At 45.0% G+C, this 243,793-nt stretch overlaps 2 protein-coding genes across 2 annotated transcripts; both read left to right on the forward strand.

Annotated features, from left to right (window-relative positions):
* The first annotated feature begins 105,532 nt into the window (after nucleotides 1-105,532).
* HSDL2 (hydroxysteroid dehydrogenase like 2) lies at nucleotides 105,533-235,766 on the forward strand. Its single transcript, XM_069767041.1, has 12 exons — nucleotides 105,533-105,646; nucleotides 105,826-105,895; nucleotides 119,120-119,283; nucleotides 121,566-121,664; nucleotides 127,430-127,544; nucleotides 196,715-196,818; nucleotides 198,389-198,487; nucleotides 206,869-207,063; nucleotides 219,017-219,076; nucleotides 220,074-220,217; nucleotides 232,283-232,411; nucleotides 235,350-235,766. The coding sequence occupies exons 2-12, from the start codon at nucleotides 105,879-105,881 to the stop codon at nucleotides 235,460-235,462; spliced, it is 1,239 nt and encodes a 412-aa protein (XP_069623142.1). The 5' UTR covers nucleotides 105,533-105,646; nucleotides 105,826-105,878; the 3' UTR covers nucleotides 235,463-235,766.
* On the forward strand, nucleotides 202,413-203,677 carry LOC138677144 (posterior protein-like). The gene has a single exon (XM_069767052.1). The coding sequence runs from the start codon at nucleotides 202,518-202,520 to the stop codon at nucleotides 203,550-203,552; it is 1,035 nt and encodes a 344-aa protein (XP_069623153.1). The 5' UTR covers nucleotides 202,413-202,517; the 3' UTR covers nucleotides 203,553-203,677.
* Nucleotides 235,767-243,793: the final 8,027 nt, after the last annotated feature.

Below are 243,793 nucleotides of genomic sequence, written 5' to 3' on the forward strand. Positions count from 1 at the left end.
GGGGTTTCCACTGTTTAGGCACATCAGGGGCTCTCCAAACGCGACATGGCGTCCGATCTCAATTCCAGCCAATTCGGCATTGAAAAAGTCAAATGGCACTCCTTCTCTTCCAAGCCCTGCCATGCGCCCAAACAGTGGTTTACCCCCACATATGGGGTATCGGCGTATTCAGGAGAAATTGCAGAACAAATTTTGTGGTTCATTTTCTGTTTTTACCCTTGTGAAAATAAAAAAAATTGGTTCTGACGTAAAATGTTTGCAAAAAAAGTTACATGTTCATTTTTTCCTTCCACATTGTTTCAGTTGCTGTGAAGCACGTCAAGGGTTAATAAACTTCTTGAATGTGGTTTTGAGCACCTTGAGGGGTGTAGTTTTTAGAATGGTGTCACTTTTGGGTATTTTCTGTCATGTACACCCCTCAAAGTGACTTTAAATGTGAGATGTCCCTAAAAAAAAATGGTTTTGTAAATTTTGTTCTAAAAATGAGAAATCGCTGGTCAACTTTTAACCCTTATAACTTCCTAACAAAAAAAAAATTTGTTTCCAAAATTGTGCTGATGTAAAGTAGACATGTGGGAAATGTTATTTATTAACTATTTTGTGTGACATATCTCTCTAATTTAAGGGCATAAAAATTAAAAGTTTGAAAATGGCAAAATTTTAAAAAATTTTGCCATATTTTCGCTTTTTTCATAAATAATTGCAAGAAATATTACCACTAACATGAAGTACAATATGTCACGAAAAAATATTCTCAGAATCAGCGGGATCCGTTGAAGCGTTCCAGAGTGATAACCTCATAAAGTGACAGTGGTCAGAATTGTAAAAATTGGCTCGATCATTAAGTACCATATTGGCTCTGTCACTAAGGGGTTAAATGTACAAAATGAAAACATTGCAACATTGAAAAATGGTAACAAACCAAATGGTTTTTGTTTGTTTTGTTTTACAAAAATCACAACTACACCACTGCAACTACAAATCTCAAATAACAATTACGGAACTACTTTTTTTACTCTACAACTTGTCTAGCAAAAAAAGCCCTAATATGTTAGCAGGGAAATAATGTAAAAAATTATTGTTTTCGGGAAAAATGGAAGCAAGGGAGAGAAAAAAAGAAGAAAAGTCTTACTTTAAGGGTATGTGCACACGTATCTGTGAGGGCTGTGGATTTGATAAATCCGCAGTGCAAAACCGCTGCGGCTTTTCCTGCGGATTTATCGCGGTTTCTATTGCGGATTCCGCTGCGGCTTTACACCTGCAGTTTTCTATTGGAGCAGGTGTAAACCTGCAGCGGAATCCGCACAAAAAATTGACATGCTGCGGAATGTAAACCGCTGCGTTTCCGCACGGTTTTTTCCGCAGCATGTGCACTGCGGATTTAATTTCCCATAGGTTTACATTATACTGTAAATGCATGGGAAACCGCTGCGGACCCGCAGTTGCGGATCCGCAGCAAAATCCGCAGCGTGTGCACAGAGCCTAAATCCTCAATGGTTAATACAGTATGCCACTCTATGTGTAACTTGTATCCAGCAGATAAGAGTCCAATGAATTAAGCAGTGCAAGGATAGGCTCACTTACAGCTTCATAGCCTTGCCGTCACTGAGGACAGAGGGTGAGGCCACAGCTAAAATACAGTTGTGGCAAACCTTGGAAAGCATCAGATAAATGTTTGGCATGGTCAAGAGCTTCCCAGAGGAAATAAAAAAAACACATTTTTCTCTCTGAAAGCTATATTTATAGTCAGTGTGCAGACCTTCTAGTAATGGATGTTTATATTCATAAAATATTCAACTGAATTGATTTTTGCAGTTGTCTGCATGTGTTAATGGATATTCTACAACTAATTGTAACAATGTTACATTCTGAAAAAATGGAACTGAAATAAACAGATTAATTTATTGAAAACTATTATGCTATGTGCACATGATCTGGAACTGGCTGCACTTTGGATGTCTGTAATCCAGGAGACCAAAGCAACACACAGAAAACGCAAGGCGAGAACAGTCTGAACGATATAACTGTTTAAATCCAACAATAATTTATTGTTCGCCCGGGATGAATATAATAAAACTTATTTTTCTTCACTTGCAGGTCGGATTGGGGGCTTATCTACAGCATTATAGAATGCTGTACATCAGCCCAGAAAGGGGGTGGCTGCATTTTATAGTGGCAAAATCTGCTGACAGATTCCCTTTTAAGGGGGTTAACAATAGATGCTGGCTGTATTAGGCTGCCGTCACACTAGCAGTATTTGGTCAGTATTTTACATCAGTATTTGTAAGCCAAAACCTGGAGTGGAACAATGAAAGGAAAAGTATAACAGAAACATATGCACCACTTCTGCATTTATCACCCACTCCTGGTTTTGGCTTACAGATACTGAGGTAAAATACTGACCAAATACTGCTAGTGTGACGGCAGTAGGGGTGTTATGCACTGGTGATTTAGAACCACAATGGACCTGGTGGTTAAGAGCACTGAAAATGACCTGATAGTTACTAATAACATAGGACGATCTCTGAGACGTGGGAACTCTGCTGACCGCAATCCCTAATCCTATCACACCACACTAGAGGTAGCCGTGGAGCGCTCCTGACCAGACCTAGGCGCCTCGGGCACAGCCTGAGAAACTAGCTAGCCTGAAGATAGAAAAATAAGCCTACCTTGCCTCAGAGAAATTCCCCAAAGGAAAAGGCAGCCCCCCACATATAATGACTGTGAGTAAAGATGAAAATACAAACACAGAGATGAAATAGATTTTAGCAAAGTGAGGCCCGACTTACTGAATAGACCGAGGATAGGAAAGATAGCTTTGCGGTCAGCACAAAAACCTACAAACAACCACGCAGAGGGCGCAAAAAGACCCTCCGCACTGACTAATGGTACGGAGGTGCTCCCTCTGCGTCCCAGAGCTTCCAGCAAGCAAAACAAACCAATATAGCAAGCTGGACAGAAAAAATAGCAAACAAAAGTAACACAAGCAGAACTTAGCTTATGCAGGGCAGACAGGCCACAAGAACGATCCAGGAGAGAGCAAGACCAACACTGGAACATTGACTGGAGGCCAGGAACAAAGAACTAGGTGGAGTTAAATAGAACAGCACCTAACGACTTAACCTCGTCACCTGAAGAAGGAAACTCAGAAGCCGCAGCCCCACTCACATCCACCAAAGGAAGCTCATGGACAGAACCAGCCGAAGTACCACTCACGACCACAGGAGGGAGCCTGACCACAGAATTCACAACAGTACCCCCCCCCTTGAGGAGGGGTCACCGAACCCTCACCAGAGCCCCCAGGCCTACCAGGATGAGCCAAATGAAAGGCACGAACCAGATCGGCAGCATGAACATCAGAGGCAAAGACCCAGGAATTATCTTCCTGATCATAACCCTTCCACTTAACCAGGTACTGGAGTTTCCGTCTCGAAATACGAGAATCCAAAATCTTCTCCACTATATACTCCAACTCCCCCTCAACCAAAACCGGGGCAGGAGGATCAACGGATGGAACCACAGGTGCCACGTATCTCCGCAACAATGACCTATGGAATACATTATGGATGGAAAAAGAAGCTGGGAGGGTCAAACGAAAAGACACAGGATTAAGAACCTCAGAAATCCTATACGGACCAATGAAACGAGGCTTAAACTTAGGAGAGGAAACTTTCATAGGAATATAACGAGACGACAACCACACCAAATCACCAACACGAAGTCGGGGACCCACACAGCGCCTGCGGTTAGCGAAACGTTGAGCCTTCTCCTGGGACAATGTCAAATTTTCCACTACATGAGTCCAAATCTGCTGCAACCTATCCACCACAGTATCCACACCAGGACAGTCCGAAGACTCAATCTGCCCTGAAGAGAAACGAGGATGGAAACCAGAATTGCAGAAAAACGGCGAAACCAAAGTAGCCGAGCTGGCCCGATTATTAAGGGCGAACTCAGCCAACGGCAAAAAGGACACCCAATCATCCTGATCAGCAGAAACAAAACATCTCAAATATGTTTCCAAGGTCTGATTGGCTCGTTCAGTTTGGCCATTTGTCAGAGGATGGAAAGCCGAGGAAAAAGACAAATCAATGCCCATCCTAGCACAAAAGGCTCGCCAAAACCTCGAAACAAACTGGGAACCTCTGTCAGAAACGATGTTCTCCGGAATGCCATGTAAACGAACCACATGCTGGAAAAACAATGGCACCAAATCAGAGGAGGAAGGCAATTTAGACAAGGGTATCAAATGGACCATCTTAGAGAAGCGATCACAAACCACCCAGATGACCGACATCTTTTGAGAGACGGGGAGATCCGAAATAAAATCCATAGAGATATGTGTCCAGGGCCTCTTCGGGACCGGCAAGGGCAAAAGCAACCCACTGGCACGAGAACAGCAGGGCTTAGCCCGAGCACAAATCCCACAGGACTGCACAAACGAACGCACATCCCGCGACAGAGAAGGCCACCAAAAGGATCTAGCCACCAAATCTCTGGTACCAAAGATTCCAGGATGACCAGCCAACACCGAACAATGAACCTCAGAGATAACTCTACTCGTCCATTTATCAGGGACAAACAGTTTCTCCGCTGAGCAACGGTCAGGTCTATTAGCCTGAAATTTTTGCAGCACCCGCCGCAAATCAGGGGAGATGGCAGACAAAATCACCCCCTCCTTGAGAACACCCGCCGGCTCAGGCAAACCCGGAGAGTCGGGCACAAAACTCCTAGACAGGGCATCCGCCTTCACATTCTTAGAGCCCGGAAGGTACGAAACCACAAAGTCAAAACAGGAGAAAAACAGCGACCAACGAGCCTGTCTAGGATTCAACCGTTTGGCAGACTCGAGATAAGTCAAGTTCTTGTGATCAGTCAAGACCACCACGCGATGCTTAGCTCCTTCAAGCCAATGACGCCACTCCTCGAATGCCCACTTCATGGCCAGCAACTCTCGATTGCCAACATCATAATTACGCTCAGCAGGCGAAAACTTCCTGGAAAAGAAGGCACACGGTTTCATCACCGAGCCATCAGAACTTCTTTGCGACAAAACAGCCCCTGCTCCAATCTCAGAAGCATCAACCTCGACCTGGAACGGGAGCGAAACATCTGGCTGGCACAACACAGGGGCAGAAGAAAAACGACTCTTCAACTCCTGAAAAGCTTCCACAGCAGCATAAGACCAATTGACCACATCAGCACCCTTCTTGGTTAAATCAGTCAACGGTTTAGCAATACTAGAAAAATTATTGATGAAGCGACGATAAAAATTAGCAAAGCCCAGGAACTTTTGCAGACTCTTCAGAGATGTCGGCTGAGTCCAATCATAAATGGCCTGAACTTTAACAGGGTCCATCTCGATAGTAGAAGGGGAAAAAATGAAACCCAAAAATGAAACCTTCTGAACACCAAAGAGACACTTTGACCCCTTCACAAACAAAGAATTCGCACGCAGGTCCTGGAACACCATTCTAACCTGCTTCACGTGAGATTCCCAATCATCCGAGAAGACCAAAATATCATCCAAGTATACAATCAGGAATTTATCCAGGTACTCTCGGAAGATGTCATGCATAAAGGACTGAAATATTGATGGAGCATTGGAAAGCCCGAATGGCATAACCAGGTACTCAAAATGGCCCTCTGGCGTATTAAATGCTGTTTTCCATTCATCGCCCTGTTTAATACGCACAAGATTATACGCACCACGAAGACCTATCTTGGTGAACCAACTAGCCCCCTTAATCCGAGCAAACAAATCAGACAGCAGCGGCAAGGGGTACTGAAATTTGACTGTGATTTTAAGCCTGACCACAGAATTCACAACATAGGGGTGGATTATAATAGGGTCAATCTGGGCGGTAGCTCAGGGCCCAGTGGTGTGGGGGGGCCCTGGACTACTGCTCAGATTGCCCACCGCCATCAGGGCATTACTGCCCTGACTGGCATATGGGCCTGGTGGGCAGAGGGGGCCCGCATCGGGCCCCATCTCATCTGCTCACCGGGCCCCTACGGCGCTGCAGCAGTTAAACGCTATTGATGTGCGGGCGCGCGCCCGCATGTCAATAGTTAACAGCCACCAGCCAATTGGAGGCTGGCAGCTGACATCAGCCGCAGCACGCACGTCGCCGGCGTCTGACGTCATTGTCAGTTACCAGCGAGTGCGCGCTGCTGGAGGGAGCTTCGCCGCTGGAGTACGGACAGGTGGAGAACTTTTTTTTATTGCGAACGGCAATCTGGGGGGCCCGGGCCAGTATGCTGGAGACACTGGGGGCAATATGCTGGACACACTGGGGGCAGGATGCTGGACACACTGGGGGCTAAATGCTGGAGACACTGGGGGCAGAATGCTGGACACACTGGGGGCAATATGCTGGACACACTGTGGGCAATATGCTGGACACACTGGGGGCAGAATGCTGGACACACTGGGGGCAGGATGCTGGACACACTGGGGGCAGATACTGGACACTGGGGGCAGAGATGCTGGACACACTGGGGCAGAGATGCTGGACACACTGAGGGCAGAGATGTTGAACACACTGGGGGCAGAGATGCTGGACACACTGGGGGCAGAGATGCTGGACACACTGGGGGCAGAGATGCTGGACACACTGAGGGCAGAGATGCTGGACACACTGGGGGCAGAGATGCTGGACACATTGGGGGCAGGACTGGAGACATGGGCAGAATGAAAGACATGGGGCAGGATTGGAGACAGATCATGCAGGATCATGGGGCAGGATGGAGACTGATGGGGAGATCATATGGGGCAGGATGGGGAGATCATATGGGGCAGGATGGATACTCATGAGGGCAGGATGGGAGAACATATGGCTGAAGCCAGGAATGAGATACACAGGGCCAGGATGGGGGATATTATTATTACCATAGGGGCTAATTAAGGGATATTATTACTGCAGTGATGTATTTATTTTATTTTTTGAGGACACTGTTATAAATGGGTGGGCGGTCCTGTTATTGTGTAGAGTGACACTATGTCGCCTCTTTTTCTTCATGTGGTGTAATGTAGAAGTTTGGAAAAATTCAGTAATTTGTTCTGCAAGCGGAACTCGAGATAACTGTGTTATTTCCTGCAGAGACAAGTCCTGGCTGGATAAAGTGATGATGGTCTGTGCTGGATGAAAGATGAAATACTTCACCTTGAGACGTCACTGGTGAGTCAGTGTTACCTATACACTGACACTATACACTGAATACTATATACAGAGGTCCTGTGTATAACGTCACCGGTGATCACTGTATTACCTCTACACAGACACTGCATACTAAGTACAGATCTCCTGTGAATACTGGCACTTATGGTGATAGTATTGTGTTTTTTTTTTCTTCGTAACTGAAGGGTAAATTGACTAGATCAATGGATGTTTGACAGGATATAGTTTCACACAGCAACTACTTTTCTGGAATAATCTGATTCAGGTATATGACGGGGTGTCACATGACCCCATCACATGACCGGGGGGCCCACAGTGTCTGAACAGCCCGGGGCCCTGGCTACCCTTAATCCACCCCTGGACGGCAGCCTGAGGCCGGCGTCACACTAGCGAGTTTTACGGACGTAAGAGCGCATAAAATACGTCCGTAAAACTCGCCTAACAAACGTCCCAATTATCCTCTATGCCCCTGCTCCTATCTGCCGTATTTTACTGATCAGTATTATACGGCTTTCTACGGCCGTAGAAAATCGCAGCATGCTGCGTTTGTCACCGTATTGCGCAAAAAAACGCCAATGAAAGTCTATGGAAGCCCCAAAAATACGGATTACACACGGACCAGCAGTGTGACTTGCGAGAAATACGCAGTGGTGTTAGAGAGAAAAGCCGGTAATTCAGTGCGGTGTACAGTAAAATCACACTGACAGCTTACAGTAGAATAGGTAGAATAAATGTGTACACATAGAATAGGTATATATATATATATATATATATATATGTCAGTGAGACACATATATATATTAATATTTCATACAGCGCTAGATAGCTTTAAAGCCGGTAATTCAATTACCGGCTTTTGCTATCTCCTTCCTAAACCCGACATGATATGAGACATGGTTTACATACAGTAAACCATCTCATATCACCATTTTTTTTTTTGCATATTCCACACTACTAATGTTAGTAGTGTGTATGTGCAAAATTTGGGCTCTGTAGCTATTAAAATAAAGGGTTAAATGGCGGAAAAAATTGCTCCCGCGCAATTTTCTCTGCCAGAGTAGTAAAGCCAGTGACTGAGGGCAGATATTAATAGCCTGGAGAGGGTCCATGGTTATTGGCCCCCCCCTGGCTAAAAACATCTGCCCCCAGCCACCCCAGAAAAGGCACATCTGGAAGATGTGCCTATTCTGGCACTTGGCCACTCTTCCCATTCCCGTGTAGCAGTGGGATATGGGGTAATGAAGGGTTAATGCCACCTTGCTATTGTAAGGTGACGTTAAGCCAAATTAATAATGGAGAGGCGTCAATTATGACACCTATCCATTATTAATCCAATACTAGTAAAGGGTTAAAAAAACACACACACATTATTAAAAATTATTTTATTTAAATAAAAACAAAGGTTGTTGTAATAATTTATTCTACGCTCAATCCTTCTGAAGACCCTCGCTCTGTAACAAAGTAAAAATAATAAACCAACAATATACATACCTTCCGAAGATCTGTAAGGTCCCACGATGTAAATCTATCTGAAGGGGTTAAAACATTTTGCAGCCAGGAGCTCTGCTAATGCAGCGCTGCTCCTGCCTGCAAAACCCCGGGGAATGAAGGTAAAGTAGGTCAATGACCTATATTTACCTTCATTCACGGTGAGGCGCCCTCTGCTGGTTGTCCTCATATGAACTCGAGCCTGGGAGCTTTCTAGGAAAGTTCCCACGCTCCAGGAACAGCCAGGGTATGTGAACACGTTGCGGATTTGCCTGTGGAATTTTCTGTGCGGATTCTGCATCTCCTGGCAGAAAACGCAGGTCAACATCTATGCGTTTTTTAAGCAGATTTTGTGTGCTTTTTTGTTGCGGATTTTTATGCGTTTTTACTCCTGCTGATTTCTATTATGGAATGGGTGCAGAAACGCTGCAGATCCGCACAAAGAAATAACATGCTCCTTCGTTTAATCCGCTGTGTTTTCCGTGCGGAGTTTTCTGCACCATTAGCACAGCATTTTTTTTTTCAATTGATTTACATTGTACTGTAAATCACTTGCGGATCTGCAGAGTTTCTGCGCGGAAAAAAAAACGCTGCGGATCCGCAGGAAATCTGCAACATGTGCACATAGCCTAAAAAGCCTAACATTAAGGCTATGTGCACATGTTGGGGATTTGCCTGTGGAATTTTCTGTGCAGATTCTGCATCTCTTGGCAGGTAAAAATCCGCGGGTTTTTGATGCGTTTTTGGTGCGGTTTTTCATGCGTTTTTTTCATGCAGATTTCTATGCGTTTTTGAAAGCTAAATAAAGATCTATTGGATCGCCCCCAGACACAGGGCCACAGGTTACTTGGTACCGGTCCTTTCTGTCTCAGTTCTGGGGTTGTCCCGGTGGCTGGACCCGGTCCGTGACCCTGCTAAGGGGCGTCCAATAAAGGGTGATGGTGCGTAATGTGAGGAATAATGAGGACACAGGGTTCAGTTTCTTTACCTTTTACTGAAGGTTTCAGGATCCTCAATCCAGGGCACTTTCAACAGGGCTGTCTGACACCGGCCGGTCCGAAGGCACATCCAGAGTTCCCTTTGCAGGTGGAAATCAGTGTCTACTCACTAGCGCCTGTGTGTTGTAGAGCTTCCCTGCTGAGCATTCAGGATAGTCCTCACAACTTCTGTTCTCATTCGTTCTAGATCTTTCTCTTCTCCGTCCCCCAGGTGTGTTATGGCTAGGACGCACCTTTAGGACAGGTAGGCCTTGAGGTATTCTGGAACCCTAGTGTCGCCCCTCTCCCACGATTGCCTCCTATGTCCTTCTTAGGTGTTGTATGGTAGACAGCCAACCTGTAATTAACTGTCCTGCCGCTGTTTGAAGTAATGCGTGGAGGCTGTTACTTCTTCGGTGCTCCGGCCACCGGCTATGCGCCTCAGTAAGATGTTGCCGTTCTCGGGGCACGACTCCTACTGGATCTCCTTTGTGCTGATCTCGTTTCTCACTGTTCCCCAATATCCTTCCTTTCTTGTCTCTTTCTTAGGATACCGCCGCAAGGTAGTGCAGGCGCGGTTCCGTAACGATCTGTCCTTTCGCTAGGTACCTGCCAGATTTCCCAGTTCTGACAGGTCCTTCCTGGAGCTCTCCCAGGCTTCGTTCTGCCTAACTTCCTGTCCGACCCCTAGTTTTACCAATGTGAGAAGTGGCCCAATAAATAAGCCTTTTGCTCCCCCTAGTGGCCGGAGTGTGAAGTGTAGTGTGTGCTTGGTGATACCTGGTCAGTAGAACTCCTTTAGTGCCATCAGACGTACCATCACTCCCCTTAGTGGCGTAGCGACGTTACTGCAACGACCAGATCTCTGGGGCGCTGCACTCCCCCCCGGTTAAATCCAGTACTCCCGGACTGGGAAAAGAAGAACAACAATACATGTTAATAGAAAACACACAAACATTCTTATATATATACTATGAACAAATAAACATAACAGTGCTTTCCGTTATGGAAGGTAAGGACGCTTAAACGTTGCAAAAGATTGGTCATGCACAGTCCATGACTCCCAGTTCTGTAGGTGTAACCATAGAATAGCAGGGACCCCGGGTAAACAAAGGGGCCCCTGTGAAAATTTTGGAGTGATTCACTGTCCATCACACCATTGTCCATTTTTAACCTATAACACAAATATTTACACAAGCATTTTCAACCAAATAGCAACTATTGTTAATATCGCCAAGGTCTATAACGAAGTGGAGTCTGATTCTTGGTGCTACACGTGGACCTCCGCAGCACAGGGGTTTCTACTGGCCTGACAGGACCTGCTACGCTTGCTATCACTAGTGTAGTGCACTGTCTTCTAGCTACACTTCTAGTGAGTCTGGGCAGCCCTGGCATACTGGTGTCCTCAGTGCTACCACTATTAGTGGTGGGCATGGCAGATTCACCGATGACAGAGGGAGGTCCCGCTGGTTTGACCGTTGGCATCGCATCTTCTGGTGGGGTCGGCTGCGCTGGCGGCTGGCACCACCTCTAGTTTTGACGGTCTCGGTTGACGGAATGTTAGGACAGGTACCACAATGGCCTGATTTATTTGAGTCCAGGACTGGGGAAAATCGCCAAGAACAGTGTGTATCATCTTCTCTTCTTCCACGGGCGGAGAAATCCTGGGATCTGTTTCCCCATCTTTCAGCTTATCCGGGCATATTTTCAGGTGGTCTCTGGATATGGCCGCTGAGGTCTCTCCTCCGTCCTTACTGATGAGACAGACCTTTGTATTGTCGAAGTCAGAGGGGAGAACGGTATACGGTTCCGCTTCCCATTGGTCATCAAGCTTGTGTAGTCTCCTCTTTCTTTTGAGTACTTGCTCACCAGGTGCCAATGGAGCCGCGGGAGCATGCTGGTTGTAGTCCCTCTCTTGCTTCTGTCTGGCCTGAGCAAGACTCTTTTCCACACTTTCCTGTACTTTGCGGTACCTCTGCTGCCTCTCGGTATCCCAATCCGCATCTGGTGATATATCTTCGGGGGTCAGAACCCCCATGTCCAGATCGATGGGTAACTTGCTAGACCTTCCTCGCATCAGGTACGCTGGGGTGCAGTTGGTGGAATTCACCGGAATGTGGTTGTACATGTCCACCAAGTCTGGTAACTTTGTAGGCCACAAGTTCCGCTCCTCTACAGGTAAGGTTTTCAGTAAGTCGATCACCACTTGATTCATCTTTTCACACATCCCATTGGTCTGTGGATGGTACGGCGTGGTTCTGATCTTCTTACACCCGTACAAATTGCAGAACTCCTGGAACACCTCCGCTTCAAATGCCGGCCCGTGATCGGTCAACACCTTCTCTGGGTACCCATGGGGTCGACAGAAGTACTGCTGGAAGGTTTTGGCAGCCATCCTAGCCATCAGATCTTTGACTGGTACTATTACCAGGAACATGGAATAGTGGTCCACCATGGTGAGAGCATAGATATACCCTGACCGGCTAGGTGTTAGCTTTACGTGATCCAGCGGCCGTTTGGTAATGATGGGCTGCAGGGGAGCCCGTTGGCTGTCACGATCCTTCCGGCATAGGCCACAGGGGCTACACTCTCGACACCACTTCTCGACAGCCTTCCTCATGCCGACCCAGTAGAACCTCCCACGGAGTAGCCTCTCCAGCTTTCTCCATCTGAAGTGTCCTGCCCCATCGTGGTATGCTCCCAGGACCATGGGCACATCTTGTCTGGGGACCACAATCTGCCACACTAATTCGTGAGTGCGAGGGTCGATGTTCCTCCGGCACAGCTTGCCATCGTGAAGAAACAGCTTGCCCCTCTCCTTCCACAACTGTAATGTCTCCGGTGGATCTTCCGGGCCAGGATGCAAACCTGCCTGCGTCAGGAGCTACTTCACCCGACGGACCGCAGGGTCACCATCCTGGTTCTCTGTCCACCCGTGGTGGGGCAGGGGCACCCTGTTTGTTTCTGCACCTGTTCTCCACCTGATGGGAACACTGAGTTGCCTTGGGACGATGAAAAGCGGGCAGCTCTACTTCTTCAAATGCTTCTGGGTCTTCCTCCGTGTCGGGTAGGTGAGGCATTCGGGACAATGCATCGGCATTCACATTCTTGTGCCCCGCCCGGTACTTGATGGTAAAATCGTAATTAGACAACCGGGCCATCCACCGCTGCTCCAAGGCGCCGAGTTTCGCTGTGTCCAAGTGCGTAAGTGGATTATTATCCGTGAAGACGGTGAATTTCGCTGAGGCCAGATAGTGCTGGAACCTCTCCGTCACGGCCCAAACGACTGTGAGGAACTCCAGCTTAAAGGAACTGTAGTTGTCTGGGTTCCTCTCAGTGGGGCGAAGCTTCCTGCTGGCATTAGCGATTACTCGTTCCTTGCCCTTCTGGACCTGGGACAGCACCGCTGCCAGCCCCACGTTGCTGGCGTCCATGTACAATACAAATGGTTGGTCGTATTCCAGGTAAGCTAGTACTTCCTCTCTCGTTAATGCCGATTTTAAGCAAGTGAACGATCCTTCCAGTCCGTTGTTCCAATCCAACGGGGTATTCTTACCCTTGGGTTTCTTGGGCTGGCCCACCAACAGGTCTTGCAACGGTGCGGCCTTCTTGGTGAAGTCCTTGATAAACCTCCGGTAGTAACCCACCAACCCGAGGAACTGCTGGACCTCATGAATGTTACTGGGCTGCGGCCAGTCCCTGATCACCGTGACCTTGTCGGGGTCTGGGGCCACTCCTTCGGCACTCACCACATGGCCCAGGTACTGCACTTTGGGTTTGAGCAGATGGCATTTGGACGGTTTCACCTTTAAGCCAAAGTTGGACAGCGCTTCAAAGACCTCGGCCAGGTGCTTCAGATGGTCTTCATAGGTCTTAGAGAAGACAATGACATCGTCCAGATACAGCAGCACGGTCTCAAAGTTCTTGTGTCCCAAACAGCACTCCATCATCCTCTGGAACGTCCCCGGGGCGTTACACAATCCGAAGGGCATGTAGTTGAACTCGCAGAGACCCATCGGCGTCGTGAAGGCTGTCTTTTCTTTGTCCGCCTCTGCCACGGGAACCTGCCAATACCCACTGGTGAGATCTAAAGTAGAGAAGTAATTAGCAGACTTTAACGCAGCCAAGGACTCCTCTATCCTAGGCAGGGGGTATGCGTCCTTATGTGTAATGCGGTTTAATTGCCTATAATCCACACACATCCTCATGGTGCCATCTTTTTTTCTAACGAGGACTAATGGAGCTGCCCAGGGGCTACAGCTGTCTCTCACTACCCCAGCCTCCTTCATCTCTCGTAACATGTCCTTGGCACACTGATAATGAGCTTGGGGTACAGGACGGTATCTTTCCTTTACGGGTGGGTGATCACCTGTGGGGATGTGATGTTGAATCCCTTTTACCCGCCTGAAATCAAGGGGGTGTTTGCTGAATACCCCCTCATGCTCATGAACCACCCTGTAGGCCCCCTGTATCTGGTGAGATGGAGTAGCATCAGTGCCCACATGTAATTCTTGGGACCAATCTTTTGATTGCTCTGCAGAGCCGTTGTCCTCCGCCGACTTGGACGGAGCCAAGGGCCCGGGTGCCTGTATCACACTATTATTAACAGTAATCAGCTTGGCAAGTGTGACATATTTAGTTAGGTGGACTTCCTCCTCCCCGCAGTTAAGAACACGTACCGGCACCCTCCCCTTGCGGACGTCAACCACCCCTCTGGTTGTCAGGAGGGTAGGCCTATTCTCCGAATACACAGGTTCTACCAGGGCCTGATAGTCTTTACCCTCGAGACCTATGGCTGCCCGACACCATATTAACATTTCACTCCTGGGGGTATTGCAATGGGGTTCGAATCACTCACTGTGACCCGGCCAATTTCACCACCAGTCAGCTCCACTTGCTGTCTCCGCATTAGGGCTCTGATTTCTTTCTGTAAGGCACGTTGTTCACTGTGACCAGCTGTCTCTGCTACTTGCTGCAACAAAACAATAATTCTGCAAGACAATTTTCTATGACATTAGTACCGATGGTCATCATGGGGTTACATTCGCGTCGGTCAATATCAACAATGACAATTCCTTGGGCCTCCAATTCTACCCGCCCCACCTTAATAGTGACCTCTTTATATCCCACTTGCGGCAGTGGCTGACCATTGCTAGCTATTATGGTGAAGTCATCATCAGGGGCACGGGTGATGTCAGTGTCCTCCCAATAACGCCTATAAAGAATGTAGGGCATAGTTGTCACCTGGGAACCGGTGTCCAGCAAAGCGTTCATGGGGATACCGTCGATCACGATGGGGAGAACAGGACGCCCCCCGACGTATTTGGCTCTCCAATATTGCGGGCCTGGGCGTTCTACTCCTGGGGGTTGGCCCTTGGTCCCAGGGGTTGCTCGTTTAACTGACAGTACGTTGCAAGATGGCCCACCTGATGGCAGCGGTGGCAGATAGGTCATCCATCCTGATGAAAACGATCGTCGTCTCTGCCTCTGGTCGATGGAACCCTCCTTGGTCGTTGCCAGGGGACATCCTCCGGTCTGGAAGCCAGCTTGATCTTCTCCTTGGGGGCCTCCTGTAGGGACTGGACGGTCCGGGCTAGGGCAGCAACACTCCTGGTCAGTTCCTGTACCTGGAGGCGCAGTCCTGCAGGGGAGTCGTCGTCCAGGATCTGGGCATCGGCCTCGGCGGAGACAGGTGCGTCCGGCGCCACCTCCTGGTGGTATGTGAGGGCTTGCCGCCTGGGAAGTGTGGCGTGGCTGGGCTGCCGCTCTGGTAGCGCCTGGATAGCTTTTTCTTTGAATTGCGCGAAAGTCAGGTCTGGATTCTGCATGGCCAGGAAGTGTAGCTGGGTCCTTTGGTTACTGCACAGGAGCCCTTCGATGAACCGCTCTTTCAGGAGTTTATCTTCATCTTGCATGCTGTTTGGGTCACTTTGCTTGATGGCCCGCAGCACCTCCTGCAGATTAAGGGCATAGTCCCGTAAGCTATCCTGCGGCCGCTGCTTGCACCCATAGAACGTCAATTTAATTTCCGTAGCGGTGTGGGTGTCAAAGGTGGCTTTAAGCTTGGCAAATAATTGTTGCGCAGTTTTCTTGTCCGCAGCGGGCCAGGACTTTACTTCCCTCAATGCCGCTCCAAAGAGTTGGCCGATTATAATATGAACCTTCTGAGACTCCGTCAGGGGACAAAACTCGAGCAGGCTGCAAATCCCTTCTTTAAAGTCAGCTAATGTATGAGCTTCTCCAAAGTATCGCGGGAGCCAGGCGGCCCCTGATAGGTACGGCATAGAGAAGGGCATTATGGCTGCTGTAGCGGCGACACTATCCGGCTGGTTGGTGGAAGCGGTAAGCCCCGCGACCTCTAGCGGTGATACTGGGTTTGTGGCTGCGCTTACCGCGGAATCCGGAAGTGCTCCCGAGTCTGCAGCTGTGGCCGCCGCCTCCGCTCCTCCGGGGTCCGACATGGCCGTTCCTCCCCATTGCTAATCGGTCGGGGTCTGGGTTCTCCTTCAGGGGTCGGCGCCTCACCGCGTATTCCGCTCCGTGCGCTTTTCCAGCCGGCTCCACCCATGAAGCTATGACTCCTCACTTCACGCTCCACGTGGCGCGGCAATGGCGGACATTTGGCGGCAAATAGTGGTACACAGTCTTTGCAATAAGTCACAGTTCAATCACAGTTTCAAGGCACACATGACCTGATTCTTCAGGCTTAAGTACAATCCTGTTCGCGACGCCAAGTTGGATCGCCCCCAGACGCAGGGCCACAGGTTACTTGGTACCGGTCCTTTCTGTCTCAGTTCTGGGGTTGTCACGGTGGCTGGACCCGGTCCGTGACCCTGCTAAGGGGCGTCCAATAAAGGGTGATGGTGCGTAGTGCGAGGAATAGCGAGGACACAGGATTCAGTTTCTTTACCTTTTACTGAAGGTTTCAGGATCCTCAATCCAGGGCACTTTCAACAGGGCTGTCTGAGACCGGCCGGTCCGAAGGCACATCCAGAGTTCCCTTTGCAGGTGGAAATCAGTGTCTACCCACTAGCGCCTGTGTGTTGTAGTGCTTCCCTGCTGAGCATTCAGGATAGTCCTCACAACTTCTGTTCTCGTTCGTTCTAGATCTTTCTCTTCTCCGTCCCCCAGGTGTGTTATGGCTGGGACGCACCTTTAGGACAGGTAGGCCTGGAGGTATTCTGGAACCCTAGTGTCGCCCCTCTCCCACGATCGCCTTCTATGTCCTTCTTAGGTGTTGTATGGTAGACAGCCAACCTGTAATTAACTGTCCTGCCGCTGTTTGAAGTAATGCGTGGAGACTGTTACTTCTTCGGTGCTCCGGTGTTGTGAATTCCGCTCTTGGGCTCCCTCCGGTGGTTGTAAGTGGCACTTTTGTGAGTTCTGCTCTTGGGCTCCCTCTTGTGGTTTCAAGTGGTGTGGCTGCTCCTTGGAGTTAGCTGTCATCAGCTGCCTCCACTTATCTTCTCTTCTGCTTGGCTATTTAGGCCTGGCTGTTCCGTCAGCCAGTGCCACTTGTAAATGGTTTCTGGTTGGATTCACATCTCTTTGGATTTCCCTGTTTTCCTGACCAGTTCAGCAAAGCTAAGTTCTTGCTTGCTCTGTTCTGTTCACAGATTGTGGACTTGTCCGTTCGGTGCTTTCTGTGTTTGTCCAGCTTATCAGTATGAATTAATTCTGTCTTGCTGGAAGCTCTGGGAAGTGTTGTGAATTCTGTGGCTGAGTTCACTTCTGTGGTCACAAGTGGTATTGCAGTCTCTGGGCTTCCTCCCTCAGGTGTTTTGGTGAGCTCGTTGGCTGCCTTGCTATTTAGCTCCACCTGAGTCTGTCTTCCTTGCTCCTTGTCAATGTTCCAGTGTTGGATCTGAGCTACTGCATCTTTCCTTGGGCCTGCTGCTCTGCTAGATAAGTGCTTCTAGTTTGTTTTCTGTTTTTTCTGTCCAGCTTGCTATTAACTTTTGCTGGAAGCTCTGAGAAGCAAAGGGGTGCACCGCCGTGCTGTTAGTTCGGCACGGTGGGTCTTTTTGCCCCTTTGCGTGGTTTTCGTTTTAGGGTTTTTTGTAGACTGCATAGTTCTCTTTGCTATCCTCGCTCTGTCTAGAATATCGGGCCTCACTTTGCTGAATCTATTTCATTCCTACGTTTGTCTTTTCATCTTGCTAACAGTCATTATATGTGGGGGGCTGCCTATTCCTCTGGGGTATTTCTCTGAGGTAAGTCAGGCTTGTATTTCTATCTTCAGGCTAGTCAGCTCCTCAGGCAGTGCCGAGTTGCATAGGTAGTGATAGGCGCAATCCACTGCTGCTTATAGTTGTGTGAGGATAGATCAGGTACTGCAGTCTACAGAGATTCCACGTCTCAGAGCTCGTCCTATTGTTTTTGGTTATTGCCAGATCTCTGTATGTGCGCTGATTACTGCACACTGTGTTGCCTGATTGCCGGCCATAACAGTACAAGGAGCCAAACCAATGATTCCCAATAGAGGGAAAAAAGAAATCCTGACATCATTTTTTTTTCTTAGCTCTGTCTTCAGTCTTTTTTTTCCCCTAGACATTAGAGTGCTTCAGGACACAGCTGTGGACATGGATATTCAGGCTCTGTGCTCCTCAATGGATAATCTCGTTGTAAATGTACAAAAGATTCAAGATACTATTGATCAGAAATCGATGCTAGAACCAAGAATTCCGATTCCTGATTTGTTTTTTGGTGACAGAACTAAGTTCCTGAGCTTCAGAAATAATTGTAAGCTATTTTTGGCCTTGAAACCTCATTCTTCTGGTAATCCTATTCAACAGGTTTTGATTATTATTTCTTTTTTGCGCGGCGACCCACAGGACTGGGCGTTTTCTCTTGCACCAGGAGATTCTGCATTGAGTAATGTTGATGCATTTTTCCAGGCGCTGGGATTGCTTTACGATGAGCCTAATTCAGTGGATCAGGCTGAGAAAAATCTGCTGGCTTTATGCCAGGGTCAGGATGATGTAGAAGTATATTGTCAGAAATTTAGGAAGTGGTCAGTAGTCACTCTGTGGAATGAATCTGCACTAGCGGCTTTGTTCAGAAAGGGTCTCTCTGAAGCTCTTAAGGATGTAATGGTGGGATTTCCTATGCCTGCTGGTTTGAATGAGTCTATGTCCTTGGCCATTCAGATCGGTCGTCGCTTGCGCGAGCGTAAATCTGTGCACCATCTGGCGGTATTGTCTGAGAGTAAACCTGAGCCTATGCAGTGCGACAGGACTATGACTAAAGTAGAACGGCAAGAACACAGACGTCTGAACAGACTGTGTTTCTATTGTGGTGATTCTACTCATGCTATTTCTAATTGTCCTAAACGCACTAGGCGGTTCGATAGCTCTGCCGTTATTGGTACTGTACAGTCCAAATTCCTTTTGTCCATTACCTTAATGTGCTCTTTGTCATCGTATTCTGTCATGGCGTTTGTGGATTCAGGCGCTGCCCTGAATCTGATGGATTTGGATTATGCTAAACGTTGTGGATTTTTCTTGGAGCCTTTGCGGTGTCCTATTCCGTTGAGAGGAATTGATGCTACACCTTTGGCCAAGAATAAGCCTCAGTACTGGGCCCAGCTGACCATGTGCATGGCTCCTGCACATCAGGAAGTTATTCGCTTTCTGGTACTGCATAATTTGCATGATGTGGTCGTGTTGGGGTTGCCATGGCTACAAACCCATAATCCAGTATTGGATTGGAACTCTATGTCGGTAACCAGCTGGGGTTGTCAGGGAGTACATGGTGATGTTCCATTTTTGTCGATTTCGTCATCCATTCCTTCTGACATCCCAGAGTTCTTGTCGGACTTTCAGGATGTATTTGAAGAGTCCAAGTCTGATGCCCTACCTCCGCATAGGAATTGTGATTGTGCTATCAATTTGATTCCTGGTAGTAAATTCCCTAAGGGTCGTTTATTTAATTTGTCCGTACCTGAACACACCGCTATGCGCAGTTATGTGAAGGAGTCCCTGGAGAAGGGACATATTCGCCCATCGTCGTCACCATTGGGAGCAGGGTTCTTTTTTGTAGCCAAGAAGGATGGTTCGCTAAGACCGTGTATTGATTACCGCCTTCTTAATAAGATCACTGTTAAGTTTCAGTATCCCTTGCCATTGATTTCTGACTTGTTTGCTCGGATTAAGGGGGCTAGTTGGTTTACTAAGATTGATCTTCGTGGTGCGTATAATCTGGTGAGAATCAGGCAGGGAGATGAATGGAAAACGGCATTTAATACGCCCGAGGGTCATTTTGAGTATCTGGTGATGCCGTTCGGACTTGCCAATGCTCCATCTGTTTTTCAGTCTTTTATGCATGACATTTTCCGTGAGTATCTGGATAAATTCTTGATTGTTTACTTGGATGACATTTTGATCTTCTCAGATGATTGGGAGTCTCATGTGAAGCAAGTCAGAATGGTTTTCCAGGTACTGCGTGCTAATTCCTTGTTCGTGAAGGGATCAAAGTGTCTCTTCGGTGTGCAGAAAGTTTCATTTTTGGGGTTCATCTTTTCCCCTTCTACTATTGAGATGGATCCGGTTAAGGTTCAGGCCATCCAGGATTGGACTCAGCCGACATCTCTAAAAAGTCTGCAGAAATTCCTGGGCTTCGCTAATTTTTATCGTCGCTTCATCTGTAATTTTTCTAGCATTGCCAGACCATTGACCGATTTGACCAAGAAGGGTGCTGATTTGGTTAATTGGTCTTCTGCTGCCGTGGAAGCTTTTCAGGAGTTGAAGCGTCGTTTTTGCTGTGTCCCTGTGTTGTGTCAACCTGATGTTTCTCTTCCGTTCCAGGTCGAGGTTGATGCTTCTGAGATTGGTGCAGGGGCGGTTTTGTCACAGAGAGGTTCTGGTTGCTCAGTGTTCAAACCATGTGCTTTCTTTTCCAGGAAATTTTCTGCTGCTGAGCGTAATTATGATGTGGGCAACCGAGAGTTGCTGGCCATGAAGTGGGCATTCGAGGAGTGGCGTCATTGGCTTGAGGGTGCTAAGCATCGCGTGGTGGTATTGACTGATCATAAGAACCTTACTTATCTTGAGTCTGCCAAGCGCTTGAATCCTAGACAGGCCCGTTGGTCGTTATTTTTTGCTCGTTTTGATTTTGTGATTTCATACCTTCCGGGCTCTAAAAATGTGAAGGCGGATGCTCTGTCTAGGAGTTTTGTGCCCGACTCTCCGGGGTTATCTGAGCCGGCGAGTATCCTCAAGGAAGGAGTCATTGTGTCTGCCATCTCCCCTGATTTGCGGAGAGTGTTGCAGAAATTTCAGGCTAATAAACCTGATCGTTGTCCGGCCGAGAAACTGTTCGTCCCTGATAGGTGGACTAGTAAAGTTATCTCTGAACTTCATTGTTCGGTGCTGGCCGGTCATCCAGGAATCTTTGGTACCAGGGAGTTGGTTGCTAGATCCTTCTGGTGGCCATCTCTGTCACGGGATGTGCGTGCTTTTGTGCAGTCCTGTGGAATTTGTGCTAGGGCTAAGCCCTGCTGTTCACGTGCCAGTGGGTTGCTTTTGCCCTTGCCGGTCCCGAAGAGGCCTTGGACACATATTTCGATGGATTTCATTTCTGACCTTCCCGTTTCTCAAAAAATGTCGGTCATTTGGGTGGTCTGTGATCGCTTTTCTAAAATGGTCCATCTGGTGCCCTTGGTTAAATTGCCTTCCTCCTCTGATTTGGTGCCTTTGTTCTTCCAGCATGTGGTTCGTTTACATGGCATTCCTGAGAATATTGTTTCTGACAGAGGTTCCCAGTTTGTCTCGAGGTTCTGGCGAGCCTTTTGTGGTAGGATGGGCATTGACCTATCTTTCTCCTCGGCCTTCCATCCTCAGACTAATGGCCAGACCGAACGAACCAATCAGACCTTGGAAACATATCTGAGATGTTTTGTTTCCGCTGACCAGGATGATTGGGTGTCATTTTTGCCGTTGGCTGAGTTCGCCCTTAATAATCGGGCCAGCTCGGCTACCTTGGTCTCTCCATTTTTCTGCAATTCTGGGTTCCATCCTCGTTTCTCTTCAGGACAGGTTGAGTCTTCGGACTGTCCTGGTGTGGATTCTGTGGTGGACAGGTTGCAGCAGATCTGGACTCAGGTAGTGGACAATTTGACCTTGTCCCAGGAGAAGGCTCAGCTTTTCGCTAATCGCAGACGCCGTGTGGGACCCCGACTTCGTGTTGGGGATCTGGTTTGGTTATCTTCTCGTCATATTCCTATGAAGGTTTCCTCTCCTAAATTTAAACCTCGTTTTATTGGTCCGTATAGGATTTCTGAGATTCTCAATCCGGTGTCTTTTCGTCTGACCCTCCCAGACTCCTTTTCCATACATAATGTATTCCATAGGTCGTTGTTGAGGAGATACGTGGCACCTATGGTTCCATCTGTGGAGCCTCCTGCCCCTGTTTTGGTGGAGGGGGAATTGGAGTATATTGTGGAGAAGATTTTGGATTCTCGTGTCTCTAGACGGAAACTCCAGTATCTGGTCAAATGGAAGGGTTATGCTCAGGAAGATAATTCCTGGGTTTTTGCCTCTGATGTCCATGCCCCAGATCTTGTTCGTGCCTTTCATGTGGCTCATCCTGGTCGGCCTGGGGGTTCTGGTGAGGGTTCGGTGACCCCTCCTCAAGGGGGGGGTACTGTTGTGAATTCTGTGGCTGAGTTCACTTCTGTGGTCACAAGTGGTATTGCAGTCTCTGGGCTTCCTCCCTCAGGTGTTTTGGTGAGCTCGTTGGCTGCCTTGCTATTTAGCTCCACCTGAGTCTGTCTTCCTTGCTCCTTGTCAATGTTCCAGTGTTGGATCTGAGCTACTGCATCTTTCCTTGGGCCTGCTGCTCTGCTAGATAAGTGCTTCTAGTTTGTTTTCTGTTTTTTCTGTCCAGCTTGCTATTAACTTTTGCTGGAAGCTCTGAGAAGCAAAGGGGTGCACCGCCGTGCTGTTAGTTCGGCACGGTGGGTCTTTTTGCCCCTTTGCGTGGTTTTCGTTTTAGGGTTTTTTGTAGACTGCATAGTTCTCTTTGCTATCCTCGCTCTGTCTAGAATATCGGGCCTCACTTTGCTGAATCTATTTCATTCCTACGTTTGTCTTTTCATCTTGATAACAGTCATTATATGTGGGGGGCTGCCTATTCCTTTGGGGTATTTCTCTGAGGTAAGTCAGGCTTGTATTTCTATCTTCAGGCTAGTCAGCTCCTCAGGCAGTGCCGAGTTGCATAGGTAGTGATAGGCGCAATCCACTGCTGCTTATAGTTGTGTGAGGATAGATCAGGTACTGCAGTCTACAGAGATTCCACGTCTCAGAGCTCGTCCTATTGTTTTTGGTTATTGCCAGATCTCTGTATGTGCGCTGATTACTGCACACTGTGTTGCCTGATTGCCAGCCATAACAGGGAAGCAGATTTACCCTCCACACCTTTAGTCAGGTGTGGAGATTTTTTGTAAACTCTGCGTGGATTTTTGTAGTGTTTTATACTGACCGCACAGTATTCCATCCTGTCCTATCTATCAAGCTAGACTGGCCTCCTGTGCTCATCCTGGTTTCATTCTGTGTATGTCTTTTCCCTCTCCACTCACAGTCATTATTTGTGGGGGGCCAATCTATCCTTTGGGGATTTTCTCTGAGGCAAGATAGTTTTCCTGCTTCTATCTTTAGGGGTAGTTAGCTCTTAGGCTGTGACGAGATGCATAGGGAGAGTTAGGAGCATTCCACGGCTACTTCTAGTGTTGTGTTGAGCTTAGGGACTGCGGTCAGTACAGTTACCACTTCCTTCAGAGCTCGTTCCATGTTGCTCCTAAACCACCGCATCAGAACAGTACAAGTGGCCAAAAATGAATTAAATGCAGCTCAAAAGAAGGAAAAGAAAGTTCTGAACCATTTTTTTCTGTGCTCTAGTTTGTCTCTTTTTTCCTCTTGATATCTGGGTGGTTCAGGATATATGCTCTAGCATGGATGTTCAGGGTTTGTTTTCTCGTGTGGATCAACTTTCTGCAAGAGTACAGAATATCCAAGATTATGTTGTCCAGACTCCGGCTTTAGAGCCTAGAATTCCTACTCCTGATTTATTTTTTGGGGACAGATCCAAGTTTTTGAACTTTAAAAATAACTGCAAATTGTTTTTTGCTTTGAAACCCCGTTCTTCTGGTGATCCCATTCAGCAAGTAAAAATCATCATATCCTTGCTGCATGGTGACCCTCAAGACTGGGCTTTTTCTCTTGAAACAGGGGATCCGGCATTATTGAATGCAGACGCATTTTTCAAGCGCTCGGATTATTGTATGACGAACCTAATTCTGTGGATCATGCAGAAAAAACCCTGTTGGCCTTGTGTCAAGGTCAGGAAGCGGCAGAATTATACTGCCAGAAATTTAGAAAATGGTCTGTGCTTACTAAATGGAATGAGGAGGCTCTGGCTTCTATTTTCAGAAAAGGTCTTTCTGAAGCCCTTAAAGATGTTATGGTGGGCTTTCCTACGCCTGCCGGTTTGAGCGAATCTATGTCTCTAGCCATTCAGATTGATCGGCGTCTGCGCGAGCGCAAAGCTGTGCACCACATGGCAGTGTCCTCTGAGCAAAGTCCTGAACCTATGCAATGTGATAGGATTTTGACTAGAACAGAACGGCAGGAATTCAGACGTCAGAATAGGCTGTGTTTTTCCTGTGGTGATTCGGCTCATGTTATCTCTGATTGCCCTAAGCGTACTAAGAGAGTCGCTAGGTCTGTTACCATTAGTACTATACAGCCTAAATTTCTCTTATCTGTGACCCTGATTTGCTCGTTGTCGTCCTTTTCTGTCATGGCATTTGTGGATTCAGGCGCTGCCCTGAACTTAATGGACTTTGAATTCGCCAGGCGCTGTGGTTTTTCCTTGCAGCCTTTGCAGAGCCCTATTCCTTTGAGGGGTACTGATGCTACACCCTTGGCCAAGGATAAACCTCAGTATTGGACGCAGATGACTATGTACATGGCTCCAGCACATCAGGAAGATTGCCATTTTCTGGTGTTGCATAACCTGCATAATGTTGTTGTACTGGGTTTTCCATGGTTACAGGAACATAATCCGGTGCTAGATTGGAAAACTATGTCTGTGACTAGTTGGGGTTGTCAAGGGGTACATAGTGACGTTCCTTTGATGTCAGTTTCCTCTTCCCCCTCATCTGAGGTCCCTGAGTTTTTGTCGGATTTCCAGGATGTATTTGATGAACCCAAGTCCAGTTCCCTTCCACCGCACCGGGACTGTGATTGTGCTATTAACTTGTTTCCTGGTTGCAAGTTCCCTAAGGGCCGATTTTTCAATCTGTCTGTACCAGAGCATGCCGCCATGCGGAGTTATGTTGAGGAGTCTTTGGAGAAGGGGCATATTCGGCCCTCTTCGTCACCATTGGGAGCGGGTTTCTTTTTTGTTGCTAAGAAGGATGGCTCCTTGAGACCCTGTATTGATTATCGTCTTCTTAATAAGATCACGGTCAAATTCCAATACCCCTTGCCTTTGCTTACTGATTTGTTTGCTCAGATTAAGGGGGCTAGTTGGTTTACTAAGATTGACCTCCGAGGGGCATATAATCTTGTTCATATTAAACAGGGTGACGAATGGAAAACTGCATTTAATACGCCTGAAGGCCATTTTGAATACCTTGTGATGCCATTTGGGCTCTCTAATGCTCCATCTGTGTTCCAGTCTTTCATGCATGATATTTTCCGCAATTATCTTGATAAATTCATGGTCGTATATTTGGATGATACTTTGATTTTTTCTGATGATTGGGAGTCTCATGTGAAGCAGGTCAGGATGGTGTTCCAGATCCTTCGTGATAATGCTTTGTTTGTGAAGAGGTCTAAGTGCCTATTCGGAGTTCAGAAGGTCTCTTTTTTGGGTTTTATTTTTTCTCCCTCGTCTATAGAAATGGATCCTGTTAAGGTCCAAGCTATTCATGACTGAATTCAACCCACATCTGTGAAGGGCCTTCAAAAATTTTTGGGCTTTGCTAATTTCTATCGCCGTTTCATTGCCAACTTTTCCAGTGTGGTTAAGCCCCTTACTGATTTGACGAAGAAAGGCGCGGATGTGACGAATTGGTCCTCTGCGGCTGTTGAGGCCTTTCAGGAGCTTAAACGCCGATTTACTTCTGCCCCTGTGCTGCGTCAGCCGGATGTTTCTCTTCCTTTTCAGGTTGAGGTCGACGCTTCTGAGATTGGGGCAGGGGCCGTTTTGTCTCAGAGGGAGTCTGATGGTTCTTTGATGAAACCGTGTGCTTTTTTTTCCAGAAAGTTTTCGCCTGCGGAACGCAATTATGATGTCGGCAATCGGGAGTTGTTGACTATGAAGTGGGCGTTTGAGGAGTGGCGACATTGGCTTGAGGGAGCTAAGCACCGCGTTGTGGTCCTGACCGTTCATAAGAATCTGATTTACCTCGAGTCGGCCAAGCGGCTTAATCCTAGACAGGTTCGATGGTCCCTGTTTTTCTCCCGTTTTGATTTTGTGGTCTCGTATCTTCCGGGATCTAAGAATGTTAAGGCTGATGCCGTCTCTAGGAGTTTTTCGCCTGATTCTCCTGGAGTCCTTGAGCCGGTTGGAATTCGTAAGGAAGGGGTGATTCTTTCTGCCATCTCTCCTGATTTGCGGCGGGTGCTTCAGGAATTTCAGGCTGATAGGCCTGACCGCTGTCCTGTGGGGAAGCTGTTTGTTCCTGATAGATGGACAAGTAAGGTGATTTCTGAGGTTCATTGTTCAGTGTTGGCTGGTCATCCTGGGATTTTTGGTACCAGAGATTTGGTTGCTAGGTCCTTTTGGTGGCCGTCCTTGTCGCGCGATGTCCGTGCTTTTGTGCAGTCCTGTGGGACTTGCGCCCGAGCCAAGCCTTGCTGTTCCCGCGCTAGTGGGTTGCTTTTGCCTTTGCCGGTCCCTGAGAGGCCCTGGACGCATATTTCCATGGATTTTATTTCAGATCTTCCTGTTTCCCAGAAGATGTCTGTCATCTGGGTTGTTTGTGACCGGTTCTCTAAAATGGTCCATCTGGTACCTTTGCCTAAGTTGCCTTCCTCCTCAGATCTGGTTCCATTGTTTTTTCAGCATGTGGTTCGTTTGCATGGCATTCCAGAGAATATTGTGTCTGACAGAGGTTCTCAGTTTGTCTCTAGATTTTGGCGGGCCTTTTGTGCTAGGATGGGCATTGATTTGTCTTTTTCTTCGGCGTTTCATCCTCAGACTAATGGCCAAACTGAGCGAACTAATCAGACCTTGGAGACCTATTTGAGATGCTTTGTGTCTGCTGATCAGGATGATTGGGTGTCTTTCTTGCCGTTGGCCGAATTTGCCCTTAATAATCGGGCTAGTTCGCCTACTTTGGTTTCTCCTTTCTTTTGTAATTTTGGTTTTCATCCTCGCTTTTCTTCTGGGCAGGTTGAGCCTTCTGATTGTCCTGGTGTTGATTCTGTGGTGGACAGGCTGCAGCAGATTTGGACTCATGTGGTGGACAATTTGACGTTGTCTCAGGAAAGGGCTCAACGTTTTGCTAACTGCCGTCGGTGTGTTGGTCTCCGGCTTCGTGTGGGGGATTTGGTTTGGTTGTCTTCTCGTCATGTTCCTATGAAGGTTTCGTCCCCTAAGTTTAAGCCTCGGTTTATTGGTCCTTATAAAATTTCTGAAATTATTAATCCAGTGTCGTTTCGTGCGGCTCTTCCAGCCTCTTTTGCCATTCATAATGTTTTCCATAGATCTTTGTTGCGGAGATATGTGGTGCCCGTTGTTCCCTCGGTTGACCCTCCTGCCCCGGTGTTGGTTGAGGGAGAGTTGGAATATGAGGTTGAGAAGATTTTGGATTCTCGTTTTTCGAGGCGGAGGCTTCAGTATCTTGTCAAGTGGAAGGGTTATGGCCAGGAGGATAATTCTTGGGTTGTTGCCTCCGATGTCCATGCCACCGATTTGGTTCGTGCTTTTCATTTGGCTCGTCCTGATCGGCCTGGGGGCTCTGGTGAGGGTTCGGTGACCCCTCCTCAAGGGGGGGGTACTGTTGTGAATTCCGCTCTTGGGCTCCCTCCGGTGGTTGTAAGTGGCACTTTTGTGAGTTCTGCTCTTGGGCTCCCTCTTGTGGTTTCAAGTGGTATGGCTGCTCCTTGGAGTTAGCTGTCATCAGCTGCCTCCACTTATCTTCTCTTCTGCTCGGCTATTTAGGCCTGGCTGTTCTTTCAGCCAGTGCCACTTGTAAATGGTTTCTGGTTGGATTCACATCTCTTTGGATTTCCCTGTTTTCCTGACCAGTTCAGCAAAGCTAAGTTCTTGCTTACTCTGTTCTGTTCACAGATTGTGGACTTGTCCGTTCGGTGCTTTCTGTGTTTGTCCAGCTTATCAGTATGAATTAATTCTGTCTTGCTGGAAGCTCTGGGAAGCAGATTTACCCTCCACACCTTTAGTCAGGTGTGGAGATTTTTTGTAAACTCTGCGTGGATTTTTGTAGTGTTTTATACTGACCGCACAGTATTCCATCCTGTCCTATCTATCAAGCTAGACTGGCCTCCTGTGCTCATCCTGGTTTCATTCTGTGTATGTCTTTTCCCTCTCCACTCACAGTCATTATTTGTGGGGGGCTAATCTATCCTTTGGGGATTTTCTCTGAGGCAAGATAGTTTTCCTGCTTCTATCTTTAGGGGTAGTTAGCTCTTAGGCTGTGACGAGATGCATAGGGAGAGTTAGGAGCATTCCACGGCTACTTCTAGTGTTGTGTTGAGCTTAGGGACTGCGGTCAGTACAGTTACCACTTCCTTCAGAGCTTGTTCCATGTTGCTCCTAAACCACCGCATCATAACATCCGGTCACCGGCTATGCGCCTCAGTAAGATGTTGCCGTTCTCGGGGCACGACTCCTACTGGATCTCCTTTGTGCTGATCTCGTTTCTCACTGTTCCACAATATCCTTCCTTTCTTGTCTCTTTCTTAGGATACCGCCGCAAGGTAGTGCAGGCGCGGTTCCGTAACAATCTGTCCTTTCGCTAGGTACCGGCCAGATTTCCCAGTTCTGACAGGTCCTTCCTGGAGCTCTCCCAGGCTTCGTTCTGCCTAACTTCCTGTCCGACCCCTAGTTTTACCAATGTGAGAAGTGGCCCAATAAATAAGCCTTTTGCTCCCCCTAGTGGCCGGAGTGTGAAGTGTAGTGTGTGCTTGGTGATACCTGGTCAGTAGAACTCTTTTAGTGCCATCAGACGTACCATCACTCCCCTTAGTGGCAGAGCGACGTTACTGCAACGACCAGATCTCTGGGGCGCTGCACTATTATTGAACAAAAAAAGAATTGTGATGTCATTTCTTGTCCAACCTCTTCATTTACATACTCCATTGAAGAATGTTTATATAGATAGATAAATAGATGATTGATAGATATATCTATAAATAGATATATACATAGATGATCGATAGATATATATAGATAGATCTATAGATAGATAGATATCGATAGATAGATAATACCAAGCCTAATGTTTAGTAATAAACATAATAAAATGGTACATAAAGATTTAAAAGACACACACACAAAAAAAAAATCAGCGTAGGCCGGGGTCACACTTGCGAGAAACTCGCACGAGTCTCGCACCTCAATATCTGGCACTGCCGCTGGCACTCGGACCAGAGCATTGAGCTGCATAGAAATACATGCAGCCGCACACTCCAATCCAAATAGCCGGAGGCAGTGGCTGGTATTGAGGTGCAAGACTCGTGCGAGTTTCTCGCAGGTGTGACCCCGGCCTTAATCCCAGTATCTGTTTAATTTTTAAAAAATGGAAAAAAAAGTTGCATGGGCTCCCGCGCAATTTTCAAGTCCAGAGTGGGAAAGCCAGCGACTGGGGGCCGATGTTTATAGCCTAGGAAGGGGTTAATACCCATGGATCTTCCCAGGTTATGACTATCAGCCCGCAGCTGTCTGCATAGTCTTTACTGGCAATTAAAATAGGGGGGCCCCAAAAAAATAAGACATGGGGTTCCCCTATAATTAAGACCCAGAAAGGCTATGCAGACAGCTGGGGACTGATATTAGCATAGGAAGGGGCCATGGATATTGGCCTCCCTCGGCTAAAAGCACCAGCACACAGCCACCCCAGAAATGGAGCATTTCTAAGATGCGCCAATTCCAGCACTTAGCCTCTCTCTTCCCACTACCCTGTAGCGGTGGCATATGGGGTAATAAGGGGTTAATGTCACCTTTGTATTGTAAGGTGACATAAAGACCAGTTAGTAATGGTGAGGCATCAATAAGACACCTATCCATTACTAATCCTATAGTAGTGAATGAGTTAAAAAAGACAGCCAGAAAAAAACAATGGCTCCTGCAGTGCATCACTGAAGAGGTTAGCATAGTTGATTCTCTCACTTTTATGGCAATGCTGCGTGGGAATTTTCTCACACAGCGTTGCCAGTAAGAGAATGAAGTTAAGTGACCTCTCTCCAGGCAGCGGTGGAGGGAAATACATCACGGAGGATTACCCCCGCTGTCAATTCATGGCAGGGCCCCTGTAGAGCACTGACATCGCCCGATGTCACTGTTCCACATGGGAGATCGTCGTGGGACACTTGTTATTAACTGAACTATGGCGGAAAGGTAAGTATAGGTTGGTTTATAATGTTATTTATATTACAGGAGAATCGAGGGCTTCGGGAACTAGATGTTTGGTAAGCATGTACTCTATGTTATGTGTTCTATGTTATATGTACTGTATGTTATATGTTGTATCTTGGATGTTTGGTTTTTTTTACTACTGAACACAGCCATTGTCTGATGGGATTACTTTCCCATCATCAGCAATGCTGTCATTGTGAGCATTTATTGCCCGATGGGAGCAGTAGTCCTATCAGACAATGGATGCCTACACAGACACGCACACAGGGACACACGCACACACAGTCACCACCCACACACTCCGTCCTCCCGATCTGCAGTGTTTCCTCTGCAGCAAAATTGCAGATCTTTTTTACAAATGCGGGTTGGCTGTGGATGTGCCTGACTCAATGGAAGTCAATGGGTGCAGAAACGCTGCAGATCCGCCAAAAGAAATGACATGCTGCGAAAAAACAAAGCTGCGATTCCGCACGTTTTATTCTGCAGCACGTACACAACAAATGTCAATTTCACACTGACTAACATTGGCTGTGCACTACACTACTGATTTGATGCAATTCTGCTGGTCCAAAAATGCAGCGGAAACGCATCAAAATCCGCAACGTGTGCACATAGCCTAAAGATGACACATTCCTTTGTGTTTGAGGCAAAAAAAAAATTGTCATTTTTTACATTTTAAAAATTACAAAAAGGAAAAGGGCTGACGAAAAAGTTTGGGCACCCTGCATGGTGAGTACCTAGCATACCCTTGTAAATGCTTTTTGTAGCCAGCCAAGAGTCTTCCCATTATTGTTTGAGGAAGTTTCATCCATTCTTCATTGGAAAATTCTTCCAATTCTGTGAGATTCCTGGGTTGTCTTGTATACACTGCTATTTTGAGGTCTAGCCACAGATTTTCAAAGTTGTTCAAATCAGGGGACTGTGACAGTCATTGTAAGATCTTCAGCTTTCGTCTTTTAAGGTGGTCCAGTCATTGTAAAACATTCAGCTTGGGTCTTTTGAGGTGGATTTTGATGTGTGTTAAAAATCATTATCCATTTGTAGAAGCTATCCTCTTTTCAACGTCAACTTTTCTTTTTTTTACAGATGGTGTTATGTTTGCATCAGGAATTTGAAATTTAATTGAATCCATTCTTCACTCTACTTGTGAAATGTTCCCCATGTAATTGGCTGCAACACAACCCCAAAGCATGATATATGTATTCCTGAAATTTTGTACCCGTTTTTCTCTCCACACATACCTCATCGGTCCCCAGGACTTGTTTCCAAAATGCATCAGGCTTTGTTTATGTTCTTTTGAATATTTCTGAAGCCGAATTTTATGGTGAGGACACGAGAGGTTTTCTTCTGATGACTCTTCCATGAAGGCCATATTTGTCCTCTATAGCAAATCCTACTAGCAGTTCTCACAGATTTTGCTTGGTCTTTCAGACCTCATCTTGACCTCCACTGTTCCTGATAACTGCCATTTTGAAATGAGGAGGAAAGGGCTTGAAAACATTTTGCTATCTTATAGCCTTCTCTTGCTTTGTGGGCCTCCATCATTTTCATTTTCAGAGTGCTAGATAGCTGCTTAAATTATTCCATGGCTGCTGGTTTTGGCACAAGGTTAGAGGAGGCTGGGATTTTATAAAGATGGGAAATTGGCATCACCTGCCCTTTCCTAATGATGATAGTGAACATGCCATAACCCTAACAGGCTAATTAAGGTCTAAAACCTTGGTCAAAATTATCTGAGCACACAAATCTCCAAGGATGCCCAAACTTTTGCATCAGCCTATTTTCCTTTTTGTAATTTTTAAAAAGTAAAAGATGAAGACATTTTCCCCCTAAAATATAAAGGAAATGTGCCATCTTTAACTTTAGGGCTTTTAGAGATCATTTCATCTTCAACTTGCTTAACTGTTCACAATGATAGTAATTTTGACCTGTGGTGCTCATACGTTTACATGTCACTGTAGCTGTATTCTCCATTAAATAACAAGCTTGGTTCATCTATTTTTACAATTCTGTCCTGAACTGATTCTCCGTTATTCCACCTGAATATTTATGAATAAAATTGACAATTGGGTGCCATCATTCCCACAGGATGAAGGGTGGACCTTATATTTTATACAGTCTGAGGCTGGAGTCACACACAACGTATAAAAATACGGTCCGTTTATTACAGACCAAATACGCAGAAATGTTCCCTGAACAGTGATCCGTATGTCATCCGTAGGCAAGGTGTGGCTGCATATTTTGCGCATGTAAACCTCCGTATGGCATCCGTATGGTGAGCTTTTCTCGCCGGCTTACAAAATGGACATAGAATGGATCCATGGGCTCAAATATTTGTGAAAACATATATATATATATATATATTAGATGGTGGCCCGATTCTAACGCATCGGGTATTCTAGAACATGCATGTCCACGTAGTATATTGCCCAGTCACGTAGTATATTGCCCAGCCACATAGTATATAGCAGAGCCACGTAGTATATTGCCCAGTTACGTAGTATATTGCCCAGTTACATAGTATATTGCCCAGTCACATAGTATATTGCCCAGTGACGTAGTATATTGCCCAGCCACGTAGTATATAGCAGAGCCACGTAGTATATTGCCCAGTCACGTAGTATATTGCCCAGTCACATAGTATATTGCCCAGTCACGTAGTATATTGCCCAGTCACGTAGTATATAGCAGAACCACTTTGTATGGTATATTGCGCATTCATGTAGCATATTGCCCAGCCACATAGTATATAGCAGAGGCACGTAGTATATTGCCCAGGCACGTAGTATATTGCCCAGCACAGAGCCACGTAGTATAGAGACGTTAAAAAAAATTAACATATACTCACCTTCCGAAGGCCCGTTGGAAGTCCTGCTATACTCACCGTCCGCCGCCTTTGCCGCTCCTCGCCACGCTCCCGGGACCGCTCCATTGCAAGCGGCTCGTGTGAGCAGGACCTATGATGACGTCATGGTCACATGACCGTGACGTCACGGCAGGTACTTGTTGCACACCAGCCCTGGGAGCGGAAGCTGCCGCTTGCAATGGAGCGGTCCCGGGAGCGTGGCGAGGAGCGGCAAAGGCTGCAGAGGGTGAGTATAGCAGTTTTTTGTTTTTTTTTATTATTTTTAACATGACCTATTTTTACTATTGATGCTGCATAGGCAGCATCAATAGTAAATAGTTGGGGACACACAGGGTTAATAGCAGCGGTAACGGAGTGTGTTACACCGCGGGCCGTTACTGCTGCCATACTCCGTTACCACTGCTATTAACCCTGTGTGAGCGGTGAGTGGAGGGGATTACGGAGTGGGCGCCGGGCAGTGAGTGCAGGGGAGCAGGGGAGGGACTAATCCAGGGGCTGGCTGGCACTTTTCAGCCTGGGGGGCAATCACAAGGCAGTGGCCCACCAGTTGCGGTGGACCACCCCTGCCCTGCTTATCTCTGGTCCCTGCATTAAAGCAGCAGAAATAACATGCTTTAAAAAATGGGAAGGTATATAGATATGGGAACAGAACGGAGCTTGCTGAATAGATATGGGAACACAAGCAAGCTTACTACCTACATAGATACTGCAACAGAAGCAAGCTGACTGCTGTTATGTTTGCTAATGACAGGTGTTATGAAGGCAATCCAGAAACACAGTGTGCTTAGCGATCAGAGCGCACACAGTGATCTGACAAATACCCAAAAATACAAGAACGAGCTCTGAGACGTGGAAACTCTGTAGACTGCACACCTGATCCTATCCTAAACACAACTAAAAGCGGCTGTGGATTGCGCCTAACAACTACCTAGGCAACTCGGCACAGCCTAAGAAACTAGCTAGCCTGAAGATAGAAAAATAGGCCTGACTTGCCCCAGAGAAATTCCCCAAAGGAAAAGGCAGCCCCCCACATATAATGACTGTGAGTAAGATGAAAAGACAAAACGTAGGGATGAAATAGATTCAGCAAAGTGGGGCCCGATATTCTAGGACAGAGCGAGGACAGTAAAGCGAACTTTGCAGTCTACAAAAAACCCTAAAGCAAAACCACGCAAAGGGGGCAAGAAAAACCCACCGTGCCGAACTAACGGCACGGCGGTACACCCTTTGCGTCTCAGAGCTTCCAGCAAAACAAAAGACAAGCTGGACAGAAAAAAAGCAACAAAAAAGCAAAAAGCACTTAGCTATACAGAGCAGCAGGTCACAGGAACAATCAGGAGAAGCTCAGATCCAACACTGAAACATTGACAAGGAGCAAGGATAGCAGCATCAGGCGGAGTTAAGTAATGAAGCAGTTAACGAGCTCACCAGAACACCTGAGGGAGGAAGCTCAGAAGCTGCAGTACCACTTGTGACCACAGGAGTGAATTCAGCCACAGAATTCACAACAGTACCCCCCCCTTGAGGAGGGGTCACCGAACCCTCACCAGAGCCCCCAGGCCGACCAGGATGAGCCGCATGAAAGGCACGAACAAGATCAGAAGCATGAACATCAGAGGCAAAAACCCAGGAATTATCTTCCTGAGCATAACCCTTCCATTTAACCAGATACTGGAGTTTCCGTCTAGAAACACGAGAATCCAAAATCTTCTCCACAATATACTCCAATTCCCCCTCCACCAAAACCGGGGCAGGAGGCTCAACAGATGGAACCATAGGTGCCACGTATCTCCGCAACAACGACCTATGGAATACATTATGTATGGAAAAGGAGTCTGGGAGGGTCAAACGAAAAGACACAGGATTGAGAACCTCAGAAATCCTATACGGACCAATAAAACGAGGTTTAAATTTAGGAGAGGAAACCTTCATAGGAATATGACGAGAAGATAACCAAACCAGATCCCCAACACGAAGTCGGGGACCCACACGGCGTCTGCGATTAGCGAAAAGTTGAGCTTTCTCCTGGGACAAGATCAAATTGTCCACTACCTGAGTCCAGATCTGCTGCAACCTATCCACCACAGAATCCACACCAGGACAGTCCGAAGAATCAACCTGTCCTGAAGAGAAACGAGGATGGAACCCAGAATTGCAAAAAAATGGAGAAACCAAGGTAGCCGAGCTGGCCCGATTATTAAGGGCGAACTCAGCCAACGGCAAAAAGGACACCCAATCATCCTGGTCTGCAGAAACAAAACATCTCAGATATGTTTCCAAGGTCTGATTGGTTCGTTCGGTCTGGCCATTAGTCTGAGGATGGAAAGCCGAGGAAAAGGATAGGTCAATGCCCATCCTACCACAAAAGGCTCGCCAAAACCTTGAAACAAACTGGGAACCTCTGTCAGAAACAATATTCTCAGGAATGCCATGCAACCGAACCACATGCTGAAAGAACAAAGGTACCAAATCAGAGGAGGAAGGCAATTTAGCCAAGGGCACCAGATGGACCATTTTAGAAAAGCGATCACAGACCACCCAAATGACTGACATCTTTTGAGAAACGGGAAGGTCAGAAATGAAATCCATCGAAATATGTGTCCAAGGCCTCTTTGGGACCGGCAAGGGCAAAAGCAACCCACTGGCACGAGAACAGCAGGGCTTAGCCCAAGCACAAATCCCACAGGACTGCACAAAAGTACGTACATCCCGTGACAGAGATGGCCACCAGAAGGATCTAGCCACTAACTCTCTGGTACCAAAGATTCCAGGATGACCAGCCAACACCGAACAATGAAGTTCAGAGATAAGTTTATTAGTCCACCTATCAGGGACGAACAGTTTCTCTGCTGGACAACGATCAGGTTTATTTGCCTGAAATTTTTGCAGCACCCGCCGCAAATCAGGGGAGATGGCAGACACAATGACTCCTTCCTTGAGGATACCCGCTGGCTCAGATAAACCCGGAGAGTCGGCCACAAAACTCCTAGACAGAGCATCCGCCTTCACATTTTTAGAGCCCGGAAGGTACGAAATCACAAAGTCGAAGCGGGCAAAAAATAACGACCAACGGGCCTGTCTAGGATTCAAGCGCTTGGCAGACTCGAGATAAGTCAAGTTCTTATGATCAGTCAATACCACCACGCGATGCTTAGCTCCTTCAAGCCAATGACGCCACTCCTCGAATGCCCACTTCATGGCCAGCAACTCTCGATTGCCCACATCATAATTACGCTCAGCGGGCGAAAACTTCCTGGAAAAGAAAGCACATGGTTTCATCACTGAGCAATCAGAACCTCTCTGTGACAAAACCGCCCCTGCTCCAATCTCAGAAGCATCAACCTCGACCTGGAACGGAAGAGAAACATCTGGCTGACACAACACAGGGGCAGAACAAAAATGACGCTTCAACTCCTGAAAAGCTTCCACAGCAGCAGAAGACCAATTAACCAAATCAGCACCCTTCTTGGTCAAATCGGTCAATGGTTTGGCAATGCTAGAAAAATTACAGATGAAGCGACGATAAAAATTAGCAAAGCCCAGGAACTTTTGCAGACTTTTCAGAGATGTCGGCTGAATCCAATCCTGGATGGCTTGGACCTTAACTGGATCTATCTCGATAGTAGAAGGGGTAAAGATGAACCCCAAAAATGAAACTTTCTGCACACCGAAGAGACACTTTGATCCCTTCACAAACAAAGAGTTAGCACGCAGGACCTGAAAAACCATTCTGACCTGCTTCACATGAGACTCCCAATCATCTGAGAAGATCAAAATGTCATCCAAGTAAACAATCAGGAATTTATCCAGATACTCACGGAAGATGTCATGCATAAAAGACTGAAACACAGATGGAGCATTGGCAAGTCCGAACGGCATCACTAGATACTCAAAATGACCCTCGGGCGTATTGAATGCAGTTTTCCATTCATCTCCTTGCCTGATTCTCACCAGATTATACGCACCACGAAGATCTATCTTAGTGAACCAACTAGCCCCCTTAATCCGAGCAAACAAGTCAGATAACAATGGCAAGGGATACTGAAATTTAACAGTGATCTTATTAAGAAGGCGGTAATCAATACACGGTCTCAGCGAACCATCCTTCTTGGCTACAAAGAAGAACCCTGCTCCCAGTGGTGATGACGATGGGCGAATATGTCCCTTCTCCAGGGATTCCTTCACATAACTGCGCATAGCGGCGTGTTCGGGCACGGATAAATTAAATAATCGACCTTTAGGGAATTTACTACCAGGAATCAAATTGATAGCACAATCACAATCCCTATGCGGAGGTAGAGCATCGGACTTGGGCTCTTCAAATACATCCTGATAATCAGACAAGAACTCTGGGACCTCAGAAGGGGTGGATGACGAAATCGACAAAAATGGAACATCATCATGTACCCCCTGACAACCCCAGCTGGATACCGACATGGAATTCCAATCCAATACTGGATTATGGGTTTGTAGCCATGGCAACCCCAACACGACCACATCATGCAGATTATGCAACACCAGAAAGCGAATAACTTCCTGATGTGCAGGAGCAATGCACATGGTCAGCTGGGCCCAGTATTGAGGTTTATTCTTGGCCAAAGGTGTAGCATCAATTCCTCTCAATGGAATAGGACACCGCAAAGGCTCCAAGAAAAACCCACAACGTTTAGCATAATCCAAATCCATCAGATTCAGGGCAGCGCCCGAATCCACAAACGCCATGACAGAAAACGACGACAAAGAGCATATCAAGGTAATGGACAGAAGGAATTTGGACTGTACAGTACCAATGACGGCAGACCTAGCGGACCGCTTAGTGCGCTTAGGACAATCAGAAATAGCATGAGTAGAATCACCACAGTAGAAACACAGACCATTCAGACGTCTGTATTCCTGCCGTTCAACTCTAGTCATAGTCCTATCGCACTGCATAGGCTCAGGTTTAACCTCAGGCAGTACCGCCAAATGGTGCACAGATTTACGCTCGCGCAAGCGTCGACCGATCTGAATGGCCAAAGACAAAGACTCATTCAAACCAGCAGGCATAGGAAATCCCACCATGACATCCTTAAGAGCCTCAGAGAGACCCTTTCTGAACAAAGCTGCCAGCGCAGATTCATTCCACTGAGTGAGTACTGACCATTTCCTAAATTTCTGACAATATACTTCTATATCATCCTGACCCTGGCACAAAGCCAGCAAATTTTTCTCAGCCTGATCCACTGAATTAGGCTCATCGTACAGCAATCCGAGCGCCAGGAAAAACGCATCGACACTACTCAATGCAGGGTCTCCTGGCGCAAGAGAAAATGCCCAGTCTTGAGGGTCGCCGCGCAAAAAAGAAATAATAATCAAAACCTGTTGAATAGGATTACCAGAAGAATGAGGTTTCAAGGCCAGAAATAGCTTACAATTATTTTTGAAACTTAGAAACTTAGTTCTATCTCCAAAAAACAAATCAGGAATAGGAATTCTTGGTTCTAACATAGATTTCTGATCAATAGTATCTTGAATTTTTTGTACATTTATAACGAGATTATCCATTGAAGAGCACAGACCCTGAATATCCATGTCCACACCTGTGTCCAGAATCACCCAAATGTCTAGGGGAAAAAAAAAAAAGTGAACACAGAGCAGAAAAAAAAAAAAAAAAAATGATGTCAGAACTTTTTCTTTCCCTCTATTGAGAATCATTAGTTAGGCTCCTTGTACTGTTATGTTTGCTAATGACAGGTGTTATGAAGGCAATCCAGAAACACAGTGTGCTTAGCGATCAGAGCGCACACAGTGATCTGACAAATACCCAAAAATACAAGAACGAGCTCTGAGACGTGGAAACTCTGTAGACTGCACACCTGATCCTATCCTAAACACAACTAAAAGCGGCTGTGGATTGCGCCTAACAACTACCTAGGCAACTCGGCACAGCCTAAGAAACTAGCTAGCCTGAAGATAGAAAAATAGGCCTGACTTGCCCCAGAGAAATTCCCCAAAGGAAAAGGCAGCCCCCCACATATAATGACTGTGAGTAAGATGAAAAGACAAAACGTAGGGATGAAATAGATTCAGCAAAGTGGGGCCCGATATTCTAGGACAGAGCGAGGACAGTAAAGCGAACTTTGCAGTCTACAAAAAACCCTAAAGCAAAACCACGCAAAGGGGGCAAGAAAAACCCACCGTGCCGAACTAACGGCACGGCGGTACACCCTTTGCGTCTCAGAGCTTCCAGCAAAACAAAAGACAAGCTGGACAGAAAAAAAGCAACAAAAAAGCAAAAAGCACTTAGCTATACAGAGCAGCAGGTCACAGGAACAATCAGGAGAAGCTCAGATCCAACACTGAAACATTGACAAGGAGCAAGGATAGCAGCATCAGGCGGAGTTAAGTAATGAAGCAGTTAACGAGCTCACCAGAACACCTGAGGGAGGAAGCTCAGAAGCTGCAGTACCACTTGTGACCACAGGAGTGAATTCAGCCACAGAATTCACAACAGACTGCATAGACACGAGAATGGAACTAAGATTACTACATACGGTACATACCTGAACTGAAATGAGCTTACAAAAAAGATATGTGAGCAGAATCAAGCTTACTACAAAGCTATTGGAAAAGAACGGAGCTTACCACAGAGATAAGGGAGCAGAGCCAAGCTTTCGCCTACTAAGTCTACTACATAGATAGAGCAATAAAACCAAGACTCCTACGTAGATATGGGAACAGAACCAAGCTTACCGCATACATATGGTACCAGAATCTAGATTACTATATTGATACAGTGCCAGAACCAAGCTTACTGCATACATATGGTACCAGAATCTAGATTACTACATTGATACAGTGCCAGAACCAAGCTTACTGCTTACATATGGTACTATAACTGAGCTGATTTACAAACATACATACAACTCCAGAAACACGAACATGTAAAACACACAGTATGGCAGGGGTGTTGCTAGGGTCATAAAAGATCAGGGGCCCAAGCCCCAAAGTGCATGTCTCCCCATACGACCCCCCTCTAGCTATTTAAAATAGCATCTATACGTGTATAATTACAGTATATACTGTTGCTAACCAAAAACACACAATGCAATGACCAATATTATAAAATTACGGCTATAAAATGCCAAATAATACGGCTACACAATGTCAACTACCATAACCACTACACAGCGAATACATAATATTTTCATATTACCATTACCTCTACATAACAAAACACTTTATATAAATACCAATGACACCACTATGCACCTTCTACTACATAATGACTGAAACACATTAAGCTGTAACTAAATAAAAAAAAGAAAACAAAAATGCTACTAAAGAGCAATAATACCACCTTATAGTAACCATATATTGGTAGATCCCAGCCCTGCACATTCATGTGATTACAGTACAGTCATACATAGTAACTTACAGATGACGTTTTTTTTCTGATTCAGGTGCCCCTATGAAAACTATTAATTTCCCTATTTATAACAAATAATGTCCTCTGGGTTCCCAACCAGCTCTTTACACAGTGGGTGCAGAAATTATTCAGACCCCTTTACATTTTTCACTCTTTGTTTCATTGCAGCCATTTGGTAAATTCAAAAAAGTTTATTTTTTTTCACATTAATGTACACTCTGCACCCCATCTTGACTGAAAAAACCCTGAAATTTAGAAATTTTTACAAATTTATGAAAAAGGAAAAACTGAAATATCACATGGTCATAAGTATTCAGACACTTTGCTCAGTATTGAGCCTTCTTGGCAATGATGCAACAAGTTTTTCACACCTGAATTTGGGGATCCTCGGCCATTCTTCCTTGCAGATCCTCTCCAGTTCCGTCAGGTTGGATGGTGAACATTGGTGGACAGCCATTTTCAGGTCTCTCCAAAGATGACCATTGGGTTTAGGTCAGGGCTCTTGCTGGGCCAGTCAAGAATGGTCACAGAGTTGTTCTGAAGCCACTCCTTTGTTAGCTGTGTGCTTAGGGTCATTGTCTTTTTGGAAGGTGAACCTTCGGCCAAGTCTGAGGCCCACAGCACTCTGGAAGAGGTTTTCATCCAGGATATCTCTGCAATTGGCCGCATTCATGTTTCCTTCAATGACAACCAGTCATCCTGTCCCTGCACCTGAAGAACACCCCCATAGCATGATGCTGCCATCACCATATTTCGCTGTTGGCATTGTATTGGGCAGGTGATGAGCAGTGCCTGGTTTTCTCCACACATACCGCTTAGAATTATCACCAAAAAGGTCTACCTTCATCTCATCAGACCAGAGAATCTTACTTCTCATAATCTGGGAGTCCTTCATGTGTTTTTTTTAGCAAACTATTGGGGCTTTCCTATGTCTTGCACTGAGGAGAGGCTTCTGTCGGGCCACTCTGCCATAAAGGCCTGACTGGTGGAGGGCTGCAGTGATAGTTGACTTTGTGGAACTTTCTCCCATCTCCCTACTGCATCTCTGGAGCTCAGCCACAGTGATCTTGGTGTTCTTTACCTCTCTCACCGAGGCTCTTCTCCCACGATTGCTCAGTTTGGCTGGACGGCCAGGTCTAGGAAGACTTCCGGAGGTCCCAAACTTCTTCCATTTATAAGCGACTGTTCTATAAGGAATCTTGAGAACTGCAGAAATTCTGTTGTAACCTTGGCAAGATCTGTGCCTTACCACAATTCTGTCTCTGAGCTCCTTGGCCAGTTCCTTTGACCTCATGATTCTCATACGGTCTGACATGCACTGTGAGGTCTTATATAGACAGGTGTGCGCCTTTCCAAATCAAGTCCTATCAGTTTAATTAAACACAGCTGGATTCCAATGAAGGAGTAGAACCATCTCAAGGAGGATCACTAGGAAATGGACAGCATGTGACATACATATGAGAGTCTGAGCAAAGGGTCTGAATACTTATGACCATGTGATATTTCAGTATTTCTGTTTTATTAAATTAGCAAAAATTTCTACCTTCCTGTTTTTTTTTTCAGTCAAGATGGGGTGCAGAGTGCACATTAATGAGAAAAAAATTAAGATTTTTGAATTTACCAAATTGCTGCAATAAAACAAAAAGTGAAAAATTTAAAGGGGTCTGAATACTTTTCGTACCCACTATGTATACAGGATAATATGTGAGTGGTGTATATTACTCAATGACTACAGACATCAGATATTACACCAGTCACATATGCAGTATATACCATCAGATGTCTGTGCACGTAGTATATTACATATAGTATACAGGATATGTAACTGGTGGGTGATATGTCTACAAACATCAGATGTCATATACAGGATAGTATGTGACTGGTATACTGTATATAATACTACGAGTACAGACATCAGGTATTTGACTTTCACATACAATATTATCTACTATATAACATCTGATGTCTGTACACATAGTATAAGGGTATGTTTCCATGGTCAGGAAACGTAGCGCTTTGGACGCAGCGGATACCCCGCTCCGCCCAAAGTCCCCCTTTGTACGTGTGGTGATTCCGCCTGTGTTCATTGAGCACATGCGCATGAGGAATCACCGCATCCTGTACATAGAGTGGGTTAGTTATCTTGCAGAGACGGAGCTGTTCCTAGATCGTGGGAACTTTCCTAGAATGCTCCCTGGCTCGAGTTCATATGAGGACAACCAGCAGAGGGCGCCCTCTTATGATCTCGAGACTGGGAGCTTTCTAGGAAAGTTCCCACGATCTAGGAACAACCAGCAGAGGGCGCCTCACCGCAAATGCAGGTAAATATAGGTCAATGACCTACTTTACCTACATTCTCCAGGGTTTTGCAGACAGGAGTAGCGCTGCATTAGCAGAACTCCTGGCTGCAAAATATTTTAACCCCTTCAGATGGATTTACATCGTTGGACGTGACAGATCCTCGGAAGGTATGGATATTGTTGGTTTATTTTTATTTTTTATTTACAGATTGAGGGTCTTCAGTGAGTGGATTAAGAGTAGAATAAATTAATACAACAACCTTTGTGATTTTTTCATTAAATTAATTTTTAATAATGTGTGTGTTTTTTTTTTTAACCCTTTACTAGTATTGGATTAATAATGGATATGTGTCATAATTGACGCCTCTCCATTATTAATTTGGCTTAATGTCACCTTACAATAGCAAGGTGGCATTAACCCTTCATTACCCCATATCCCACCGCTACACGGGAATGGGAAGAGAGTGGCCAAGTGCCAGAATAGGCGCATCTTCCAGATGTGCCTTTCCTGGGGTGGCTGGGGGCAGGTGTTTTTAGCCAGGGGGGGCCAATAACCATGGACCCTCTCCAGGCTATTAATATCTGCCCTCGGTCACTGGCATTACTACTCTGGCGGAGAAAATTGCGCGGGAGCCCACGCCAATTTTTTTCTGCCATTTAACCCTTTAATTTACTAGCTAGAACGGCCAAATTTTGCATAGACACACTACTAACATTAGTAGTGTGGAATATGCAAAAAAAATGGTGATATGAGATGGTTTACTGTATGTAACCATGTCTCATATCATGTCGGGTTTAGGAAGGAGATAGCAAAAGCCGGCAATTGAATTACCGGCTTTCTGCTATATCGCGCTGGATGAAATAATAATATATATACATATATGTGTCTACTGACATATATATATATATATATATATATACCTATTCTATGTGTAGACATTTATTCTACCTATTCTATTGTAAGCTGTCAGTGTGATTTTACTGTACACCGCGCTGAATTGCCGGCTTTTCTCTCTAACACCGCTGCGTATTCCTCACAAGTCACACTGCTGGTCCGTGTGTAATCCGTATTTTTGGGGCTTCCATAGACTTTCATTGACGTTTTATTTGCGCAATACGGTGACAAACGCAGCATGCTGCGATTTTCTACGGCCGTAGAAGGCCGTATAATACTGATCAGTTTAATACGGCAGATAGGAGCAGGGGCATAGAGAATAATTGTGCCGTATGTTTTGCGAGTTTTACGGACGTAGTTTCTGCACTCTTATGTCCGTAAAACTCGCAAGTGTGACGCCGGCCTTAGGGTACCGTCACACTATACGATTTACCTACGATCACGACCAGCGATATGACCTGGCCGTGATCGTAGGTAAGTCGTAGTGCGGTCGCTGGGGAGCTGTCACACAGACAGCTCTCCAGCGACCAACTATGCCGAGGTCCCCGGGTAACCAGGGTAAACATCGGGTTACTAAGCGCAGGACCGCGCTTAGTAACCCGATGTTTACCCTGGTTACCAGCGTAAAAAAAAACAAACAGCACATACTTACATTCCGGTGTCTGTCCCTTGCCGTCTGCTTCCTGCACTCACTGACTGCCGGCCGTAAAGTGAAAGCAGAGCACAGCGGTGACGTCACCGCTGTGCTCTGCTTTCAATTTATGGCCGGCAGTCACTGAGTGCGGGAAGCAGACGGCAAGGGACCTGACGGACACCGGAATGTAAGTATGTGCTGTTTGGTTTTTTTTACATTTACGCTGGTAACCAGGATAAACATCGGGTTACTAAGCGCGGTCCTGCGCTTAGTAACTCGATGTTTACCCTAGTTACAAGCGAACGCATCGCTAGATCGGTGTCACACACACCGATCTAGCGATGCCAGCGGGAGATCCAGCGACGAAAGAAAGTTCCAAACGATCTGCTACGACGTACGATTCGCAGCAGGATCCCTGATCGCTGCTTCGTGTCAGACACAGCGATATCGTATGGATATCGCTGGAACGTCACGAATCGTACCATCGTAGCGATCGAAATGGCACTGTGTGACGGTACCCTTAGTCTGAGTGAAATCTGCAGCAAAAGCACTGATAAAAGTGATATGCTGAAGATTTACATCTCTACCAAATCTGCAAGGAAAAAACATAAGGAATGTTTGCATGAGACATCAGGATTCTCAGTCACTTGATGGCATTAGGAATCCCTTTCGGTTTGGTGACAAATCTGTGCAGAAAAATCTGCGACAATCTGCAGCGTGTGCACAGGCCCTAACACATACAACATAACATATAACTGGCATTTGATATACTGTTAGGCCGGGTTCACATTAGCGTTTGAGTCCCCAGCGTGGTGCTGTGGACTTGTTTCCTTAAGCTCTGCCTACTTCCACATGCGTCCTGTCTACCTATCTTTAACATTGTGTACGCAGAGACATGTGTTGTATGCGGTGCGACGTTTTGATGTGCCTGCCGAACGCAACATGTTGCATTTTCTTCTGTTCTAAGGGGACGTCAAAATGATGCACGCGGATGCATCCACATACAATGCATGTCCCTGCGTACACAATGTTAATAGGTACGCAGGACGCATGCAGAGAAGGTGGAACTTAAGGAAAGAAGTCGCAGCACCACGCAGGGGACTCAAACGCTAATGTGAACTTAGCCTTATACAGTATATGCATTTCTGTATGTACATACAGATCTAACATAGTGTGTACACGGTATAACCTCTGATCTCTGTATTATTCTTTGTACCAGGCTCAGGCTGGATCAGTCCAGGGCAGGATTCAGTATTGTGTCTCTGGTCACTCTGAAGTACAGGGATGGAGATTTATTGCAGGAGATTGAACTTTCCTGCAGATCTGGTGACCCTGGAGCTGATAACCTGTCACTGATAGGGCGACCATGAAAGAGTTCACTTTCCTGCAATAAATCTCAGTGATCAGCAGAGCAGCCGCTGACTATATACAGAAGCGGCCCTGGACTTATCAGCGTCCCCTGCTCACCACACAGAAGCTCTACAACTCACCGTCCGGCCTCCTGTCTGAGTCGCAGACAAGCTCCTCTCCGGCCGGAAGAAGATATACAGCCGCGCTCCCCCACTCCAGCAGAGCAGACGGCCGCACACAGGGAGCTGTGCCTGCGTCTGTGTCTCCTCCACTGTGATGCTGCCTGCACAGCTAAAACAAGGCGGCCCCCTGGCGGCCTTAATCAGCTGCTTAGTGATCGGCCCAGGGGGCAAATGCCCCTCTTCCACCTGGGCCAGTCCGCCCCTGGACTAATCGGACTGTGCCCGTCGCTGATTGGTCGCGGCAGCCATGACAGGCAGCTGCCGAGACCAATCAGCGAACGAATAACCGTGACAGAAGGACAGACAGACAGACGGAAGTGACCCTTAAACAATTATTGTTCTGTCTTCATACACGTTGATACGGTGTGTGATCCGACATACGGCATAAACCACTTCTGTCTCCCAAATAAGCAGACTGTTCTCTGTAGTCTAACTTGTTTATTGGTAAACATGAGCGCGGTAAAACTATGAGAATACAAATGAATTGAGTAAGTATTGTGCAAATAATAACATGACTGCAACTAACAGGGAAAGCATACAGGATGATGCAACTTCTATAATAATAATAATAATAATTTTTATTTATATAGCGCCAACATATTCCGCAGCGCTTTACAAATTATAGACGGGAATTGTACAGAACAATAGACATTACAGCATAACAGAAATATAGTTCAATACAGATACCAGGAGGAGTGAGGGCTCTGCTCGCAAGCTTACAAACTATGAGGAAAAGGGGAAACACGAGAGGTGGATGGTAACAATTGCTTTAGTTATTTGGACCGGCCATAGTGTAAGGCTCGGGTGTTCATGTAAAGCTGCATGAACCAATGAACCAATGAACTATAATAACTACATACAGCAGGTAACTGAAATCACATTTCCTGTGTACTGGCTGCTATACAGTTAATCACACTCTGTACAACATTACATAGCAAGAACAGGGATAATGGTCTTACCGGATAAACTTAACCGGAATGGGAAGTAAGTGAGGTAGTTCAACACAGCAGATTAACACGTGTGTCCAGGGAAATACACAGAGAGAAAATGGAGTTTCCCCTTCCCATGATACCTTGGTGAATCCCAGAATGCAACACTCTAATAATTACTGAAAAACACAGGTATTAAATTTAACCACCACTGGGTGGTGCTATAACACAGCAAAACCAAAACTATGGTATTAAACCTTTTTAAAGCTAGATACGAAACCTGACCTTCGCTAGAATGGGCAGAACAATTATGTATATAGATATATTTCATACAGAGCTAGATAGCAGAAAAGCCGGTAATTCAATTGCAGGCTTTTGCTATCTCCTTATCAAACCCGACAGGATATGAGACATGGTTTACATACAATAAACCATTTCATATCCCTTATTTTTTACATATTACTGACTACTAATGTTAGAAGTGTTGTCTGTGTGCCAAATTTGGGAGCTCTAGGTGCTAAAATAAAGGGTTAAATCACGGAAAAAACTGGCGTGGGCTCCCGTGCAATTTTCTCCCCCAGAGTGGGAAAGCAAGTGACTGAGGGCAGATATTGATAGCCTAGAGAGGGAGCATGGCTTTTGCCTCCCCCCGGCTAAAAATATCTGCCCCCAGCCACCCCAAAAAAGGCACATCTGTAAGATGCGTCTAGTCTGGCACTTAGCCTCTCTCTTCCCACTCCCGAGTAGCAGTGGGATATGGGGTAAAAAGGGTTAATGTCACCTTGCTAATATAAGGTGACATTAAGCCAGGTTAATAATGGAGAGATGTCAATAAGACACCTCCATTATTATTAATCCAATAGTAATAAAGTGTTAAAAAAACACACACATTAGGACAAAAGTTTTTTAATGAAATAAAGACACATGGGGTTTTAACATCTTTATTGTACGCTCGATCCAAATGATGACCCTTGTCTTCTGAAAAAAAGGGGAAAATAAAAAAAACACCAATATTCAAACCTGTCCGCCATACAGTCATGTCCCACGATGTAAATCCATCTGAAGGGGTTAAAAAAAAATGTTACAACTAAGAGCCTGCTAATGCAGCTGCCCCTGGCTGTAAAAACTGGCGAATGAATGGAATGCAGGAGAACGTAGCTTTGTAGACTTGTGGTGTTGCGCCCCCTGGTGGCATAAACTCATATGAACTCTAGCGTGGGAATTTTTCTGAATATTTTCCCATGCTACTAGAGTTCATTTGAGTTTATGCCACCAGGGGGCGCATCACCGCAAGTCTACAAAGCTATGCTCCATTCATTCCCCAGTTTTTCCAGTACTGCAATGCGCAGGCCCCGGGAAAGGTCAGAGAGGCTCGGCGCCAGCACACTGCAGTACTTCGCTCTGCCCTCAACAGGGAGATAAAGTACGCCTGCACCGGAGCGGCAGCGTGAAGACAAGAAGAGGACGTCATCCTATGAAGATGGGAGGCACCTGTCGCGGACCGCGATGCCCATCAGATCGGACCGACCGTCCAGGTGAGTATAATCTAACCTCTTTTTCTCATCTTTCAGGATACATCAGGGGCTTATCTACAGCATTACAGAATTCTGTAGATAAGCCCCTGTGCCGGTGGGCTTAGCTCATCTTCGATTTTGGGGGTGACAGGCTCCCTTTAATCAATTCTGGACGGCCCATATGATGTCATATGTTTGGAAGATTCAGATACTGTGTTTTTTGCATTTTTGGCAACATCTGAGTTAATTAGAGACACACCTGGGGAAGTATTTTAATGCTCATCTGAAACACACTGCTTCCTAGTGTGGCATCATGGGAAAGTCTCAAGAAATAAACCAAAACATCAGAAAGAGAATTGTGGACTTGTACAAGTCTGGCTCATCCTTGGGTACAATTTCAAGATACCTGAAGGTGCCTCGTTCATCAAACAATTAAATGCAAGTACAAACAGGATGGGAATGTCCAACCATCATACCACTCAGGAAGGAGATGGGTTCTGTGTCCCAGAGATGAACGTGCTTTGGTTGTACATGTGCATATCAACCATGTTGATATATGTGCATATCAATAAATGGGGTATCCAGATAGAGGTAGCACCTCTGGTGGAGTGCTTACCGTGTCCTTTTTGGACAGCTCTTCCATCTTTGGTCCTCATCTGATGCTCAACTCTCACCTGTACCTCCAAGTAGCTGCTAGCATGCGGCAGCGGGTACACCCCGGAACACCGCCTTGGCAGGCAGGCCAAACCAGGTGAGGGTAGCTGTTGGGTTTCTTTGAGACCTACAGTGATTTTCAAGGGTTTGCCTACCCTTGCATGTGAAGATTGGATATGGCAGACTGTGCGGAAGAAACCAAGATTCAACGGACAGACAAGCGATTTCCAGCACAGTGTTGTGGAGCACTGAGAGGGCGCAGCGAGGCACATATAGGACACTGCTGGCCATCCTCTGCACCCTGACCTATTTCCAGATGTCTTGCCTAGTTCTTGCCACTGGGGCTCGATAGGTACGGGCGAGACAGTGAGGTTGACGACTGCGCAACTCCTCCTCACTTTAATCCAAGTCAAGCGCAAGTCATGACTTCAACCACTGCATATCAAAAGTCCTGTGGCGATAGGAGAGTGGCAAAGCAGTAGGTGTGGAGTCACTGGAAGCTGTAGTCACGAACCTGCACGCAGGCGGCCCAGGCCATATGGTCGCTCTCTACTGGACCGAAGCAGCAGAGGAGTTCAGCAGCCTCCTGGGTGTTATGATCCGGTGACCTTGGAGCCGCATGAATAACTTTCACTGGAGTAGGTGGTAACTGTACTGACCGCAATCCTGATCTGACACCGCAACTAGAAGTAGCCGTGGGGTGTGCCTAACAAACCCTAGACACCTCGTCACAGCCGGAGAACTAAATACCCCTATAGATGGAAGTAGGAATACTATCTTGCCTCAGAGCAGAACCCCAAAGGATAGGCAGCCCCCCACGAATATTGACTGTGAGTAGGAGAGGAAAGACACACGTAGGCAGAAAACAGGATTTAGCAAAAGAGGCCACTCTAGCTAAAATAGGAAAGGATAGGACAGCGTACTATGCGGTCAGTATTAAAACCCTTCCAAAAATATCCACAGCAGATTATACAAAAAATTCCTCCATCTAACTAAACACGTGGAACGTATATCTGCAACTCCAGAGAATCCTACACTCAGAGCAGGAATACAATAAAAAAACAAGCACACAGCTTGTGTGCCAAAGAAAAAGAAACAGACACTTATCTTTGCTGAATTGGCAGCTAAGCAGGAGAAGCCAGACAGAGATCCAACACTTCCCAAGAAACATTGACAACTGGCAAGGACTAATGAATCCTGCAAACCTAAATACCCCAGTCAGAATTGCAATCAGCAGAAACACCTGACCATGACTGCAGCCCTGGGACAACTACATTACCACCTACAACCACCGGAGGGAGCCCATAAGCAGAATTCACAACACCTGGGTGTCTGAGCAGTACTGTTCAGGATCACTCTGTTCACCTCAATCGAGGAAGGGGCTAGAAAAGGTGCCTCAAACATAGTCTGCTTCATTCCACCTGGCCAGCCCACCGCAGCTGGCGGATTTCCCATACAGCGGTCGACACACAATAAAGAAAAAGAAAATGATGGTACTCAACCTTGGCACATGGAATGTGAGAACTCTGCTGGATAATACCAAGGCAGACAGACCAGAGAGAAGAACGGCATTGATTGCTCGGGAGCTAGCTCGTTACAAGGTTGATATAGCAGCTCTCAGCGAAACACGCCTGGCAGACAAGGGTCAATTGGCAGAGCATAGTGGTGGATATACATTCTTCTGGAGTGGTCGAGGCAGCACTGAAAAACGAGAAGCAGGCGTGGGATTTGCTATCAAAACTCATCTTGCTCGTAAACTTACCAGGCTTCCGGAGGGCATCAACGACCGTCTGATGACATTTCAGCTCCCACTTACAAACAAGAAACACGCAACTCTGATCAGTGCCTATGCTCCCACGATGACTAATCCGGATGACATTAAAGATAACTTCTACGATGAACTTGACACACTTATTTCAGCAATCCCACAGGCAGACAAGCTCATTATACTTGGAGACTTTAATGCCAGAGTGGGAACAGACCATCAAAACTGGGAAGGGGTCATTGGGAGACACGGCACTGGCAAGTGTAACAGTAGTGGCCTGCTGCTCCTCAAGATGTGTGCCAAACATGACCTTGTCATCACCAACACTTTATTCCGCTTACCCACATGCAAGAAGACATCATGGATGCACCCACGCTCAAGGCATTGGCATCTCATTGATTACATCATTGCCAGGAAAAGGGATGAGATGGACTTTAGAGTGACGAAGGCCATGTGCGGTGCAGACTGCTGGACTGACCATCGCCTCATTGTTTCTAAGTGCAGGCTCCGCATCCTGCCTGCGAGGAGACCCCAAGGGCAGAAAACGACAAAGAGGCTGAATATCTATAAGCTGCAAAATAAAAGAATTGCAAGGGAATTTGCCAATGACCTTGATGGCAGACTGTTAAATATACTACAGGCAGAGGAGATTGGCGTTGAGGAACAGTGGACAATTCTGAGAGATGCTGTTTATAATACTGCTCTGGAGCATCTTGAATCAGCAACCAGAAATAATCAAGACTGGTTCGATGAAAACGACAAGGAAATAAAGACACTCCTAGAAGAGAAACATCAGCGGTATAAGGTGCACCAAAATGACCCCACATCGTTAGCTAAGAAAGGTGCCTTTACCAACATAAAAAGAAAGGTACAAATCAAGCTACGCGAGATGCAGGATATCTGGTTTAGCAAGAAGGCCGACGAAATTCAGGGCTATGCAGATACCCATGACCAGAAATGCTTGTACTATGCGCTCAAAGCTGTATATGGACCCCAGTCATCAAGCTCTTCATCTCTGCTTAACGCAGATGGAACTAAGCTGCTGACAGAAAGCGAACAAATTGTGGAACGGTGGGCTGAGCACTTTAATAATATTCTTAATCGCCCTGCCAATATCAATGATGAGGCTATTGCTCGCCTGCCCCAGGTAGAAATCAACAAGGAGCTTGATGTTCTTCCAAGTGGAGATGAAGTCAGGAAAGCAGTAAAACAACTTTCTTGTGGAAAAGCACCCGGAAATGATGCTATACCTGCTGAGGTATATAAAGCTGGCGGCCATGTTCTGATGCAAATGGTGACCAAACTATTCCAATATATGTGGACAAAGGAACAGGTTCCACAACAGATGAAAGATGCCAGCATAATCCACATATACAAGAGGAAAGGTAATCGCCAATCTTGTGACCACCATCGAGGCATCTCCCTTCTGTCCACTGCAGGCAAGATATTGGCTCGTGTCTTGCTCAACCGCAATTTACATCACCTTGAGCAAGGACTATTACCCAAAAGCCAGTGTGGTTTCCGTGCTAAACGTGGAACAGTAGATATGGTCTTTTCAGCACGTCAACTTCAGGAAAAGTGCCAGGAGCAACACCGTGACCTTTATGTAACTTTTGTTGATTTGACCTAGGCTTTTGACACAGTCAGTAGGGACGGCCTGTGGAAGATCATGGCAAAATTTGGCTGCCCGAGCAAGTTCATCTCAGTCATCCAGCAGTTCCATGATGACATGATGGTGAAGGTTCTGAATGATGGAGACGTATCTGAGGCTTTCCCAGTAACAAACGGCGTAAAACAAGGCTGTGTGCTTGCTCCAACCCTGTTCAGTATGCTGTTCTCTGCAATGTTAAGTGATGCCTTTAACAACTGTGAAGATGGAATCCAGGTTAGGTACAGGACTGATGGCAAGCTATTCAACCCAAAACGCCTGAAGGCGGTTACGAAAGTGCATGAGACTGTTATCCGTGAATTACTATTTGCTGATGACTGTGCACTTAACGCTAGCACGGAACAGCAGATGCAGCATGAAATGGACTGTTTTTCGCAAGCCTGCCACAGTTTTGGTCTCGAGATCAACATTAGAAAAACCGAAGTCATGTATCAACCGGTTCCAGGAAAACTGTACAAGGAGCCACGTATCACAGTGAAGGAGCAAAACCTCAAAGCAGTCAATAACTTCACCTACTTAGGCAGCACGCTTTCCCGTGAAGTAACCATAGACGCTGAGGTTAATAACAGGATCGCCAAAGCCAGTGCCGCCTTCGGGAGACTGCGTAAGAACATCTGGGAACGAAGGGGACTCAGCCTTACCACCAAGCTGAAGGTCTACTGCGCGGTGGTCCTCACCACACTTCTCTATGCTAGAGAGACCTGGACAGTGTACAGCCGGCATGCTAAACAGCTTAATCATTTCCACATGAGTTGCCTCCGTAGACTCCTCCACATCAGGTGGCAAGACAAGATCCCGGACACAGCAATTCTGGAACAAACTGGGCTCTGCAGCGTTTACACTGCTGAAGGTCCAAGCCAGGTGGGCTGGACATGTGGTCCGAATGCCTGACAGCCGACTACCGAAACAACTGCTGTACGGAGAGCTGTGCCAAGGAAAGCGAGCAGTTGGGGGGCAGAAGAAGCGCTATAAAGACTGCCTTAAGATGTCTCTCAAAAACCTGGAAGTCAACACCAATGAATGGGAAGAGCTTGCCCTGGATCGTCCAGGTTGGCGGGGCAGGATCACCTCAGGAGCATGTGCAGCTGAAGATAGGAAAATCTGTGACGCAAAAAGAAAGCGTGCTGTACGCAAGGCACAAGTAGAATCTGGTGTACTGACCAAATCTGCTTTCGTATGTCAAGTATGTGGGCGAACTTTCAGGGCCCGGATTGGACTCATCAGCCACCTCCGGACCCATAACTCTCTTCTAACCCTGAAGTCATGGTCATCTTCGAAAACGAAAGACGAACAGGACAGGACGGCATATCATCCAAAGGACAAAAGCAAAAGACCTTGTGAATATGATAATGGAAGATGGTAACATTGTGTCAATATCCACAGTGAAACGAGTACTGTATCAACATGGGCTGAATGGCCACTCTGCCAGGAAGAAGCCATTACTACAAAACAAACATAAAAAAGCCAGATTAACTCTTTCAAGTCCTTACCCTTTTTCGGTTTTGAGTTATCGTTTTTCGCTCCCCTCCTTCCCAGAGCCATAACTTTTTTATTTTTCCGTCAATATGGTCATGTGAGGGCTTATTTTTTGCAGGACAAGTTGTACTTTTGAACAACATCATTGGTTTTAGCATGTCCTGTACTAGAAACCAGGAAAAAAAATCCAAGTGCGATGAAATTGCAAAAAAAGTGCAATCTCACACTTGTTTTTAGTTTGGCTTTTTTGCTAGGTTCACTAAATGCTAAAACTGTCTGGATATTTTGATTCTCCAGGCCATTACGAGTTCATAGACACCAAACAAGTATAGGTTATGTTTTATCTAAGTGGTAAAAAAAATTCCAAACTTTGTTAAAAAAAATAAAAAATGGCGCAATTTTAAAATACCAATAGCGTCTCAATATTTCATGATCTGGGGTCATGAGAGGGCTTATTTTTGCGTGCCAAGCTGACCTTTTCAATGATACTACATTTGTGCAGATACGTTCTTTTGATCGCTCGTTATTACATTTTTATGATATGTCATGGCGACCAAAAAACGTAATTCTGGCGTTTCAAATTTTTTTCTCACTACGCTGTTTAGCGATCAGGTTAATACTTTTTTTATTGATAGATCGGGCGATTCTGAACTTAGCTATACCAAATATGTGTAGGTTTGATATTTTTTTAATTGTTTTATTTTGAATGGGGCAAAAGGGGGGTGATTTAAACTTTTATATTTCTTAATTTTTTTCATATTTTTTAAAACATTTTTTTTTTACTTTTGACATGCGTCAATAGCCTCCATGGAAGGCTAGAAGCTGGCACAACTCGATTGGCTCTGCTACATAGGAGCGATTGTCAGATCGCCCCAATGTAATAGATTTACTGCACTACTATGAGCGCCGACCACGGGGTGGCGCTCATAGCAATCTGGCATCAACAACCATAGAGGTCTCAAGGAGACCTCAGGTTGTCATGCCGATGCATCGCTGACCCCCGATCATGTGACGGGGGTCGGCGATGCACTCATTTCCGTTCGGATGGCCAGAAGCGGTAGTTAAATGCTGCTGTCAGCATTTGACAGCGGCATTTAACTAGTTAATAGCGGCGGGTGAATTGCGATTTCACCCGCCGCTATTGCGGGCACATGTCAGCTGTTCAAAGTAGCTGACATGTCCCGGCTTTGATGCGGGTTCACCGCCACAGCCCACATCAAAGCAGGGGATCCGACCTCCGCCGTACTAGTGTGGCGGAGGTCGTGAAGGGGTTAATGTTTGCAAATGCACAAAAGGACAAAAACCTTAATTTTTGGAGATGTTCTGTGGTCTGATGAAACTAAAATTGAATTTTTTGGGCATAATGATCATCGTTACGTTTGGAGCAAGAAGGTAGAAGCTTGGAAGCCTAAGAACACCATCCTAAATGTGAAACACATGGGTGGCAGCATCATGTTGTGGGGTTGTTTGGCTACAGGAAGGACTGGTGCACTTCACAAAATAGATGGCATCTTGAGAAAAAAAATCTAATGTGGCAATACTGAAGCAACATCTCAAGAAATCAGCCAGGAAGTTAAAGCTTGGGAGGAAATGGGTCTTCCAAATGGACAATGACCTGAAGCATACTGCAAAAATGGTAACAAAGTGGCTTAAGGATAACAAAGTCAATGTTTTGGAGTGGCCATCACAAAGCCCTGATCTCAATCCTATTGAAAATTTATCGGAAAAGCTGAAAGGGCAGGTGCGAGCAAGGCGACCTACAAACCTGAATTAGTTACACCAGTTTTGTCAGGAGGAATGGCCCCAAATTCCCATCCCCCAAACGTTTGAGCCAAGTCATTCAGTCTATTGTACCAAATACTAATGTAAACTTTTGACTTTGCAGTAATAAAAATGCTTTAACATTTTATCTCTCATATTATTCTGGCATTTGGCAATTATTAATAATTATGGTAATCCTAATCGACCTAAAATGGGAAAGGTTTATTCTGATTTTATATCAGATATTGAGAAAATCATGCACATGTGTCTATTTATATAGTGTATGGAAACTTCTGGTTCCAACTGTATATTTATGTAAAAGCACAAAAAGTACACATTTGATATTACCGCGTCTGGAATGGCCCTACCTACTGTCACACTCAGAGGCGTAGCTAAGGGTTCAGCTCAGGGGGGGCGAACCATCTGAGTGGGCCCCTAAACCTTGATTACAACTATGGTGGCACACTTTAATCATGGGTATAGGGGGAACCTCAGCAGATGATCCTGCTGTAATTGAAAATATATAATGGCCCCCCGCATTAGCCCCCACGTTGTATCTCCCTTGGATTCTGGTCTCTGTCCCTTTCTGTTGGCTGCAAATTGCAGATAAAAACAACCAGTAAATGCATATAGAGTCCACCATATGGGAATAGGGCCCTGAATGAATCCAGATAACCCTAAAAAGAATACTCTTGTCTGGACAAGACCCTAAAGAGGTGAATGGAAAGAAAGAGGAAAGCAGAAGAAAGGGGGGAGGTAAAATATCACACAATGAAAGAAGAAAGTGCGCCCCCCTGTATGTCATCTCTTCTTTTTTTCCCTTCTCCCCATTTGTGGGCCATGTTATTCAGACTGAGTATACATATGCATCTATATGTGATTGTCATTATCTATACTCACCTACTGGCTGTTCCCATTTTTATTCTATTTGGCTCTTCATCATATATATTTATCCTCAATTTTGGGGGGATTTTTATTGTTTATGTAAATGGCATTTTCATGTTTGTTACCTTGTATTTACTGATATGAGATGAGACACACTGGACTGATAGGACCTTGAGCCCGGCTACAGGACCACATTACAAGAGATAGAGAGAGATGCTGAGAGAGAGACAGAGAGAGACTGAGAGACAGACAGAGAGATAGACTGAGACAGAGAAAGAGACAGAGAGAGACTGACTCAGAAACTGAGATCGAGACAGAGAGAGCAAGGCAGAGAGAGCGAGACTGAGACAAACAGAGAGAGACAGAGACTGAGAGACACACAGAGAGACTGCCAGAGAGTGACAGAGACTGAGAGAGACAGAGAGAAAGACACAGAGAGAGAGACTGAGAGAGACAGAGAGCGAGACAGAGAGCGAGACCTTGACTGAGAGAGAGAGACAGACAGAGACTGAGACAGACAAAGAGACAGAGACTGAAGAGACAAACAGAGACAGAGAGACTGACAGAGACTTAGAGCGAGACAGAGAGAGAGCGAGACTGAGAGAGAGAGACTAAGACAGAGACAAACTGAGAGCGAGACAAAGACTGAGCCAGAGAGAGACTGCCAGAGAGTGACAGAGAGACTGACAGAGACTGAGAGACTGACAGAGAGACACAGAGAGACTGACCCTGAGAGAGACAGACTCAGAGAGAGACTGAGTGAGCGAGACAGAGAGCGAGCGACAGAGACAGAGAGAGACTGACCCTGAGAGACAGAGACTCAGAGAGAGACTGAGAGAGAGCGAGACAGTGAGCGAGAGAGAAGCACATGAAGAAAAGGACAGCACCACAGCAATTGTGAAAAGACAGCTCCAAAGTTTATTCTGCCATCCGCAGATGGCAGAATAAACTTTGGAGCTGTCTTTTCACAATTGCTGTGGTGCTGTCCTTTTCTTCATGTGCTTCTGGATTTACCTACTGGGATGGATCCCCTGGTGAGGACGTGCACTCTGCTGTCCATAGAGACATTGCCATTATAGGGTGCGGCTTTACTATTTATATTTGATACTTGAGTGAGCGAGAGAGAGTGACAGACTGAGAGAGAGCAAGACAGAGAGAGCGAGACAGAGAGCGAGAGAGACAGAGCGAGACAGAGAGTGAGACTGAGAGAGACTGACAAAGACAGAGCAAAACGGATGCAAGAAACCTCAGGGACTTGTCAGGAGGGGAACAGTGTCCTGCCTCCTCCTCACTGCACAGTGCAGTCACCTCCAGCCCCTGCAGCCTGAGCTCCTACATCGTCCTATCTCCTGTCCGGCTGCTCCTGTATGCAGGGCTCAGGGAGGGAAGAAGCAGCATCCTGAAGTCTCTTCAGCAGACAACACACAGCTGGCAATGTGTGTGCGTGTCTGCAGCATGCTCTGCTGGAGGCAGCAGGTACAGTGCCGGCACCCTGCGTCCTCGGGTACATGCTCCTCTACAGAACAGACCGCAGCAGAGCAGGGAGATTCTGTCCCTGCTCTACCGCAGAGCTCAACTATATTGGCGTGCACAGCAGGCTAATATAGTTAAGGGTAGCGTAGCTCCAGGTGGGCCCCCTCTGAGCTCCGGGCCCGGGGCGACCGCACCCTCTGCCCCCCTGGTAGCTACGCTACTGGTCACACTAGTTACAGTGCTTTGCGAAAGTATTCGGTATTTCAACCTTTTCCCACATATCATGCTTCAAACATAAAGATACCAAATGTAAATTTTTGGTGAAGAATCAACAACAAGTGGAACACAATTTTGAAGCTGAACGAAATTTATTGGTTATGTTAAATATTTGTGGGAATTCAAAAACTGAAAAGTGGGGTGTGCAATATTATTCGGCCCCATTAACTTAATACTTTGCTGCACCACCTTTTGCTGCGATTACAGCTGCAAGTCGCTTGGGGTATGTCTCTATCAGTTTTGTACATCAAGAGACTGAAATTCTTGCCCATTCTTCCTTGGCAAACAGCTCGAGCTCAGTGAAGTTTGATGGAGATCGTTTGTGAACAGCAGTTTTCAGCTCTTTCCGCAGATTATCGATTGAATTGAGATCTGGACTTTGACTTGTCTATTTTAAAACCTGGATACATTTATTTGTCAACCATTCCATTGTAGATTTTGCTTTATGTTTGGGATAATTGTCTTGTTGGAAGACAAATCTCCGTCTTAGTCTCAGGTCTTTTGCAGACTCCAACAGGTTTTCTTCCAGAATGGTCCTGTATTTGGCTCCATCCATCTCCCCATCAATTCTAACCATCTTCCCTGTCCCTGCTGAAGAAAAGCCGGCCCAAACCATGATGCTGCCACCACCATGTTTGACTGTGGGAATGGTGAGTTCAGGGTGATGAACTGTGTTGTCTTTACGCCAAACATATCGTTTGGCATTGTTGCCAAAAAGTTCGATTTTGGTTTCATCTGACCAGAGCACCTTCTTCCACATGTTTGGTGTGTCTCCCAGGTGGCTTGTTGCAAACTTTAAACACCATTTTTTAAGGATGTCTTTGAGAAATGGCTTTCTTCTTGCCACTCTTCCATAAAGGCCAGATTTGTGCAGTGTACGACTGATTGTTGTCCTATGGACAGACTGTCCCATCTCAGCTGTAGATCTCTGCAGTTCATCCAGAGTGTTCATGGGCCTCTTGGCTGCATCTCTGATCAGTCTTCTCCTTGTTTGAGATGAAAGTTTAGAGGGACAGCCAGGTCTTGGTAGATTTGCAGTGGTATGATACGCCTTCCATTTCAATATGATCGCTTGCACAGTGCTCCTTGGGATGTTTAAAGTTTTGGAAATCACTTTGCATCAAAATCTGGCTTTAAACCTCCACAACAGTATCACGGACCTGCCTGTTGTGTTCCTTGGTCTTCATGATGCTCTCTGTGCTTCAAACAGAACCCTGAGACTATCACAGAGCAGGTGCATTTATACAGAGACTTGATTACACACAGGTGGATTATATTTATCATCATTAGGCATTTAGGACAACATTGGATCATTCAGAGATCCACAATGAACTTCTGGAGTGAGTTTGCTGCACTGAAAGTAAAGGGGCCGGTTAATATTGCATGCCCCACTTTTTAGTTTTTGCATTTCCACAAAAATTTTAAATAACCAATACATTTCGTTCAACTTCACAATTGTGTTCCACTTGCTGTTGAGTCTTCACCAAAAATTTACATTTGGTATCTTTATGTTTGAGGCATGATACGTGGGAAAAGGTTGAAAAGTTCCAGGGGGCCGAATACTTTCTACTTTCGCAAGGCATTGTATATCCTTCAGTGCACACCGTAAAAAAAGCTTCTTTTAGCGTGTGACAGCAACCAAACAGAAAACCAGATATAAATCTGGTATCGATGTAATCGCACCGACCTGAAGAATAGTCACCTAATCACTTATACCGCACAAGGAACGGAATAAAAAATAAATAAAACCAATTTTTCATCTGCTGTTGATTTGTTCATTCTGAACAAAGATCGCAGTAAGGCTCAGTGCAAATTTATCCTGCACTCTGCGCTGAGCACTTACACAGAGGTTTCCGAGTAAACTTCTGAAATACGTGATTCAGCCGGAACCCCATGCGGAAGATTCCTTATAATGAGGCACATGGAGGCACTGTGGATGATGTCTGACCTGTGGTCCGGCAGTGTGCGTCTTTTTAGGTGTGCATAAAAGCGCAGTCAATCACAGTTTTAGCAACTCTGAAAAGAAGGACAATGCTGAACAGAGGCCAGATGGAGTCCACAGTAACTCTGCCGCCTCATTATAGTGCATGGATACCTCGGGGGTTTCATCTCAATCACGTCACGAAGACTTAGACGGAATCCCCAAAGTTAGTGCTCAGTGTAGAGCACCAGATAAATGTGATCCTAAATGTTATGTAAAATGTTCCCAATAAAAGCTTCAACTCAAACCACAAAAAAGTCCCCCACTCAGGTCCATCATCTGTTAATGGAAATATAGGGGCTTCTACATTACAGGTAGTACAAAGGCTCTGTAAAAGCACTATGACTCCCTCCGAAAAGAAATCTAACTAAATCTGTGCTCCCAAATCCAAATGCCACCCTCCCTTATAAAAAAGAAAATTAAGTTATACCCTCCCTGCACCCACTTGATTCCAACCATAGGGCAGTGCAGGGAGTGGTTACAGTCACCGCTCACCATTCTCTTAGCAAAATGTAAGCTCATTGACTGCTTGCAATGCACACACATATGCTACAGAGCATTTGGTCAAAGTGCCAAGGCGCGATTACAGCACGCTCACTATATAGCAAGTAACAGCCCCCTACACCACCTCCAATGTCTGGAAGCGAGCGACTGCAGGGAAAATATAACTTAATTTTTCCCTTTTGTCGCTGCTCCAATAAGGCATAATTTTAATGCCATCTGTAGATAAACCCCATATTTGCTGATAAATAGCTTTTATTTGTAGATGACCGGGTCCCTTTAAATTACGGTAAGTCCTTCTCCTGTTTTTACCTTGAGGTACAATTTTTCTCATTACTGACCCTTACTGTGTAATGTATTTTGCATAAGCTGCTGCAAGGTGTGTGGGGAAATAGATATAACAACGGCAATATGCATAGTTCTGTATTAAAAAGGTCACTTTATTATTGTAAAAGGAGCAATATTAGAGAAAACTGAACATTTTCATAGTTTCCTAATATACAGGTGTGGGTTCAAAAGTGTCCCCCAGAATAAGTACAAACCCCTAAACCTCCACCCTCACTGCATAGCAGAAATATTGCATTTTTTCATGTATATGCACTTTGATTAAGAATGTTGCGAGGTGGCAATGTTGAATAGTCTCATTATTCTTTTGCAATGGCAATATACCACTATAAATGTGCTTGCATGGCTAAAGGACAGTAGCAATATAACATTGCACTATAATAGTTCATGATTATTTTTTAGTAATCTAACACCCCATGCATGTGCATTGTCCATATAGATAATTCCCTGTGTATATATTAAGTGTCCTGCTCCAGCTGACCTCTCTCAGAATTTTTGGGTTGGTCTGAGGCACCCTGTCTATTGTCTATTTGTGTATTCATATGTACACTGCTCAAAAAAATAAAGGGAACACTAAAATCTCACATCCTAGATATCACTGAATGAAATATTCCAGTTGTAAATCTTTATTCATTATATAGTGGAATGTGTTGAGAACAATAAAACCTAAAATGATCAACATAAATCACAACTAATATCCCATGGAGGTCTGGAGTTGGAATGATGCTCAAAATCAAAGTGGAAAACGAAGTTACAGGCTGATCCAACTTCAGTGGAAATGCCTCAAGACAAGGAAATGATGCTTAGTAGTGTGTGTGGCCTCCACATGCCTGTATCACCTCCCTACAATACCTGGGCTTTCACCTGATGAGGCGGCGGTGGGTCCCCTGAGGGATCTCCTCCCAGACCTGGACTAAAGCATCCGCCAACTCCTGAACAGTCTGTGGTGCAACATGACGTTAGTGGATGGTGCGAGACATGATGTCCCAGATGTGTTCAATCGGATTCAGGTCTGGGGAATGGGCGGGCCAGTCCATAACTTCAAGGCCTTCATCTTGCAGGAACTGCTGACACACTCCAGCCACATGAGCCTTGTCCTGCATTAGGAGGAACCCAGGGCCAACAGCACCATCATATGGTCTCACAAGGGGTCTGAGGATCTCATCTCCGTACCTAATGGTAGTCAGGCTACCTCTGGCGAGCACATGGAGGGCTGTACAGCCCTCCAAAGAAATGCCACCCCACACCATTACTGACCCACTGCCAAACCCATCATGCTGAAGGATGTTGCAGGTAGATCGCTCTCCACAGCGTATCCAGACTCTGTCACATCTGTCACATGTGCTCAGTGTGAACCTGGTTTCATCTGTGAAGAGCACAGGGCGCCAGTGGCGAATTTGCCAATCCTGGTGTTCTGTTGCAAATGCAAAGCGTACTGCACGGTGTTGGGCTGTGAGCACAACCCCCATCTGTGGACGTCAGGCACTCAGACCATCCTCATGGAGTCGGTTTCTAACCATTTGTGCAGTCACATGCACATTTGTGGCCTGCTGGAGGTCTTTTTGCATGGCTCTGGCAGTGCTCCTCCTGTTTCTCCTTGCACAAAATGCTGAGGTAGCGGTCCTGCTGCTGGGTTGTTGCCCTCCTACGGCCCCCTCCACGTCTCCTGGTGTACTGGCCTGTCTCCTGGTAGCGCCTCCAGCCTCTGGACACTATGTTGACAGACACAGCAAACCTTCTTGCCACAGCTTGCATTGTTGTGCCATCCTGGATGAGCTGCACTACCTGAGCCACTTGTGTGGGTTGTAGAGTCTGTCTCAAAACACAACCAATATTCAAAAGTGACCAAGAAATCAGCCAGAAAGCATTGGTACTGAGATGTGGTCTGTGGTCCCCACCTGCAGAACCACTCCTTTGTTGAGTGTGTCTTGATAATTGCCAATTTCCATCTGTTGTCTATTTCATTTGCACAACAGCATGTGAAATTGATTGCCAGTGTTGCTTCCTAAGTGGACAGTTTGATTTCACAGAAGTTTGATTTACTTGGAGTTATATTCTGTTGTTTAAGTGTTCCCTTTATTTTTTTGAGCAGTGTATTATGCAACCATCCACCTTCCATTGCGCAAAAAGAGTAGTCCCAAACCAAAGCAGCAGTTTCCAGTGTTTCAAGCCTCACTTTTCAGAATTAAAGCCTGAGAGCCACAAATGGGATTGATGTGATCTCTGATTGGCTATTGGTCCTGGTGAGCCTCTATTGGATGTTGTACGTCTTAATTAAAAGGAGTTGCTCTGATGAGGACCTCAGAGTCATTCCAGCAACTTCACTGTAGACAACGCACCGGTCAGGTGGCTAAGGTGGAGGTACTGTAGTGAGGTCCTCACCGGAGTTACTCCTATTTAAATAGGTCAGTACTACGGCAATGAGCATGGAGTCCTCGTGGTACTGCGGTGATGAGCATGGAGTCCTCACAGTACTGAGGTGATGAGCGTGGAATACACAGGAGAAACTCCAATATAGACAGTTCATTACTGACATGACTAGACTTGCGGTGATTCCAGGAACTCCTCAAAGAAACTCTATTCTAGTCACCTCATTACACAGGCTACAATGTAGTGAATGTAATTATTTAATGGCTTTTTAATGTGGATTGGGGTATTTCTAAAGCTTATGTATATACATAATTGTCTAAGGGTCACTTCCGTCTGTCTGTCTTTCTGTCACGGTTATTCATTCGCTGATTGGTCTCGGCAGCTGCCTGTCATGGCTGCCGCGACCAATCAGCGACGGGCACAGTCCAATTAGTCCCTCCCCTACTCCCCTGCACTCACTGCCCGGCGCCCGCTCCGTAATCCCCTCCACTCACCGCTCACACAGGGTTAATGGCAGCGGTAACGTCCCGCGGTGTAAAGCACTCCGTTACCGCTGCTATTAACCCTGTGTGTCCCCAACTATTTACCATTGATCAATACTAAAAATATGTCATGTTAAAAATTATTTTTAAAAAACAAAAAACCTGCTATACTCACCATCCGCCGCCTTTTCCGCTCGCGACGTCATGACAGATCCTGCTCACACCAGCCCTGGGACCAGAAGCTGACGCTTGCAATGGAGCAGTCCCGGGAGCGTCCCAAGGAGCGGGAAAGGCGGCGGATGGTGAGTATAGCAGGACTTCAACGGGCCTTCGGAAGGTGAGTATATGTTTATTTTTTCTTTTAAGTCTCTATACTACGTGGCTCTGTGCTGTATACTCCGTCGCTGAGCAATACGATGTGGCTGGGCAATATACTACGTGACTGGGCAATATACTACGTGGCTGGGCAATATACTACATAACTGGGCAATATACTACGTCGCTGGGCAATATACTATGTGGGCTGTGCAATATACTACGTGACTGGGCAATATACTACGTGGCTCTGCTATATACTATGTGGCTGGGCAATATACTACATGGCTGGGCAATATACTACGTCACTGTGAAATATACTGCGTGGCTGGGCAATATACTACATGGCTGGGCAATATACTACGTGGCTGGGCAGTATACTACGTGACCGGGCAATATACTACGTGGCTGGGCAATATACTACGTGGCTGGCCAATATACTACGTGACTGGGCAATATACTACGTGGCTGGGCAATATACTACGTTGCTGGGCAATATACTACGTGACTGGCCAATATACTACGTGGCTGTGCAATATACTACGTGGCTGTGCAATATACTACGTGGACATGCATATTCTAGAACAGGGGTCCCCAACTCCAGTCCTCAAGGCCCACCAACATGTCATGTTTTCAGGATTTCCTTAGTCTTGCCCAGGTAATAATTGCATCACCTGTGCAATGCAAAGGAAATCCTGAAAACATGACCTGTTGGTGGGCCTTGAGGACTGGAGTTGGGGACCCCTGTTCTAGAATACCCGATGCGTTAGAATCGGGCCACCATCTAGTAAAGCCATAAACATCAATTTTATTTTTTACACTCATGTATTTTATTTCTATACAGCCAATAACTTGTATTTTTATTGCTTTTTGTAATTAAAAAAAGATTTAAATAGCCCTAGTTCTTCAGTTTTGCCAGAATTCGACATTTGTCATATGTACACCAGTCCTAGTGAGCAGCAGCAACAATTGGAAGATTGGGTGGTGCTTTGTGGATAGAGACTGGCATGGAGCACTGGTGACAGAGTCATAAGAATTTACAACACACAAGCCACAAATTATGACAAATGTATGGGGTTAATAAGTCTGCCATAATTTACGGCACTCTTGTGATGTAAATTATGAGGATTCTATTGGCTGCACTGTCAGTCAGGCCCCACCCACTCTTTAACCCTTTTCTTCCATCAAATGGGATAGTAAGTCCGATGGCAGATCCCCCGCTTTGATGTGGGCTCCGGCAGTGAGCCCACCTCAAAGCCGGGACTTGTCAGCTGTTTTGAACAGCTGACATGTGCCCGCAATAGGCGCGGGTGGAATCGTGATCCAACCGCCTATTAACTTGTTAAATGCCGCTGTCAAACTGACCGCGGCATTTAACAAGCACTTCCGGCCGTCACGTGATAAGGGGTCATCGGCGCGTTGGCATGACAACCAGAGGTCTCCATGAGACCTCTATGGTTTTTGATGCCGAATTGCTGTGAGCGCCACCCTGTGGTCGGCGCTCATAGCATTGCTATAGAGGCGATCTTGGCATCGCCTCTATGTATCAGAGCCAATCAAGTTGTGCCAGCTTCTAGCCTCCCATGGAGGCTTTTGAAGCATGGCAAGAGTAAACAAAAAATGTTTTTAAAAGTATGAAAAAAATATATATAAAAGTTCAACTCACCCCCCTTTTGCCCTATTCAAAATAAAACAAACAAAAAAGATCAAACCTACACATATTTGGTATCACCGCATTTAGAATCGCCCGACCTAGCAATAAAAAAAAGGATTAACCTGATCGCTAAATGGCATAGCGAGAAAAAAAAATCAAAAAGCCAGAATTACGCATGCAAAAAATAAACCAAACTTCACCAAACCCCAGATCACGAAAAATTGAAACGCTACGAGCATTGGAAAATTGCACAATTTTTTTAACCCCTTCCCGACCCATGACGCCACGTAGGCGTCATGAAAGTCGGTGCCATTCCGACCCATGACGCCTATGCGGCGTCATGGAAAGATCGCGTCCCTGCAGATCGGGTGAAAGGGTTAACTCCCATTTCACCCGATCTGCAGGGACAGGGGGAGTGGTAGTTTAGCCCAGGGGGGGTGGCTTCACCCCCTCGTGGCTACGATCGCTCTGATTGGCTGTTGAAAGTGAAACTGCCAATCAGAGCGATTTGTAATATTTCACCCATTATAACGGGTGAAATATTACAATCCAGCCATGGCCGATGCTGAAATATCATCGGCCATGGCTGGAAATACTAGTGTGCCCCCACCCCACCCCTCCGATCGCCCCCCCACCCCCCCGATCTGGCCGGTACACTGCTCCGGCTCCCCTCCGTCCTGTGCTCCGCTCCCCCCCGTGCTCGTGTCCGCTCCCCCCGTGCTCCAATCACCCCCCCGTGCTCCAATCACCCCCCCTGCACTCCGATCCACCCCCCCCGTGCTCCGTTCCACCCCCCCGTGCTCCATTCCAGCCCCCCCGTGCTCCGTTCCACGCCCCCCGCGCTCCGTTCCACCCCTCCCGCGCTCCGATTCCCCCCCCCGTGCTCCGATCCCCCCCCCCGTGGTCCCCCCCCACCCTATCATACTTACCGATCCAGCCGTGGTCCCGTCCGTCTTCTCCCGGGCGCCGCCATCTTCCAAAATGGCGGGCGCATGCGCAGTGCGCCCGCCGAATCTGCCGGCCGGCAGATTCGTTCCAAAGTGCATTTTGATCACTGAGATATAATCTATCTCAGTGATCAAAATAAAAAAAATAATAAATGACCCCCCCCTTTGTCACCCCCATAGGTAGGGACAATAAAAAAAATAAAGAAATTTTTTTTTTCCACTAATGTTAGAATAGGGTTAGGGTTAGGGTTAGGGGTAGGGGTAGGGTTAGGGTTAGGGTTAGGGTTAGGGTTAGGGGTAGGGGTAGGGGTAGGGCTAGGGTTAGGGGTAGGGTTAGGGGTAGGGGTAGGGTTAGGGCTAGGGTTAGGGTTAGGAATGTGCACACGTATTCTGGTCCTCTGCGGATTTTTCCGCTGCGGATTTGATAAATCCGCAGTGCTAAACCGCTGCGGATTTATGGCGGATTTACCGCGTTTTTTTCTGCGCATTTCACAATTGCGATTTTCTATTGGAGCAGTTGTAAAACCGCTGCGGAATCCGCACAAAGAAGTGACATGCTGCGGAATGTAAACCGCTGCGTTTCCGTGCAGTTTTTCCGCAGCATGTGCACAGCGATTTTTGTTTCCCATAGGTTTACATTGAAATGTACACTCATGGGAAACTGCTGCGGATCCGCAGCGTTTTCCGCAGCGTGTGCACATACCTTTAGAATTAGGCCATGTGCACACGGTGCGGATTTGGCTGCGGATTCGCAGCAGTGTTCCATCAGGTTTACAGTACCATGTAAACATATGAAAAACCAAATCCGCTGTGCCCATGGTGCGGAAAATACCGCGCGGAAACGCTGCATTGTATTTTCCGCAGCATGTCAATTCTTTGTGCGGATTCCGCAGCGTTTTACACCTGTTCCTCAATAGGAATCCGCAGGTGAAATCCGCACAAAAAACACTGGAAATCCGCGGAAAATCCGCAGGTAAAACACAGTGCCTTTTACCCGCAGATTTTTCAAAAATGGTGCGGAAATATCTCACACGAATCCGCAACGTGGGCACATAGCCTTAGGGTTAGGGTTGGAATTAGGGTTGTGGTTAGGGTTAGGGGTGTGTTGGGGTTAGTGTTGTGGTTAGGGGTGTGTTGGGGTTAGGGTTGTGATTAGGGTTATGGCTACAGTTGGGATTAGGGTTAGGGGTGTGGGGGGGTTAGTGTTGGAGTTAGAATTGAGGGGTTTCCACTGTTTAGGCACATCAGGGGTCTCCAAACGCAACATGGCGCCACCATTGATTCCAGCCAATCTCGTATTCAAAAAGTCAAATGGTGCTCCCTCACTTCCGAGCCCTGACGTGTGCCCAAACAGTGGTTTACCCCCACATATGGGGTACCAGCATACTCAGGACAAACTGCGCAACAATTACTGGGGTCCAATTTCTCCTGTTACCCTTGTGAATCTAAAAAAATGCTTGCTAAAACATAATTTTTGAGGAAAGAAAAATGATTTTTTATTTTCACGGCTCTGCGTTGTAAACGTCTGTGAAGCACTTGGGGGTTCAAAGTGCTCACCACATATCTAGATAAGTTCCTTGGGGGGTCTAGTTTCTAAAATGGGGTCACTTGTGGGGGGTTTCTACTGTTTAGGCACACCAGGGGCTCTGCAAACGCAACGTGACACCCGCAGACCATTCCATCAAAGTCTGCATTTCAAAAGTCACTACTTCCCTTCTGAGCCCCGACGTGTGCCCAAACAGTGGTTTACCCCCACATATGGGGTATCAGCGTACTCAGGAGAAACTGGACAACAACTTTTGGGGTCCAATTTCTCCTGTAACCCTTGGGAAAATAAAAAATTCTGGGCTAAATAATTATTTTTGAGGAAAGAAAACGTATTTATTATTTTCACGGCTCTGCATTATAAACTTCTATGAAGCACTTGGGGGTTCAAAGTGCTCACCACACATCTAGATAAGTTCCTTTCAGGGTCTAGTTTCCAAAATGGGGTCACTTGTGGGGGGTTTCTACTGTTTAGGCACATCAGGGGCTCTGCAAACGCAACGTGACGCCCGCAGAGCATTCCATCAAAGTCTGCATTTCAAAACGTCACTACTTCAATTCCGAGCCCCGGCATGTGCCCAAACAGTGATTTACCCCCACATATGGGGTATCACCGTACTCAGGAGAAACTGGACAACAAATATTGGGGTCAAATTTCTCCTGTTACCCTTGGGAAAATTAAAAAATTCTGGGCTAAATAATTATTTTTGAGGAAAGAAAACGTATTTATTATTTTCACGGCTCTGCATTATAAACTTCTATGAAGCACTTGGGGGTTCAAAGTGCTCACCACACATCTAGATAAGTTCCTTTGGGGGTCTAGTTTCCAAAATGGGGTCACTTGTGGGGGGTTTCTACTGTTAAGCCACATCAGGGGCTCTGCAAATGCAACGTGACGCCCACAGAGCATTCCATCAAAGTCTGCATTTCAAAACGTCACTACTTCACTTCCGAGCCCCGGCATGTGCCCAAACAGTGATTTACCCCCACATATGGGGTATCAGCGTACTCAGGAGAAACTGGACAACAACTTTTGGGGTCAAATTTCTCCTGTTACCCTTGGGAAAATAAAAAATTGCAGGCTAAAAGATCATTTTTGAGAAAATAATTTTTTTTTTTATTTTCATGGCTCTGCGTTATAAACTTCTGTGAAGCACTTGGGGGTTCAAAGTCCTCACCACACATCTAGATTAGTTCCTTTGGGGGTCTAGCTTCTAAAATGGTGTCATTTCTGGGGGATCTCCAATGTTTAGGCACACAGGGGCTCTCCAAACGTGACATGGTGTCCGCTAATGATTGGAGCTAATTTTCCATTTAAAAAGCCAAATGGCGTGCCATCCCTTCCGAGCCCTGCCGTGCGCCCAAACAGTGGTTTACCCCCACATATGGGGTATCAGCGTACTCAGGACAAACTGGACAACAATATTTGGGGTCCAATTTCTCCTATTATCCTTGGCAAAATAGGAAATTCCAGGCTAAAAAATCATTTTTGAGGAAAGAAAAATTATTTTTTATTTTCATGGCTCTGCGTTATAAACTTCTGTGAAGCACCTGGGGGTTTAAAGTGCTCAATATGCATCTAGATAAGTTCCTTGGGGGGTCTAGTTTCCAAAATGGGGTCACTTGTGGGGGAGCTCCAATGTTTAGGCACACAGGGGCTCTCCAAACGCGACATGGTGTCCGCTAACAATTGGAGCTAATTTTCCATTCAAAAAGTCAAATGGCGCGCCTTCTCTTCCGAGCCCTGCCGAGTGCCCAAACAGTGGTTTACCCCCACATATGAGGTATCGGCGTACTCGGGAGAAATTGCCCAACAAATTTTATGATCCATTTTATCCTACTGCCCATGTGAAAATGAAAAAATTGAGGCGAAAAGAATTTTTTTGTGAAAAAAAATTACTTTTTCATTTTTACAGATCAATTTGTGAAGCACCTGAGGGTTTAAAGTGCTCACTAGGCATCCAAATTAGTTCCTTGGGGGGTCTAGTTTCCAAAATGGGGTCACTTGTGGGGGAGCGCCAATGTTTAGGCACACAGGAGCTATCCAAACGCGACATGGTGTCCGCTAACGATGGAAATAATTTTTCATTCAAAAAGTCAAATGGCGCTCCTTCCCTTCCGAGCCTTACCATGTGCCCAAACAGTGGTTTACCTCCACATGTGAGGTATTGGTGTACTCAGGAGAAATTGCCCAACACATTTTAGGATCCATTTTATCCTGTTGCCCATGTGAAAATGAAAAAATTGAGGCTAAAAGAATTTTTTTGCGAAAAAAAAGTACTTTTTCATTTTTACGGATCAATTTGTGAAGCACCTGGGGGTTCAAAGTGCTCACTATGCATCTAGATAAGTTCCTTGGGGCGTCTAGTTTCCAAAATGGGGTCACTTGTGGGGGAGCTCCAATTTTTAGGCACACGGGGGCTCTCCAAACGTGACATGGTGTCCGCTAAAGAGTGGAGCCAATTTTTGATTCAAAAAGTCAAATGGCGCTCCTTCCCTTCCAAGCCCTGCCGTGCGCCAAAACAGTGGTTTACCCCCACATATGAGGTATCAGCGTACTCAGGACAAATTGGACAACAACTTTCATGGTTCAGTTTCTCCTTTTACCATTGGGAAAATAAAAAAATTGTTGCTAAAAGATAATTTTTGTGACTAAAAAGTTAAATGTTCATTTTTTCCTTCCATGTTGCTTCTGCTTCTGTGAAGCACCTGAAGGGTTAATAAACTTCTGGAATGTGGTTTTGAGTACCTTGAGGGGTGCAGTTTTTAGAATGGTGTCACTTTTGGGTATTTTCAGCCATATAGACCCCTCAAACTGACTTCAAATGTGAGGTGGTCCCTAAAAAAATGGTTTTGTAAATTTCGTTGTAAAAATGACAAATCGCTGGTCGAATTTTAACCCTTATAACTTCCTAACAAAAAAAAATTTTGTTTCCAAAATTGTGCTGATGTAAAGTAAACATGTGGGAAATGTTATTTATTAACTATTTTGTGTCACATATCTCTCTGGTTTAACAGAATAAAAATTCAAAATGTGAAAATTGCGAAATTTTCAAAATTTTCGCCAAATTTCCGTGTTTATCACAAATAAATGCAGAATTTATTTACCTAAATTTACCACTAACATGAAGCCCAATATGTCACGAAAAAACAATCTCAGAACCGCTAGGATCCGTTGAAGCGTTCCTGAGTTATTACCTCATAAAGGGACACTGGTCAGAATTGCAAAAAACGGCAAGGTCTTTAAGGTCAAAATAGGCTGGGTCTTGAAGGGGTTAAAGCAAAGTTTGGAATTTTTTTTCACCATTCAGATAAAAAAAGAATCTAGACATGTTTACGATACGAGAAAACTGAAGGAAAATGGACAACTTAGCTGGGTAAAAATATTCTATATTTTATTACAAAATCATAAGTATAAATATATGCAATAAAGACAAAAACAATTTAAAAACAGGAGACGACACCTTAGTGCCACGTCCATGCAGGAAACAGGTAAGGAAAAATAAATACAGTGGGGCAAAAAAGTATTTAGTCAGTCAGCAATAGTGCAAGTTCCACCACTTAAAAAGATGAGAGGCGTCTGTAATTTACATCATAGGTAGACCTCAACTATGGGAGACAAACTGAGAAAAAAAAATCCAGAAAATCACATTGTCTGTTTTTTTATCATTTTTTTGCATATTATGGTGGAAAATAAGTATTTGGTCAGAAACAAACAATCAAGATTTCTGGCTCTCACAGACCTGTAACTTCTTCTTTAAGAGTCTCCTCTTTCCTCCACTCATTACCTGTAGTAATGGCACCTGTTTAAACTTGTTATCAGTATAAAAAGACACCTGTGCACACCCTCAAACAGTCTGACTCCAAACTCCACTATGGTGAAGACCAAAGAGCTGTCAAAGGACACCAGAAACAAAATTGTAGCCCTGCACCAGGCTGGGAAGACTGAATCTGCAATAGCCAACCAGCTTGGAGTGAAGAAATCAACAGTGGGAGCAATAATTAGAAAATGGAAGACATACAAGACCACTGATAATCTCCCTTGATCTGGGGCTCCACGCAAAATCCCACCACGTGGGGTCAGAATGATCACAAGAACGGTGAGCAAAATTCCCAGAACCACGCGGGGGGACCTAGTGAATGATCGGCAGAGAGCTGGGACCAATGTAACAAGGCCTACCATAAGTAACACACTACGCCACCATGGACTCAGATCCTGCAGTGCCAGACGTGTCCCACTGCTTAAGCCAGTACATGTCCGGGCCCGTCTGAAGTTTGCTAGAGAGCATTTGGATGATCCAGAGGAGTTTTGGGAGAATGTCCTATGGTCTGATGAAACCAAACTGGAACTGTTTGGTAGAAACAGAACTTGTCGTGTTTGGAGGAAAAAGAATACTGAGTTGCATCCATCAAACACCATACCTACTGTAAAGCATGGTGGTGGAAACATCATGCTTTGGGGCTGTTTCTCTGCAAAGGGGCCAGGGCGACTGATCCGGGTACATGAAAGAATGAATGGGGCCATGTATCGTGAGATTTTGAGTGCAAACCTCCTTCCATCAGCAAGGCATTGAAGATGAAACGTGGCTGGGTCTTTCAACATGACAATAATCCAAAGCACACCGCCAGGGCAACGAAGGAGTGGCTTCGTAAGAAGCATTTCAAGGTCCTGGAGTGGCCTAGCCAGTCTCCAGATTTCAACCCTATAGAAAACCTTTGGAGGGAGTTGAAAGTCCGTGTTGCCAAGCGAAAAGCCAAAAACATCACTGCTCTAGAGATGATCTGCATGGGGGAATGGGCCAACATACCAACAACAGTGTGTGGCAACCTTGTGAAGACTTACAGAAAACGTTTGACCTCTGTCATTGCCAACAAAGGATATATTACAAAGTATTGAGATGAAATTTTGTTTCTGACCAAATACTTATTTTCCACCATAATATGCAAATAAAATGTTAAAAAAACAGACAATGTGATTTTCTGGATTTTTTTTTCTCAGTTTGTCTCCCATAGTTGAGGTCTACCTATGATGTAAATTACAGACGCCTCTCATCTTTTTAAGTGGTGGAACTTGCACTATTGCTGACTGACTAAATACTTTTTTGCCCCACTGTAGGTAAATTGTCATATATATCAATTCTGAATTGCTCAGCTTCCCAGATAGACCTACCGTATTTACTCGAGTATAAGCCGACCCGAGTATAAGACGACCTCCCTAATTTTGCAACAAAAAACTGGGAAAACTAATTGACTCGAGTATAAGCCTAGGGTGGAAAATGCAGCAGCTACGGGTAAATGTTAAAAATAAAAATAGATACCAATAAAAGTAAAATTAATTGAGGCATCAGTAGGTTAAGTGTTTTTGAACATCCATATTGAATCAAAAGCTCCATATAATACTCCATACAGTTCATTATGGCCCCATAAGATGCTCCATATACAAATATGCCCCATATAATGCTCCATGCAGTTCTTTATGGCCCCATAAGATGCTCCATCCAAAATATGCCCCATATAATGCTCCACGCAGTTCTTTATGGCCCCATAAGATGCGCCATGGAAGTGGAGTCCATATTCATAACTTTAATGAGCGGTACCAGTGACCGCTGAACAGGGGAAGAAGCTGCAGGCGCCCGAAGACCGTGGGACATGCAGGGACCGCATCAGGAGCGCTGGGAGCAGGTGAGTATTTGACAGGCGTCGCTCGCCCTCACCCGCCGACCCCCCCGCCTTCCATGACTCGAGTATAAGCCGAGAGGGACACTTTCAGCCCATTTTTGGGGGGCTGAAAATATCGGCTTATACTCGAGTATATACGATATTTATTGTTCATTACCTGTTTCCTGCAAGGACGTGGCACCAAGGTGTCGTCTCCGGTTTAAAATTTAGAATATTTTTACCCAGCTCAGTTGTCCATTTTCCTTTGGTTTTCTCTTAACCTCGTATGGTAGAGCTTGTTTATTGTATGCCCTCTTTTTGGTTTAATGTTTATGATACGATACATTTTGTTGATACCGAAGGAAACTATGGTATTGCAGCAGTGCTACATGTTTGGTGTCTATGAACTTGTAATGACCTGGAGAATCATAATGGCAGGTCAGTTTTAGCATTTAGTGAACCTAGCAAAAAAGCCAATTGTAATTTCACAGCATTTGGAATTTTTTTCCCGTTTTCTAGTACACGACATGGTAAAACCAATGGTGTCGTTCAAAAGTACAACTCGTCCTGCAAAAAATAAGCCCTCACATGGCTATATTGATGGAAAAATAAAAAAGTTATGGCTCTGGGAAGGAGGGGAGCGAAAAACAAAAATGCAAAACCGAAAAAAAGCTCCGGGGGTTAAAATGGTGGTGCTGAGACTGATATACATACAGCAAACGTTGAATTTTTTTCAAAACTGAACAATCAGGGCTAGGAGTAATTTTATATATTGCAAAAAGCGATAATAAAAAATCCAACTTTTGATTGAAAAAAAAATGCACACGTTTCTCCAGCTGACCCTTCATTAACCCCTTAAGCCCCGAGGGTGGTTTGCACGTTAATGACCGGGCCAATTTTTACAATTCTGACCAGTGTCGTCCCTTTATGAGGTTATAACTCTGGAACGCTTCAATGGATCCCGGTGATTCTGACATTGTTTTCTTGTGACATATTGTACTTCATGATAGTGGTAACATTTCTTTGATATTTACCCCTTAAAAAATTTCATCAGACCAAAGAATATTCCATAAAAAATATTTTTATTCAAATATAATCACAATAATATCACCAAAGACATATATACTTGGAAATTTTTATTAAAAAATAAAACAGATTAAAATAAATAATTGTAAAAAACTCATGAAGTCTATATATGCATATACATATCTATCTCAACAAAATAAGATTTTAATGGGGATTTAATATTTTAATATTTACACAATATTGCTCCCTGACGAAGCGGTGAGCGAAACGTGCGTTGGAGTGGTGTGTGCGGGGCAGTGGCATCCCTATACTGGTTGGTATATTATATTGCACTATAGCAGTGATATATTTGGCAGCAGTAGCGTAGCTACCGGGGGGGGGCCGAGGGGGCCATCGCCCCGGGCCCCGCGCTCTGAGGGGGCCCACCCGGAGCCGATGCAGTTACATTCTGCGGCAAAGCAGGGAGAATCGATCTCCCTGTACTGCCCCTATAGGGCCCCTGAGCAGGCGGGGGGGGGGGGGGGGCCGGTGCCAGCAGTGGGCCCCCCGCCCGTTATCGCCATGTGAGCTGTATCGGCATTTAGCCGATACAGCTCACCGCATTGATGAGGGAAGGAGCGCTGCGCTCCTTCTCCCATCATCCCCCACACTGACAGCGGGTGCGATGACGTCACTGTCCGGCGCCCGCTGTCAGTAGAGGAGCGGGAGCAGGGAGCGCCGCTGGAACAAGGAGACAGAGAGGTGAGTATTGTTTATTTATAGGATCTGCGTATTGAGGGGGGGTGTGCTGCCTTTTTTACAGGATCTGCCTATTGGGGGGTGTGCTGCCTTATTTACAGGATCTGCCTATTGGGGGGGTGCTGCCTTATTTACGGGATCTGCCTATTGGGGGGGTGCTGCCTTATTTACAGGATCTGCCTATTGGGGGGGGGTGCTGCCTTATTTACAGGATCTGTCTATTGGGGGTGCTGCCTTATTTACAGGATCTGTCTATTGGGGGGTACAGCCTTATTTACAGGATCTGTCTATTGGGGGGTGCTGCCTTATTTACAGGATCTGTCTATTGGGGGGTGCAGCCTTATTTACAGGATCTGTCTATTGGGGGGTGCTGCCTTATTTACAGGATCTGTCTATTGGGGGGGTGTGCTGCCTTATTTACAGGATCTGTCTATTGGGGTGGGTGCTGCCTTATTTACAGGATCTGTCTATGGGGGGGGTGCTGCCTTATTTACAGGATCTGTCTATTGGGGGGGTGCTGCCTTATTTACAGGATCTGTCTATTGGGGGTGCTGCCTTATTTACAGGATCTGTCTGTTGGGGGAGTACTGCCTTATTTACAGGATCTGCCTATTGGGGGCGCTGCCTATATACAGGATCTGTCTATTGGGGGTACTGCCTTATTTACAGGATCTGTCTATTGGGGGGGTGCTGCCTTATTTACAGGATCTGTCTATTGGGGGTGCTGCCTTATTTACAGGATCTGTCTATTGGGGGGTGCTGCCTTATTTACAGGATCTGCCTATTGGGGGCGCTGCCTTATATACAGGATCTGTCTATTGGGGGGGTGCTGCCTTATTTACAGGATCTGCCTATTGGGGGGTGTGCTGCCTTATTTACAGGATCTGTCTATTGGGTGGGTGCTGCCTTATTTACAGGATCTGCCTATTGGGGGGGTGCTGCCTTATATACAGGATCTGTCTATTGGGGGGGTGCTGCCTTATTTACAGGATCTGTCTATTGGGGGGGTGTGCTGCCTTATTTACAGGATCTGTCTATTGGGGTGGGTGCTGCCTTATTTACAGGATCTGTCTATGGGGGGGGTGCTGCCTTATTTACAGGATCTGTCTATTGGGGGGGTGCTGCCTTATTTACAGGATCTGTCTATTGGGGGTGCTGCCTTATTTACAGGATCTGTCTGTTGGGGGAGTACTGCCTTATTTACAGGATCTGCCTATTGGGGGCGCTGCCTATATACAGGATCTGTCTATTGGGGGTACTGCCTTATTTACAGGATCTGTCTATTGGGGGGGTGCTGCCTTATTTACAGGATCTGTCTATTGGGGGTGCTGCCTTATTTACAGGATCTGTCTATTGGGGGGTGCTGCCTTATTTACAGGATCTGCCTATTGGGGGCGCTGCCTTATATACAGGATCTGTCTATTGGGGGGGTGCTGCCTTATTTACAGGATCTGCCTATTGGGGGGTGTGCTGCCTTATTTACAGGATCTGTCTATTGGGTGGGTGCTGCCTTATTTACAGGATCTGCCTATTGGGGGGGTGCTGCCTTATATACAGGATCTGTCTATTGGGGGGGTGCTGCCTTATTTACATGATCTGCCTATTGGGGGGGTGTGCTGCCTTATTTACATGATATGCCTATTGGGGGGGGGGCTGCCTTATATACAGGATCTGCCTATTGGGGGGGCACTGCCTCATATACATGATCTGCCTATTGGGAGGGTGCTGCCTTATATACATGATCTGCCTATTGGGAGGGTGCTGCCTTATATACAGGATCGGCCTATTGGGGGGGTGCTGCCTTATATACAGGATCTGCCTATTGGGGGTGCTGCCTTATATACAGGATCGGCCTACTGGGGAGTTGCTGCCTTATATACAGGATTTGCATATTGGGGGGTGCTTCCTTATATACAGGATCTGCCTAGAGGGGGGAGTGCTGCCTTATTCTACAGGATCTACCTATGGGGGAGTGCTGCCTTATTCTGCAGGATCTGCCTATGGGGGGTGCTGCCTTATTCTAAAGGATCTGCCTATGGGGGGAGTGCTGCCTTATTCTAAAGGATCTGCCTATGGGGGCTGCTGCCTTATTTACAGGATCTGTCTATTGGGGGGGGGGGGGTGCTGCCTTATTTACAGGATCTGTCTATTGGGGGGGTGCTGCCTTATTTACAGGATCTGTCTATTGGGGGGGGGGGTGCTGCCTTATTTACAGGATCTGTCTATTGGGGGGGTGCTGCCTTATTTACAGGATCTGTCTATTGGAGGGTGCTGCCTTATTTACAGGATCTGTCTATTGGGGGGTGCTGCCTTATTTACAGGATCTGTCTATTGGGGGGTGCAGCCTTATTTACAGGATCTGTCTATTGGGGGGTGCTGCCTTATTTACAGGATCTGTCTATTGGGGGGGTGTGCTGCCTTATTTACAGGATCTGTCTATTGGGGTGGGTGCTGCCTTATTTACAGGATCTGTCTATGGGGGGGTGCTGCCTTATTTACAGGATCTGTCTATTGGGGGGGGTGCTGCCTTATTTACAGGATCTGTCTATTGGGGGTGCTGCCTTATTTACATGATCTGTCTGTTGGGGGAGTACTGCCTTATTTACAGGATCTGTCTATTGGGGGGGGGTGCTGCCTTATTTACAGGATCTGTCTATTGGGGGGGGTGCTGCCTTATTTACAGGATCTGTCTATTGGGGGTGCTGCCTTATTTACAGGATCTGTCTATTGGGGGGTGCTGCCTTATTTACAGGATCTGCCTATTGGGGGCGCTGCCTTATATACAGGATCTGTCTATTGGGGGGGTGCTGCCTTATTTACAGGATCTGCCTATTGGGGGGGGTGCTGCCTTATTTACAGGATCTGTCTATTGGGGGAGTGCTGCCTTATTTACAGGATCTGTCTATTGGGTGGGTGCTGCCTTATTTACAGGATCTGCCTATTGGGGGGGTGCTGCCTTATATACAGGATCTGTCTATTGGGGGGGTGCTGCCTTATTTACATGATCTGCCTATTGGGGGGGTGTGCTGCCTTATTTACATGATATGCCTATTGGGGGGCTGCCTTATATACAGGATCTGCCTATTGGGGGGGCACTGCCTCATATACATGATCTGCCTATTGGGAGGGTGCTGCCTTATATACAGGATCGGCCTATTGGGGGGGTGCTGCCTTATATACAGGATTTGCCTATTGGGGGGTGCTGCCTTATATACAGGATCTGCCTATTGGGGGTGCTGCCTTATATACAGGATCGGCCTACTGGGGAGTTGCTGCCTTATATACAGGATTTGCATATTGGGGGGTGCTTCCTTATATACAGGATCTGCCTAGAGGGGGGAGTGCTGCCTTATTCTACAGGATCTACCTATGGGGGAGTGCTGCCTTATTCTGCAGGATCTGCCTATGGGGGGGTGCTGCCTTATTCTAAAGGATCTGCCTATGGGGGGAGTGCTGCCTTATTCTAAAGGATCTGCCTATGGGGGCTGCTGCCTTATTTACAGGATCTGTCTATTGGGGGGGGGTGCTGCCTTATTTACAGGATCTGTCTATTGGGGGGGTGCTGCCTTATTTACAGGATCTGTCTATTGGGGGTGCTTCCTTATTTACAGGATCTGTCTATTGGGGGGTGCTGCCTTATTTACAGGATCTGCCTATTGGGGGGGTGTGCTGCCTTATTTACAGGATCTGTCTATTGGGGGGTGCTGCCTTATTTACAGGATCTGTCTATTGGGGGAGTGCTGCCTTATTTACAGGATCTGTCTATTGGGGGTTGCTGCCTTATTTACAGGATCTGTCTATTGGGGGGGGTGCTGCCTTATTTACAGGATCTGCCTATTGGGGGGTGCTGCCTTATATACAGGATCTGTCTATTGGGGGGGGATGCTGCCTTATTTACATGATCTGCCTATTGGGGGGGGTGTGCTGCCTTATTTACATGATCTGCCTATTGGGGGGGTGCTGCCTTATATACAGGATCTGCCTATTGGGGGGGCGCTGCCTCATATACATGATCTGCCTATTGGGAGGGTGCTGCCTTATATACAGGATCGGCCTATTGGGGGGTTCTGCCTTATATACAGGATCTGCCTATTGTGGGGTGCTGCCTTATATACAGGATCTGCCTATTGGGGGGTGCTGCCTTATATACAGGATCGGCCTATTGGGGGGTTGCTGCCTTATATACAGGATTTGCCTATTGGGGGGGTGCTTCATTATATACAGGATCTGCCTAGAGGGGGGAGTGCTGCCTTATTCTACAGGATCTACCTATGGGGGAGTGCTGCCTTATTCTGCAGGATCTGCCTATGGGGGGGGGGTGCTGCCTTATTCTAAAGGATCTACCTATGGGGGGGTGCTGCCTTATACGACAGGGTCTGCCTATGGGGGGTGCTTTAAACTACAGGGTCTGCCTATAGGGGTGCTGCCTTGTGCTATATTGAGGACTATCTGGCACATTATACTATATGGCGTTTATCTATGGGGCCATTATACAGTGTGGGGATTACAGTGTTGGAGCCATCAAACAGTTTGAAGGCTACTAAGGGGTCCGTATACTGTGTGGGTGGTACTATACAGTTAGGGGGCATTATACTGTGTATAGGGGAGCTGTACGGGGGGGGAGACTCGGAACATTATTAAATGTAAAGTGGGCACTTATTGAAATAGGGGAACTCAGGTTACTGTGACTATCAAAGGGGCACACAGAGGGCATTATTACTTTCTAGGGGGCAAAATGTGGGCTCTGTTTTTTAGGGCACTTGCACCCGGCATTACTATATTATAGAGGGGTGCTTTAGAATTTAGAGGGTACAGAGAACCACAGAGTAGGTGCAGTAATAGGGTTACATACGGCAGCAGAGGCTCAGTATCGGGGTATCAAGTGGAGTAACAGGGACACATACGGCAGCAGAGGCTCAGTATCGGGGTATCAGGTGGAGTAATAGGGTCACATACGGCAGCAGCGGCTCCGTATTGGGGTATCGGGCAGTAATAGGGACAAATAGGGCAGCAGCGGCTTAGTATTGGGGTATCTGGCAGTAATAGGGACACATATGGCAGCAGCAGCTCAGTATTGGGGTATCAGGTGCAGTAATAGGGACACATACGGCAGCAGCGGCTCAGTATTGGGGTATCAGGTGCTGTAACAGGGACACATACGGCAGCAGCGGCTCAGTATTGGGGTATCAGGGGCAGTAATAGGGACACATACGGCAGCAGCGGCTCAGTATTAGGGTATCAGGTGTAGTAATAGGGAAATATATGGCAGCAGGGGCTCAGTATTGGGGTATCAGCAGGATTAGGGGTTTGTGCAGGTTGGGAATAGATGGTGATGGCTGGAATGTGAGAAGTTAAACGTGTCTTTGTTGTTTTCTCTGCAGACAAGTTGTAGCTGGAAGAAATCGTCATGTCGGTCTGGGCCAGATGGAAAAGACGGGAAAAGTGACGATTCCATCATAAAGAACGTCAATGGTAAGTCATTATCTGTAACTGTGCTGTGATCTCTTATATGTTCTGTAGGACTGGTATCTACCACTGACCATATGGCGGTAATATCCTTGTTGGTCTTTATATAGAGATTATCTTCAGTAACAGCGCGGTCATCTGCTGAGGTTCTCCTCCACTATTAGGGGGCGTCATCGAGTTGTAATCAAGGTTACCTGGTTAGGGGCCCACTCAGAAGCTTCGCCCCCCCTGGACCAAAACCCTAGCTACGCCTCTGTTTGGCAGCATATGTGATCTAAAATATAATTACACTATGGTGATTGATTTTTTACACTGATCAATTGCATTTATTATGTTTTGCATAGAATCAATTGTACTAATAAGCACTTTATTATTATTAAATAGTTTGTGTTATACACATGATATATATATATAGATATATTTTTTCACAATTTTTTATCACATTAATTATTTATATATATTATATAATTTATCACACATTATATATTTTCAATTTATTTTGCTGAGGGTTAGATAATATTTACACTAATAATAGATTTTTTATTTTTTTATATATATTCTATGCCAATCAGTTTGGGTCTGCCCTGTCCTGCACATACAGGGGTTGTGTAAATATTAAAATATTAAATCCCCATTAAAATCTCATTTTGTTGAGATAGATACAGTTAGGGCCAGAAATATTTGGACAGTGACACAATTTTCGCGAGTTGGGCTCTGCATGCCACCACATTGGATTTGAAATGAAACCTCTACAGCAGAATTCAAGTGCAGATTGTAACGTTTAATTTGAAGGGTTGAACAAAAATATCTGATAGAAAATGTAGGAATTGTACACATTTCTTTACAAACACCCCACATTTTAGGAGGTCAAAAGTAATTGGACAAATAAACATAACCCAAACAAAATATTTTTATTTTCAATATTTTGTTGCAAATCCTTTGGAGGCAATCACTGCCTTAAGTCTGGAACCCATGGACATCACCAAACGCTGGGTTTCCTCCTTCTTAATGCTTTGCCAGGCCTTTACAGCCGCAGCCTTCAGGTCTTGCTTGTTTGTGGGTCTTTCCGTCTTAAGTCTGGATTTGAGCAAGTGAAATGCATGCTCAATTGGGTTTAGATCTGGAGATTGACTTGGCCATTGCAGAATGTTCCACTTTTTGGCACTCATGAACTCCTGGGTAGCTTTGGATGTATGCTTGGGGTCATTGTCCATCTGTACTATGAAGCGCCGTCCAATCAACTTTGCAGCATTTGGCTGAATCTGGGCTGAAAGTATATCCCGGTACACTTCAGAATTCATCCGGCTACTCTTGTCTGCTCTTATGTCATCAATAAACACAAGTGACCCAGTGCCATTGAAAGCCATGCATGCCCATGCCATCACGTTGCCTCCACCATGTTTTACAGAGGATGTGGTGTGCCTTGGATCATGTGCCGTTCCCTTTCTTCTCCAAACTTTTTTCTTCCCATCATTCTGGTACAGGTTGATCTTTGTCTCATCTGTCCATAGAATACTTTTCCAGAACTGAGCTGGCTTCTTGAGGTGTTTTTCTGCAAATTTAACTCTGGCCTGTCTATTTTTGGTATTGATGAATGGTTTGCATCTAGATGTGAACCCTTTGTATTTACTGTCATGGAGTCTTCTCTTTACTGTTGACTTAGAGACAGATACACCTACTTCACTGAGAGTGTTCTGGACTTCAGTTGATGTTGTAAACGGGTTCTTCTTCACCAAATTAAGTATGCGGTGATCATCCACCACTGTTGTCATCCGTGGACGCCCAGGCCTTTTTGAGTTCCCAAGCTCACCAGTCAATTCCTTTTTTCTCAGAATGTACCCAACTGTTGATTTTGCTACTCCAAGCATGTCTGCTATCTCTCTGATGGATTTTTTCTTTTCTTTCAGCCTCAGGATGTTCTGCTTCACCTCAATTGAGAGTTCCTTTGACCGCATGTTGTCTGCTCACAGCAACAGCTTCCAAATGCAAAACCACACACCTGGAATCCACCCCTGACCTTTTAACTACTTCATTGATTACAGGTTAACGAGGGAGATGCCTTCAGAGTTAATTGCAGCCCTTAGAGTCCATTGTCCAATTACTTTTGGTCCCTAGAAAAAGAGGACGCTATGCATTACAGAGCTATGATTCCTAAACCCTTTCTCCGATTTGGATGTGGAAACTATCATATTGCAGCTGGGAGTGTGCACTTTCAGCCCATATTATATATATATAATTGTATTTCTGAACATGTTTTTGTAAACAGCTAAAATAACAAAACTTGTGTCACTGTCCAAATATTTCTGGCCCTAACTGTATGTATATGCATATATAGACTTCATGAGTTTTTACAATTATTTATTTTAATTGGTGTATATATATACTTTTTCATTGACCACATATAGTTTTATTTCTGGTATCTTTTTCTATATAGGTTGTTGCATTTCTTTGATATTACCTGCGTTTATTTGTGAAAAAAATGAAAATTTTGAAAATTTCGCAATTTTCCAACTTTAAATTTTTATGCCCTTAAATCACAGAGATATGTCACACAAAATACTTAATAAGTAACATTTCCCACATGTCTACTTTACATCAGCACAATTTTGGAACCAAAATTTTTTGTGTTAGGGAGTTATAAGGGTTAAAAGTTGACCAGCAATTTCTCATTTTTACAACACTACTTTTTTAGGGACCACATTACATTTGAAGTCATTTTGAGGGGTCTATATGATAGAAAATAACCAAGTGTGACACCATTCTACAAACTGTACCCCTCAAGGTGCTCAAAACCACATTCAAGAAGTTTATTAACGGTTCAGGTGTTTCACAGGAATTTTTGGAATGTTTAAAAAAAAATGAACATTTCACTTTTTTCACAAAAAATTTACTTCAGCTCCAATTTGTTTTATTTTACCAAGGGCAACAGGAGAAAATAGACCCAAAAAGTTGTTGTACAATTTGTCCTGAGTACGCCAATAGCCCATATGTGGGGGTAAACCACTGTTTGGGCGCATGGCAGAGCTCGGAAGGGAAGGAGCACCGTTTGACTTTTCAATGCAAAATTGACTGGACTTGAGATGGGATGCCATGTTGCGTTTGTAGAGCCACTGATGTGCCTAAACATTGAAACCCCCCACAAGTGACACAATTTTGGAAAGTAGACTCCCTAAGGAACTTATCTAGATGTGTGGAGAGCACTTTGACCCACCAAGTGCTTCACAGGAGTTTATAACGCAAAGCCATTAAAATAAAAAATCATATTTTTTCACAAAAATTATCTTTTATCCCCCCATTTTTTATTTTCCCAAGGGTAAGAGAAGAAAATGGACCACAAAAGTTGTTGTGCAATTTGTCATGAGTACGCTGATATCTCATATGTGGGGGTAACCCACTGTTTGGGCGCATGGCAGAGCTTGGAAGGGAAGGAGCGCGATTTGGAGAACCCCTGATGTGCCTAAACACTGAAACCCCCCACAAGTAACACCATGTTGAAAAGTAGACCCCCTAAGGAACTTATCTAGATGTGTTGTGAGGGCTTTAAACCCCCAAGTGTTTCACTACAGTTTATAACTCAAAGCCGTGAAAATAATTGTTTTTTTCTACAAAAATTATGTTTTAGCCCCCAGTTTTGCATTTTCCCAAGGGTAACAAGAGAAATCTGACCCAAAAAGTTGTTGTCCAATGTGCCCTGAGTACGCGGATACCCCCTATGTGGGAGGTAACCACTGTTTGGGCGAATGGCAGAGCTCGGAAGGGAAGGAGCGCCATTTGGAATGCAGACTTAGATGGATTGGTCTGCAGGCGTTGCATTTACAGAGCCCCTGATGTACCTAAGTAGTAGAAACCCCCCACAAGTGACCCCATATTGGAAACTAGATCCCCCAAGGAACTTATCTAGATGTGTTCTGAGAACTTTGAACACCCAAGTGTTTCACTACAGTTAATAACGCAGAGCCGTGAAAATAAAAAATCATTTTTTCCTGCAAAAATGGTTTTTTAGCCCCCCAAACTTTTATTTTCCCAAGGGTAACAAGAGAAATTGGACCCTGGAAGTTGTTGTCCAATTTGTCCTGAGTATGCTGATACCCCATATGTGGGGGGGAACCACCGTTTGGGCGCGTGGCAGAGCTCGGAAGTGAAGGTGCGCCATTTGGAATGCAGACTTAGATGGATTGGTCTGCAGGCGTCACGTTGTATTTGCAGAACGCCTGATGTACCTAAACAGAAGAAACCCCCCACAAGTGACCCCATATTGGAACCTAAGCCCCCCAAGGAACTTATCTAGATGTGTTGTGAGAACTTTGTACCCCCAAGTATTTCACTACAGTTTATAACGCAGAGCCGTGAAAATAAAAAAAATATTTCTTTTTCCTACAAAAATGTTTTTTTTAGCCCCTAAATTTTTATTTTCCCAAGGGTAACAAGAGAAATTGGACCCCAGAAGTTGTTGTCCAATTTGTCCTGAGTACGCTGATACCCCATATGTTGGGTGCACGGGAGAGCGCGGAAGGGAAGGAGCACTGTTTTACTTTTTCAACGCAGAATTGGCTGGAATTGAGATTGGATGCCATGTCACGTTTAGAGAGCCCCTGATGTGCCTAAACAGTGGAAACCCCCCACAAGTGACACCATTTTGGAAACTAGACCCGTTAAGGAACTTATCTAGATGTGTGGTGAACACTTTGAACGCCCAAGTGCTTCACAGACGTTTATAACGTAGAGCTGTGAAAGTGAAAAATCGCATTTGTTTACACAAAAATGATCTTTTCGCCCACAAATTCTTATTTTCACAAGAGTAACAGGAGAAATTAGACCACAAACGTTGTTTTGCAATTTCTCCTGAGTACATGGATACCCCATATGTCGGGGTAAACCACTGTTTGGGCGCACAGCAGAGCTTGGAAGAGAAGGAGTGCCGTTTTACTTTTTCAATGTAGATTTGGCTGGAATTGAGATCGGACGCCATGTCATATTTGGAGAGCCCCTGATGTGCCTAAACAGTGGAAACCCCCACAAGTGACACCATTTTGGAAACTAGACCCCTTAAAGGGACTCTGTCACCTGAATTTGGCGGGACTGGTTTTGGGTCATATGGGCGGAGTTTTCGGGTGTTTGATTCACCCTTTCCTTACCTGCTGGCTGCATGCTGGCTGCAATATTGGATTGAAGTTCATTCTTTGTCCTCTGTAGTACACGCCTGCGCTGTGCAAGATTGCTTTGCGCAGGCGTGTACTATGGAGGACAGAGAATGAACTTCAATCCAATATTGCAGCCAGTATGCAGCCAGCAGGTAAGGAAAGGGTGAATCAAACACCCGAAAACTCCGCCCATATGACCCAAAACCAGTCCCGCCAAATTCAGGTGACAGGTTCCCTTTAAGGAACTTGTCTAGATGTGTGGTGAGCATTTTAAACCCCCAGGTGCTTCACAGAAGTTTATAACGTAGAGCCGTGAAAATAAATTAAAAAAATCGAATTTTTTCTACAAAAATGATCTTTCTGCCCCCAAATTTTTATTTTCACAAGGGTATCAGGAGAAATTGGACCCCAAAGGTTGTTGGCCAATTTATCCCGAGTACGCTGATGCCCCATATGTGGGGGTAAATCACTGTTTGGCCGCACGGCAGAGCTCAGAAGGGAGGGAGCACCATTTGACTTTTTGAGTACAAAATTGACTGTCGTATTTGGAGACCCCCTGATGTACCTAAACAGTGGAAACCCCCCAATTCTAACTCCAACCCTAACCCCAACACACCCCTAACCCTAATTCCAACCCAATCCATAATCCTAATCACAACCCTAACGATAATCACAACCCTAACCCCAAAACAACTTTAATCTCAACCCTAATCATAACCCTAATCAAAACTCTAAATCCAACACACCCCTAATCCTAATCTCAACCCTAACCTCAAACCTAACCCTAATCCCAATACACCCCTAACCCTAATGCCAAACCTAACCCTAATCCCAAACGTAACCCTAATGCCAACCCTAACCCTAATACCAACCCTAACCCTAATCCCAACTCTAACCCTAACTTTAACCGCAACCCTAACCCTAACTTTAGCCCCCACCCTAACCCTAATTTTAGCCCCAACCCTAACCCTAAATTTAGCCCTAACCCTAAATTTAGCCCCAACCCTAACGCTACATTCACACTTGCGTCGTGTGGCATCCGTCGCAATCCGTCGTTTTGGACAAAAAACGGATCCTGCAAATGTGCCCGCAGGATGCCTTTTTTGCCCATAGACTTGTATTGCCGACGGATGGCCACACGTCGCATCCATCGTGCACTGGATCCGTTGTGTTTTGGCGGACCGTCGTCACAAAAAAAAGTTCAATGTAACCTTTTTTTGTACGTCACGTCCGCCATTTCCGACCGCGCAAGCGTGGCCATAACTCTGCCCCCTCCTCCCCAGGACATAGACTGGGCAGCGGATGCGTTGAAAAACTGCATCCGCTGCCCACGTTGTGCACAATTTTCACAACGTGCGTTGGTACGTTGGGCCGATGCATTGCGACGGTCCCGTATCGACGCAAGTGTGAAAGAAGCCTAACCCTAACTTTAGCCCCAACCATATCCCTAAATTTAGCCCCAACCCTAATTTTAGCCCCAACTCTAGCTGCCGGCCGTCAGATCATGGCGGGTGCACTGCACATGCACCCGCCATTTTCTTTCCCGATGAAGAAGCCAGCGGGCAGGAGGGGACGCTGTTGTGAATTCAGCTTTTGGGCTCCCTCCGGTGGTTGTAGAGGGTAATGCAGTTATGCCTGGATTGCAAGAGTGGACATGTGTATCTACTAATTGCAGGACTGACTGGGGTATATAGCTTTGCAGGATCCTTTAGTCAGTGCCAGTTGTCCATTGTTCTTGAAGGATTCACTTCCCTGCTGGTCTCTCCAGTTTGCTGTGTTTTTCTACAAAGATAAGTCCTGGCTTTGTTTTTGCTGTCCACCTGCAGTGGACCTTATAGTTCTGTGCATTTTCATGTTTTTGTCTTGTCCAGCTTTGTCTGTGAAGGATTTTTTGCAGCCTAGCTATTTCTCTGGAGATGCAGATATACCCCCCATGTCTTTAGTCAGATGTGGTGATCCGTATTTTCTGCGGTGGATATTTTCTAGTGTTTTTATACTGACCACATAGTACTCTGTTCTATTCTTTCTTTTTAGCTAGTATGGCCTCCTATGCTAAAATCTGATTTCATATCTACGTATGTTATTTCCCTCTCCTCTCACAGTCAATATTTGTGGGGGGCTATCTATCCTTTGAGGATTTTCTCTGAGGCAAGATAGGTTTCCTGTTTCTGTCTTTAGGGGTAGTTAGATCTTAGGCTGTGCCGAGGGGTCTAGGGAGTGTCAGGTACCCCCCATGGCTACTCTTAGTTGCGCTGCTAGGTTCAGGGTTTGCGGTCAGAACAGGGACCACCTTCTCCAGAGTACGTCTCATGCTGCTCCAAGGCCACCAAATCATAACAGTACAACTGGCCAACAATGAGTTAATTGCATCTCAGAAGAAGGGTGGAAAGATTTTGAGCCATTTTTTTTTCCTTAGCCTGTTTGGTCTGTTCCTCCCTCTTTACCTCTGGGTGGCTACGGAGTCTAGTATTAACATGAATGTTCAGGAGTTAGTTTCTCGGGTGGATCAGCTTGCTGCTAGGGTACAGGGGATTTCAGATTTCATTGTTCAGACTCCTGCCTTAGAACCTAAGATTCCCACTCCTGATTTATTCTTTGGTGACAGATCCACATTTTTGAGTTTGAAAAATAACTGTAAACTGTTTTTTGCATTAAGACCCCGGACTTCTGGTGATCCTATTCAGCAGGTTAAAATCATCATATCTCTGCTGCATGGTGACCCACAGGATTGGGCATTTTCCCTGGAATCTGGCAATCCTGCTCTGCTTAATGTTGATTCGTTCTTTCAAGAATTGGGGTTGATGTATGATGAGCCTAATTCTGTGGATCAGGCTGAGAAAATCTTGTTAGCCCTGTGTCAAGGTCAAGAAGCCGCAGAATTGTATTGCCAGAAATTTAGAAAATGGTCTGTACTGACTAAATGGAATGAGGATGCCTTGGCGGCAATTTTCAGAAAGGGTCTTTCTGAATCCGTTAAAGATGTTATGGTGGGGTTCCCCACGCCTGCTGGTCTGAGTGATTCAATGTCTCTGGCCATTCAGATTGATCGGCGCTTGCGCGAGCGCAGAATTGTGCACACTGTGGCATTGTCCTCTGAGCGGAGCCCTGAGCCTATGCAGTGTGATAGGATTTTGTCTAGAGCTGAACGTCAAACATTCAGGCGTCAGAAAAGGTTGTATTTTTACTGCGGCGATTCTGCTCATGTTATTTCTGATTGCCCTAAGCGTACTAAGAGAATCGCTAGTTCTGTTGCCATCAGTACTATACAACCTAAATTTCTGTTATCTGTGACCCTGATCTGCTCATTATCATCATTTTCTGTCATGGCATTTGTGGATTCAGGCGCCGCTCTGAACTTATTGGACTTAGAATTTGCCAGACCTTGTGGTTTTCCCTTGCAGCCTTTGCAGAACCTTATTCCTTTGAGGGGCATTGATGCTACACCGTTGGCTAAAAGTAAACCTCAGTTTTGGACACAGCTGACCATGCGCATGGCGCCAGCCCATCAGGAAGATTGTCGTTTTCTGGTGTTGCATAATTTGCATGATGATATTGTGCTGGGTTTTCCATGGTTGCAGCTACATAATCCGGTGTTAGATTAAAATCCATGTCTGTGACTAGTTGGGGTTGTCAGGGGGTTCATGATCAGGTTCCTTTGATGTCAATCTCCTCTTCCCCCTCTTCTGAAGTTCCTGAGTTTTTGTCTGACTTCCAGGATGTATTCGATGAGCCCAAATCCAGTTCCCTTCCACCGCATAGGGACTGTGATTGTGCTATTGATTTGATTCCAGGTTGTAAGTTCCCTAAGGGCCGACTTTTCAACCTGTCTGTGCCTGAACATACCGCCATGCGGAGCTATATTAAGGAGTCTTTGGAGAAAGGGCATATTCGGCCATCCTCTTCACCGTTGGGAGCGGGGTTCTTTTTTGTTGCCAAGAAGGATGGTTCCTTGAGACCCTGTATTGATTATCGCCTCTTGAATAAGATCACGGTCAAATTTCAATACCCCTTGCCTTTGCTTACTGATTTGTTTGCTAGGATTAAGGGGGCTAGCTGGTTTACTAAGATTGACCTTCGAGGGGCATATAATCTTATTCGTATCAAGCAGGGTGACGAATGGAAAACTGCATTTAATACGCCTGAAGGCCATTTTGAATACCTTGTGATGCCATTTGGACTCTCTAATGCCCCATCTGTGTTCCAATCCTTCATGCATGATATCTTTCGGAGTTATCTTGATAAATTCATGGTTGTATATTTGGATGATATTTTGATTTTTTCCAATGATTGGGAGTCGCATGTGAAACAGGTCAGGATGGTGTTTCAGATCCTCCGTAATAATGCATTATTTGTGAAGGGGTCAAAGTGCCTCTTTGGAGTGCAGAAGGTTTATTTTTTGGGTTTCATTTTTTCTCCCTCATCTATAGAAATGGATCCGGATTAAGGTTCAGGCCATTCATGATTGGATTCAGCCCACATCTGTGAAGAGCCTTCAGAAATTCTAGGGCTTTGCTAATTTTTATCGTCGTTTCATTGCCAACTTCTCCAGTGTGGTTAAACCTCTGACCGATTTGACCAAGAAAGGCGCTGATGTGACGAATTGGTCCTCCGTGGCTGTTTCTGCCTTTCAGGAGCTTAAACGCCGATTTACTTCTGCCCCTGTGTTGTGTCAGCCGGATGTTTCTCTTCAATTTCAGGTTGAGGTTGACGCGTCTGAGATTGGGGCAGGGGCCGTTTTGTCTCAGAGGAATTCTGATGGTTCCTTGATGAAACCGTGTGCCTTCTTTTCTCGTAAGTTTTCGCCTGCGGAACGCAATTATGTCGGCAATCGGGAATTGTTGGCTATGAAGTGGGCATTTGAGGAGTGGCGACATTGGCTTGAGGGGGCCAAGCACCGTATTGTGGTCCTGACCGATCATAAGAATCTGGTTTACCTCGAGTCTGCCAAACGGCTGAATCCTAGACAGGCTCGATGGTCTCTGTTTTTCTCCCGTTTTGATTTTGTGGTCTCGTACATTCCTGGTACTAAGAATGTACTCTCTAGGAGTTTTTTTCCTGATTCCCCTGGGGTTCTTGAGCCGGTCGGCATTTTGAAGGAAGGGGTGATTCTTTCTGCCATCTCCCCTGATTTGCGACGGGTTCTTCAGGAATTTCAGGCTGATAAGCCTGACCGCTGTCCCGTGGGGAAACTGTTTGTTCCTGATAGATGGACTAGTAAAGTGATTTCTGAGGTTCATTGTTCTGTGTTGGCTGGCCATCCTGGGATTTTTGGTACCAGTGATTTGGTTAGTAGGTCCTTTTGGTGGCCTTCTTTGTCGCGGGATGTGCGTTCTTTTGTGCAGTCCTGTGGGATTTGTGCGCGGGCTAAGCCTTGCTGTTCCCGCGCTAGTGGGTTGCTTTTGCCATTACCGGTCCCCGAGAGGCCCTGGACACATATTTCTATGGATTTTATTTCCGATCTTCCTGTTTCCCAAAGAATGTCGGTTATCTGGGTTGTCTGTAACCAATTTTCTAAGATGGTTCATTTGGTGCCTTTGCCTAAATTGCCTTCTTCTTTTGATTTGGTTCCGTTGTTTTTTCAGCATGTGGTGCGTTTGCATGGTATTCTGGAGAATATTGTGTCCGACAGAGGTTCCCAATTTGTTTCTAGGTTTTGGCGGGCCTTTTGTGCCAAGCTGGGCATTGATTTGTCTTTTTCTTCTGCATTTCATCCTCAGACAAATGGCCAGACTGAGCGAACTAATCAGACCTTGGAGACCTATTTGAGATGCTTTGTGTCTGCTGATCAGGATGATTGGGTGGCTTTTTTGCCATTGGCCGAGTTTGCCCTTAATAATCGGGCTAGTTCGGCTACTTTGGTTTCGCCTTTTTTTTGTAATTTTGGTTTTCATCCTCGTTTTTTTCTTCTGGGCAGGTTGAGCCTTCTGACCTTCCTGGTGTGGATTCTGTGGTCGACAGGTTGCAGCAGATTTGGGCTTATGTAGTGGACAATTTGGTGCGGTCTCAGGAGGAGGCTCAACCTTTTGCTAATCGTCGTCGGTGTGTTGGTTCCCGGCTTCGGATTGGGGATCTGGTTTGGTTATCTTCCCGTCATGTTCCTATGAAGGTTTCTTCTCCTAAGTTTAAGCCTCGATTTATTGGTCCTTATAGGATTTTTGAGATTATTAATCCGGTGTCCTTTCGCCTGGCGCTTCCGGCCTCGTTTGCTATTCATAATGTCTTCCATAAATCTTTGTTGCGGAAATATGTGGAGCCCGTTGTTCCCTCTGTTGATCCTCTTGCCCCTGTATTGGTCGATGGGGAGTTGAAATATGTTGTTGAGAAGATTTTGGATTCTCGTTTTTCTGGAGCGGATTTCACCAGTGTTCCTACTCTCTTAGGACTCCCCAATAGTCCTCAATGATAGATTTCATACTACTACAACGGCATCTTAAGCCAGCGTGCATCTGATTTAATCTATCCTATGCCACGGCCATCTCATTGGGCATCACCTTAATGTATACACCTAAATCCTCATTCACATTTAACTACGTATATTAGACTATCTTCTAAAGTTCGACTATTAAATCTGAATATTAGATGCTTACGCCAATCTCTGACAGGTCCATATAATACCACAACATAGGACCCCCCCTTCTCTGATATCCAACGATAACTTACATCTACCGTGATACAAGCAGTCGGCTTACTGAAGAAGGTCAAATGTTTGACCGAAACGTTTAAATTGGACTGCAGTCCAAGTAATAAATACCTTTTGTTCAATTTCATCACTAATTATCTGTTGAGTGCCAAGTTATTTATTTATTCTAACGGTACCTTAAGTCCCGCTACTCATAGCTTCATGGCGGGGCCAATCATTTACGTACATCTTCACACCTGCTTGTTTTCCATAAATCTCCTCTTCTTTGATTGACAGCTCTGCCTTCATAGAGCCAGACAAAGGTGTAGATGGAAACCAAGCAGGTGAGAAGGTGCATTTCAATGATTGGCACTGAGAACATGTAGTTGGCATGAAGTCATTCTGTGCTAACAGTCCCTTTAAAATTCTCACTACATTACTATTACATGCATATGCAGAATACTGACATTTGAATAAAAACGTGAGTGCTTCTTTAAGCTACGTTTGACATTCTGTTATCACTAAAGCAAAAACCTCTTGTACCAGTCACATGTGCTTTGACTGTAAAATTTACTGAAAACTGGGATTTCTGTATTTACCGTGAAATTGCTTAGTCACTGAATACATTGGAGGACACGAGACAGAATATATGCTCTGCCACTAGAAGTCTCCACAGTATATACAAAAAAAATGTTGGCTTCCCTGGTGGTCTATAGCCTCTCCTCAGACATGGGGCAGCTCAGTTTAGTGCCAAAAGCAGTAGAAGACTAACCCAAAAAACAAATATTATACAAAAAAAATGACCTGATCCAAAAAAGGAAACTACACAGGCAATATAACTGACCTCAGGACAAAGAAAAGGGTGAGAGCTGTATCCTCCAATGAATTGAATGAAAAAAATATTTTACAATAACAGCAAAAATCTAAATTTTCTCATTAATAGAAAAGGGGACAGAAGGAAGTTCCAAAGCAACAAGAGACAACCATGCAGAATGACAGACAGAGGTGTGTGATACCTTGTATACTAAGCTGGCATTGGCAGAAGCTGTGGGTCTTGTAGAATGACATAAGTATTTCAATGATTGGCACTGAGAGCCTGTATTTGGTATAAAGTCATTCTGTGCTAACAGTCCCTTTAAAACTTACACTACATTACATGCATATGCAGTATACTGCCCAGTTGGCAGCCTTGCAAACCAAAGCAGCACAGCCCCAATGACTGACTTAGTTTGTAGAACCCTGCAGGAAAGGTAAGGAAGTTCAGACACCCTGAAAATGGAGGTTATGAACCCCAGAAATGATTGCTTAAACCAAAGGAACTTTGAGGAGATGCAGCTCTCCATACATGTGTCGTGACTGTTACACAGCCGCGACACATGTAGCTGCGGCACTGATCAGCTGATTAGTCGGCGCGATCCAGGAAGCCGGTTTTCTTATGCAGCTCATTCAGCATGTGCTATAGCTTGCCGAATAAGGCTGGTTTCACATTTGCGGTTGTGTTGGCAGCGTATCATCCGCAACCATAAACGCCCAAAAAAAGGCATGCAAACGCAGCATTTTTCATCCGCATCAGCTTATGCATGCGGTAAAAAAAACTCAACGTTTGCATGCGTTTGCGCTTTTTATGCGCATGAGTTGTAAAGGTGAAAAATGTACCAGGAGAAAAATCTAGATAAACAGACACCACCAATGAGTGTGTCTCATGGGATTTCTCTATATAGACACTTTGTACAGCTGAAATATTCAGATTCTGCTCCTGTATCCTGCTTCACGATTTATGCATGGAGAGCTTTTATTTCAACCTGGATTTGGATTGCAAGCCGTTTATTGCCTTTGCATATGAGCAACAAAGCAACAGAGAAGGACAGAGAAGAACACAGCGTCGGCGTTTTTGGAAACACCCCATTATTGAAGTCTGGGAGAGCCGTGGAGCCTACCACCCCCTATACAGCGAACTCCATGCCAACCCGGAGAAATTTGTGGACTATACCAGGATGTCTCAGGAGACCTTCCGGGATTTGCTTGGTCGTGTCCAAGGAGCCATCAGGAAACAGGACACCCAGCTCTGTAGAGCGATTCCTGCTGAAGAACGTCTCCTGATCACATTAAGGTACGTAATATTTCAAAACAAACGCCTGGCATAATTATTATTGTTCTGCCATGTATTTGTTTTTTCCTTTATGTGTTTAGCAAAACCCCATCATAAATATTATTGTTCGGAATTTTTTTAATCTCTTTTTTTGGCAGATTCCTGGCTACGGGAGAGAGCTTATCATCGCTCCATTTTCAGTACCGGCTAGGAATTTCCACCTTGTCTGGAATAGTTGCGGACACCTGCCGTGCTTTGTGGAACGTTCTCCGTGAAGAATCTATCCCCCTACCCAGCGCGGAAATGTGGCAGGAAATGTCAGAAAAATTCTGGCAAGTCTGTAATTTCCCCAACTGTTTGGGAGCAGTGGATCGAAAACACATTCAGATTACCAAACCCGCCAGAACTGGATCAGAGTACTTCAACTATAAAAAAGTATTTTTCTGTAGCGCTCATGGCGATTGCAGATGCTGTCGCTTTGTCGCCGTGGACTTTGGAGCTTTTGGCCGTGGCAATGACTCCCAGATTTTTAAAAACTTGGACATGGGCCAACGCTTGTATGAAAAACATTTTAATTCCCCCCTGCCAGACCTCTTCCCAACACTGAAGGCCTGCCAATGCCATTTGTTATGGATGGGGATGAGGCCTTTCAGATGTGTGAAAACCTACTGAAACCATACTCCAGTCGGGACTTTAACCACACCAAAAAAAATTTTAACTACAGACTGAGCAGGGCACAAAGAACTGTTGAGTGTACCTTTGGGAGTCTTGTCTCAAAATGGCGCATTCTTGGAACAGTCATTAATCTAAAAATGGAGACAGTCGATGAGGTTGTCAAAGCCTGTGTGGTTTTGCATAACTACATAATGGCTAAGGCTATGTGCACACGTTGCAGAATTTCCGTGGAAATTCTGCAATTCTCTGCTGCGGGAAATACGCATGCAGAATTGGCATGCATATTCCCGCTAAATACTAGCGTTTTGCAAGTGTAATTAGCTTGCAGAATGCTAGCGTTTTCCAAGCGATCTGTAGCATCGCTTAGAAAACTGATTGACAGGTTGGTCACACTTGCCTATACAGCATCAATAGTAAAAAAATAGAATGTAAAAAATAATTTATAAAAAATCGTGATATTCTCACCTTCCGGCGTACCCCACAGCCTTCTCACTTCTCGCGATGCTCCCGGCAGCATCTATTCCCAGTAATGCTTCGCGGCAATGACCCCAGATCACAGGTCATTGCCACGAGGCATTACTGGGAACGGGAGCATCGCGAAGAGCGGGAAGGCTGCGGGGGCCGCCGGAAGGTGAGAATATCACGATTTTTTATATATGAATCTTTTTTTACAGGTATATGGTACCCGGGGCCTGGAGGAGAGTCTTCTCTCCTCCATCCTGGGTACCAACCGCACATGATCCTCTTCCCGCATGGTGGGAAAAGCCCCATACGGGAAGCGGATCAATGCATTCCTATGTGTGCAGCACTCGGCATGGTGGTGGCGATGGACTGTGCAGCAGCACTCAGCATAATGGGGGAGCTGTAGTGGTGTCCAGCAGGGCTTGGAATCGTGGTGGCCGTGCAGTGGTATGCAGCAGAACTCGGTATTGAGGTGTTGGCAGAGGTGGAAATACCCCCACTGACTGCTGCAAGTACCGAGTCTGCTGCATAGCCTGCATGTAAGCAGCACAGCAGGCCTGCATGACATTGAGCTGGAGATCAGGAGTAAGGTGTTCCAACAGGCCCTGTTCAATTTGATTAAAGAAATGATGTGTGGTCTCTGGAGGTCGGCTTCCAGACGGTTAAGGTGCTGGTTGACATCCTGGAAAAGTGTGTTAATATGAGTCAGACCACTTTCCAGTCTATTTCCCAGCGCCTTTAAGCCATTCTGGAAGACCGAGCTCAAGTGAAGAAACTCGGGCATGAGTGACCTGTCCGAGGCCTTCTGCCACTGGCGGGAAGAGCCCCCCCCCAAAAAAAAAAGAGGCAGAGGACTGGGACAGGGGAACACCTGATGGACCAGCTTCCTGGTCTCCAGTCTGTGTTGCAGGCTCACTTGCTGCTTTGCTGGTGGATGGCTGGGACGCGTCCGTAGCTGTTCGAGGAAGGACCGCTCCAGATCCAGAAAAACATTAGTACCAACAATTTACAATAGTAAAAGCACCAACTTCTGTGGACTAGAAAAAAAAAAACAGATTAGGGAATACAACACAATACACCACAAAAATACTTAAGTTCTCTGGGCAAGGAACTCAAAAACGCCAGCATGCGATGATATTTATACTTTCTGATCCTTGCTGCAGCACCACTGCGAACCTGGCTCTCCTGACGAAGGTCCTTGTTTGAAGCGATCCTTCATCGAACGCCAACGGGTTCTGACTTTGTTCACTGTGAAAAAAAAAGAAAACATTTTTAGTCAATGCACTTTAGGTCAGGATCACACAACTGTGTGTGATGCAAGAAACTCGGAGGAGTTTATCGCATAACACACAGTTGTGTGATCCTGGCCAAGGTGAATGGCGTATCACACATTTAAATACTTACAAAATTCCTTGTGAACCCGTGGCATTGTCCCATTCCACAGCCGCCGAATCACCACTTTGTCCGAGTGCTGCTGAACCTGGGTGTCCCACAATGGGACTCGCTCCTCGACTAGAGAAATTAGGAGGTCATTGTCGATGACGTCTTCATCCCGTTCTGGAACCTAGAAAAGAAAGAAATTAATGTTGTAAAGATAAGAAAAAGAAAGAAAACAAGAGATAAATAAAACAGGAAAGAATAAGTTAAAGTCAAGTAAAAAATAGTAGTCAAGACAAAAAAGGGTAGAAGCAAAGTGAAGAAATAAAAAACAGGCAAGAATAGTATAGTCATCAAAAAAAAGAAAAATACAATCAGTCAAGTATACTTACATGCCGTCTTGCCACCCGAACTTGTGCTGGCTGCTCCTGGTCTGCCTCCGATGCAGTGGAAGAACTGGTCTGATAAGGAAAAAAAAATGACCACATGTGTATATGTGACAGAGAATACTTACCAATCAGTAGGGAATGTACTCAATTCAATTTCCCGTCCAGCACGTTCAGGGTCAGGGTGCTCCTCAGAAGACAAGGAAGAAGACAATATGAATGCTGCAACAACAAAAAAAGACAGCAATTAGTACATACTAAAGATAGAAAAAAGAACAGAGACATTCGCTTTTATACTCACATTAGCCAAAGTTGTGATTCTTCTGGAGAGGTTCCAGTCTGCTTCCAAAACAGTCTGCTTCAAAGTCTTCAAATCAGGTTCCATTATTGAGCAAAATATGACTTAAATGTATTTTTTTATGTATTCATTTTGTTTATATTTATTCTGGTATGTGTTTCTTGCATTTAGGATTGTACCTATTTATTGTATTAAAAGTTTATGTGCAATAGGACCTTCAATCACGTGACCAGCTTCTGGCTGCCTGATTGGCAGGGAGATCCTTTTTATTCCAATTGGATCTGAGGTAGTTGAGCTTTGACAAAGACCACAACACAGTCGAAACGCGTTGCTTCACTCACTTGGGTCATGGTGTTATCTAAAGGAGTATCTGTGCGATTTGTTTTCAATGTTTTTCATTAAAGGGAACCTGTCACCTGAATTTGGCGGGACTGGTTTTGGGTCATATGGGCGGAGTTTTCGGGTGTTTGATTCACCCTTTCCTTACCCGCTGGCTGCATGCTGGCCGCAATATTGGATTGAAGTTCATTCTGTCCTCCGTAGTACACGCCTGCGCAAGGCAATCTTACCTTGCGCAGGTGTGTACTACGGAGGACAGAGATTGAACTTCAATCCAATATTTCGGCCAGCATGCAGGTGACATGCCAAATTCAGGTGACAGGTTCCCTTTAAAGTTGTTTCATTTTATCAAGTTGGAGCTGGAACATCGTTTTTTTCTATTTGCTATACGTCTCGTCAGGATCAAGTTCCGTGCTCCTTTGGAAACGGTGAGCTGGCTTTTTTTCTTTTTTCGCTTGCTTCAAGTCTGTCTGCTTCCAGGTCTGTAGAGTAGTGTACTGCCAGTGCCCACGCATTCTTTTCATCTGTCTTTGTGTTGGGGTGGCCAATCAGTGTCAAGACATGTTTACTCTGGAAAAACACATGCGTACGAAAACTAGCGAACGCGTGTGCTTGCGTACACCTGCATTCCCATAGACTGTAATGCATTATTTCGAAGCATTCCTTCCGCAAGCGTTCGCATGCATTTGACAGCGGCAATTTGTCGCCACCAAAATTGCAACATGTTGCGTTAGCCGCGACCAGCCGAAACGACGCATGCTTAGTCAAACGCGGCCAAAAGCATACAAACGCATGTACCTGTGTCCACAACATTAAAGGTTGGAAAACACGATGCATGCGGATGTATGCGGCCGAAACGCTGGAGACACAACCGCAAATCTGAAACCAGCCTAAGAGGGAACTGGAGCAAATTCGCTCATCTCTATTCCTTAGATTTTAGAACCTAAACAACTACAGTACATTTTTAGTTGAGGAAAAATGGGGTGGAAAGAAGAAAATTGTGAAAAAAAAGTCAGGAGGAGGAGAGGGGCCATAGAGCACCTGCAGCCAGCTGGATATGATTGTAGAACCATGCCTGGTAATTCCAGTCCAAAGCGAATGGGATCACTAACGCCCTCTGCCTTGACCCTCTTGTGAATGTGGGGAAAACTCTGTTACGGAGTGACCAAAGGATCTTTCGCAAAGAGTCTTGGCTACGTAGGTTGGGAGAGTATGATTAAGATGGGACACGAAAAGGTGCACATCGGGGGTGCAGCAGCGAAGGAATAGCTAGCTTAAAAACTCTGGGAAGAGAGACCGCTCTCCTCAGTCCAGCTATTCTTGGCTGGTAATGTCTGTGACCCATTTGTTTATACTGGGAATGTAAATTACATACAAAGCTGGAATGTGGTACCTGTAAGGCAGGGGTGGGGAATCTTTTTTTTTTTTTCGACCAAGGGCCATTTGGATATTAAGGGTACCGTATGTGTCCATGGGCCGATTTACATCCTGATTAGCTGCGGATTGAACGCTGCATACAACCTGCATTTACGGACCTGCGGCGCGTCTTTTTAGAATGCAGCATGTCCACAAAGTACATCCTGACTCTGGTTTCAGAATGTTTCATTGCATGCCCTTCAGTGTTCAGTAGTGAACACTGCATGTGTGTGCTAACAGAGCAAGAAGAAATGAGCTGGTTGTAATCAAAATACACATCCCTGCCTAAGAATGCGGTCCCTGAGAATCTGCTCGGGGGCCTGATAAAAGGTCATCGAGGGCCATAAATGGCCCAGAGGCCTGAGGTTCCCCACCCCTGCCGTAAGGGAACAAAAGCGCACAAGACCATACTGGTAGTATTAATCATGGCTGAGCCCTTGGTATCCCCTGATAGTTCAGGTAGCCATTCTAGTCGACTTGTCTGCACTGGAAGATTCCTCATGAGAGTGGACCAGCGGGAGACAGAAAAATGGCTTCAGCTCCTGTGTAGCTTCTCAGGCCTCTCAGATTCTCCTCCACATGGCTCCATTATGCAGCTTCTCCATCCTCTCAGCATCTCCTCCATACAGCTCCATAGTCAGGGGCGGATTATAATAGGGTCAATCTGGGCGGTAGCCCAGTGGTGTGGGGGGGCCCTGGGCTACTGCTCAGATTGCCCACCGCCATCAGGGCATTACTGCCCTGTCTGGCGTATGGGCCCCGTCTCATCTGCTCACCGGGCCCCTACGGCACTGCGGCAGTTAAACGCTATTAATGTGCGGGCACGCGCCCGCACATCTATAGTTAACAGCCGCCAGCCAATTGGAGGCTGGCAGCTGACATCAGCCACAGCGTGCACGTCGCCGGAGTCTGACGTCATTGTCAGTCACCAGCGAGTGCGCGATGCTGGAGGGAGCTTCGCCGCTGGAGCACGGACGGGTGGAGAACTTTTTTTTTTACTGCGAACGGCAATCCGGGGGGCCCAGCCCAGTATGCTGGAGACACTGGGGGCAATATGCTGGACACACTGGGAGCTAAATGCTGGAGACACTGGGGGCAGACTGCTGGACACACTGGGGGCAATATGCTGGACACACTGGGGGCAATATGCTGGACACTGGGGGCAGAGATACTGGACACTGGGGGCAGAGATGCTGGACACATTGGGGGCAGAGATGCTGGACACACTGGGGGCAGAGATGCTGGACACACTGGGGGCAGAGATGCTGGACACATTGGGGGCAGAGATGCTGGACACATTGGGGGCAGAGATGCTGGACACATTGGGGGCAGGGCTGGAGACATGGGCAGAATGAAAGACATGGGGCAGGATTGGAGACAGATCGTGCAGGATCATGGGGCACGATGGAGACTGATGGGGAGATCATATGGGGCAGGATGGGGAGATCATATGGGGCAGGATGGATACTCATGAGGGCAGGATGGGAGAACATATGACTGAAGCCAGGAATGAGATACACAGGGCCAGGTTGGGGGATATTATTATTACCATAGGAGCTAATTAAAGGATATTATTACTGCAGTGATGTATTTATTTTATTTTTTGAGGACACTGTTATAAATGGGTGGGCGGTCCTGTTAATGTGTAGAGTGACACTATGTCGCCTCTGTTTCTTCATGTGGTGTAATGTAGAAGTTGGGAAAAATTCAGTAATTTGTTCTGCAAGCGGAGCTCGAGATAACTGTCCTATTTCTTGCAGAGATAAGTCCTGGCTGGATAAAGTGATGGTCTGTGCTGGATGAAAGATGAAGGACTTCACCTTGAGACGTCACTGGTGAGTCAGTGTTACCTATACACTGACACTATACACTGTATACTATATACAGAGGTCCTGTGTATAACGTCACCGGTGATAAATAATAATAATCTTTATTTTTATATAGCGCTAACATATTCCGCAGCGCTTTACAGTTTGCACACATTATCATCGCTGTCCCCGATGGGGCTCACAATCTAAATTCCCTATCAGAATGTCTTTGGAATGTGGGAGAAAACCGGAGTACCCGGAGGAAACCCACGCAACCACAGAGAGAACATACAAACTCTTTGCAGATGTTGTCCTGGGTGGGATTAGAACCAGAACTCCAGTGCTGCAAGGCTGAAGTGCTAACCACTGCGCCATCGTGCTGCCCAATCACTGTATTACCTCTACACAGACACTGCATACTAAGTACAGATCTCTTGTGAATACTGGCACTTATGGTGATAGTATTGTGGTTATTTTTTCTTCCTAATTAAAGGGTAAATTGACTAGATCAATGGATGTTTGACAGGATATAGTTTCACACAGCAACTACTTTTCTGGAATAATCTGGGTCAGGTATATGATGACCCCGTCACATGACCCCGCCGCATGCCAGGGGGGCCCGCAGTGTCTGAACAGCCCGGGGCCCTGGCTACCCTTAATCCACCCTTTTCCATAGTGCAGCTCCTCAGTCCTCTCAGCGTCTCCTCCACACAGCTCCATAGTGCAGCTCCTCCGTCCTCTCAGGGTCTCCTCCACACAGCTCCATAGTGCAGCTCCTCAGTCGTCTCAGCGTCTCCTCCACACAGCTCCATAGGGCAGCTCTTCGGTCCTCTCAGTGTCTCCTCCACACAGCTCCATAGTGCAGCTCCTTGGTCCTCTCAGCATCTCCTCCACACAGTTCCATAGTGCAGCTCCTCGGTCCTCTCAGCATCTCCTCCTTCCTCTCAGCATCTCCTCCACACATCTCCATAGTGCAGCTCCTCGGTCCTCTCAGCATCTCCTCCACACAGTTCCATAGTGCAGCTCCTTGGTCCTCTCAGCATCTCCTCCACACAGTTCCATAGTGCAGCTCCTCGGTCCTCTCAGTGTCTCCTCCACACAGCTCCATAGTGCAGCTCCTCCATCCTCTCAGCATCTCCTCCACACAGCTCCATAGTGCAGCTCCTCCATCCTCTCAGCATCTCCTCCACACAGTTCCATAGTGCAGCTCCTTGGTCCTCTCAGCATCTCCTCCACACAGTTCCATAGTGCAGCTCCTCGGTCCTCCTCTCAGTGTCTCCTCCACACAGCTCCATAGTGCAGCTCCTCGGTCCTCTCAGCATCTCCTCAACACAGTTCCATAGTGCAGCTCCTCGGTCCTCTCAGCATCTCCTCCATACAGTTCCATAGTGCAGCTCCTCGGTCCTCTCAGCATATCCTCCACACAGCTCCATAGTGCAGCTCCTCCGTCCTCTCAGGGTCTCCTCCACACAGTTCCATAGTGCAGCTCCTTGGTCCTCTCAGCATCTCCTCCACACAGCTCCATAGTGCAGCTCCTTGGTCCTCTCAGCATCTCCTCCACACAGCTCCATAGTGCAGCTCCTTGGTCCTCTCAGCATCTCCTCCACACAGCTCCATAGTGCAGCTCCTTGGTCCTCTCAGCATCTCCTCCACACAGCTCCATAGTGCAGCTCCTTGGTCCTCTCAGCATCTCCTCCACACAGCTCCATAGTGCAGCTCCTTGGTCCTCTCAGCATCTCCTCCACACAGCTCCATAGTGCAGCTCCTTGGGCCTCTCAGCATCTCCTCCACACAGCTTCATAGTGCAGCTCCTTGGGCCTCTCAGCAACTCCTCCACACAGCTCCATAGTGCAGCTCCTTGGTCCTCTCGGCATCTCCTCCACACAGTTCCATAGTGCAGCTCCTTGGTCCTCTCGGCATCTCCTCCACACAGTTCCATAGTGCAGCTCATCGGTCCTCTCAGTGTCTCCACACAGCTCCATAGTGCAGCTCCTTGGTCCTCTCAGCATCTCCTCCACACAGCTCCATAGTGCAGCTCCTTGGGCCTCTCAGCATCTCCTCCACACAGTTCCATAGTGCAGCTCCTCGGTCCTCTCAGCATCTCCTCCACACAGCTCCATAGTGCAGCTCCTCGGTCCTCTCGGCATCTCCTCCACACAGCTCCATAGTGCAGCTCCTCCATCCTCTCAGCATCTCCTCCACACAGCTCCATAGTGCAGCTCCTTGGTCCTCTCAGCATCTCCTCCACACAGCTCCATAGTGCAGCTCCTTGGTCCTCTCAGCATCTCCTCCACACAGCTCCATAGTGCAGCTCCTTGGTCCTCTCGGCATCTCCTCCACACAGTTCCATAGTGCAGCTCCTAGGTCCTCTCAGCATCTCCTCCACACAGCTCCATAGTGCAGCTCCTCGGTCCTCTCAGCATCTCCTCCACACAGCTCCATAGTGCAGCTCCTCGGTCCTCTCGGCATCTCCTCCACACAGCTGCTTCTCCGTCCTCTCAGGGTCTCCTCCACACAGTTCCATAGTGCAGCTCCTTGGTCCTCTCAGCATCTCCTCCACACAGCTCCATAGTGCAGCTCCTTGGTCCTCTCAGCATCTCCTCCACACAGCTCCATAGTGCAGCTCCTTGGTCCTCTCAGCATCTCCTCCACACAGCTCCATAGTGCAGCTCCTTGGTCCTCTCAGCATCTCCTCCACACAGCTCCATAGTTCAGCTCCTTGGTCCTCTCAGCATCTCCTCCACACAGCTCCATAGTGCAGCTCCTTGGTCCTCTCAGCATCTCCTCCACACAGCTCCATAGTGCAGCTCCTTGGGCCTCTCAGCATCTCCTCCACACAGCTTCATAGTGCAGCTCCTTGGGCCTCTCAGCAACTCCTCCACACAGCTCCATAGTGCAGCTCCTTGGTCCTCTCGGCATCTCCTCCACACAGTTCCATAGTGCAGCTCCTTGGTCCTCTCGGCATCTCCTCCACACAGTTCCATAGTGCAGCTCATCGGTCCTCTCAGTGTCTCCACACAGCTCCATAGTGCAGCTCCTTGGTCCTCTCAGCATCTCCTCCACACAGCTCCATAGTGCAGCTCCTTGGGCCTCTCAGCATCTCCTCCACACAGTTCCATAGTGCAGCTCCTCGGTCCTCTCAGCATCTCCTCCACACAGCTCCATAGTGCAGCTCCTTGGGCCTCTCAGCATCTCCTCCACACAGTTCCATAGTGCAGCTCCTCGGTCCTCTCGGCATCTCCTCCACACAGCTCCATAGTGCAGCTCCTCCATCCTCTCAGCATCTCCTCCACACAGCTCCATAGTGCAGCTCCTTGGTCCTCTCAGCATCTCCTCCACACAGCTCCATAGTGCAGCTCCTTGGTCCTCTCGGCATCTCCTCCACACAGTTCCATAGTGCAGCTCCTAGGTCCTCTCAGCATCTCCTCCACACAGCTCCATAGTGCAGCTCCTCGGTCCTCTCAGCATCTCCTCCACACAGCTCCATAGTGCAGCTCCTCGGTCCTCTCAGTGTCTCCACACAGCTGCTTCTCCGTCCTCTCAGCGTCGCAGCCAGTGGCCACAGCACAACACTGATTCCTCTCATGCTGTCTGCTGCTGCACTGGAGAAGGCTCCGCCCTTTCCTGTGACATCATCCCTCACAGGAGCACCTGCATTCTAGACAAGTTGTCTCCGTGACTGGGTGACCGGTCACAGCACAGTTCAGCGCTCTGAGCCCAGGTAACGTCTTGTGACCGCGAGCGGCGGAGCCTGCGTGTAATATCCCGGAAGTAACTGAGGACACTCCGGGTGGTTACTGTTGCAATACGGGGGCGCCGACCTTTATTACATAACGTGCCGGGTGAACTTCGATACGCGGGGTAAAGGGTATAGTCTAACTGCTGCTTTCCTATACACAGTCTCCAGCAAGAAGTCACTGTGAAGGCTGACAGCGGGCAGGACCGGGTGCACCATGCTGCCAAACACTGGGTAAGTGGGCACCAGGCGGGAATCACTTCTTTCTGCGCTCTGTGGGTAGTTCTCAGATCTTCATGAAGGGCACTTTCTTGTTTAGTCACAGACCAGGCTCAATATGTTGTGTGCAGGATGCCAGCCATGTGGGTGCTGCAAGAAATATTATTACCCTACTAATCTAATGACCTAGCGCCTGCAGCATGGTGTGCTCCTCTGCTGCGGCATGGTGTGCTCCTCTGCTGCGGCATGGTGTGCGCCTCTGCTGCGGCATGGTGTGCGCCTCTGCTGCGGCATGGTGTGCTCCTCTGCTGCGGCATGGTGTGCTCCTCTGCTGCGGCAGGGTGTGCTCCTCTGCTGCGGCATGGTGTGCGCCTCTGCTGCGGCATGGTGTGCGCCTCTGCTGCGGCATGGTGTGCTCCTCTGCTGCGGCATGGTGTGCTCCTCTGCTGCGGCATGGTGTGCTCCTCTGCTGCGGCATGGTGTGCTCCTCTGCTGCGGCATGGTGTGCTCCTCTGCTGCGGCATGGTGTGCTCCTCTGCTGCGGCATGGTGTGCTCCTCTGCTGCGGCATGGTGTGCTCCTCTGCTGCGGCATGGTGTGCTCCTCTGCTGCGGCAGGGTGTGCTCCTCTGCTGCGGCAGGGTGTGCTCCTCTGCTGCGGCAGGGTGTGCTCCTCTGCTGCGGCAGGGTGCGCTCCTCTGCTGCGGCATGGTGCGCTCCTCTGCTGCTGCGGCAGGGTGCGCTCCTCTGCTGCTGCGGCAGGGTGCGCTCCTCTGCTGCTGCGGCAGGGTGCGCTCCTCTGCTGCTGCGGCAGGGTGCGCTCCTCTGCTGCTGCGGCATGGTGCGCTCCTCTGCTGCTGCGGCAGGGTGCGCTCCTCTGCTGCTGCGGCAGGGTGCGCTCCTCTGCTGCTGCGGCAGGGTGCGCTCCTCTGCTGCTGCGGCAGGGTGCGCTCCTCTGCTGCTGCGGCAGGGTGCGCTCCTCTGCTGCTGCGGCAGGGTGCGCTCCTCTGCTGCTGCGGCAGGGTGCGCTCCTCTGCTGCTGCGGCAGGGTGCGCTCCTCTGCTGCTGCGGCAGGGTGCGCTCCTCTGCTGCTGCGGCAGGGTGCGCTCCTCTGCTGCTGCGGCAGGGTGCGCTCCTCTGCTGCTGCGGCAGGGTGCGCTCCTCTGCTGCTGCGGCAGGGTGCGCTCCTCTGCTGCTGCGGCAGGGTGCGCTCCTCTGCTGCTGCGGCAGGGTGCGCTCCTCTGCTGCTGCGGCAGGGTGCGCTCCTCTGCTGCTGCGGCAGGGTGCGCTCCTCTGCTGCTGCGGCAGGGTGCGCTCCTCTGCTGCTGCGGCAGGGTGCGCTCCTCTGCTGCTGCGGCAGGGTGCGCTCCTCTGCTGCTGCGGCAGGGTGCGCTCCTCTGCTGCTGCGGCAGGGTGCGCTCCTCTGCTGCTGCGGCAGGGTGCGCTCCTCTGCTGCTGCGGCAGGGTGCGCTCCTCTGCTGCTGCGGCAGGGTGCGCTCCTCTGCTGCTGCGGCAGGGTGCGCTCCTCTGCTGCTGCGGCAGGGTGCGCTCCTCTGCTGCTGCGGCAGGGTGCGCTCCTCTGCTGCTGCGGCAGGGTGCGCTCCTCTGCTGCTGCGGCAGGGTGCGCTCCTCTGCTGCTGCGGCAGGGTGCGCTCCTCTGCTGCTGCGGCAGGGTGCGCTCCTCTGCTGCTGCGGCAGGGTGCGCTCTGCGCCTGCCGAACTTCGCAGGACCTGGACTGTGATGAGGCAATGCTACGGTTACTCTTCACATCATTGGGGATTTATGCGTAGATGCTAAACTGTAATTCATAGCATTTCTGCATCTAAAATCCACCCATATTTTGTCCACATATTCATGCTTTTTTATTGCAAAAATACACCAGGAAACGCAACAAAGCAATGCCAGTCCAGCAGCATAACCTGTGAATTTAGGGTCCATGCATTGAATTGAATATGTAAAATCCAAAACAAAACAGTTTCGGCAACAGAAATTGACATTATTATTCACTTTCTTATATAGTGCCATCATCATCACTGTCCCCATTGGGGCTCACAATCTACATTCCCTATCAGTATGTCTTTGGAATGTGGGAGAAAACCGGAGAACCCGGAGGAAACCCACGCAAACACGGGGAAAACATACAAACTCCTTGCATATGTTGTCCTTGGTGGGATCTGAACTCAGGACCCCAGTGCTGCAAGGCTGCAGTGCTAACCATTGAGCCACCATGCTGAAGTTTAAACAAAACGGATCACAAGCAAATGTCCATATAGATTCCACACTAGAAAACAACAAAAAAATGCAGTATGCTCATAACATTAAAGGGGTTCTCCTGTAGAAAGTTATCTATCCACAGCAGGGGTGGAAACTCACTACTTGGTGCCCCTGTGCATGAAATGTCTGCCCTCTCCCCCTGTCCAGCTGGCCGCTTATGAAGACAATCTGGCCATGGGACCGTTGAGCCTTGGCCTCTGAGCAACAGGCCAGATTTCCCTCATATTCACCGCCCTGCAAGCAGGGGCGTACATAGAGTTCACAGGGCACCATAGCAAAAGTTCTATTTGGGTGATGTTTTGGTCACTTTTGAATGTTGGTTGTGCTTTCACACTTGTGGTAGCATGAGACGGACTCTACAACCCACACATGTGGCTCAGGTAGTGCAGCTCATCCAGGATGGCACATCAATGCGAGCTGTGGCAAGAAGGTTTGCTGTGTCTGTCAGCGTAGTGTCCAGAGGCTGGAGGCGCTACCAGGAGACATGGAGGGGGTAGTAGGAGGGAAACAACGCAGCAGCAGGACCGCTACCTCAGCCTTTGTGCAAGGAGGAGCACTGCAAAATGACCTCCAGCAGGCCACAAATGTACATGTATGACACTTCAGGGTCCTGGTTGTCGCAGTGGCATTGCTTTCGTCATGGGGAGAGTGATGTCACGCTTGGAAGTGAGCAAAGATCTTTATCAGGCAATCACAAACATACAACATGTTCACACTCCAGGCCAGAAGGGGGAGCGCTGATCCAGTTTGTGGGTGGCTCTATCTATCTATCTATCTAGATGGTGGCCCGATTCTAACGCATTGGGTATTCTAGAATATGCATGTCCACGTAGTATATTGCCCAGTCACGTAGTATATTGCCCAGTCACGTAGTATATTGCTTAGTGACGTAGTATATTGCCTAGCCACGTAGTATATTGCCCAGTCACGTAGTATATTGCTTAGTGACGTAGTATATTGCCCAGTTACGTAGTATACAGCGCACAGCCACGTAGTATATTGCCCAGCTATGTAGTATATTGCCCAGCCACGTATGTCACAGGTTAAAAAAATAAACATATACTCACCTTCCGAGGGAACCCTTGTAGTCATGTCGCCTGTGTGCGGTGCACTCGGCAGCTTCCGGTCCCAGGGTTGGTAGCGCAGGACCCGTGATGACATCGCTGTCACATGACCGTGACTTCATGACAGGTCCTTCTCGCGCAGGACCTGTGATGAGGTCGCGGTCACATGACCGTGACGTCATGGCAGGTCCTTGTTGTATACCATCCTTGCCACTGGAACCTGCCGCTTGCATGGAGCTGTCACCGGAGCGTCGCGAGGCGCGGGAATGGTTCCGGAAGGTGAGTATATGATGATTTTTTATTTTTTTTAATTATTTTTAACAGATCTGTTTACTATTGAGGCTGCATAGGCAGCCTCAATAGTAAAAAAGTTGGTCACACAGGGTTAATAGCAGCGTTAATGAAGTGCGTTACACCGCGGTCCATTAGTGCTGCCATTAACCCTGTGTGAGCGCTGACTGGAGGGGAGTAAGGAGTGGGCACTGACTGCGGGGAGGAAGGAGCGCCCATGTTGCCGCCGGACTGCACCTGTCGCTGATTGGTCGTGGCAATGGTCGTGGGCGTTTTGCCACGACCAATCAGCGACTTGGATTCCATGACAGACAGAGGCCGCGACCAATGAATATCCGTGACAGACAGACAGACAGAAAGACGGAAGTGACCCTTAGACAATTATATAGTAGATATTATAATTTATATATTTATAATATATTTCTATATTTCTGGTCTGGAGGGAAAGTGAGTTAGTTCCTGTCAGAGAGACAGAGGAGAAGGAAGCAGAGGGGCTGTGCAGCCAAGAGTGTGCTGCAGCTCCTGGACAGAGAGAACATAGAGAAGGAAGAACACTTTGTAGGGAACATGCAGGAGAGCGAAGCACAGGAGAGTGACAACTGGGGAGGACAGCTGCGATTGGGCTACCTCCCTGCAGAGCGCAGATTCAGGTAGCCGGAAGACCGAGGTTGTGTTGGTCTCTAGGAGGTACAGCACAGACCGGCAGCCCAGCTGGACTACATTTCACCTGTCTGCCCTAATACCCAGGAGACACAGTGGCGCATAGAGCCTGGGTCGTGATAGAGACCCTGTAAAAAGGCTTGAGCCACCTGTCATACGGGTTAGTGTCCCACCTTTATGGAGGACAGAGAGAACAGTGAGGACCTTGATGAAAGCCACAGGCAGCAAGGGACTACACCGCTGTGCTAGTAAGAAGGCATTTAACACGGACCGGGTCACCACCACCACCGTGACATCCCCTTTAAAAGGAACCGATCACCCCCAAAATCGAAGGTGAGCTAAGCCCACCGGCATCAGGGGCTTATCTACAGCATTCTGTAATGCTGTAGATAAGTCCCCGATGTATCCTGAAAGATGAGAAAAAGAGGTTAGATTATACTCACCTGGGGGGGGCATTCCGATCCGATGGGCGTCGCGGTTTGGGACCTCCCATCTTCATAGGATGACGTCCTCTTCTTGTCTTCACGCTCTGGCGCAGGCGTACTTTGTCTGCCCTGTTGAGGGCAGATAAAAGTACTGCAGTGCGCAGGCGCCGGGCCTCTCTGACCTTTCCCGGTGCCTGCTCGCTGCAGTACTTTGCTCTGCCCTCAGCAGGGCAGAAAAAGTACGCCTGCACCGGAGCCTGAGTGAAGATAAGAAGAAGACGTCATCGTAAGAAGATGTGAGGCCCCGGACGGTGACGCCCATCGGACCGGACCGCAGCCGGACCGCCCCTGGGTGAGTATAATCTAACCTCCTTTTTCTCATCTTTCAGGATACATCGGGGGCTTATCTACAGCATTACAGAATGCTGTAGATAAGCCCCTGATGTTGGTGGGTTTAGCTCGCCTTCGATTTTGGGGGTGAAAGGTTCCCTTTAAGTACCGGACCCGGTACAGAGTACCCCTAGGCGACTCGCATGCATCTGCGCAAACTGTTGGAAACCGACTCCATGAGGATGGTCTGAGTGCCTGACGTCCACAGATGGGGGTTGTGCTCACAGCCCAACACCATGCAGGACACTTGGCATTTGCCACAGAACACCAGGATTGGCTAATTCGCCACTGGCGCCCTGTGCTCTTCACAGATGAAAGCAGGTTCACACTGAGTACATGTGACAATCTGGAGACGCCGTGGAGAGCGATCTGCCTGGAACATCCTTCAGCATGACCGGTTTGGCAGTGGGTAGGTAATGGTGTGGGGTGGCATTTCTTTGGAGGGCCGCACAGCCCGCCATGTGCTCGCCAGAGGTAGCCTGACTGCCATTAGGTTCCGAGATGAGATCCTGAGTCCCCTTGTGAGACCGTATGCTGGTGCTGTTGGACCTGGGTTCCTCCTAATGCAGGACAATGCTCATGTGGCTGGAGTGTGTCAGCAGTTCCTGCAAGATGAAGACATTGAAGCTATGGACTGGCCCGCCCATTCCCCAGACTTGAATCCAATTGAACACATCTGGGACATCATGTCTTGCACCATCCACCAACGTCATGGTGCACCACAGACTGTCCATGAGTTGGCGGATCCTTTAGTCCAGGTCTGGGAGGCGATCCCTCAGGAGACCATCTGCCGCCTCATCAGGCGCATGCCCAGGCATTGTAGGGAGGTCATACAGACACGTGGAGGCCACACACACTACTGAGCATCATTTCCTTGTCTTGAGGCATTTCCATTGAAGTTGGATCAGCCTGTAACCTCATTTTCCACTTTGATTTTGAGCATCATTCCAACTCCAGACCTCTGTGGGATATTAGTTGTGATTTACATTGATGATTTTTCGGATTTATTGTTCTCAACACATTCCACTATGTAATGAATAAAGGTTTGCAACTAGAATATTTCATTCAGTGATATCTAGGATGTGGGATCATAGTGTTTGTGCGTGTGTGTGTGTGTGTATATATATCTACTATATAATTGTCTAAGGGTCACTACCGTCTTTCTGTCTGTCTGTCACGGATATTCATTGGTCGCGGCCTCTTGTCTGTCATGGAAATCCAAGTCGCTGATTGGTCGTGGGCGTTTTGCCACAACCAATCAGCGACGGGCACAGTCCGGCGGCAAAATGGCCGCTCTTTCCTCCCCGCAGTCAGTGCCTGCTCCATACTCCCCTCCAGTCAACCCTCACACAGGGTTAATGCCAGCATTACCGGAGCGTGGTGTAACGCACTCCGGTAACGCAGCTATTAACCCTGTGTGACCAACTTTTTACTATTCATGTTGCGTATGCAGCATCAGTAATAAAAAGATCTAATGTTACAAATAATACCAATAAAAAAAAAAAAAGGTTATTCTCACCCTCCGATGTCGCCCGCTGTCCTCGGCAGTGCAAGCGGCGTGTTCCGGTGCCAAGAATGCTATGCGAGAAGGACCTGCCATGACGTCATGTGACCGCGACGTCATCACAAATCCTGTGCTCATACCAACCCTGGGACCGGAAGCTGCCGCGTGCACCGTACACAGGCGCCAGGACTTCAACGGCCCTTCGGAAGGTGAGTATATGTTTATTTTTTATTTTAAGTCTTTTTTTTAACCACGCATATAGTGCCCACATTGCGATATACTACGTGGGCTGTGTTATATACTACATCTCTGTGCTATACACTATGTAGCTGGGCAATATACAACGTGACTGTCCAATATACTACCTAGCTGTGCAATATACTACGTGCTCTGTTATATACTACGTAGCTGTGCAATATACTGTGTGGCTGTGTCAGTTCTGTTATCTACTATGTCGACTGCAATATACTACATGGCTCTGTAATATACTACGTAGCTATGCAATGTACTACGTGCCTCTATAATATACTACGTGGCTATGTTATATACTACGTCGCTGACAAATATACTACATAGCTGTGCAATACACTACGTAGCTGTGCAGTACACTACGTGGCTGTGCAATATACTACGTGGCTGTGCAATATACTACGTGGCTGTGCAATATACTACGTGGCTGTGCAATATACTACGTGCCTGTGCAATATACTACGTGGCTATGCTTTATACTACGTGGCTGACCAATATACATACCTGTGCAATACACTACGTACGCTCTGCTATATACTACGTAGCTCTGTTATATACATCTAGGCATCAATAGTAAAAAAAAAAAAAAAAGTAATGTTAAAAATAGTAAAAAAGCAAAAAACCTGCTATTCTCAGCCTCTGTAGTCCGCCGAGCCACACGTGCCTGCCGCAATCTTCCGTTCCCGACAATGCATTGCAAAATTACCCAGAAGACTTAGCGGTCTCGCGAGACCGCTAAGTCATCTGGGTAATTTCGCAATGCATCCTGGGAACGGAAGATGGCGGCAGGCGTGCGCGTATCGCCGGAGCTTCGGTGGATCCCCGGGGGTGAGTATATAACTATTTTTTATTTTAATAATTTTTTTAACAGGGAAATGGTGCCCACACTACTGTATACTATGTGGGCTGTGTTAGATACCGCGTGGCTGCTATATACTACATAGGCAGTGTTATATACTATGTGCGCTTTTATGTACTATGTGGGCTGTGCTATATATTACGTGGCCACTGTTATACTGCGTGGGCAGTGTTATATACTACGTGGCTGCTATATATTGTGTGGACTGTGCTATATATTACGTGGCCAGTGTTATATACTGCGTGGCCTGTGTTATATACTACGTCGCCTGTGTTATATACTGCGTGGCTGCTATTTACTGCGTGGGCTGTGTTATATAGTACGTGGCTGTGTTATATACTGCGTTGCCACTGTTATATTGCGTGGCCTGTATTAACGCATCGGGTATTCTACAATATGTATGTATATAGCAGCCACATAGTATATAGCACAGGCCACGTAGTTTTTGTCTGCTATATACTACATGGCTCCTGTATACTACGTGGCCTGTGCTATATACTATGTGGCTGCTAAATACATAAATACATATTCTAGAATACCCGATGCGTTAGAATCGGACCACCATCTAGTGTATGTATATATGTGTGTGTGTGTGTATGTATATATAAGACGAGACCCCTAATAAAAAACTGGGAAAACTTAATGACTCGAGTATAAGTCTAGAGTGGGAAATGCAGCAGCTACTGGTAAATTTAAAAAATAAAGATAGATACCAATAAAAGTAAAATTAATTGAGATATCAGTAGGTTGTTTTTGAATATCCATATTGAATCAGGAGCCCATAATAATAATAATGCTCCATAATGTTCATTATGGGCCCCATAAGATGCTCCATACAAAATACGCCCCATATAATGCTGCATTAAGGTTGATTATGGCCCCATAAGATGCTCCATAAAAACATTTGCCCCATATAATGTTGCTGCGACTAAAAAAAAAAAAAAAAAAAAAAAAAATGACATACTCACCTTTTGCACTGAGCAGGCGGGGACACCTGTCCCCTTTCCACCGCTGCGCGCAGCTCCGTCTTCTGTCTCTCTGCAGTGACTGTTCAGGCAGAGGGTGGTGCGCACACTAAACACGTCATCGCGCCCTCTGACCTGAAAGTCACAGCCAGAGGACGTGGAAAACGGAGCAGCGCAAGGCAGTGGAACGGGGACAGGTGAATATCGCATGGCTAACCTCCCCTGTTATACTCACCCTCCCGACATGGTCACTACTTCTCTGATGTGATGACGTCGCCAGCTTGTTCCTGTGTTCAGCGGTCACTTGTAATGCTCATTAAAGTAATGAATATGCGGCTCCACCCCTATGGGGGTGGAGTTGCGTCCATATTCATTACTTTAATGAGCGGCACCATGTGACCGCTGAACACAGGAAGAGCTGCGGGCGCCGGGGAAGCAGGGACATGCAGAGCCGGTGAGTATGATGGACAGCTGCCCCTCCCCCGCCGACCCCCTGACAATGACAATGACTCGAGTATAAGCCGAGAGGGGCACTTTCAGCCTAAAAAAATGGGGTCAGTATATGACGGCCACTTGGAGGTTGGAGGGAGAGTAGACTTCAAAAGAGGGGAGGATAAGGGAGGGTAGAGGTGGGATTGGGTTAAAGGTGCAGTTAGAAGAAAGAAGACCCACTCCTCCACCGTATCTGTTGTCGGGGCAAGGTGTGTGGGGGAAATGGAGGAATGGTTGAGGAGCAGGTCAGCTGGGGAGGGAAGGAGAGATGATTATTTGGTTAGAGGGTGCTGGGGTTTGGGGATAGCGAAAGAGAGTGAGGATTAGTGGAGCCCCATATATTGCTCCATATGGTATGATAGGCCTCATATAATGCTCCATACAGAATAATGGTCCCCATAGCGTGCTGGTGTCCACGACGGCGAGTGGGCCCTGGCACTTGCCGGGTGCATCGGGTGGTGACGCAGGTCCTGCATGCCTGCAAGGGCCCCCTCCACCTCCAGACTCTGTTGCGGTTGCACCGGCGGTATATCCAACTCTGATCCATAGGTTATCATCTATACACCCACCACTGACCCACATGTGATACCCTGTTGACTTTTCGGGATCTGACTCTTGGAACGTGCAACAAACAGCAGAACAGGTAATTTTTATCGCTGTTAGGCCACATTCAGTATTTGGTCAGTATTTTACCTCAATATATGTAAGCCAAAACCAGGAGTGGGTGATAAATACAGAAGTGGTGACGTGTTTCTATTATACTTTTCCTCTGATTGTTACACTCCTGGTTTTGACTTCCAGATACTGAGGTAAAAAACTGACTAAATATTGAATGTGTGAACGTGGCCTTAGCATGGAGAGTCCGCTCTGCTTCAGGAAGCCAGTGGCAGGAGTGGGTCGATGCTGGGGAACGGTGGTGTCCCAGTGGTGCGAGGCTGGAACTGTTGCTCTCCAGGCAGTGGGCTTCAGGAAAATGGCCACCGGTGTCGACACATGCATAGATTTAGATCAGCATTTACCTAAAGCCCACCTCTGGCAGACCTCCTCCTCCCAGCAAATGGCCCGCCCCACTCCTGCCATCGGCAACCCTGCCTCCTGTTAACCGCACCACCACCCCGGTAAACTTAATCAGACTATAAGATGGATCCCCAAGTACGTTTTGTAGTCCCAAAAAATGTTAAGTCTATGGAAAACGGATCCATTAAATTGTAGATTGTGAGCCTTCGCGGCAGGGTCCTCTCTCCTCCTGTACCAGTTATGACTTGTATTGTTTAAGATTATTGTACTTGTTTTTATGTATAACCCTCCTTACATGTAAAGCGCCATGGAATAAATGGCGCTATAACAATAAATAATAATAATAACCATCTGTTGTCTTCCATTTGTAACAGATCCAGTAAGCAAAAATGTTTTCCATGGAGTTCAGTGTTAAAAAACAGATCCACCAGATATCAGTTTTTTAAAAACTGAGTAAAAAGTGAATTTACTATTTACTCTTTAAGGTGCATTTACACTGCCAATCACCCGATGTAAAAATAAAATGTTCATTTGTCAATTGCAATGATTTTTAAGTTTATTTAAATATCGTCAGTCTTGACATAAGATCGTTCTGTGTAAACGAGGCGTGCTACTGAGAACAATACCATACTATGCACACAAAACGATCATTTTGAAATTGCTATGTGCACTTGGTCTGTGTAAACAGACTATTACATGACTGCCGATCGGCATCATATGGCTGTATGGATGTTCCTCCTGTGACCGGTGTTCATAGGATTGTGATGTTTGCAGTACATAGCAAGCTGAAGCCCTGCTATGTATAGCACAGGTTATTGGACTATCGCAAGAAAGAAAAGAAAGAAAACCATTAAATTCAGCAAAATGTAAAAAAAATAAATGTATAAATATGAAAAAAATAAACACAGAACTTTAAATCACCCCCCTTTTGCCCCATGAAAAACAAAACAAATATAGTATATCGCTGCATTAAGTCTAATTTATCAAAATATAAAATTAATTAATCCAGTTATTAACTGGCGTAGTGAGAAAAATAAATCAAAACTCCAAAATTACGTTTTGTTTTTTTTTAAACCACTGCAACATTGCAATAAAATGAATAAGAGGCGATCAAAATGCCATATCTACCCCAAAATGGTATAAAGACGTCCGCTTAGGGCACAAAAAATAAGCATTTACGGAGCCTCAGATCCCCAAAAATGAAAATGCTATGGGTCTCAGAAAGTGGCCACATGAGGGAAAAAAAAAATCTTACAAATTTCCCTTTTTCACCACTTTAAGTATTAAACAAACCTACACATGTGTGGTGTAATTGATGGAATTTTCCCACGGCGCTCGCGCTGACGTCAATGAGTTAAATTGAGTGAATTTGGTGTGAAACTACCAGGACCTTTCTGACGGAACCTCGAGTGTGAGAACTTTCTCACGCTTGCGGTGACATCAGTTAGGTCATAGGAGTTCACCGCGAGGCACTGAACCTAGTGATAGATTCCCTGGATTAAAGCTGCAGTTTTACAGTGTAAGTGCACCCTTAGGCTATGCGCACACATTCAGGATTTTTCGCGTTTTTTTTGGCTGTTTTAAGCTGGAAAAACGCTTAAAAAACCTTACATTAAGCATCCCATCATTTTAATGCATTCCGCAATTTTTGTGCACATGCTGTTTTTTTCCGCGAAAAAGACGCAGCATGTTCATTAATTTTCTCGTTTTTGTCCCTATATTATTGCATTGGGACGCTCCGGAAAGAAATGTGAAAAAAAACGCGAGCGGATTTCTTGCAGAAAAAGTCCGGTTTTGTTCAGGAAAATTCTGCTGACATTCCTGAACGTGTGCACATAGCCTAAGATCCAGATACGTGATTTCTTCTCTGATTGGAGTTGTTCCCATCCCTTTTTTTTCATCTGGCCTAGACGCCATGATGAAGTTTTTCTGCCACAGCTCATTCCTCTAGCCTTCCATCTTCTCCAGCATATACCAGCAAAGTGTCTTTAAAAAAAAGTCTTTATCATACCCTCTGAATAAAAATATCTCCCATGCTGTGCCCTGAGTGAGCCCTATACTGTGCTTCTGAATAAATAATTGCCTCTCATTGTTCTGCCCGCACAAAAAAATGACCACATTATATGATAGGACCACCATACTATTTTCCCTTAACAACTGCAAAGCTTTTCACAGTTATCTCAATCCTGGGTCCTATCCTAACACTGTTCCCCCTCCCCCCAGTTCCATACTGCCTTTACACTATCCCTCACTTTGTATACTGTCACCCTCATACTCTGCCCTCACACTATCCCTGACTCTGTATTTTGCCCCCCATTCCGTGCGCTCATACTATCCCTCCGTCTACAGTAAAAGTAGAATCCTTGAATCTTCTGTTCTATTGACACTGATTTTGTTATTTGTTCTGGTATTCTCTTTTTCGGCCGGTTTCGCCTCCCGCAATCTGCTGCCTCAGGTGCTCAGTGGCAAATACAACCCTGTGCACAGCAAGGAATCCTCCATATCACTACACCTGCAAAGCAATAACTCTCACTGGAGGAGACATCAGAATTATGTCCTGTCATCCGTGGATAGGCAAGATTGCAGCTGTTGGTAGAAAGTTCAAGTACAGGACCTCAGAGAACGCTGTGACGTGTTTGACGGACCCTGTAACTATGCTGGACTGTGGAGTCTGAGCATTTCTTCTACAAGCTGCACTGAACGTCTATGACTTCAAAGACTGATTGAGCCAAAGTTGGAGGAAATAGTGGATGTTCCTGGTTTCTCTGAGCTCTTCACATGTATGTGATTGCCCCTTTAGTATCAGGAATACACTCGGTCAATTGTGCCGCTGGACATGCCAGGGCTAATATTTTTGAGTTGTGTGTGGTATACAGTATATTCATAATGCTGTTACAATCATGGGGAAACATTCAGGGCGGTTTCCTAGTCAGATATATAGCAAAACTATTATGATACATAGTACCTACCGTAATTATTAACATCATGTACATCTGCCAAACCAATGAGCTATCGAACCAACTTGTTGACTGTCTTGTATTTGATTACAGGAGACTTGCGGGATGTACTCTGTTTATCACTGGTGCCAGTCGTGGGATTGGAAAAGCCATAGCTTTAAAAGCCGCCAAAGATGGTGCCAACGTGGTGATAGCCGCGAAAACTGCAGATCCGCACCCTAAGCTCCCAGGAACAATCTATACAGCCGCTGAGGAAAGTATGTCTCAAAGTGTCTAATCTGTTGAATAAATACTGGAATTATATTTCCTTTTATAGATTACATTTTAAAGGGAACCTCCAAGTAGGATTTATACATTCATGAAATCAGGCCTCTTGTGCTTGTATATAGTCCAGAAGCCTGTTGGAAGAGATATTGAGATCTGATATGTTCTCCTCATAGCTTGTGTTATCTCAGATTTTTACAAGTATCTACAGTTTTGTCATCTGTTTTTAGGTGAAGTATAACTGATCTAAATATTTCAGCCCTTGTTTCCTCCATTCTCCGAACCCTTCCAGATGACAGAGCTCCCTCAAGTATACATTATTCCATAGGATTTGCCTTTAAGTTATTATTGTTTTTTTTAGCAATCCCAATGTTTTGGACAATTTTTAATATTGTGGCACCACATGTATCAATTAGCTGGGCTATTCCAAGATGCGTGCACTTATGCAAATGAGCCAGCTTATATTGCACCCACAGTGGTGTGGTTGACTGCATGCATGCACAGTGACCTGTCTAGGCGTCACACTACATGCCCCAAAAGTCTGACAGCCTGAGTGCTTTCCTTACCAACTCGTGAAAGACCATATACTATTGTATTCTAATGCTGAGCCAGAAATCATGGCTATAACTTCGCACTGGTGGGATATAGACCTCAGGAAAAGGAGATTGTGCTCCTGAGATGTCAATCTGTGGCTATATCTACTGACTGGACTAGTCTGCACTAAGAGCACACCTCTTTGACTAGTCCAGCTAATTATATTATAAAAGTAAAACGATTATGCTGGGAACTTTGTCTCAACTTTAGAGTTATTACAAATTGGTATTACATTTCTGAGACCATGCATGTAGAAACATGGAAATATGCAGAAAGGTGCCAATGAGCCACTCTACCTTTTTAAAAGTGATTGAATTTGGACTGTGGGAGTTTACAGGTGAAAACTTGTCGTATATTTTACCTTATTCATTCCAGCTGTGGTCATTTCTATGTGGTAGTGTTAAAATCTACTGATGTATTGTCCCTTTCATTAGATAAATATTAATTACATTTTCTACAGTGGCTTGCAAAAGTATTCACCCCCTATGCATTCATGTTTTGCTAACTCACAACCTGGAATTTCACTGTTTTTTTTTGAAGGTTTGCGTCAGTTCATGTAAAGAACATGCCTACAACTGTGAACATTGGTTTTCTTTTTATTGTGACGCAAACAACAAATAGGACAAAATAACTGAAAACTTCAGTGTGCATAACTATTCACCCCCCTAAAGTCAGTACACATGATCATAATGACAGAAGTTATTGTCATAGGTCGTGAACTCCTCCCGTCCATTACATAAACTTACTACTTAAGTCGGGAACAGGTTAATCATGCCCCCCTGGGCGTGATTTCAAGATCTGAGGCAGGACACTTCTGGGGAAATCAGCGCCCAACCGGATAAAGGTACCGTTACACTAAACGACTTACCAACGATCACGACCAGCGATATGACTTGGCCGTGATCGTTGGTAAGTCGTTGTGTGGTCGCTGGGGAGCTGTCACACAGACATCTCTCTCCAGCGACCAACGATCAGGGGAAAGACTTTGGCATCGTTGAAACTGTCTTCAACGATGCCAAAGTCCCCGGGTAACCAGGGTAAACATCGGGTTACTAAGCGCAGGGCTGCGCTTAGTAACCCGATATTTACCCTGGTTACCAGTGAACACATCGCTGGATCGGCGTCACACACGCCGATCCAGCGGGTGAACAGCGACCAAAAAAAGGTCCTGATCATTCCCCAGCGACCAACGATCTCCCAGCAGGGGCCTGATCGTTGGTCGCTGTCACACATAACGAGATCGTTAGCGGGATCGTTGCTACGTCACAAAAAGCGTGACGTTGCAGGTATATCGTTAACGAAATCGTTTTGTGAAGGTACCTTTAGTCTTGGCTAATTTGCATATTGCTATTTGGCCATATCATCACTTCCTTGGCTCCTTGTTCTTCCTTATACTGTAGATAGTTCCTAATTACATTGGCTGTATGTTTCAGGTTTTTTGACCTGCTGCAAAATACATTGGAGCCAATCGGAGGCCTCCATGATGATATTACTGCATGAATAAGTATACTGATGTAGCTTCTGATCAGTAGATGACGTACTATTATTTTGGAGTGGAAATCTTCAATGTATCCAACAACACTGATCCACTCCACCTATTCTCTACAACATTTTCTGTCTGGTACGTCTTGGGAATGTAAAATAGTATAACCTGACAACTCCATGTATTTTGTCTGTACAGTTGAAGCTGCCGGTGGGAAGGCTTTGCCATGCATTGTCGATGTGAGAGATGAAAATCAGATCAGCCAGGCTGTGGAAAAGGCAGTGAAAACATTTGGAGGTATTCCATCTCGTTTAGCAGTATGCGTGCTTACTTACTATGTCAAAACAAATTGCCATTTCTTATGTCTTGGTCACACATGTAACACATATCAACAAGCAGACTTATCTAATATATAATTGCCAATCGGCTCTGTCACAGCTTCCGGCGATTGTGTCGCTATCCCACAATCCACCGCTGTGACAAAAACAACACAGCTATTCCGACGGAGATCAGCAGCGCTAGCCCCGCAGACCCCTGTTCCTGGCGCTCAGCCAATGAGCGGTGAGGGATTCAAATGCCCCGCCAAAGCCATGCGGCGCCGCTCATTGGATGAGCACCAGGGACGGGGGTCTGCGAGGCTGTGGCGCTGTCCGGGGGTCTGCGGTCTGTCTGGGGGTGTCTTTGTGTGTGTGTGTGTGCAGGCATCGTCTAATGGGACTACAAGTTCCATCCGGCTATGCCTGCTACAGTGACAGTGAGTGACACATTAGTCAATGATGGGACAGTAGTAGTCCCATCATGTGGCTAATGTGTTGAATGTAAAAAAAAAAAATACATGCATATGCACTACATACTACATACAGTGCGTACAGAACATGCAACATGCAGTGCATACAGTACATAAAGTGCATACAACATGCAACATAGTACATACAGTGCATACACTACATACAGTACGTACAACATACAACATAGTACATACAGTTCATACACTACTTACAGTGCGTACAACATACAGTATATACTACATACAGTATATACTCACCAATCACCTTCATCCCGAAGCCCTTGCTCACCTGTAAAAAAAAAATAAAAATAAAATAATAACCAACAATCTACTCCCTGATCCGCAGAAATCCAATTAATACGCGTGTTCCACGACGATCTCCCGTGGAGAGCTGCCACATGAGCTGATGTGACCGCTCTCCAGGGGCCTCGGGATACAATGACGGAAGGTATTCTTCCGCACTGTATCCCTCCGCCCGCTGTGAGTATAGTTCATACTCTCACTTGCGGCACTGCTGTGTGTGAAAATTCCCACGCAGCTTTGCCATAAAGTGAGAGCCTGAACTCAGGTAACCTCTTCAGTTATGCACTGCAGGTGCCATTGTCTTCTGTCAGTGTGTCACTGAAGGTCTATATAGCTGTCACATCTCCTGATGTGACAGCTCTATAGGGGAGATCAATGTGGAACACTTGCTGTTAATTGCACTGCGTTGGACAGAGAGTATGCGGTTGGTTTATTATTTTTTATTTTTTGTAGGTGATCAAGGGCGTCGCAAGAATTAGGCAGTTTTGTAAGTATGGTGAAATTAAGAATATTAAAATACTTTTTCTGGCTCTGTCTTTTTTTAACTCTCACTACAATAGGATTAATAATGGATAGACGTCTTATTGACACCTCTCCATTATTAACAGGGCTTAATGTCACCTTACAATACAAAGGTGACATTAACCCCTTATTACCCCATATCCCACTGCTACACTGGAGTGGGAAGAGAGGGGCTAAGTGCCAGAATTGGCGCATCTTAGAGATGCGCCATTTCTGGGGAGGCTGCGGGCTGGTATTTGTAGCTGGGGGGGGGGGGGGCACTATCCATGGCCCCTTCCTAGGCTATGAATATCAGCCCGCAGCTGTCTGCATAGCCTTTCTGGCTATAAAATATAGGGGGACCCCACTTATTCATAGCCTGGGAAGGGGCCATGGGTATTACCCCCTTCCCAGGCTACAAATATTGGTCCCCGGCCATCGGCTTTCCCCCTCTGGCTCAGAAAATTGAGCAGGAGCCCATACCATTTTTTTTTTCCATTTTTTTTTTTTTCTTCAATAATCTAATATATAATTGTCAGGTTGGCTCTGTCACAGTTGTGACAGAAACTGCACCGCTATTCCGTCGGGAGATTAGCGGCGCTCGCCGCCGCTCATCTCCTGCCACAGGAAGGTCAGCGTCGACGCAACCGGAAGATGAGCTGCGAGAGAGAGAGAGTGAGTGAGTGAGTTTTTTCCCTGACTTGAAAATCCTTCCGGGCATGCTCGGAATGAAAAAATGGGATACGTCGGTGGATTCCTGTGTTTGACGGTCAGCGACGGATCCTGCGTCCATAGGCTTCCATTATAGCCAACGACGGACAGCGCAGGACCCGTCGCTGAGCGATTTTCCGACGTGCAGAAAAACGTTCCTCTTAACGTTTTCTCCACATGACGGACCGCTATTTTCCGACGGAACCAATGCACGACGGATGAAACGGATGGCCATCCATCCCAATCCGTCGCTAATACAAGTCGATGGGAAAAACAGGATCCTGCATAAAAATTTGCAGGATCCTGTTATTTCAAAACTCAACGGATTTCGACGGGAGGAAAAAGACTGAAGTGTGAAAGAGGCCTAAGCCAAAGAGCGGTGCCGCAAGGGATTTGAATCCCCCAACAAAGCCGCGCGGCACCACTCAGCTGGCGGGCAGGGGATTTGAATTCCGCGCCGCTCATTGGATGAGCTCCAGGCGGATGTTCATTTCACCGCGCTCCCGATGCAATAGCATCGGGCTTATTTCTAGTGTAGTAGTAACAGCAATATGCTTGGGGGTACAACTGTAATATTCCAATAATGTAAATCTTTTATTCTTTCTAATAACAGTAATTTTATGGTGAATTCATTTACTCTTGACAGAAAAATAGGGTTAATGGTAGGTATTTCTAATCCTGAGCTCCAGAACTTGGTAACTTTCACAATATCCAACATAACGTGCCAATCAGCCTTTGAAATCTCTATTTTGTATAGGCTTTATGCTATGTAACAGTGCTATTATGTTTGACGTGGCTAAAGTGTAGCCTAACTCTGAATATGATTTTTCAGACTTTGCAAGCACTTACAGGAGTTGTTCGGTTAAATCCGATAACTCTGTAGTCAGTCTGTGTGACTGCAGACTTATGAATCCCCCCCCCCCCCCCCCCCGCGCGCACACTGTGGGCTGCGGAGATTCACCAGGTTAGTTTGCTGGGTCAGATTTTGATCAGAAGCTCATGCCCAACAATGACGCCCTCTTCATAACCCCAAATTATTTTACATTTAACAGTGACTAAATTACTCCCATCAGAAAACAATTGGAAAAACTTCATTGTAGGTGAGGTTAATATTCTTGAGGTTAAAAGCATAGTTATTTCCATAGGTCTTCAAATGTCCTTGTTGATATCATTGATATTTGTTTGGCTGCTGTACAGATAACTGATATTTTATAGTTTAAAATTAAGTGATGTTTTCAAATGACCGACTTATTAAAATACTTGTATTTCGTCCACAAACTAAATTGCAAAAAGGACCGGTGAATCATTCACTTGTTTCCATGTTTGACATGTGATCGCTTCCCGGGACCGTTGCAGTTTTGGTGGTGGAATCTACCAACAATCTAAGCATGTCAGGCTTAGGAATACCTGTTTGAAGATCCAGTGTCTAGCTGAATTTTAGAACTTTAGTTTGATCAAAGTTTGTTGTGTGTGTGTTTTTTTTTTCCCATTCATAGCAGGATAATACAGTAAAGATCAATTTCAGTCTTCATAAACGGATATTGATTAAAATTAGCAGCCTTTCTTGATGTGAACACTTTTTTCTTTTTTTAATGCAGCTCGTAGCCTACTAGACCGAACATCACTACAGTCTACCATGTAAGCACTGCTCTGACACTGCCCATGAGTAGGAGGTATCTGTGCACTCAACCGAGCCTGGCTACCTTCAAAATAATGCTTACAAGCTCAAAGGAGCATCTGAGCACTGCACATGTCCTTCTGTTTAGCAGTGGTAGTCGGTTTCCAAGACAGCAAGCTGTAACCAAAAGAAAAGTGTTAGTATATTAAAAACAGCTGAAATTTTTTAACAGGCAGCGATTTGCTAAATTTTCTAGTATTTACCAGCACTAATTGCCAATACCATTTATGAAGACAGGAAAAACCCTTTAAAGGGAACCTGTCAGCAGGATTGTGCACAGTAACCTACATACAGTGTTAGGTTGGCGCCGTTATATTGATTAAAATTATACCTGGATTGATGAATTCTGTCTTGTGGTTGTTGTTTAATCTTTATTTTCAGTTTTGAGTTAATAGTCTCGTGCTTGTTGGGGAGGGGTCTTTGTGGTGCTCTGATTAGGCATTCATCTGTATAGCTTCTGATAGGTTACTGATTCCTCAGTGACCTGTCCCCTATTTTACATACTGAATATATACATATATACTCTAGCCATTTTTCTAGATGAAAATAAATTTGTGTCCACCAAGATGGCGCCGCCAGTGCCATTTTGAGAGAGAATTTTTTTTTCTGAATACATATGTATCACCAAATAAAATAATTACATGGATATTGTAGATGCGATCATGCTACAGCACAGGCGCCTGCTGAATGTGAAATTTTTTTTTCTCCCCAAAACATATTATGTTCAGTATGTAAACTAGGGGGAAGTTCACTAAGGGATCAGTGATCTGTCATAAGCCATCAGTATGAATACCTAAGCAGAGCACCCCCCCCTTCCACACGCACGCATGCGTGCCGCCCCGGAGCATGAGCATATCATAAACTCAAAACTGAAAATAAAGATTAAACAACAATCACAAGATGGATTTCATCACCCAAGATATCATTGTAATTAGTATAATGGCACCAACCTGACACTGTGTGTAGGTTACTGTGTACAATCCTGCTGATGGGTTCCCCTTAACTACCACCTACAATTACTTACCAGTTTTAGAGGTGGAAAATAGGGAAAAAAAATATTTGAAGCAAAAAAATGTGGTAAAATATTTAATAACATAAATAACATACTATTATATGTGGTGTTATTATATATAATAGTATGTTATTATGTTGGAAGCTGCAGGACCAGTGTGGTGTCTGTACAGTACTATATGAAGATGCTGGAGGGTGAGTATAAGAATGGGGGCACAGGGCTTATATTGAAAGCACCACTCCAGCACTGCAAAATAACACTGGAGTGCTGCTTTAAAATCCCATGGGAGAACTATAACTCCCAGCATGTCCTGCAGATCCTATGACATGCTGGGAGTTATAGTTCACCAAAGGAGTGGCAGAGTGCTTTATTGTGTTTTGTAAAGACTAACCTCTTAAATGTGGCAGCCAGCCACACTGTGGTGAGGTAAAAGCATCCCATGACTGCACACAGAGCCTTCCATTGTTTCCTTTCCACAGCACAGGTTATGAGGAAGCTGCAGATTCTAGTGGAGAGCCTGAAGGACCTGTGATGATGTCAAGAAGAGGGAGGGCTCTGTGCTGCCATGTGATGCTCCAGCCCGCCCACTCCTGACATCAAACAGGTCCTGTTTGTGCACAGCACTCAGCGTCCAGCCCAGGCATGGCAGGCAGGTATGCAGCGATCTCCTCTGGCCCCTGCTGCTGCTGCCTCCTCTCCCCCAGACACACAGACCTCCCCAGCTGCTGCAGGAATCAGCGCTGGAGAAGCCATGTGTGTCCCTGCTTAAGTGCAGTATTCATTTGCTGCTCCCGGCTCACCACTCAGCTGATAATCATCGAGACCACATGGTTTCCCCAGCGGTGATTCTGGGCAGCGGGGACATCCTGAAGTGGCATAACAGTGCGATCCCACTCACTGCTGCCCCCCTCCCCACATGCCACATCCGTACCATAAGACGCACCCACACTTTCCTCCCAAATTTGGAGGAAAAAAAGTGCGTCTTATGGTCGGAAAAATACGGTATCTATTTCATTCAAGGATAAAAGCGTGTACTTTTATACTTTTTTTTTTTTTTTTAACTTAAATAGGTATAGACATCTTGGTGAACAATGCCAGCGCCATCAGCCTGACCAATACTGTGGATACTCCAATGAAAACAGTTGATCTCATGATGGGAATCAATACCAGAGGAACATATCTGACGTATGTAGCACTTTGAAAACTTTCACTTTGAAACATATGACAAGAGATAGTAACTACTGATGATGTGACCAAGCAGTAGTAATGGGTTCCTGTATTATCTGTCAACAACCATATGTAAGGGAGATGTCTCCATCTCACATAAAATTAAAGGAAAATGATTATTTACTTTATTAATGAGAAGTTTTACAACTTTGTCATATCTAGTAAATGGTGAAAAATTGAAAAATATGTTAAATTGCTTTGCGTGAATGATGTTAAGATGCGAGAAAGTATACATATCTACGCCTTGTCTCCATTGTAGGCAACACCCCATGAACACATCAGCAGCACAAATCTCTTTACATATCATTCTGCAGTCCAGGCATATAAGCAGTGTGTTGTGAATTCCGCTCTTGTGCTCCCTCCGGTGGTTGTAAGTGGCACTTTTGTGAGTTCTGCTCTTGGGCTCCCTCCGGTGGTTTTAAGTGGAATGGCTGCTCCTTGGATTTAGCTGTCAGCAGCTGCTTCCACTGATTCTTTTCTGCTCGGCTATTTAGCCTGGCTCTTTCCTTCAGCTTGTGCCACTTGTCAATGGTTCCTGGTTGGAGTCACATCTCTTTGGATTTCCCTGTTTTCCTGACCAGTTCAGCAAAGCTAAGTCCTTGCTTGCTCTTTTCTGTCCACAGGTTGTGGACTTATCCGTTCTGTGCTTTCTATGTTTGTCCAGCTTGTCAGTATGAATTAATTCTGTGATGCTGGAAGCTCTGGGAAGCAGATTTACCCTCCACACCTTTAGTCAGGTGTGGAGATTTTTGTAAACTCTGTGTGTATATTTTGTAGTGTTTTATACTGACCGCACAGTATTCCATCCTGTCCTATCTATCTAGCTAGACTGGCCTCCTATGCTCATCCTAGTTTCATTCTGTGTATGTCTTTTCCCTCTCCACTCACAGTCATTACTTGTGGAGGGCTATCTATCCTTTGGGGATTTTCTCTGAGGAAAGATAGTTTTGCTGTTTCTATCTTTAGGGGTAGTTAGTTCTCAGGCTGTGACGAGGTGCCTAGGGAGTGTTAGGAGCATCCCACGGCTACTTCTAGTGTTGTGTTGAGCTTAGGGACTGCGGTCAGTACAGATACCACTTGCTTCAGAGCTCGTTCCATGTTGCTCCTAAACCACCAGATCATAGCACAGTGGGAGCATTGCCTAGATTGAAGACAATAGCCACTTCTCAGCTAAGAACCCAGCTAGGAAAGTACAGGCTTTACAGTACCTGACTAATCCAAAATGCTGTCATTCACCAGCTGCAGACCAATATCATAAAAATGATGCAGAATAAAAAAAATATGCAGGTACTGGGTGGGAGCACTCAGGCTTTCATGTCCTACATCAGGGGTTCCCAACCTGTAGCTCAGGAGCCACATGTGGCTCACGGTCCCATGAATTGTGGCTCGCGGCTGTCAGCTTGGTTCATTAGCTCCAGTTTTTGCAAACAGGTATGAAGAGCACATCTGAAAATGGTGAATTTTGTGAGCAGCCCTGCACAATAGAGCAGATTTGGACGCACATACAGTGGGGCAAAAAAGTATTTAGTCAGTCAGCAATAGTGCAAGTTCCACCACTTAAAAAGATGAGAGGCGTCTGTAATTTACATCATAGGTAGACCTCAACTATGGGAGAGAAACTGAGAAAAAAAAAATCCAGAAAATCACATTGTCTGTTTTTTTAACATTTTATTTGCATATTATGGTGGAAAATAAGTATTTGGTCAGAAACAAAATTTTATCTCAATACTTTGTAATATATCCTTTGTTGGCAATGACAGAGGTCAAACGTTTTCTGTAAGTCTTCACAAGGTTGCCACACACTGTTGTTGGTATGTTGGCCCATTCCTCTATGCAGATCTCCTCTAGAGCAGTGATGTTTTTGGCTTTTCGCTTGGCAACACGGACTTTCAACTCCCTCCAAAGGTTTTCTATAGGGTTGAGATCTGGAGACTGGCTAGGCCACTCCAGGACCTTGAAATGCTTCTTACGAAGCCACTCCTTCGTTGCCCTGGCTGTGTGCTTTGGATCATTGTCATGTTGAAAGACCCAGCCACGTTTCATCTTCAATGCCCTTGCTGAAGGAAGGAGGTTTGCACTCAAAATCTCACGATACATGGCCCCATTCATTCTTTCATGTACCCGGATCAGTCGTCCTGGCCCCTTTGCAGAGAAACAGCCCCAAAGCATGATGTTTCCACCACCATGCTTTACAGTAGGTATGGTGTTTGATGGATGCAACTCAGTATTCTTTTTCCTCCAAACACCACAAGTTGTGTTTCTACCAAACAGTTCCAGTTTGGTTTCATCAGACCATAGGACATTCTCCCAAAACTCCTCTGGATCATCCAAATGCTCTCTAGCAAACTTCAGACGGGCCCGGACATGTACTGGCTTAAGCAGTGGGACACGTCTGGCACTGCAGGATCTGAGTCCATGGTGGCGTAGTGTGTTACTTATGGTAGGCCTTGTTACATTGGTCCCAGCTCTCTGCAGTTCATTCACTAGGTCCCCCCGCGTGGTTCTGGGATTTTTGCTCACCGTTCTTGTGATCATTCTGACCCCACGGGGTGGGATATTGCGTGGAGACCCAGATCGAGGGAGATTATCAGTGGTCTTGTATGTCTTCCATTTTCTAATTATTGCTCCCACTGTTGATTTCTTCACTCCAAGCTGGTTGGCTATTGCAGATTCAGTCTTCCCAGCCTGGTGCAGGGCTACAATTTTGTTTCTGGTGTCCTTTGACAGCTCTTTGGTCTTCACCATAGTGGAGTTTGGAGTCAGACTGTTTGAGGGTGTGCACAGGTGTCTTTTTATATTGATAACAAGTTTAAACAGGTGCCATTACTACAGGTAATGAGTGGAGGAAAGAGGAGACTCTTAAAGAAGAAGTTACAGGTCTGTGAGAGCCAGAAATCTTGATTGTTTGTTTCTGACCAAATACTTATTTTCCACCATAATATGCAAAAAAAATGTTAAAAAAACAGACAATATGATTTTCTGGATTTTTTTTTCTCAGTTTGCCTCCCATAGTTGAGGTCTACCTATGATGTAAATTACAGACGCCTCTCATCTTTTTAAGTGGTGGAACTTGCACTATTGCTGACTGACTAAATACTTTTTTGCCCCACTGTATACTGGTCTTAGGGGTTTTGAGATGATTTAAGTATGGTACGCTGGAGACAAGATGACACCACCCATTCATAGGAGATGTTTGAAGCTGGATGTAACAGTGTCTTGGGAGTGCTTTATAGGAGAATACCGAATGGGGGGTATTGTTGAGACCCCTGGATCTTTGTATTCTGCTTTGGGGCGATTTTTGTGGAAAAACTTTGGTTACTATTATGCCTGTAATGGGGGGCTTTGGTTGCCGAAATTGTGAGGGGAGCGGGAGCTGAATGTGGCTCGCGACCCTCTCTGAAGGCTGAATGTGGCTCTCAAGGTCAGAAACGTTGGGGACCTCTGTCCTACATCATGAGGAGATGCAGTTCTAAATAGCTGGTTATTTTCAGAAGTCTCACATTTTACTTGTACCAAACCTATCAAATACCTTGATTGGAAACACTTATTGTTTATGTCTGCTAGTATGAAGAACAGACTTGTAAGGCTCAAATAGATTTTAGCACATATCTTAACACGAACCTGTCACCAGGTTTGGCTGATAAGAGATATGGCCAACACTTTTCATGGCTGATATACAGCATTCTATAATGCTATATATATGCTCCCAACCTGACCTGTAAGATACGAAAAAAGGGAACCTGTCACCAGGTTCGGCCGATATCAGATACGGCCACCACCTTTCTGGCCTAAAATACAGCATTCTATAATGCTGTATACAGTGGGAAAATGAGTATTTACAGCATCTTACTTATGGTTTTGTAGCCCATTCCTGCTTTGTGCAGGTCTATGATCTTGTCCCTGACATCCTTAGAAAGCTCTTTGATCTTGCCCATGTTGTAGAGGTTAGACTCTGACTGATTAATTGAGTCTGTGGACAGGAGTCTTTTATAAAGGTGACTATGTAAGACAGCTGCCTTTAATGCAGGTAACGAGTTGATTAGCAGCTTCTAACTGGTCTGTAGGAGCCAGAACTCTTAATGGTTGGTAGGGGATCAAATACTAATTTCTCACTGCAAAATGCAAATTTATATAATTTATACAATGTGATTTTCTGGATTTTATTTTTGATATTCTATCTGTCAGTGTTATAAGTAACCTACCCTTAAAATCATAGACTGTTCATGTCTTTGTCAGTGGGCAAACTTACAAAATCAGCAAGGGATCAAATACTTATTTCTCGGTCTCCCATGACAGCACTACGGAGAGAGGGGATCCGCCCTTCAGGGACAGGAAACCTACAGATAAAAGGGCGGTACCTCTCCCTCGCATCAGTTGGTTTCCTGTCCCTGAACAGGGAACCTCTTTCCGGTGGTACCTGTATGAAGACCGATGGACCGGGACCGGGCGGTCGAGTACCGGCAGCGAGGAGGCTCCTGCCGCGGCTTGTCCGGCTCCCGAAGCCGCCACCGCTGGAACCGAGGGGTTCTTCAGGGTGAGCGGAGGGAGAACGCCGCCGACTCTGAGAGAGGAAGGGGCGCTGGCTCACCCGGAGCTTCTGTGCCGACAAGCGCACGCTCCGGGTGTACTAAGATGGCCGCCACTCCGGAAATGCGGCAGGACTTCCGGGTCATCGCCGCGCGCATGCGCGGTAGCTTCTCTTCTCCCTGGACGTGACGCAGGACCGGAAGTGCGGGGGAACGCCGGAGGTGGCGCCAAATACAAATAGATTCTAGATTGTGAGCCCAATCGGGGACAGTGATGATAATGTGTGCAAACTGTAAAGCGCTGCGGAATATGTTAGCGCTATATAAAAAAAATAAAGAAATAAAGATAGGGAGATGGTGCACACACAGTTGTCACACCATCTCCCTGTAAATCATGGAGGACAGCGATCCACAGGAGCTGCAGCCTAGGCAGCAGCACCACAAGAAGACAGAGCCTAAGAGCGCTAGGAGTGGGTCTAGCAGCCGTTCTACACAGCGCAGCAGGTCTGCTACGAAGACTAGTTCACCTCCTCGGGAACCTTCCATTCCAGACCCAGGGCCCCCTCCAGAACCGGTACCTGCCTGCACGTCCGAATGGTGAGTGATCTTCGTGAATGTATATATTATAATAGGGCTCCCTCTTCTCCCTTAATAGGGAAAGAAGAAGCTGGAGAAAAGGAAAAACAAATCCTGCCCCATCTGTGACAAACCTTTACCAGTAGCCTGGGACAAAAAGTTATGTAAATCCTGTATCCAGCGTGTGCTATGTGAGGAGACTCCCGACTTTGCATCAGAGCTAAAAAATATTATTAGATCTGAGGTTCAGAATGCTGTATCTTCCTCCAAAAAAGGAAAAGATAAAGTAAAGGAAACAAAGTAAAGTAAAGTAAAGGAGTACAATCCCACTCTGTCCGATCCTCATCTGATGACGCAGATTCGGACGACTCTGACTCCTCCCTATCCTCCTCCGAGGAAGATTCAGGCCGACATTGTTTTCCTCTCGAGGAAGTGGATGCCTTAGTAAGAGCTGTTAGGGCTACTATGGGGGTGGAGGAGCCTAAACCTGACAAAACAGCCCAAGATGTTATGTTTGGTGGCTTGGGACAAAAAAAACGGAAAACCTTTCCTTTAAATCCCAATGTCCAATCCCTAATTAAAAAAGAATGGGAAAAACCTGATAGGAGAAACTCTTCAGTACCCTCGCTTAAAAGAAAGTATCCCTTCGAAGATGACGCATCCACTTCCTGGGATAAGGCACCAAAGTTGGATGTAGCGGTGGCAAAAGCCTCGAAAAAATTTGCGCTCCCGTTCGAGGACATGGGTACCCTCAGAGACCCTTTAGATAAAAAAGCAGACACATTTCTTAAAGGGGCATGGGAGTCGGCTGGGGGTAGCTTGAGGCCTACTGTTGCGGCTACCTGCACCTCCAGATCTCTGATAGTATGGATCGATCAATTAGAGAGTCAAATTAGAGACGGGCTACCCAGGAATAAATTACTGGATTCTATCCCTGCAATCAGAGCAGCAGCAGCATTCCTGGCGGACTCCTCGGCAGACTCCGTACGGTTAACATCTAAGGCCGCTGCTCTCTCCAATGCAGCCAGAAGAACCTTATGGCTCAAAAGCTGGCCTGGGGATCTCCAGACAAAGCTTAAGCTATGTTCTATTCCGTGTGAAGGAAATTTTCTGTTTGGAGAGACCCTGGATGACATTCTCCAAAAAGCAGGAGACAAAAAGAAAGGGTTTCCAAATTTGGGCCCAGCCCCATTCAGGCAGTCCTTTCGGAATCGGAGATTTTTCCGCCGCAGACCCCCCAGGGAGCAGAATAAATGGGAAGAAGGCAGGAGAAGGGATAGAGGTTACCTCTTTGGCAACACCTCTCGTGACAAAAAACCCGCCAAATGACATTGTGCCTACGGTAGGGGGAAGACTCACATCTTTCCTTCCCGCTTGGGAGAAAATATCCAACAACACCTGGATTCTAAACATCATACAGTACGGTCTAAAAATAGATTTTATTTCTTTTCCTCCCCGGAAGTACATAGAAACGAAAATAAGATCTTCAGTGGCAGAACAAGCAGCTTTAGAGAAAGAAATCATTTCCCTACTGCAAAAATCTGTAATTCAAGAAATCCCTCCTCAGGAAGTAGGAGAAGGGTTTTTCTCCCCTTTTTTTTAGTACCAAAACCCGACGGGTCCTTTCGGACCATTATAAATCTAAAAAACCTGAACAAATACGTAAAAAATTACAAATTCAAAATGGAAACAATAAAGTCCACCATAAAAATCCTGTTTCCGAATTGCTACATGGTCGTGATAGACCTAACCGATGCATATTATCATGTGCCCATCCACAATCAGTCTCAAAAATTCCTGAGATTGGCAGTTTCCATAAAAGGACAATTAAGATTTTTTCAGTACAGAGCTCTTCCGTTCGGAATCTCTATAGCCCCTCGAATATTCACGAAGGTAATAGCGGAAATGATGGCCCACATAAGGGAACAAAATATATTAATAGTCCCTTACCTAGACGACTTTCTCATCGTAAGCAACTCGGCCCAAAGTTGCAAAGAACAGAGGGACCGGGTAATGACTATCTTGACGGACTTGGGGTGGCTCATAAACTTAAAAAAATCAAAGTTGGAACCCTGTCAAGTACAGGAGTTCCTAGGTCTGACATTAGACTCCCGAGTCCAAGAATGTCGGCTTCCAAACCCCAAAAAAGACAGCATATTAGCTATGATAACGCAAACTTTTCACCATCCTTCCATGACTCTAAGGAGAGCAATGTCGCTACTAGGCTCTCTGTCCTCATGCCTACCAGCGATACCCTTCGCATAGTTCCACACAAGAGAACTTCAGTGGCACGTACTCGAATGGCAGTCAATACTAAAGGACAACTTGGAAGGTCAAATCACCCTGAATTCCTCAGTTATTCATTCCCTTCGTTGGTGGGGGGAAACCCAAAACTTATCAAAGGGAGTTCCTTGGGTGACACAAATATCCCGGGTGATAACAACCGATGCGAGTCCCACAGGGTGGGGGGCTCACATGGGGGACAGAGTTGCTCAGGGAACCTGGTCAGTCCAGGAACTATCAGCATCCTCAAACCAAAAAGAACTTTGGGCAGTACTTCAAGCTCTTCTTTCTTTTCTGACCTATATTCGGGGACATCATGTCCGAATCTTTTCGGACAACAAAGTGACTGTAGCGTATATAAACCACCAGGGAGGAACAAGGTCTCGGGCACTCATGAGTTCTTCAGCCAAAATTTTCAACCTAGCGGAAGAAAATCTACTATCCCTCTCTGCGCTACACATTCAGGGTTCAAACAACAAGAGAGCAGATTACCTGAGTCGGTCTCAGTTAAAACAAGGCGAATGGTCTCTAAACCAATCCATCTATGATCAGATCACAAAAATGTGGGGAGCACCGACAATAGATCTATTCGCCAATCACAAAAACAAAAAAGTGAACAAATTCTGCTCACTGAACCCGGTAGGGAATCCACAGGCTCTAGATGCCTTTATGATTCTGTGGACCCAAAAATTAACGTATGCCTTTCCTCCAACTATTCTGATCCCGGCAGTCATTCGGAAAGTCAGAGAGGACAAAACGAAAATGATCCTCATAGCCCCGTTCTGGCCAAAAAGGACGTGGTTCTCCTGGCTGAGGATGCTTTCGGTCTCGGACCCATGGGTCCTGCCGAATATACCAGACCTTCTACATCAAGGGCCGATCTTCCACCCACAGGAATCGAACTTACATTTGACAGCCTGGTTTTTGAACGGAGACTATTAAAAGAAAGAGGTTTCTCGGATAATTTAGTTACCACGTTGTTAAAAAGTAGAAAACCCATCACTACTAAAATATATGGGAAAACTTGGAAAAAATTTCTGTCCGTCTCCAAAGTAAAAGTCCAAGATGGGCCCTCAATTCCTAAAATACTGGAGTTCCTACAAAAAGGTCTGGAACAGGGGTTGTCGGTTACTACTCTTAAAGTACAAATAGCAGCTCTAGGAGCACTCTATAACCATAATATTGCGGCCAACCCATGGATAATTAGATTTAAGGCGGTGACAAGATCAAAGCCACTAGTCGCTCAGAAAGTGCCCTCATGGGACTTAAATTTAGTCCTCTCGGCGTTAACGGGTCCTCCATTCGAACCCATAGAGACGATTTCCATTAAAACTCTATCACTTAAAACCATTCTCTTGGTAGCGTTAACATCCGCACGCAGAATAAGTGACATTCAAGCCTTATCCTCTAATCCACCCTTCACCAAAATATTAGATGATAGAGTCACTCTTAGACCCGACCCGGCCTATTTGCCAAAAGTGGCATCAAAATTCCATAGGTCACAAGAAGTCTCCCTGCCATCCTTTTGTCCAAACCCAAAAAATGAGAAAGAGCAGAACTTCCATAATCTAGACGTCAGAAGGTGCCTAATCCAATATTTAGATTCCACCAGAGAGTATAGGAAGGAAGGCTCTCTGTTTGTCTGTTTTCAGGGTCCCAGAAAAGGATTCCGGGCATCCAAGGGTACTTTGGCGAGGTGGATAAAGGAGGCGATAGTCCTGGCATATTCATCCTCGGGGAATGAGATCCCAGATGGTATAAGAGCACATTCCACAAGAGCAGTAGCTACCTCATGGGCTGAGAGGTCAGAGGTATCAATAGAGCAAATCTGTAAAGCGGCCACCTGGTCATCACCATCGACCTTTTTTAGACACTATAGATTAAATCTAGCCTCTGTGTCTGACTTAACCTTCGGACGAAGGGTTCTCGAGGCGGTGGTCCCTCCCTAAGCTTAGTCTCTGCAATTCTCTCCGTAGTGCTGTCATGGGAGACCGAGAAAGTCGTAGTTACTCACCGATAACGGTGTTTCTCGGAGCCCATGACAGCACTCGCTTATTCCCTCCCATCACGTGTGCGGTGAGCACCTTTAATTACATATAATTTATATACTGTATATAGTTTGAGTATAGGCACGGGGTTCCTCTTTTAAGAAATGTTGTAATATGATTTTTTCTCTGTTGTAAACTAACCTGGAGGTCCTCCGATGCTCTGTAAACCAACTGATGCGAGGGAGAGGTACCGCCCTTTTATCTGTAGGTTTCCTGTCCCTGAAGGGCGGATCCCCTCTCTCCGTAGTGCTGTCATGGGCTCCGAGAAACACTGTTATCGGTGAGTAACTACGACTTTCCCCCAATGTATAAGCCCCCAACCTGACCTGTAAGATTAAAAAAAAAAAGACCTTTCATTATATTCGCCGTCCGGGCGGTACAGTCTGAGGGATGTCGTTGGTCTTGGTCCAGCGCCTCCCATCTTATGATCGCCCTCCTTCTTATTGCTTCATGTGGATGACACGTCCCTGCATCATCCACACAATCTCCCTGGCACAGCACTCCTGCGCAGGCTTGCTTATCTGCCCTGTTGAGGGCAGAGCAAAGTCCTGCTGTATGCAGGCGCCAGGAATGGTCAGAGACGCACTGGAGGACTTTGTTCTGCCCTCAGGGCAGATAAGTACGCCTACGCAGGAGCACGATTCTGAGGAAACTTCTGTGGATGACGCAGGGACGCATCATCCACACGAACAAAGGAGGAGGACGGCATCGCAAGAAGATGGGAGGCGCTGGACCAAGACCAGCGACACCCACCAGACCGGACCGCCCTCAGCTGAGTATAATAAAAGGACTTGTTCTTCTCTCACAGGTTGGGTTGGGGGCAGATATACAGCATTCTAGAATACTCTGTCAGGCCTGAAAGGTGGTGGCTGTAACATATCTGCCAAACCTGATGACAGTTTCCCTTTAATACCCAATAGACTGATGTTGAGATGAGAGTGGGACAATACTCGCTTGTCTAAGCTAACACCTGTCTTATTCCTACATCCTGACATCTAAGGAGGTCATGCCCACATTGCGAATTCCTGACAACATAAGCTGTAGCCCAAATCTGAGAGTGGACAGAAGTTGTCCTGATTGCAGCAAGCATGCCATGTCCGATTTTGTCTCGTTTCATTGAAAGATTTTGTCCTCGTCAGTTTTCTTCTATTCCCAAAATGCTGAAGCTTGAAACATGAGATATTTGAATTGTAGCATTATGTAAAGAGATTCCTGTCCAGGAAATTCCATAAAGTGAATCCTAAGCACAGCAAATGTATAAAATGTACCGTATTCTGCTTTGGTTCAAGGCACATTACAGCCCAATGCTAATGGCTAACAAACTATACTCCTCAGCGCACCGTTCCACCAACTTATTTAGATTATGGCCTCTCTTTCTATGTTGAATGACAGTGCTGGCTTTCTGTCTAAAGATAAAGCTCCTGCACTGTCTGTGTGGGAGCGAGAGTAGACATCACTCTCTCCTCCCTGCTGACATCTCGGGTATATATTAGAAAACTAAAAGCATATCTTTACTGCTCTCCTACAAGCCTATGTGGTTAGCTTGAAGTGTGAATTTGGGGTGACTGACTCCCTTTAACCCGATAAATGAAAAAGGTGCCATTTTAGTAGTTCTTTGTGTTTTTTTTCTTCTTGTACTTGTCTGTCAAAATTGTGTTAATGCATGGTTTATGTTGTGAATATGCTTCATGTTTTTCCATCTAAGATGGCTACAGGGCTTTCACACCATTCTCTTTTAACTAAACTATGCAGTAAAAAATATAGTTAATTAACCCCAAAACCTTCTGCGTCTGAGGAACAATACATCTTTTGAAGGTGTTAAATACATTTCACAAACAAGCAGTGTTCTTTAAGGAAGGAAAATCCTTTTTAACCCCTTAGCGACCGCCGATACGCCTTTTAACGGCGGCCGCTAAGGGTACTTAACCCCTTCAAGACCCAGCCTATTTTGACCTTAAAGACCTTGCCGTTTTTTGCAATTCTGACCAGTGTCCCTTTATGAGGTAATAACTCAGGAACGCTTCAACGGATCCTAGCGGTTCTGAGATTGTTTTTTCGTGACATATTGGGCTTCATGTTAGTGGTAAATTTAGGTCAATAAATTCTGCATTTATTTGTGATAAACACGGAAATTTGGCGAAAATTTTGAAAATTTCGCAATTTTCACATTTTGAATTTTTATTCTGTTAAACCAGAGAGATATGTGACACAAAATAGTTAATAAATAACATTTCCCACATGTTTACTTTACATCAGCACAATTTTGGAAACAAAATTTTTTTTTGTTAGGAAGTTATAAGGGTTAAAATTCGACCAGCGATTTGTCATTTTTACAACGAAATTTACAAAACCATTTTTTTTTTAGGGACCACCTCACATTTGAAGTCAGTTTGAGGGGTCTATATGGCTGAAAATACCCAAAAGTGACACCATTCTAAAAACTGCACCCCTCAAGGTACTCAAAACCACATTCAAGAAGTTTATTAACCCTTCAGGTGCTTCACAGCAGCAGAAGCAACATGGAAGGAAAAAATGAACATTTAACTTTTTAGTCACAAAAATTATCTTTTAGCAACAATTTTTTTATTTTCCCAATGGTAAAAGGAGAAACTGAACCACGAAAGTTGTTGTCCAATTTGTCCTGAGTACGCTGATACCTCATATGTGGGGGTAAACCACTGTTTTGGCGCACGGCAGGGCTTGGAAGGGAAGGAGCGCCATTTGACTTTTTGAATCAAAAATTGGCTCCACTCTTTAGCGGACACCATGTCACGTTTGGAGAGCCCCCGTGTGCCTAAAAATTGGAGCTCCCCCACAAGTGACCCCATTTTGGAAACTAGACGCCCCAAGGAACTTATCTAGATGCATAGTGAGCACTTTGAACCCCCAGGTGCTTCACAAATTGATCCGTAAAAATGAAAAAGTACTTTTTTTTCACAAAAAAATTCTTTTAGCCTCAATTTTTTCATTTTCACATGGGCAACAGGATAAAATGGATCCTAAAATGTGTTGGGCAATTTATCCTGAGTACACCAATACCTCACATGTGGAGGTAAACCACTGTTTGGGCACATGGTAAGGCTCAGAAGGGAAGGAGCGCCATTTGACTTTTTGAATGAAAAATTATTTCCATCGTTAGCGGACACCATGTCGCGTTTGGATAGCTCCTGTGTGCCTAAACATTGGCGCTCCCCCACAAGTGACCCCATTTTGGAAACTAGACCCCCCAAGGAACTAATTTAGATGCCTAGTGAGCACTTTAAACCCTCAGGTGCTTCACAAATTGATCTGTAAAAATGAAAAAGTACTTTTTTTTCACAAAAAAATTCTTTTCGCCTCAATTTTTTCATTTTCACATGGGCAGTAGGATAAAATGGATCATAAAATTTGTTGGGCAATTTCTCCCGAGTACGCCGATACCTCATATGTGGGGGTAAACCACTGTTTGGGCACTCGGCAGGGCTCGGAAGAGAAGGCGCGCCATTTGACTTTTTGAATGGAAAATTAGCTCCAATTGTTAGCGGACACCATGTCGCGTTTGGAGAGCCCCTGTGTGCCTAAACATTGGAGCTCCCGCACAAGTGACCCCATTTTGGAAACTAGACCCCCCAAGGAACTTATCTAGATGCATATTGAGCACTTTAAACCCCCAGGTGCTTCACAGAAGTTTATAACGCAGAGCCATGAAAATAAAAAATAATTTTTCTTTCCTCAAAAATGATTTTTTAGCCTGGAATTTCCTATTTTGCCAAGGATAATAGGAGAAATTGGACCCCAAATATTGTTGTCCAGTTTGTCCTGAGTACGCTGATACCCCATATGTGGGGGTAAACCACTGTTTGGGCGCACGGCAGGGCTCGGAAGGGATGGCACGCCATTTGGCTTTTTAAATGGAAAATTAGCTCCAATCATTAGCGGACACCATGTCACGTTTGGAGAACCCCTGTGTGCCTAAACATTGGAGATCCCCCAGAAATGACACCATTTTAGAAACTAGACCCCCAAAGGAACTAATCTAGATGTGTGGTGAGGACTTTGAACCCCCAAGTGCTTCACAGAAGTTTATAACGCAGAGCCATGAAAAAAAAAAAAAAAATTATTTTCTCAAAAATGATCTTTTAGCCTGCAATTTTTTATTTTCCCAAGGGTAACAGGAGAAATTTGACCCCAAAAGTTGTTGTCCAGTTTCTCCTGAGTACGCTGATACCCCATATGTGGGGGTAAATCACTGTTTGGGCACATGCCGGGGCTCGGAAGTGAAGTAGTGACGTTTTGAAATGCAGACTTTGATGGAATGCTCTGTGGGCGTCACGTTGCGTTTGCAGAGCCCCTGATGTGGCTTAACAGTAGAAACCCCCCACAAGTGACCCCATTTTGGAAACTAGACCCCCAAAGGAACTTATCTAGATGTGTGGTGAGCACTTTGAACCCCCAAGTGCTTCATAGAAGTTTATAATGCAGAGCCGTGAAAATAATAAATACGTTTTCTTTCCTCAAAAATAATTATTTAGCCCAGAGTTTTTTATTTTTCCCAAGGGTAACAGGAGAAATTTGACCCCAATATTTGTTGTCCAGTTTCTCCTGAGTACGGTGATACCCCATATGTGGGGGTAAACTACTGTTTGGGCACATGCCGGGGCTTGGAATTGAAGTAGTGACGTTTTGAAATGCAGACTTTGATGGAATGCTCTGCGGGCGTCACGTTGCGTTTGCAGAGCCCCTGATGTGCCTAAACAGTAGAAACCCCCCACAAGTGACCCCATTTTGGAAACTAGACCCTGAAAGGAACTTATCTAGATGTGTGGTGAGCACTTTGAACCCCCAAGTGCTTCATAGAAGTTTATAATGCAGAGCCGTGAAAATAATAAATACGTTTTCTTTCCTCAAAAATAATTATTTAGCCCAGAATTTTTTATTTTCCCAAGGGTTACAGGAGAAATTGGACCCCAAAAGTTGTTGTCCAGTTTCTCCTGAGTACGCTGATACCCCATATGTGGGGGTAAACCACTGTTTGGGCACACGTCGGGGCTCAGAAGGGAAGTAGTGACTTTTGAAATGCAGACTTTGATGGAATGGTCTGCGGGTGTCACGTTGCGTTTGCAGAGCCCCTGGTGTGCCTAAACAGTAGAAACCCCCCACAAGTGACCCCATTTTAGAAACTAGACCCCCCAAGGAACTTATCTAGATATGTGGTGAGCACTTTGAACCCCCAAGTGCTTCACAGACGTTTACAACACAGATCCGTGAAAATAAAAAATCATTTTTCTTTCCTCAAAAATTATGTTTTAGCAAGCATTTTTTTAGATTCACAAGGGTAACAGGAGAAATTGGACCCCAGTAATTGTTGCGCAGTTTGTCCTGAGTATGCTGGTACCCCATATGTGGGGGTAAACCACTGTTTGGGCACACGTCAGGGCTCGGAAGTGAGGGAGCACCATTTGACTTTTTGAATACGAGATTGGCTGGAATCAATGGTGGCGCCATGTTGCGTTTGGAGACCCCTGATGTGCCTAAACAGTGGTAACCCCTCAATTCTAACTCCAACACTAACCCCAACACACCCCTAACCCTAATCCCAACTGTAGCCATAATCCTAATCACAACCCTAACCCCAACACACCCCTAACCACAACACTAATTCCAACCCTAACCCTAAGGCTATGTGCCCACGTTGCGGATTCGTGTGAGATATTTCCGCACCATTTTTGAAAAATCTGCGGGTAAAAGGCACTGTGTTTTACCTGCGGATTTTCCGCGGATTTCCAGTGTTTTTTGTGCGGATTTCACCTGCGGATTCCTATTGAGGAACAGGTGTAAAACGCTGCGGAATCCGCACAAAGAATTGACATGCTGCGGAAAATACAACGCAGCGTTCCCGCGCGGTATTTTCCGCATCACGGGCACAGCGGATTTGGTTTTTCATATGTTTACATGGTACTGTAAACCTGATGGAACACTGCTGCGAATCCGCAGCCAAATCCGCACCGTGTGCACATAGCCTAATTCTAAAGGTATGTGCACACACTGCGGAAAACGCTGCAGATCCGCAGCAGTTTCCCATGAGTGTACAGTTCAATGTAAACCTATGGGAAACAAAAATCGCTGTACACATGCTGCGGAAAAACTGCACGGAAACGCAGCGGTTTACATTCCGCAGCATGTCACTTCTTTGTGCGGATTCCGCAGCGGTTTTACAACTGCTCCAATAGAAAATCGCAATTGTAAAACCGCAGTGAAATGCGCAGAAAAAAACGCGGTAAATCCGCCATAAATCCGCAGCGGTTTAGCACTGCGGATTTATCAAATCCGCAGCGGAAAAATCCGCAGAGGACCAGAATACGTGTGCACATTCCTAACCCTAACCCTACCCCTAACCCTACCCCTAACCCTAGCCCTAACCCTAACCCTACCCCTAACCCTACCCCTACCCCTAACCCTACCCCTACCCCTAACCCTACCCCTAACCCTACCCCTAACCCTACCCCTAACCCTACCCCTAACCCTAGCCCTAACCCTAACCCTACCCCTAACCCTACCCCTAACCCTAACCCTACCCCTAACCCTAACCCTATTCTAACATTAGTGGGAAAAAAAAAATTTCTTTATTTTTTTATTGTCCCTACCTATGGGGGTGACAAAGGGGGGGGGGGTCATTTATTATTTTTTTTATTTTGATCACTGAGATAGATTATATCTCAGTGATCAAAATGCACTTTGGAACGAATCTGCCGGCCGGCAGATTCGGCGGGCGCACTGCACATGCGCCCGCCATTTTGGAAGATGGCGGCGCCCGGGAGAAGACGGACGGGACCACGGCTGGATCGGTAAGTATGATAGGGTGGGGGGGGACCACGGGGGGGGGGGATCGGAGCACGGGGGGGGGGGGATCGGAGCACGGGGGGGGGAATCGGAGCGCGGGAGGGGTGGAACGGAGCGCGGGGGGCGTGGAACGGAGCACGGGGGGGCTGGAATGGAGCACGGGGGGGTGGAACGAAGCACGGGGGGGGGGTGGATCGGAGTGCAGGGGGGGTGATTGGAGCACGGGGGGGTGATTGGAGCACGGGGGGAGCGGACACGAGCACGGGGGGGAGCGGAGCACAGGGCGGAGGGGAGCCGGAGCAGTGTACCGGCCAGATCGGGGGGGTGGGGGGGGCGATCGGAGGGGTGGGGTGGGGGCACACTAGTATTTCCAGCCATGGCCGATGATATTTCAGCATCGGCCATGGCTGGATTGTAATATTTCACCCGTTATAATGGGTGAAATATTACAAATCGCTCTGATTGGCTGTTGAAAGTGAAACTGCCAATCAGAGCGATCGTAGCCACGAGGGGGTGAAGCCACCCCCCCTGGGCTAAACTACCACTCCCCCTGTCCCTGCAGATCGGGTGAAATGGGAGTTAACCCTTTCACCCGATCTGCAGGGACGCGATCTTTCCATGACGCCGCATAGGCGTCATGGGTCGGATTGGCACCGACTTTCATGACGCCTACGTGGCGTCAAAGGTCGGGAAGGGGTTAAACCACAGCGCCGTTAATTAACGGCGCTGTGGAAAAAGTCCATAGCGCCCCCCAGAGGCCGATTTTCTCCGGGGTCTCGGCTGCCGAGGGTAGCCGAGACCCCAGAGAACATGATTCAGGGGGGTTTTAACCCACCCCGCATTTGCGATCGCCGGTAATTAACAGTTTACCGGCGATCGCAAAAAAAAAAAAAAGCGATCTCTTTTTAATTTCTCTGTCCTCCGATGTGATCGCACATCGGAGGACAGAGAAAAGGGGTCCCAGGAGGCCCCCCAATACTCACCTAGCTCCCCCGATGCTCCTCGTGTCTCCCGGTGGGCGCCGCCATCTTCAAAATGGCGGGCGCATGCGCAGTGCGCCCGCCGGCCGGCACCGGGAGAATCTTTGGGGTCTCGGCTGCCGGGGGTAGCCGAGACCCCAAAGAGCACGATCGGGGTCGGTATTACCGACCCCTGTTTTGCGATCGCCGGTAATTAACTGTTTACCGGCGACCGCAAAAAAAAAAAAAAAGTAAAGTGTAATTCTCTGTCCTCTGATATGATCGCACATCAGAGGACAGAGAAATAGGGGGATTCGGGGACCCTAGCATACTCACCTAGGTCCCTGGATCCTCTTGCTGCTCCTCCTGGCCGCCGGCAGCAGAACATGGCGGACGCATGCCCAGTGCGCCCGCCATCTGTCTCCATCTGCCGGCCGGCAGGAGAACAGCAGTTGGGGCTAAAATTAGGGTTAGGGGTAGGGTTAGGGGTAGGGTTAGGGGTAGGGTTAGGGGTAGGGTTAGGTTAGGGTTAGGGTAGGGTTAGGGGTAGGGTTAGGTTAGGGGTAGGGTTAGGTTAGGGGTAGGGCTAGGGTTGGGGCTAAATTTAGGGTTAGGGTTGGGGCTAAATTTAGGGTTAGGGTTGGGGCTAAACTTAGGGTTAGGCTTCTTTCACACTTACGTCGGTACAGGGCCGTCGCAATGCGTCGGCCCGACATACCGACGCACGTTGTGAAAATTGTGCACAACGTGGGCAGCAGCTGTAGTTTTTCAACACATCCGCTGCCCAATCTATGTCCTGGGGAGGAGGGGGCGGAGTTACGGCCACGCATGCGCGGTCAGAAATGGCGGATGCGACGTACAAAAAAACGTTTAATTGAACGTTTTTTTGTGCCGACGCTCCGCCAAAACACAACTGATCCAGTGCACGACGGACGCGACGTGTGGCCATCCGTCACGATCCGTCGGCAATACAAGTCTATGGGCAAAAAACGCATCCTGCGGGCACATTTGCAGGATCCGTTTCTTGTCCAAAACGACGGATTGCGACGGAATGCCAAACGACGCAAGTGTGAAAGTAGCCCTAGGGCTAGGGTTGGGGCTAAAGTTAGGGTTAGAGCTGGGATTAGGGTTAGGGTTTGGATTAGGGTTCGTATTAGGGTTAAGGTTGGCATTAGGGTTACGCTTGGGATTAGGGTTAGGTTTGGGATTAGGGTTAAGGTTAGGGTTGTGATTAGGGCTGTATTGGGATTAGGGTTAGGTTTGAGGTTAGGGTTGAGATTAGGATTAGGGGTGTGTTGGATTTAGGGTTTTGATTAGGGTTATGGTTAGGGTTGACATTAGGGTTGTTTTGGGGTAAGGGTTGTGATTATGGTTAGGGTTAGTGATTAGGATTATGGATGAGGTTGGGATTAGGGTTAGGGGTGTGTTGGGGTTAGGGTTGGAGCTAGAATTGGGGGGTTTCCACTGTTTAGGTACATCAGGGGGTCTCCAAACACGACAGCCAATTTTGCGCTCAAAAAGTCAAATGGTGCTCCCTCCCTTCTGAGCTCTGCCGTGCGCCCAAACAGTGGGTTACCCCCACACATGGGGCATCAGCGTACTCAGGATAAATTGGACAACAACTTCTGGGGTCCAATTTCTCTTGTTACCCTTGTGAAAATAAAAACTTGGGGGCTACAAAATCTTTTTTGTGAACAAAAAAAATATTTTTTATTTTCACGACTCTGCATTCTAAACTTCTGTGAAGCACTTGGGCATTCAAAGTTCTCACCACACATCTAGATAAGTTCCTTGGGGGGTCTAGTTTCCAAAATGGGGTCACTTGTGGGGGGTTACTACAGTTTAGGTACATCAGGGGCTCTGCAATCGCAACATAATGCCCACAGACCATTCTATCAAAGTCTGCATTCCAAAAAGGCGCTCCTTCCCTTCCGAGCTCTGCCGTGCGCCCAAACAGTGGTTTACCGCCACATATGGCGCATCAGCGTACTCGGGATAAATTGGACAACAACTATTGCAGTCCAATTTCTCCTGTTACCCTTGTGAAAATAAAAACTTGGGGGCTACAATATCTTTTTTGTGGAAAAAAAAATATTTTTTATTTTCACGACTCTGCATTCTAAACTTCTGTGAAGCACTTGGGCATTCAAAGTTCTCACCACACATCTAGATAAGTTCCTTGGGGGGTCTAGTTTCCAAAATGGGGTCACTTGTGGAGGGTTTCTACTGGTTAGGTACATCAGGGGCTCTGCAAACGCAACATAATACCCGCAGACCATTCTATCAAAGTCTGCATTCCAAAACGGCGCTCCTTCCTTCCGAGCTCTGCCGTGCGCCCAAACAGTGGTTTACCCCCACATATGGGGTACCAGCATACTCAGGACAAATTGGACAACAACTTTTGGGGTCCAGTTTCTCTTGTTACCCTTGTGAAAATAAAAATTTGGTGGCTAAAAAATCTTTTTTGTGGAAAAAAAAAAATATTTTTTATTTTCACGGCTCTGCATTATAAACTTCTGTGAAGCACTTGGGCATTCAAGGTTCTCACCACACATCTAGATAAGTTCCATGGGGGGTCTAGTTTCCAAAATGGGGTCACTTGTGGGGGATTTCTACTGTTTAGGCACATCAGGGGCTCTCCAAACGCGACATGGCGTCCGATCTCAATTCCAGCCAATTCTACATTGAAAAAGTAAAACGGCACTCTTTCTCTTCCAAGCTCTGCGGTGCGCCCAAACAGTGGTTTACCCCCACATATTGGGTATCGACGTACTCAGGAGAAATTGCACAACAACTTTTGTGGTCTAATTTCTCCTGTTACCCTTGTGAAAATAAGAATTTGTGGGCAAAAAGATCATTTTTGTGTAAACAAAAGCGATTTTTTATTTTCACGGCTCTACGTTATAAACTTCTGTGAAGCACTTGGGGGTTCAAAGTGCTCACCACACATCTAGATAAGTTCCTTAAGGGGTCTAGTTTCCAAAATGGTGTCACTTGTGGGGAGTTTCCACTGTTTAGGCACATCAGGGGCTCTCTAAATGTGACATGGTGTCCGATCTCAATTCCAGCCAATTCTACATTGAAAAAGTCAAACTGCGCTCCTTCACTTCTAAGTTCTGCGGTGCGCCCTAACAGTGGTTTACCCCCACATATGGGGTATTGGCGTATTCAGGAGAAATTGCATAACAAAATTTATGGTTACATTTCTGTTTTTACACTTGTGAAAATAAAAAAAAATGGTTCTGAATTAAGATGTTTGCAAAAAAAAGTGAAATGTTCATTTTTTCCTTCCACATTGTTTCAGTTCCTGTGAAGCACGTAAAGGGTTAATAAACTTCTTGAATGTGGTTTTGAGAACCTTGAGGGGTGTAGTTTTTAGAATGGTGTCACACTTCATTATTTTCTATCATATAGACCCCTCAAAATGACTTCAAATGTGATGTGGTCCCTAAAAAAAAATGGTGTTGTAAAAATGAGAAATTGCTGGTCAACTTTTAACCCTTATAACTCCCTAACAAAAAAAAATTTTGTTTCCAAAATTGTGCTGATGTAAAGTAGACATGTGGGAAATGTTATTTATTAACTATTTTTTATGACATATCTCTCTGATTTAAGGGCATAAAAATACAAAGTTTGAAAACTGCAAAATTTTAAAAATTTTCGCCATATTTCCGTTTTTTTCATAAATAATCGCAAGTAATATCGAAGAAATGTTACCACTAACATGAAGTACAATATGTCACGAAAAAACAGAATCTCAGATCTCAGAATCAGCGGGATCCGTTGAAGCGTTCCAGAGTTATAACCTCATAAAGTGACAGTGGTCAGAATTGCAAAAATTGGCCTGGTCATTAAGTACCAAATTGGCTCTGTCACTAAGGGGTTAAATGCATTTTATCATCTCATTTTGGTGTCTTTGTGCGAGGAGCGTCATTAGAAAACACAATGCAGAGCGCTTTGACACATTTATTAAAATGATAATGCACTGAAGTGTCTTTACACTGTTTCATATGTGGCTGCTGTTGCCAGCTGGAGGAACAAGACAATATAAATAATCATAATAACCATACTGCTTTGTGCACAGAATTTTAAAATTGGCCTAGATCAAATGTATTGGAGTGCTGCCATTTAATGAAATGGATGTGAACAACTCTCCAACGCTAAGTGTATTTAGCACTATTTAGTATCACAATCAATATCTGGATAAAAGAAAAATGTATATAAAATGCCCTTTAAATGACATGAACAAAAAAATGCATTCCTTGTTAAATGTGCTGGTTAATATATTCATATATACCTGTGGTGATCGCATCCCTTCATCTCAAGGGCTGCTTTCCATTACAAATCTGAGAATGGCCAGGAGCCACCGGGTCACATGTTCCCTATATTATTTATTGTACCAAATTACATGAGCTAATATACAGTTCTGAATAGTAATGATTTAGGAACATAAATAAAGATTATGGCTTGTCAACACCAGGCTATGACAAATAATAAAAATGGCCCAAAACCATATTACCCATTCAGAATATCAAGATTATTCATTTAAAGCATCTTGATGTACTGTGAAGTAATATAACCTAAGCAGATTGTGGTTATAAAACAAGTATTCTCATGGGAAGCATACAATTCACTAATAACTCTACGCATGGGGTAGATCATAGACCCCAAACACACATGGACAATGTGGAAATCTATGAAGCCTAATTATTTCTTCATATCTAGTTCGAAGCCTTATCACAAACTCCTATTATGGCTTCAAACTATAAAAATGCAATATTCATATAATTATCACAATATATCAATAAATATTGTTAGTTGAAACAAATAATCCATTCATGGATCAAGTTATAAAAGGAACACCAATAGCTCACATATGATCCTACAAATATACAAAGAGCATACTGCCCCAAAATGGACATAACGTCACCAGATTAGTATAAAAAATAAATTTTATTAATATCCTGATACAACATTTTTAATACAATTAATTACACAGTAGGTAAATATGATGAGGGTCAATAGATGATAAAATGAACGGTTCCAGCAGGAAAATCCACATTCACAAATGTAAGGGTGCACCACAGTGCAGCATAAAATATAATGTTGATTAATATGGGGCATACAAACAGCCTTTAGGGATGTAGGGAATGGGTAAAAAATAGCCCCACTGGGACCATATGTAAATCTTACTATGGGATATAAACCAGCTATTCTTGCCCTATTCAGTTCCTTCCCATATTGCATGTAGCCCGATCCTTATCAAATCAAACCATAAAAAAGGTGCCATCAGTGCTGCTTACCCATGTGAGGTTAACAGTTAGATACGTCCACTGCAAGCCCCGACGCGCGTTTTGCATACTGATCTTCCTCGGGGGGCTGTGTGGAATATTGCTGGTGTTGGGTCTTATATACCGCCACTGTGTTTATGTTAGATTACTGCTCAGATTCTGCGGCGCATAGGGGGCAGGTCTCTCTAACCTCAAGCAGCGCTATTTCCGTCCATCTCAGCTGCACACAGATAGGAAAAGAGTTCCTGTGACGTCAGTAGTCTGTGCATCGCTGTAGCAGATGCCTTGTGGAGCGCAGATGGGGAGAGAGTCCACCGCGCATGCGCACCACTGACGCGGCCATTTTGGAATAGGGAATAAATGCGGGCAGACCATTCAGAGTAATAGATTAGACATAACAGGCACCAAAAAGCAGGTACATATATAGAAAAAAAGGAAAGAAGGGGAAAGCAACTATTGTTTACATAAGCATCAACAAATCTAGAACATCATGTCATATACATTCCTCAGATCTCATGTTCATAATACTGCACTAAATTCATGGCGCTAAATTCAGATTCTTGCGGTGCCAGATAGTGCTGTACGGTGCCGGTGATCATCCTCTTTATATACTGTTCAGTCAGCCAGTAGTCCAATTGGTGCAGGATGAACAGATTTGCACACAGTGAGTGGGGGTAAAAATATCAATGAAAAAACTGCAATAAAAAAAAACAAAACATTAATGACTAAAACCACAAACATAATTAAAAAGCAAATGGAAAAAGAAGAATTCTGAATAAAACACCCCTATAGGAAGGGAGCCAACGAAAACTTTTCATTGAGGCCATGCGGGGTCATGGTCCACAAAGATTTTATCAGCAGCATTCCAACTATGCTAGTGTACGCGTTAAATCGCCACCCCTGATACCAGAATGAACCCGATCAATACCCCGAAATTTCAAGGCATCCGGGTTACAATCATGATGTAGTCTGAAGTGTCTCGGGATGATTTTTAGCTGAGACATCATCAGCATCCCTAGCAGCCATGATATCCCTGAGGTATTCCCTGGCCCTGACACGGAACTCATGGGAGGTAAGGCCTACATAAATTAGATTTCAGGTACACACCGCATAATAAATCATGTGTGTGGTACTGCACGAAATGTAGCTTGTGATCCGGTAGTCCCTACCTCCATCCGCCGCCGAAAAGGTTGTAGCCCGTACAATATTCCTACATGCCTTACAGGAACCACAGGGAAAGCAACCCCACTTCTGATGGCCGGACCCAAAAAACATTTGTGGCAGTTGGCACATGGTTACTCCTCACCAGCTGATGTTACAGGCTTATACCCCGTCTAGCCGTAAGAAGTGGTTGATCTGGTAAAATTTTATTCAGAGATGGTTCAGTTTTCAATACTAGCCAATGTTTCTGCAGAATCTCCCTGGTCTTATCCCACTTGTTATTAAATGTGGTAATGAATCTCAATGGCTGATCCCTCTTCATCGGGACAGAGGGTTTAGAGAGTAACTGGTTACGTGTAGCCCTACTGGCACGAAGATAACCCTTCCTAATATCTCTCCTGCTGTAACCCCGATCCTGGAAACGAACTGACAGGTCCCGAGCCTGACACTCAAAAACCTTATCTGTGGAACAAATCCTTTTCATTCTTAAGAACTGGCTTATTGGTACGGCACGTATGGTAGATATAGTATGTGCCGAGGTGGAATGTAGCAGGGCATTGACCGACGTCTCTTTTCGGAACACGTTGGTCCGTACTCCGCCATACTTGCATCTAGTAATTTTGATGTCTAGGAAATCAGTATCTCCCACAGCTACCTTGTATGTTAAACGGATATTACGATTATTCTAGTTGAGTCCACAGATTAAGTCCAGGAGGACAGGCTCAGGTCCCTGCCAGATCATGAACACGTCATCGATATACCTGTACCAGCACTGCACTGCACTGCGCCCTCCCCAAAATTCTCCCTCTCCCAGAATCTAAGAGCTCACATATGTATACCCTCTCCCATCAATAGCAACAATTAATTACAGTAACCAATCAATCTACACATCATAGAAAAACATTATTGTCCATTTTGCTCACCAAAAATTATTAAAAACATACAGTGTTGGTAAATAAAAGGATAAATGGGAGACCTATCATAGACTGGGAAAAATAGTAATCAACTGTGCATGCCATTCATGACATAGCGCGATCTGGATATCATCATGACCATCCGACATCAGAATTGTGCGCCACACTTAGAAGCCAGCATCTTACACCATTCAGCTACTCGTATAGCACATGTCAAGACTATGAAGTGAAGTGCGGATGACCTTAATCCCCATCAGCGGGCAAGTACATGCCCACCCGGAATCGTACCTAGAAATACAATATCTTTGTTAAGTCTGACATTGGGAACATACAGGTTAGTATCCCTATAATCCCTGTGTCTAAAATTGATCACAGTCCAGTGTAGTGTGGCTACTTCAAAAGGTTGTCCACTACTAGGACAACCCCAACTGAAACAAATTGTTTGGCCCAGCTAAAATAATAATGCTTATACTCACCTCCCGTGCTTCCTCTGTTCCCGTGGTATCGACACTCGCTCTCCCTGTGATGCGGTGTTGTGACGTGATGTCGGCGCCCAATCAGCACTGGCGTCACTATCTCTGCCTTTGGACAAAATGAACATGAAGAGGAAGTCCAGACCGCAGCTGATGCCGGACTTCCTCTTCATGTTCAGTTTGTCTAAAGGCAGAGATAGTGACTCCAGTGCTGATGGACCGACGGGCATCACAAGTCATTCCACCGCATCAGTCTCGAAACTGCGAGTGCCAACACTATGGGAACGGTGAGCATGTTATTGGGGCATAACATTTAGTTTAAGGACGGGTTGTCCTAGTAGTGGACAACCCCTTTAAAGGGAATCTGTCAGTAAGATCAACCGTCCTAAGCAGTCTATATGGGCATGTAGGTCATAGGAAGCTGAATAAAATGCTTCCTTCATATCTGCGATCCGATATTACCAAGAGAAAGCCACATTTTTCTTAAGAGCTGATGAGATCTAAGGACCGGACATAGATCTGCATGAGAATCTGCCTCCAGAGCTTATTATAAATTAAAGAGGGCATTACCAGAGTGAGACATGTAATAGCTGACACTTTGCTCTAATAATCGCACAGAGCTCTACAATGAGATCAGAACTAACAGTACAGCAGATCTGTATTTGATGCTTTACACCCACTGAGAAAAACAGAACTTGGTGATATGCATGGAGATCTGCCTCTCATAGGGGATCTTACCTATTTTTTTTCTCTTATGTTCCATTCTTCCGTTTCCTCATGTGCACTTTGATGCTGTGTTATTTTCAATGCACATATTTTTTGTCAGACATTTGTCCATACTCCATGTGAGGTGGTCTATTGACTTATTTAAGCCTAAACGTTCTTTTCTTTTGTGGGCACATTAGCTTGTGCAGATTGTATTTGGTTGTAATCCATATGTAAATGGTGTTTTTTTTTCTTAATTGAGTCTAAATAAAAATATTTATATTCTTTTTTTATTGAGATGAATGTCAATTGTGATTAGATGTTCTCGGATGGTTTCTTTCTTCATTGCAGAATTTTTGACACAAATGGAATGACAAATAGCCATCATCAATATATATATATATATATATATATATATATATATATATATATATATATATATATATATATATATATATATATATATATATTTTATTATTATTAATTTTTTTTTTTTTTTTTTTTTACATTTTAAAACACTCGGGCAATTGCCATACATTTAAAGAGTAACATAACGATCATTTTTAAACAAAATTATTTTATCCAGCATTTAAAGTTATGAAATTTTGAAAATTAATTTTTATTACAGAATTTATCTTCGTTCTTGTAAATTAATTGCATGCAACTGGCTACTAAACGCTGTGCTTTTCCCCAGTCTATATGCTTGCACATACCCCTTTCGAGTACAGATGCCGGCTGTGAAAGGTTTGGTATCTGAATGCTCCTCTGAGAGGTGTAGTTTGTAAAATGGGGTCCCTTATGGGGAGTTCTGCTGTTCTGGTGCCTCATGGGCTCAACCAGTGGGGGTCATGGCACCTGCAAATCATAATAGTAAAATCTGTTTTTAGGCACAGATTACAGCCTTCTGAGCTTTGCACTGGGCCTGAAAAATATTTCCTGATTACATGTAGGATATTGGCGCAGTCAGGAAAGAATGGACCTCCGTTTGTTGTTCCTATTGGCCCTTAGCCCCAAGTTTTTAATTTTTCTAACACAACATTTTGGTGGTAAAAATTCAATTTATTCTTTCTTCACCGCTCAGTGGTATAAAATTCTGTGCAGCGCAAGTGGTGTCAATATGATCACTGCACCCCTAGATTGATTCATTGGGGAGTGTAGTTTGTAAAATGAGATCACATATGGGGGTACTGTTGTTCTGGCACCTCAGGGGTTCTGCCAATGTGACATGGCATCCTCAAACCTTCCCTTCTGAGCTTTGCACTGTGCCTCAAAAGTAGTATTCCCCTTCATATGGGGATATCTGCGTACTCAGGAGAAATTGTTTCTGTGACGCACGTGGGGGTGTAAGGTGCTCACCACACATCTAAGTACATTCCTTCAGGGGTCTAGTTTCCAAAACTGAGTCACTTGATGGGGATTTCCTCTGTTTAGCCACATCAGGGGCTCTCCAAATGAGACATGACGTCTGCTACTGTTTCCAGGAAATTTTACATTTAAAAAATTCAAATGACACTCCTTCCCTTCTGAGCCCTGCCGTGCGCCCAAACAGTAGTTTTCTTCCTCATATGGGGTATCACCGTATTGAGGAGAAATTGCACTACAAATTGTATGTTGCAATTTCTCCTGTTACCCTTTTGAAAATGCAAAATTTGAGGCTAAAAACATTTGTGGGGAAAATTTGATTTTTTTTTTTTTTTTGTTTTAGTTTCATGTCTCAACGTTATAAACTTCTGTGAAGCATCTGAGGGTTCAGTGTGCTCACCATGCATCTAGATAAGTTCCCTGAGGTGTCTAGTTTCCAAAATGGTGTCACTTGCGGGGGATTTTCTTTGTTTAGGCACCTCAGTGGCTTTCCAAACGCGACATGGCATCCGCCAATTGTTCCATCAAATTATGCATTCAAAAAGTCAAATGGCGCTCCTTACCTTCCGAGCCCTACCTTGTGCCCAAACAGTGGTTTTCTCCCTGATATGGGGTATCGACATGCTCAGGAAAAATGACACAACACATTTTGGGGTTCATTTTTTCCTGTTACATGGGTCAAAGTAAAACAATTTGGACCTGAAGTCCGTTTTGTGTGTGTGTGTGTGTGTGTGTGTGAGATGGTGGGGGGGAGGGAAATGTTCGTTCATTCATTTATTTTTTTTTAAATTCCTGTGAAGCACCTGAAAGTTTACTGAACTTCTTGATTGTGGTTTTGAGCAGCATGAGGGGTGCAGTTTTTAGAATGTTGTCATTTTTGGGTATCTTTTATCATATAGACCCTTCAGACCCTTCAAAGTGACTTCAAATGTGATGTGGTCCCTAAAATAAAATGGTTTTGCTGGAAAAATGAAAAATCGCTGGTCAACTTTTACTCCTTATAACTTCCTAAGAAAAAAAATTTTGGTTCCAAAATTGTGCTAATGTAACGTAGATATGTGGGAATTCTTATTTGTTAAATTTTTTGTGTATCATCTCTCAGTGATTTAAGGGCATGAAAATTAAAAGTTGGAAAATTGTGAAATTTTCCAAATTTTCACGAAATTTCCACTTCTTTCACAAATAAACGCGTCATATCAAATAAATGTTACCATTGTTTTTTCATTACATATTGTACTTAATGATAATCTCAGAATCACCGGGAGCCGTTGAAGCATTCCAGAGTTATCTATATATATAATTGTCTAAGGGTTTTTCCGTCTGTCTGTCTGTCTGTCTGTCTGTCCTGGAAATCCCGCGTCTCTGGTCGAGGCCTGGCGGCCTCGACCAATCAATCAGCAACGGGCACAGCGACAATGATGTCATAAAGGACGTAGAAATCCCGCGTCTGATTGGTCGAGGCCAGGATTGGCCTCGACCAATCAGCAACGGGCACAGCGACGATGATGTCATAATGGTTGCCATAGCGACAATGTCATAAAGGTTGCCTCAACCAATCAGCGACGGGCACAGTGCGCGTGCGGAGCAGAGACGCCGGGAAGATGGAGGCGCCGGGACCGGACGCTGGGAGTTGCAAGCAAGAGAGGTGAGTATGTTTTTTTTTTTTTTTTTTTTTTATTGCAGCAGCAGCGGCACAGATTTATGTGGAGCATCTATGGGACAAAATGAACGGTGCAGAGCACTATATGGGGCACAGCTATGGGACAAAAATGAACGGTGCAGTGCATATATGGGGCACAGATATGGGGCAGTATGAACGGTGCAGAGCACAGTATGGGGCAGAGCTATGGGACAAAATGAACGGTGCAGAGCATATATGGGGCACAGATATGGGGCAATAATGAACGGTGCAGAGCATATATGGGGCACAGATATGGGGCAATAATGAACGGTGCAAAGCACTATATGGGGCAGAGCTATGGGACAAAATGAATGGTGCAGAGCATATATGGGGCACAGCTATGGGGCAATAATGAACGGTGCAGAGCATATATGGGGCACAGCTATGGGACAAAATGAACGGTGCAGAGCACTGTATGGGGCACAGCTATGGGGAAATATGAACGGTGCAGAGCACTATATGGCACAGCTATGGGGAAATAATGATCTATTTTTATTTTTTAAATTCACCGGTAAATGCTGCATTTCCACCCTAGGCTTATACTCGAGTCAATAAGTTTTCCCAGTTTTTTGTGGCAAAATTAGGGGGGTCGGCTTATACTCGGGTCGGCTTATACTCGAGTATATACAGTAACTATTTTGTATGAGATAACTCTCTGGTTTAACCCCCTTTATTCCCGAGGGTGGTTTGCACGTTAATAACTGGGCCAATTTTTACAATTCTGACCACTGTTATGAGGTAACTAGATGGTGGTCCGATTCTAACGCATCGGGTATTCTAGAATATGTATTTATGTATGTATATAGCAGCCACATAGTATATAGCACAGGCCACGTAGTATATAGAAACCATGTAGTATATCGCAGACAAATACTATGTGGCCTGTTCTATATACTATGTGGCTGCATACATATTGTAGAATACCCGATGCGTTAATACAGGCCACGCAATATATAACAGTCTTAGAAACTACGTGCGGGAAAGAAAACATTTGACCGCACCACCGCTACTCCGACCAAGACGTTTAGAACTCACAGCTTGCAGCCAGCTGGCAGACCTGAGGTGCTCAGCCGGAACAACGAACATCAACGATGCAGGCAACGGAGAAGAAACTTGGCGGCACTCACCGGTCTTCAAACAGGTATCTTTATTTCATAACTTCACGGCGCGGGGATGTATACAACAAGAGCAGCTGGCGAACAGCTGCTCTTGTTGTATACATCCCCACGCCGTGAAGTTATGAAATAAAGATACCTGTTTGAAGACCGGTGAGTGCCGCCAAGTTTCTTCTCCGTTGCCAATATATAACAGTGGCCATGCAGTATATAGCAGCCACACAGTATTTAACACAGGCGACGTAGTAAATAACAGGCCACACAGTATATAACACTGGCCACGTAATATATAGCACAGCCCACGCAGTATATAGCAGCCACGTTGTATATAACACTGCCTACGCAGTATACAGCAGCCACGTAGTATATAACAGCCCACGTAGTATATAGCAGCCACGTAGTATATAACACTGCCCACACAGTATATAACAGTGGCCACATAATATATAGCACGGCCCACGCAGTATATAACACTGCCTATGTAGTATATAGCAGCCACGCGGTATCTAACACAGCCCACGTAGTATACAGCAGTGTGGGCACCATATCCCTGTTAAAAAAATAATTAAAAGAAAAAATAGTTATATACTCATCCCTTGGGATCCACCGAAGGTCCGGCGATACGCGTGCGGCTGCCGCCATCTTCCGTTCCCAGGATGCATTGCGAAATTACCCAGATGACTTAGCGGTCTCGCGAGACCGGTAAGTCTTCTGGGTAACTTCGCAATGCATTGCCGGGAACGGAAGATGGCGGCCGACTCTGCGGACAACGGAGGGTGAATATAGCAGGTTTTTTGTTTTTTTTATTATTTTTAACATTACATTTTTTTACTATTGATGTCGCATAGGCAGCATCAACAGTAAAAAGTTGGGGACACACAGGGTTAATAGCAGCGCTTATGGAGTGCGTTACCTGCGGCATAACGCGGTCCGTTACCGCCGGCATTAACCCTGTGTGAGCGGTGACTGGAGGGGAGTATGTGGGCGCCGGGCACTGACTGCGGGAAGTAAGGAGCGGCCATTTTCTTCCGGACTGTGCCCGTCGCTGATTGGTCGTGGCTGTTTTGCCGCGACCAATCAGCAACTTGGATTTCCATGACAGACAGAGGCCGCGACCAATGAATATCCATGACAGAAAGACAGATAGAAGGACAGACAGAAAGACGGAAGTGACCCTTAGACAATTATATAGTAGACTAGATGGTGGCCCGATTCTAAAGCATCGGGTATTTTAAAATATGCATGTCCACGTAGTGTATTGGCCAGCCACGTAGTATATTGGCCAGCCACGTAGTATATTGGCCAGCCACGTAGTATACTGCCCAGCCACGTAGTATATTGCCCAGCGACGTAGTGTACAGCACAGAGCCACGTAGTATATTTCCCAGCCACGTAGTATATTGCCCAGTCACGTAGTATATTGCACAGCCACGTAGTATATTGCACAGCCACGTAGTATATTGCCCAGTGACGTATATTGCCCAGTGACGTAGTATAGAGCACAGAGCCACGTAGTATATTGCCCAGTGACGTAGTATACAGCACAGAGCCACATAGTATATTGCCCAGCCACGTAGTATATTGCACAGCGACGTAGTATATTGCACAGCAACGTAGTATATTGCCCAGTCACGTAGTATATTGCACAGCCCACGTGAGTATATTGCACAGCGACGTAGTATATTGCCCAGCTACATAGTATATTGCCCAGTCACGTAGTATATTGCCCGGCTACATAGTATATTGCCTAGCCACGTATGTCACAGGTTAAAAAATAAAAAATAAAACATACTCCCCTTCGGATTCGAGGGCCCCTTGTAGCGCGCGGCTGCCGCCATCTTCCGTTCCCAGGATGCATTGCGAAATTACCCAGATGACTTAGCGGTCTCGCGAGACTGGTAAGTCTTCTGGGTAATTTTGCAATGCAATGCCGGGAACGGAAGATGGCGGCCGGCTCTGCGGACAACGGAGGGTGAGTATAGCAGGTTTTTTGATTTTTTATTATTTTAAACATTACATTTTTTACTATTGATGCCGCATAGGCAGCATCAATAGTAAAAAGTTGGGGACACACAGGGTTAATAGCGGCGGTACCGGAGTGCGTTACCCGCGGCATTAACCCTGTGTTAGCGGTGGGGGAGTATGCGGGCGCCGGGCAGTGACTGCGGGGAGTAAGGAGCGGCCATTTTCTTCCAGACTGTGCCCGTCGCTGATTGGTCGTGGCTGTTTTGCCACGACCAATCAGCGACTTGGATTTCCTTGACAGACAGAGGCCGCGACCAATGAATATCCTTGACAGAAAGAAGGAAAGACAGAAAGATGGAAGTGACCCATAGACAATTATATAGTCTAGTGCATGTCCCCGTAGTATATGGACAATGATGATTCCAGAATTTGCGGCAGACTGTGCCCGTCGCTGATTGGTCGAGGCAACCTTTATGACATCATCGTCGCCATGGCAACCATTATGACATCTACGTCGATACTGTGCCCGTCGCTGAATCAGAAACGTGGGATTTCTACGTCCTTTATGACATCATCGTCGCTGTGCCCGTTGCTGATTGGTCGAGGCCTGGCGGTCTCGACCAATCAGAGACGCGGGTTTCTACGTCGATACTGTGCCCGTCGCTGATTGGTCGAGGCCTGGCGGCCTCGACCAATCAGAGACGTGGGATTTCCAGGACAGACAGAAAGACAGACAGACAGACGGAAAAACCCTGTCTTTCTGTCTGTCTTTCTGTCTGTCTGTCTGTCTGTCCTGGAAATCCCGCGTCTCTGATTGGTCGAGGCCGCCAGGCCTCGACCAATCAGAGACCGGCACAGCATCGACGTAGCGATCCCGCGTCTGATTGTCGAGGCCTGGCGGCCTCGACCAATCAGAGACGCGGGATGTCTACATCCTTTATGACATCATCGTCGCTAATTGGTCGACCAGGTCTTGAAGTGTGTCTAGATTGTGGCCCGATTCTAACGCATCGGGTATTCTAGAATATGCATGTCCCTGTAATATATGGACAATGATGATTCCAGAATTTGCGGCAGACTGTGCCCGTCGCTGATTGGTCGAGGCAACCTTTATGAGATCATCGTCGCCATGGCAACCATTATGACATCATCGTCGCTCAGTCCTCCTGACATTCTATATTGATCAGTCCTCCTGACACTTCTATATTGATCAGTCCTCCTGACACTTCTATATTGATCAGTCCTCCTGACACTTCTATATTGATCAGTCCTCCTGACACTTCTATATTGATCAGTCCTCCTGACACTTCTATATTGATCATTCCTCCTGACACTTCTATATTGATCAGTCCTCCTGATATCTCTATATTGATCAGTCCTCCTGACACCTCTATATTGATCATTCCTCCTGACACTTCTATATTGATCAGTCCTCCTGACACCTCTATATTGATCATTCCTCCTGACACTTCTATATTGATCAGTCCTCCTGACATTCTATATTGATCAGTCCTCCTGGCACTTCTATATTGATCAGTCCTCCTGATACCTCTATATTGATCAGTCCTCCTGACACTTCTATATTGATCAGTCCTCCTGACACTTCTATATTGATCAGTCCTCCTGACACTTCTATATTGATCAGTCCTCCTGACACTTCTATATTGATCAGTCCTCCTGACACTTCTATATTGATCAGTCCTCCTGACACTTCTATATTGATCAGTCCTCCTGTCTGTCTGTCCAGGAAATCCCGCGTCTCTGATTGGCCTCGACCAATCAGCGACGGGCACAGCGACGATGATGTCATAAATTACGTAGAAATCCCACGTTTCTGATTCAGCGACGGGCACAGTATCGACGTAGATGTCATAATGGTTGCCATGGCGACGATGATCTCATAAAGGTTGCCTCGACCAATCAGCGACGGGCACAGTCTGCCGCAAATTCTGGAATCATCATTGTCCATATATTACAGGGACATGCATATTCTAGAATACCCGATGCGTTAGAATCGGGCCACAATCTAGACACACTTCAAGACCTGGTCGACCAATCAGCGACGATGATGTCATAAAGGATGTAGACATCCCGCGTCTCTGATTGGTCGAGGCCTGGCGGCCTCGACCAATCAGAGACGCGGGATCGCTACGTCGATGCTGTGCCGGTCTCTGATTGGTCGAGGCCTGGCGGCCTCGACCAATCAGAGACGCGGGATTTCCAGGACAGACAGACAGACAGACAGAAAGACAGAAAGACAGGGTTTTTCCGTCTGTCTGTCTGTCTGTCTGTCTTTCTGTCTGTCCTGGAAATCCCACGTCTCTGATTGGTCGAGGCCGCCAGGCCTCGACCAATCAGCGACGGGCACAGTATCGACGTAGAAACCCGACGCGGGATCGCTACATCGATGCTGTGCCGGTCTCTGATTGGTCGAGGCCTGGCGGCCTCGACCAATCAGAGACGCGGGATTTCCAGGACGGTCTCGCGAGACTGGTAAGTCTTCTGGGTAATTTTGCAATGCAATGCCGGGAACGGAAGATGGCGGCCGGCTCTGCGGACAACGGAGGGTGAGTATAGCAGGTTTTTTGATTTTTTATTATTTTAAACATTACATTTTTTACTATTGATGCCGCATAGGCAGCATCAATAGTAAAAAGTTGGGGACACACAGGGTTAATAGCGGCGGTACCGGAGTGCGTTACCCGCGGCATTAACCCTGTGTTAGCGGTGGGGGAGTATGCGGGCGCCGGGCAGTGACTGCGGGGAGTAAGGAGCGGCCATTTTCTTCCAGACTGTGCCCGTCGCTGATTGGTCGTGGCTGTTTTGCCACGACCAATCAGCGACTTGGATTTCCTTGACAGACAGAGGCCGCGACCAATGAATATCCTTGACAGAAAGAAGGAAAGACAGAAAGATGGAAGTGACCCATAGACAATTATATAGTCTAGTGCATGTCCCCGTAGTATATGGACAATGATGATTCCAGAATTTGTGGCAGACTGTGCCCGTCGCTGATTGGTCGAGGCAACCTTTATGACATCATCGTCGCCATGGCAACCATTATGACATCTACGTCGATACTGTGCCCGTCGCTGAATCAGAAACGTGGGATTTCTACGTCCTTTATGACATCATCGTCGCTGTGCCCGTTGCTGATTGGTCGAGGCCTGGCGGTCTCGACCAATCAGAGACGCGGGTTTCTACGTCGATACTGTGCCCGTCGCTGATTGGTCGAGGCCTGGCGGTCTCGACCAATCAGAGACGCGGGTTTCTACGTCGATACTGTGCCCGTCGCTGATTGGTCGAGGCCTGGCGGTCTCGACCAATCAGAGACGCGGGTTTCTACGTCGATACTGTGCCCGTCGCTGATTGGTCGAGGCCTGGCGGTCTCGACCAATCAGAGACGCGGGTTTCTACGTCGATACTGTGCCCGTCGCTGATTGGTCGAGGCCTGGCGGCCTCGACCAATCAGAGACGTGGGATTTCCAGGACAGAAAGACAGACAGACAGACAGACGGAAAAACCCTGTCTTTCTGTCTGTCTGTCTGTCTGTCCTGGAAATCCCGCGTCTCTGATTGGTCGAGGCCGCCAGGCCTCGACCAATCAGAGACCGGCACAGCATCGACGTAGCGATCCCGCGTCTCTGATTGGTCGAGGCCGCCAGGCCTCGACCAATCAGAGACGCGGGATGTCTACATCCTTTATGACATCATCGTCGCTGATTGGTCGACCAGGTCTTGAAGTGTGTCTAGATTGTGGCCCGATTCTAACGCATCGGGTATTCTAGAATATGCATGTCCCTGTAATATATGGACAATGATGATTCCAGAATTTGCGGCAGACTGTGCCCGTCGCTGATTGGTCGAGGCAACCTTTATGAGATCATCGTCGCCATGGCAACCATTATGACATCGTCGCTCAGTCCTCCTGACATTCTATATTGATCAGTCCTCCTGACACTTCTATATTGATCAGTCCTCCTGACACTTCTATATTGATCAGTCCTCCTGACACTTCAATATTGATCAGTCCTCCTGACACTTCTATATTGATCAGTCCTCCTGACACTTCTATATTGATCAGTCCTCCTGACACTTCTATAATGATCAGTCCTCCTCACACCTCTATATTGATCAGTCCTCCTGACACTTCTATATTGATCAGTCCTCCTGACACTTCTATATTGATCAGTCTTCCTGACACTTCAATATTGATCAGTCCTCCTGACACTTCTATATTGATCAGTCCTCCTGACACTTCAATATTGATCAGTCCTCCTGACATTCTATATTGATCAGTCCTCCTGATACCTCTATATTGATCAGTCCTCCTGATACCTCTATATTGATCAGTCCTCCTGACATTCTATATTGATCAGTCCTCCTGACACCTCTATATTGATCAGTCCTCCTGACACTTCTATATTGATCAGTCCTCCTGATACCTCTATATTGATCAGTCCTCCTGACACTTCTGTATTGATCAGTCCTCCTGACACTTCTATATTGATCAGTCCTCCTGACACTTCTATATTGACTAAGGGTTTTTCCGTCTGTCTTTCTGTCTGTCTGTCTGTCTGTCTGACCTGGAAATCCCACGTCTCTGGTCGACCAATCAGCGACGGGCACAGCATCGACGTAGAAATCCCGCGTCTCTGATTGACACTTCTATATTGATCAGTCCTCCTGACACTTCTGTATTGATCAGTCCTCCTGATACCTCTATATTGATCAGTCCTCCTGATACCTCTATATTGATCAGTCCTCCTGACACTTCTATATTGATCAGTCCTCCTGACACTTCTATATTGATCAGTACTCCTGATACCTCTATATTGATCAGTCCTCCTGATACCTCTATATTGATCAGTCCTCCTGATACCTCTATATTGATCAGTCCTCCTGACACTTCTATATTGATCAGTCCTCCTGATACTTCTACATTGATCAGTCCTCCTGACACTTCTATATTGATCAGTCCTCCTGACACTTCTATATTGATCAGTCAACCTGATACCTCTATATTGATCAGTCCTCCTGATATCTCTATATTGATCAGTCCTCCTGACACTTCTATATTGATCAGTCCTCCTGATACCTCTATATTGATCAGTCCTCATGATACCTCTATATTGATCAGTCCTCCTGATACCTCTATATTGATCAGTCCTCCTGACACTTCTATATTGATCAGTCCTCCTGACACTTCTATATTGATCAGTCCTCCTGACACTTCTATATTGATCAGTCCTCCTGACACTTCTATATTGACTAAGGGTTTTTCCGTGTGTCTGTCTTTCTGTCTGTCTGTCTGTCTGTCTGACCTGGAAATCCCACGTATCTGGTCGACCAATCAGCGACGGGCACAGCATCGACGTAGAAATCCCGCGTCTCTGATTGACACTTCTATATTGATCAGTCCTCCTGACACTTCTGTATTGATCAGTCCTCCTGATACCTCTATATTGATCAGTCCTCCTGATACCTCTATATTGATCAGTCCTCCTGATACCTCTATATTGATCAGTCCTCCTGATACCTCTATATTGATCAGTCCTCCTGACACTTCTATATTGATCAGTCCTCCTGACATTCTATATTGATCAGTCCTCCTGATACCTCTATATTGATCAGTCCTCCTGACACTTCTATATTGATCAGTCCTCCTGACACTTCTATATTGATCAGTCCTCCTGACACTTCTATATTGATCAGTCCTCCTGACACTTCTATATTGATCAGTCCTCCTGATATCTCTATATTGATCAGTCCTCCTGACACTTCTATATTGATCAGTCCTCCTGACACCTCTATATTGATCATTCCTCCTGACACTTCTATATTGATCAGTCCTCCTGACACCTCTATATTGATCATTCCTCCTGACACTTCTATATTGATCAGTCCTCCTGACATTCTATATTGATCAGTCCTCCTGGCACTTCTATATTGATCAGTCCTCCTGATACCTCTATATTGATCAGTCCTCCTGACACTTCTATATTGATCAGTCCTCCTGACACTTCTATATTGATCAGTCCTCCTGACACTTCTATATTGATCAGTCCTCCTGACCCTTCTATATTGATCAGTCCTCCTGACACTTCTATATTGATCAGTCCTCCTGACACTTCTATATTGATCAGTCCTCCTGACACTTCTATATTGATCAGTCCTCCTGACACTTCTATATTGATCAGTCCTCCTGACACTTCTATATTGATCAGTCCTCCTGACACTTCTATATTGATCAGTCCTCCTGTCTGTCTGTCCAGGAAATCCCGCGTCTCTGATTGGCCTCGACCAATCAGCGACGGGCACAGCGACGATGATGTCATAAAGGACGTAGAAATCCCACGTTTCTGATTCAGCGACGGGCACAGTATCGACGTAGATGTCATAATGGTTGCCATGGCGACGATGATCTCATAAAGGTTGCCTCGACCAATCAGCGACGGGCACAGTCTGCCGCAAATTCTGGAATCATCATTGTCCATATATTACAGGGACATGCATATTCTAGAATACCCGATGCGTTAGAATCGGGCCACAATCTAGACACACTTCAAGACCTGGTCGACCAATCAGCGACGATGATGTCATAAAGGATGTAGACATCCCGCGTCTCTGATTGGTCGAGGCCTGGCGGCCTCGACCAATCAGAGACGCGGGATCGCTACGTCGATGCTGTGCCGGTCTCTGATTGGTCGAGGCCTGGCGGCCTCGACCAATCAGAGACGCGGGATTTCCAGGACAGACAGACAGACAGAAAGAAAGACAGGGTTTTTCCGTCTGTCTGTCTGTCTGTCTGTCTTTCTGTCTGTCCTGGAAATCCCACGTCTCTGGTCGAGGCCTGGCGGCCTCGACCAATCAATCAGCGACGGGCACAGTATCGACGTAGAAACCCGCGTCTCTGATTGGCCTCGACCAATCAGCAACGGGCACAGCGACGATGATGTCATAAAGGACGTAGAAATCCCACGTTTCTGATTCAGCGACGGGCACAGTATCGACGTAGATGTCATAATGGTTGCCATGGCGACGATGATGTCATAAAGGTTGCCTCGACCAATCAGCGACGGGCACAGTCTGCCGCAAATTCTGGAATCATCATTGTCCATATACTACGGGGACATGCACTAGACTATATAATTGTCTATGGGTCACTTCCATCTTTCTGTCTTTCCTTCTTTCTGTCAAGGATATTCATTGGTCGCGGCCTCTGTCTGTCAAGGAAATCCAAGTCGCTGATTGGTCGTGGCAAAACAGCCACGACCAATCAGCGACGGGCACAGTCTGGAAGAAAATGGCCGCTCCTTACTCCCCGCAGTCACTGCCCGGCGCCCGCATACTCCCCCACCGCTAACACAGGGTTAATGCCGCGGGTAACGCACTCCGGTACCGCCGCTATTAACCCTGTGTGTCCCCAACTTTTTACTATTGATGCTGCCTATGCGGCATCAATAGTAAAAAATGTAATGTTTAAAATAATAAAAAATCAAAAAACCTGCTATACTCACCCTCCGTTGTCCGCAGAGCCGGCCGCCATCTTCCGTTCCCGGCATTGCATTGCAAAATTACCCAGAAGACTTACCAGTCTCGCGAGACCGCTAAGTCATCTGGGTAATTTCGCAATGCATCCTGGGAACGGAAGATGGCGGCAGCCGCGCGCTACAAGGGGCCCTCGAATCCGAAGGGGAGTATGTTTTATTTTTTATTTTTTAACCTGTGACATACGTGGCTAGGCAATATACTATGTAGCCGGGCAATATACTACGTGACTGGGCAATATACTATGTAGCTGGGCAATATACTACGTCGCTGTGCAATATACTCACGTGGGCTGTGCAATATACTACGTGACTGGGCAATATACTACGTTGCTGTGCAATATACTACGTCGCTGTGCAATATACTACGTGGCTGGGCAATATACTATGTGGCTCTGTGCTGTATACTACGTCACTGGGCAATATACTACGTGGCTCTGTGCTCTATACTACGTCACTGGGCAATATACGTCACTGGGCAATATACTACGTGGCTGTGCAATATACTACGTGGCTGTGCAATATACTACGTGACTGGGCAATATACTACGTGGCTGGGAAATATACTACGTGGCTCTGTGCTGTACACTACGTCGCTGGGCAATATACTACGTGGCTGGGCAGTATACTACGTGGCTGGCCAATATACTACGTGGCTGGCCAATATACTACGTGGCTGGCCAATACACTACGTGGACATGCATATTTTAAAATACCCGATGCTTTAGAATCGGGCCACCATCTAGTCTACTATATAATTGTCTAAGGGTCACTTCCGTCTTTCTGTCTGTCCTTCTATCTGTCTTTCTGTCATGGATATTCATTGGTCGCGGCCTCTGTCTGTCATGGAAATCCAAGTTGCTGATTGGTCGCGGCAAAACAGCCACGACCAATCAGCGACGGGCACAGTCCGGAAGAAAATGGCCGCTCCTTACTTCCCGCAGTCAGTGCCCGGCGCCCACATACTCCCCTCCAGTCACCACTCACACAGGGTTAATGCCGGCGGTAACGGACCGCGTTATGCCGCAGGTAACGCACTCCATAAGCGCTGCTATTAACCCTGTGTGTCCCCAACTTTTTACTGTTGATGCTGCCTATGCGACATCAATAGTAAAAAAATGTAATGTTAAAAATAATAAAAAAAACAAAAAACCTGCTATATTCACCCTCCGTTGTCCGCAGAGTCGGCCGCCATCTTCCGTTCCCGGCAATGCATTGCGAAGTTACCCAGAAGACTTACCGGTCTCGCGAGACCGCTAAGTCATCTGGGTAATTTCGCAATGCATCCTGGGAACGGAAGATGGCGGCAGCCGCACGCGTATCGCCGGACCTTCGGTGGATCCCAAGGGATGAGTATATAACTATTTTTTCTTTTAATTATTTTTTTAACAGGGATATGGTGCCCACACTGCTGTATACTACGTGGGCTGTGTTAGATACCGCGTGGCTGCTATATACTACATAGGCAGTGTTATATACTGCGTGGGCCGTGCTATATATTATGTGGCCACTGTTATATACTGTGTGGGCAGTGTTATATACTACGTGGCTGCTATATACTACGTGGGCTGTTATATACTACGTGGCTGCTGTATACTGCGTAGGCAGTGTTATATACAACGTGGCTGCTATATACTGCGTAGGCTGTGCTATATATTACGTGGCCAGTGTTATATACTGTGTGGCCTGTTATTTACTACGTCGCCTGTGTTAAATACTGTGTGGCTGCTATATACTGCATGGCCACTGTTATATATTGGCAACGGAGAAGAAACTTGGCGGCACTCACCGGTCTTCAAACAGGTATCTTTATTTCATAACTTCACGGCGCGGGGATGTATACAACAAGAGCAGCTGTTCGCCAGCTGCTCTTGTTGTATACATCCCCGCGCCGTGAAGTTATGAAATAAAGATACCTGTTTGAAGACCGGTGAGTGCCGCCAAGTTTCTTCTCCGTTGCCTGCATCGTTGATGTTCGTTGTTCCGGCTGAGCACCTCAGGTCTGCCAGCTGGCTGCAAGCTGTGAGTTCTAAACGTCTTGGTCGGAGTAGCGGTGGTGCGGTCAAATGTTTTCTTTCCCGCACGTAGTTTCTAAGACTGTTATATATTGCGTGGCCTGTATTAACGCATCGGGTATTCTACAATATGTATGCAGCCACATAGTATATAGAACAGGCCACATAGTATTTGTCTGCGATATACTACATGGTTTCTATATACTACGTGGCCTGTGCTATATACTATGTGGCTGCTATATACATACATAAATACATATTCTAGAATACCCGATGCGTTAGAATCGGACCACCATCTAGTTACCTCATAACAGTGGTCAGAATTGTAAAAATTGGCCCAGTTATTAACGTGCAAACCACCCTCGGGAATAAAGGGGGTTAAACCAGAGAGTTATCTCATACAAAATAGTTACTGTATATACTCGAGTATAAGCCGACCCGAGTATAAGCCGACCCCCCTAATTTTGCCACAAAAAACTGGGAAAACTTATTGACTCGAGTATAAGCCTAGGGTGGAAATGCAGCATTTACCGGTGAATTTAAAAAATAAAAATAGATCATTATTTCCCCATAGCTGTGCCATATAGTGCTCTGCACCGTTCATATTTCCCCATAGCTGTGCCCCATACAGTGCTCTGCACCGTTCATTTTGTCCCATAGCTGTGCCCCATATATGCTCTGCACCGTTCATTATTGCCCCATAGCTGTGCCCCATATATGCTCTGCACCATTCATTTTGTCCCATAGCTCTGCCCCATATAGTGCTTTGCACCGTTCATTATTGCCCCATATCTGTGCCCCATATATGCTCTGCACCGTTCATTATTGCCCCATATCTGTGCCCCATATATGCTCTGCACCGTTCATTTTGTCCCATAGCTCTGCCCCATACTGTGCTCTGCACCGTTCATACTGCCCCATATCTGTGCCCCATATATGCACTGCACCGTTCATTTTGTCCCATAGATGCTCCACATAAATCTGTGCCGCTGCTGCTGCAATAAAAAAAAAAAAAAAAACACATACTCACCTCTCTTGCTTGCAACTCCCAGCGTCCGGTCCCGGCGCCTCCATCTTCCCGGCGTCTCTGCTCTGACTGATCAGGCAGAGGGCGCCGCGCACACTCTGTGTCATCGCGCCCTCTGACCTGAACAGTCAGAGCGCAGATAGACGCCGGGAAGATGGAGGCGCCGGGAAGATGGAGCGACGCCCGGCGGCTGGAACACGGACAGGTGAATATTACATACTTACCTAGTCCCAGCGATCCTGACGCTCACTCTGCCTGTCACAGCTGGTCTTCGGTGCCGCAGCCTCTTTCTCTATCAGCGGTCACCGACGCCGCTGATTAGAGAAATGAATACGCGGCTCCACCCCTATGGGAGGTGGAGCCGCCTATTCATTTCTCTAATGAGCGGTCCCACGTGACCGCTGAACAGGGGAAGAGCTGCAGCACCGAAGACCGTGGGACGGCAGGGACAGCGCCAGGATCGCTGGGACTAGGTAAGTATGCCTCAGCACCCTCTCCCCCTCACCCGCCGACCCTGCCACCCACCTTGACTCGAGTATAAGCCGAGAGGGGCACTTTCAGCCCAAAAATTTGGGCTGAAAATCTCGGCTTATACTCGAGTATATACGGTAATCTATAACATTTACTGTCTACTTAAATCAGCATCATTTTTTTAGAAAGTTAAATGGGTTAAAATTTGATCAGCAATTTCTCATTTTTTCCAACATAATTGATAAAACCATTTTTTTTATGGACCATATCATATTGGCTGTGGGGAGCCTATATCTGAAATACTGAAAAGTGACACCATCCTAAAAACTGCACCCCTCAAATTGCTCAAAATCGCATTCAAGAAGTTTATTAACCCTTCAGGTGCTTCACAGGAATGTTTGCAATGTGGAAGGAAAAAATTTTACTGCGATAGAAGCAAGGAGGATGACATTGTATGAAAAAATCAAACTTGTTTTTGTTATCTTTCAGGTTACATCGTGGGCTTATCTACAGCATTACAGAATTCTGTAGAAAAGCCCCTGATGCCGGTGGCATCAGTTTATAGGGCCAAAATGAAGTGACAGATTCTCTTTTTAAAATGTAAATAAAAAGTGTACAAAAAAATAGAATGATGATTGCTTTGTCATTGCGTTTGCTCCAAAAATGCAGTAATTAAGAAAGAAACCATGCTAGAACATCCCAATAAAAAAAGAATACCATATATACTCGAGTATAAGCCGAGATTTTCAGCCCAAATTTTTGGGCTGAAAGTGCCCCTCTCGGCTTATACTCGAGTCAAGGTGGGTGGCAGGGTCGGCGGGTGAGGGCGCTGAGGCATACTTACCTAGTCCCAGCGATCCTGGCGCTGTCCCTGCCGTCCCACGGTCTTCGGTGCTGCAGTTCTTCCCCTCTTCAGCGGTCACGTGGGACCGCTCATTAGAAAAATGAATAGGCGGCTCCACCTCCCATAGGGGTGGAGCCGCGTATTCATTTCTCTAATCAGCGGTGCCGGTGATAGAGAAAGAGGCTGCGGCACCGAAGACCAGCTGTGACAGGCAGAGTGAGCGTCAGGATCGCTGGGACTAGGTAAGTATGTAATATTCACCTGTCCGCGTTCCAGCCGCCGGGCGTCGCTCCATCTTCCCGCCGCCTCCATCTTCCCGGCGTCTGCGCTCTGACTGTTCAGGTCAGAGGGCGCGATGACGCATATAGTGTGCGCGGCGCCCTCTGCCTGATCAGTCAGTGCGCAGAGACGCCGGGACCGGACGCTGGGAGCTGCAAGCAAGAGAGGTGAGTATGTGTTTTTTTTTTTTTTTTTTTATTGCAGCAGCAGCGGCGGCACAGATTTATGTGGAGCATCTATGGGACAAAATGAACGGTGCAGAGCACTGTATGGGGCAGAGCTATGGGACAAAATGAACGGTGCAGAGCACTGTATGGGGCAGAGCTATGGGACAAAATGAACGGTGCAGAGCACAGTATGCTGCACAGCTATGGGACAAAATGAACGGAGCAGAGCACTATATGGGGCACAGCTATGGGGAAATATGAACGGTGCAGAGCACTATATGGGGCACAGCTATGGGACAAAATGAACGGTGCAGAGCACTATATGGGGCACAGCTATGGGGAAATATGAACGGTGCAGAGCACTATATGGCACAGCTATGGGGAAATATGAACGGTGCAGAGCACTATATGGCACAGCTATGGGGAAATAATGATCTATTTTTATTTTTTAAATTCACCGGTAAATGCTGCATTTCCACCCTAGGTTTATACTCGAGTCAATAAGTTTTCCCAGTTTTTTGTGGCAAAATTAGGGGGGTCGGCTTATACTCGGGTCGGCTTATACTCGAGTATATACGGTATTAACATTTTTATTTAGACTCGATTAAGAAAAAACTTTGATATACAAAGAAAAAAACACAATTTACATACAGATTAAAACCAATTATGCACAAGCTAATGTGCCCACAAAATAAAAAGTCTAGTGTTAAATAAGTCAATAGACCACCTCACATGGAGTATGAACAAATGTCTGACAAAGAAGTATGTGCATTGAAAATAACACCGCATCAAAGTTCACATGAGGAAATGCCAGTAAGGCCAGGGTCACACTACTGTAGAATACGGCTGAGTGCTATGTGAGAAAACATCGCATAGTACTCGGCCTAGTGTTATCTATGGGACAGCTCACATCAGCTTTTTTTCCCCCAGACGTATTCTATGTGTAGGCTGTGATTGGCACCGAGACTCGCCAATGCAAGCCTATTTGTGCCAGAAAAAAAAATCGAACAGCACTCGGACCATGCAACTGCTGTCCGATTTTTATGCACCAATGTCCTTTGAAAAGCCAGCAATTCATCTGCAGTGTACATTAAAATCAGAGTGACATGTTAGAATAGATTTGATATAATATATATGCTGTATGCACATAGAATAGATGGATATATAGATGTCAGTGACACACATAAACGATCTTTCAAACGTTTAGGGTCACCCAGACAATTTTGTGTTTTCTATGAAAACTCATACTTTTATTAATCAAATGAGTTGCCAAATGATGTAAAATCTAGTCCAGACATTGACAAGGTTTGAAAAAAAAGATTTTTATTTGAACTAATAATTTTCTCCTTCAAACTTTGCTTTCGTCAAAGAATTCTCGCTTTGCAGCAGTTACAGCATTGAAGACCTTTGGCGTTCTAGCAGTTAATTTGCTGAGATAATCTAGAGAAATTTCACCCCATGCTTCCAGAAGCCCCTCCCACAAGTTGGTTTGGCTTGATGGGTACTATGTGTGTACCATACGGTCAAGCTGCTCCCACAACAGCTCAATGGGGTAGAGATCTGGTGACTGCGCTGGCCACTCCATTACAGGTAGAATACCAGCTGCGTGCTTCTTCTCTAAATAGTTCTTGCATAATTTGGAGGTGTGCTTTGGGTCATTGTCCTGTTGTAGGATGAAATTGGTGTTGCGAAATGGAGTGATAACCTCCCTTATTCAATATCCCTTTTACCTTGTACAAATCTCCCACTTTACCAGCACCAAAGCAACCCCAGTCCATCACACTACCTCCACCATGCTTGACAGATGGCGTCAGGTACTCTTCCAGCATTTTTTTTCAATTGTTCTGCGTCTCACAAATGTTCTTCTGTGTGATCCAAACTTGGATTTGTCTGTCCATAACACTTTTTTCCAATCTTCCACTGTCCAATGTCTGTGTTCTTTTGCCCATATTAATCTTTTCCTTTTATTAGCCAGTCTGATATGGCTTTTTCTTTGCCACTCTGCCCTGAAGGCCAGCATCCCGGAGTCGCCTCTTTGTAGATGTTGACACTGGCGTTTTGCGTGTACTATTTAATGAAGCTGCCCGTTGAGGACCTGTGAGGCGTCGATTTCTCAAACTACAGACACAAATGTACTTGTCTTGTTGCTCAGTTGTGCAGCGGGGCCTCCCACTTCTCTTTCTACTCTGGTTAGAGCCTGTTTGTGCTCTCCCCTGAAGGGAATAGTACACACCACCATTGTAGGAAATCTTCAGTTTCTTGGCAATTTCTCGCATGGAATAGCCTTTATTTCTAAGAACAAGAATAGACTGTCGAGTTTCACATGAAAGTTCTTTTTTTCTGGCCATTTTGAGAGTTTAATGGAACCAACAAATGTAATGCTCCAGATTCTCAACTAGCTCAAAGGAAGGTCAGGTTTATAGGTTCTCTAATCAGCCAAACTGTTTTCAGCTGTGCTAACATACTTGCACAAGGGTTTTCAAGGGTATTCTAACTACCCATTAGCCTTCTTACACAGCTGGCAAACACAAGGTACCATAAGAACACTGGAGTGATGGTTGTTTGAAATGGGCCACTATACACCTATGAAGATATTGCATTACAAACTAGATGTTTGCAGCTAGAATAGTCATTTACCACATTAACAATGTACAGAGTGAATTTCTGAATCATTTAATGTTGGCTTCATTGGAAAAACTGCTTTTCTTTAAAAATAAGGAAATTTCTAAGTGACCCTAAACTTTTGAACGGTAGTTTATATACAGTGGGGGAAATAAGTATTTGATACCTTGCTGATTTTGTAAGTTTGCCCACTGACAAAGACATGAACAGTCTATAATTTTAAGGGTAGGGTAATTTTAACATTGACAGAATATCAAAAATAAAATCCAGAAAATCACATTGCATAAATTATATAATGTTATTTGTATTTTGCAGTGAGAAATAAGTATTTATTTCCCTCCGGCAAACAAAACTTAATACTTGGTGGCAAAACCCTTGTTGGCAAGCACAACAGTCAGACATTTTTTGTAGTTGATGATGAGGTTTGCGCACATGTAAGAAGGAATTTTGGTCCACTCCTCTTTTGCAGATCATCTCTAAATCATTAAGATTTTGAGGCTGTCGATTGGCAACTCGGAGCTTCAACTCCCTCCATAAGTTTTCTATGGGATTATGGTCTGGAGACTGGCTAGGCCACTCAATGACCTTCATGTGCTTATTTTTGAGCCACTCCTTTGTTGCCTTGGTTGTATGTTTTGGGTCATTGTCTTGCTGGAAGACCCAGCCACAATCCATTTTTAATGTCCTTGTTTCCCCCACTGTAAATGACATAGAGCAATTCTCTATGTAAAAGCTTGCATTGCAATTGGATTCGAAGTGTGAAAAATTGGATTGTACTCGCAATTACATTCATGCAGCTCTCAGCAGTGAGAATCGGACCGTTGGTTGTTTTTTTTTTTTTGTTTTTTTTTTTTTATATACGTTTAGTGTGACTCCAGCCTTATAAATAAATACCATTCCGGAAGAAAGGAATATAAGATAGATAAGGTCCCTCTGAGGGGCAGGCAGATCTCCATGCATATCACCAAGTTCTGGTATTCTCAGTGGGTGTAAAGCCTCAAATACAGATCTGCTGTACTGTTAGTTCTGATCTCATTGTAGAGCTCTGTGCGATTATGAGAGCAAAGTGTCAGCTATTACATGTCTCACTCTGGTAATGCCCTCTTTAATTTATAATAAGCTCTGGAGGCAGATTCTCATGCAGATCTACTGTATGTCCGGTCCATAGACTGTATCAGCTCTTTTACATATAAGAAAAATGTGTCTTTCTCTTGGTAATATCGGATCGCAGATATGTATGAAGGAATAATTTTATTCACCTTCCTATGACCTACATCCCTATATAGACTGCTTTGGAGGCTTGATCTTACTGACAGATTCCCTTTAAAGGGGTTGTCCACTACTAGGACAACCCGTCCTTAAACTAAATGTTATGTCCCAATAAAATCATAAAGCATGCCAGCTCCGTTCCCTCGCAGTTTCGAGACTGTGATTCGGTGGAATAACATGTGATGCCCGGCACCCAATCAGCGCTGGAGTCACTGTCTCTGCCTTCAGACAAACTGAACATGGAGAGGAAGCCTCAGCTGCGGGGAGAAACCACTGTTTGAGCGCATGGCAGGGATCAGAAAGGAAGGAGTGACGTTTTGGAATGCAGACATTGCTCTGATGGTCTGCGGGTGTCATATCGCGTTTGGAGAGCCCCTGATCTACCTAAACTGTCGAAACTCCCCACAGGGGACCCCATTTTGGAAAATAAAATTTCTCTAGGGGTGCAGTGATCATATTAACACATGTGCCTCATCAAATTTTATACCATTGGGCGGCGAAGAGAGAATAATTAAATTTTTACCACTAAAATGTTTTGGCCCCAAATTTTTTATGTTTCTAAGGACTAGTAGGTACAAATGTACCTCTGTTGTAAAAAAAAAAAAATAATAATAAAAAAAAAAATTAGTGAGCGCGCCAATACCCTACATATAATCAGGAAATTCATTTTAGGCACTGTGCAAAACTCAGAAAGTAAGGAGCGCCATATAAAGCTAAGTTCAGACTGGGCGTTTTTGCTGCATCTTTTGATGCGTTTTATGCTAATTTTCAGCTGCTTTTCACAGTACCAACAAAGCCTATGAGATTTCAGAAATCTCATGCACACACATTTTTTTTTTTTTGTCATCAGTATTTTGTGTTCTGTATGTTTTTTGGACATGGAGCATGTCACTTCTTTCAGCGTTTTTTCAGCTTTTTTCACCAATTGAATGTAGAACAAAAACGTAGCAAAACAAGCCTTTTGGCCACAGCTTCTTTCCTGCAATGTGCTCAGGTTTTGCTGCAGAAAAAAGGTAGCAAAGATGCCCAGTGTGAACTTAGCCTTATAGTGCAGATTTTACTGTTATGGTTTGTTGGTCCAATGACCCACTGGGAGAACCCCTAAAGTTGCCATGACAGCAGATCTCCCCATAAGTGACCCCATTCTACAAACTAAGCCTCTCAATTAATTTATCTATGAGTGCAATGATCATATAGACTCCACAGGTGTCACAGAGTTTTGTACCATTGGCAATGAAAAAAATATAATTACATTTTTAGCACCAAAATTTTACATTTTCACACTGGGAAGTTGGTAAAACTGGCACCAAAATTTGTCTCACAATTTCTGCTGAAGGTGGAAATACCCCATATGTGGCTGTACAGTGCTGCCTAGCCACACGGAGAGACTCTGGAGTGACTGAGAGTTATTTGTCTCAGCGAGCGCAGATTTTTTTAGAATAGTTTGTAGACACCATATACAGAGCACTCAAGTGACCTCATTTTGGAAATGATACACCTTTGGGACCTAATCTACAGGTGTAGTGACGATTTTGACTCCTTGTGTGTTTTCCAGAAACAAGCAGCACTATATCTTGCTTATTGAAAATTGCAAACGTGTAGTGACCAGTACGTTGTAGTGACCAGTACATTATGCCCAGCTCATGCTTCTGGAGACACGCAGCTGTAAATTAAGCAGCCTCTTATTGCTACAGAAAAGCCAAACATGTGGACACTAAATGTGGATTAGGCACACTGGGTCTTAGAAGGAGGGGGCATTTGGATTTGGGAGCACAGAATTTGTTGGATTTCTTTTGGGGGGCGAGGAGCCATATTGCTTTTCCAGAACCTTTGTACTACCAACAACATGGAAGTTCCCCAACCCCCCCCCCCCCCCCAAGTGAGTGCCGGGTGTCCGCTGTCAGAATCACTGAACGTCTGGCGGAGATCACTCACGCAAAGCTCCGTTGCACGCAAAATCGGGTATACGTATATACATGGGTCAGTGTGCTTTTCTATAAAAATTTGGATAGCGCTCATTCCAGTTAGAATGTTTTTGTGTCAGAGTCCTTAATGTTACTGAATTGGGTGCAGATTATTTTATTTTTAATTCTAAGATTTATGCATTTATTGGCCTAGACTCGGTTTGGAACACAACTTGCATTCATGGAGTTGATTAGCATTAGTTATTTGATGTTTTGTTTGACGCTTTATGGTCACTTTGTTGTGAATTCTATGCAGAACGCTCTAGCTTTCAGCAGATAGCTATAATTAATTCAGATCTTCATAAAAGAGCAGGGTCCTTTACCTTGTCCATTCATGATCTATTTGTTCAATGATGACATGACTGTGATCCCATATTACGATACTTGTACACATTTAAATGAGTTTCAATTACTTCTGAAAGATGTCAGATTGTAATAGTTTTCTCATTTATCCTGTATAGTTTAGCAAAGAATGCTTGTTTGGTTTTGTTATGCGTACACTGTATTAGAAACAATAGAATGTAAAAGAGTTTGTTCAATGAGAATTCATTCATTTGAATGACATTTCTTTATTGTGCAGTCTGTTTAACCGATATTAGAAATTCCATCTTATAAATACCATATTTTTTCAGGCTACAAAAACCCACTAGACCATAAGAGGCATCCCAAATTTTCAAGAGGAAAGTAGGGGGAAAAAAAAATCAATCAAATGGTGGTCCGTCTTATAGTCCAAATTCAACTTACCGATGGGAGGGTGACTGTGGAGCAGGGTCACACAGGAGGTGTTGGGAGAAGCAACACTGCCTGGTGATGCTGCGAGTCCCATTCCAGGCTGGTAGAAGGGTGTGTTCGATGATGGGGGCTCTGTCGATATTTTGTGAAAAAAAAATCACGCACTTCCATGGTTTTAATGCAGTGAGGAGGCAGCGCAAGCACAGATTTCGATCTCTGTGCCGAGATCTCATTGTGCACATGCATAGCCTCCGTCGGCCATTTTCCTGGAGTCCACCGCATTGAAACCTTGGAGGTGTCGGCGCTCCAGACTTTCACAAAATGTTAAATAAGCAAAAAAAAGTTGCACTCTGTAGTGCTAAAGCATGTCAATATGAAATATGAATATCAATGCTGCTTCTGAATACTAAGAAAAAATGAGACGTTTAGTGTATAATTTGGCACATTCATGCATGCCCATCAACCAACGCCAAGGTGGTCTCAAAACTGATGGGTCCTAACTAGAGTTGATCGGGTCCCTGCTTATTCGGCAAGCTATAGCGCTTGGCGAATAAGCTGCAGAGGGCACCAGATACATGGAGCGCGCCGGCAGATCATCTGTCCGGCACCGCAGCTACATGTGTCGCAGCTGTGTCACTGTCGCAGCACATGCATGGAGAGCCTGTGTGTTGGACACTTTCACCCCCTAAATGCTGCATCGCAGCATTCCAGGAGCCGGCATAGGGATGACAGCCCCTCTGCCCTTGGAACGGAGGTCCTACGGGGTCTTGATCGTTGCCATGGTGACTCGACATCCAGGTCACCAGAGCTAGGAAAGTTGCTTGATCATGTGCAGTGTATGATCAGCAACTTTCTCTGTCAGTGCAAAGCTGACCGTCTGCATAGCATAGGGATGCCGCTGCATCCCCATGCTATGCAAGCGATCAGCCTGCAAAAAATGATAGTCCCATAATGGGACAAAGTAAAAAAATAAACAAGTAAAAACATTTTTTTAATAATTGTAAAAATATTAAAAAAGATCACGATATATTGTATCCATAAATAAATATACATATGAAAATAAATATATATAAACAATAAAAGTACACATATTTGGTATCGCCGCGTCCGGATTTGACCCGACCTATAAAACTGTCCCACTAGTTAACCCCTTTAGTGGACACCATAAAATAAATAGGCAAAAAACAATGCTTTACCATCATACCAACGCACAAAAAGTGGAATAAAATGCGATCAAAAAGACGGATATAAATAAACATGGTACTGCTGAAAATGCTGTCTTGTCCCGCAAATACAGCTCCATCAGCGGGAAAATCAAAAAGTTATAGCGCTCAGAATAAAGTGATGCAAAAAATAATTATTTTTTCTATAAAATAGTTTTTATTGTGTAAAAACATTAAAAAATATATAAATGAGGTATCGCTGTAATTGTACTGACCCAAAGAATAAAACTGCTTTATCAATTTTACCACATGCGGAATGACAAACTTCACTCCCAAAAAAATTCCTGACTTGCTGGTTTTTGATCATTCTACCTCCCAAAAAACGGAATAGATAGCGATCTCAAACATTTCATGTGTATGAAAATGGTACCATTGAAAACGTCAACCCGTCCTGCAAAAAACAAGTATATTTTGTTTTCAGCTATCAGATCACAACTATAGACACCGATAGCAGCTACTGCGGTCGCCATTTTCATTTTTTTTTTTTCCTAGCTGAATAACATGAAGAAAATGTATTATTGGCACATAAAACATCAGTGAGGGAGGGATCAGTGACCTGTCGGCAGTCTGCATTATGAATACCTAATCAGAGCACCACATGCAGACCCCCCTCTCCAGGCCTGCCCCAAAGCACGGGCATAACATTAACCCCTTAACTTCCAATGACGGACATAGTCCGTCATTGGACATCTTCCCCTGTTTGGTGCAGGCTCGGGCGGTAAGCCCGCACCTTTTTCGGCACATAACAGTTGATCTGATCAGCTGACATGTGCCCCTAACAGATGTGGGTAGAATCGTGATCTACCCGCGTCTGTTAACATGTGAAATGCCAATGTCAATCTCTGACAGTGGCATTTAACATGCGCGCACAGGAAGCGCATCATTACCTCCTCCCATCGGCGCCCATCTCGCATGACCAAGGATCGGCATGACAACCAGAGGTCTCCTGGAGACGTCTATGGTTGTCACTGCTGGATTGCTATGAGCGCTGCCTGGTGGTCGGCGCTCATAGCAAGTGAGAAATTCTGCTACATACAGGTGATCTGAGCATCGCCTGTATGTAGCAGAGCCGATCGAGTTATGGCAGCTTTTAGACTCCCATGGAGACTATTGAAGCATGCCAAAAGTAAAAAAATATATATATATATATATATCTATATATATAATTGTCTAAGGGTTTTTCGGCTGTCTTTCTGTCTGTCTGTCTGTCCTGGAAATCCCACCTCTCTGATTGGTCGAGGCCGACAGCGACGATGATGTCTTAAAGGACGTAGACATCCCGCGTCTGATAATCAGCAACGGGCACAGCGACGATGATGTCATAAAGGACGTAGACATCCCACGTTTCTGATTCAGCGACGGGCACAGTATCGACGTAGATGTCATAATGGTTGCCATGGCGACGATGTCATAAAGGTTGCCTTGACCAATCAGCGACGGGCACAGTCTGCCGCGAATTCTGGAATCATCATTGTCCATATACTACGGGGACATGCATATTCTAGAATACCCGATGCGTTAGAATCGGGCCACAATCTAGTCTATATATATAATTGTCTAAGGGTTTTTCAGTCTGTCTGTCTTTCTGTCTGTCTGTCCTGGAAATCCCGCGTCTCTGATTGGTCGAGGCCGCCAGGCCTCGACCAATCAGCGACGGGCACAGCAACGATGATGTCATAAAGGACGTAGACATCCCGCGTCTGATTGGTCAAGGCCGCCAGGCCTCGACCAATCAGCAACGGGCACAGTGACGATTATGTCATAATGGTTGCCATGGCGACGATGATGTCATAAAGGTTGCCCCGACTAATCAGCGACGGGCACAGTCTGCCGCGAATTCTGGAATCATCATTGTCCATATACTACGGGGACATGCATATTCTAGAATACCCGGTGCGTTCGAATTGGGCCACAATCTAGTGTGTGTGTGTGTATATATATATATATATATATATATATATATATATATATATATATATATATATATATATATATATATATATATATATATATATATATATATCATGTCGCAGCCCTGAAGATCGGGAGACAAACTGAGAAAAAAAAATCCCGAAAATCACATTGTCTGTTTTTTTAACATTTTATTTGCATGTTATGGTGGAAAATAAGTATTTGGTCAGAAACAAAATTTCATCTCAATACTTTGTAATATATCCTTTGTTGGCAATGACAGAGGTCAAACGTTTTCTGTAAGTCTTCACAAGGTTGCCACACACTGTTGTTGATAAGTTGGCCCATTCCTCCATGCAGATCTCCTCTAGAGCAGTGATGTTTTTGGCTTTTCGCTTGGCAACACGGACTTTCAACTCCCTCCAAAGGTTTTCTATAGGGTTGAGATCTGGAGACTGGCTAGGCCACTCCAGGACCTTGAAATGCTTCTTACGAAGCCACTCCTTCGTTGCCCTGGCGGTGTGCTTTGGATCTTTGTCATGTTGAAAGACCCAGCCACGTTTCATCTTCAATGCCCTTGCTGATGGAAGGAGGTTTGCACTCAAAATCTCACGATACATGGCCCCATTCATTCTTTCATGTACCCGGATCAGTCGTCCTGGCCCCTTTGCAGAGAAACAGCCCCAAAGCATGATGTTTCCACCACCATGCTTTACAGTAGGTATGGTCTTGATGAGCTTCAACAGGTAGTCACCGGAAATGGTCTTCCAACAATCTTGAAGGAGTTCCCAGAGACGCTTAGCACTTGTTGAACCTTTTGCCTTCACTCTGCGGTCCAGCTCACCCCAAACCATCTCGATTGGGTTCAGGTCTGGTGACTGTGGAGGCCAGGTCATCTGGCGTAGCACCCCATCACTCTCCTTCTTGGTCAAATAGCCCTTACACAGCCTGGAGGTGTGTTTGGGGTCATTGTCCTGTTGAAAAATAAATGATGGTCCATCTAAACACAAACTGGATGGCAGCCCGATCTTCAAGAGGTAGTCACAGGAAATGGTTTTCACTTCACAGGTGTGCCCTGTCGGGTTTAAAGGGACACTGTCACCTGAATTTGGAGGGAACAATTTTCAGCCATGGAGGCGGGGTTTTCGAGTGTTTGATTCACCCTTTCCTTACCCGCTGGCTGCAATATTGGATTGAAGTTAATTCTCTGTCCTCCATAGTACACGCCTGCGAAAGGCAAGATTGCCTTGTGCAGGCATGTACTACGGAGGACAGAGAATGAACTTCAATCCAATATTGCAGCCAGCATGCAGCCAGCGGGTAAGGAAAGGGTGATCTATATATATAATTGTCTAAGGGTTTTTCCGTCTGTCTGTCTGTCCTGGAAATCCCGGCTCTCTGATTGAGACCAATCAGAGACCGGCACAGCATCGACGTAGAAATCCCGCGTCTCTGATTGGTCGAGGCCTGGCGGCCTCGACCAATCAGCAACGGGCACAGCGACGATGTCATAAAGGACGTAGACATCTCACGTTTCTGATTCAGCGACGGGCACAGTATCGACGTAGATGTCATAATGGTTGCCATGGCGACGATGATGTCATAAAGGTTGCCTCGACCAATCAGCGACGGGCACAGTCTGCCGCGAATTCTGGAATCATCATTGTCCATATACTACGGGGACATGCATATTCTAGAATACCCGATGCGTTAGAATCGGGCCACAATCTAGTGTATATGTGTATATATATATATATATATATATATATATATATATATATATTTGTGTATGTGTGTGTGTGTGTATATATATATATATATATATATATATATATATATATATATATATATATATATATATATATATATATAATGCATGCATACACACATACATACTATAAAGGATCAAATCACTCCCCTTTCGCCCCATTCAAAATAAAACAAACAAAAAAAAGCAGGGTTCAGAATTGCCCGATCTATCAATAAAAAAAAAAAGATTAACCTGATTGTTAAGAGCGCAGAGAGAAAAAAAAGTCAAAACGCCAGAATTACATTTTTTTTCTGATCGCCATTAAAATGCAATAACGGGTGATCAAAAGATCGTGTCTACACCAAAATGGTATAATTAAAAACGTCAGCTCAGCGCGCAAAAAATAATCCTTCACCCAACCTGACATCACGAAAAATGGAGACGCTAGGGGTATCTGAAGATGGCATTTTTTTTTTTAAACAAAGTTTTGAATTTTTTTCACTACTTAGATAAAACAGAACCTATACATGTTAGGTGTCTATAATAATAATAATAATAATAATAATTTTTATTTATATAGCGCCAACATATTCCGCAGCGCTTTACAAATTATAGAGGGGACTTGTACATACAATAGACATTACAGCATAACAGAAATACAGTTCAAAACAGATACCAAGAGGAGTGAGGGCCCTGCTCGTAAGCTTACAAACTATGAGGAAAAGGGGAGACACGAGAGGTGGATGGTAACAATTGCTATAGTTATTCGGACCAGCCATAGTGTAAGGCTCAGGTGTTCATGTAAAGCTGCATGAACCAGTTAATTAATTTTTTTTTTTTTTTAATATAGGCTATGAACTCGTAATGACCTGGAGAATCATATTGGTAGGTCAGTTTTAGCATTAAGTTAACATAGTAAAAAAGCAAAACAAAGAAGTGTGGAATTGCACTTTTTTTTTACAATTTCACCGCACTTAAATTTTTTTTCCCGTTTTCTAGTACACGACATGTTAAAACCAGTGGTAGAGAGAGAAGAAGGAGCAGCATCCATACCAGGTGAATAGTGTCCAAAACGGTCCCGGCCGAAACGTTGTATTTCTCTGATGGCAGAATAAAGACCGTTTTGGACACTATTCACCTGGTATGGATGCTGCTCCTTCTTCTCTTTCTGTGACTATGGGTCCGATTGGATCCTTGGACTTCTGAGCGTGCATCCTCTATCTGAGTGCTGGTGGTTGACTTTCTCTATATAGTAATGGTAAAACCAGTGGTGTCATTTAAAAGTACAACTCATCCTGCAAAACACAAGCCCTCACATGGCCATTTTGACTAAAAAATAAAAAAGTTATGGCCTTAAGGGGTTAACAAAAAAATGAAAATAAAGATTAAGCAACAACCACAAGATGGATTTCATCAACCCAGGTATCATTTTAATCAGTATAATGGCGCTGACCTGACACTCTGTAGGTTACTGTGCACAATCCTGCTGACAGGTTCCCTTTAACCCCTTCCCGACGTGCGCCGTACCATTACTGTTCTGCGGGAACTATGTTCCCGCAAACCGCAGTACTAGTACGGCGCTGCTATTAACGGTCACCGCACTGAATCGCACTGTGACCTGGATAGGATGGCTAATGTTCCTTACAGCAGACCATGGGTCACCATTGGGTGCTGATCCACCTCCCCGCATCGGCGATCGCTGTGATTGCCAATCACAGCAATGTTACCAATAAAGTTTTAAAAAAAAAAAAATAATAAAAAAAAAGCACGTGACAGGCTGTCTTCGGTGTTGTGACACCGCACCAATCACAGCTGTCACATTGGGTGGGGTGATCACCACGTGACCTCACCTGATTAACCCCTATGGCGTCGATTGGCTGAACAATAGTTTCTAGCCAATCAGCGCCAAAGGGGTTAATCTAAAATGGGGATCACCACCCTGCACACCATCTTTACCTCAGATTTGGCGTTCAGAGCAGTTCTCCAGACCCTCTGTTCAACCTGAGAGAGAGAATCCATTGGTGGCCAGTGCAATCGTCCCTGCGATCTCCTGCCCTCCTGTGTTGTGTGCTGCTCAGTTGAAATCTTCCTGTGATCTGTGCTGTGCTGCATCGGCCTGCTGTGTGACTCATCTGTGATCAGAGCAGCAGCACCTCCCCCTCTCCCCTCTCCTCCAATTTAATTTTTAGTGCACTTTTTTGCGCTTTTTTTCCTGTGCGCGGCATCCTGCGCAGGTCATTCGTGCTCTTCCTGCGTCTGCAGCGCTCTGATCAGTATCACTGCTGGTTGGAGACTGCTCCACAGGGATTTTTCCTTTTTAGCTAGTCAGTGTAGCGGACGTCGCAGTCTAAGGCTGCTTTCACACTTGCGTCGGTACGGGTCCGTCGCTATGCGTTGGGCCGACGTACCGACGCACGTTGTGAAATTTGTGCACGACGTGGGCAGCGGTTGCAGTTTTTCAACGCATCCGTGCCCATTCTGAAGTCCGGGGAGGAGGGGGCAGAGTTTTGGTCGCGCATGCGCGGTAGAAAATGGCGGACGCGACTGACAAAAAAACGTTACATTGAACTTTTTTTGTGACGGTCCGCCAAAACATGACGGATCCGTCGCACGACGGACGCGACGTGTGGCCATCCGTCGCTAATACAAGTCTATGGGCAAAAAACGCATCCTGCGAGCACATTTGCAGAATCCGTTTTTTGCCCAAAACGTCGGATTGCTAAAAACGCAAGTGTGAAAGTAGCCTAAGCGACGTCCAATTTTTTTTCTAGAGAATATAATAGTACAGTGTAGTTTTAGATATAGCAAAGTAGCGTAGTCAGTGTTTGGTGATATCCCCTTTCCCAGTCCCCCCCCCATCCCTGTTCCAGTACCCCCTTCACCTTCCAATTGAATTTTTAGCGCACTCTTTTGCACTTTTTCCCTGCTCTTTTTTCGTGCTCTTTCTGTGTCCGCAGCACTCTGATCAGTATCGCTGCTGATCGGAGACTGCGCAACGGGACTTTTTCTTTTTCAGCTAGTTAGCGTAGCGGACGCCGCAGTCTAAGCGACTACTGTTTTTTGTTTTGGTTTTTTAAGAAAAAAAATAAGAGTAGTTAGTACAGTGTAGGTTTACTATTAACAACTTGTATGTAAATGTCAGAGGGATTATTCGTATTCGGCTCACAGATATCCACCCTTTATTTTAAAATGTTTAAACCTTTATTAACCCCTTTACCCCCAAGGGTGATTTGCACGTCAATGACCAGGCCAATTTTTACAATTCTGACCACTGTCCCTTTATGAGGTTATAACTCCGAAACGCTTCAACGGATCCTGGTGATTCTGACATTGTTTTCTCGTGACATATTGTACTTCATGATAGTGGTAAAATTTCTTTGATAGTACCTGCGTTTATTTGTGAAAAAAACGGAAATTTGGCGAAAATTTTGAAAATTTCGCAATTTTCAAACTTTGAATTTTTATGCAATTAAATCACAGAGATATGTCACACAAAATACTTAATAAGTAACATTTCCCACATGTCTCCTTTACATCAGCATAATTTTGGAACCAATTTTTTTTTTTGTTAGGGAGTTATAAGGGTTAAAAGTTGACCAGCAATTTCTCATTTTTACAACACCATTTTTTTTTAGGGACCACGTCTCATTTGAAGTCATTTTGAGGGGTCTATATGATAGAAAATGCCCAAGTGTGACACCATTCTAAAAACTGCACCCCTCAAGGTGCTCAAAACCACATTCAAGAAGTTTATTAACCCTTCAGGTGTTTAATAGGAATTTTTGGAATGTTTAAATAAAAATGAACATTTAACTTTTTTACACAAAAAATTTACTTCAGCTCCAATTTGTTTTATTTTACCAAGGGTAACAGGAGAAATTGGACCCAAAAAGTTGTTGTCCAATTTGTCCTGAGTACGCTGATACCCCATATGTGGCAGTAAACCACTGTTTGGGCGCATGGGAGAGCTCGGAAGGGAAAGAGCGCTATTTGACTTTTCAATGCAAAATTGACAGAAATTGAGATGGGACGCCATGTTGCGTTTGGAGAGCCACTGATGTGCCTAAACATTGAAACCCCCCACAAGTGACACCATTTTGGAAAGTAGACCCCCTAAGGAACTTATCTAGAGGTGTGGTGAGCACTTTGACCCACCAAGTGCTTCACAGAAGTTTATAATGCAGAACCGTAAAAATAAAAAATCATATTTTTTCACAAAAATTATATTTTTGCCCCCAATTTTTTATTTTTCCAAGGGTAAGAGAAGAAATTGGACCCCAAAAAGTTGTTGTCCAATTTGTCCTGAGTACGCTGATACCCCATATGTGGGGGGGAACCACCGTTTGGGCGCATGGGAGGGTTCGGAAGGGAAGGAGCGCCATTTGGAATGCAGACTTAGATGGAATGGTCTGCAGGCGTCACATTGCGTTTGCAGAGCCCCTAATGTACCTAAACAGTAGAAACCCCCCACAAGTGACACCATTTTGGAAAGTAGACCCCCTAAGGAACTCATCTTGATGTGTTGAGAGCTTTGAACCCCCAAGTATTTCACTACAGTTTATAACGCAGAGCCATGCAAATAAAAAATATTTTTTTTTCCACAAAAATTATATTTTAGCCCCCAGTTTTGTATTTTTCCAAGGTTAGCAGGAGAAATTGGACCCTAAATGTTGTTGTCCAATTTGTCCTGAGTACGCTGATACCCGATATGTGGGGGGGAACCACCGTTTGGGCGCATGGGAGGGCTCGGAAGGGAAGGAGCATCATTTGGAATGCAGACTTAGATGGATTGGTCTGCAGGCGTCACATTGCGTTTGCAGAGCCCCTAATGTACCTAAACAGTAGAAACCCCCCACAAGTGACCCCATATTGGAAACTAGACCCCTCAATGAACTTATCTAGATGTGTTGTGAGAACTTTGAACCCCCAAGTGTTTCACTACAGTTTATAACGCAGAGCCGTGAAAATAAAAAATCTTTTTGTTTTCCCACAAAAATTATTTTTTAGCCCCCAGTTTTGTATTTTCCCAAGGGTAACAGGAGAAATTGGTCCACAAAAGTTGTTGTCCAATTTGTCCTGAGTACGCTGATACCCCATATGTTGGGGTAAACCCCTGTTTGGGCACACAGGAGAGCTCGGAAGGGAAGGAGCACTGTTTTACTTTTTCAACGCAGAATTGGCTGGAATTGAGATCGGACGCCATGTCGTGTTTGGAGAGCCCCTGATGTGCCTAAACAGTGGAAACCCCCCAATTATAACTGAAACCCTAATCTAAACACACCCCTAACCCTAATTCCAACGGTAACCCTAACCACACCTCTAACCCTGACACACCCCTAACCCTAATCCCAACCCTATTCCCAACTGTAAATGTAATCTAAACCCTAACCCTAACTTTAGCCCCAACCCTAACTGTAGCCCCAACCCTAACCCTAACCCTAACCCTAACCCTAGCCCTAACCCTAGCCCTAACCCTAGCCCTAACCCTAGCCCTAACCCTAGCCCTAACCCTAGCCCTAGCCCTAACCCTAGCCCTAATGGGAAAATGGAAATATATACATTTTTTTTTATTTTTCCCTAACTAAGGGGGTGATGAAGGGGGGTTTGATTTACTTTTATAGCGAGTTTTTTAGCGGATTTTTATGATTGGCAGCCGTCACACACTGAAAGACCCTTTTTATTGCAAAAAATATTTTTTGCAATACCACATTTTGAGAGCTATAATTTTTCCATATTTTGGTCCACAGAGTCATGTGAGGTCTTGTTTTTTGCGGGACGAGTTGACGTTTTTATTGAAAACATTTTTGGGCACGTGACATTTTTTGATCGCTTTTTATTCCGATTTTTGTGAGGAAGAATGACCAAAAGCCAGCTATTCATGAATTTCTATTGGGGGAGGCGTTTATACCGTTCCGCGTTTGGTAAAATTGATAAATCAGTTTTATTCTTCGGGTCAGTACGATTACAGCGATACCTCATTTATATCATTTTTTATGGTTTGGCGCTTTTATACGATAAAAACTATTTTACAGAAAAAATAATAATTTTTGCATCGCTTTATTCTCAGGACTATAACTTTTTTATTTTTTTGCTGATGATGCTGTATGGCGGCTCTTTTTTTGCGGGACAATATGACGCTTTCAGCGGTACCATGGTTATTTATATCTGTCCTTTTGATCGCGTGTTATTCCACTTTTTGTTCGGCGGTATGATAATAAAGCGTTGTTTTTTGCCTCGTTTTTTTTTTTTTTTTCTTACGGTGTTTACTGAAGGGGTTAACTAGTGGGACAGTTTTATAGGTCGGGTCGTTACGGACGCGGCGATACTAAATATGTGTACTTTTATTGGTTTTTTTTTTTATTTAGATGAAGAAATGTATTTATGGGAATAATATTTTTTTTTTTTTCATTATTTTGGAATATTTTTTTTTATTTTTTTTACACATTTGGAAAATTTTTTTTTACTTTTTTACTTTGTCCCAGGGGGGGACATCACAGATCAGTGATCTGACAGTTTGCACAGCACTCTGTCAGATCACTGATCTGACATGCAGCGCTGCACGCTTCACAGTGCCTGCTCTGAGCAGGCTCTGTGAAGCCACCTCCCTCCCTGCAGGACCCGGATCCGCGGCCATCTTGGATCCGGGGCTGGAGGGAGCAGGGAGGGAGGTGAGACCCTCGCAGCAACGCGATCACATCGCGTTGCTCCGGGGGTCTCAAGGAAGCCCGCAGGGAGCCCCCTCCCTGCGCGGTGCTTCCCTGCACCGCCGGCACTTCGCGATCATCTTTGATTGCGGTGTGCCAGGGGTTAATGTGCCGGGGGAGGTCCGTGACCGCTCCTGGCACATAGTGCCGGATGTCAGCTGCGATAAGCAGCTGACACCCGGCCGCGATCGGCCGCGCTCCCCCCGTGAGCGCGGCCGATCGGCTATGACGTACTATCCCGTCCAGGGTCAGATAAGCCCAGGGCACCTCGACGGGATAGTACGTCTAAGGTCACAGAGGGGTTAAACCTTAATAAAAAATCTTATATATAATTGACATCACACCAACACCACAAGAAAGAAAACAACCAGGGGGGGTGCCTGCCCCTAAACTGGACTGAACTCAACCTACCTACTTGCGGAGGTTGGCACCCTAAACCTGCGCAGTGGCGCCCCCGATCCTGGAGGGCTCTCCCTGCTCACCCTGCTGGGCCCTATAGTGGCAGGGAGTGAGGAAGATGGTGAACAGGCAGGTGAGAAAGAGAAGAGGTACAGTCATGGCTAAAAGTATTGACACCCCTGCAATTCTGTCAGATAATACTCAGTTTCTTCCTGAAAATGATTGCAAACACAAATTCTTTGTTATTAGTATCTTCATTTAATTTATCTTAAATTAAAAAACACAAAAAGTATTGTCCTAAAGCCAAATTGGATATAATTCCACACCAAACATAAAAAAGGGGGTGGACAAAAGTATTGGCACTGTTTGAAAAATCATGTGATGCTTCTCTAATTTGTGTAATTAACAGCACCTGTAACTTACCTGTGGCACCTAACAGGTGTTGGCAATAACTAAATCACACTTGCAGCCAGTTGACATGGATTAAAGTTGACTCAACCTCTGTCCTGTGTCCTTGTGTGTACCACATTGGGCATGGAGAAAAGAAAGAAGACCAAAGAACTGTCTGAGGACCTGAGAAACCAAATTGTGTGGAAGCATGAGCAATCTCAAGGCTACAAGTCCATCTCCAAAGACCTGAATGTTCCTGTGTCTACCGTGCGCAGTGTCATCAAGAAGTTTAAGGCCAATTGCACTGTGGCTAACCTCCCTAGATGTGGACGGAAAAGAAAAATTGACAAGAGATTTCAACGCAAGATTGTGCGGATGTTGGATAAAGAACCTCGACTAACATCCAAACAAGTTCAAGCTGCCCTGCAGTCCGAGGGTACAACAGTGTCAACCCGTACTATCCGTCGGCGTCTGAATGAAAAGGGACTGTATGGTAGGAGACCCAGAAAGACCCCACTTCTTACCCCGAGACATAAAAAAGCCAGGCTGGAGTTTGCCAAAACTTACCTGAAAAAGCCTAAAACATTTTGGAAGAATGTTCTCTTGTCAGATGAGACAAAAGTAGAGGTTTTTGGGCAAAGACATCAACATAGAGTTTACAAGAGAAAAAAAGAGGCATTCAAAGAAAAGAACACGGTCCTTGCAGTCAAACATGGCGGAGGTTTCCTGATGTTTTGGGGTTGCTTTGCTGCCTCTGGCCCTGGACTGCTTGACTGTGTGTATGGCATTATGAAGTCTGAAGACTACCAACAAATTTTGCAGCATAATGTAGGGCCCAGTGTGAGAAAGCTGGGTCTCCCTCAGAGGTCATGGGTCTTCCAGCAGGACAATGACCCAAAACACACCTCAAAAAGCACTAGAAAATGGTTTGAGAGAAAGCACTGGAGACTTCTAAGGTGGCTAGCAATGAGTCCAGACCTGAATCCCATAGAACACCTATGGAGAGATCTAAAAAAAGGCAGTTTGGAGAAGGCACCCTTCAAATATCAGGGACCTGGAGCAGTTTGCCAAAGAAGAATGGTCTAAAATTCCAGCCGAGCATTGTAAGAAACTCATTGATGGTTACTGGAAACGGTTGGTCGCAGCTATTTTGGCTAAAGTTTGTGCAACCAAGTATTAGGGTGAGGGTGCCAATACTTTTGTCTGGCCCATTTTTGGAGTTTTGTGTGAAATGATCAATGTTTTGCTTTTTGCTTCATTCTCTTTTGTGTTTTTTCATTTAAGACAAATTAAATGAAGATAATACCAAAGAATTTGTGTTTGCAATCATTTTCAGGAAGAAAATGAGTATTATCTGACAGAATTGCAGGTGTGTCAATACTTTTGGCCATGACTGTATGTGTGCAGTATTGTACCTGTGTAGGCAGCTAGAGTCGTTATTCTTGATCTGTTGGCTAGAATAATACCCTGATGAAGCTAATACAGGCTAAAAATTAGGACTGCCCTCAATAAATAATAACGATAGTTCTCTGAATAGGATGTGTCTATAACAAAAATCTCTTCAGCTCAATGATATAATATCAGGGATATCTTATAAATTATACCTATAGAGAAGATACCTATCTGCACCCTCACAAATCTTGATCTAAACAGTGTGTATAGAATTCATTTTGAGGAAGATATACTGCACGCTCTCCTACATCCTCTATGTGCAAAAAATGCAAAAGATATAGTTCCTATCAATCTATATAAATGAACATGAGAAAGCTATATCTCCGTTTCTATCAATATTGCACATATATTGGCCAGAAAAATGTTTTAAGAAAACAAAACCAAAACACCAACACCCTAAAAACAGTGCAACATGTCATGGGTCAAATGGCAACTTAAGATTCATGTAGCCATTATGCCCTAAATCACATTTGGTTCAATTACTTAAGTCAAATATCGACTCCCGAGGCATGTCGCCAATAGATTCGTGTACCAAGTAGAAATCAATCACTCGACGCGTTTCCCCTCTGCTGAGGTTCATCAGGAGGAGGATATAAACAAGGTACTTATCTTATTGCTGCAAATATGAGCTTGAGGTGAATGGATTAGATGAAGTGGTAGGGACAATCCCCCATTTCGATATGATGGCATGCGCGGTAGAAAATGGCGGACGCGACTGACAAAAAACCGTTACATTGAACTTTTTTTGTGACGACGGTCAGCCAAAACATGACGGATCCGTCGCACGACGGACGCGACGTGTGGCCATCCGTCGCGATCCGTCGCTAATACAAGTCTATGGGCAAAAAACGCATCCTGCGAGCATGTTTGCAGAATCCGTTTTTTGCCCAAAATGACGGATTGCTAAAAACGCAAGTGTGAAAGTAGCCTAAGCGACGTCCAATTTTTTTCTAGAGAATATAATAGTACAGTGTAGTTTTAGATATAGCAAAGTAGCGTAGTCAGTGTTTAGTGATATCCCCTTTCCCAGTCCCCCCCATCCCTGTTCCAGTACCCCCTTATCCCTGTTCCAGTACCCCCTTCACCTTCCAATTTAATTTTTAGCGCACTCTTTTGCACTTTTTCCCTGTGTGCGGCGTCCCGCGCAGAGCATTCGTGCTCTTTCTGTGTCCGCAGCACTCTGATCAGTATCGCTGCTGATCAGAGACTGCGCAGCGGGACTTTTTCTCTTTCAGCTAGTTAGCGTAGCGGACGCCGCAGTCTAAGCGACGACTTATTTATTTATTTTTTTTAAGAAAAAAATAAGAGTAGTTAGTACAGTGTAGTTTTAGACGTAGCAAAGTGGCATAGCCAGCGTCACATCGTTAGTGATGACCGATCTTGTTTTAGAGAAAAAAAATGCACAGCGTAGTTTTAGTGGCAGCGAGGTAGTGTGTTAGTATAGCCGGCGTCACAGCGTAGAGAAAAAAAAAGTAGTAGGTTTATAGGTAGGGAGGTAGCTTTTTATTTTTCTTGCTTAAAAAGTGCATTAGGGGAGCGTACGTCACATTGTTGGTGACGTCCGATTTTCTCTTGTATATAAAAAAATAAATACATTTTTTGTGTTAATTTTGTGTAAATTTTTAGCTAGTGCATTAGGGAAGCGTACGTCACATTGTTGGTGAAGGTCCGTTTTTCTTTTGTAAAAAAAATAGTTGCGTTGGGTAATTTATAGGGAGGGCATTAGTGTATTGAACGTCTGTATTTCTGTACTTTTTTTTTTTTTTACATCTGAATTTTCTTTTCATTTTTTTTCTTCCACATTTTATCTCTCAACTTTTTTTTTCTCTGTTTTGTTATAATAAATAGTACCCTATACACAAGCCCCACACATTACACGTGTAAAAGCATCACTTACATACAGATCCCCGGGGTTTGGGAAAAAAAATAATGACCCATTCTTCAAGAATACGCTATTTACCAGAGGAGGCATATGATTTCTTTGGGTATGTTCACACTATGCGGTTTTAACTGCGGAACCGCCGCGATTTTGCCGCTGCGGGTCCGCAGCTGTTTTCCATGCAGGGTACAGTACAATGTTACCCTATGGAAAACAAAAACCGCAGTGCACATGATGCGGAAAATCCCCCAAAAAACCGCGCAGAATTGCTGCGGAAAAAAAGGACCATGTCACTTCTTTGTGCAGAATCGCAGCGATTCTGCACCCATAGAAATGCATTGATCTGTTTACTTCCCGCATGGGGCTGTGCCCACCTTGCGGGAAATAAGCGGATAATGTGCGGGTTATACCCGGGGTGGAGGAGAGGAGACTCTCCTCCAGGCCCCGGGAACCATATTTGTGGTAAAAAAAAAAGAATTAAAATAAAAAATAAGCTATACTCACCTCTGAATTCTCAGCACTGCACGCGGCCGTCCGGTCTCAGGTTTGCTATGCGACCAGGACCTTCGGTGACGTCGCGGTCACATGACCGTGACGTCACCAAAGGTCCTGGTCGCACAGCATCTTTGGAACCGGACCGCCGCCTGCAGCGCCGAGGAGATCGGGACGTCAGAGGGTGAGTATATCATCATGATTTTATTATTTTTAACACTACTATTGATGCTGCATATTGCTGCATATGCAGCATCAATAGTAGGGGTAAAATCCCGCAGCGGAACCCGCAGGACAAACCGCGATAAATCTGCAGGGATAACCGCAGCGGGTTTGCCCTGCAGATTTATCAAATCCGCTGCGGGAGAACCCGCAGGACAGAACGCAACGTGTGAATGTGGCCTTTGTCTCTGATACGGATTTGGCCAGTGAGGAAGATCCCACATTCCTCTATTCTTCCTCCTCCTCCTCCTCTGGTGAGGAAGGACCCCCAGCAAGGCGCCCTAGGACCCAGGCAACTCCTGCAGCAATCGATCCTGTATGGATTGCACCCCCCGAAAATTATCAGCCCGTCATTCTGGATTTCAGCAGCAGCTCAGGAATCCAGTTTGACACCACTGGCCTCATTGAAATTGACTTCTTCAAATTCTTTTTCAGTGATGAAATAATAAATCTTATGGTGGCCCAGACGAACCTGTATGCCCATCAATTTTTCACCCAAAATCCCACGTCCTCATATGCCAGATGGACCCCCTTAAATGCAGCAGAGATGACATTTTGAGGAATTGTGATGCATATGGGCATAATAAAAAAAAACAGATTCGTCAGTACTGGAGTACTGATATTCTCTACAGTGCACCAGTATTCCGCATGGCCATGACAAGGGCACGATGAGAAGGATTCCAAAAATTTTTGCATTATAGTGATAATGCGCAGTGTCCTTCCCAAGACGATCCAAACTTTGATCATCTATATAAAATTTGGCCAGTGGTTGAACACTTCAGCAGAAAATTTGCTGAGGCGTACACACCCCAGAGGGACATCGCTAATGATGAATGTCTCCTTCACTTCACTTAAAATTCCGACAATACCTGCCCAGTAAGAGGTCCAGGTACGGAATAAAACTGTTCAAACTGTGCAAGAATATCTCAGGGTACACCCACAGATTTAGGATCTACAAAGGGAAGGACACCCAGATTAACCCCCCCTAAATAAAGTTACCACTAAAGGTACCTTCACACATAACGATATTGTTAACGATATCGTTGCTATTTGTGACGTAGCAACGATATCGTTAATGAAATCGTTATGTGTGACAGCGACCAACGATCAGGCCCCTGCTGGGAGATCGTTGGTCGCTGAATAAAGTCCAGAACTTTATTTCGTCGCTGGACTCCCTGGAGACATCGCTGGATCGGCGTGTGTGACACCGATCCAGCGATGTCTTCACTGGTAACCAGGGTAAACATCGGGTAACTAAGCGCAGGGCCGCGCTTAGTAACCCGATGTTTACCCTGGTTACCATGCTAAAAGTAAAAAAAAACAAACAGTACATACTTACCTACAGCTGTCTGTCCTCCAGCGCTGCGCTCTGCACTCCTCCTGTACTGTCTGTGAGCCGGAAAGCAGAGCGGTGACGTCACCGCTCTGCTTTCCGGCTCCCAGACAGTACAGGAGGAGAGCAGAGAAGCAGAGCGCAGCGCTGGAGGACAGACAGCTGTAGGTAAGTATCTAGTGTTTGTTTTTTTTTACTTTTAGCATGGTAACCAGGGTAAACATCGGGTTACTAAGCGCGGCCCTGCGCTTAGTTACCCGATGTTTACCCTGGTTACCGGCATCGTTGGTCGCTGGAGAGCGGTCTGTGTGACAGCTCTCCAGCGACCAAACAGCGACGCTGCAGCGATTCGGATCGTTGTCGGTATCGCTGCAGCGTCGCTAAATGTGAAGGGGCCTTAAGTACTCCTAGATGAGTGGTGATAGTAGTGGGTGATAATCTTCTAATCCAGGCTCACTTACATCGTTTGTGCATCGTATAGCTGCACCACTGCAATAAATCCTATACCTCTGTGTATTACCTATCAAAATGTGTACGCTTTTTTTTTGTTTTTCAGATCAAAAGTCTGCATCCCTTACTTAAAGAAAAGCAAAGTAGCACATATCCTCACTTTAAGCCCTCCACTCAACCTGAACCCGCTCTGGTTCAAAAATCACTGTGGTAAGTCATAGCCACTTACAAGAAGCCTACAGATAAAACATTCCTCCCTTGCGTTCCATGATTGATCATACGTAATAATCTATATTGTCATTTTGTCAAATTATATAATGAAGTTATTACCAAAAATTCCAGCACATAGAGTAATAGAGGACATCTCAGGTCTGAGAAAACACAAGTGGCAGTGAAAGAAATTGTATACATCACTTTAGAAGATCTGAGGATTTTCCTTCATATCAGGTTGAATTTGCACATCCATGTTATACGGCTGCAATTTCCATCCCGATTGTGGGTCTCCTGATTTTAACTAACAGCCTCAAGTATGCAATTAAAGGGAAGGTGCCACCAGTTTTCTTGTATTTTGTTTTTTTGTGAAATTAAGCTTAAAATAGTAATTAAAATGTATTAATGCAATGTTTGCACTGTTTGCAAACATTTCTATATGAAAAATATTATATATTTTTTCTACAAATATACATATTTACCACTAGGGGGAGCATTTTCCGTTTTAGACCTCAAGCAGCTATAGTAAGATTTACCAGCAGCAAAATTGGGGCAGTAACTGCTGACATCACCATTTCCCTCCCCTTTTGGGTGATCTAATATCCCTGGGGCAGAATGAAGAGCAGCATCACAGGGCAGCACCATTTTGTGTGTGACTGCCTTGTGACCTGCTATCACCAGCAGTTACTGCATCAGAGGCACAGCTTGTTTATAGAGGAGCAGAACACAGTGGACTCAGCAGCATTTTTTGTGAACAACATTCTTGCCATCCCCGATTCCCCCACCTTAATCCCTGTCCTGTCAGCTGCCTTGCTCTCTCTCCAGGTGTCACCTCCCTCTCTGCAGGCTGTGAGTGCAGCTTACCGGAGATCACAGGGACTGTGTGTGAGGGGGGAGACACAGCAGGAGAAGCACACAGGGCAGTGTGTGAGGAGCAGAGGATGTGTGCCTGGAGTACGGAGGAGCAGTGAGGGCTGCTTCTGTCCTGCCATAGAGAGCACTGGGCTATAATAAAATGGCAGCTAGTCACACATACAGCAGTGAGTTGTGCAGCCCACAGAGGCGTGCCCAGCTCACTGCTAATGCTGCTGCAATGTTACAGATAGGAGATAATAGACCAGCGCTGACCCTATGTCCATGGGGTGCCGTAATCTGACACTGATAGAGCCCTGCTACTGCTGCAAAACCAAGATGTCAGCCCCCAGTGCATTCTTTAAACTCATATAACACATGAAATCTGTTTCACATGCATTTCAAACTTGCTTATAGCAGCATGTTATGCTACATTACAGTGATTTATTAATGACCTACAAACGCGGTACCTTCCCTTTAAGGCTGTTGGTTCAGGAGACACCTAGTCAAGCCCTGAATTGCATTCTGAGCATATTCTGAATGGAGTGGGGCCACACCTATGCACTACTGCTCCACTCATTGTCTATAGGACTGCCAGTATACAAGTCATAAGTCACTAGAGAAACTTTATCAGTATACCTGAAATGCAATCTTGAGTGCATGCTGAAAGTCATACTTAATATGCTCTATATGTGAACATGTGGTTTCTGTGTTTCAGCATATACTATGGCAAAGTATGGAATGTCCATGTGTGTTCTTGGAATGTCTGAAGAATTTAAAGGAGAAATTGCCGTCAATGCTTTGTGGCCAAAAACAGGTGAGATGTATTATCTTAAGGTACCTTCACACATAACGATATCGTTAACGATATCGTTGCTATTTGTGACGTAGCAACGATATCGTTAATGAAATCGTTATGTGTGACAGCGACCAACGATCAGGCCCCTGCTGGGAGATCGTTGGTCGCTGAATAAAGTCCAGAACTTTATTTCGTCGCTGGATCTCCCGCAGACATCGCTGGATCGGCGTGTGTGACACCGATCCAGCGATGTCTTCGCTGGTAACCAGGGTAAACATCGGGTAACTAAGCGCAGGGCCGCGCTTAGTAACCCGATGTTTACCCTGGCTACCATGCTAAAAGTAAAAAAAAACAAACACTAGATACTTACCTACAGCCGTCTGTCCTCCAGCGCTGTGCTCTGCACTCCTCCTGTACTGGCTGTGAGCCGGAAAGCAGAGCGGTGACGTCACCGCTCTGCTTTCCGGCTCCCAGACAGTACAGGAGGAGAGCAGAGAAGCAGAGCGCAGCGCTGGAGGACAGACGGCTGTAGGTAAGTATGTAGTGTTTGTTTTTTTTTACTTTTAGCATGGTAACCAGGGTAAACATCGGGTTACTAAGCGCGGCCCTGCGCTTAGTTACCCGATGTTTACCCTGGTTACCGGGGACCTCGGGATCGTTGGTCGCTGGAGAGCGGTCTGTGTGACAGCTCTCCAGCGACCAAACAGCGACGCTGCAGCGATCCGGATCGTTGTCGGTATCGCTGCAGCGTCGCTTAATGTGAAGGGGCCTTTACTGTGTGAGGGTAGGGCCAGGCGGTGCGTTGGCAGTGTGACTGAAGCCCTGCCCCCTGCGATTATCAGTTGCCTACCAGCTTTGTTTCACAGTGGTGTGGCTAATGGCCTGCCACAACTTGGTGGAGCCTTGGCTGCTCTGCCGCAGCACCCTGGTCACAACATCTGGCATTGCCCTATGATGCTCTGTTTCTTTTATTATTTAACCATAAATGTATGGTTTCTGTACTAATTCTATTCAGCTTCTGTGTCTGGAATGAACAGTGCCTCTCCATGTGATGAAGATCCATCTTGCTATTATTACCCAGATTTAAATGTCATAACATGAAGGCAGCGTCCCAGTATGTCCATCAAATTCTGCATTTAGAAGAGAACAGTCTGTTATGTAACACTCCTTTCTGTCATGTACGAAACTGAAGTATAATACAGTGTGAAATTTAAAGGGATTAAGATGCATTGAGTCTTCCAAGGTTAAATATAGGCATTTCATAGTTCTAGAGACACCTCCATCTAACATATCTCGATTCCTGTAAGAACATCGAGGCTGAACATGATACAAGTTTCTTTTGATGGTTGGCCATCATTTGATACAGTTTATGTATAAATATGCATACATTGGATAACATTTCAGAAACCTAAGGTTATTTTGGTAATAGTGGTTATTCTAGATTACTAGATTGTTCTATCCTCTCTGAAACTAGAGGCCATGTATGTATGAAATCACTTAACAGATTGATTTACGGTATCTTTGGACTTCTGTTTAATGTACAGAATAAAATTTTACCTTCTCTTTTTTGTCTTTAGGATAACACTTGTTCATAACACTTGGTATTTTGCCTTTTACTTTTAGGCTGTGTGTCCACTATCAGAAATACTAGGGTTCTGGACGCATCGTATTTTCACTGCGTCCAAGAAGCTGCGATGAAAAGTACAAGCATAGTGGCTGGGATTAATACACTGCGTAAATTCACCTGCGGTGCAGGTTTCCGAGCCACAGCACATCAATTTCTTTTATGGTAACGCTCAGTCTCCTGTGCGGAATTTCCCCACAAACTTGCATTAGATGCAGAAAATCTGCAGTTATATAAAGGACATGTGTTGTAAAGTGCATTGCGCAGCACAAATGCACTCAAAAACCACATCTATATTATAAATAAATAATAATAAAAAAAGACGTGAGGTCCCCCTTATTTTTGATAACCAGCACAGGTAAAGCAAACAACTGCAAGCTTATCAGACTGAGAGGGGCCATGATTATTTCTCCCTTCCCAGTCTAAAAATACAAGCCCACAGCTGCCCCAGAGTTGGCACATCACATTAGCTACTCCAATTCTGGCTCTCTGCCCGACTTTTCCTGAATCCTCTGTTGCGGTGGCAGTCAAGGTAATATTCTTTGGTTTTGATGTTGGCTTTGTAGTGTCAGTTGCAATCAAGCCCAGGGCTTAGTAATGGAGAGGTGTCTATCAAATACCCCCATTACCCCCAGTAAAAAAAAAAAAGAAAAAAAACACTCCACCCCATACCTTGTTTACCAATTTATTGTAAAAAAATGAACATCCGACATAACCCACTGAATCAGAATTAGTCCATAAATGGAAACCTGAAAGACACAAAAAGAGAGCGTTAAAGAAATAAAAACAAGACAGTCTGTTGGAGTCAACATGGACAATGCACGTATCATAGAAATCACTGAGATATATAGAACTTATGAGTGCTGAATATCTCCTGGACTCTGTTGATGAGATAAACCAGATACAAGACTGTAAACCTATTAGACAGTCAGGCCTGTGTTCTTTTGTGTGATGTCCTTTGTTTAGTGATAAGGCAGAGGTGCATCTACATACTAAATGAATATTGGCCCTCCAACCTAATGGAGGATATAGGTGTACACTGTGGAAATCTTGAATCAATAGCCTCTATCTTGTTTGTGACCTATCATTATCTACATATGAACACAACTCCTGTGGGTTTCCATTATAAGCCAGTGGTCTTGAGCTAGACATCCTGTCTTCGGCCTATGGATATGTATATTGATATACAATGCCTGTGGTGTTTGGGTGATAAACCATTACTCTTTGAATGGACACGTTGGAGCCAGCCCAAATGGGATTGAACTGTCCTAAACAAGAACTTTCTTCCCAAGTACAAGGATGCCATCTGCAGGAAGGTGATGATTACTGCAGCCAACGACAGTGTTCACATTGCCAGAAGATGATTGGACATTTGCCACAGAAGATACTGGAAGCAAGGGTGGAGTCATGGCTTGTATGTGGGTGTGGATGTGCATTGGTTTAATATATATGTAAGGATCAGTTATGTATCTTTTCCTTTCCCACCTCCCAGTTTCCTCTACCCTCTCCTAATACCTCTTCCCTTTATTTGTACCTTTGTCCCTTAGTTAGACTTCCCTTATGTATGTCATTGTAAATACCTTGTTTGTAATAAACCCCCTTTTAAAGATCCAGTCGTTCTTGTTAATTAATATTAACTGGCACCCCAAAACTCAGCAGATTCTACATTTGGCACCCCCAGACGGGACTGTGATTAAATTCCACAGAGAATCCGCAAGAAATTAATCTGCTTTATTTCACATTTGGAAAAAGTGTGGAAACCAAAGAATCGAGGAGTCTGGATCTTGATTTAAAAGAAAATATTGTATTTGCAGTTTGTTGCTGAAAATGGAGTTTGTGGAAACGTTTGTGAAGAAGTACGCCTCTGCTGTCTACCATGTCAGTGTCGATAAATCTTTGGAAGTCCAGTACAATGGCTTGATAGCCCAATGTAAAATCTTTAATAATAAGTTGAATAGTAAAGTGCTGAGCAAGAATTTGAAAAAGGAAAAGTTAAGCAATGAAATTTCAGTGTTGCTGAAGATGAAAAAGTTGGCTGAATTAAAAGAAGCAAATTATTTGATGCAAAGGCTACAAGTCAAAGAGGACATAGAGAAAATTAGTGATTCTGTTATTGGAATTTCTGACAATACAACTAGTAAAATACATGGTTTGCAATCAGATGTAAATGAATTAGCTAAGATAAATAGACAGTTGGAGGAACAATTGAAGGAGTGTAGGCTGAGTGTCACTTCACATGCAGCTCAGGTTTATTCTTTAGAACTGAAAAATAGTCAAATGGAGAAGTTAATTGCAACACTGTAGAGTCAACTGGATAAAGCTAATTGTCAATTGCACAGCAAAGAGCGATGTAGACAGTCTCTTACATCAAAGAAATGCAGTACTGAGACAGTCAATGTATGTATTCTTTCTAATGAGGGTAGAATGGATGCCGGATATAGATCTCCATTGATTGATAATTCTCCATTGCTCACTATTTCTGAGAAGCTCCATCTGTGTCAACTTCTTGGTAGATTTGAGTCACATATTTCTCCCGTCATTCTGTCCAATAGATTTGAACATGTTGTCCAACAGTATAATCTGAACAATAAAAATGCTTGGTCTCTATTACAAGTTTGGCTTCCAGGGCCAATTGCAGGACAACTAAAAACAGAACAAATGGGTGATAGTTGTAATGGTGCAGAGATAAGAAGGAAGGAATTACAACGCATCATAGGTGGACGAGACATTAGAGGTGAAAATGCCCTAGCAATGACAAGATTCAGGCGATATGATGATCCGTTGCTCTTTTGTAATAATTATCTGTCCCTATATAGGACTGTTTACAACTGTCTGGAAATGTCTCAGGATGATGCTAATTTCCTATGTTCAATGGCAAATCATTGTAATGTAGATTACACCACAAGAATGACTCTAAGGAATACTAGCTCCTATGAAAACTTTGTGAATATACTTAGGGACTGGTGTAATGAGTCTAAAGAGCAATATGAACTGTCAGAAAATGTATCTGCTGTATACAGACCCAGGAGGCGAGGATATGTTAGGTATTGTTATAAATGTGGTCAACCAGGACACATTAAACGCTATTGTAATACACCTAACATGTACCCAGATAGAAAAAGTCATTTGTTGCACCAAGAAATTGATAGTGTTGAGGCTGAAGAGGAAAGTATCTCCTATAACACAGAGTTCATAGAGACATGTGAGGAGATAGGTAATATAGAAACTGACCCTGATACAAATGCACCAAAACCAGAAACATTGCGGAGCCCAAATGACAAAAGTAAGACAGGAAAACGTCAGGAGAGGTCATATAATAAACAACAAAAGGAAGGTGCTAATATCCCTATGATCGATCCATGGGTATCTCTACCATTCTGGTTATTTTGGAGTTGGTCACAAATGGCCCTACCGCTGTTGCTAAACTGCCCAGCACCATTTGCCAATATGGTTGGGTGAACATAGAGGGACTTTGGCTGCCATGTTAGAAGTGAATCAATTAGCATATGGATAATGGACAGGATAAAGTTATGTTTTGTGTATGGTTTGAATTTGTGTTCTAACTATGTCTGTTTCTTTTTAGACTGGAGACCATGTATCATGTGATATTAAAGCAAGGAGATTAACCAGTGTGTTTTGTTCAACAGGCCATATACAGCACTGTATCCATAGATGAAACAGGTTATTTCTCTGTAATAACTAACTATATGAATGCATTCATAAGGCCAAATTTAAATCCACGTGGTTTAGACAATGAGCTCAAAGTTAAAGGTTTAAGTAATTGTTTGCAAACAATTAAACGAGTAGTCTTCCCATTGTGATGACTGTGTATTGTATTTACCTAATGCATGATTGTTTGTTGTGTATGTATGCTCTTTTTCTTTCCCACATCCCAGTTTCCTCTATCCTCTCCTAATACCTCTTCCCTTTAATTGTACCTTTGTCCCTTAGTTAGACTTCCCTTATGTGTGTCATTGTAAACCTTGTTTGTAATAAACCCCCTTTTAAAGATCCAGTAGTTCTTGTTAATTAGTATTAACTGGCACCCCAAAACTCAGCAGATTCTACACAGTCCCTCACTCAATTTATTTAAAAAAAAAAAAGAATCCCCATAGCGCCTACTTTATCTATAGCATTCCCATGATGTCCACCGATTCAGTACTGCAACCTACGGAGCGTCGTTATGAGAACGGCGCTTCATAGGTCACTCCCGGTCATGTCTCACGAGCAATGACGTTACTGAGTTACTCATGTCATCGCTCGTGAGACACTACAAAACTGACATCAACCTAAATAAATATTACCCGAGAAAAGTGCCAGAATTGGTGCATCTAATGTGATGTGCAGGTATTTTTAGGCTGGGAAGGGCCAAATAACCCCAGACCTTCCTAGCCTCATAATGTAAGCCTGCAGCTGTCTGCTTTACCTGAGCTGGTTATCAAAAAGAGGGTATAAGCCACATTTTTTTTTTTAATTATTTATTCTTTAGGTTAATACAAGTACACAAGGCACCAATTAATCTCACGAATATCTAGCTAACCCATAACTATGTATCTCATATGTATCTATACTTTACAAAAATGCACGCATTTTTGCCATATACAAAAATCCATACAAAAAAGCATAAAAAAACCCAAGTGAGCGGAGGTGCGGAATTCATTCAGAAATTCACCTGCATCAAAGCCTGAACAAACACAGATCGTATGAACATACCCTTCATGTTCTTGTACAGGTTATATTAGATAATTGCTTCCATAGCAATGCCTTAATAAAATTCATATTTATGGAACAAAGAAGTTGAAAAAAATAACATTTCCAGGAAGAAATAAATGCGGGGTACATTCCAGCTTTTATTTTATTTTTTTTAATCTATAGCATGTTGATTTCTGCTCGGCAAGTGGAAGCCAACACCCTTAAGTGAACACACTGCTAAAGGTTATTATTATTATTTTTTTTTTTTAACCTTTCAATGCCAGGCCTAAACATCAACTCCCCTCATCATAATTTGTACACTGACACTAAATTAGATACAGCATTGGCCTCATTTTCCTGCAGTGTTGGAGTATTCCTGAAGTGAGGATATGGTCCCCAAAGAGCCCTGATTTAGCGTTACTGAGTCTGTATGGGACAACAGGAAGAGACCGAAGGATTCTATCAGATACGAAATTGGTTCTCCAAGATTTGTGTGTACAGTGTCAAGTAAAAATTTGGGCACCCCTGTTCAAAATGACCGTTGTTGTGAAAAGTCAAGCAAGTTGAAGATAATAATAATCTTTGTTTTTATATAGCGCCAACATATTCCGCAACGCTTTATTACAGTTTGCACGCATTATCATCCCTGTCCCCGAGGGGGCTCACAATCTAAATTTCCTATCAGTATGTCTTTGGAATGTGGGAGGAAACCGGAGAACTCGGAGGAAACCCACGCAAACAATGGGAAAACATACAAACGCCTTGTAGATGTTGTCCTTGGTGGGATTTGAACCCAGGACTCCAGCGCTGCAAGGTTGCAGTGCTAACCACTGAGCCACCGATGAAATGATCTCTAAAAGGGCTAAAGTTAAAGATGACACTTTTTTATATTTTAGGATAAAATAAATATATTGTTATTTTTTACATTTTAAAAATTGCTAAAAGGAAACTAGGCCAATGTATAAATATGCGCACCCTTGGAGGTTTTTGTGCTCAGATTACTTTGACCAAAGTTTCAGACCTTAAAGAGAATCTGTCACCCCAAAAATCGTATATGAGATAAGGCCACCGGCATCAGGGGCTTATCTACAGCATTCTATAATAATAAAGACGTACTGAAGCGGATAACAATTTGCCAAAGGACACATCAACCGGCCTAAAGAGAAGTGGAGAAACATTTTGTGGACTGATGAAAGTAAAATTGCTCTTATTGTGTCTCAAGGGCCGCAGACAGTTTGTCAGACGACCCCCAAACTCTGCATTCAAGCCACAGTACACTCTGAAGACAGTGAAGCATGGTGGTGCAATTATGATATGTGCATGTTTCTCCTACTATGCTGTCGGACCTATTTACCGCATACCAGGGATCATGGACCAGTTTGCAGATATTAAAATACTTGAAGAGGTCATGTTGCCTTACGCTGAAGAGGATATGCCCTTGACATGGGTGTTTCAACAAGACAACGACCCTAAACACACCAGTAAACAAGAAAAATCGTGGCTCCAGTCCAACAAAATTGAGGTTATGCAGTGGCCAGCCCAATCTCCAGACCTTAATCCGATAGAACACTTGTGGGTGACATAAATTATGTTGTTTCCGAGGCCAACAAATGCCATAAAATTGTGGGATGTAGTCCAAGCATCCTCAGATGGAATAACCGTGACAGATGCCAGAAGTTGGTTGACTCTACGCAATATAGATGAGAAGCAGTTCTACAAACTGGATGTGCAAATAAATATTAGGTTAGTGATTCACAGGAATGCTAAATAGTCAAAAAATACATATTGTGAATTTGTAATGACAAATGCAGACACTGCTATTTTTAGAGCAGCTCAATGTTCGATTTTTGTTATTTTCTGTAAGGTAGTTAAAAATGATATACATTTCTCTTACATTTTTCATGTTTTGAATGAGAAAACAGTGTGCAATGTTTCCAATGTATGAAAAGAAAAACTACTAAAGATTTTGTGATGAACTCATGTTTTTGAATGCACTGCTATTATTTTGAACACTACTGTATATACACGCATAATTTGTTAAGTTTAGAATATTAGCCTAATGAGCTGTTTTTACGCTCCACAGCTATACATACAGCTGCCATGAATATGCTGGGAGGATCTGGGATAGAAAAGCAATGTAGGACCACTGACATCATAGCTGATGCTGCATACTCCATTTTGACCAAGCCAAAGGATTATACAGGAAACTTTCTAATTGATGAGGAATTACTAAAGTCTGAGGGAATCAAGGATTTTGATGCCTATGCAGTATCTCCAGGTATGGACTTTTACGCACTTTCATAATTTGATTATTGTACACTAATCAAAGTGAGTTGGTTTGTGACCACTCTTAATAATAAGCTTCAACAAGAATATGATGAACTGGTTGTGTAAGAAAACAAAAAATAGAATTATATAGCTATGTATTACAGAATTGAAATGATTAATATTGCGATGTCATCGTTGTTCAGATAAAAATGGCTTGCATTCTATTAACAATGAAAACCGTACTTGCCTTACCAATCCCGTGACACTCTTATTCCGACACCGTGATTGCTCCATGGGTCTCTTCATGCTCAGGCAAGGACGTCTTTGCATGGACATGTGACCATTGTGGATGGTTATCGGTTACAGCAGCGCCATCTGGAAGATAGTCGTGCCATTGATGTAACTAGTGATTGACTGCTGTAGCTATGTTTTTGCAGTAGTATATTGGTGCTAGTGCAATAAGTGATTTAAAGGGGTTGTGCCACAACACACATTGCTGATAAAAGTTCCTAAAAAGGTATAAATGTTCACAGAAAAATGTTTAAAGTAGAGAACATGATTAAAAAATACCTTTTTATATGATTTCTTGTTCACTTTTATCCCATCACATCATATGAAACAGGAGAGCTTTTGGGAGGAATTAAAAAAGGCGAATGTGACAGCAGCTACTCCTTATTCATTGGTTCAACTGCCGCATCACTGCATCTAGTCACCTTCCCCATTGCGCTGTTGAAATAGTCTCTTACTACATTCCAGCTTCACAGGAATCGCCATTTTTTTTTTTGTAAGAATAGTAGTGTGACTGTGGCTTGACTCTTTATCATGTGCTTACATACACATATATCTATTTACAGTATGTGTACCATCTATTGAACCCGATATACTCCCGGATGGTAAGCATTTTTATTGGTACATTTCTAGCGACATTTTTTTAAGACACTCTGTTTATTTGCATATACTGTGTCCTCAATAAAATAGCGCTGGAGATTGGGGTTTATGCACGCACTATCAGCGCCATTGTATTGACATCACGCCGATACAGTTACACTCTGTGGCAGAGCAGGGAGACACCATCTCCCTGCTCTGCCACCCGGCTGCTATGGGGCTTCTGAGCAGGCTGGGGAGCCTGGTGCCAGCAGTGGGCACCCCGCCCATCATCGCAAATTCAACTGTATCGGCTAGATGCCGATACATATGACCGTATTGATGAGAGTGGGAGCATTACGCTCCCTCTCACATCATCCCCCTCTCAGCGTCTGATGTCGAGGCTGACGGAAGTCGCGATGACGTCACTACTCGGCGCCCGCTGTACGGAGATGTACGGCACTAGGAGCAGCGGAGGAACCAGATGGAGAAGTAAGTATTTATTAAAAAAAAAAAAGCATGAACCACACCTCCAAAAATCATACGTTGATCTAAAGCCGCTAGGCAAAAATTTATATACTGAACATGAGGTTTTCAGTTTAACTTATTTATTGTTTTTATGAGGTGCATTATACTATAGAGTCAGCCTATGGAAGGATGCATTATACCAGACCTGGGCAAAGTCCGGCCCGCGGGCCACATCCGGCCCTCTGGCTGTGTCAGTCTGGCCCGCAGACCGAGACAGCCGTGGGGCTGAAAACTTGAGGTCTACACCGTACCCTCCCACTCGCTCGCTGTGTCCCACAGTCAGCATTGGTGAAGGAGGGGCCTCCGGCCACTTCCTCCACCACCACCAATCAGCGTGGGAAACAGCTGACGCCGCGTCAGCTGTGTACCGCCAGAGAGTCAGCTCATCGGCAACAGAAGCGGAAGCAGGGCGCCTGGGTACGGGACCGAGGTGAGTATGTGGTGTTTTTTTATGTGTATGAACATGGGGATTCTATGGGGGTGAACACGGGGATTCTATGGGGGTGAACATGGGGAGTCTTGGGTCTCTGGGGGTGAACATGGGGAGTCTCTGGGGGTGAACATGGGGAGGCTCTGGGGGTGAACATGGGGAGGCTATGGGGGTGACATGTTGCACGCGGGGAGGCAATGGGAGTTTCATGCTGCACACAGGGAGGCAAAACCCTAACTATGCCTCTGGATGGAAATGACAGCTTCCCACAGATGTCAGCATGAAGGTGCACACAGCATCTCCATTCCTGGGCATCCTAATCATAGCACCCCAAATAAATGATAAACCCTGGGCAGTCAGCAGTGGATGATTGTGATCTCCTAATTCAAGCATGGCCTCTTCCTTCTCCTCCTCCTGTCGGTTCATCACTGCCATGATCGTGTTCCTCTCCTCACTCAGATGGCCGAGATCAGGCAATGGGCGGCACTTTGGTGGCCGGGGGGGGCCTCTGAGCCCCATAAAAGAAGACATGCTGTGGGTACAGAGGGCGGGAGGAACACTCAACTTCAGCCTTCAGCATCATTGAAGCTGGTGCTAGAGAGCTGATCACATCCAACAGGGCGGCCCCTCCCTTGCCAATAAAATAGGACTGTAGTGCGGTATGCTCATGCGCTGACTCTGGCGCCACACTGCTTAGGCGCCAAAGCTTCAGACAGAAGGACACATCTCCGGTTATTTTATAGATTATGATCTGTTAAGGTTCAAATTAGCCAGGAAAAATTGATTCATATCGAAGTTATTCAATGCAATTTGCATGTTCCATAATATACTCTGGTGTCTCGAGTCGTGTTCAAATTCTTTGGCTTGTTTTACTCAGCATCGCAGCCTCTGACAGAGAAAAAACCTCTGACATTACTGTGCACTATGTCTTCAATGCGCATGTTATGACATAATCACCTGAGGCCTAGTCAGCGCCTCTGTGGGCATGTAGTACACTTAGTTTTGTCAGAGGCAAAATTAGATATAAACAGACATTAAATACAGTTGTGCTCAAAAGTTTACATACCCCGGCAGAATTTTTACGTTCTCATTTTCAGAGAATATGAATGATTACTAACCCCAAAACAGTGAGGATTTGGGGAGCCATATCATCTGCTGGTATAGGTCCACTGTGTTTTATCAAGACCAAAGTCAGGGCAGCCGTCTACCAGGACATTTTATAGCACTTCATGCTTCCCTCTGCCGACAAGCTTTTTGGAGATGGAAATTTAATTCTCCAGCAGTACTTGGCACCTGTCCACACTGCCAAAAGTACCAGTACCTGGTTTATAAACAACAGTATCACTGTGCTTGATTGGCCTGTAAACTCGCCTGACATTAACCCCATAGAGTTTCTATGGGGTAGTGTCAAGAGGAAGATGAGACACCGGACCCAACAATGCAGACGAGCTGAAGGCTGCTATCAAAGCAACCTGGGCTTCCATAATACCTCAGCAGTGCCACAGACTGATCGCCTCCATGCCACGCCGCATTGATGCAGTAATTGATGCAAAAGGAGCCCAAACCAAGTATTGAGTGCATTTACATTTCAGTAGGCCAACATTTCGTATGTTAAAATCATTTTTTTTCAAGCTGGTGTTATAAAGTATTTTAATTTACTGAGATAATGACTTTTGGATTTTCATTGGCTGTAAGCCATAATCATCAACATTAACAGAAATAAACACCTGAAATACATCACTCTAGTTGTAATGACTCTATCTATGAGTTTTACTTTTTGTATTGACGAACTGAAATAAACTTTTTAATGGTATTCTAATTTTGTGAGATGCACCTGTAAATATGTATAGAATGGCATGGGCACCATACTGCATGAGGTCCATGGAATGTAGACCTCATGCCTAACTATATCATGATATGTAAAAATAGAAAAATATCCAGAGGGTTGAATTAAATTCTGAATTCTTCATTAAAGAATTAAAAAGTCGCACCAGTATACATGGCCAGAAAAAAATGTGCAAATCTAGCATATGCGTTTCGGAATTTAATCCTTAATCATATGCAATGAATAATTTTATTCAACATGCTGGATATTTTTCTATTTCTACAAATGGTTTCCTAACTGCGGCACTGCAGGTTTCCTTGCGTGGCATCCACTGAGAAGGTGAGCTGATAATTTACTCTCTTTTTAGTATATCATGATATGGGTGAAGAATTAATTTCCTGTATAGGGCTTCACCCTACATCATTCAAAAAATATACCCAATGCTATATAAGAAGAGACACAGACCCAGTGCTTTATAAGAAAGAATGTTAATAGTAATACTATATGAGGGATGCACACAGAATAAAATGATACTGGGGTCCATAGTAGTAGAAAATTACAAAAAGTTTTGTTAAAATGCAAACAACTCAGGTGAAGGGGGGGGGGGGGGGGCTGTCACAAGAACTAGCACACATAATACATTGCAAAAAGACCGCCCCGGACGCGCAGGGATAGAAGTGTGGACTGCGTTAACAAATAAAGTTAAAGTTAGTATCATTTTGTTCTGTGTGCATCCCTATGTAATGATAGGGTATAACAGTCCTAGTATAATATACAAATGGACCTGGCAATGTAGTCAGGGTTGACTGTTACAACATGTGGTATGTCATAAAAGATATTGCCAATACTATACGAGATATATAAACATATATAGTCAGAATGCTATATCAGATTATGGTAACTAAAATCCGATATTATATAAGGTGTCCAAGGTATAAATTATCTTAATATATACTTATCTTGTAATGTCTTCACATTCTGTTCCATCCAGATGTGTCCGGATCCCAGCATTCCAAAAGGCGGAAGTTCACCGACCGCCTTATTGGGACACCCAAGTGATGGGAGTCTCAATATGGAAACTGCTAGTGGTACCAGCCTCTTGCGTGGTACCACCGGCGGAACACCGTTGCACCACACACAAACACTGTTTATGCTGCACGCAAAACACACACACACACTATATACGCCGTACGTATCTCACACACTGTATACGCCGTACGTAGCCTCTTGCGCGGTACCACCAGCGGAACACCGTCGCGAACATGCCGCCGCCAGGATCAGTCGAATGATTCACTGACAACCGTCATCTTTGTACAGAAGGAGAGCATGCGCAGTTTTAATGTGACTGCCGCTATCTGTCTGCACAAAGATGGCGGCTGTCTGATTTACTGCGTGAATTCCGGACAGGTGCAGTGAATCATTTGGCTGATCCCGACGGCAGATGTGGGAAGTGTCTACAGGCAGAGGTCGCATTACCGGGGTTTTCCCACGAACAAAAGTTCATTTTAAAAATTGTCTGTCTGACCGTGTACAGAACATACCGCAGATCCTGGGAAGGGGAGGAAGCAAACTACAATACTGACATTACAGCAGGGGATCACAGAGAATTCATTTTGTCAGGTAAAATATTTCAACACATGTTGCGTTCAGCGCAGCACCAAAAGGATGCATGCGGAGGCATCCGCATACAGCATATGTCCCTGTGTACCCAATGTTAATGATAGGTATGCAGGGCACCGCAGAACGCAAGGAGGCATAGGCGTGGTTTCAGGGAGGAAGAAGGGAGGAAGTACGCTGCCATCTGCAGCACTCCCATGTGCATGTCTGGAACCAGCCTAACCGAGCCCATTTTTGTTTCATATCTCCACCTCGAATTCCACTGCGTATTCTATTTATCCCCCTGACTTTTTTTAAATCTTTGGAATTGCAGTGGTGGTGCAGCCTGAAATGACATGGAATCATTTTAAGCAGTGTTATATCCAGGACATCCCATGCAGCTATGATATCTCTCACGTGCTCGCAGACACGTATCAGCAACTCGCATGAGGTCAGTCTGATGTATATGAGATCACAGGTACACGTTACATAGTATATGACAAAGTCAGTACTACATGAAATGTAGTTTATGATCTTATATTTTCTCTTCTGATCGGAGGAGGTGAAAGATGTAGACCAAATCCTATTTCTGCACGGCAAGCAGTCTCCACAGTGGTAGAAACTCCATTTTTGTTTTTCTGCACCAAAAAAATCTCTGGATTTGCTTACAAAATGGCTCAGAACGAGAGTGTCTCTAAGATTTTGTTACTCCTCCTAGCCGTCATGAGGGGGATATTGGGCAGGTGTTTAGAAAGTGTGGGTTCGGATGTCAGGACAGGTCATTGTCTGCTTAAAGGGAATCTGTCACCCCCAAAATCGTATATGAGCTGTGGCCACCGGCATCAGGGGCTTATCTAACAGCATTCTGTAATGCTGTAGATAAGCCCCCGATGTATCCTGAAAGGTAAGAAAAACAGGTTATATTATACTCACCCAGGGTAAAGAAATATTTTGATGAACATTATTGGTGGTGGGGACCCAGAGTGTAACAGGATAAAGTAGACATGTGCATATATCTAAAAGTCTTACCCAAACACCACCTAGATATGGATAACTACAAATCTTACCACGAAAAAACCTCAAGAACCACAAAGCAGTCATGAAATCCAATATTAACACTTTATTATCATAAATATAGAATAAAACAGAGTATACCAAACAGACAGATACAATGGGGCCAAAATATGACAAAGGATGTCATCAGCATCAAGGTATGGTGTATCCCTGGAGGAGGTAATTGCATACAAGTAATCCACGAAAACCAAAGTGCAACGTGCCAATATGGTAGCTGACACAGACACATATAGCTATAGTAGCCGAACAACCAATCAATAAATAGTCAAATTCATATATTCCATCAATATAGTGCCGGAAATTCTAATAATAACATCTGTATATGAATGCACATTACCTACTACAGATGGCAGAACGCAGGGACACCCGTCCACCCCGATGCGCGTTTTGGTATGGAACCTTCCTCAAGGGGCACCTAGGGGCGGTCCCGGTGCAGTTCGGTCCGATGGGCGTCGCGGTCCGGTCCAGCGCCTCCCATCTTCATACAATCACGTCCTCTTCTCGTCTTCTTGCCATGGCTCCTGCTCAAGCGTACTTTGTCTGCCCTGTTGAGGGCAGAGTAAAGCACTGCAGTGCGCAGGTGCCGGACCTTTCTGGCCTTTGCCTGCGCACTGCAGTACTTTGCTCTAACTTGTTTTTCTCCTTTCAGGATACATCGGGGGCTTACCTATAGCATTATAGAATGCTGTAGATAAGCCCCTGATGGCGGTGGCCGCAGCTTATAGGGGAAAAAGTAGGTGACAGGTTCCCTTTGACTTGTTGTATGTACGTGTTAATAAAATGCCTTGTTTTTCTACCTTTGATAGAATCTCTTTGTATTGCTGGCAGTTCTATATAATGAGGGATTCAGAGGATAAAGCAGAGCTGTGTTGTAGAAGCTCTTCCCCTGGTGATCAGCTGGGACCCTCTGTGCATAGTCACCTCAGAAGCTCCAGCTTCCAGTGCAGCAGACTTCCTGACAGCCAGGCAGAAAAGATCCGGCCTGCTCAGGTGGATGGATCCAAGGTTACTAGACGAGTGAAGCAGCAGCTTGCCTCATAGCAAGAGGGAATTGAGAATGCTCGGCCTGTAGGAGACAGGACGGACATAGCGGCCAGCAATATTGCCACTAGGGGGAGCTAAGTTAAACCTCAAAGGCACATAACTTTTGAGTATAGCATAATTGTTAATACATTTAAATTGAAAAAGGTTTTTCTTTATCGCCTCTCATTGGGGGACACAGGAACCATGGGTGTATGCTGCTGCCACTAGGAGGCTGACACTATGCAAATAAAAAAGTTAGCTCCTCCTCTGCAGTGTACACCCCACCGACTGGCATTATACTCTTCAGTTTAGCTTAGTGTCAGTAGGAGGTGGACACGGGTCTTTCATTAGACCCTTATCTACCTCAATGTGCGTCGTTTTCTTTGTTTTCCTCGGAGGGATACAGGGTGAACAGTCACACCTGTATTCCCACAAGCGGACTATGAGTACGGTGTGTACTGCCACCCCGTATCCTCACAGATCCCTCACCAGGACCAAGATCCTGGCACACCAGCGTGCTCAGAAGTCCGGTCCTGGCTCCGTCCCCCACCCACTCGCCCACCAGAGCCTGTCGGTTGGAGGAGACGAGGACGTCCATCAGCCCTGGATGTCTCACCCTCTTTTAAGGTTAGTACGGCGTGGGATGTTTTTTAGGTGAGTATTTCCCCTATCCCATCCCAGATCCTTGTTAGGGGGGGGATTCTTGTTAAGGGCTCCCAGACGGTGACCCTCTCTTACCCGGTCATCGCCTGTAACCTTGCGGCGCGGTCGATATTTTATCGGTGATCCTGGAGCTCCAGCATTTTCCCCATTCTGAGCAGGCTGCGGCGCCTGTTTTCTGGCCGCAGCGCTCTCACCCGTGACCAGCACCTTCTTTCTTGACAGCTCTTGGCTGCTGTTCGCTCCTTTCCGCGGCGCACTATCAGCGCTGCGGTTTTTCACTGGGCACAGTCCTCAGCGCAGCAGCCCTGCAGTCTATCGCGCTGCTTATCGCTGCAGCGCATTGCTCCGGCGCCGGAGGAGGTGGATCTGCGGCGCCCTTCAGCGGCGCAGCCTAGCAGGCTGCGGCGCCTGTGCCGCCAGCCTCCCGTCGTGGCGCATTGCTCCGGCGCCGCAGGAGGTGGATCTGCGGCGCCCTTCAGCGGCGCAGCCTAGCAGGCTGCGGCGCCTGTGCCGCCAGCCTCCCGTCGCGGCGCATAGCTCCGGCGCTCTATACCGGCGCCGCGGCTCGTTTCCCGGCAGCCGGTTCCTAATTTAAGCCCCGGCTTCGGCCGGGGCCTACTTCCGGTCTTCGGATCTGTCCAATCTCGTCCTCCAAAAGATCCCGCTTTGGTTCCGGGCTTCTTCGCAGCCATCGCTTCTCTGCTCAAATCCGGGGTAATCGTTCCCGTCCCAGAAAAGGAACGGTACACGGGTTTCTACTCGAACCTCTTTGTGGTACCGAGAAAAGACGGCAAGGTTCGTCCCATTCTGGACCTCAAATTGTTGAACAGGAGGGTTCGCCTGAGACACTTCAGGATGGAATCCCTTCGTTCAGTAATTGCTTCCATGGAGGCTCAGGAATTTCTATGCTCTATAGATATCCAGGACGCCTACCTACATGTTCCAATATTTCCCGGACATCACAGTTTCCTGCGCTTCGCAGTGCAACAAGATCATTTTCAGTTCGTCGCCCTGCCGTTCGGTCTCGCAACCGCGCCAAGGGTGTTCACGAAAATCATGGCGGCGCTGATGGCCATTTTGAGAGTCAGAGGCTTGGTTCTGTTTCCATACCTCGACGACATCCTCATCAAGGCTCCGTCCTTTGCTCAGGCCCACGAAAGCTTGTCCATTGTTCTCGACACCTTATCCCGTTTCGGATGGCTGGTCAACCGGAAGAAGTCCTGCCTTATTCCTTCTCAGCGCATCATCTTTCTGGGCATGCTCTTCGACACTCGTCAGTCCAGAGTCTTCCTTCCCAAGGACAAGAGATCCACCCTTTGTCGGGACATTCTCTTGCTCCAGGGTCCTCGGCCTCCCTCCCTCCGATCGGCCATGAAGGTTCTGGGGAGGATGGTAGCTACCTTGGAAGCGATTCCCTTCGCCCAATTCCATTCTCGACCCCTTCAGCAAGCCATTCTGTCTCAGTGGGACAGGTCGGTCTTCTCCCTGGATCGGCCGATCAGACTCTCCTTTCGGGTCAAGCGGTCTCTCAACTGGTGGCTGACGTCTCCTCTCATCTCCCAGGGCAGGTCCTTCCTTCCGGTTCACTGGCAGGTGGTGACAACGGATGCCAGCCTGATCGGCTGGGGTGCGGTTTTTCGCCACCTGACGGTTCAGGGCCGTTGGTCGCTGCAGGAGTCCGCGCTGCCGATCAACGTCCTCGAAATTCGGGCCATCTTTCTGTCCCTCCGCCATTGGGAAAGGATCCTCAGGGGCCTTCCAGTCCGGATCCAGACGGACAATGCCACGGCTGTGGCATATGTCAACCATCAGGGGGGGACTCGGAGCTCCTTGGCCCTTGCCGAGGTGTCCAAGATCCTCCTTTGGGCAGAGGCAACGGTTCCGGTGATATCCGCGGTGCATATCCCCGGCGTAGAAAACTGGGCCGCCGAATGGTCCCTGCATCCGGAGGTCTTCCATCAGATTTGTCTTCGATGGGGAACTCCGGATGTGGATCTCACGGCGTCTCGGATCAACAGGAAGGTTCCACAATTCGTCTCCAGGTCACGCGATCCTCTCGCAGTGGGCGTCGATGCTCTGGCCATTCCTTGGTCACAGTTCGACCTGCCCTATCTGTTCCCACCCCTTCCATTACTTCCCAAACTGTTGAAGAAGATCAAAGCGGAAGGGGTGCCGGTCATCCTGATCGCCCCGGATTGGCCCAGGAGAGCTTGGTTCGCGGAGCTCGTCAACCTTCTCGCGGACGCTCCCTGGTGCCTTCCAGACAGGCCCGATCTGCTGTCCCAGGGTCCGATCTGCCACCCGAATTCTCGGTCGCTCAGTTTAACGGCGTGGCTGTTGAGACCGCGGTTCTAAGAGCGTCCGGCCTTTCGGACCGGGTGATTCACACCATGATTCAGGCTCGGAAGCCTTCGTCTTCCAGGATCTACTACCGCACCTGGAAGGCCTACTTCCGTTGGTGCGAGTCCAACCGCGTGCCGCCTATGGTTTTTTCCCTGCCTTCTCTTTTGGCCTTCCTTCAGGCAGGACTGGATTCGGGCCTGGCTCTTAGTTCCCTGAAGGGTCAGGTCTCTGCGCTTTCCATCCTCTTTCAGAAGACCTTGGCCTCTCGGCCACAGATTAAGACCTTCTTTCAGGGGGTAGCCCACGCCGTCCCGCCGTACAGGGCCCCTGTGGAGGCATGGGACCTAAATCTGGTACTGGACGTTTTGAAGGTTTCTCCCTTTGAACCTCTTAGGGATATTCCTCTATCAGTTTTATCTTGGAAGGTGGCCTTTCTTGTGGCCATCACGTCCATTCGCCGCGTTTCCGAGCTGGCGGCACTGTCTTGCCGCCCTCCGTTTTTGGTCATTCACCAGGACAAGGTGGTCTTCCGACCTCCACCTTCTTTTCTTCCTAAGGTGGTTTCCACCTTCCACCTCAACGAGGACATCGTTCTACCTTCCTTTTGTCCAGCTCCGACTCATCCTCTGGAGCGATCGTTGAACAAGCTGGACCTAGTCAGGGCAGTGAGGATTTATTTGGATAGAACATCCTCTTTCCGGAAGATGGATTCATTTTTCGTCATTCCTGATGGCACGCGCAGAGGCCAGCTGGCTTCTAAAGCGACTATTGCTCGCTGGATCAGAACGGCAATTTTGGAGGCTTACCGGGTCAAGAACAGAGTGCCCCCTCCTGGGATTAAGGCTCTCTACCCGGGCAGTCGGCGCCTCCTGGGCGGTGCACCACAGGGCTTCCGCCCTACAGCTTTGCAAAGCGGCAACTTGGTCTTCCATCCACACGTTCGCCAAATTTTACAAGGTCCATACCTACGCATCGGCGGACGCCAGCCTAGGCAGAAGGATCCTGCAGGCGGCAGTGGTGAGTCCTCTGACCTGATGGAAGTCTGTTTTCCCGCCCTTGGGACTGCTTTGGGACGTCCCATGGTTCCTGTGTCCCCCAATGAGAGGCGATAAAGAAAACAGGATTTTTGGTTGCTTACCGTAAAATCTGTTTCTTGAAGCCTCCATTGGGGGACACAGCTCCCTCCCAATGTTTTCTGTTGTTATCTGTTCTATGACTGTTCTCACGTTACAGTTCTCAAGTTTGTGGTTATGGTTTTTCAACCTTGTTTCATTATCTCCTACTGCTTTCTCACTAACTGAAGAGTATAATGCCAGTCGGTGGGGTGTACACTGCAGAGGAGGAGCTAACTTTTTTATTTGCATAGTGTCAGCCTCCTAGTGGCAGCAGCATACACCCATGGTTCCTGTGTCCCCCAATGGAGGCTTCAAGAAACAGATTTTACGGAAAGCAACCAAAAATCCTGTTTTATTTCTCATATATCTGAAGCACTAAATACATATTATATTGTGACACAACCCCTTTAATCAAGATTGACATGTGAAAAGCCAGTTTTGATTAAATGTAAGATAGCATGTGATATGAAGGATCTTTTTTTTTTTTTTTTCCTTCCTGTAGGACATCCATTACTTCCAGATTTCTTTTTAGATGAGGTCACCAGCAACCTGGACAAAGCCGGTATGTGCCCACCAATTTTAATCTTATTGAGAGGGTCCTGTAAGAGTTTGCTTTTGGATGTGTTCCTTCTGATGAGCTGGGTTGGCAGGCACTAAACAGATTCATATTATACACCAAAACTTCCATATTAAATAATCTTAAATGGAAACATAAAGAGATCCCACAAATGATGCGAATAAAATACAAATTTTATTATACCACATTAAAAACAATATTAAAAAAGCAAAAATACCGTATAGTGGAAACCGAACAGGAAAAACCGGTGAACAAATATAAACAGGTATTATAAGCTAGCAGCAATCATATATCCTGACATAAACTCTGGCACAAAGTATATATAATATTCCAACATGAATAAATGCCAGGATTTCAATCAATACCGCCCATGTCCTAATGCATAACAAGGTATAAATACAAATTTACACAGCCATGGAGGGGGTAGCAAGGAAAATTCCTAAGCCTGATATATGCCAACAAAGCTACACTCTAGATATAGAAAAGTCATGTAAGCCAGCCTAATGAATAAAAGTTAATAGTGCTTACCGCATCTCATCTGTACACCCGTTCGGCATCCACTCACCCCGACGTACGTTTCGCCACCTGCTTCTTCCTGCTTCTTGACGCCCCCGGTTTCCACTATACGGTATTTTTGCTTTTTTAATATTGTTTTTAATGTGGTATAATAAAATTTGTATTTTATTCGCATCATTTGTGGGATCTCTTTATGTTTCCATTTAAGATTATTTAATATGGAAGTTTTGGTGTATATTATGATTGGAAGTGCCCTTGTTTCTATATGGGACGTCTTTTTGGTGTAGTTACTAAACAGATTCAGTATCATTTCCATATGACCATTAACATTTTTGGAGCAAAAGAACAATCCTCTTACTAAAAGCAGATGCCCCCAAAAATCTACAAGTAAATGTTAATCTTTTTATTGGTAATACTGTACATTAACTGCTACTAATTTGTTTTTTTTTCTTTTTAAATACTGAAGGTGGTTCTGCAGCTTTTAAGGAGGGGAAACCAATGGCTTCAAGTCTCAAAAGTCCTGTAGAGGAGACTTTTTCCGTTATTGGAAAATCTATCAATGAGGAGACTGTGAAAACTGTTCAAGGAGTTTACCAATTTGTACTTGCAGGTAGGAGTTATTAGTTATATGGAAGCTGTTATACACATATAACCGAAAAGGAGACGCAAAGCTAATATGGGAAGGGGTGCTAAATGAGGAAGCAAACTGTAACATGACAAGAAGATATAATCATTTTATTTTATTAGGATGCAAAAATCAATTAAAAACCAAGATATCCCCAGTGACCACTGGCATGTGTGGCAATAACCATGATAGCCAAGAATATATAATACAAATACAACACAATATACAAATATGAATAGAGCCCTAAGTAGGTGCAAAAAATGTGTAGAAATTGAACCCTAAAATAGGATCAAATATATGGAAATATATAGCAGATGAAGCCCAGGCCGAAAGCACCATAGATGTGCACAATAGGCAACACAGCAGTGAAGCATTAAGGCTACGTTCAGACTAGCGTTGTGCGTCGGGTTAGCGTCGGGCGACGCAGCGGCGACGCACGCGTCATGCGCCCCTATGTTTAACATGGGGGACGCATGCGTTTTTGTTTGTTGCGTTTGGCGACGCATGCGTCTTTTTTGCCGCAAGCGTCTGATCAAGAAAACGCAACAAGTTGCATTTTTCTTGCGTCCGATTTTCGGCAAAAAACGACACACGCGTCGCAAAACGCAGCGGTTTTGCGTGCGTTTTGCCGCGTTTTTGCGTGCGTCGTGCGTTGCGTCGCCGACGCAGCGGCGCACAACGCTAGTCTGAACGTAGCCTTATATAGTAACTGTAATAGTGATATCGCCAACTATTTATGCATATATTTAGATATAATGGATAATAAAAGTGCATATACAGTGGCTTGCTAAAGTATTCACCCACTTGGCTTTTTACCTATTTTGTTACATTAAAGTCTGTCTTTAAATATTTTTATACTCCGATTTGTGTGTGATGCATCAGCAATAAATGGTCTATGTTGGTGAAGGAATAAATTAAATTTCTGAGATCAAATAACTAAAAATTGGCATGTGCATATGTATTCACCCCTTTTGTGATGAGGCCCCTAAACATTTCTGGTGCAATCAGTTACCTTCATAAGTCACATGCTTAGTGACAGGAATTCTACCTGTGTGCAAGTGTAACATGGTCTGTCAGTATATACCCACCTTTTCTGAAAGGCCACAGAAGCAAGAGACACCATTATCCAAACACCATGAAGATGGAGATCTCCAAACCAGTCACGGACAAAGTTGTTGAGAAGTACAAGTCAGGATTGGGTTATAAACAAATAAATAAATTAAAAAATATATCTCAATCTCTGATGATCTCCTGGAGCACCATCAAATCCTTTATCAACAAATGGAAAAAAAATCTAATATTATTATGGCTTTTTGCAAATATTAATAATTATGGTAATCCTAATTGACCTAAACCAGGAAAGGTTTTTTCTGATTTCATGTCAGATATTGAGAAAAACATGAATGTGTGTCTCTTTATTTAGTGTGTATAAACTTCTAGTTTCAACTGTATAATAAAGTAGATTAGAGAATGATTTACTGGTGTTCATCACCATGGAAGATCCATGGGAAGTGAAACTCCAGCGATGGAACCTTAGGGTACCGTCACACAATGGCATTTTGATCGCTACGACGGCACGATTTGTGACGTTCCAGCGATATATCCGTGACGTTCCAGCGATCTCGCTGTGTCTGACACGCTCCTGCGATCAGGGACCCCGCTGAGAATCGTACGTCGTAGCAGATTGTTTGAAACTTTCTTTTGTCGTCTAGTGTCCCGCTGTGGCGGCATGATCGCATGGTGTAACAAAGGTGTGCACGATATTGTATACGATGTGCGCATAGTAACCAACGGCTTCTACATCGCACATACGTCATGAAATTATCGCTCCAGCGTCGTACATTGCAAAGTGTGACAGCAGTCTATGACGCTGGAGCGATATTGTTACAATGCTGGAGCGTCACGGATCGTGCCGTCGTAGCGATCAAAATGCCACTGTGTGACGGCACCCTTACGCCGACACAGAGATGAGTCATGCATACTGATGGCAAAGTGTTTGCCAATGGTCCAGTAGTGCTCGTGTGTCCAGGGCATCATATGGTAAATGTTACGATGACTATAAACAATATGCGCTGGTGTAGGATAAAACATACATATAACCGCAGAAATGCTGAGAACGCTGTTCAGCAAATTTTTGTGATCTCTTTGGAAATGCATTCAAATGAGATTATTTGAAATAGGTGATGTGGGGCGGGCGATGAAAAACAATTCATAATTATAAGGTGAAATTTGCAAAAACCTTCCATACATTTATTGGAAATTTTTATGACAAACTGTCATTGCATAAGCAAAAGTATATACCGTAATAAATAACTACATTTATTGCAATTTCAAGTAGGGCGCTTTCTCTTCGCCTGCTGTTTGTAGTGTAGCTCTGGAGCGTCTCTCTTCATTGTCCAACAGAAGTTTCCTAACATTGCCGGGCTCCATTTCTCTTGATACCTTTTCTCAATAGCAGCAATGTCCTGATGGAGTCTCTCACCATGTTCATCGCTGCCGACTCCACAGTTCTCTAGGAAGAAGTCGAAGAAATGGAGAAAGTGAATCTTTAGAGACATGTGTGCCCCAAGCTTGTGGTAGCACATGAGCATCTCATCCACCAGCTCTTTCTAATTGGAGACACGCTTATGTTCCAAAAATCCTTAAAGGGAACCTGTCGCCCGGTTTGGCAGATACGAGTTATGGCCATCCCCTTTCAGGGCCAAGCCTGGTGACAGGTTCCCTTTAACAAACAATCTATTCAACTCTGCCTACTCGACAGCCTGATGTATGTAATCGAACTGAATGTCCTTGTAAATCTCAATAATCTCTGGGCCAACAAAGATGCCCTCTTTCAACTTTCAATTGCCAACCTAATTTGAAAAAAATGTCTTCGCTTCCATACATTTACTGCATTACAGTTCTCCACTATCAAAACTTGTAAAATAAAATTATTAGCTCTAGTTATATCTGTCATTTTCATTTTTAGCATCATCAAATCTGTACAAATTGTCTACTTACGTTCAATTTACAATTTTGTTGTTGAACAGTATAATAGAACCTCATATACCTGCAGTGATGAACCATGCATACTGACAGCAAAGTGTCTTCCAGTAACCCATTCGTACGCATGCGTCCAGGGCACATCATGTAGCAGATATAACGACCATGCTGAACAATATGCACATGCGCAAGATGCAACATACACATAACTGCACAAAAGATCGCCAGAATCCTGGTGATGTGCACGTGTCCAGAATCAGAAGTAGTCATAGGGACAATGTCAAAAGGCAAATGCATGAATAATCATGAGGAGAATATTAACCCCTTAGTGACAGAGCCAAGTTTCTAAAATCTGACCAGTGTCACTTTATGTAATAATAACTCTGGAATGCTTCAACAAATCCCAGTGATTTTGAGATTGTTTTTCGTGGCACATTATACTTTATGATAGCAGTAAATTTAAATCAGTATGTTTTGTGTTTATTCATAAAAAAAATATCAGAAATTTGACAAATGTAAAAAAATATATGCCATTTTAACCCCTTTACACTCAAGGGTGGTTTGCACGTTAATGACGGGGCCAATTTTTACAATTCTGACCACTGTCCTTTTATGAGGTTATAACTCTGGAACGCTTCAACGGATCCCAGTGATTCTGACATAGTTTTCTCGTGACATATTGTACTTCGTGATAGTGGTAAACTTTGTTTGATATTACATGCGTTTATTTGTGAAAAGAAACGAAAATTTGGTGCAAATTTTGAAAATTTCGCAATTTTCCAACTTTGAATTTTCATGCCCTTAAATCACAGAGATATGTCACACAAAATAGTTAATAAGTAACGTTTCCAACATGTCTACTTTACATCAGCACAATTTTGGAACCAAAATTTTTTTTTGTTAGAGAGTTATAAGGGTTAAAAATTTCTCATTTTTACAACACCATTTTTTTAGGGACCACATCACATTTGAAATCACTTTGAGGGGTCTATATGATAGAAAATACCAAAAGGTGACACCATTCAAAAACTGCATCCATCATCAAGGTGCTCAAAACCACATTTAAGAAGCTTATTAACCCATCAGGTGCTTCACAGGAATTTTTGGAATGTTTAGAGTACCACTGTTTGGGGCGCATGGCAGAGCTCGGAAGGGAAGGAGCGCTGTTTGACTTTTTCAACGCAGAATTGGCTGGAATTGAGACCAGACGCCACGTTTGGATAGCCCCTGATGTGCGTTTATACCATTCCGTGTTTGGTAAAATTGATAAAACAGTTTTATTCTTCGGGTTAGTATGATTACAGCGATATTTCATTTATATAATTTTTTTATGTTTTGGTGCTTTTCTACAATGAAAACTATTTTATCTAAAAAATTACTTTCGCATCGCTTTATTCTGAGGGCTATAACTTTTTTTTCTTTCGCTGATGACTCTGTATGGCAGCTCGTTTTTTGCGGGACAAGATGACTTTTTCAGTGGTACCGTGTTTATTTATATCCGTCTTTTTGATCGCGTGCTATTCCACTTTTTGTTCAGCGGTATGATGATAAAGCATAGTTTTTTGCCTCGTTTTTTTTAATGATTTTTTTACGTTGTACCCTGAAGGGGTTAACTAGTGGGACTGTTTTATAGGTCGGGTCATTACGGACTCGGCAATACTAAATGTGTACTATGTGTACTATTATTTATTTATTTATTTTTTTATTTACATAAATGTACTTATTGGAACTATATATATACAGTGGGGCAAAAAAGTATTTAGTCAGTCAGCAATAGTGCAAGTTCCACCACTTAAAAAGATGAGAGGTGTCTGTAATTTACATCATAGGTAGACCTCAACTATGGGAGACAAACTGAGAAAAAAAAATCCAGAAAATCACATTGTCTGTTTTTTTTTCATTTTTTTTGCATATTATGGTGGAAAATAAGTATTTGGTCAGAAACAAACAATCAATATTTCTGGCTCTCACAGACCTGTAACTTCTTCTTTAAGAGTCTCCTCTTTCCTCCACTCATTACCTGTAGTAATGGCACCTGTTTAAACTTGTTATCAGTATAAAAAGACACCTGTGCACACCCTCAAACAGTCTGACTCCAAACTCCACTATGGTGAAGACCAAAGAGCTGTCAAAGGACACCTGAAACAAAATTGTAGCCCTGCACCAGGCTGGGAAGACTGAATCTGCAATAGCCAACCAGCTTGGACTGAAGAAATCAACAGTGGGAGCAATAATTAGAAAAAGGAAGACATACAAGACCACTGATAATCTCCCTCGATCTGGGGCTCCACGCAAAATCCCACCCCGTGGGGTCAGAATGATCACAAGAACGGTGAGCAAAAATCCCAGAACCAAGCGGGGGGACCTAGTGAATGAACTGCAGAGAGCTGGGACCAATGTAACAAGGCCTACCATAAGTAACACACTACGCCACCATGGACTCAGATCCTGCAGTGCCAGACGTGTCCCACTGCTTAAGCCAGTACATGTCCGGGCCCGTCTGAAGTTTGCTAGAGAGCATTTGGATGATCCAGAGGAGTTTTGGGAGAATGTCCTATGGTCTGATGAAACCAAACTGGAACTGTTTGGTAGAAACACAACTTGTCGTGTTTGGAGGAAAAAGAATACTGAGTTGCATCCATCAAACACCATACCTACTGTAAAGCATGGTGGTGGAAACATCATGCTTTGGGGCTGTTTCTCTTCAAAGGGGCCAGGACGACTTATCCGGGTACATGAAAGAATGAATGGGGCCATGTATCGTGAGATTTTGAGTGTAAACCTCCTTCCGTCAGCAAGGGCATTGAAGATGAAACGTGGATGGGTCTTTCAACATGACAATGATCCAAAGCACCCCGCCAGGGCAACGAAGGAGTGGCTTCGTAAGAAGCATTTCAAGGTCCTGGAGTGGCCTAGCCAGTCTCCAGATCTCAACCCTATAGAAAACCTTTGGAGGGAGTTGAAAGTCCGTGTTGCCAAGCGAAAAGCCAAAAACATCACTGCTCTAGAGGAGATCTGCATGGAGGAATGGGACAACATACCAACAACAGTGTGTGGCAACCTTGTGAAGATTTACAGAAAACGTTTGACCTCTGTCATTGCCAACAAAGGATATATTACAAAGTATTGAGATGAAATTGTGTTTCTGACCAAATACTTATTTTCCACCATAATATGCAAATAAAATGTTAAAAAAACAGACAATGTGATTTTCTGGATTTTTTTTTCTCAGTTTGTCTCCCATAGTTGAGGTCTACCTATGATGTAAATTACAGACGCCTCTCATCTTTTTAAGTGGTGGAACTTGCACTATTGCTGACTGACTAAATACTTTTTTTCCCCACTGTGTATATATATATATATATATATATATATATATATAATTGTCTAAGGGTTTTTCCGTCTGTCTGTCTGTCTGTCTGTCCTGGAAATCCCGGCTCTCTGATTGGTCGAGGCCGTCAGGCCTCGACCAATCAGAGACCGGCACAGCATCGACGTAGAAATCCCGCGTCTCTGATTGGTCGAGGCCGCCAGGCCTCGACCAATCAGCAACGGGCACAGTGACGATGATGTCATAAAGGACATAGACATCCTGCGTCTGATTGGTCGAGGCCGCCAGGCCTCGACCAATCAGCAACGGGCACAGCGACGATGATGTCATAATGGTTGCCATGGCGACGATGATGTCATAAAGGTTGCCTCGACCAATCAGCGACGGGCACAGCGACGATGATGTCCTAATGGTTGCCATGGTGACGATGATGTCATAAAGGTTGCCTCGACCAATCAGCGACGGGCACAGCGACGATGATGTCCTAATGGTTGCCATGGCGACGATGATGTCATAAAGGTTGCCTCGACCAATCAGTGACGGGCACAGCGACGATGATGTCCTAATGGTTGCCATGGCGACGATGATGTCATAAAGGTTGCCTCGACCAATCAGCGACGGGCACAGCGACGATGATGTCCTAATGGTTGCCATGGCGACGATGATGTCATAAAGGTTGCCTCGACCAATCAGCGACGGGCACAGCGACGATGATGTCCTAATGGTTGCCATGGTGACGATGATGTCATAAAGGTTGCCTCGACCAATCAGCGACGGGCACAGTCTGCCGCGAATTCTGGAATCATCATTGTCCATATACTACGGGGACATGCATATTCTAGAATACCCGATGCGTTAGAATCGGGCCACAATCTAGTATATATATATATATATATATAAATTGTCTAAGGGTTTTTCCATCTGTCTCTGTCCTGGAAATCCCGCGTCTCTGATTGGTCGAGGCCGCCAGGATGATGTCATAAAGGACGTAGAAATCCCACGTTTCTGATTCAGCGACGGGCACAGTATCGACGTAGATGTCCTAATGGTTGCCATGGCGTCGATGTCATAAAGGTGGCCTCGACCATTCAGCGACGGGTACAGTCTGCTGCGAATTCTGGAATCATCATTGTCCATATACTACGGGGACATGCATATTCTAGAATACCCGATGCGTTAGAATCAGGCCACAATCTAGTATATGTATATATATATATAATGTATATGTGTGTGTGTATATATATATATATATATATATTTATTAGACTGTGGCCCGATTCTAACGCATCGGGTATTCTAGAATATGCATGTCCCCGTAGTATATGGACAATGATGATTCCAGAATTCGCGGCAGACTGTGCCCGTCGCTGATTGGTCGAGGCAACTTTTATGACTTCATAGTCGCCATGGCAACCATTATGACATCATCGTCGCTGTGCCCGTCTCCGATTGGTCGAGGCCGCCAGGCCTCGACCAATCAATCGGAGACGCAGGATGTCTACGTCCTTTATGACATCGTCGCTGTGCCCGTCGCTGATTGGTCGAGGCCTGGCGGCCTCGACTAATCAGAAACGCGGGATTTCCAGGACAGACAGACAGACAGACAGAAAGACAAACAGACGGAAAAACCCTTAGACAATTATATATATACTAGATTGTGGCCCGATTCGAACGCATCGGGTATTCTAGAATATGCATGTCCCCGTAGTATATGGACAATGATGATTCCAGATGAATCAGAATCGTGGTATTTCTACGTCCTTTATGACATCATCGTCACTGTGCCCGTTGCTGATTGGTCGAGGCCAATCCTGGCCTCGACCAATCAGACGCGGGATATCTACGTCCTTTATGACATCATCGTCGCTGATGACCAATCAGAGACGCGGGATTTCTACGTCAATGCTGTGCCCGTCTCTGATTGGTCGATCAGAGAGCCGGGATTTCCAGGACAGACAGACAGACAGAAAGACAGACAGACAGACGGAAAAACCCTTAGGCAATTATATATATAGACTAGATTGTGGCCCGATTCTAACGCATCGGGTATTCTAGAATATGCATGTGCCCGTAGTATATGGACAATGATGATTCCAGAATTCGCGGCAGATTGTGTCCGTCGCTGATTGGTCGAGGCAACCTTTATGACATCATCGTCGCCATGGCAACCATTATGACATCTACGTCGATACTGTGCCCGTCGCTGAATCAGAAACGTGAGATGTCTACGTCCTTTATGACATCATCGTCGCTGTGCCCGTTGCTGATTGGTCGAGGCCTTGCGGCCTCGACCAATCAGAGACGCGGGATGTCTACGTCCTTTATGACATCATCGTCGCTGTGCCCGTTGCTGATTGGAGCAAGAGACGTGGAATTTCCAGGACAGACAGACAGACGGAAAAAACCCTTAGACAATTATATATATATAGACTAGATTGTGGCCCGATTCTAACGCATCGGGTATTCTAGAATATGCATGTCCCTGTAATATATGGACAATGATGATTCCAGAATTCGCGGCAGACTGTGCCCGTTGCTGCTTGGTCGAGGCAACCTTTATGACATCATCGTCGCCATGGCAACCATTATGACATCATCGTCGCTGTGCCCGTTGTTGATTGGTCGAGGCCTGGCGGCCTCGACCAATCAGAGAGCCGGGATTTCCAGGACAGACAGACGGAAAAGCCCTTAGACAATTATATATATAGAAGAGATATATATATATATATATATATATATATATATATACGGTATATATATATATATATATAACCACAGCAGCACATGTACATGAATCGGCCATGTGAAAACACAGACAAATATACATTTCACAAAAATATTTTTTCATAAAAAATTTTTCAAAACATTTTTTTTCAGAAAACTTACAGTTAAAATGAAGATTCTTAGCGCATAAAATGGCCAATTCATGTATGCCCATCAACCACGGCAATGTGATCTCCCCCTGATTTTTTTCACTATATATATATATATATATATATATATATACCGTATATATATATATATATATATATATATATATAATAATATATAATATTTTTATTTTTTTTATTTTTTTTTTTTTACACATGTTAATATATTTTTTTTACTTTTCACTATATATTATCAGATCGCTGATCTGACACTTGGCTGATCTGACACAGTGCTTTGCAATCTGACATGCAGTGCAGGAGGTTTGTCGGCTCTCAGCAGGCGCTTGCAAGCCACGACCCTGCAGGACCCCCGCGGCCATTACATTGCGTTGTTCCAAGGGTCTCGGGGAAGCTCGTACGGAGCCCCCCTCCCTGCGTCTGTGACCGCTCCTGGCACATAGTGCCGGATGTCAGCTGTGATAATCAGCTGACACCCGGCCGCAATCAGCCGGACTCCCCCATGAGCGCGGCTGATCGGTGATGACGTACTATCCCGTTGGTGGTCATACAGGCCCAGGCAACCTTGACGGGATAGTACTGTCACGAGGGGATTGGGTAGACTAAAGCTGATTACCCGGGCCCCTGCGATATCCCTCAGACTAGTGAAAACCCTGTCTGTCCCCCTCCCAGAATTTACACTGATGGTGTGCTTGTCTGGGCCACCAGGCCTGACCCTGACTCCTGTTTCAGCCCTATGCTGAAACCTCCACCCGCAACCCAGTGGCAAGACCACACACCAACCTACACAGAAAGTACAGACAGGGAAAACTAAAAACGTACCACGCCGCAGACACACAGGAAAACACTATAATGTGCACAGGGCAAAAATAAAAACAAATATAGGAAGGAGAAATATGACAAAGGATAATACACCACCAGATACGATACTTCAACTCCTAGACCACCACTCCAGAGCGAGATCACCAGACACAAGCTATTATCAGCGACGCCCAAAGTCCAGAATGACTATTTAAAGGCCACGGGCGTGACCCAGCCTCCAACCAGATTACCAGCCAGATTAACCCTGGAAAACCTGGATAAAATCTACATGACAAGTACGTCTAATGTCAAAAAGGGGTTAAAACTTTGAATGATTTTCCCTCTAATTCAGATAGTCATACCATAGAAAAACATTAATGAATAACATTTCTCTCATGCCTGCTTTAAATTAGCACCATCTGTAAAATGTTATTTTAATTTGTTAGCATTTTAGGAGATTTAAAAATGTAGCAGTAATTTTTCATTTTTTCATGGAAATTTACAACATTTATTTTTTTTTAGGGACCTATCCAGGTTTGACATGACTTTAGTTGTCCTATATACCATTTTAAAAACCGCACCCTCTGACATATTGAAAACTGCTGTCAGGTAGTTTATTAAATGATGTCTACAGCTTTAACTACATGTCATATGGTGGCACAACCCCCTAACTCTTAACGCCATTAAAAGTCATTATATTTGTATTGTTATATGCTGAGATTCTTTTCTGCACCAGGATATATGTTAGCCCTTCTTAAAGAACTATCACAATGGACAATCTGTGTAGAATATTGTTACATTATATATGTACATGCATCCGTAAAAGTTTTGACTTTGAATTCTTAGGCTACTTTCACACTAGCGTCAGATTCGGCCCGTCGCAATGCGTCGGGCCGAGATTCCGACGCTAGCGCTTGATGCGCTGCACAACGGAGGCAGCGGATGCATTTCTCCGGCGCATCCGCTGCCCCATTGTGAGGTTACATTTAACGTTTTTTGCTCCTGGCGGTCCGCCAAAACACGGCGCAACAGTTGCACGACGGTTTGCGACGTGTCAATACGTCGCAATGCGTCGGTAATGTTACTCTATGGGGCAAAAACGCATCCTGCAAACAACTTTGCAGGATGCATTTTTTCCCCTAAACGACGCATTGCGACGTATTGAAAACAACGCTAGTGTGAAAGTAGCCTTACTGTGACCAGGATGGCTAAAGAGTATTGGAATAATACTAATGCCCACAATATGTTATTTCAAGTACCGAACCTGTAGAAGCAATATTTATAGTGCAGCACTCATTTGAAGTTTGGGCAGACACGGAGGCTTTTGTTAAGCCTTTAGCTGCTATATCATTATATTCATCTGCAAAATGCAATTGCACAGGTCGCAGTAGAATAATAGGGGAGACTCTGTCCGTATCTCAAAATGATTTAGATGCCATGGTCTCTTGCCACGGGGATCTATGGCATTGAATTGCTGAGTTAAAAGCTAGCTCCAATCCAGGCCATTGCAGCAGTGTCAAATGTACAGCATTAAGTCGACATTCATGAAAAACCTCAACACCTCAAAGTGTAGTTAGTTACACTACGTTAAAAAAATAGGTCTCCTTTATCAAAACTGTATAATAGCAAAACTAGCCTGGATGTTTCACGCACAGTGCGGCTTTTCTTTTTCTAGAACATTTTATGAAATTGAAGCTGAGCTCTCATTGGTTGCCATGAGCCCAAAAGGCCAGTTTTATGATTGGGCTAATTTGTATGCTTATGGCAGAGATGAGCGAAAGGATTTTATTTCCAAGCTAAGGTGAAAATTGCCTGTGAACAAGAAATTTTATTTGACTACATTGTCATACAATGTTTTCCACCAGATACAATATATATTATGGAGCAGTAAGTTTTGGAATCAAACCTGCCTAATATTTCAACAGAAGATCTGCGTATAAATGCAAAATACCCAAGTAGTAATCTTAGGGCTTGCCAATTCTACTCGTAGGAGACAGATGAATCTGCCAACAGTCATGTAATAACTTTTGTTTTGCTGCTTTATTTAGGTTCTGAGGAAGGCACATGGTATATGGACCTTAAAAATGACAATGGTGGAGTTGGAAAAGGTGACCCACCAATCAAAGCAGATGTGGTGATGAGTATGGACAGTGAAGACTTTGTGAAGATGTTTACAGGTGAGTTCATAGTATTCATTATAAGATCTGGGCATTGGATATCGTCTGTAGATAGCTTCTGCTCTCTTATTGGCATTTATTCTCTCATGCTTCAAGAGCATTCAGAATTAATTTATGGTGAGGATGTCATAATTAAAAGGTTTGTACGGTGTGAGGGGAATCATACGAGGGTTGTTATGTGTTCCTTAGGATGTGCATAGAAAGATAGTGAACCCGCTGGAGAGCGTTGTAATTTCAGCCACTGATGTGGTTGCAACACAAAATGAGTGTGGACTGGGTCACGCTATTTAACCAAGTCATATTTAGGAAAACCTGACATGGACTTATATTTTTGGAGAGATCTGTAGGAAAGTAGTGGGATGGATCTCCCGTTCCAGTCCGGATCTTGGAGGTTGCCCATGGGCATGATTCCCATTTAAACTTTCAGGAAAGGGTTGGGTGTGCCAATGTGGGTTTGCAAGCATCAGAGCAGGAGGTTCTGTATATGCCTGTCTATGTGAGACTTACCACAGACCAGAGCCAGAGACTAAAGCCATTGCCGCATCCACGTGGTAAACGGTGGTGACATTTCGGCTGACAGTCTGGATTTATTTTCATAAGTTGGCAAATAAAGACATTTAAGTTGAACTTTCTTGGGTCACTGCGTCATTACCGCATGGACGTGAAAGCCGCTGCCTTACAATGGACAAAGTAAGACTTTGGCCAGGATATGTAAAAAAAACAAACTTAATTTTACTTGCCTATTGTCACCTACTTAGATCCAGCGCAGGCCGTGTTCAGAGTAGAGACAGGAATTGGTAATGTCACCCACTTCACCTGAATACTGATTCCTCTGGCTTCAGCAGTCAGGTGACTTTGTAGTGTGTTATCATAAATCATCCTATGACACATTGATTAACACACCTGACTGCTACAGCCCATTACAGGCTGTAGCAGCCCATTACAGGCTGTAGCAGCCCATTACAGGCTGTAGCAGCCCATTACAGGCTGTAGCAGCCCATTACAGGCTGTAGCAGCCCATTACAGGCTGTAGCAGGCCATTACAGGCTGTAGCAGCCCATTACAGGCTGTAGCAGCCCATTACAGGCTGTAGCAGCCCATTACAGGCTGTAGCAGCCCGGCGGCTGGTGGAACAGTAATGTCATTATTTCCTGTTTCTGCTGAGATCATGGCGCAGTCTGTGTTGTGTCCAGATGGGTTTTGGGAAGTCAGTGGGACAGAGTTTGTTTTTTAGATAATCCTATTCCCTGGGCAAATTTTTAATTTGCCTTGGCAACCAATTAAAGGTATAATACCATGAAAGAGAACAGTGACCTAAATGAACTTTTGCCTATTTGCTCCATTTAACACATGCAACCTCATTGATACATCATTAATATTGAATGGGTCATCAGAAAATGATCTACTTTTTATGTAAGCTTTTTATGCTCCAATATATTTAAGAATATTTGGCGATTTACTGTCATCATGCAGCTTTTACTCTAGCAACTAAACTCCACAAAAAAGGCTTACATTTCCAATTCTGTGGCGATTATTTTCAGTACTCATCTCATTATCATCACAGGCTGGTTACCCTGAAACGTGACACCTACATATACAATAGAGAAGTTCAAAATACTGTAGGTGAAAGGCACATCCCACATCCTTCTCCCTCCCTGCTCAGTGACCTCTGCACAGTTCACAAAGCATGTTTACATTCAGTGTCATCGTCTATTAATCATCTCAAGACTAGTAGATTCCTATGGTCCATATGGCTGCTGCAAAGCATATCTCTAAAAGTGAACCTGCCATGTAAAAGAATACTGTTAACCTGCAGATTTTGGATTAATCTGCAGGTTAATAGTGTTCTAAAGCCATGCAGCTGCCATACTGAAAGCCCAGCTACTGGGAGCTTCAGTTACCGCTCAGTACATAGCACTAGGGTTGATCGAATAGCTTCGGATAAGTGCTTATTCGAATAGCTATAGTGCTTCCCGAATAGATGCCTCGGTAACCTGGAGCGCTCCGGCTGATCAGCTGTTTGGCTCTGCAGCTGCATGTGTCGCGGCTGTGTGACAGTCACAACACATGCATGGAGCTCATGCATCTGCGGCACCGAACAGCTGATTATCGGGAGCGCTCCAGGTATCCAGGTTACCGATTCAGCTATTTGGTAAGCGCTATAACTATTCGGATAAGCACTTATCCAAATCTATTTGATTAACCCTACGTAGCGCTGACTGACAGCTGGCTCAGAGCGGTGGCTAGAACCGCGCTTCAGCACTCTATGCATGGACAAAAGCGGATCTGCTGTGACTGAAAACCAGAGGCTGCCTGGAGAAATAAAATTAATTTCCTCTCAGTAGCCGGGCTTTCGGTACAGCGGTCTCATGGCTTTAGAATGCTATTAACGTACAGACTAACCCCAAATATCTGCAGGTTAATAGTTTTGTTTTGATTTTTTTACATAACTGGTTCCTTTTAATGCTAACAGCATCTCCAGCACGACTGTTCCTGTCTAATAGACAGTGGCACTAGAATAAATGGAACCTTAGCAGAGCTATTGAATGAAGAGACTCCACATGCATTTCCTTTTACCAAGACTGTGGATGAACAGTCTCCTCATTTATGTATAACATTGCTTTTGCAGCAATACATATAAAAGCTGCCAATAATAAAAGGAAAATACAGGAGCTGCATTTTGTGTGATTTCTTCATTTTGAGGAGCAAAATACCAGTTTTTATACTCATCCATTCTTGTCTCTTAAATTACCTTTATCTTAGAAGTGTATAATGTAGAAAGGATAACAGGATTTCTAATAGTTATTAGTACAGTATTCTCATAAATGTGGTATCACAAACATTCTCATTTTTATTATATTCTATTTAAAAATTGGTAGTAATAGCCTTTGTGTACACCACTATTTATAATATATATTTTGGATTTTTCATTACGCAGGAAAGCTAAAACCTACAATGGCATTTATGTCTGGAAAGCTGAAGATTAAAGGAAACATGGGCCTGGCAATGAAACTAGAGGCACTCATGGGCCGGATGAACTCAAAGTTGTGATTTTACTGCTGAAGTTTAGAAATAGAATGACATTACCTGATCACAGGCTGTAGTTCTATAGCCGGACAGCCTGGGTAATGGAAAACGCAGAAAGCTCTCAGCTACCCAATACAAAGTTAACTAAAACAGATATTTGCATATCACCTTTTTCTATTAAAAGTTTTACAGGGATGGCATGAATACTGAGAACACATTTCTGACTTTCTAGCCTAGTAGTGAATTCTATAAATTGATCAACTGATTGTATTACACAAAATATTGCAAACCAATTATAACTAATAAAAACATAGATTTGCAAGTCTGATTGTGTTGCCTTTTAGCCATCTTTAAGTATCAGCATGATCTGTCAAGTAACATTTCTGAGTAAATGCATAATCCCTGGGATTGTAACTCTTGGACATCCTAGATAATGTAGGTAGACTAGAACAATTGCATTTGATTAAACTGTTCAGGGTTCACATTATTCTGCTAGGTAATATCCATCAATCAGTTACCTACAAAGTGAAAAATAGTTGCATGTTTTATGTGTACATTGCACGCAAAATGAAAAAAAAAACACGTAACAAAACCAAGTGTTTATCATTAAATTAGAATATCATCAAAAAGTTAATTTCAGTTCTTCCATACAAAAAAGTGAAACTTTATATAGAGACATTACAAACAGAGTGATCTATTTTAGGTGTTTATTTCTGTTAATGTTGATGATTATGGCTTACCCAATGAAAACCCAAAAGTCATTATCTCAATAAATTAGAATACTTTATAACACCAGCTTGAAATATGATTTTAAAATCTGAAATGTTGGCCTACTGAAATGTATGTTCAGTAAATGCACTAAATACTTGGTCGGGGCTCCTTTTGCATCAATCCAGTGTGGCATGGAGGCGATCAGCCTGTGGCACTGCTGAGGTGTTATGGAAGCCCAGGTTGCTTTGATAGCAGCATTCAGCTAGTCTGCATTGTTGGGTCTGGTGTCTCTCATCTTCCTCTTGACAATATCCCATAGATTCTCTAATCCGTTAAACTTCAGGCGAGTTTGCTGGCCAATCAAGCACAGTGATACTGTTGTATTTAAACCAGGTATTGGTACTTTTGGCAATGTAGACAGGTGCCAATTTAGTCTTGTTGGCAGAGGGAAGCATAAAGTGCTGTATAATTTCCTGGTAGATGGCTGTGCTGACTTTGGTCTTGATAAAACACAGTGGTCCTACACCAGCAGATGCCATGGCTCCCCAAACCATAACTGATTGTGGAAACTTCACACTAGACCTCAAGCAGCTTGGATTGTGTCCTCTCCACTCTTCCTCCAGACTCTGGGACCCTGATTTCCAAATGAAATGCAAAATTTACTTTCATCTGAAAACAACACCTTGGACCACTGAGCAACAATCCAGTCCTTTTCTCCTTGGCCCAGGTAAGACGCTTCTGGCGTTATCTACTGGTCATGAGTGGCTTGACAAAATTAATGTGATACTTGTAGCCCATGTTCTGGATATGTCTGTGTGCGGTAACTGTTGAAGCAATGACTCCAGCAGCAGTCTACTCCTTGTGAATCTCCCAAAATTTTTGAATGGTCTTTTTAACAATCCTTTCAAGGCTGCGGTTATCCCGGTTGCTTGTGCAGTTTTTTCTACCACACTTTCCTTCCACTCAATTTTCCAATATATTATGCTTGGATACAGCACTTTGTGACCATCCAGCTTCTTTAGCAATGACATTTTGTGGCTTACCCACCTTGTAGAGTGTCAATGACTGCCTTCTGGACATTTGTCAAGTCAGTAGTCTTACCAATGATTGTGGAGCCTACAGAAACAGAATAAAGGAACTTATTAAACGCTTATGAAGCCTTTGCAGGTGTTTTTTGTTAATTATTCTAATTTTACTGAGATAATGACTTTTGGGTTTTCATTGGCTGTAAGCCATAATCCTCAACATTAACAGAAATAAACACTTGAAATGGATCACTGTTTGAAATGACTCTATATAATGAGTTAAACTTTTTGTATTGGAGAACTAAAATAAATTTTACTTTTTATGATATTCTAATTTAGTGAGAAGTACTTGTACACGTCACTGATGGTTTGGCATGACAAGTAGAGGTCTCCTGCAGACCTCTGTTTGTTACTGCTGGCTTGCTATATGAGTGCCGCACGATGGTCGGTGCTCATAGCAAGTAATTCTGCTACATACAGGCGATTTAATCATCGCCAGTATGTAGCAGAGCCGATAGGGTTACGGCAGCTTCTAGTCTCCCATGGTGAATATTGAAGCATGCCAAAAGTAAAAAAAAAAAAAAATTTAAAAAATATATAAAAGTTCAAATCACACCCCTTTCGCCCCATTGAAAAGTAAAGCAATAAAAAAAAAAATCAAACATACACATATTTGGTATCGCCGTGTTCAGAACCGTCCAATCAATTAAAGATTAACCTGATGGCTAAACGGCATAGCAAGAAAGTCAAAACACAAGAATTACTTTTTTTTGGACGCCGCGACAATGTATTAAAATGCAATAACAGGCGATCAAAAGATCGTATCCGCACCAAAATGGTATAATTAAAAACATCAGCTCGGCGCGCAAAAAATAACCCCTCACCCAACCAGAGTTCATGAAAAATGGAGATGCTACAGAGATCAGAAAATGTCACTTTTTGTTTTGTTTTTTTAAGAAAGATTTGAATTTTTCTTCACCACTTAGATAAAAAAAGAGGGAACAAAAGGAGGAATAGGAGTAGCAAGTGAAATATGGTAAAATAGGTATACATTTTATTAAATACCATATAAAAGTAAAAAATACAAATGAAATAATAACAAAACACCAAGACAATGCAAGAAAAATCAGGGTCACCTGACAGGAATAAAAAGTGAAATGTTCCCAAGTATATCAGGTAATCAATATGGAAGAACCAACAACCACCAGGTAAGCTCAGACACAAATCTCCCAAAGAGGCATGCAACAGCCAGTGACACAACATGTAATAATAACGGGGGGCAGAGCTTACCAGCGGTGTTGAAGGGTGACCGTGAATCGGATGACAGAGCCCTGACGCGCGTTTCGCGGGTACTAAGCGCCGCCATCTCACCCCAACAAGAAGCATATCGGCGAAACATTGCTCGTCGGGCGCAGGGTTGGTCGCAGCACCCTTTTTTTTACCGCACTATACCACTACATCCAACAATACCTACTTCAGGTAATACTAATCAAGAGGAGTTTTCTCCTTTCTTTCGTTTGTTGTGCTTGCTGTTTATGGTTTCTGGTTTTGGCCGCAACAGGAGTGTTTTGGACCTTCAGTCATTATCATTACTTTTCCATTATACATTTGGTCTCTTTTAAGTGAGGCATTAACTCCTTAAATTCAACCTTCTCTCTAGCAGGCCATATATACCTATAGATTTTTTTGCTGTGCCTTTTTCTCTGAAATTACTTTGGAGGTTTCTTTCCCTTTTTAATTGTATTTGAATTTTAAATTTTGGTATTTAATAAATAATTTATTTTATTTCACTTTGACCTTTCAGTCATGTTATACTGCTATGATTTCCCATCAAAGCAGTTTGTTGTATTATTTACCAAAACGGTATCAGTGTAAACCAGCGCGACATGCAAAAAATAATCCCTCACTCAGCCACAGATCACGAAAATTGGAAATGGTCTCGGAAAATGGCGCCGCTATTTTTTATTTTTATTTTTAATACAAATGTTAGATTTTTTTTCACCACTTACAAAACATGTATAGGTTTTTTTTTATCTACAAACTCGTAATAACCTGGAGAACCATAATGGCAGGTCAGTTGTAGTATTTAGTGAACATGGTAAAATAAAAATCAAAAAAACAATTATGGAATTGCACTTTTTTTTACAATTTCACACTTTGATTTTTTTTCCCGTTTTCCAATACACTCTATGCTAAAACCAATGGTGTTTTGTAAAAATACAACTCGTCTTGCAAAAACAAGCCCTCACATGGGCATATTGCTGGAAAAATAAATACATTATTGCTCTGGGAAGAAGGGGAGCAAAAAACGAAAATTCAAAAACTAAAAACCTAAGGTGGTGAAAGGGTTAAATAGTAGTTAGTTACACAGTTGCCATCATTTAAAGTGATCGATTAACCTCTATAAAGTTTAGCTGTTTCAATAGGATTTTGCTGATGTTTTCTTAGTTGTATTTTTCAGCAGAAGCCATGGTTTGTAAACTGCTTACAACCCAGCAAAGGGATCCCACTGTTGAAATTAATCAGTCAATTAGATATATCATGGATCACTGAGTGGAAGATCATCAAGAAATGGCTTACATTTGGAACAACAGGGACATTATATAGAACAGAACATCTCTTACAAATTGATGAAAAGACAAGAAAATTGGTCCAGGAGGCTTCTAAGTGGCCTATAGGAGCTGCAGGAATTTCTGGCAAGTACTGGTTGAGTACTGCTTGTAGCAACACGCTCCCATATTCATTATTAGAGATGAGCTAATTTAATCGGGCTAGGGCTTATTCTGCAAGCTATAGCGCTTGCTGAGTAAGCTGCAGAGGGAACCTGGCTTCCTGGATCGCGCCGACTAATCAGCTGTTCAGCTCCGCAGCTGCATGTCGCGGCTGTGTGACAATCAACCCATGCATGGAGAGCCTGTTTGTTGGGCTCTCCATGCATGTGTCGTGACTGTCACACAGCTGCAACACATACAGCTGTGGAGCCAAACAGCTGATCAGCGCGATCCAGCAAGCCGGGTTCCCTCTGCAGTTAATTCGGCAATGACCCTGGAGGTGGAGCTACCTTGAGCGCAGGGAAAAGGTCCCCAATCTTATGGAGCATTGCATTCTTGAGTATTAGGATGTGTGGGGACTTGGGATAATGTATCTCTCACGGATTTCACTACCTGGGGAACATGGGACGCTGTGCACTCTCGGTTGCCAGGCAACGCTGGACACTGCTGTGTCTGGTACTAGGTGGGATTGTGTCCATTCTGTTGTGCAAGTTAGCAGGGAGTGGTTGTCTGGGGATGATTAGGAGGTATTCAACATCTGATATTTTCCTTCAGCATCAGGCGGGCTCCTTAACCATGCTCCCATCTCAGTTTTTCATGCCGTTTATTGCAGTTCCTATGTGCTGTGGTGGCGAGTGGTGCTAGTGTCATAAGTACTTTTTTCCCTGTCCTGTATTTTGTATAATATGTCATGAGGTGATGCAACTTCTCTTTGGTTGTATTTACTGTACACTTTGCAATGTCACGGATGTATATAACTTAAAGGGACACTGTCACCTGAATTTGGAGGGAACAATCTTCAGCCATAGGGGCGGGGTTTTCGGGTGTTTGATCCACCCTTTCCTTACCCGCTGGCTGCATGCTGGCTGCAATATTAGATTGAAGTTCATTCTCTGTCCCCCATAGTAAACGCCTGCGCAAGGTTGTTTTGGGATCCCTTGGACTCGTGTGGACTATTGCTTTGTTAGCTGGCACAAGGATTATCGGGAGGTGCCCCCGAATCTGTTCCGTTGGACTAAATGTGGACTCTGTAGATCTACTTGCATGTGTTGTTCCAGCGTTCTTGATAATAAATCTGCTGAATCATCCCTCGGCCTGTTGTCCCTCCTTGCTCTGCCGTACACCCTGTCACAAACTGGTGGCAAGCAGTGGGATCAGAGCAGAAGGAATGGAGAACAACAGCCCATCAGCATCGGGAACCAGCACCGCAGAGTACAAGAACTGGACTGTGGTGAACCTACAAACAAAGTAGCTGTAAATCATTCAGCTGCCACAATGAAAACTAAATCTCCGCGCAGTCATAAATACTCGGAGGTCACCCAAGCAACGAGTACACTCGCTCATCACTAATTATAATCAAGTCCATTGGTTTGTTATTAGTGTAGAGGTTTGTACTCACCCAGCTGCAGTTGAGGTAAGCACAGACATCGGTATTTATTGCTAAAATGTCCAGGCAAGTTTATTCAAATTTCAGAAACCACTCAAGATGGCAAAACAAAAGAACAACCTTTTCCGGCGCAAAGTGAAAACAGGATAGTGTCAGGTTCTTTAGGCCTTAGCACAGCCCAACACACAGGAGATCCACCCATCTCCAGCTCCAGACCCTGAATGAGAGACGCGGCCTCCATTTTATCTGCCAAACCACGCCCCTGGGGTTAGGATATGTGAGCAGTCATTCCCACCCATCTCTTATGACTGCTTGTAAAACTCGGCCCTGGAATGGCCTAATAACTCTCACAGCACTATATGTGCTGGAGTTTGCTTCCGAGTTTATATCATGGCAGCTAATAGCCGCAATTACACATATCTCCCCTCAAGGAATCATCCAGCGGCCATCTTACATTAGTTAGTTGTGCATTATCCTAATATATCTAGTACCATTTATTACACTTATTTGATTATGCTGTTTTGCTGTTAAACTTCTCGGGTCATAGGTTATAATAAGCCAATTTTTGGTCTTAAGCATTTTTGACATTTAAAAATGTTTTTAGAATTTTCTTTTTTGTGTGTTGTTAATAATCTATACAATAATCATTTATGACTGACGCTATGTATGCATTTTTTTCTTGTTGGGAAAATTATTTCAAAAGATATAGTGCTCCTTCCCTCCCAAGCCATGCCACATACCTAAACTGTAGTTTAACATGTTGGGTATGGCCCTCTTCACTAGAAATTAAGTAACAAAATTGGTTGCCATCTTCACTAGAAATTAACATTTGGGATACATTTTCTCCTATTACTCCTTGTGAAAATGAAAATTTTAAACCTAAACAGAATTTCAGTGGAAAAAAAAACATAATTTTCCTTTTCTATGACAAAGTGATATACAATTCTGTGAAGTATATTGTGGATACAAAATGTAGTTTAAAAAATTGTGTTTAAGGATTAAGGATTTCTGCTGTTTTAGCTCCTCAAGCAATATGACGTGGCATTCACAATCAATTCCAGCTAAAATTCAAAAAGTCAAATGTGCTTCTTCCCTTCCCATCCCTGATGTGTCAAATAGCTTCTTCCAATCCGATACCTGATGTGTCCCCAAAAAGTAGTTTCTTGACTATATATGGGGTATTGGTGCACTCGGGAGAACTTGCACAACAAATTTTGGGGTCTATTTTCTCAATTTACTTTTGTAAAATTGAAAAATCTGGGGTTAAAGCAACATTTTCATGGAAAACGTTTTTCATTTTTGCATCCAAATGTTATAAACGATTGTGAAGCACTTGTGGGTCTAAAATAGTCACTGTGATCCTAAAATGTTTGTGGGGTGTATTTTACCAAAATGTCAGGAGTGTCTGCGGTTTTGGCACCTTGAGGGCTCTTCAAATACGATATGGCATCCGCAACCTAAGCCAGCCAAAATTGCGTTACATCCCTTCCATGTCAAGCTATGTATCAAAACAGTAGTTTCTGACCACATATGGGGCACTGGTATACTCAGAAAAAATTGCACAAACGACAACAAATTGTGGGGTTTATTTTCTCCTATTACCCTTGAGAAAATGAAAATTTGGGGGCTAAAGCTGCTGATGGCATGGTAGTGTAGCTGCCACACGTAGAGGACGTGATCGTTCTGTCTGTGCCCAAATTAAACACCTTCTTCTGGTGCACTCAGGTGACAGGACATTGTGTAATTTTGTAGGCTCAAGTTCCTGCTGGACGAATGATTGCATTACCTTCCCTTTCTAAAAGTGCGGAATTGGCACCTGCAGACCATGGTCATCGGGCTTCCACTCCCTTGCAAATCAACCAAGCTGTCTGAGCCCCAAGTCATGCAGCAGTCAATTCCGCTTTTTAATGACTCCGCTAGCTGGAAGTGGAAGAGATTGAGTGCACAGATGCCCAACCACTTGTTCAGTTGAAAGATGAGTATGTGGGAGAGTTAGTGCACATGGTCAGTGGACCATTGCGGCACATCTTTTATAATAACGAATCACAAGTGCCAACTGCTGCATCTTTTTGCAGTGTGGAGATCGGCAAGGAGGGCAGAGGTGAGGATTGGGTGGAAGATGATTTGAGGGATAGAGTTCCTAGACCCCACAGAGTGAAGGGCATCCATGTGACGCGCGCAGTACAGAGGAAGAGAAGGTGTCCACGCTGCCCCAAGCTGCACAGCAAAAGAGGAAGCAGGGTGGAAAAGCTCAGCGGCCCTTAGCCAGTATTTCATCTTCTACTGCCACCACGCCGATGAACGGAGCACACCAAAGCCAACTCAAGAGTTCTCTAGTGTGGCATTCTTCAGACAGTGTGCTGAAGAGGAGTCTGAAGTGAGGGATAAATGTTCTGAACCTGAGCACCACCTGCATGATGAGGCATTCGCATGAGCTGAGTAGAGTACACACCTGAAAAAT

Source organism: Ranitomeya imitator, chromosome 1 (genome assembly GCF_032444005.1).
Source record: "Ranitomeya imitator isolate aRanImi1 chromosome 1, aRanImi1.pri, whole genome shotgun sequence".
In the NCBI taxonomy this organism is placed as follows: domain Eukaryota; kingdom Metazoa; phylum Chordata; class Amphibia; order Anura; family Dendrobatidae; genus Ranitomeya; species Ranitomeya imitator.

Bases quoted from the DNA above. Each gene is read 5' to 3' on its own strand.
- HSDL2 (XM_069767041.1), top strand. The intron at 121,665-127,429 runs GTATTCCATCTC...TAACTTAAATAG, and splicing joins GGCAGTGAAAACATTTGGAG to GTATAGACATCTTGGTGAAC. The intron at 198,488-206,868 runs GTGAGATGTATT...TACGCTCCACAG, and splicing joins TGCTTTGTGGCCAAAAACAG to CTATACATACAGCTGCCATG.
- LOC138677144 (XM_069767052.1), top strand. From the start codon at position 202,518: ATGGATGCCGGATATAGATCTCCATTGATTGATAATTCTCCATTGCTC.